Below are 288,358 nucleotides of genomic sequence, written 5' to 3'. Positions count from 1 at the left end.
CCTACAGGTCACTGAGTTAAGGGGGGCAGTTCAGCAACAGGGACTAGCAGTATCTAATGTGCAAGCTGGAGCGACAGGAAGAGTTGCTGAGCCTAAATTCCCTTTGCCTGAAAAATTTGCTGGGGAACGCAGTAAATTTGTTTCTTTTCGTGAAGCTTGCAAACTATAGTTCCGTATGTGCTCGATCTCCTCGGGTAATGAGGCTCAGCATGTGGGCTTGGTGTTGTCATTGTTAAGCGGGGATCCCCAAGCATGGGCGTTTTCTTTGCCATCTGATTCTGTTGCATTTGACTCTGTGGAGAGTTTTTTTTCTTCTCTTGGGAAAATCTACGATGAACATGACAGAATGGCTCTAGCAGAATCTAAGATACGCACTATTCGCCAGGGGGAGCGAGTTGCAGAGGATTACTGTTTTGAATTTCGTCACTGGGCGATCGATACACAACGGAATGATTCAGCATTGCAGACTCAGTTTATTCATGGGGTTTCTGGAAGGGTTAAAAAAGCCCTTCTGATGTACGAGACTCCTGTTTCTCTAGATTCCGCTATGAGTCTGGTTGTCCGCATTGATCACCGTTTGCGTCAGGGGGAACATGAGACACCGCCTATGGGAGAGGGTTTAGGTTCACGTGTGGTTGCTGCAGGTGAGTGCACGGAGCCTATGCAAATCGCAGGGGTGCCACATGTGAAGCTCAGGAAGCAGGGAGCCTGTTTTTACTGTGGTAAAACTGGTCATTTTATTAACATCTGTCCTCTGCTGTCTAAGAAAAACGCAACGGCGGAAAACTTCTAAGCTCAGAGGGTGTGGAGGAGAACAATCTGAGTTTATGTATATCCTCCATGGTGGTTTCTCAATGCATGCTCAATGCTAAGGTTATAATCGCTGGCAGTGAGCTGCCAATTACTGTTTTTGTGGATAGTGGTTCAGCCACAAATCTCATTGATGAGGAGTTTGCGCGCACAGCAGGTTTTAGGATTGAAAAACTGCCTCATCCTATCCGTGTGGTCACCATCAATGCTGCTCCTCTCTCTCAGGGGGAGATTACTGAATTTGTGGCTGAGGTGAAACTCCACATTGGGGTTCTACATTCCGAGCGGGTTACATGTAAGGTGCTCAGGAATCTTCCTGCTCAGGTGGTTTTGGGTTTTCCTTGGTTGTCCATGCACAACCCGGTAATTGACTGGAAAACTCAGGACATAATTCAGTGGAGCGATTTCTGCCTGGAGAATTGCCTGGCCACATGTGTGGCTGCGGTGACTTCAAGCGTTCCGGAGTCACTTCTGGATTTTGTGGATGTGTTCTCTGAAAAGGGTTGTTCAGAGTTGCCGCCACATCGTCCCTATGACTGTTCTATCAGGTTTAAACCAGGGGCCAAGTTTCCTAAAGCAAGGATGTTTAACATCTCCGGTCCGGAGAGACAAGCGTTAAAAGATTATATTGCTGAAAGCTTGAGCAAAGGGCACATCAGGCCGTCATCCTTGCCGGTGGCAGCAGGGTTCTTCTTCGTGAAGAAGAAAGATGGCGGATTACGCCCATGTTTGGATTTCAGGGAGTTGAACCAGATTACGGTTCGTGATCCATACCCGATGCCACGGATACCAGATTTGTTCAACCAGGTGGCGGATGCTAAGTGGTTTACCAAGCTTGACCTCAGGGGGGCGTACAACCTCATAAGAGTCCATCAAGGTGATGAGTGGAAGATGGGTTTTAATACCCCTGAGGGTCATTTTGAAAATTTGGTGATGCCTTTTGGGTTGACTAACGCACCAGCAGTGTTCCAACATTTCATCAATGATGTGTTCTCGCATGTTTTGGGGAAATTCGTTATTGTGTACCTAGATGACATCCTCATATATTCTTGCGACCGTGATGCTCATTTAAATCATGTCAGGCAGGTGTTACAGCTTCTCAGAGAGAATAAGCTGTATGCTAAACTTGAGAAATGTGTATTTTCTGTTCAAGAGTTGCCTTTCTTGGGTTATATTGTGTCTGCTTCTGGTTTTAAAATGGACACCACTAAGGTGCAAGCGGTGCTGCATTGGGAACGTCCTGATGACCTGAAAGCACTTCAGCGGTTCCTTGGGTTTTCTAACTACTATAGGAAATTTATCAAGGATTTTTCCATCATTGCTAAACCGCTTAACTGACATGACTAAAAAGGGTACCAATTTCTCTGTTTGGCCTGAGGCTGCTGTGCGCGCATTTGAATTTCTTAAGAACAGTTTTGTTTCAGCCCCCATTCTTGTGCAGCCAGACGTATCAAAACCCTTTGTTGTGGAAGTCGATGCGTCTGAGGTTGGTGTGGGGGCGGTACTATCTCAAGGCTCATCTTTGAGTGGTTTGCGTCCGTGCGCCTATTTCTCCAAGAAACTGTCGTCCGCCGAATGTAACTACAATATCGGCAACAGGGAGTTGTTGGCAATCAAGTTGGCCTTTGAGGAATGGCGACACTTCTTGGAGGGGTCGGTACATCAGGTTACTGTTATTACCGATCATAAGAATCTGCTGTATTTGGAGTCAGCCAAGCGTCTGTCTCCCAGTCAGGCTCGCTGGGCATTGTTTTTCACGCGGTTCAATTTTGTTGTCACCTACAGACCGGGGTCTAAAAACACTAAGGCAGATGCTCTGTCCAGGTGTTTTCTGGGGGGTGAACCTCAGGAAGATCCAGTACCCATCCTCCAAAAGGGTGTTGTGGTTTCGGCTCTCACTACCGAGGTTGAGGCTGAGATTGCCGAGGCTCAGGAGGAGGTACCATCTGAGCTTCCCATCAACAAATCTTTTGTACCGCTTCATCTCCACTTGAAGGTTTTGTCGGAGCATCATAATGCTGTCCTGGCTGGCCACCCAGGGGTTAGAGGTACCTTGGAGTTGGTGTCACGTCGGTTTTGGTGGCCCAAGATCCGACAGGACGTGGTCTCATACGTGTCAGCTTGTACCACGTGTGCTAGGGCTAAGACGCCCCGCTCCCGTCCTGTTGGCACACTACTTCCTCTTGAAGTACCTAGTAAGCCATGGACGGAAATCTGCATGGATTTCATCACTGATTTGCCCTCATCAGCTGGGAACACGGTCATCTTGGTGATTGTTGATCGGTTTTCTAAAATGTCACACTTTGTGTCTTTGCCTTCATTGCCTAACGCTAAGACTCTGTCTCAGGTATTTGTGCAGGAGGTGGTCAGACTTCATGGGGTTCCGTCTGACATCATGTCTGATAGGGGGTCTCAGTTTGTGGCAAAATTTTGGAAAGCATTTTGCTCACGGCTGGGGATCAAGTTGTCTCATTCTTCGGCGTTCCATCCTCAGTCAAATGGTCAGACTGAGCGTATGAACCAAAATTTGGAACAGTACTTACGCTGCTTTGTCTCTGATAACCAGGAGGAGTGGTCTACCTTTCCTCCATTGGCTGAGTTTGCCATCAATAATCACAGCCAGGAGTCATCTGGGGAGTCTCCGTTTTTTTGTGTTTACGGGCTACATCCTCAATTTTGTACCTTGAGTCAAAGGGGCTCTTCCGGCGTTCCGGAGGAGGATCAGTTAGGAGCACATTTGTCATCAGTCTGGAGGAGAGTTAAACAGCGCCTGTTGAGTGTGGGTGCTACGTACAAACGTGTGGCTGACAGTAGGCGTGTGCCAGGTCCAGACCTGAGTGTGGATGACTGGGTGTGGTTATCCACAAACAACATAAGACTCAAAATACCGTCCCTTAAATTGGGTCCACGGTTTATTGGTCCATTTAGGGTCAGCACCGTCATTAACCCAGTAGCGTACCGATTGGAGCTCCCTATGGTGTATTAGATACACGTGTTCCACAGGTCTCTTCTAAAGAAGGTGGTGGGTTCTGTGGAGGCGGCGCCTATACCACCTCCAGTCTTGGTGGATGGTAATTTGGAGTTTGAAGTCTCCAAGGTGGGTTGACTCTCGAGTAGTGCGTCACACTCTACAGTACTTGGTACACTGGCGTGGTTATGGGCCTGAGGAGAGGTCCTGGGTACCAGCCTCGGATATTCATGCGGATCGGCTGGTCAGGTTTTTTCATCGTCGCCATCCAGACAAGCCGGGTCCTATAAGCCGTAAGGGCCCTGGGGTCCCTCGTAGATGGCGGGGTACTGTCATGTCGGACGCTGTTCGGACCAGGTCGTTCGACAGACAGCGGTAATTCCGCTTTTGACCACTATTTGCTCATTGGCGTCGGCTGGATTTTGTCTAGCTTTTCCGGGGTTAATTTACCTGTTCCTCGGATTGGAAGCTGGGCCATGCCTATTGCCTTTAAATACTTCTCCTGATCATTGGGCGTCGCCGATTATAGCTTCTGTCTTGTGCATTGTTATCTCGGTCCGGAGTGGAGAGCTGGTTGTTGGAGATTCGTTGCTGGTGGTGTATTTTCCTTAGTCTTATTTACTCCTTCCTATATTTGTATTTATTTGTGCCCTGCACATTTATAGTGTATTCCTGTGTGACTGCGGCGTGGTGTATATTTTCCTTTATCCTTGTCTGTGCTAACTGTGGGTATTGGTGTATTACCTCTTCACAGGGTGGTGGGCGGTTGGTTTCAGCCTAGGGTTGAAACAGGAGACAGGGCGAGGGTCGAGGCCTGGACATGCACACCATCAGTGTAAACTCCAGGTAGAGGGTCAGTCAGGATTTCCCTAGTCTGAGGGAAATTGCAGGGGCCCGGGTTATTAGCTCTCGCTCACCTAGTCTCCCCGTGACAGGTGCTGTGCAAAGTGTCAGATCAGCGATCTGACACTACAGCATGATGTCCCACCCTGGGACAAAGTAAAAAAGTAAAAAAAAAAATATTTACATGTTTAAAAAAAAGAATACAAAAAATTCCTAAATAAAAACAATTAAAGTACACATATTTACTATAGCCGCATACGTACCGACCCGACCTATAAAACTGTTCCACTAGTTAACCTCTTCAGTGAACACCGTAAAAAAAGGCAAAAAACAATGCTTTATTATCATACCGTGAAAAAAGTGAAATAACACGAGATCAAAAAGACGGATATAAATAAACATGGTACCACTGAAAACATCATCTTGTCCGCAAAAAAAGAGCTGCCATACAGCATCATCAGTAGTGTTGAGCATTCCGATACCGCAAGTATCGGGTATCGGCCGATACTTGCGGGTATCGGAATTCCGATACCGAGATCCGATACTTTTGTGGTATCGGGTATCGGTATCGAAACAACATTAATGTGTAAAATAAAGAATTAAAATAAAAAATATTGCTATACTCACCTCTCCGACGCAGCCTGGACCTCACCGAGAGAACCGGCAGCGTTGTTTGCTTAAAATGCGCGCGTTTACTTCCTTCCGTGACGTCACGGCTTGTGATTGGTCGCGTGCCGCCCATGTGGCCGCGACGCGAGCAATCACAGCAAGCCGTGACGTAATTTTCAGGTCCTCAATGCCTAATTCTAGGCATTCATGATTTTAAAATTACGTTCCGGCTTGTGATTGGTCGCGTCGCGGTCACATGGGCGACGCGACCAATCACAAGCCGTGACGTCACGGAAGGAAGTAAAAGCGCGCAAGCAAACAACGCTGCCGGTTCCCTCGGTGAGGTCCAGGCTGCGTCGGAGAGGTGAGTATAGCAATATTTTTTATTTGAATTCTTTATTTTACACATTAATATGGATCCCAGGGCCTGAAGGAGAGTTTCCTCTTCGTCAGACCCTGGGAACCATCAGGGATACCGTCCGATACTTGAGTCCCATTGACTTGTATTGGTATCGGGTATCGGTATCGGATTAGATCCGATACTTTGCCAGTATCGGCCGATACTTTCCGATACCGATACTTTCAAGTATCGGACGGTATCGCTCAACACTAATCATCAGCGAAAAAAATAAAAAAGTTATAGTCCTCAGAATAAAGCGATGCAAAAATAATTATTTTTTATATAAAATAGTTTTTATCGTATAAAAGCGCCAAAACATAAAAATAGACATAAATAAGGTATCGCTGTATCGTACTAACCCGAAGAATAAATCTGCTTTATCAATTTTACCAAAAGTGGAACGGTATAAACAAAAATAAAAAAAGCGATAAAAAAGTCACATGCCCGAAAATGGTACCAATACAAACTTCAACTCGTCCCGCAAAAAACAAGTCCTCACATGACTCTGTGGACCAAAATATGGAAAAATTATAGCTCTCAAAATGTGGAGATGCAAAATAGTAAATCAAACCCCCTTCATCACCCCCTTAGTTAGGGAAAAATAATAAAATTTAAAAAATGTATTTATTTCCATTTTCCCATTAGGGTTAGGGTTCAGGTTGGGGCTAAAGTTAGGGATAGGGTTGGGGCTAAAGTTAGGGTTAGGGTTTGGGCTATAGTTAGGGTTAGGGCTAATGTTAGGGTTGGGGCTACAGTTAGGGTTGGGGCTAAAGTTTGGGTTAGGGTTGGGGCTAAAGTTAGGGTTAGGGTTGGGGCTAAAGTTAGGGTTAGGGTTGGGGCTAAAGTTAGGGTCAGGGCTACAGTTAGGGTTGGGTTAAAGTAAGGGTTAGGGTTGGGGTTAAAGTAAGGTTTAGGGTTGGGGCTAAATTTAGGTTAGGGTTGGGGCTAAAGTTAGGGATTGGATTACATTTACGGTTGGGATTAGGGTTGGGATTAGTGTTAGGGGTGTGTTAGGGTTAGGGGTGTGTTAGGGTTAGGGGTATGGTTATGGTAATGGTTGGGATTAGGGTTAGGGGTGTGTTGGAGTTAGGGGTTTGGTTAGGGTTGGGATTAGGGGTGTGTTATGGTTAGGGGTGTGGTTGGGATTAGAGTTATGGGTGTGTTGGAGTTAGGGGTGTGGTTAGGGTTGGGATTAGGGTTAGGGGTGTGTTCGGGTTAGGGTTGGAGTTAGAATTGGGGGTTTCCACTGTTTAGGCACATCAGGGGCTCTACAAAGGTGATATGGTTTCCGATCTCAATTCCAGCCAATTCTGCTTTGAAAAAGTAAAACAGTGCTCCTTCCCTTCCGAGCTCTTCGGTGAGCCCAAGCAGGGGTTTACCCCAATATATGGGGTATCAGCGTACTCATGACAAATTGGACAACTTTTCGGGTCCAATTTCTCTTAGTACACTTGGGAAAATATAAAATTGGGGGCTAAAAAATAATTTTTGAGGGAAAAAAAGATTTTTTATTTTCACGGCTCTAGGTTATAAACTGTAGTGAAACATTTGGGGGTTCAAAGTTCTCACAACACATCTAGAAAAGTTTTTAGGGGTCTAGTTTCCAATATGGGGTCACTTGTGGGGGGTTTCTACTATTTAGGTACATCAGGGGCTCTGCAAATGCATTGTGATGCCTGCAGACCAATCCATCAAAGTCTGCATTCCAAACGGCACTCCTTCCCTTCCGAACTCTACCATGCACCCAAACGATGCCCCCCCCACATATGGGGTATCAGCGTACTCAGGACTAAGGTCCAATTTCTCCTGTTACCCTTGGGAAAATACAAAACTGGGGACTAGAAAATAATTTTTGTGGAAAAAAAATGAATTTTTATTTTCACAGCTCTGCGTTATAAACTGTAGTGAAACATTTGGGAGTTCAAAGTTCTCACAACACATCTAGATAAGTTCCTTGGGGGGTCTAGTTTCCAGTATGGAGACACTTGTGGGGAGTTTCTACTGTTTAGGTACATCAGGGGCTCTGCAAATGCAACATGATGTCATGTCGGACGCTGTTCAGACCAGGTCATCCGACAGACAGCGGTAGTTCCGCTTTTGACCACTTTTTGCTCATTGGCGTCAGCTAGATTTTGTCTAGCTGTTCCGGGGTTAATTTACCTGATCCTCGGATTGGAGGCTGGGCTATGCCCATTGCCTTTTTATAGTTCGCCTGATCATTGGGTGTCGCCGATTATAGCTTCTGTCTTGCGCATTTGTTATCTCGGTCTGGAGTGGAGAGCTGGTCGTTGGAGTATCATTGCTGGTAGTGTATTTTCCCTTGTCTTATTTACTCCTTCCTATATTTGTGTTTATTTAGCCCTGCACATTTATCGTGTATTCCTGAGTGACTGCAGCGTGATGTATATTTTCCTTTATCCTTGTCTGTGCTAACTGTGGGTACTGGTGTATTGCATTCACTGGGTGGAGGGCGGAGGTTTCCAGCTCAGGGTTGTATCAGGAGGCAGGGTGAGGTTCGAGGCCTGAACATGCACACCATCAGTGTAAACTTCAGGTAGAGGGCCAGTCAGTATTTCCCTAGTCTTAGGGAAATTGCAGGGGCCCGGGTTATTAGCTCTCGCCCACCTAGTCTCTCCCTGACATTATAATCGGCCAACATTATTTCCATGGATCCCATGATTTCCATAAACTGCCAGTTGAGGGCGCTGTTCCTACAGGTCACTGATTTGAGGGGGGCAGTGCAGCAACAGGGAATAGCAGTATCTAATGTGCAAGCCGTTGTTACAGATAAAGTTGCTGAACCTAAGTATCCGTTGCCTGAAAAATTTGCTGGGGAACGCAGTAAATTTGTTACTTTTCGTGAGGCTTGCAAACTATATTTTCGGATGCGTCCGACTTCCTCCGGTAATGAGGCTCAGCGTGTGGGCCTGGTGTTGTCATTATTAAGCGGGGATCCCCAAGCATGGGCGTTTTCTTTGCCATCTGATTCTACTGCATTTGACTCTGTGGAGAGATTTTTTTTTTTGTCATTGGAAACATCTACGATGAGCCTGACAGAATGGCTCTAGCAGAATCTAAGATACGCACTATTTGCCAGGGGGAGCGAGTAGCAGAGGATTACTGTTCTGAATTCCGCCGCTGGGTAGTCGACACTCAGTGGAATGATTCCCCGCTGCGGAGTCATTTTATTCATGGAGTTTCTGACAGGGTTAAAAAAGCCCTCCTGATGTACGAGACTCCTACTTCACTAGATTCCGCTATGAGTCTTGTTATCCATATTGATCGCCGTTTGCGTCTGGGAGAGCATGTGACGTCATCTGTGGGAGGAGGTTTGGGTTTACGTGAGGTTGCTGCAGGTGAGCCCACGGAACCTATGCAAATCACAGGGGTATCACATGTTAAGCATCAGGCTTCTGTACATGGGAGGCAGGGAGCCTGCTTTTTCTGCGTTTAAACTGGTCATTTTATTAATATCTGTCCTCTGCTGTCAAAGAAAAATGCAACGGCGGAAAGACTTCTAAACTCAGAGGGTGTGGAGGAGTCCAATCTGAGCTTGTGTATGTCCTCCATGATGGTATCTCAGTGCATGCTCCCTGCCAAGGTTGTTGTTGCTGGCAGAGAGCTGCCTATCACTGTTTTTGTGGATAGTGGTTCTGACACAAATCTCATTGATGAGGAGTTTGCGCGCACTGCTGGTTTTAGGATCGAAAAACTGCCTCACCCTATCCGCATGGTTGCTATCAATTCTGCTCCTCTCCCACAGGGGGAGATTACTGAGTTTGTGTCTGAGATTAAACTCCACATTGGGGTTCTTCATTCTGAGCAGGTTACATGTAAGGTGCTCAAGAGTCTTCCGGCACCATTGGTTCTGGGTTTTCCATGGTTGTCTACACACAACCCAGTGATAGACTGGAAAACTCAGGACATAATTCAGTGGAGTGATTTCTGCCAGGAGAATGGCTTGGCCACATGTGTTGCTGCTGTGACTTCAATTGTCCCTGAGTCACTTCTGGATTTTGTGGATGTGTTCTCTGAGAAGGGTTGTTCAGAGTTGCCACCACATCGCTCCTATGACTCTACTATCAGGTTTAAACCAGGGGGCAAATTGCCCAAAGCAAGGATGTTTAACATCTCTGGTCCGGAGAGACAAGCGCTAAAGGATTACATTGCTGAAAGTTTGAGCAAAAGGCACATCAGGCCTTCATCCTCTCCGGTGGCAGCAGGGTTCTTCTTCGTTAAGAAGAAAGATGGTGGACTACGGCCGTGTCTGGATTTCCGGGAGTTAAACCAGATTACGGTTCATGATCCATACCCTATGCCATTGATACCGGATTTGTACAACCAGGTGGCAGGTGCTAAGTGGTTTACTAAGGGGGGCGTACAACCTCATAAGAGTCCGTCAAGATGATGAGTGGAAGACAGCTTTTAATACCCCTGAGGGTCATTTTGAAAATTTGGTGATGCCATTTGGGTTGACAAATGCACCTGAAGTGTTTCAGCATTTCATAAATGATGTGTTCTCGCATGTTTTGGGGAAATTCGTTATTGTGTACCTTGATGACATCCTCATATATTCTTGCGACCGTGACACTCATTTAGATCATGTCAGGCAGGTGTTACAGCTTCTCAGAGAGAATAAGCTGTATGCTAAACTGGAGAAATGTGTGCTTTCGGTACAGGAGTTGCCTTTCTTGGGCTATATCATGTCTGCCTCTGGTTTTAAAATGGACGCCGCTAAGGTGCAAGCTGTGTTGCATTGGGAACGGCCTGATAACCTGAAAGCACTTCAGCGGTTCCTTGGGTTTTCTAACTACTATAGGAAATTTATCAAGGATTTTTCCACCATTGCTAAACCGCTAACTGACATGACTAAAAAGGGTACCAATTTCTCCGTTTGGCCTGAGGCTGCTGTGTGCGCATTCGAATCTCTTAAAAACAGGTTTGTTTGGGCCCCCATTCTGGTGCAGCCAGATGTATCGAAACCTTTTGTGGTGGAATTCGATGCATCTGAGGTTGGTGTGGGGGCGGTGCTGTCACAAGGCTCATCCTTGAGCGGTTTGCGTCCGTGCTCCTATTTTTCCAAGAAATTGTCGCCCGCCGAACGTAACTACGATATCGGCAACAGAAAGTTGTTGGCAATCAAATTGGCCTTTGAGGAATGGTGACACTTCTTGGAGGGGTCGATTCATCAGGTCACTGTTGTTACCGACCATAAGAATTTTGCTTTATTTGGAGTCTGCCAAGCATCTGTCTCCCAGGCAGGCTCGCTGGGCATTGTTTTTCACGCGGTTCAATTTTGTTGTCACCTACAGACCGGGGTCTAAAAACACTAAGGCAGATGCTCTGTCCAGGTGTTTTCCAGGGGGAGAACCTCAGGAGGATCCAGTACCCATCCTCCAAAAGGGTGTTGTGAATTCGGCTCTCACTACCGAGGTGGAGGCTGAGATTGCCGAGGCTCAGGAGGAGGTACCATCTGAGCTACCTATCAACAAATCTTTTGTACCGCTTCATCTCCGCTTAAAGGTTTTGGCGGAGCATCATTATGCTGTCCTGGCTGGCCACCCAGGGGTTAGAGGTACCTTGGAGTTGGTGTCACGTCGGTTTTGGTGGCCCAAGATCCGACAGGACGTGGTCACATACGTGTCAGCTTGTACCACGTGCGCTAGGGATAAGACGCCTCGCTCCCGTCCTGTTGGCACACTACTTCCTCTTGAGGTACCTAGTAAGCCATGGACGGAAATCTCCATGGATTTCATCACTTATTTTCCCCTCATCAGCTGGGAACACGGTCATCTTGGTGATTGTTGATCGGTTCTCAAAAATGTTGCACTTTGTGTCTTTGCCTTCGTTGCCTAACGCTAAGACTCTGGCGCAGGTATTTGTGCAGGAGGTGGTCAGACTTCATGGGGTTCCGTCTGACATCATGTCTGATAGGGGGTCTCAGTTTGTGGCAAAATTTTGGAAAGCATTTTGCTCACGGCTGGGGATCAAGTTGTCTCATTCTTCGGCGTTTCATCCTCAGTCAAATGGTCAGACTGAGCGTATGAACCAAAATTTGGAACAGTACTTACGCTGCTTTGTCTCTGATAATCAGGAGGAGTGGTCTACCTTTCTTCCTTTGGCTGAGTTTGCCATCAATAATCATCGCCAGGAGTCATCTGGGGAGTCTCCGTTTTTTTGTGTTTACGGGCTACATCCTCAATTTTGTGCTTTGAGTCAAAGGGGTTCTTCTGGCGTTCCGGAGGAGGACTGCTTAGGAGCACAATTGTCGTCAGTCTGGAGGAGAGTTAAACAACGCCTGTTGAGTGTGGGTGCTAGGTACAAACATGTGGCTGACAGTAGGCGTGTGCCAGGTCCGGACCTGAGTGTGGATGACTGGGTGTGGTTATCCACAAAAAACATAAGACTCAAAATTCCGTCCCTTAAATTGGGTCCACGGTTTATTGGTCCATTTAGGGTCACCGCCGTCATTAACCCAGTAGCGTACCGACTGAAGCTCCCTACGGTGTATAAGATACACAACGTGTTCCACAGGTCTCTTCTGAAGAGGGTGGTGGGTTTTGTGGATGCGGCGCCTATGCCATCTCCAGTCTTGGTGGATGGTAACCTGGAATTTGAAGTCTCCAAGGTGGTTGACTCTCGTGTAGTGCGCCGCAATTTACAGTACTTGGTACACTGGCATGGTTATGGGCCTGAGGAGAGGTCCTGGGTACCAGCCTCAGACATTCATGTGGATCGGCTGATCAGGTTTTTTCATCGTCGTCATCCGGACAAGCCGGGTCCTATAAGCCGTGAGGGCCCTGGGGTCCCTCGTAGAAGGCGGGGTACTGTCATGTCGGACGCTGTTCAGACCAGGTCATCCGACAGACAGCGGTAGTTCCGCTTTTGACCACTTTTTGCTCATTGGCATCGGCTAGATTTTGTCTAGCTGTTCCGGGGTTAATTTACCTGATCCTCGGATTGGAGGCTGGGCTATGCCCATTGCCTTTTTATAGTTCTCCTGATCATTGGGTGTCGCCGATTATAGCTTCTGTCTTGCGCATTTGTTATCTCGGTCTGGAGTGGAGAGCTGGTCGTTGGAGTATCGTTGCTGGTGGTGTATTTTCCCTTGTCTTATTTACTCCTTCCTATATTTGTGTTTTTTTTGCCCTGCACATTTATAGTGTATTCCTGAGTGACTGCAGCTTGATGTATATTTTCCTTTATCCTTGTCTGTGCTAACTGTGGGTACACGTGTGTTGCATTCACTGGGTGGAGGGCGGAGGTTTCCAGCTCAGGGTTGTATCAGGAGGCAGGGTGAGGTTCGAGGCCTGAACATGCACACCATCAGTGTAAACTTCAGGTAGAAGGCCAGTCAGTATTTCCCTAGTCTTAGGGAAATTGCAGGAGCCCGGGTCATTAGCTCTTGCCCACCTAGTCTCTCCGTGCCACATGATGCCTGCAGACCAATCCATCTAAGTCTGCATTCCATACAGCGCTCCTTCCATTCCGAGCTCTGCCATGCACCCAAACGGTATTCCCCCCCCCCACATATGGGGTATCTGCGTACTCAGGACTAATTGGACAACAACTTTTGGGGTCGAATTTCTCCTTTTACCCTTGCAAAAATACAAAACTGGGGGCTAAAAAATAATTTTTGTGGAAAAAAAAGAATTTTTATTTTCACAGCTCTGCGTTATAAACAGTAGTGAAACATTTGGGGGTTCAAAGTCCTCACAGCACATCTTGATAAGTTCTATAGAGGGTCTACTTTCTGAAATGGTGTCATTTGTCGGTGGTTTCCACTGTTTAGGCACATCAGGGGCTCTCAAAACGCGACATGGTGTCCTATCTAAATTCCAGTCAATTTTGCGTTGAAAAGTCAAACAGATCTCTTTCCCTTCCGAAATCTGCCATGCGCCCAAACAGTGGTTTACCCCCACATGTGGGATATCAGCATACTCAGGGAAAATTGCACAACAAATTTTAGGGTCCAATTTCTTCTTTTATCCTTGGGAAAATAAAAAATTGGGGCAAAATATATTTTTTGCAAAAAAATGATTATTTATTTTTACAGCTCTACATTATAAACTTCTGTGAAGCAGTTGGTGGGTCAAAGTGCTCAACACACATCTAGATACGTTCCGGAGGGGGTTTACTTTCCAAAATGGAGTTATTTGTGGGGGATTTCAATGTTTAGGCACATCAGGGGCTCTCCGAACGCGACATGGTGTCCTATCTCAATTCCAGTTAATTCCAGTCAATTTTGCATTGAAAAGTCAACGGCGCTCCTTCCCTTCCGAGCTCTGCCATGCACCCAAACAGTGGTTTACAACCACATATGGGGTATCAGCGTACTCAGAACAAATTGCTCAACAACTTTTGGTGTCCAATTTCTCCTGCAACCCTGGCAAAGAAATCACTTTTGTGAAAAAATATGATTTTTTATAAATGTTCATTTTTTTAAACATTCCAAAAATTCCTGTGAAACACCTGAAGGCTTAATAAACTTCTTAAATGTGGTTTTGAGCACCTTGAGGGGTGCAGTTTTTAGAATGGTGTCACACTTGGGTATTTTCTATGATATAGACCCCTCAAAGTGACTTCAAATGTGATGCAGTCCTTAAAAAAAATGGTGTTGTAAAAATGAGAAATTGCTGGTCAACTTTTAACCCTTATAACTCCCTAACAAAAAAAATGTTATTTCCAAAATTGTGCTGATATAATGTAGACATGTGGGAAATGTTATTTTTTAAGTATTTTGTGTGACATTTCTCTGTGATTTAAGGGCATAAAAAAATTTAAAAAGTTGAAAAATTGCGAAATTTTTTAAATTTTCCCCAAATTTCCAATTTTTTCACAAAGAATTTTACCACTATCATGAAGTACAATATGTCACGAGAAAACAATGTCAGAATCATCAGGATCCATTGAAGCATTCCAGAGTTATAACCTCAAAAGGGACAGTGGTCAGAATTGTAAACTTGGCTCGGTCATTAACGTCCAAACCACTCTTGGTGGTTAAGGGGTTAATGTTGATGATTATGGCTTACAGCCAATAAAAACTCAAAAGTCATTGTCTTAGTTAATTAGAATATTTTATAATACCAGCTTGATAAAATGATTTTGAAATCCGAAATATTGGCCTCCTGATATGTACACTCACCGGCCACTTTATTAGGTACACCTGTCCAACTTCTTGTTAACACTTAATTTCTAATCAGCCAATCACATGGCGGCAACTCAGTGCATTTAGGCATGTAGACATGGTCAAGACAATCTCCTGCAGTTCAAACCGAGCATCAGTATGGGGAAGAAAGGTGATTTGAGTGCCTTTGAACGTGGCATGGTTGTTGGTGCCAGAAGGGCTGGTCTGAGTATTTCAGAAACTGCTGATCTACTGGGATTTTCACGCACAACCATCTCTAGGGTTTACAGAGAATGGTCCGAAAAAGAAAAAAAATCCAGTGAGCGGCAGTTCTGTGGGCGGAAATGCCTTGTTGATGCCAGAGGTCAGAGGAGAATGGGCAGACTGGTTCGAGCTGATAGAAAGGCAACAGTGACTCAAATCGCCACCCGTTACAACCAAGGTAGGCCTAAGAGCATCTCTGAACGCACAGTGCGTCGAACTTTGAGGCAGATGGGCTACAGCAGCAGAAGACCACACCGGGTACCACTCCTTTCAGCTAAGAACAGGAAACTGAGGCTACAATTTGTACAAGCTCATCGAAATTGGACAGTAGAAGATTGGAAAAACGTTGCTTGGTCTGATGAGTCTCGATTTCTGCTGCGACATTCGGATGGTAGGGTCAGAATTTGGCGTAAACAACATGAAAGCATGGATCCATCCTGCCTTGTATGGAGCATCTTTGGGATGTGCAGCCGACAAATCTGCGGCAACTGTGTGATGCCATCATGTCAATATGGACCAAAATCTCTGAGGAATGCTTCCAGCACCTTGTTGAATCTATGCCACGAAGAATTGAGGCAGTTCTGAAGGCAAAAGGGGGTCCAACCCGTTACTAGCATGGTGTACCTAATAAAGTGGCCGGTGAGTGTATATTTTAGAGCACTTCATGCTTTAGAGCTCACATTAAACTCGTAAGTGTGACCCCGGCCTAAGAAAAATAATCACCAATATGCAACCAAATGCATTTCTGTAAAAATGTATGTTTGCTACGATTTAGAAAGGTCTTTCTTTATAAGACATAACCTTCATACTGCTAGTTTTGCCTCTTAGGCAAGTTAAAGGATAATATCTGTAGAGTTTTATGAATTACAATTTTTAAAAGATTCTCACAAACAATGAGCCTCTTCATTTAGTTACTGGCTATGTACTATCATCTTTGTGTTTTGAACTTTTGATGGCATTATTTCTGTTAAAGCCAACTAGTGTTATGTGAGAGATCTGGAAGTGTCTAGCCATTTTAAGTGTGGCTGCAGTGCTTCCCTCTTATGTTATTGGGTTCTTGCTATGTAATCTGAGAGCAGCACAATGTCGGGACAGTGACTCTGATTCCAGTGATGTGTCACTTACTGGCTGCTTGGTGAAGTTTTGATAAAATCACTGTTTATCAGCAGGAGATTATCTTTAGAGAACTAGTAAATCTGCTGCCATGTAGTCCACCATATTCATGCGTATTTTATGACACCATAACCACCATTGACTGACAACTTTCTGCCTATATATAGTGTACACAAAAAGCTGTCAATCCGTGGTGTGGGCGGAGTTTTACACTACTCAGCATTCAGAAAAATGCGAGAGTTTCTGCTGATAAAACAGTGAAAGGATATCTTCATAATCAACAACAACAACAAACACACTATTCACCGAAATAACTAACCTCGAAACCCAACATAAGAAACAGACAGAACCACAAACATTATTTCAATTAACTCAGAAAAAACAACAACTAAAAGGCATTTTAAATTTAAAATCCGCAAAATGGTATTCCTCATGGCGGACTAGAATGTACATTCATGGAGATAAAGCTTCTAAACTCATGCTCACAAGAATACTGCAACGTCAAGCCCTCACATACATCCTCTCGATTAAAGACTCAAAAGGTCTCTGCACTTATAACTACGATCAGATAGTCAGAATTTATGAGCTATTATAAACAACTATATAATCTCCGCCTTCTTGAATCTATTCAAGAAAAATTAAAGAGGAATCAAGCCATTAAATACTTCCTGTCCCAACTAGGCTTACCAAAATTATCAGAATCACAACGGCAACAGCTAACCAAACCCTTCCGATTGGACAACCTCTGGTCTACCTTGTCAAGGTGCCCATCTGGCAAAGCCTCGCATCCATTTATTATAATTCCTTCGCCTTGATCCTCTTCCCTTGTCTGTTAAATGTGTGTAATACTGCGCTAGCAGACAACCATTCCCTGTCCAGGCTCTGGAAGCCAGAATATCACTAAATATATATATATTGAGGGCAAAGACCAAGAACTACTAAGCAGCTATAGACCGATCTCATTCTTAAATGTTGACAAAGCTATTTGCTAGCATGATGGCGCGAAGAGTTTCTGAGTTTTTACCGGATCTAATCTCTTTGAACCAGATGGGTTTGTGGGGGGGAGGGGAAGGATAACACACATAAAATACTACATCTCATACACTACGTGAAGCAGAAGAAATTGCCCCTAGTGCTTCTTGGAACTGATGCAGAGAAAGCCTTTGATAGGGTAAACTGGACTTATCTAGAGGAAGCATTACTTTGCTTTGGCTTCCCACAACAATTAGTCTTGGCCATAATGAAGATGTACAAAGATCCAACAGATCATATTAGAATCAATGGCTCTTTAACAAACACGTTCACCATCAAAAACGGTATGAGACAAGGCTTCCTGCTGTCTCCTAAGTGCAGTGCAGCAATGTCAGGAGATTGAGGGCATTCGAATTGTTAATACACATCATAAGACGGCAGCCTTTGCCGATGACTTACTTGCTTTATTGACCAATCCCCCTCAGAGGTCTCCCTGCCTTGATGAAGATTCTTGAGGAATATAGTAATCTTACAAATTTCAAGGTGAACACGTCCAAATCTTAGGCATTGGATCTAAACATTCCTCCCTATACCTTGTACAAGCAAAAGGAATTATACCCGTTTTCTTGGCCTAATTGCTATATCACCTATTTTGGAATCAAATTTGGCAGAACTGATAAGTAACTACTCCAGCTCAATTATTACCCCTTAATTGACAAAGTGGCAACTACCATTCGGTCTTAGGGTATGTGCACACGTTGCGGATTTCTTGCAGAAATTTCCTGAAGAAAACCGGAAATTTTCTGCAAGAAATCCGCATTTTTTTTTTTGCGGTTTTTTTCCGTTTTTTTCGCGTTTTTTTAGCATTCTGCAAGCGTAATTAGCTTGCAGAATGCTAAAGTTTTCCAAGCGATCTGTAGCATCGCTTGGAAAACTGACTGACAAGTTGGTCACACTTGTCAAACATACTGTTTGACAAGTGTGACCAACTTTTTACTATAGATGCAGCTTATGCAGCATCTATAGTAAAAGATAGAATGTTTAAAAATAATAAAAAAAATTTAAAAATGCTTATACTCACCCAGACATCTCATCAGCGGCGTCCGTTCGTCTTCCTATAGCTGGTCTGTGCGCACAGGACCTTCCGTGATGTCACGGTCACGTGAGCGGTCACATGACCGCTCACGACCAATCACAGGACAGTGACGTCATCGGCAAGGTCCTTCGCCGCACATCAGCTACAGGAACCGAAGCGGCAGCATGCAGTGGAGGCGGGAAGACATCGAGGGTGAGTATATCGCTATTTTTTATTTTAATTCTTATTTTTTGACCACTTATATGGTGCCCAGTGCGTGGAGGAGAGTCTCCTCTCCTCCACCCTGGGTACCAACCGCACATAATCTGCTTACTTCCCGCATGGTGTGCACAGCCCCGTGCGGGAAGTAAGCAGATCAATGGACCCCTAGGTGTGCGGAATCCCCTGCAATTCCGCATTTTAATGAACATGTTGCTTTTTTTTCCGCGATGCGATTTTTTCGCGGAAAAAAAGGCTACATTTGCACAAAAAATGCGGAATACACTTAAAATAATGGGAGGCATATGTAAGCGTTTTTTTCGCGTTTTTATCACGTTTTTATAGCGAAAAAACCCGAAAAAACCGCGAAAAATACTTAACGTGTGCACATGGCCTTAGAGAGACCATTTTTTATCATGTAGAGGATGGAAAAATTTACTGAAAAGCCTGATTCTGCCCAAATTCACATATATGTTCTCAATGCTTCCCATCCACGTCCCTGACACTTTCCTTACTAAAGTTAACTCTCAATTTTTTTATTATATATGGAGAAACGCCAAACCCCGTATAAACTCATGTACATTATCAATACCGAAAAGAAAAGGCGGAAAGGGAGCTCCTGATATCGGGAATTATTACTATGCAGCTGTACTGTCACAGACGGTGGACCTAATCAGAAGCTGGCAAGACAAACAATGGGCCAGGGTAGAAAACATAATCTAACCATTACCACTTAGACCACTTTTATTTACATACACTAAAGGGTGGAAATTCCCCCCTCAAATCAACCCACTAAGGCTACTTTCACACTAGCGTTAACTGCAATACGTCGCAAATGCGTCGTTTTGCCGAAAATACGCATCCAGCAAAAGTTCTTGCTGGATACGTTTTTTCGTCATAGACTAACATTAGCGACGCATTTGCGACGCATTGCCAAACGTCGCGTCCGTTTTGCGACGCTTGGGCGTGTGGTAGCGGACCGTCGGGAGAAAAAAACATTACATGTAACGTTTTTTGCTCCCGACGGTCCGCTTTTTCCGACCGCGCATGCGCGGCCGGAACTCCGCCCCCACCTCCCCGCACTTCCCCGCACCTCACAATGGGGCAGCGGATGCGTGGGAAAAATGCATCCGCTGCCCCCGTTGTGCGGCGGAGACCACGCTAGCGTCGGGAACGTCGGCCCGACGCACAGCGACGGGTTGTTCCCGACGCTAGTGTGAAAGTAGCCTTACTCGAGTGATGCTTAGGGTGTGGTCGAAAACTCATATCTTTTTGATTCCTCCCTCATCACCTTTACTGATGCTCCCAATATCTTGATCCTGCCCATAGACATGACAGGTGAAGAGAAGGATCATAGATGAAAATGGGGAAATGTATCTATAGAACAGGTAATGATAGATGGGGCGCTACTCTTGTTATCGGAACTAATAAAACTTCCGGGCCTCTCGAGTCTTAACTTCTTACAGTGTAATTCTCTAAAAAAATTGTTGAAACAAATCCACTATTGCCCTGACACAACTCGTAAACTCACACACCAGTTCTATGTACCAGATTATCCAAACCCTCCAAAGTGCTCTCTCTCCACAATTTACCAGATGTTACTGACAAAAGATCTCTGCCCGAGGAGAGCATGTATTGCCCACCGGGAAAAGGACCTAGGATATAAACTTACACAGTCGCTAATATCTCATGTCTCCGCACACTCACACGGTCCAACGAGCTGCTTGAAAACCCAAGAAAATTCTTTTAAAATAGTATCTTGGTGGTACACTTCGCCGACGCAGGCTCGGGCCTGGCGAGTAAGTGCCCAGACCAAATGCTGGAGATGCGAAATAGAAGAAGGGGATTATTTTCATATTCGGTGGACATGCCCGGTTCTCCGTGGTTTCTGGACAATGACAGGAAAACTTATTCGCGACTTTACTGGGAAAATAGTGAAATTAATGCCAGAAATAGCACTGTTAAATTTCCCCCTATGCCTTGAGAAAAAGAGTACCTCTATCCTTGCCCTCAATATAATTGCTGCGGCCAAATTTCTCATCCCTACTTACTGGAGCTCAACCCAAATCCCCGCGCTTCAGAAATTATTGACAAAAATAGACCAATTATACCATATGGCCGAAGTTGTAGCCTCAGTGAATCATACACGGGCATCCTTTGAAGAGATCTGGAACCCATGGAAACGTTTCAGATCTAGTTCTTGACTTCATCAAGCATACAACCATCGCCAAAAATAATTTAATTCTGAAATGATGTTGGGCTCCACCTTTCCTTTTTCTCTTTCTCCTTCCTCCTTCTTTCACCTCTCTTGTTTCTTCCCCTATCTCTAATGCGGTTACACTTACTTATTTGGTTTGCAAAGTAAAGAAAACAGTGAAAGGAAAGAAAGACGACTAGTAAGTCACACATTGCTGGAATTAAGAACTCTGCACTTGCAAAATGCTGTTCTCAGATAGGGTAGCAAAATCCTGGTAACAGATTGACTTTAAGTGGTTGTTCTAAACCACAGACCCCACCAAAGAACACAATAAAGAAGTGTTGTAAGTAGCTAAAACCAGTTGAGCTATTGTGTTACAAATTACTACTCCTTACAGAAATCCCAATTTTTCCACTGTAATTCAGTATAAAAAACTATTTTTGCTTTTAGGTGCAGCCTAATTTTTACTGAAGAGAATAAGGGCAACATTCTCATTTTTAAAATTTTCTGCATGATAATCGTGTGTATTCTACTGTTGAAGCTGAGAGATGTCCGTAGAGTTAAGTGAATCTTTCACACTATCTCCGTTCCCCAGGAGTCACTAGGTGTTCAAGATCCATAGCCTATTTCTAGCTTCATTTTGTAGGTCAAGGTCAGTAACAGTAGTCATGCACAGAAGACAATATGCAATGTGTGAGTGGAGCAGAAGTGTCAAGATGTAGCCTCATAGGAGAAAACAATCTGATAAAAGAAATTGTGTTTTGAAAAAGCTAAAAATATGACTCAAATCCTATGTGGACATATTTCTGACAGCAAAAAGAATGTCCGTCTGTCTTGGAAGTTATATAAAGATCTAAGATTGCAAATTTATGTTCGATCATTTATGAAGGCTGATGATTTAAATGATAGATGCAGTGGTAGGTTATGTACACTATGTTTTGTATATTGCTTATTATATGTGCGGACATTATGGGGTACAGATATGTTATTTTTTATATATTATTCATTATGTATTAATGTTATAAAGTATTATATATTATTGTTAAATGATGTTTAAATACAGTAGTTTCACCTAAAGCTAAATTGACCTTATTAAGCCAAGTGTGCATTTTGTATTTTGTTTTATTACTATTCATTATTTATTATTATTTTTATTAATATTATTTTTCACTGGCAGCCAGAGCGAACAAAGAAATAAATGCTACAGGCCTTTTCTGTGGTAAAATATGGATGTGAAATCTGGACTGTAAAGAAACAAGACAGAAGAAGAATCAAAGCCTTTGAAATGTGGTACTGGAGAAGGATGTTATCAATAACTTCGATGGCTAGAAGAACAAATAAATCAATTTTGGAACAAATCAAGCCCAGACACAGAGGTGTATCTGGGGGGGCAGCTGGGACATGTGTTTCTGGTGCAGCCAACAGGGGGCGCAGTCTGGCTACCTAATGCAGCGGTCCGAAGTGTCTTCCCTGGAGCCTGCATTATTCCACACCCTGGACTGGGAGCCAGCAGTTCTCTAAGATGGCTGCCAAGTTGACAGTCGGCAAAGAAAAACTGCAGCGTGCCGACTCCCAGTGTTTAATAGTACTTGCGTCTAACACACGCGCCCTTTAATAATAAAATGAAGCCCTGCACCCAATCCTAACTGTGTGTAATATCTTCACTGTCAGGATGTCAGGATTCAGCTCTGCTTGCTGGTTCCAGCAGTCATCATATGGCCGCTTCACTCATATATGATTTTCATACTTACGGTGTTACGTTACAAAGAGCTTTTTTCCTGCTTCTCTCTGAACATTTAATTAGGAAGAGCAGCTCGTCGGCACATTACTAAGCGTGCAAATTGCATATGTGTTGGGGGGCACCAAACTGAATTCTTGCCCTGGGTGCCAGAAAATCTAGATACACCTTTGCCCAGACATGACATTTGCCTACTTTGGACAAATCATATGAAGTAAACAATCACTGGAGAAGGACGTCTTAGTCTGAAGAATAGAAGGAACAAGGCACAGAGGAAGACCAGCAACTTGATGACCTGATACAATCAAAATAACAAAAGAGAAGACTCTGGTGAATCTACCTAGGATTGCACACATTTGATCTTCATACAGAGCATTCATCCATCAAGTCGCCATGGTTCGAGATTGGACCAAACACCATTAAATAAAAATAAATAAAATCCTTCAGCGTCAAAAGCATCTGAAAGTTTTCATAACTGCTAAACTCTTTCAGGGTCAATGGCATTTGAAAGTGTTGACAAGTAGAGATGAGTGAATATTTCAATGTTCAGTTCGGATTGCATGAACCAGTTCAACCTGCTTTGATGCTCAGCCACACTCAGGTGGCACAAATATCAGTTTCATAGACTACTATTGTCAGAAAAATGAAAGTATAGTAACACGGGTAGTTTACTCAAAGGTAGTGGAGGTCTGCCAGTCTCGGAGGCCTACTGCTACAGGCAACACACATGAAGGAGACCCAACCAGGAGTCTATACATGTTCAACAATTAATGGCAGACACCACCAAAGTGGCATCAATTGCAAGAGAAATAGAGGTAGAGCTTGTATAAGGTGGGGTAACCACTGTGCCATTTCCCTCTGAAAGCCTGGAGGGGCGTAACTAGGTGACCTACCAAATTTAACCTCAGATAAGCGGCAGTAGGCAACACTATGATCCAAAGAGGGACAAGGAGGTGGCACCAGGTGCTACTACAGGGCTAACCTACAGAGGTTGGCAGCTGACCCCCTAGAGTGGATAGTCTGGTACTTTCTGAATGAGGACTAAAGAATGCAGGCAGGCACTGTAGGGACACTGGAACCATGGGTGCAGATGGGACCATCTGAGGAACATAAAAGCACTAGCAGGTGCGGACTGGATCTGCTGTTACAGATGAGCACTGGCAGGTGTGGACTGGACCAACTGTTAGACTGATGGGCACTGGCAGGTGCAGGCTAGAATGGGTGTTAGACAGAGGAGTACTGGCAGGTGCAGGCTGAATCGGCTGTTAGAAAGAGGGGCACTGGCAGGTGTGAGCTGGACCACGGGTTAGACAGAGTAGCACTGGCAGGTGCAGAATCGACTGGGTGTTGAACAGCTGAGAGGAGAGGAGGGGGAGGGGGAGCTGATGGATGGAGGAGAGAGTTGAAAATATTGAATAGCTGTTTAGGGTTGTGAGACAGGTATGATATGAGGGATGAGAAGTAGGTTTGTTTTGCAGCAGTGAGGGCCAGAAAGAACAACTTCTCCAGTAGATGGCATAGGGGCAAATTCAGAGGTCTTCGCTCTAAATATCACAGTGGTGATTCTGCATGACACCTAGACTGTGATCTCTGTGATATTTGGATGTCCAATTCAATCTGTTGGACATGAAAATGCAGCCTTTCCGCCTTATGGATACAGACTGTTTTTGAAAGCTGATGGCTCAAACAGTATCAGTTGCCCAGTCGCCATTACTTCGCTATGAAAGATGTGCCTGCGCTACACTAGCATGTTCCAGACAACATCATCCATTCCTTGAAAAAATCTATGTATGACAGGGTGCATTTCAACACTGATACCTGGAGGAGCAAGCATTGACAGGGGCGTTACATCTCACTGACTGGGCACTGGGTGACTGTGGTGACTGTGGGGGAAGGCGGGGAAGGGGCTGCTCCCAAAGTCTTGAAATCACCAAAGCTTGCATGGAGCTTAGGGATGGAGAACTATACCACTACACACCATAAGAAGGAGAACTAAACAACTAGACAACAGGGCTTGGTGAAATAAACTAATAAATACTTAAAGTTGGCTAACTAAATCACTACACACCATAACATGGAGAACTGCACTATTAGTCAACAGAGGCTGGAGACCTAAATTACTAAACAGCTAGAGTTGGAGAATAAAACAATTACACACCAGAGCATGGAGAACTAAATTAATAGACAACAGGGTTGGAGAACTAAACTACTAAACAGCTTGGGTTGGAAAACTAAACTACTACACACCAGGGGATGGAGAACTAAAGCACTAGACACGAGGGTGTCACTGGACACCACATTTTGGAATCCCTCTATATCTAATAATAATAATAATCTCTATTTATATACCGACAACATTTTCTGCAGCACTTTACAATTCAGCAGTTCACATACAACAGTCATAGCAACATTAACAATAATATAAGTATTAAAGCAAAGCTAATGACAACCTTGCCCGTAAGAGCTTACAATCTGCGATGAGGTGGGAGTGACAAAGTAAAGGTGCTTATTTACAATGACGGTCCAGCCATCTTGAGGAAATGGGGGGTAGATAAAGGCTGCATGAGCTGCTCACCAGCCTTTATTTGTAGTGCTTTTTGGAGCAATGGAGTTTGATGGAGGGTTATGATCAGAGAAGTAGAAAATATAAAAGGACTTTGATTAGGGAATGTGATAGGTCACCCTAAACAGATGTGTTTTTAGGGAACATCTAAAACTGTGAAAGTTGTGGTTTGTCCTAAATCCATGGGGTAGAGCATTCCAGAGGATTGGTGCAACTCATGAGAAGTCTTGGAATCCAGAGCTGGGAGGGGGAAGAATGGATTAGTGTGGATGTTAGTTGAAATTTTCTTGTGAAGCGTAATGAACTGGTAGGCTGATGAACAGAAATGAGGGAGGAGTTGTAGAGGGGTGCCACACTGTGGAGAGCTTTATGGGTGAGAACAAAGCAGTTTCAATTGGATCCTATAATGAATTGGCAGCCAGTGCAATGACTGGCACGGAGCGGATGAGTTTGAGTACGATTAGCCAGATAGATGACCCTGGCTGCTGCATTAAGGATGGACTGTAGATGGGAAAGTCAAGTGAGGGGAAGGCCCTTTAACACTTCCTGAAGCCAGGGAAGCCTGTGTGCAATAATAGTGCAAACATGGTGGTGGCCCTACACCAGGGCAACTTCACACATGTGCCTTGCATGGCTCGCATCCTCAACCTGATGGTACAGCAATTTGTCCGCCACTGTCCCAGCCTGGATGTGCTGCTGCAGAAACAGTCACTCAAAATAACACATAATCAATAGTCATACATTACATAGGATGGTAGGAGTCAATCAGCCATCTCTCTCAGTGTCCTCTCTCTTCCATCTGTGTCTCTCTGTCCCCTGTCTCAGGCATACCTCCCATTTATATGCTAAACCAACTCCATTGCAACTTCTCTAAAGGTCTGATGCTTATCCTGGTATGTGTACTGAAGCCTTATGGCCAAATAGATAAGACTTCACCACTTGGCATCCCTGGGGGCTTTAAGACCTCCAATCAACATATGTAGGCCTAGGAAGATCTCTCATCTTTGAAGATAAGTGTAAAGTGTACACTAAATGTAAATTCCTTTGTTTAGACTGACCATCTGGAACAATTGACATGTGGCTGGACAAGTTTTCATTTAGCTTTCTGCCATACTCTTTGAAAGTACATATATATACTGTATATTATATAACAAAACCAATCAATATCTCTATCACTCGTATTAATTAATTGGAGTGTTGAAATCATATTAAAAATATATAACATACTGCACAATGAGTTTTGACATTTTGCATAGCCTGGCCCAAAGCAGTATGGGCATGGTGCAATTAACACTTGCGGAGTCGACATAGATGAAGGACCTCTGCACCCTTCTGCACGCTTTCAAAATTACTACTAAGATAGTTAGCACTGACGATGCCATCATCAGCATCACATGCTGGAGCCCACTTTGAATAGTCTTTGGAAGGAGGTGTTGGTCCCGGTTGAACAGGAGGAAGCAGAGGAGGATGCAGAAGGGTGAACAATATCTCTGTGCTCCAGTCTGTCATCTCACCAGCGGTTGCCATGGGAGGAAGAAACGGAGAAGGACGAGGAAAAGGACAAGGAGCAAGAGGTGACAAACGCGCAACAATTAGTAGATGAAGAGGATAATGATTTCATCTCTGTTGATTGTGGTTGCCAGGAGGGGATGGAAGAACCAAGCTTGAGTATTATCCCGCCACCAACATACTATGGGACTTGGACTTCATGAAAGAGACCGACCCATGAGCTTCTTCTTGCAGTGCTATCTGCAACATTATTGTTGCCCGTATTGTTAGGATTGAAAATAGTGCTAACTACTGGGTGCCAGTGTATTCTATCCATGATACAAAAGCACATTTTACCAGTTGCTTTTGTGGCACCCATAAGGGTCCAGTCGCCACAGAGGTACCGCACCTCAGCTAGAAGTGTGGTACTCCGTTCTCGGGTAAGGAGGGGACACTACCCAGTACCCACACACTAGCACTAGCACTAAGAATCAGCCCTTCCAGGACCTTCGGTGGCGTCACGGTGACGTCGCGGCTTGTGATTGGTCGCGCGAGCGGTCACATGGGCGGCCGCGCGACCAATCACAAGCTGCGACGTCACCGCGACGTCACCGCAAGGTCCTGGAAGGCTGATTCTAAGGAAGGAAGGTTCCCGGTTAGTACCAGGGCCCGTCAGAGGGTAAGTATAGCGATATTTTTTATTTTAATTCTTTATTTTACACTTAAATCTGAATTCCGATACCATTTCCCGATATCTTAAACATATCGGGAATCGGTATCGGAATTCCGATTCCAGATTCAGAAGATCGCCGACTTCATGGCCGACCCCACACAGGGGTCGGGTTTCATGAAACCCGACTTTGCCAAAAGTCGGCGACTTCTGAAAATTGCCGACCCGTTTCGCTCAACCCTAGCAGACACCACTAAACACCCAGACGTCGGTTAGGAAGCGCTCTACAGGCGCGTGGCGCCGCACTGGCGGTCACAGCAATGGACGCTGTTTCGTGTGTAACACATTGTGAGTCTAGTCAGGCGCTAGATAGCAGCCATACACCTTATGCGAGCAGTCATACAATAGGGATGGGATATTTAAAGGACGACTTGCACTCATCAACAAACACATGTATACAATTGTACACTAGCGCATGGCCGTGCGGTCATGCAAACCTTATATAGCTGCAGCATGTACAGGACCTTCTTAAAAGGACCAATAGGAAGCTGCCACAGAAGTTCAGCACCTTCAGGACCTTCCTGGAGGACCAATGGAATCCGCTGCAGTATCTGAGCATGTGACCCTCGATCTCCAATGGGAGATCTCACCCTGGGCATGCTCAGAAGGGTAAAAGCAGGACTTAGTCCCAAAAGCGTCAGCTCATCGCTGCCCAGCACTGGCTTTAATGGCAGAAGCTGGGAAAGCTGCAGCAACCCTCAGCACAGAGTGAGACCGAGCAAGATGCTGGGACCGACGTCTCCACTGAGCAGGCTCCACTGTGGCAGAAGAAGAATGGGAGACCGCAGCAGAAACAGCCCGAGATTCCCCCTGTGCAGAAGCGGGAACTCGACCCCTAACATTACCCCCCCTCCTAGGGCCCCCCCCTCCTTGGACCTCGCTACGCTCGAAGGCAGCAATGAGCTGCTTAGCCCGAATGTTCTCAGCAGGCTCCCAGGACCTGTCCTCAGGACCACAGCCCTTCCAATCCACCAGATAAAAATTTTTGCCACGTACCACCTTGCACCCCAGAATTGCGTTCACCTTGTAATCGTCCGTAGACTAACCCGATGTCCCAGCAGATGACTCGGAAAACTGGGACATGTATACAGGCTTCAAAAGGGACACATGAAAGTTGTCGGTGATACCTAGGCGAGGTGGAAGGGCTAACCGGTAGACAACAGGGTTAACCTGTTCGAGGACCTTGAAAGGGCCCAAGTAGCGAGGTGCAAACTTAGTGGACTCAACTCGCAGCCTGATGTTACGGGCGGAGAGCCACACTAAGTCGCCAGGAGCAAAGGTCAGAGCGGGGCGCCGATGTGCATCGGCGGAGGACCTCATCCTCTCCTTGGAAGCCCGAATGGCATCCTGAGTGTGGTCCCAAATGTCCCGTGCCTCCACAGCCCAGTCTGCCACCCTGGAATCGGTGGAAGACACGGGCATGGGCACAGGTACCCACGGATGCTGACCATAGTTAAGGACGAATGGTGTCTGTCCAGTGGAGTCGGCTACAGCGTTGTTCAGAGCAAACTCTGCCCATGATAGCAAAGATGCCCAGTCGTCCTGCCTGGCTGAGACAAAATGTCGCAGATATGTGACCAAGGTCTGGTTGGCTCTCTCTACCAATTCATTTGTCTTGGGATGATAGGCAGAAGAGAGATTTAACTCAATACTGAGAAGATGACAAAGCTCTCTCCAGAACCGAGACGCAAACTGGGGACCCCGGTCACTGACAATTTTGTCCAGCATACCGTGTAGGCGGAAGATATGTTTAATAAACAACGCTGCCAAGGCCCGTGCAGAAGGTAGCTGAGGAAGCGGCACCAAGTGCACATTTTAGAAAAATGATCGGTGATAACCCAAATGACGGTACAGCCACGAGACTTGGGCAAACCCACCACAAAGTCCATCCCGACCATCTCCCAGGGCCTGTCTGCCACCGGCAGGGGATATAATAATCCAGCTGGCCATTGTCATAGAGACTTATTTTTGGCGCAGGAGACACACGCCTGAACATAGTCTCTGACATCATGAGCCATATGTGGCCACCAGTACGTTCTCGCCAGCAACTCAGGTGTCCTTTTTGTCCCAAAGTGACCACCCACTCTGGGCGAATGAGCCCAAGAGAGAACCTCCGGTCGCAAATTAATGGGAACAAAGGTCTTGCTCGGAGGCACAGACTCTAGAGAGACCGGAGCTACGGTTCTCAGGCTCTCAGAAGGGACAATAAGCCGAGGCTCCCCTTCCTCCTCCTCGGATGACACAACGGAGCGAGAGAGGGCGTCAGCACGAATGTTCTTCTCCCCGGCGAGATAATGGAGAGTGAAGTGGAACCAGGAGAAGAACAAGGACCATCTGGCCTGACGAGAAATCAGCCGCTGAGCTGTACGTAAATAGACCAAATTTTTGTGGTCTGTGAAGACTTGGAAGGGGAACCGAGCTCCCTCCAATAGATGTCTCCACTCCGAAAAGGCCAACTTCATTGCTAGCAACTCCCTATCCCCGATGGAATAGTTCCTCTCCGCTGGTGTGAAGGTCTTAGAGAAGAAGAAGCAAGGATGCTTCCGACCTTGAGCATCCTTTTGAAAGAGGACTGCTCCAGCACCAACGGATGAGGCATCCACCTCCATAATTAATGGCTTATCCACATCGGGACGATGTAAGATGGGAGCGCTAGCAAAATGAGACTTTATTGAAGTGAAGGCCTTGGGGACCTCCTCTGACCACAATTTGGGATTCACTCCCTTCTTGGTGAGGGCTACCAAGAGAGCTACCAAAGTTGAGAAGTGGGGAATGAACTGGAGATAGTAACTTATGAACCCCATAAAGCGCTGCACCACTTTAAGAGAATGGGGTTCTTGCCAGTCCATCACAGCCTGTAGTTTGGCAGGATCCATAGCCAATCCCTGGGTGGAGCTGATATAGCCCAGGAAAGGTAAAGACTCCTGCTCAAACACACACTTCTCCAACTTTGCACAAAGGGAATTCGCCCATAAGAGATCGAAGACTCTGCCAACATCTCTCCGGTGGGAGTCAATATCTGGAGAGAAGATGAGTATATCATCCAGATAGACTACAACTGAGGTGGAAAGGATATCCCAGAAGATATCATTGACAAAGTCCTGGAAAATGGCTGGGGCATTACAGAGCCCGAAGGGCATCACCAGATACTCATAGTGCCCATCCCTGGTATTAAAAGCCATTTTCCATTCGTCTCCCCAAAAGGATGTGAATCAGGTTATACGCACCCCGCAGATCTAGTTTGGTGAATACCCTTGCTCCTCTTAGTCTGTCAAAGAGCTCAGATATCAGGGGCAATGGGTACTTATTTTTAATGGTGATGGCATTAAGACCCTTGTAATCGATGCAAGGACGTAATTCCCCATTCTTCTTCTGCACGAAGAAGAACCCCGCCCCTGCAGGTGACACTGACTTCCTAATGAACCCTCTTGCCAAATTCTTCTGGATGTATTGAGACATAGCCTCCATCTCAGGGAGAGAGAGGGGGTAGACCCTTCCCCGAGGAGGTTCAGCACCAGGCAAGAGATCAATAGGACAGTCATAGGGGCGATGAGGCGGAAGGGTCTCTGCAGCCTTTTTGGAGAAAACGTCTGCATAGCACCAATAGCACTTGGGAAGGGAAGAAAGATCTGCGGGTATCTCGGTAGTGGAAACCTGTACGCACTCTCTCACACATCTGCCCATACAAGACTTACTCCAACCCAAAATTCAACCTGAGAACCACTCAATATGTGGGGAGTGGAAACGGAGCCAGGGTATTCCCAGCAGAATCTCATCCATTCCCTCGGGAAGGACAAAAAGGGAAATAATCTCCTGGTGGGAAGGAGACATGGATAAGGTGAAAGGAACAGTCTGGTGTGTGATTTGCAGTGGTAGTGTCGACCCATTCACAACTCTAACAGTTACAGGTTTGGCGAGTAGGGTTGAGCGAAACGGGTTGGCCATTTTCAGAAGTCGCCGACTTTTGGCAAAGTCAGGTTTCATGAAACCCGACCCGACCCCTGTGTGGGGTCGGCCATGAGGTGTTGTGGATTCTGTTTGCGGGCTCCCTCTGGTGGTTACTGCTGGTACTGGGTGACTTTGGTGGGTTGCGGCCTTTGGTTTCCATCTGTCCATCAGAGGCTGGGTGTTTCCTATTTTACCTGGCCTCTCTGTCATTTCCCTTGCCGGCTATCAATGTGTTCAGATGTGCTCTGTTTGGTTCCTGCCTACCTGCTCCCAGATCTTTCAGTATAAGCTAAGTGCTGATTTTCAGTTGTTTGGTTTTTTGTCCAGCTTGCTTAGAATGTCTCTTTGTTAGCTGGTTGCTCTAGTGGACTGAGGTTCTCCCCATGTGCCATGAGTTGGCACATGGGTTCTTGTAATCTCAGGATGGTTTTTTTGATTAGGGTTTTTTGCTGACCGCTCAGTCCCCTTTTGTGTCATTCTGCTTTCTAGTTTTCAGCGGGCCTCTATTTGCTAAAGCTATATACATCATCTCTATGTGTGTGCCTTCCTCTCATTTCACCGTCAATACATGTGGGGGGCAACTATATCTTTGGGGTTAATTCCTCTGGAGGCAAGTGAGGTCTTTGTTTTCTCTGCAGTACTAGTTAGCTCTTAGGCTGGTGCGTGGCGTCTAGAACCAACGTAGGCACGCTCCCTGGCTATCTCTAGTTGCGTTTGTCAGGCGTAGGGCAGCGGTCAGCCCAGGTTCCATCACCCTAGAGCTCGTCCGATATTTATTATACTTTGCTCATCCTGTGCTATCCCTAGCCATTGGGGATTCATGACAGTATAGCCGGCCCGCAAAGTGTTAATTGTTTGGGCTGAAGCAGGAGAAAAAGAAGTGTTCAAGGAAAATTTTTTTTTTTTTTTCCTTCAGAGTTTTGCTGCCTAGCCCTTAATTGCTGTCTAGCTGCTTCTTACCTCCTCTTAACCCTTGAATGGCTCTGATCTTAGCTGTTTATCATGGATGTCCAGAGTTTGGCTTCCAGCCTGAGTAATCTCGCGGCAAAGGTTCAAAACATACAGGATTTCGTTGTTCACACTCTCATGTCTGAACCTAGAATTCCTATTCCAGAGTTTTTTTCTGGAGATAGATCTACGTTCCAGAATTTCAGGAACAATTGTAAATTGTTTCTCTCTTTGAAATCTCGCTACTCTGGAGACCCTGCTCAACAGGTCAAGATTGTTATATCGTTCCTACGGGGCGACCCTCAGAATTGGGCATTTGCATTGGCACCAGGGGATCCTGCATTGCTCAGTGTGGATGCGTTTTTTCTGGCATTGGGATTGCTCTATGAGGAACCTAACCTAGAGATTCAGGCTGAAAAGGCTTTATTAGCCCTCTCTCAGGGGCATGATGAAGCGGAAATATATTGTCAGAAATTTCGGAAATGGTCGGTGCTTACTCAGTGGAATGAGTGCGCCCTAGCTGCAAACTTCAGAAATGGTCTTTCTGAGGCCATTAAGGATATTATGGTGGGGTTCCCTGCGCCTACAGGTCTGAATGAGTCTATGGCTATGGCCATTCAGATTGATCGGCGTTTACGGGAGCGCAAACCCGTGCACCAGTTGGCGGTGTCTTCTGAACAGGCACCTGAGACTATGCAATGTGATAGAATTCAGTCCAGAAGTGAACGGCAAAATTATAGGCGGAAAAATGGTTTGTGTTTTTATTGTGGTGATTCAGCTCATGTTATATCAGCATGCTCTAAACGCACAAAAAGGGTTGATAAATCTTTTGCCATTGATACTCTGCAGTCTAAGTTCATTTTGTCTGTGACTCTGATTTTTTCACTGTCTTCCATTTCCGTCGATGCCTATGTGGATTCAGGCGCTGCCCTGAGTCTTATGGATTGGTCATTTGCTAAACGCTGCGGTTTTAGTCTAGAGCCTCTGGAAGTTCCTATTCCTCTGAAAGGAATTGATTCTACACCATTGGCTATGAATAAACCGCAGTATTGGACACAAGTGACCATGCGCATGACTCCCGTTCATCAGGAGGTGATTCGCTTCCTTGTACTGTATAATTTACATGATGTACTAGTGCTTGGTCTGCATGGTTACAAACTCATAATCCTGTCCTGGACTGGAAAACAATGTCTGTGCTAAGCTGGGGATGTCACGGGGTTCATGATGATGCACCTCCGATTTCTATAGCTTCATCTACTCCTTCGGAGATCCCTGCGTTTTTGTCAGATTATAGGGATGTTTTTGAGGAGCCTAAGCTCAATTCGCTCCCTCCCCATAGAGAGTGTGACTGTGCTATAGAATTGATTCCTGGCAGTAAGTTCCCTAAGGGTCGTTTATTTAATCTGTCACTGCCAGAGCATACTGCTATGCGGAATTATATTAAGGAGTCCTTGGAAAAGGGACATATTCGTCCATCTTCGTCCCCTCTGGGAGCAGGTTTTTTTTTCGTGGCAAAAAAAGATGGTTCCCTGAGGCCTTGTATAGATTATCGCCTTCTGAATAAGATTACAGTCAAATACCAGTATCCATTGCCATTATTTACTGATTTGTTTGCTCGCATTAAGGGGGCTAGGTGGTTCACTAAAATAGATCTTCGTGGTGCGTATAATCTGGTGCGGATAAAACAGGGTGATGAGTGGAAAACCGCATTTAATACGCCTGAGGGCCATTTTGAGTATTTGGTAATGCCTTTTGGACTCTCCAATGCTCCGTCAGTCTTTCAGTCCTTTATGCACAATATTTTCCGTGAATATCTGGATAAGTTTATGATTGTGTATTTGGATGATATTTTGGTGTTTTCTGATGACTGGGAGTCTCATGTTCTACAGGTCAGGAAGGTGTTTCAAGTTTTGCGGGCCAATTCTCTGTTTGTGAAGGGCTCAAAGTGTCTCTTCGGAGTCCAGAAGATTTCTTTTTTGGGGTACATTTTTTCTCCTTCTACTATTGAGATGGATCCCGTTAAGGTTCAGGCTATTTGTGACTGGACACAACCTACATCTGTTAAGAGCCTTCAGACGTTCTTGGGGTTTGCTAATTTTTATCGTCGGTTCATTGCTAATTTTTCCAGTATTGTTAAACCTTTGACTGATTTGACTAAAAAGGGTGCTGATGTTGCTGATTGGTCTCCTGCGGCTGTGGAGGCCTTTCGGGAACTTAAGCGCCGGTTTTCTTCTGCTCCTGTGTTGTGTCAACCAGATGTTTCACTTCCTTTCCAGGTGGAGGTTGATGCTTCCGAGATTGGAGCGGGGGCGGTTTTGTCACAGAGAAGTTCTAATGGCTCGGTGATGAAGCCATGTGCTTTCTTCTCTAGAAAATTCTCGCCCGCCGAGCGCAATTATGATGTTGGTAATCGGGAGCTTTTGGCCATGAAGTGGGCATTTGAGGAGTGGCGTCATTGGCTTGAGGGTGCTAAACATCGCGTTATGGTCTTGACTGATCACAAGAATCTCACTTACCTTGAGTCTGCCAGGCGTTTGAATCCTAGACAGGCTCGTTGGTCGTTATTTTTTTCTCGTTTCAATTTCGTGGTTTCATACCTGCCAGGTTCAAAGAATGTGAAGGCAGATGCTCTTTCCAGGAGTTTTGTGCCTGACTCCCCTGGAGACACTGGGCCTGCTGGTATCCTTAGGGATGGGGTAATATTGTCCGCCGTATCCCCAGACTTGCGACGCGCATTGCAGGAGTTTCAGGTGGATAAACCGGATCGATGTCCACCAGAAAGACTGTTTGTTCCGGATGATTGGACCAGTAGAGTCATCTCCGAGGTCCATTCTTCTGTGTTGGCTGGTCATCCTGGAATATTTGGTACAAGAGACTTGGTGGCCAGGTCTTTTTGGTGGCCTTCCTTGTCTAGGGATGTGCGTACCTTTGTGCAGTCTTGTGAAGTGTGTGCTCGAGCTAAGCCTTGCTGTTCACGGGCTAGTGGGTTGTTGTTATCCTTGCCCATCCCGAAGAGGCCTTGGACGCACATTTCCATGGATTTTATTTCTGATCTCCCGGTTTCACAGAAAATGTCCGTTATCTGGGTTGTGTGTGACCGCTTTTCTAAGATGGTTCATTTGGTGCCCTTGCCTAAGTTGCCCTCCTCCTCTGAGTTGGTTCCTTTGTTTTTTCAGAACGTGGTTCGTTTGCATGGGATTCCGGAGAATATCGTTTCTGACAGGGGATCCCAGTTTGTGTCTAGATTTTGGCGGACGTTTTGTGCCAAGATGGGCATTGATTTGTCTTTCTCGTCTGCATTCCATCCTCAGACGAATGGCCAGACGGAGCGAACTAATCAGACCTTGGAAACTTATTTGAGGTGTTTTGTTTCTGCTGATCAGGATGACTGGGTTGCTTTTTTGCCACTGGCCGAATTTGCTCTTAATAATCGGGCTAGTTCGGCCACGTTGGTCTCTCCTTTTTTTTGTAATTCGGGGTTTCATCCTCGTTTTTCCTCTGGTCAGGTGGAGTCTTCGGATTGTCCTGGAGTGGACGTGGTGGTGGACAGGCTACATCACATTTGGAATCAGGTGGTGGACAATTTGAAGTTATCTCAGGAGAAGACTCAGCAGTTTGCTAATCGCCGTCGCCGCGTGGGTCCCCGACTTCTTGTTGGGGACTTGGTGTGGTTGTCTTCTCGTTTTGTCCCTATGAAGGTCTCTTCTCCTAAGTTCAAGCCTCGGTTCATCGGTCCTTATAGGATCTCGGAGATTCTTAAACTTGTATCTTTCCGTTTGGATCTTCCAGCATCGTTCGCTATTCATAATGTGTTCCATCGGTCGTTGTTGCGGAGGTATGAGGTGCCTGTTGTTCCTTCGGTCGAGCCTCCTGCTCCGGTGCTGGTGGAGGGAGAATTGGAGTATGTTGTTGAAAAGATCTTGGATTCTCGTGTTTCCAGACGCAAACTCCAGTATTTGGTTAAGTGGAAGGGTTATGGTCAGGAGGACAATTCCTGGGTGGTCGCCTCCGATGTTCATGCGACTGATTTGGTCCGCGCCTTCCATAGAGCTCACCCTGATCGCCCTGGGGGTTCTCGTGAGGGTTCGGTGACCCCTCCTCAAGGGGGGGGTACTGTTGTGGATTCTGTTTGCGGGCTCCCTCTGGTGGTTACTGCTGGTACTGGGTGACTTTGGTGGGTTGCGGCCTTTGGTTTCCATCTGTCCATCAGAGGCTGGGTGTTTCCTATTTTACCTGGCCTCTCTGTCATTTCCCTTGCCGGCTATCAATGTGTTCAGATGTGCTCTGTTTGGTTCCTGCCTACCTGCTCCCAGATCTTTCAGGATAAGCTAAGTGCTGATTTTCAGTTGTTTGGTTTTTTGTCCAGCTTGCTTAGAATGTCTCTTTGTTAGCTGGTTGCTCTAGTGGACTGAGGTTCTCCCCATGTGCCATGAGTTGGCACATGGGTTCTTGTAATCTCAGGATGGTTTTTTTGATTAGGGTTTTTTGCTGACCGCTCAGTCCCCTTTTGTGTCATTCTGCTTTCTAGTTTTCAGCGGGCCTCTATTTGCTAAAGCTATATACATCATCTCTATGTGTGTGCCTTCCTCTCATTTCACCGTCAATACATGTGGGGGGCAACTATATCTTTGGGGTTAATTCCTCTGGAGGCAAGTGAGGTCTTTGTTTTCTCTGCAGTACTAGTTAGCTCTTAGGCTGGTGCGTGGCGTCTAGAACCAACGTAGGCACGCTCCCTGGCTATCTCTAGTTGCGTTTGTCAGGCGTAGGGCAGCGGTCAGCCCAGGTTCCATCACCCTAGAGCTCGTCCGATATTTATTATACTTTGCTCATCCTGTGCTATCCCTAGCCATTGGGGATTCATGACATGAGGTCAGCAATCTTCTGAATCTGGTATCGGAATTCCGATACCGAGTTCCGATATGTTTGCGATATCGGGAATCGGTATCGGAATCCATATTTAAGTGTAAAATAAAGAATCAAAATTAAAAATATTGATATACTCACCTTCGGACGCGCCCTGGTATTAATCGGCAGGCTTCCTTCCTAAGAATGAGCGCGTTATTGACCTGCGGTGACGTCGCGGCTTGTGATTGGTCGCGAGCGGTCACATGGATAAGCCGCGATGTCATCTAAGGTCCTTCACGCGCTCATTCTTAGGAAGGAAGGCTGCCGGAAAGAAGCAGGGCATGTCCGAGGGTGAGTATATTCCTATTAGGTATATACTCACCCTCGGACGCGCCCTGCTTCTTTCCGGCAGCCTTCCTTCCTAAGAATGAGCGCATGAAGGACCTTAGATGACGTCGCGGCTTGTCCATGTGACCGCTCGCGACCAATCACAAGCCGCGATGTCACCGCAGGTCATTCACGCGCTCATTCTTAGGAAGGAAGCCTGCCGATTAGTACCAGGGCGCGTCCGAGGGTGAGTATATCAATATTTTTTATTTTGATTCTTTATTTTACACATTAATATGGATCCCAGGGCCTGAAGGAGAGTTTCCTCTCCTTCAGACCCTGGGAACCATAGTATCCCATTGCACTGCATTGGGTTTCGTGTTTCGGCCGACCCCGACCCCGACTTTTTTATAGGATCGGCCGATTTCACTCGACCCGACTTTTGAGAAAGTCGGGTTTCGTGAAACCCGACCCGATCCTATAAAAATAAAAGTCGCTCAACCCTATTGGCGAGCATTACCAGTGGTATAGCGTGGCGCTGAGCAAAAGCAGAGGACATGAAATTTCCCTCTGCTCCTGAATCCACACAAAGCTCGACTGTAAGAGTGGATGAGCCTATCAGGATTGTCCCTTTAAAGGACAGTTTGGAGGAAAATGCCGCTGTGTCTAGTGAACCTCCCCCAATGGTTACTAGACGCGATCGTTTCCCGACTGCCGTGGACATTTATTAGCATAATGTCCTAGTTGGTGGCAATTTTTACAAACCACTGGTACTCGAGCGGTCTGAGACTTAGATCCCGCTCGAGAAACCTCCATGGCCTCATGGGAGTTGGACGCCAGAACAGGAGATTCTAGAGGTCTGGCGAAGGTGGGAGCCAGCCACAACTTCTGCCTACACTGGGTCCGCTCTAACCTCAACTCGTTAAAACGGAGGTCGATGCAGGTAGATATAGAAATGAGCTCCTCCAGTGTGACGGGAATCTCCCTGGTGGCCAAGGCATCCTTCACATGGTCTGCCAGTCCTTTCCAGAACACCAGAATAAGAACTTTATCCGGCCATTCTAACTCTGAGGCTAGAGTCCGGTATTGGACGGCAAACTGGCTGACCATGGACGAAACCTAAGTAATTGTCAACAACTGGAGCACGGTATCGTGGGTGACATGAGGTCCCAAAAAGACCTGCTTCAGTGCATCCAAAAAGAGAGGAGCACTCTGTACCACAAGATCATCACGCTCCCAAAGCGGCGTTGCCCACTCCCACGCCCTGCCCGACAAGAGAGATAGAATAAATCCCACTTTCGCCCGTTCCATAGGAAAACGTGCCGTCAGGAGCTCGAGGTGTATTGAGCACTGGCTCACGAATCCGTGACATTGCTCATTGTCACCAGCAAACTTGTCTGGAAGCAGGAGACGGGATATAGTCGGAGCAGGGGTGGCAGCGGACAAACTGGCTGCAGCTACACTTGCAGCCTGAACAGCGACAGCAGTGACATCCACAGCTGAGGTTGTACGCTCTAGAGCTGCCAACCTTCCCTCCAGCTGCTGGATGTACCGCTGTAGACGCTGATCGTCCGCCATTTACTAGCCAGACCCTGGCGCTAGTGTTCTGTTAGGACTGGCGGAACGCACCAAGTAAAAGGTGAGATAATATAGGTGCGTTCGCAGTCCGGGGTCCACCGTGCAGGTGAGAACCTGCTGCTAGTAAAAGGCAGCGCTATATGGCGGTGGACGCGAACCCTGTTACGTCACAGGGCCGCGGTACCGCACAAAAAGCGTAAGCAGGGAGTCACCGAACTCAGTCCCAAGACACGGGATTAGAGTCCATACAGACTACTTGCGCTTGACACCGCTACTGGGTGTAAGAGGTAACAAGCAATAATAGCTTGAAGCACAAGAGTGCGAGCTGTGCCGTATTGGCAGACACCACTAAACACCCAGACGTGGGTTAGGAAGCGCTCTACAGGCGCGTGGCGCCGCACTGGCGGTCACAGCAATGGATGCTGTTTCGTGTGTAACACGTTGTGAGTCTAGTCGGGCGCTAGATAGCAGCCATACACCTTATGCGAGCAGTCATACAATAGGGATGGGATATTTAAAGGACGACTTGCACTCATCAACAAACACATGTATACAATTGTACACTAGCGCATGGCTGTGCGGTCATGCGAACCTTATATAGCTGCAGCATGTACAGGACCTTCCTAAAAGGACCAATAGGAAGCTGCCACAGAAGTTCAGCACCTTCAGGACCTTCCTGGAGGACCAATGGAATCCGCTGCAGTATCTGAGCATGTGACCCTCGATCTCCAATGGGAGATCTCACCCTGGGCATGCTCAGAAGGGTAGTCCCAAAAGCGTCAGCTCATCGCTGCCCAGCACTGGCTTTAATGGCAGAAGCTGGGAAAGCTGCAGCAACCCTCAGCACAGAGTGAGACCGAGCAAGATGCTGGGACCGACGTCTCCACTGAGCAGGCTCCACTGTGGCAGAAGAAGAATGGGAGACCGTAGCAGAAACGGCCTGAGATTCCCCCTGTGCAGAAGCGGGAACTCGACCCCTAACACCACTGACCCGAAGGACACAGCACCCTGGCTGGGGATTGTACCTGAAACACCGTGAGTAAAAGGCTGGAGTCACACATGGCGTAAGACAATACGCCACGTATTATACGTCTGTACTACGGCCGTAATACGGAGAAATGTTCCCAAAATAGTGATCCGTAGGCAGGGTGTGTCAGCGTATTTTGCGCATGGCATCCTCCGTATGTAATCCGTATGGCATCCGTACTGCGAGATTTTCGCGCAGGCTTGCAAAACCGACATCTAATGGATTTATGTGCTCAAATGTTAGGGAAAACATATATACAGTATATATATATATATGTCATTGAGACACATATATATATATTCTGTATTTAGATTTCATTCAGCGCGATATCTGTGAACAGCCGGTAAATCAATTGCCGGCTTTTCATTTCTCCTGCACAAACCCGACAGGATATGAGACATGATTACATACAGTAAACCATCTCATATCCCCTTTTTTTTGCATATTCCACACTACTAATGTTAGTAGTGTGTATGTGCAAAATTTCAGCGCTGTAGCTGCTGAAATAAAGGGTTAAATGGCGGAAAAAATTGGCGTGGGCTCCCGCGCAATTTTCTCCGCCAGAGCGGTAAAGCCAGTGACTGAGGGCAGATATTAATAGCCAGGAGAGGGTCCATGGTTATTGGCCCCCCCGTGGCTAAAAACATCTGCCCCCAGCCACCCCAGAAAAGGCACATCTGGAAGATGCGCCTATTCTGGCACTTGGCCACTCTCTTCCCACTCCCGTGTAGCGGTGGGATATGGGGTAATGAAGGGTTAATGCCACCTTGCTATTGTAAGGTGACATTAAGCCAGATTAATAATGGAGAGGCGTCAATTATGACACCTATCCATTATTAATCCAATTGTTGGAAAGTGTTAAAAAACACACACACACATGATTAAAAAGGATTTTAATGAAATAAACACAGCGGTTGTTGTAATAATTTATTGTTCTCGCAATCCATTTCCAGGCCCTCGCTTGGCAAAATAATAAACGCACAAGATACATACCTTCTGATGTCAGATCACGTCCCACGAAGTAATCCATCTGAAGGGGTTAACTAATATTACAGGCAGAGCTGCGATAAACCACTCGCTCGTGCCTGTAATCCCCGGGTGCTGAAAGGAAAGCAGTGATCTGTACTTACATTGAGTCGCGGTGAGGCGCCCTCTGGTGGATGTTCTCATGAACTGCAGCCTGGGAACTTTTTCCCACGCTCCAGGTCATATGAGGACATCCACCAGGGGGCGCATCACCGCGACTGAAGGAAATGTAGGTCAATGACCTACATTTCATTCATTCGCCGGGGATTACAGGCACGGAGCACAGCTGCATTAGCAGGGCTCCTGCCTGTAATATTAGTTAACCCCTTCAGATGGATTACTTCGTGGGACGAGACGGTTCACCAGAAGGTATGTATCTTGTGCGTTTATTATTTTTCCAAGCGAGGGTGTTCCTGATGGATTGCGAGAACAATAAATTATTACAACAACCGCTGTGTTTATTTCATTAAACTACTTTTAAATCATGTGTGTGTGTGTTTTTTAACCCTTTCATACAATTGGATTAATAATGGATAGGTGTCATAATTGACGCCTCTCCATTATTAATCTGGCTTAATGTCACCTTCCAATAGCAAGGTGGCATTAACCCTTCATTACCCCATATCCCACCGCTACAGGGAGTGGGAAGAGAGTGGCCAAGTGCCAGAATAGGCGCATCTTCCAGATGTGCCTTTTCTGGGGTGGCTGGGGGCAGATGTTTTTAGCCACGGGGGGGCCAATAACCATGGACCCTCTCCTGGCTATTAATATCTGCCCTCAGTCACTGGCTTTACCATTCTGGCGGAGAAAATTGCGCGGGAGCCCACGCCAATTTTTTCCGCCATTTAACCCTTTATTTCAGCAGCTACAGCGCTGAAATTTTGCATATACACACTACTAACATTAGTAGTGTGGAATATGCAAAAAAAAAGGGGATATGAGATGGTTTACTGTATGTAAACCATGTCTCATATCCTGTCGGGTTTGTGAAGGAGAAATGAAAAGCCGGCAATTGAATTACCGACTTTTCACTAACAGCGCTGCGTATTTCTCGCAAGTCACACTGCTGGTCCGTGTGGAATCCGTATTTTTCTCGCCCCCATAGACTTTCATTGGCGTATTATTTGCGCAATACGCTGACAAACGCAGCATGCTGCGATTTTGTACGGCCGTAGAACGCCGTATAATACTGAACCGTAATATACGGCTAATAGGAGCAGCCCCATTGAGAATAATTGTGCCGTATGTAATGCGAGTTTTACGTACGTAGTTTTTGCGCTCTTACGTACGTAAAACACGCATGTGTGACCCCAGCCAAAGTGTGAAAACTGCACCCTGCTGTGTCCTCAGGATTATTTACTGTGTCATCTGCCCTGCACTACAACATTCACCATCATTGACTTTAATTCCTTAACTGCCCCGGGGCCTAGCTCTACCCGTGGAGAGCTGTAACATCTCCTTGGCGTCACCAACTGCGGCGGTGGACCTGAACCACAGTGTCGGCCCTCTCCTTATTGCCGAGCACCATGGGTGGTGTCACAAACTAATCCCCCTGTAAACTTTATTTCCCCTTTAATTCACTTTTATTGGACGCCGAGGGCCACGGACCGGGTCACTGCTGCCTTGACATCCCCGAAGTACCGTCAGACCGGCCCGAGTACCCCACGGTCATAGGGGACGCTCCACTTCCCCCCTGGAACGGGATGCACCCATGCTGCAGTATCAAAACATGCTTGAAGATAATCTTATAAAATAAGAGGGGATTATAGGGAGAGAAATGGGAAGCGCAGACTTCTGAGTGTAGTAATTAGTTTCCAAAGGTATAAGCTCAGTGTGAAAGCACTCACCTTTTTGGTGTCTTGAGATACTGCGTATAGATCCAATCCATGGACACGCCATTCCTCCTTCCATTAAGTTTGCTGCAGAGATCTGGGAACTGAAGAGTGCACTGAATGGTGCTTTCATAGGCGATAACACTTTGTAAATATTTTTCCAAACAATATGCGTTCCTGAATGATGATGATGGAACTCGATATTCTGATTCAAGGAGGATTTTTATTTCAAACAAGAACACAACTGGATTTGACTTCTTAGAGTCTTCCTCAGGTATAATGTCATGCAAGATAATCTTGACAGTGGTTTTCCCCAAGACAACAGTGAGGCACACAGTGTGCATCGCAGTGATAGGCTTCCACTCCCGGGAACGTTGAATCAACAACACAATAACATTAGCAGCCTTGCAGAGCTGGAGTACTGAGTTCCAACCCCACCAAAGACAGCATCTGCAAGGAGTTTGTATGTTCTCCCCGTGTTTACGAGGGTTTTCTCCGAGTAGTCAACTTTCTTCCCACGCTCCATAGAGTTACTGATAGGAAATTTAGATTGTGAGAACCAATGGGTACAGCGTAACTAATGTCTGTAAAGCGCTGTGGAATTATTGGCGCTACATAACTGAGTAAAAAAAATAAATAGAAATTGATACCACTTTTTAATGGAAATGTTTGGTATCCAAGTTGGGTTTCCTTCATTTTTTTGCCTGAATTTGGCAGAGCTCCCAGAGCACCAGGCCTACACCTGTCACTCATCCAGCAGTTACTGATCAAACTTTAAGCAAGAAATACTGCTCCAAGCCTTGTCCAATGCATAAATGTTGCATGGTTTTCAGGGCCACGCTATTAGCACAAAGATCTTATATTGTGAAATGTGGAGTCCTGGCTGGAGCACAATACCAGCCCCAAATATTTAAAAGATAAAATGTGGCCCGCTTTATGTAGCATGGTAGTAACAGAAAAAAATAGATTTTTTACTGTGGACGGGCCTTGGATACATCAGAATCTGAACACAAAAGAATTACAACCTCAGATGTGGCTAACATTTTGGAGCACAGTAGTAACAGAACAGTAACACATTAATATTTTATCATGTGTAACCCTGTATGGAGAACAATATCTACACCAAAGAATGAACAGATGAATTGTAGCCTGCTTTACGTAGCGTGAGAGTGAGAAAAACAAATTTGATTTTATTTGTGTACCCTTGTAGGGAGAACAATATCAGCACCCAAACATTTCAAACTGACATCTGGCCTTCTGTATGACATTACTAACAGAAGAAAGTATATTTTTACTGGCAGGTCTGTAACATTCTCTGTAAAGCATTTATATACTGAGAAATGCTTTTGTCTTCTTGCTGACACCTATTAAAGAAGCATATCCAGAAACTATTGTACGAGCCTCTCTCCCCATAAACCTCATCTAATATGACCACGATGTCTTCTGCAGTTTTTTGAGTTGATGCAGGATGCCGTGTCACTGATTCCCAGGCTTCTCCCTGTAATACATGCAGCGTAACATCAGAGTGCAGCTCCTCAGCTAGGTTGTACAGTTTGTAAGTACTTCTCAAATGATTGGCCCATTCTTCGATTGCCATATTAATACCGTCAAATGATGCAAGCTGTCTCAGTATGGAGCCTGCTGAGAAGCTCAGGCTCTGAGTGCTTAAAGTTGGCGGGAGAGTGACTGGGACAGGATCTCCTGTGGACCCTGCAGCCTGTACTGCACTACTTTCCTCAGTCACTGTGCACTGCTCGCAGCACCAAATGTAACATGGATGGGGGATGGTCACAGGACCAGAGGTACAGCAACAATCAGCAGACACACACAAAGATTGGATAATATAATTTAAATATTTACTAACAAGTTTAAAAAAAACAAGGGAAAGGATGGTAGGTAAACAGTGTATAAATAACAAATCTGATGACAGCAGTTCCTCTGAATAGCACCGACTAAGGGTACTGTCACACAATGGCACTTTGGTCGCTACAACGTCACGATCCGTGACGTTCCAGCGATATAGTTACGATATCGCTGTGTCTGACACGCTACTGCGATCAGGGACCCCGCTGAGAATCGTACGTCGTAGCAGATCGTTTGAAACTTTATTTCGTCGTCAAGTGTCCCACTGTGGCGGCATGATCGCAGCGTGTAACAAAGGTGTGCACGATTTCCCAATGTCCCGTATGACTTCTACATCGCAACTACGTCATGAAATTATCGCTCCAGCGCCGTGCATTGCAAAGTGTGACCGCAGTCTATGACGCTGGAGCGATAATCAAGCGACGCTGCAACGTCACGGATCGTGCCGTCGGAGCGATCAAAGTGCCACTGTGTGACAGTACCCTAAGAGTATGCAGAGGTACAGTTAACAGAATTAACAGCCATATGCAAGAAAAATACATGCGATTGACCCTTTCTATGCATAAATCCATAAAACAACATTGTTGTGCCAGGACTTTAATAATCCCTTACTTGGAGCAGTTTTTAAAGTGTCTCTTACAGAAGAGGCCTTTACTCCTAACTAACCAGACCTCTATAAAGTTATTTATATATGTTCATATATATTCAGATGAAAGATGGTACCGGTAACAGAAGTAGAAGGGTCCTTGCTGGGCTAAGTACCGAATAATCAGAAATGATAACTTGAAGCTTGTAGAGAATGCCGATCTCTCCAACGCAGGGTTTTTCTAAGTTCTTAGAAGTAAGGTCTCATATGGCCTGATGTGGCCTTGATTATCCTCACCGAGTTGGCTCATGTCAAGCCAAACAATGTATCTCAAAGTCACCAAAAACAGATCTAGAGTTGCACCATTCTATCTAGACCTTTTTCCAATGATGTGCAGTTTCCTCTTCCCTTGGACTCCCCTAGCAACTATTACCAACTGCCAAAGCCCCGAGCTGCAACTCGGGCCTTTCCGCTCGCCTCTACTGCCAAGATCATAAATTACATCACAAATCTCCAACAATATATTAAACTGTGATTAACCTTTACACTTTGACAATTGGAATTTGAAGTTGAGGTTGATGTCAGCTGTGAATTGTCTCAAAACTCAGCCAGGAAAAAGCACTTATGTTGGTAATGGAGAGGTGTCTATCGGACACCCCTTTTCTAATTCAGAAAGCAAAAAGAGATGAACAGACACAGAAAAAAAATATATATATTTTTTTTAAAAAGCCATGCAGGTCCAACATAGTCCAGGGAATCCAACGTCATCCACAAACAGAATCCTGAAATGCATAAAAAGAGAAAAAGCATAAACAAGAAACTGTCCCTCGTTCCCCAATTTATTAGAAACAAAGTTCCCATGAAGGTCCAATGTAGTCCAGCACTTCCCATAACATTCCTCAATTCTGTCGATCTAAGAAGCCTTGATTTGAGGCTCCATAGGCTTTGAGCAGCAGCCACTCCCAGCGTCTGCTAAGCTTCTCGTGACCCAGCAACTGTGATGAGCGATGGTGTCAGTAACGCCACTTTCATCACCGCTCATCACAGTCACCAGGTCATGCACAGCGCAGTGGAAGTCGGGAGTGGCTGCTGTTCAAAGCCTTTGGAGACTGGGAACGAGGCTTTATAGCCTTTGATCATCAGAATCAAGGAACATTGTGGGAAGTGCAGCGCCCCAGAGTCCTGGTCATTGCAGTACTGACGCTCCGCCACTAAGGGGAGTGATGGTACGTCTGATGGCACTAAAGGAGTTCACCTGACCAGGTATCACAGTCACACATTACACTTCACACTCTGGCCACCAGGGGGAGCAAAGGGTTCTATGTATTAGGCCACTCCTCACACTCTGGTAAAACTGGGGGTTGGATAGGAAGTTAGAGAGAAGCTGACTGGGTTTTGCCCAAGCAACATCCTGTGAGAGAGGGAGTTCCTGGGAAGATTCAGGGGGGCCTCTGTCAGGGGTGGGATCCTGACAGTGGCCTAGCGAAAAGGACAGATCGTTACGGAGCCGCGCCTGCACCCGTTGCGGTGGCATCCTAAAAAAGGACACGAAGCAAGGTTTATTGTGGAGAAGTGAGAAACGAGATCACAGCACAAAGGAGAATAGAACCAGTAGGAGTCGTGCCCTAAGATCGTGGCAACATCCTACTGAGGCGTGTAGCCGGTGGCCGGAACGCCGAGGAAGTATTGGGCTCCAAGCATTACTTCAAACAGCGGCAGGACAGTTAACTTTAGGTTGGCTGTCTCACCTAAATCACCTAAGCAGACAACGGAGGCAATTGTGGGAGAGGGGCATCTCTAGGGTCCCTATAAAATAACTCCAGGCCTACCCCATCATACGGGTGCGTCCTAGCCATATCATCTGGGGGACAGAGAGAGAAAGAACATCAGAAACAGACCCAACAGTTGTGAGGACTATCCCGTGGTGCTCAGCAGGGAGGTACTACAACACACAGGCGGTAGAAGGTAGGCCCTGATTTCCACCTGCAAAGGGAACTCTGGATGTGCCTTCGGACCGGCCGGTCTCAGCCAGCCCTGTTAGCAGTGCTCTGGATTGCGGATCCTGAAGCCTTCAGTAAAGAGGTAAAGAGACAACAACCCTGTGTCTTCGTTATTCATCGCACCTTGCACCACGCACCATCATCACACCTTTCATTGGACGCCCCTTAGCAGGGTCACGGACCGGGTCTAGCCACCGTGACAACCCTAGGACTGAGACAGAGAGGCCCGGTACCGAGTACCCCGTGGCCCTGCATCTGGGGGCGCTCCAGAAGCACTGAACTATGTTGAACCTGCTTGGGAACTTTGCTTTCTAGTTCACTGAAACCAGGAGAGGGTGAAAAATACAGAAGTGATGAAATTTTTCTATTATACTTTTTTGATGACTGTTCCACTCCCGATTTTGGCTTACAAATACTTAGGTAAAAAACTCAACTTGTGGCCTAAAGAGTAATCATTAAATAAGGATCAAAATTATAACGACATCACAAAAATCACCATGTGTTTTCCTTTTCGTAGCCACTTCTGACTTTGGATAAAAACACTGCAACAAAACTGCACCAAAAATTGCATGAAAGATTCACATGCAGCTTGATGTTTGAAAATGTCCTTGCCTTTTGTTGCTTTTTCCATGGCGTTATCAATGGCAATTTATTTGTTTTTGTGTGGCAACATGTTCCTTTTAAGTCAATAGTGCAGTATAAATAGAAATATTTATACATTTTGGAATCTTGATGGGTCGTTGGTGTTTTCTTTTTTTAAACCGGGTGGCGGAAATGTTTAAAACATCCTGCACTACAATTCTTGTGTAAAATTTCACAGTATATAAGCATATGTGTGTTTTGTGCATATATTTCAGGGGGGTTTTTATTGCAAAGAATTTCATTCTTTTAGTTCAGATTTTGTAGAACTCATTCTGGCTTAGGCATTTATTGCATTTACCTATATACGCCATAGGCCACATTCACACCCTCAGCATTTGGTCATTATTTTAAATCAGTATTTTCCATCAGTATTTATAAGTCAAACCAGGAATGGGTGATAAATGTAGATATGGTGCACGTGTTTCTATTAGGCCGGGCGCACACAAGCATATAACACGGATGAGTGTTATGTGATGAAATATTGCATAGCACTCAGACCAGTGTTATACCGGGGGATAGCTCACGTCTCCAATTATTCTCGCATGACAAATCGGTATGAGTGAACAATGGCAGCATGCTGCGATTGGCAGCGAGACTCGGCTCACACTCACCCATACAAGTCTATGGGTGAGTGTAAAACATTGGACTGCATTCAGATGTCATCCCAGTACAGTATGATATACACTGAGACAGACAATGGAGAAGATGGAGAATTTGATTTTTCCATCTATCATCATATATCAGGAAGAGAATTGTGGACTTGCACAAATCTGGCTCATTTTTGGGTACAATTTCAAAATACCTGAAACTGCCTCGTTCATTTATAGGAACAATTATAAGCAACTACAAGCAAGATGGGAATGTCCAGCAATCAATCTGCTCAGGCACGAAACGGGTTCTGTGTCCCAGAGATGATCGTGCTTTGGTACAACATGGGCATACCAGCCCAAGGACAAAAGCAAAAGAACTTGTGAACATGATGGCGGAAGCTGGTAATATTGTGTCAATATCCACAGTGAAACGAGTACTGTATCAACATAGGCTGAAAGGCCACTCTGCGGAAGAAGCCATTACTCCAAAAGAAACATACAAAGTCAGTGTAATGTTTGCAAATGCACACAGGAACAAAGACCTTAATTTTTGGAGACATGTCCTGTGATCTGACGAAACTAAAATTGAACTTTTTAGGTAATGACCATCGTTAAGTTTGGAGTAAAAAATGAGAAGCCTTGGAAGCCTAAGAACACCATCCCAACTGTGAAACAAGTGGTTTGCAGCATCATGTTGTGGGGTTGTTTTGCTGAAAGAGGGACTGGTGCACTTCACAAAATAGATGGCAGAAAAGAAGATTATGTGGCAATACTGAAGTAACCTCTCAAGACATCAGCCAGGAAGTTAAAGCTTGGGTGGAAATGGGTCTTCCAAATAGGCAATGACTTGAAGCACACAGCCAAAATGGTAACACAGTGGCTTAAGGATAACAAAGTCAATGTTTTGGAGTGGCCATCACAAAGCCCTGATCTCAATCCTATTAAAAATTTATGGGCAAAGCTGAAAAGGCAGGTGAGAGCAAGGCGACCTACAATCATGGGTCAGTTACACCAGTTTTGTCAGGAGGAATGGACCCAAATTCCGACCAACTATTGTGAGAAGCTTGTGAAAGGATATCCCAAACATTTGACCCAAGTCATTCAGTTTAAGGTCAATGGTACCAAATACTAATGAAATGTATGGAAACTTTTGATTTTGTAGTAAGTTATAAAAATACTTTAAAACATTCTCTCTCCCTTATATAATTCTGGCATTTGGCAAATATTAATAATTATGGTAATCCTAATTCACCTTAAATGGGAAAGGTTTGTTTTTATTTCATGTCAGATATTGAGGGAAACATGCATGTGTGTCTTTTTATATAGTGTATGTAAACTTCTGGTTTCAACTATATACAGGTCCTTCTCAAAAAATTAGCATATAGTGTTAAATTTCATTATTTACCATAATGTAATGATTACAATTAAACTTTCATATATTATAGATTCATTATCCACCAACTGAAATTTGTCAGGTCTTTTATTGTTTTAATACTGATGATTTTGGCATACAACTCCTGATAACCCAAAAAACCTGTCTCAATAAATTAGCATATCAAGAAAAGGTTCTCTAAACGACCTATTACCCTAATCTTCTGAATCAACTAATTAACTCTAAACACATGCAAAAGATACCTGAGGCTTTTAAAAACTCCCTGCCTGGTTCAATACTCAAAACCACCATCATGGGTAAGACTAGCGACCTGACAGATGTCAAGAAGGCCATCATTGACACCCTCAAGCAAGAGGGTAAGACCCAGAAAGAAATTTCTCAACAAATAGGCTGTTCCCAGATTGCTGTATCAAGGCACCTCAATGGTAAGTCTGTTGGAAGGAAACAATGTGGCAGAAAACGCTGTACAACGAGAAGAGGTGACCGGACCCTGAGGAAGATTGTGGAGAAGGACCGATTCCAGACCTTGGGGAACCTGAGGAAGCAGTGGACTGAGTCTGGTGTGCAGGAAATGGGCTACAGGTGCCGCATTCCCCAGGTAAAGCCACTTTTGAACCATAAACAGCGGCAGAAGCGCCTGACCTGGGCTACAGAGAAGCAGCACTGGACTGTTGCTAAGTGGTCCCAAGTACTTTTTTCTGATGAAAGCAAATTTTGCATGTCATTCGGAAATCAAGGTGCCAGAGTCTGGAGGAAGACTGGGGAGAAGGAAATGCCAAAAGGCCTGAAGTCCAGTGTCAAGTACCCACAGTCAGTGATGGTTTGGGGTGCCATGTCAGCTGCTGGTGTTGGTCCACTGCGTTTCATCAAGGGCAGGGTCAATGCAGCTAGCTATCAGGAGATTTTGGAGCACTTCATGCTTCCATCGGCTGAAATGCTTTATGGAGATGAAGATTTCATTTTTCAGCACGACCTGGCACCTGCTCACAGTGCCAAAACCACTGGTAAATGGTTTACTGACCAAGGTATTACTGTGCTCAATTGGCCTGCCAACTCTCCTGACCTGAACCCCATAGAGAATCTGTGGGATATTGTGAAGAGAAAGTTGAGAGACGCAAGACCCAACACTCTGGATGAGCTTAAGGCCACTATTGAAGCATCCTGGGCCTCCATAACATCTCAGCAGTGTCACAGGCTGATTGCCTCCATGCCACGCCGCATTGAAGCAGTCATTTCTGCCAAAGGATTCCCGACCAAGTATTGAGTGCATAACTGAACATTATTATTTGATGGTTTTTTGTTTGTTATTAAAAAACACTTTTATTTGATTGGACGGGTGAAATATGCTAATTTATTGAGACAGGTTTTTTGGGTTATCAGGAGTTGTATGCCAAAATCATCAGTATTAAAACAATAAAAGACCTGACAAATTTCAGTTGGTGGATAATGAATCTATAATATATGAAAGTTTAATTGTAATCATTACATTATGGTAAATAATGAAATTTAACACTATATGCTAATTTTTTTAGAAGGACCTGTATACTACTATATAATAAATAATACTTCTAAATGTAATACAATGCATATAACTATATTCAGCTTGTTTAGCATGTTGAAAATCTAGATTGCACTGCATTTATAGCTTGACAGGATCCCTTTAAAGAAAGCTTCACATGTTCTGTTGCTATAAAGTCTTTTACCTAGACATTGCATGATTGTTCTTTTATCAATCATCTCCCGCCAAGAGAGTCCATGCATCTTGAAAATGTTTTCCTGAACCTGTATAGTTGTCAAGTGCTCAATTTCTGAAGTAATTTATACCTTTGTGCAGTTATTGCTGCATTTACGTTCACCCCTACATCTTGTCATTTATCTAAATTGCTAAATAGAATGTTGAGCTGCAAGGAGTAATATCACTACAAACACTGGATGTTGAGCTGCACAGGAGATTACACATGGCAGATAAATGGAAGTGCAGGAGAAGCAAACAGAATGCTCAGAAATGTGTGAGTACTGGGATAAAATGTGATTTGTAAAGAAGGGTCGAAAATCTAATTTAAGGGTAAAATGGTATGGAAGATTAATCTGTGAACTTTGCTCTACGCTCTGGCTCTAGGCACATTTTAGTCACTGTGAGAATAAATAGGTGACCTGAAAAACCTTTATAGGCTCTGAGAGTAATATAATGTTTGATATAGGGAATACTGCTAACATTAAAGAAAAAAATAGGCTTAGCTTTTTCAAAAAATGGCGCATGTAAGATTATATGAACACAATTCCTTTCCCTTAGAAATTTATTTATTTTCCCAAGTATGATTGAAATAAAGCATTATATTTTATTGAATTATATGTTTGTTTGTTTTTTCGTAAAGTAAATAATGCTTAATCTCTATTCTCTATATTAAAATCCTTTGCGCTTCCAAGTTTTATAATTTTCAAGGTTAAAAGGAAATTATCACCTGATTCACACCGCCTAAACCCAGTCAATTTTTATGAAATTTGCAGTTACTGGAGAACTTGAATAATTTGAAATTTAGTTCTAGAATGAGCAAAAAAGTGTCTGCTGCTTTTTTACGCATTGCAGACGATTGCATGAGAGTCAGAAGGCTGACATGACCCTACGTGCAACCGCATGACGATATGATGGCTAGTGTTGCTCTTAAGAGCTTGCTACTTGAGATTGCATCAGATGCTCGGGTATACACCACATTTTTGGGGGGTGTTTAACAGCCACTAAACATGCAGGGCTGAGACTCGAGCATGTCACTCTAGCACCCCCGATATTCGGTGCATATCTCAGCACCTGATGCAAACTGGAGTAGTGAGCCCTTGCTCTGAACACTAATGACGACATATTCAATATGATGACTGTTGTGAATTAGACTTTTTGGCTCCCTCTTGTGGTCACTAGTGGTATGACTCTGGGATTGTCTTTTTTCTGTTTGGCACTCACCTGGGTCGTTAGTCCAGGGGTGTCACTATATTAACTTCCTGGATCCTTAGTCCAGTGCCTGGCATCGTTGTAATCAGATCCTTCTGTTGCTCCTGTCTGCTGGTCCTGGCTCTTGCAAAATTAAGCTAAGTCTTGCTTCTTTGTTTTTTGAGTTACTTGCTTTGCTACTATTTTTGTGCAGCTTGTACTAAATGTGATTTCTGACCTTGCTGGAAGCTCTAGGGGGCTGGTGTTCTCCCCCCGGCCGTTAGACGGTTCGGGGGTTCTTGAATATCCAGCGTGGATATTTTAATAGGGTTTTTGCTGACCATATAAGTCATCTTACTATATTCTGCTATTAGCTAGTGGGCCTCTCTTTGCTAAATACTTAGCTCATTCTTATGTTTGTCTTTTCCTCTTACCTCACCGTTTTTATTTGTTGGGGGCTTGTATCCAACTTTTGGGGTCTTTTCTCTGGAGGCAAGAAAGGTCTTTCTTTTCCCTTCTAGGGTTAGTTAGTTCTCCGGCTGGCGCGAGACGTCTAGAACCAACGTAGGCACGTTCCCCGGCTACTTCTATTTGTGGTGCTAGGATTAGATATATGGTCAGCCCAGTTACCACTGCCCTATGAGCTGGTTTTTTGTGTTTGCAGACTTGGTATTTATTCCTGAGACCCTCTGCCATTGGGATCATAACAGTATGCCAGGCCTACATTGAATATTTAATGCATTGCAGAAGTGGGATATAAGAAAGGAAATTCTGAATTTATTTTTTTTCCTCTCTTCCTCCCCTTTACCTCTGAGTGGCTTGAGCTTGCTGCAGACATGAATGTCCAGACCTTGATTACAAGTGTGGACCAGCTTGCTGCTCGTGTGCAAAGCATACAAGATTTTGTTACCAGTAGTCCTATGTCTGAACCTAAAATACCTATTCCTGAACTGTTTTCTGGAGACCGATTTAAGTTTAGGAATTTCAGGGATAATTGTAAATTGTTTCTATCTCTGAGACCCCGTTCATCTGGAGACTCAGTTAAGCAAGTTAAAATTGTTATCTCTTTTTTACGGGGCGACCCTCAGGATTGGGCTTTCTCGCTAGCGCCAGGAGATCCGGCATTGGCAAATATTGATGCGTTTTTTCTGGCGCTCGGATTGCTTTACGAGGAACCCAATCTTGAGGTTCAGGCAGAAAAAGCCTTGCTGGCTATTTCTCAGGGCCAGGATGAAGCTGAAGTGTATTGCCAAAAATTTCGGAAATGGTCCGTGCTTACTCAGTGGAATGAGTGTGCTCTGGCCGCAAACTTCAGAAATGGCCTTTCTGAAGCCATTAAGAATGTGATTGTGGGTTTCTCCATTCCTACAAGTCTGAATGATTCCATGGCGCTGGCTAATCAAATTGACCGGCGTTTGCGGGAGCGCAAAACCGCTAATCCTCTGGTGGTGTTGTCTAAACAAACACCTGATTTGATGCAATGTGATAGAATTCAGACCAGAAATGAGCGGAAAAATCATAGACGTCAGAATGGGTTGTGTTTTTACTGTGGTGATTCTACACATGTTATATCAGCATGCTCTAAACGCCTAACAAGGGTTGTTAGTCCTGTCGCCATTGGTAATTTGCAACCTAAATTTATTTTGTCTGTGACTTTAATTTGCTCATTGTCCTCTTACCCTGTTATGGCGTTTGTGGATTCAGGTGCTGCCCTGAGTCTTATGGATCTGTCATTTGCCAAGCGCTGTGGTTTTGTTCTTGAGCCGTTGGTTAATCCTATCCCTCTGAGGGGTATTGATGCTACGCCATTGGCGGAAAATAAACCGCAGTTTTGGACACAGGTAACCATGTGCATGACTCCTGAACATCGGGAGGTGATTCGTTTTCTTGTTCTGCATAAAATGCATGATTTGGTCATTTTGGGTTTGCCATGGTTACAGACTCATAATCCAGTCTTGGATTGGAAGGCAATGTCTGTGTCAAGTTGGGGCTGTCAGGGTATTCATGGTGATTCCCCGCCGGTGTCTATTGCTTCCTCTACTTCTTCGGAAGTTCCTGAGTATTTGTCTGATTTTCAGGATGTGTTCAGCGAGTCCAGGTCCAGTGTTCTGCCTCCTCATAGGGACTGTGACTATGCCATAGATTTGATTCCAGGTAGCAAATTTCCTAAGGGAAGACTATTTAATCTGTCTGTACCTGAGCATACCGCAATGCGTTCGTATATCAAGGAATCTCTGGAGAAGGGGCATATCCGTCCTTCCTCTTCCCCTCTTGGTGCGGAATTCTTTTTTGTGGCCAAGAAGGACGGATCTTTGAGACCTTGTATTGACTATCGGCTTTTGAATAAAATCACTGTTAAATTTCAGTATCCTTTGCCTCTGTTGTCAGAGTTGTTTGCCCGAATTAAAGGTGCCAAGTGGTTCACCAAGATAGATCTTCGTGGTGCGTACAACCTTGTGCGCATTAAGCGAGGAGATGAATGGAAAACCGCGTTTAATACGCCCGAGGGTCATTTTGAGTACTTGGTGATGCCTTTTGGGCTCTCTAATGCTCCTTCAGTGTTTCAGTCCTTTATGCATGATATTTTCCGGAAGTATCTGGATAAATTTATGATCGTTTATCTGGATGATATTCTGTTTTTTTCTGATGACTGGGACTCGCATGTAGAGCAGGTCAGGATGGTGTTTCAGGTTTTGCGTGAGAATGCTTTATTTGTTAAGGGCTCAAAGTGTCTCTTTGGAGTACAGAAGGTTCCCTTTTTGGGGTTTATTTTTTCCCCTTCTGTGGTGGAGATGGACCCAGTCAAGGTCCGTGCTATTCATGATTGGACTCAACCCACGTCAGTTAAGAGTCTTCAGAAGTTCTTGGGTTTTGCTAACTTCTACCGTTGTTTTATTGCTAATTTTTCTAGCATTGCTAAACCTTTGACGGATATGACCAAGAAAGGTTCTGATGTTGCTAACTGGGCTCCTGCAGCCGTGGAGGCTTTCAAGGAGTTGAAGCGCCGGTTTACTTCGGCGCCTGTTTTGTGCCAGCCTGATGTCTCACTTCCCTTTCAGGTTGAAGTGGATGCTTCTGAGATTGGGGCAGGGGCCGTTTTGTCGCAGAGAGGCCCTGGTTGCTCTGTGATGAGACCTTGTGCCTTTTTCTCGAGGAAGTTTTCGCCTGCTGAGCGGAATTATGATGTTGGCAATCGGGAGTTGTTGGCCATGAAGTGGGCATTTGAGGAGTGGCGTCATTGGCTCGAGGGTGCTAAGCATCGTGTGGTGGTCTTGACTGATCACAAAAATTTGATGTATGTCGAGTCTGCTAAACGCCTGAATCCTAGACAGGCCCGCTGGTCATTGTTTTTCTCCCGTTTTGACTTTGTGGTCTCGTATTTACCAGGTTCAAAGAATGTGAAGGCTGATGCTCTTTCAAGGAGCTTTGTGCCTGACTCTCCGGGAGTCGCAGAACCAGTTGGTATTCTTAAAGAGGGAGTTATCTTGTCAGCCATTTCTCCGGATTTGCGACGTGTGTTGCAGAGATTTCAGGCTGGTAGACCTGACTCTTGTCCACCTGACAGACTGTTTGTTCCTGATAAGTGGACCAGCAGAGTCATTTCCGAGGTTCATTCCTCGGTGTTGGCAGGGCATCCGGGAATTTTTGGCACCAGAGATCTGGTGGCTAGGTCCTTTTGGTGGCCTTCCTTGTCACGGGATGTGCGGTCATTTGTGCAGTCCTGTGGGACTTGTGCTCGAGCTAAGCCTTGCTGTTCGCGTGCCAGCGGGTTGCTCTTGCCCTTGCCTGTCCCGAAGAGGCCTTGGACACACATTTCCATGGATTTCATTTCAGATCTCCCGGTGTCTCAGGGCATGTCTGTCATCTGGGTGGTATGTGATCGCTTTTCTAAGATGGTCCATTTGGTACCTTTGCCTAAGCTGCCTTCCTCTTCCGATCTGGTTCCTGTGTTCTTTCAGAATGTGGTTCGTTTACACGGCATTCCTGAGAATATTGTGTCTGACAGAGGATCCCAGTTTGTTTCCAGGTTCTGGCGATCCTTTTGTGCTAGGATGGGCATTGAGTTGTCGTTTTCGTCTGCCTTTCATCCTCAGACTAATGGACAAACGGAGCGAACTAATCAGACTCTGGAGGCTTATTTGAGGTGTTTTGTTTCTGCGGATCAGGATGATTGGGTGACCTTCTTGCCGTTGGCTGAGTTTGCCCTTAATAATCGGGCTAGTTCCGCTACATTGGTTTCGCCATTTTTCTGCAACTCTGGTTTCCATCCTCGTTTTTCCTTGGGACATGTGGAGCCTTCTGACTGTCCTGGGGTAGATTCTGTGGTGGATAGGTTGCAGCAGATCTGGAATCATGTGGTGGACAACTTAAAGTTGTCACAAGAGAAGGCTCAGCGTTTTGCCAACCGCCGCCGCGGTGTGGGTCCCCGACTTCGTGTTGGGGATTTGGTATGGCTGTCTTCTCGATTTGTTCCTATGAAGGTCTCCTCTCCTAAATTTAAGCCTCGCTTCATTGGTCCTTACAAGATATTGGAAATCCTTAATCCTGTGTCCTTTCGCTTGGATCTTCCTGTGTCGTTTGCCATTCACAACGTGTTCCATAGGTCTTTGTTGCGGCGGTACGTTGTACCTGTGGTTCCTTCTGTTGAGCCTCCTGCTCCGGTGTTGGTTGAGGGCGAGTTGGAGTACGTGGTGGAGAAGATCTTGGATTCTTGTCTCTCCAGGCGGAGGCTTCAGTATCTGGTCAAGTGGAAGGGCTATGGTCAGGAGGATAATTCCTGGGTGGTTGCCTCTGATGTGCATGCGGCCGATTTAGTTCGTGCCTTTCACGCTGCTCATCCTGATCGCCCTGGTGGTCTTGGTGAGGGTTCGGTGACCCCTCCTTAAGGGGGGGGTACTGTTGTGAATTAGACTTTTTGGCTCCCTCTTGTGGTCACTAGTGGTATGACTCTGGGATTGTCTTTTTTCTGTTTGGCACTCACCTGGGTCGTTAGTCCAGGGGTGTCGCTATATTAACTTCCTGGATCCTTAGTCCAGTGCCTGGCATCGTTGTAATCAGATCCTTCTGTTGCTCCTGTCTGCTGGTCCTGGCTCTTGCAAAATTAAGCTAAGTCTTGCTTCTTTGTTTTTTGAGTTACTTGCTTTGCTACTATTTTTGTCCAGCTTGTACTAAATGTGATTTCTGACCTTGCTGGAAGCTCTAGGGGGCTGGTGTTCTCCCCCCGGCCGTTAGACGGTTCGGGGGTTCTTGAATATCCAGCGTGGATATTTTAATAGGGTTTTTGCTGACCATATAAGTCATCTTACTATATTCTGCTATTAGCTAGTGGGCCTCTCTTTGCTAAATACCTAGCTCATTCTTATGTTTGTCTTTTCCTCTTACCTCACCGTTATTATTTGTTGGGGGCTTGTATCCAACTTTTGGGGTCTTTTCTCTGGAGGCAAGAAAGGTCTTTCTTTTCCCTTCTAGGGTTAGTTAGTTCTCCGGCTGGCGCGAGACGTCTAGAACCAACGTAGGCACGTTCCCCGGCTACTTCTATTTGTGGTGCTAGGATTAGATATATGGTCAGCCCAGTTACCACTGCCCTATGAGCTGGTTTTTTGTGTTTGCAGACTTGGTATTTATTCCTGAGACCCTCTGCCATTGGGGTCATAACAGATGACCTAATGTTATCAAATTCTGTAACACACCTGTGGGTTCAAAATACTCACTATACCCCTGGATAAAATTATTGAGGGGTGTGGTTTCTAAAATGGGGTCACTTGTGGAAGGTTTCCACTGTTTAGGTACATCAGGGATTCTTCAAATGCGACATGCTGCCTGCCATCGATTCCAGCCAATTTTAAGATAGAAAGTCAAACGGAGCTCCCTGCCATATAGCCAAACAGTGGATTTACCCAACATATGGGGTATCAGTATACTCAGGAGAAATTGTACAATAAATGTCGGGGTCTATTTTTTCTGTTACCCTTGTTAAAATAAAAAAGTTTATGGCTAAATAAATATTTTTGTGAAAAACGTTAAATGTTATTTTTTTCCGTCCACATTACTTTAGTTCTCGTGAAGCACCTGAAAGGTGTTAGGGTTGGCGGAACGCACCGAATATATTTATTAATGAGATAGGTGCATTCGCAACCCGGGATCCACTGTGCAGGAAAGAACCTGCTGCTAAGCAAGGCGGTGAAGTAAATTAGAATAAACAAACTCTGTTACTTCACAGAGCCCGTAGTAAAGAGAACGCTGTGCCCTGTTTAGCTCACAGGGAACACAGCTACTGAGTAGAGCCGACAGTGGTCATGCAGTCCCAACCAAACATGCTGCTCCTCTCTGGTGGAGCCGGAATTCTAATGGCTATTAGCCAGCCCTGAATTCACTCATGAGAAACTCCTCGCCGGAGGTGCCAGCATTCTAGGGGCTTATTTCAGCCGGGTCCCTGACCACACACACGACCACACTGGCACTGAGTTCATACATATTTGATACTAGCGCATGACCGTGCGGTCATGAGAACCTTTTATAGTTGTAGCACCTACAGGACCTTCCAAGAAGGACCAATGGAAGTTGCTGCAGTACCTGAGCATGTGACCCTATATCTCCACTGAGAGATCTTGCCCTGGGCATGCTCAGTGTGTGCAAAGCAGGACTTAGTCCCAGAAAAGCCTGCTCGCCGCAGAACAGTGCAGGGTACAATAGTAAAGCCTGGAGAGGCAGCAGTAACCCTTTGCACAGTATCCGATTCAGTGAGACGCTGGAACTGACATCTCTGCTGAGCAGGCTCCACTGCGGTTGATGCAGAATGGGAGACCGCAGCAGACATGGTTCGAGATTCCCCCCGTGCAGCGGCGGGAACTCGACTCCTAACAAAAGGTTAATAAACTTCTAGAATGTGGTTTTGAGCACATTGAGCAGTGCTATTTTTAGAATGGTGTCATTTTTGGGTACTTTCTGTCATATTGACCCTTCAAAGTCACTTTAAATTTGATGTGGTTCATTAAAAAAAAATGGTTTTGTAAATTTTTTTGAAAAAATGAGAAATCGCTGGTTAGTTTTAACCCTTATAATGTCCTAAGTACAAAAACATTTTTTTTCCAAAATTGTGCAGATGTAAAATAGACATTATAGAAATGTTATTTATTAACTATTTTGTGTGACATAAATCTGATTTAAGGGCACAAAATTTTAAATTTGAAAATTGCCAAACTTCCATTTTTTTAATAATTACACGCAAGTCATATCAAAGAAATTTAACCACTAACAGGAAGTTAGTCACAAAAAACAGTCTCAGAATCAGTGGGATCCATGACACTGAAACTGGTCTGAATTTTAAAATTTGCTTGATCATTAAGGTCAAAAATTGGATCGGTCACTAAGGGGTTAAACACTGAAACTTATGGTCCTGGCCGGCCAATGCCATTGGCTACAGGCGGCCTGAATGCAGCAACAAGACCAACACCCAGCCAGGAACCACTCTTTCATGTAGCATGTCAGGGCAGTAGATACAGTGCTTATAATTGGTGATTTTCTAAGTAATAATTTTGCACTTTTTATTTGATATACCGTGAAAATTGTTTTCTATAATAAACTTTAGACAAATTTTTCAAAACTAATTATTCAAACTTTACCAAAAAGAACATAGGATCAACCCTCCTAACCAATCTATATGGGCAGGTAGGTTACAGACAGTTGACTAAATGATACCTTGATGATACAGGTGCTTCTCACAAATGTAGAATATCAAAATGTTAATTTATTTCATTTCATCAGTACAAAAAGTGAAACTCATATATTATATAGAGTCACTACGAATAGAGTGATCTATTTCAAGTGTTTATTTCTGTTAATGTTGATGATTATGGCTTACAGCCATTGAAAACCCAAATGTCATTATCTCAGTAAATTAGAATACTTTAAAACACCAGCTAGAAAAATTATTTTAAAATCTGAAATGTTGGCCTACTGAAATGTATGTTCAGTAAATGTGCACAATGCTTGGTCTGGACTCCTTTTGCATCAATTACTGAATCAATGCGGCATGGTGCCATGAATAGAGGTTGTTTGGTTGCCCCCCACTTTTCTGAAGGGGATTTATTTATATCCCACTTTCTAGTTCCAGGTTTGAACTTGCATCTCTCTGGCGCCCCCCCCCCCCTTACTCTCAAGTCAGTCAGGGAACTGCACCTAGGATAACTAGTCACCAGAAAGGCTGCCCTGCTATGTACTGGCTATTGGGCACACTGTGGCAAGGACGATATAACTACTCCCACTCAGGCGGGAACAATAATTATCAACGCTGTCGCTGCCAGTTTTTCCAAAGGCTCAGGATACTTCCGCTGCCACCAGCTCCTATCTCTTAACAAGGAATGGGTCAGGAGCCAACCCAATTAGTAGCATAATTTACTTCAGAGGACGTGCAAGTACACTATAGAGGAAGGAGAAACAAAGCTAGTAATTTTATATATTTAACTCAAAAAGGTAGGCAGTGTTTACAAAAGTATAAAAAGATATTATAAAATAAGACAATTAAGTATTTACAGACAATTACGAAATAAAAAGGTATTAAATGAAGAAAAACACTTACAGTTGCTTAAGTCATTTCATAGCAGACCATGCGGTGCGGGGGAGGGGCAATACATCAAAGTGCATTGCAGATTGTCTCTCAGCTAGTTCCCTGAACAAAGACTAGTAACAAAATGAGGTCTCACTATCTTATACTTGTGCCCAAAACCAAGGCACTCCCCCTGTAGTGACCTCTCTGGGTGGCTGAATACTCCCCTTTCTTGAAGATATGAAAAAACATCTCTAAAAAAATCTCGGCGTATGAACCTCATAGAAAAAAGACAAAATTATCATTATGCTCAGCATGACATGGGGGCTCATTTAAGTATAAACATGAAGTGGATACATGACCTGCTTACAGAGAAATCTGATCCTTGGATTTCATTGGGTTTGGATCTTAGAGACTTCAGCGGGTTATAGATCTCTCGGTGGACCTTCGGAATATGTAAGTTTTACATCTCTATCACTAATTGGGGTCAAGTTATGCCCTACTCTTAAGTTTTTACATGAACAAAAGATCACATGTTACGACAGCTGCCTTTAGCCATCTTAAGGCCATAAACTACTCAGTGAGGGGCTGCTGCACACTGGTGTCAAGTTACACAGAGTGTATAGTGAGAAGAAGAGTTTCCTTTTCAGTGTGAAGAGGGGGGGTCAGAAAGTCCACAGTGTGTGTCTGAGCTGCATGTCACTTACAAAGGCAGGAAGATGCAGCAGAGCTCAGTGTGCGCATATATTTATGACACCTCCCCTTTTGGATTGCGCTACGGAGGCAGGATCTCTCTGTACTCCTCCATGCACACCTCGGTAGGTTTGCCTCGGCGGGACAACCCATTTTCATTGCCATGGTCGCTGTCTGTTTTATGTTTGACTGTAAAGTCGTACTGCTGGATGGCAAGGCTCCAGCGCAGCAACCTTCTGTTGATACAAGACACAAACTGTAGCCAGCTCAGGGGGTTGTGATCGGTCACCACCGTGAAGGTGCAACTGTACAAGTAGGGCTGCAAATGTTGCAGGGCCCAGACATGACAAGGCACTCCTTCTCGATGGTGGAATAGGTCACTTCCCTCGGCAGAAGCTTCCAGCTCAAACACAACAGAGGGTGCTCTTGGTCCCCTGAGTCGGCGAGGCTGAGCACAGCACCGAGGCCAAACTCTCTGGTGTCAGTCTGTACCAGGAACAGCCGACTGATGTAAATGGCTTTTAGCACTGGAGAACTGCTCAGGGCTGTTTTCAAAGCTCGGAAAGCCACCTCACAGCCATCTTTCCAGTCGAATGTTTGGGGTAGCCTCTTCCTGGTAAGGTCCATAAAGGGTTTTGCCAGGCTACTAGAGTTCTGTACGAAGCGCCTATAGCATCCTGCCGTGTCCAAAAAGGACATCACCTGTTTCTTGGTCCTGGGTGTGGGCTAGAACGTGATCGTGTCCACTTTCCATGGCTCTAGCCTCTTGGTGCCCCAGGTAGTGGATTTCTCTCATGCCCATCTGGCACTTTCCCGGTTTGATGGTCAGGCCTGCTTGGTGCATTCGCTGCAGCACCTCCTTGAGATGCTGCAGGTGTTCCTCCCAGGAGAGACTAAAGATGGCAATGTCATCCAGGTACTCCACCATGTACTTCTCCAGTCCCTGCAGCAGGTGGTTGACCAACCGCTGAAAAGTGGCAGGGACATTCTTCATGCTGAATGGCATGACTGTGGACTCATACAGTCCGATGGGGTGTGATAAAGGTGGACTTCTCCTGCGCCTTGGGGCTCAGGTGAATCTGCCAGTATCCCTGACTCAGATCCCGTATGGACAAATATATTGCACCAGCTAACCGCTCAAGCAGCTCCTCGATGCACGGCATTGGGTGCGAGTCAGAGGTTGAGATGGCATTGAGCCCCCTATTGTCCACACAGAACCTGGTGGTCCAATCCTTCCTTGGCACGAGGACTACAGGTAAGCCCCAAGCATTTTTGGACCGTTGAATCACCCCAGCGTAACATCTCATCGATCGCCTGGGAGATAATCTGCTGCATCTCGTCGGAGATCCGATAGGGTGTTTGCCGTAGTGGGACTTGATTCCTGGGGTCCACCTCATGGACTGCTAACTCAGTCCTTCTAGGTCAGTTGGAGAAAACAGCCTGGAAGGGTTCCAGCCTGGCTCACAGCTGCGATCGCTGGGGTTCGGTTAGAAAGGCGCTTACCTCCACATCCTCGATGGACCCACTGGCCTTGGCTTGGGCCAGCATGTTCAGGAGGGTGTCTTCCACCCCGTCTTCGGCCAGGTTGCAGACAGGTAGGATGCAGGATTCAAATTCATGATGAGCTTTCATCATATTGACGTGAAAGGACTTTCGCCTACCCCGAGCGTGGTCAATCATGACCAAGCGTGACAATGTAGGTGACTGGGTTGAGCCTTGGATGATGTACGGGCCCTCCCAGGCTGCCTGAAGCTTATCCTTTGGTACGGAGACCAGCACCTACACTTTTTGACCCACTTGGTAGGCCCGCTCCTGGGCATTCTGGTCGTACTAGTGCTTCTGATCAGCCTGGGCCTGCGCCATGTTGTAATGCACTAACTGCTTCAAGGTCTGCATTTTCTCACAGAAGCACATGACATACTCCAAGATCGACACTTCAGAAGGGTTCGGCTCTTCTTTCCAGGATTCCCTCACCAACCCGGGGGAGGGGCAATACATCAAAGTACATCACAGAGTGTCTCCCAGCTAGTTCCCTGAACAAAAACTAGTGCAAAATAAGGTCTCACTATCTTATACCTGTACTCCAAAATGTAGGCAGTGTTTAAAAAAGTATAAAAAAGATAATATAAAATGAGACAATTATGCATATACAAACAATTACAAAATAAAAAGGGATTAAAGGAAGAAAAACACTTACAGTTGCTTAAGTAATTTCATAGCAGACCATGCAGTGTGAGGGAGGAGCGATACATCAAAGTGCAACGCAGAGTGTCTCTCAGCTAGTTCCCTGCACAAAGACTAGTGCAAAATGAGGTTTCACTGTCTTATACCTGTGCCCAAAACCAAAGCACTCCCCCTGCGGTGACCTCACTGGGTGGCTGAATAGTCCCCTTTCTTGAAGATATGAAAAACCATCTCTAAACATTTCTCAGGATATGAACCTCGTAGAAGGACAAAATTATCATTATCATTATGCTCAGCATGACATGGGGGTTCATTTAAGTATAAACACAAGAAGAAGAGTTTCCTATGCAGCGTGAAGAGGGGGGGCCAAAAAGCCCACAGCATGTGTCTGAGCTGCATGTCACTTACAAAGGCAGGAAGATGCAGCAGAGCTCAGTGTGCGCGTATATTCATGACACATGGCATGGAGGCGATCAGCCTGTGGCACTTCTGAGGTGTGATGGAAGTCCAGGTTGCTTTGATAATAGTCTTTGGCTCGTCTGCATTGTTGGGTCTGGTGTCTCTCATCTTTCTCTTGACAGTACCCCATAGATTGTCTATGGGGTTAAAGGGAACCTGTCACCCCCCTCAGGCGTTTGTAACTAAAAGAGCCACCTTGTGCAGCACAAATGCTGCATTCTGACAATGTGACTCTTTTAGTTATGATTCCTGCACACGCTGAAATAATCACTTATAAAATGGGCCCCCTCTTACCCTGAATCCGCCAGGAAGGCGGGTCTTGCCTTCCTAATCAGACGCAGCACAGCCGTCACTCCGGGCCTGTGCGCGCCGGGCGCCGCCTCCTCTTGCTTCATTATCGTCCCCGGTGACTGCGCTGTAAATACCAAGGGAAGCGCAACTGCGCACGCCCGAAAAAAAAACTTAATTCACTGGCGCCGGGGACGATAATGAAGCAAGAGGAGGCCGCGCCCGGCACGCACAGGCCCGGAGTACAAAAAAATTTTAAAAAAAATGCAAAAAAAATAAAAATATTGTTCCTATAAATACATTTCTGTATCTAAATAATAAAAAAAAAACAATAAAAGTACACATATTTAGTATCGCCGCTTCCGTAGCGACCCGACCTATAAAACTGTCCCACTAGTTAACCCCTTCAGTGAACACCGTAAAAAAAAAAAAAAAAAAGGCAAAAAACAACGCTTTATTATCATACCACCAAATAAAAAGTGGAATAACACGCGATCAAAAAGAAGGATATAAATAACCATGGTACCGCTGAAAACGTCATCTTGTCCCACAAAAAACAAGCCACCACACAGTGTCATCAAAGAAAAAATAAAAAAGTTATAGTCCTCAGAATAAAGCGATGCAAAAATAATTATTTTTTCCATAAAATAGTTTTTATCGTATAAAAGCACCAAAACATAAAAAAATGATATAAATGAGGTGTAATCGTACTGACCCGAAGAATAAAACTGCTTTATCCATTTTACCAAACGCGGAACGGTATAAACGCCTCCCCCAAAAGAAATTCATGAACAGCTGGTTTTTGGTCATTCTGCCTCACAAAAATCGGAATAAAAAGCAATCAAAAAATGTCACATGCCCGAAAATGTTACAAATAAAAACGTCAACTCGTCCTGCAAAAAACAAGACCTCACATGACTCTGTGGACCAAAATATGGAAAAATTATAGCTCTCAAAATGTGGCAATGCAAAAAATATTTTTTGCAATAAAAAGCGTCTTTCAGTGTGTGACGGTTGCCAATCATAATAATCCGCTAAAAACCCCGCTATAAAAGTAAATCAAACCCCCCTTCATCACCCCCTTAGTTAGCGAAAAATAATAAAAATAAAAAATGTATTTATTTCCATTTTCCCATTAGGGTTAGGGTTAGGGCTAGGGTTAGGGTTAGGGCTAGGGTTAGGTTTAGGGATAGGGCTAGAGTTAGGGCTAGGGTTTGGGCTAGGGTTAGGGCTAGGGTTAGGGTTAGGGCTAGGGTTTGGGCTAGGGTTAGGGCTAGGGTTAGGGTTAGGGCTAGGGTTGGGGTTAGGGCTAGGGTTAGGGCTAGGGTTAGGGTTGGGGCTAGGGTTGGAGCTAAAGTTAGGGTTAGGGTTGGGGCTAAAGTTAGGGTTAGGATTACATTTACGGTTGGGATTAGGGTTGGGATTAGAGTTAGGGGTGTGTCAGGGTTAGGGGTGTGGTTAGGGTTACCGTTGGGATTAGGGTTAGGAGTGTGTTTGGATTAGGGTTTCAGGTAGATTTGGGGAGTTCCCACTGTTCAGGCACATCAGGGGCTCTCCAAATGCGACATGGCATCCGATCTCAATTCCAGCCAATTCTGCGTTGAAAAAGTAAAACAGTGCTCTTTCCCTTCCAAGCTCTCCCGTGTGCCCAAACAGGGGTTTACCACAACATATGGGGTATCAGCGTACTCGGGACAAATTGGACAACAACTTTTGGGGTCCATGTTCTCTTGTTATCCTTGGGAAAATAAAAATTTGGGGGGCTAAAATTCATTTTTGTGGGAAAAAAAAGGATTTTTTATTTTCATGGCTCTGCGTTGTAAACTGTAGTGAAACACTTGGGAGTTCAAAGTTCTCACAACACATCTAGACAAGTTCCTTGGGAGGTCTAGTTTCCAATATGGGGTCACTTGTGGGGGGTTTGTACTGTTTGGGTACTTCAGGGGCTCTGCAAATGCAACGTGACGCCTGCAGACCAATCCATCTATGTCTGCATTCCAAATGGCTCTCCTTCCCTTCCGAGCTCTGCCATGCGCCCAAACAGTGGTTCACCCCACATATGGGGTATCAGCGTACTCAGGACAAATTGGACAACTTTTGGGTTCCAATTTATCCTGTTACCCTTGTGAAAATACAAAACTGGGGGCTAAAGAATCATTTTTGTGAAAAAAAAAAGAATTTTTATTTTCACGGCTCTGCGTTGTAAACTGTAGTGAAACACTTGGAGGTTCAAAGTTCTCACAACACATCTAGATAAGTTCCTTGGGAGGTCTAGTTTCCAATATGGGGTCACTTGTTGGGGGTTTCTACTGTTTGGGTACATCAGGGGCTCTGCAAATGCAACGTGACGCCTGCAGACCAATCCATCTAAGTCTGCATTCCAAATGCACTCCTTCCCTTCCGAGCTCTTCCATGTGCCCAAACAGTGGTTCCCCCCCACAAATCAGGTATCATCATACTCAAGACAAATTGGACAACAACCATTGGGGTTCAATTTATCCTGTTACCCTTGTGAAAATACAAAACTGGGGGCTAAAAAATCATTTTTGTGAAAAAAACAAAAACAAATTATTTTCACGGCTCTGCGTTATAAACTGTAGTGAAAGACTTGGGGGTTCAAAGCTCTCAAATCATATCTAGATAAGTTCCTTAGGGGGTCTACTTTCCAAAATGGTCTCACTTGTGGGGGGTTTTAATGTTTAAGTACATCAGGGGCTCTCCAAACGCGACATGGCGTACCTTCTCAATTCCAGTCAATTTTACTTTGAAAAGTCAATCGGCACTCCTTCCCTTCCAAGCTCTGCCATGCGCCCAAACAGTTGTTTACCCCCACATATGGGGTATCAGCGTACTCAGGACAAACTGCAAAACAACTTTTGTGGTCCAATTTCTTCTCTTACTCTTGGGAAAATATAAAATTGGGGGTGAAAATATCATTTTTGTGAAAAAATATGATTTTTTATTTTTACAGTTCTGCATTATAAACTTCTGTGAAGCACTTATTGGGTCAAAGTGCTCACCACACATCTATATAAGTTCCTTAAGGGGTCTACTTTCCAAAATGGTGCCACTTGTGGGGGGTTTCAATGTTTAGGCACATCAGGGGCTCTCCAAACGCAACATGGCGTCCCATCTTAATTCCAGTCAATTTTGCATTGAAAAGTAAAATGGCGCTCCTTCCCTTCTGAGCTCTGCTATGCGCCCAAACAGTAGTTTAACCCCACATATGGGTTATCGTCGTATTCAGGACAAATTGCACAACGACTTTTGTGGTCTAATTTCTTCTCTTACCCTTGGGAAAATAAAAATTGGGGGCGAAATGATTATTTTTGTGAAAAAATATGATTTTTTATTTTTACGGCTCTGCATTATAAACTTCTGTGAAGCACTTGTTGGGTCAAAGTGCTCACCACACATCTAGATAAGTTCCTTAAGGGGTCTACTTTCCAAAATGGTGACACTTGTGGGGGGTTTCAATGTTTACGCACATCAGGGGCTCTCCAAACGCAACATGGCATCCCATCTCAATTCCAGTCAATTTTGCATTGAAAAGTAAAATGGCGCTCCTTTCCTTCCGTGCTCTGGCATGTGCCCAAACAGTGGTTTACCCCCACATATGGGGTATCAGCATACTCAGGACAAATTGTACAACAACTTTTGGGGTCCATTTTCTCCTGTTACCCTTGGTAAAACAAAACAAATTGGAGCTGAAATAAATTTTGTGCGAAAAAAAGTTAAATGTTCATTTTTATTTAAACATTCCAAAAATTCATGTGAAACACCTGAAGGGTTAATAAACTTCTTGAATGTGGTTTTGAGCACCTTGAGGGGTGCAGCTTTTAGAATGGTGTCACACTTGGGTATTTTCTATCATATAGACCCCTCAAAATGACTTCAAATGAGATGTGGTCCCTAAAAAAAATGGTGTTGTAAAAATGAGACATTTCTGGTCAACTTTTAACCCTTATAACTCTCTAACCAAAAAAATTTTTGGTTCCAAAATTGTGCTGATGTAAAGTAGACATGTGGGAAATGTTACTTATTAAGTATTATGTGTGACATGTCTGTGATTTAAGGGCATAAAAATTCAAAGTTGGAAAATTGCAAAATTTTAAATTTTTTTGCCAAATTTCCATTTTTTTCACAAATAAACGCAAGTTATATTGAAGAAATTTTACCACTGTCATGAAGTACAATATGTCTCGAGAAAACAGTGTCAGAATCACCGGGATCCGTTGAAGCGTTCCAGAGTTATAACCTCATAAAGGGACAGTGGTCAGATTTGTAAAAATTGGCCCGGTCATTAACGTGCAAACCACCCTCGGGGCTTAAGGGGTTAACGGAAATATAGGGGGCTTCCATGTTACTGGTAGCACAAAGGCAACTTGTCCCCCAAAAGAAATACAGCAAGTTCTCTGCTCCCAAATCCAATTGTCCCCCTCCCTTCTGAGCTCCAGTGTGCCTAAACCATATTTAGTGCCCACCTGCTTGGCATTTATATAGTGACGAGAACCCACCTACTTTACGGGTGCATGTCTTCAGAAGCACAGGCTGGCCATAAAGTACTGGTCACTACAATGACAGTTTGCAATTTTCACTCAGGAACATCCAATGCTGCTGATGGTGATAAAAATGTAAATTATTTTATCTTCTCTGCCCAGTGGTATAAAAGCATGTGACACACCTGTGGTGTCAATATAATCACTGTACCACTAGATGAATTCATTGAGATGTTTAGTTTGTAAAATGGAGTCATATATGAAGGGTTTTGCTGTGTTGGCACCTCAGGGGCTCTGCCAATGTAACATGGCACCTTCAAACAAGCACAGCAAAATCTACACTGCAATATGGCGTTCCTTCCCTTCTGAGCTTTGCATTGTGCCTGAAAAGTAGTTTTCAATTACATATGGGGTATCATTGAACTCAGAAGAAATTGTACAACAAATTTTGGCATCCAATTTCTCCTACTTCCCTTGTGATAATACAAAATTTGGAGCTAAAAAAGATTTTTGCCGGAAAAATTAGATTTTTTTATTTTCACGGCTTAATTTTATAAACTTATGTCAACCACCTGGGGGTTCAAGGTGTTCAGTACACATCTAAATAAGTTCCTAAAGGAGTCTAGTTTAGAAAATGGTGTTGGGTCGCCCACCAGGGCAGCAGGGTACTCGGTACCGGGTCCGGTATTAAAGGGGAAGTCACTGTGGCTGCGACCCGGTTCGTGGCCCTGGGCGCCCAATTAAGGGAATGGTCTTTTAAGGGAAAAGTGTATATAAGTCTGTCGTGAAGCAACCTGTGGTGTTCGGTCAATAGTGGGACCGATGCTGAGTTAAAGGGGTCTTCTGGGGGATGTTATTGCAGCACTGATGGTATACTTCCCACAGGTGAAGCGGGGTCCCCAGGGGTCCTAAGGTGTATGGTGGTGATAACGATTGCCGGTAAATGAGTAAACGATACAAGTTGTATGTCTTTACCTGGTTTACTGTAGTTGGCAGGCCACAGTCCAGGGCACCGGCAACAGGTACATAGGAGTCCAGGCAGCCTGGAAACAATCCCCTTGGCAAGTCATGTTAGGAGCCTATAACTTTGCGCTTGCTAAAGTCCCTTGCTGCCTGCAGTGTTCGAAACAAGGTCCTAATTCCTTCAGTTCTTTCTCCTGTCGTGGGACAGGTACCTGTATGGCAGTCAGTTTGAGTCGTACTTTCTAGGGTATTTACATGGTGACTCCAGGCTCCAGTATGCTGCTGTGCCACAGGCGTAATCTGGGCATTATCTGTGTAATCCTATGCCTTCTGGTTCTGCTGAGTGTCCTACAGTTTCACTCTAGCCTCGGGCTCCCGGTACCCGGTTTCTGCGCTTCGGCTCTGAGGGGGCCCAGTCACAGTTCCCCTCTGAGCCCTGTTCCTTTCCTCTGCTCCTTTCCTGTCTGTCCTCGCTCACTGACTGCCTGTACAAACTGAACTAGCTCCTCCTCCAAACCAGGACCTTTATCCAAGGAAGCTGCCCTAAAACATGGTTTTGAGCTCCCCCTCCTGGCCTGGATTTTGAAGGTGTTGTGAGTGTGATAACCTGCCAAATGGAATCTTACTTGTCTCCAGGCATAGCTCTACCCTCCCCGAGAGGAAGGCAGCACTACTGTGGTACCCAAACTCCTGGGGTGCCACAGTGTCACTTGTGGAGGGTTTCCATTGTTTAGGTACACCGGGGGCTCTTTAAATGCGACATGACGTTTGCTAATTATGGAGATGTGGAGACCCCTAGGCCGATCTAACATCGCTCTGTCTGCCCTACACGTCCCTATATAGGTTCTGCACCTATCGACAAGCAGGAACCTACTGTAATTCCTGCCTGACTCTGCCAATAAGCTCTGCTTAGTGAAGGACGGAGTAGGCACTAGTCAATCACCATTACAACTAAAGACAGATGGGATAGACAAACGAGGGGAACTCTTAGAATCTTGAGTAGACAGGTATAAACATAGACATCCTCCAAACACCAAACAGGAGGATAGCTGAGTGCTATAGCTCCAAGCCTCAACAGGGGGAAATATGAATATCACCAGCAATTCCCAGAAGCAACCAGGAAGTCTATAAACACCCAGGTCCAGGTGTGTCAATTAGAGTCGGGGGAAGTTGCCACTGGGTCCAAGAGTCAGAAGAACTAGGAATGCATCTGCAAAGCCAACTGCAGAAACTTTCTGCAACCAGATGCTGTGTGACTGTCTGCAGCCTCTGACACACACCTGACATTACCGTTATGAAAATGCAAAATTTGGAGCTAAAAATGATTTATCTGTGAAAAATGTGATTTTTTTTAATTTTCACGTCTAAAGGAAAATTTTTGTGAAAGAAAAGCAAATGTTTATTATTTCCTTCCACATTCCAAAAATTTCTGTGAAACACCTGAAGGGTAAACTTCTTGAATGTGGTTTTGAGTACCTTGAGGATGTAGGTTTTAGAATGGTGTTACTTTTGGATATTTTCTGTCATATATCCCCAGCAAAGTCACGTCAAATCTGAGGTGGTCCTTAACCCCTTAAGCCCCGAGGGTGGTTTGCACGTTAATGACCGGGCCAATTTTTACAATTCTGATCACTGTCCCTTTATGAGGTTATAACTCTGGAACGCTTCAACGGATCTTGGCAATTCTGACATTGTTTTCTCGTGACATATTGTACTTCATGGTAGTGGTAAAATTTATTTGATAAAACATGCGTTTATTTGTGAAAAAAATGGAAATTTGGCGAAAATTTTGAAAATTTTGCAATTTTCCAAATTTGAATTTTTATGCCCTTAAATCACAGAGATATGTCACTCAAAATACTTAATAAGTAACATTTCCCACCTGTCTACTTTACATCAGCACAATTTTGGAACCAAATTTTTTTTTCTTTAGGGAGTTATAAGGGTTAAAATTTGACCAGAAATTTCTCATTTTTACAACACCATTTTTTTTAGGGACCACATCTCATTTGAAGTCATTTTGAGGGGTCTATATGATGGAAAATACCAAAGTGTGACACCATTCTAAAAACTGCACCCCTCAAGGTGCTCAAAACCACATTCAAGAAGTATATTAACCCTTCAGGTGTTTCACAGGAATTTTTGGAATGTTTAAATAAAAATGAACATTTAACTTTTTTTCACACAAAATTTATTTCAGCTCCAATTTGTCTTATTTTACCAAGGGTAATGGAGCGGCCCCCAAACGCAGGGCAGCAGGGTAATCGGTACCGGGTCTCTCTCGGTTCTGGGGATGTCATGGTGGCCTGACCCAGTCCGTGGCCCTGCTAAGGGGCGTCCAATTAAAGATGTAGATGACGGTGTAGGTCGCAGTAAATAACGAGGACACAGGGTTGCAGTCTCTTTACCTCTTTACTGAAGGCTTCGGCATCCACAATCCAGAGCACTGCTAACAGGGCTGGCTGAGACCGGCCGGTCCGAAGGCACATCCAGAGTTCCCTTTGCAGGTGGAAATCAGTAGCCTACCTACTAGCGCCTGGGTGTTGTAGTACTTCCCTACTGAGCACCACGGGATAGTCCTCACAACTGTCGTGTATGTTTCTGTTCTTTCTCTCTCCGTCCCCCAGATGATATGGATAGGACGCACCCGTATGACGGGGTGGGCCTGGAGTTATTTTATAGGGACCCTAGAGACGCCCCTCTCCCACAATTGCCTCCGTTGTCTTCATTAGGTGAAAAAGGTGAGACAGCCAACCTAAAGTTAACTGCCCTGCTGTTGGTTCGAAGTAATGCGTAGAGTCTATTACTTCCTCGGAGCTCCGGCCACCGGCTACGCGCCTCAGAAGGATGTTGCCGATCTCGGGGCACGACTCTTTCTGGTTCTATCTCCTTTGTGCTGTGATCCCGTTTCTCACTTCTCCACAATATACTTAGCTTTGTGTCCTTTCTTAGGAGTCTGCCGCTATACGGTACAGGCACGGCTCCGTAATGATCTGTCTGTCCTAGGCCGCTGTCAGGATTCCACCCCTGACAGGTCCTCTCTCGAACTCTCCCCAGCTACTTTCTTCCTTACTTCTTATCCAACCCCCAGTTTTACCCATGTGTGAGGAGTTGCCTAGTAGATAGGACCTTTTGCTCCCCCTGGTGGCCGGAGTGTGAAGTGTAATGTGTGACTGTGATACCTGGTCAGGTGAACTCTTTTAGTGCCATCAGACGTACCATCACTCCCCTTAGCGGCAGAGCGACAATACTGCAACGACCAGGACTCTGGGGCTCTGCACTAACAGGAGAAAATTGACCCCAAAAGTTGTTGTACAATTTGTCCTGAGTAGGGTTGAGCGAAACGGGTCGGCCATTTTCAGAAGTCGCCGACTTTTGGCAAAGTCGGGTTTCATGAAACCCGACCCGACCCCTGTGTGGGGTCGGCCATGAGGTCGGCGATCTTCTGAATCTGGTATCGGAATTCCGATACCGAGTTCCAATATGTTTGCGATATCGGAAATCGGTATCGGAATCCATATTTAAGTGTAAAATATAGAATCAAAATAAAAAATATTGATATACTCACCCTCGGACGCGCCCTGGTACTAACTGGCAGCCTTCTTTCCTAAGAATGAGCGTGTGAATGACCTGTGGTGACGTCACGCTTGTGATTGGTCGCGGCCGCCCATGTGACCACTCACGCGACCAATCACAAGCCGTGACGTCACCGCAGGTCATTCACGCGCTCATTCTTAGGAACCATAGTATCCCATTGCACTGCATTGGGTTTCGTGTTTCGGCCGACCCCGAACCCGGCTTTTTTATAGGATCATTTCGTGAAACCCGACCCTGTTGTGAATTTGGTTTCTGGGCTCCCCCGGTGGTTTCTGGTGGTACTGCACTTGCGTGCTTCATCTCCTCTGTTCACCTGTTTCCATCAGGATGTGGGAGTTTTCTATTTAACCTTGCTCCTCAGTCACTTCTATGCCAGCCAACAATGTTACCAGAAGCCTTTCTGTTGCATGTTCCTGCTCCTAGACTACTATCAGCTAAGTTGGACTTGTAGTCCTAAGTTTGTTTTGCATTTTTGTTCCAGTTCTCTGCGATTGATTATTTCTGAGGCTGGAAGCTCTTGTGAGCTGAAATTGCCACTCTGGTGTCATGAGTTGATATTAGAGTCTTAAAGTAATTTCAGGATGGTGTTTTGAAAGGGTTTTCAGCTGACTGTGAAGTTCCCTTTTCTGTCTTCCTACTATCTAGTAAGCGGACCTCAATTTGCTAAACCTATCTTCATACTTCGTATGTCAATTTCCTCTGAAATCACCGACAATATATGTGGGGGCTACTGTCTGCCTTTTGGGGAAAATTTCTCTAGAGGTAAGCCAGGTCTGTATTTTCCTCTGCTAGGGTCAGTCAGTTCTCCGGCTGGCGCTGGGCGTCTAGGGATAAAACGTAGGCACGCTACCCGGCCACTGTTAGTTGTGCGGTAGGTTTAGCTCACGGTCAGCTCGAGTTCCCATCTTCCAAGAGCTAGTCCTTTTTGTATGCTTTACTATGTTCTCTTGCCATTGAGAACCATGACAGTTTGGCCGGCCAAGGGTTAAAATAATTGGCAGAAGAAAGGAGAGAAAAGAACTCTGCAGAGAATTATTATTATTTTTTTTCCTGAGTTTGCTCATTTGTTGATTCACTTGCATCTCTGCTTACTGCAGCCTTCGTCTCTCTCTCCTTCTAATCCTTGAATGGTTCTGATTTCACCTGATTAATATGGATCCTCAGAGTTTAGCTACAGGTCTGGATAATCTCGCTGTGAAGGTTCAAAGTTTACAGGATTTTGTTATTCATGCTCCTATATCTGAACCTAGAATTCCTTTACCTGAATTTTTCTCCGGGGATAGATCTCGCTTCCAGAATTTCAAACATAATTGTAAATTATTTTTGTCTCTGAGATCTCGCTCCGCTGGAGATCCTGCACAGCAGGTCAGGATTGTAATTTCCTTGCTCCGGGGCGACCCTCAGGACTGGGCATTTGCTTTGGCACCAGGGGATCCTGCGTTGCTCAATGTGGATGCGTTTTTCCTGGCTTTGGGGTTGCTTTATGAGGAACCTCATTTAGAGATTCAGGCTGAAAAAGCCTTAATGGCCCTGTCTCAAGGGCAAGATGAGGCTGAAATATACTGCCAAAAATTTCGTAAGTGGTCTGTGCTTACTCAGTGGAATGAGTGCGCCCTGGCGGCGAATTTCAGAGAGGGTCTCTCTGATGCCATTAAGGATGTTATGGTGGGGTTCCCTGTGCCTACAGGTCTGAATGAGTCCATGACAATGGCTATTCAGATTGATCGGCGTTTGCGGGAGCGCAAACCTGTGCACCATTTGGCGGTGTCTACTGAGAAGGCGCCAGAGATTATGCAATGTGATAGAATTCTGTCCAGAAGCGAACGACAGAATTTTAGGCGAAAAAATGGGTTATGCTTCTATTGTGGTGATTCAACTCATGTTATATCAGCATGCTCTAAACGTACTAAGAAGGTTGATAAGTCTGTTTCAATTGGCACTTTACAGTCTAAGTTTATTCTATCTGTGACCCTGATTTACTCTTTATCGTCTATTACCGCGGACGCCTATGTCGACTCTGGCGCCGCTTTGAGTCTTATGGATTGGTCCTTTGCCAAACGCTGTGGGTTTGATTTAGAGCCTCTGGAAGTTCCTATACCTCTGAAGGGTATTGACTCCACGCCATTGGCTAGTAATAAACCACAATACCGGACACAAGTAAATATGCGTATTAATCCGGATCACCAGGAGATTATTCGCTTCCTTGTGTTGTATAATCTACATGATGTGTTGGTGCTTGGATTGCCATGGCTGCAATCTCATAACCCAGTCCTCGACTGGAAAGCAATGTCTGTGTTAAGCTGGGGATGTCAGGGGACTCATGGGGACGTACCTTTGGTTTCCATTTCGTCATCTATTCCCTCTGAGATTCCGGAATTTTTATCTGATTATCGTGACGTTTTTGAGGAGCCTAAAATTGGTTCACTACCTCCGCACAGAGAGTGCGATTGTACTATAGATCTGATTCCGGGCAGTAAGTTTCCAAAGGGTCGTTTATTTAATCTATCTGTGCCTGAACATGCTGCTATGCGGGAATATATTAAGGAGTCCTTGGAAAAGGGACATATTCGTCCTTCGTCATCTCCCTTAGGAGCCGGTTTTTTCTTTGTATCTAAAAAAGATGGCTCTTTGAGGCCGTGTATTGATTATCGGCTTTTGAATAAAATCACGGTTAAATATCAGTATCCTTTGCCACTGCTTACTGATTTGTTTGCTCGAATAAAGGGGGCCAAGTGGTTCTCTAAGATTGATCTTCGTGGGGCGTATAATTTAGTGCGAATTAAGCAGGGGGATGAGTGGAAAACCGCATTTAATACGCCTGAGGGCCATTTTGAGTATTTAGTAATGCCTTTTGGTCTTTCAAATGCCCCTTCAGTCTTTCAGTCCTTTATGCATGACATTTTCCGTGAATATTTGGATAAATTTTTGATTGTGTATCTGGATGATATTTTGATTTTTTCGGAGGACTGGGACTCTCATGTCCAACAGGTCAGGAGGGTTTTTCAGGTTTTGCGCTCTAATTCCTTGTGTGTAAAGGGTTCTAAGTGCGTTTTTGGGGTTCAAAAGATTTCGTTTTTGGGGTACATTTTTTCCCCCTCTTCCATTGAGATGGACCCTGTCAAGGTTCAGGCTATTTGTGATTGGACGCAACCCTCTTCTCGTAAGAGCCTTCAGAAGTTTTTGGGCTTTGCTAATTTTTATCGTCGATTTATAACTGTTTTTTCTGATGTCGCTAAACCGTTGACTGATTTGACTAAGAAGGGTGCTGATGTTGCTGAGTGGTCCCCTGCTGCTGTGGAGGCCTTTCGGGAGCTTAAGCGCCGCTTTTCTTCCGCCCCTGTATTGCGTCAGCCTGATGTTACTCTTCCTTTTCAGGTTGAGGTCGACGCTTCAGAAATCGGAGCTGGGGCGGTTTTTGTCGCAGAAAAGTTCCGACTGCTCCGTGATGAGACCTTGTGCGTTCTTTTCTCGTAAGTTTTCGCCCGCTGAGCAAAATTATGATATTGGTAATCGGGAGCTCTTGGCTATGAAGTGGGCTTTTGAGGAGTGGCGTCATTGGCTTGAGGGGGCTAGACATCAGGTGGTGGTATTGACCGACCACAAGAATTTGATTTATCTTGAGTCCGCCAGGCGCCTGAATCCTAGGCAGGCGCGCTGGTCGTTATTTTTCTCTCGGTTTAATTTTGTGGTTTCTTATCTACCGGGTTCTAAAAATGTGAGGGCGGATGCCCTTTCTAGGAGTTTTGAGCCTGATTCCCCTGGTAATTCTGAGCCTACAGGTATCCTTAAGGATGGAGTGATATTATCTGCTGTTTCCCCAGATTTGCGACGGGTCTTGCAGGAGTTTCAGGCGGATAGACCTGATCGTTGCCCGCCTGGTAGATTGTTTGTTCCTGATGATTGGACCAGTAGAGTCATCTCGGAGGTCCATTCTTCTGCGTTGGCAGGTCATCCTGGAATCTTTGGTACCAGGGATTTGGTGGCTAGGTCCTTCTGGTGGCCTTCCCTGTCGCGAGATGTGCGAGGTTTTGTGCAGTCTTGTGATGTTTGTGCTCGGGCCAAGCCTTGTTGTTCTCGGGCTAGTGGATTGTTGTTATCCTTGCCTATTCCGAAGAGGCCTTGGACTCACATCTCCATGGATTTTATTTCTGATCTCCCTGTTTCTCAGAAGATGTCTGTCATCTGGGTGGTGTGTGACCGTTTCTCTAAGATGGTCCATTTGGTTCCCTTGCCTAAATTGCCTTCTTCATCCGAGCTGGTTCCTCTGTTTTTTCAAAATGTGGTGCGCTTGCATGGTATTCCGGAGAATATCGTTTCTGACAGGGGAACCCAATTTGTGTCTAGATTTTGGCGAGCGTTCTGTGCTAGGATGGGCATTGATTTGTCTTTTTCGTCTGCTTTCCACCCTCAGACTAATGGCCAGACCGAGAGAACTAATCAGACCTTGGAGACTTATTTGAGGTGTTTTGTGTCTGCGGATCAGGATGATTGGGTTGCCTTTTTGCCCTTGGCGGAGTTTGCCCTCAATAATCGGGCTAGTTCTGCCACCTTGGTTTCTCCTTTCTTCTGTAATTCGGGGTTTCATCCTCGTTTCTCTTCCGGTCAGGTGGAGTCTTCGGATTGTCCTGGAGTGGATGCTGTGGTGGAGAGGTTGCATCAGATTTGGGGGCATGTGGTGGACAATTTGATGTTGTCCCAGGAGAAGACTCAGCATTTTGCCAACCGCCGTCGTCGTGTTGGTCCTCGTCTTTGTGTTGGGGACTTGGTGTGGTTATCTTCTCGTTTTGTCCCTATGAAGGTTTCTTCTCCTAAGTTTAAGCCTCGGTTCATCGGCCCGTACAAGATATTGGAGATTCTTAACCCTGTGTCCTTTCGTTTGGACCTCCCTGCATCTTTTTCTATTCATAATGTCTTCCATCGGTCATTGTTGCGCAGGTATGAGGTACCGGTTGTGCCTTCCGTTGAGCCTCCTGCTCCGGTGTTGGTTGAGGGTGAGTTGGAGTACGTTGTCGAGAAGATCTTGGACTCCCGTGTTTCCAGACGGAGACTTCAGTATCTGGTCAAGTGGAAGGGCTACGGTCAGGAGGATAACTCTTGGGTGACAGCCTCTGATGTTCATGCCTCCGATTTGGTCCGTGCCTTTCATAGGGCTCATCCTGATCGCCCTGGTGGTTCTGGTGAGGGTTCGGTGCCCCCTCCTCGAGGGGGGGGTACTGTTGTGAATTTGGTTTCTGGGCTCCCCCGGTGGTTTCTGGTGGTACTGCACTTGCGTGCTTCGTCTCCTCTGTTCACCTGTTTCCATCAGGATGTGGGAGTTTTCTATTTAACCTTGCTCCTCAGTCATTTCTATGCCGGCCAACAATGTTACCAGAAGCCTTTCTGTTGCATGTTCCTGCTCCTAGACTACTATCAGCTAAGTTGGACTTGTAGTCCTAAGTTTGTTTTGCATTGTTGTTCCAGTTCTCTGCGATTGATTATTTCTGACGCTGGAAGCTCTTGTGAGCTGAAATTGCCACTCTGGTGTCATGAGTTGATATTAGAGTCTTAAAGTAATTTCAGGATGGTGTTTTGAAAGGGTTTTCAGCTGACTGTGAAGTTCCCTTTTCTGTCTTCCTACTATCTAGTAAGCGGACCTCAATTTGCTAAACCTATCTTCATACTTCGTATGTCAATTTCCTCTGAAATCACCGACAATATATGTGGGGGCTACTGTCTGCCTTTTGGGGAAAATTTCTCTAGAGGTAAGCCAGGTCTGTATTTTCCTCTGCTAGGGTCAGTCAGTTCTCCGGCTGGCGCTGGGCGTCTAGGGATAAAACGTAGGCACGCTACCCGGCCACTGTTAGTTGTGCAGTAGGTTTAGCTCACGGTCAGCTCGAGTTCCCATCTTCCAAGAGCTAGTCCTTTTTGTATGCTTTACTATGTTCTCTTGCCATTGAGAACCATGACATGACCCGATCCTATAAAAATAAAAGTCGCTCAACCCCAGTCCTGAGTATGCTGATACCCAATATGTGGGGGTAAACCACTGTTTGGGCGCATGGCAGAGCTCGGAAGGGAAGGAGCGCCATTTTACTTTTCAATGCAAAATTGACTGGAATTAAGATGGGATGTGTTATGACCCCAATGGCGAGGGTCTCAGAGGAACGTGGAAGTCTGCAGAATACAAAAATCCAGCTCATAGGGCAGTGGTAACTGGGTTGACCATATATCTACTCCTAACGCCAACACTAGAAGTAGCCGGGGATCATTCCTACGTTGATTCTAGATGACACGCGCCAGCCGGAGAATCTAGCTACCCCTAGTAGAGGAAAACAAAGACCTTTCTTGCCTCCAGAGAAGGGGACCCCAAAGCTGGATAGAAGCCCCCCACAAATAATGACGGTGAGGTAAGAAGAAATGACAAACACAGAAATGAACCAGGTTTAGCACAGAGAGGCCCGCTTACTGATAGCAGAATAAAGAAAGGTAACTTATATGGTCAACAAAAACCCTATCAAAATCCACACTGGAAATTCAAGAACCCCCGAACCGTCTAACGGTCCGGGGGGAGAACACCAGCCCCTAGAGCTTCCAGCAAAGGTCAGGATATAGATTTGGAACAAGCTGGACAAAAATACAAAACCAAAACAAATAGCAAAAAGCAAAAGGCAGACTTAGCTGATATAACTGGAACCAGGATCAGTAGACAAGAGCACAGCAGACTAGCTCTGATAACTACGTTGCCAGGCATTGAACTGAAGGTCCAGGGAGCTTATATAGCAACACCCCTAACTAACGACCCAGGTGCAGATAAAAGGAATGACAGAAAAACCAGAGTCAAAAAACTAGTAACCACTAGAGGGAGCAAAAAGCAAATTCACAACAGTACCCCCCCCTTAGTGAGGGGTCACCGAACCCTCACCACGACCACCAGGGCGATCAGGATGAGCGGCATGAAAGGCACGAACTAAATCGGCCGCATGAACATCAGAGGCGACCACCCAGGAATTATCCTCCTGACCATAGCCCTTCCACTTAACCAGGTACTGAAGCCTCCGCCTGGAGAGGCGAGAATCCAAGATCTTCTCCACCACGTACTCCAACTCGCCCTCAACCAACACCGGAGCAGGAGGCTCAGCAGAAGGAACTACAGGCACAATGTACCGCCGCAACAAGGACCTATGAAATACATTGTGAATAGCAAACGACACAGGAAGATCCAGACGAAAAGATACAGGATTAAGGATTTCCAATATCTTGTAAGGCCCAATAAAACGAGGTTTAAATTTGGGAGAGGAGACCTTCATAGGAACAAAGCGGGAAGAAAGCCACACCAAATCCCCAACGCGTAGTCGGGGACCCACACCGCGGCGGCGGTTGGCAAAGCGCTGAGCCTTCTCCTGTGACAACTTCAAGTTGTCCACCACATGATTCCAGATCCGCTGCAACCTATCCACCACAGAATCCACCCCAGGACAGTCAGAAGGCTCCACATGACCCGAAGAAAAGCGAGGATGGAAACCAGAGTTGCAGAAAAAAGGCGAAACCAAGGTGGCGGAACTAGCCCGATTATTAAGGGCAAACTCAGCCAACGGCAAGAATGTCACCCAATCGTCCTGATCAGCAGAGATAAAACACCTCAAATAAGCCTCCAAAGTCTGATTGGTTCGCTCCGTCTGTCCATTAGTCTGAGGATGGAAAGCAGACGAAAACGACAAATCAATGCCCATCCTACTACAAAAGGATCGCCAGAACCTGGAAACGAACTGGGATCCTCTGTCTGACACAATATTCTCAGGGATGCCGTGCAAACGAACCACGTTCTGGAAAAACACAGGAACCAGATCGGAAGAGGAAGGCAGCTTAGGCAAAGGAACCAAATGGACCATCTTGGAGAAGCGATCACATATCACCCAGATAACGGACATGCCCTGAGATAGCGGAAGATCAGAAATGAAATCCATGGAGATATGTGTCCAAGGTCTCTTCGGGACAGGCAAGGGCAAGAGCAAACCGCTGGCACGAGAACAGCAAGGCTTAGCTCGAGCACAAGTCCCACAGGACTGCACAAATGACCGCACATCCCTTGACAAGGAAGGCCACCAAAAGGACCTGGCCACCAGATCTCTGGTGCCAAAAATTCCCGGGTGACCTGCCAACACCGAGGAATGCACCTCGGAAATGACTCTGCTGGTCCACTTATCCGGGACAAACAGTCTGTCAGGTGGACAAGACTCAGGCCTATCAGCCTGAAATCTCTGCAACACACGTCGCAGATCCGGAGAAATAGCTGACAAGATAACTCCATCTTTAAGAATACCAACAGGATCAGCGACTCCAGGAGCATCAGGCACAAAGCTCCTAGAAAGAGCATCGGCCTTCACATTCTTTGAACCTGGTAAATACGAGACAACAAAATCAAAGCGGGAGAAAAACAATGACCAGCGGGCCTGTCTCGGATTAAGGCGTTTAGCAGACTCGAGATACATCAGATTTTTGTGATCAGTCAAGACCACCACACGATGCTTAGCACCCTCGAGCCAATGACGCCACTCCTCAAATGCCCATTTCATGGCCAACAACTCCCGATTGCCCACATCATAATTTCGCTCGGCAGGCGAAAACTTCCTAGAGAAAAAGGCACAAGGTTTCATAACAGAGCAACCAGGGCCTCTCTGCGACAAAACGGCCCCTGCCCCAATCTCCGAAGCATCCACCTCAACCTGAAAGGGAAGTGAGACGTCAGGCTGGCACAAAACAGGCGCCGAAGTAAACCGGCGTTTCAACTCCTGGAAAGCCTCCACGGCAGCAGGAGCCCAGTTAGCTACATCGGAGCCCTTCTTGGTCATATCCGTCAAAGGTTTCACAATGCTAGAAAAATTAGCGATAAAACGACGGTAGAAGTTAGCGAAGCCCAAGAACTTCTGAAGACTCTTAACTGACGAGGGCTGAGTCCAATCAAGAATAGCTCGGACCTTGACTGGGTCCATCTCCACAGCAGAAGGGGAAAAAATGAACCCCAAAAAGGGAACCTTCTGTACACCAAAGAGACACTTTGAGCCCTTGACAAACAAAGAATTTTCACGCAAAATTTCAAAGACCAACCTGACCTGCTCCACATGCGAATCCCAATCATCAGAAAAAACCAAAATATCATCCAGATAAACAATCAAAAATTTATCCAGATACTTCCGGAAAATGTCATGCATAAAGGACTGAAAAACTGAAGGCGCATTGGAGAGCCCAAAAGGCATCACCAAGTACTCAAAATGACCTTCGGGCGTATTGAATGCGGTTTTCCATTCATCACCTTGCTTAATGCGCACAAGGTTGTACGCACCACGAAGGTCTATCTTGGTGAACCACTTGGCACCCTTAATCCGGGCAAACAAGTCAGACAACAGCGGTAAAGGATACTGAAATTTGACAGTGATCTTATTTAAAAGCCGATAATCAATACAAGGTCTCAAAGATCCGTCCTTTTTTGCCACAAAAAAGAATCCCGCACCAAGAGGGGAAGAAGACGGACGAATATGTCCTTTTTCCAGAGACTCCTTGATATATGAACGCATAGCGGTATGTTCAGGTACCGACAGATTAAACAGTCTTCCCTTAGGAAATTTACTGCCTGGGATCAAATCTATAGCACAGTCACAGTCCCTATGAGGAGGCAGTGCACTGGACTCAGACTCACTGAAGACATCCTGATAATCAGACAAATACTCCGGAACTTCCGAAGGCGTAGAAGAAGCAATAGACACAGGCAGGGAATCCTCATGAATACCACGACAGCCCCAACTTGAGACTGACATAGCCTTCCAGTCCAGGACTGGATTATGGGTCTGTAACCATGGCAGCCCTAAAACGACCAAATCATGCATTTTATGTAAAACCAGGAAACGTATCACCTCGCGGTGTTCAGGAGTCATGCACATGGTAACCTGAGTCCAATACTGCGGTTTATTTGCTGCCAATGGTGTAGCATCAATACCCCTAAGAGGAATAGGATTTTCTAATGGTTCAAGAGTAAAACCACAGCGCTTAGCAAATGAGAGATCCGTGAGACTCAGGGCAGCACCTGAATCTACAAACGCCATGACAGGATAAGATGACAGTGAGCAAATCAAAGTTACAGACAGAATAAATTTAGGCTGCAAATTACCAACGGTGACAGGACTAACAACCTTAGCTATACGTTTAGAGCATGCTGAGATAACATGTGTAGAATCACCACAGTAGTAGCACAAGCCATTCCGGCGTCTATGAATTTTCCGCTCATTTCTAGTCAGGATTCTATCACATTGCATTAAATCAGGTGTCTGTTCAGACAACACCATGAGGGAATTTGCGGTTTTTCTATCACATTGCACCGAATTAGGTGTCTGTTCAGACAACACCATGAGGGAATTTGCGGTTTTGCGCTCCCGCAACCGCCGGTCAATTTGAATAGCCAGTGCCATAGTATCATTCAGACCTGTGGGAATGGGAAAACCCACCATAACATTCTTAATGGCTTCAGAAAGGCCATTTCTAAAATTAGCGGCCAGTGCACACTCGTTCCAATGTGTCAGCACGGACCATTTCCGAAATTTTTGGCAATACACTTCAGCCTCGTCCTGCCCCTGAGACATAGACAGCAAGGCCTTTTCTGCCTGAATCTCAAGATTGGGTTCCTCATAAAGTAAACCGAGCGCCAGAAAAAACGCATCAAGATCAGCCAATGCCGGATCTCCTGGCGCCAGCGAAAAAGCCCAATCCTGAGGGTCGCCCCGTAAGAACGAAATAACAATTTTTACTTGCTGAGCAGAATCTCCTGATGAACAGGGTCTCAGGGACAAAAACAATTTACAATTATTCACGAAATTCCTAAACTTAAACCTGTCTCCGGAAAACAGTTCAGGAATCGGTATTTTAGGTTCTGACCTAGGATTTCTGATAACATAGTCTTGTATGCCCTGCACACGAGTAGCCAGCTGGTCCACACTTGTAATCAAGGTCTGGACATTCATGTCTGCAGCAAGCATAGCCACTCTGAGGTAAAGGGGAAGGAGAAAAAAAAAAACTCAGAATCTTCTTTCTTATAATCCCTCTTCTGCAATGCATTAAACATTTAATACTGGCCTGGCAAACTGTTATGACCCCAATGGCGAGGGTCTCAGAGGAACGTGGAAGTCTGCAGAATACAAAAATCCAGCTCATAGGGCAGTGGTAACTGGGTTGACCATATATCTACTCCTAACGCCAACACTAGAAGTAGCCGGGGATCATTCCTACGTTGATTCTAGATGACACGCGCCAGCCGGAGAATCTAGCTACCCCTAGTAGAGGAAAACAAAGACCTTTCTTGCCTCCAGAGAAGGGGACCCCAAAGCTGGATAGAAGCCCCCCACAAATAATGACGGTGAGGTAAGAAGAAATGACAAACACAGAAATGAACCAGGTTTAGCACAGAGAGGCCCGCTTACTGATAGCAGAATAAAGAAAGGTAACTTATATGGTCAACAAAAACCCTATCAAAATCCACACTGGAAATTCAAGAACCCCCGAACCGTCTAACGGTCCGGGGGGAGAACACCAGCCCCTAGAGCTTCCAGCAAAGGTCAGGATATAGATTTGGAACAAGCTGGACAAAAATACAAAACCAAAACAAATAGCAAAAAGCAAAAGGCAGACTTAGCTGATATAACTGGAACCAGGATCAGTAGACAAGAGCACAGCAGACTAGCTCTGATAACTACGTTGCCAGGCATTGAACTGAAGGTCCATGGAGCTTATATAGCAACACCCCTAACTAACGACCCAGGTGCGGATAAAAGGAATGACAGAAAAACCAGAGTCAAAAAACTAGTAACCACTAGAGGGAGCAAAAAGCAAATTCACAACAGGGATGCCATGTTGCGTTTGGAGAGCCCCTGATGTGCCTAAACATTGAAACCCCCCACAAGTGACACCATTTTGGAAAGTAGACCCCTTAAGGAACTTATCTAAATGTGTGGTGAGCACTGTGACCTAACAGGTGCTTCACAGAAGTTTATAATGCAGAGCCGTAAAAATAAAAAATCATATTTTTTCACAAAAATTATATTTTTGCCCCCAATTTTTTATTTTCCCAAGGGTAAGAGAAGAAATTGGACCCCAAAATTTGTTGTGCAATTTGTCCTGAGTACGCTGATACCCTATATGTGGGGGTAAATGACTGTTTGGGCGCATGGCAGAGCTCGGAAGGGAAGGAGCGCCGTTTGACTTTTCAATGCAAAATTGACAGGAATTGAGATGGGACACCATGTCGCGTTTGGAGAGCCCCTGATGTGCCTAAACATTAAAACCCCCAACAAGTGACACCATTTTGGAAAGTAGACCCCCTAAGGAACTTATCTAGATGTGTTTTGAGAGCTTTCAACCCCCAAATGTTTCAATACAGTTTATAACGCAGAGCCGTGAAAATAAAAATTCTTTTTATTTCACAAAAATGATTTATTAGCCCCCAGTTTTGTATTTTCACAAGGGTAACAGGAGAACTTGGAACCAAAAGTTGTTGTCCAATTTGTCCTGAGTACGCTATTACCCCGTATGTTGGGGGAACCACTGTTTGGGCGCATGGCAGAGCTCGGAAGGGAAGGAGCGCCATTTGGAATGCAGACTTAGATGGATTGGTCTGCAGGCGTCACGTTGCATTTGTAGAGCCCCTGATGTACCCAAACAGTAGAAACCCCCAACAAGTGACCCCATATTGGATACTAGACATCCCAAGTAACTTATCTAGATGTGTTGTGAGTAGTGTTGAGCGATACCTTCCGATACTTGAAAGTATCGGTATCGGATAGTATCGGCCGCTACCAGAAAAATATCGGATATCGCCGATACCGATACCCGATACCAATACAAGTCAATGGGACTCAAGTATCGGAAGGTATCCTGGATGGTTCCCAGGGTCTGAAGGAGAGAAAACTCTCCTTCAGGCCCTGGGATCCATATTCATGTAAAAAATACAGAATTAAAATAAAAATATGGATATACTCACCCGTCCGGGGGCCCCTGGACCTTACCGATTGTAACCGGCAGCCTCCGTTCCTAAGAAGTTGTCCAGTGGCCGCCGGAGGGGTGAGTATATCCATATATTTTATTTTTATTCTTTATTTTTTACATGAATATGGATCCCAGGGCCTGAAGGAGAGTCTCCTCTCCTCCAGACCCTGGGAACCATACACTGGGAACTTCCGATTCCGATTTCCGATACCACAAAAGTATCGGAACTCGGTATCGGAATTCCGATACCGCAAGTATCGTCCGATACCCGATACTTGCGGTATCGGAATGCTCAACACTAGTTGTGAGAACTTTGAACCCCCAAGTGTTTCACTATAGTTTACAACGCAGAGCCGTAAAAATAAAAAATCCTTTTTTTTCCCACAAAAATGATTTTTAGCCCCCCAAATTTTTATTTTCCCAAGGATAACAAGAGAAATTGGACCCCAAAAGTTGTTGTCCAATTTGTCCCGAGTACGCTGATACCCCATATGTTGGGGTAAACCCCTGTTTGGGCGCACGGGAGAGCTCAGAAAGGAAGGAGCACTGTTTTACTTTTTCAACGCAGAACTGGCTGGAATTGAGATCGGACGCCATGTCGCGTTTGGAGAGCCCCTGATGTGCCTGAACAGTGGAAACTCCCTAATTCTACCTGAAACCCTAGTCCAAACACACCCCTAACCCTAATCCCAACTGTAACCGTAACCACACCCCTAACCCTGACACACCCCTAACCCTAATCCCAACCGTAAATGTAATCCAAACCCTAACCATAACTTTAGCCCCAACCTTAACCATAACTTTAGCCCCAACCCTAACCCTAACTTTAGCCCCAACACTAACCCTAACTTTAGCTCCAACCCTAGCACTAACCCTAGCCCTAACCCTAGCCCTAACCCTAACCCTAGCCCTAACCCTAACCCTAGCCCTAACCCTAACCCTAGCCCTAATCCTAATGGGAAAATGGAAATAAATACATTTTTGTAATTTTATTATTTTTCCATAACTAAGGGGGTGATGAAGGGGGGTTTGATTTACTTTTATAGCGTTTTTTATATCGGATTTAATTGATTGGCAGCTGTCACTCACTAAAAGACGCTTTTTATAGCAAAAAAAGTTTTTGCGTCTCCACATTTTGAGACCCATAATTTTTCCATATTTTGGTCCACAGAGTCATGTGAGGTCTTGTTTTTTTGCAGGACGAGTTGATGTTTTTATTGGTATCATTTGCGGGCACATGACATTTTTGATCGCTTTTTATTCCGATTTTAGTGAGGCAGAATGACCAAAAACCAGCTATTCATGAATTTCTTTTGGGGAGGCGTTTATACCGTTCCACGTTTGGTAAAATTGATAAAGCAGTTTTATTCGTCGGGTCAGTACGATTACAGCAATATCTCATTTCTATCATTTTTTAATGTTTTGGCGCTTTTATACGATAAAAGCTATTTTATAGAAAAAATAATTATTTTGGTATCGCTTTATTCTGAGGACTATAACTTTTTTATTTTTTTGCTTATGATGCTGTATTGCTGCTTATTTTTTGCGGGACAGGATGACGTTTTCAGCGGTACCATGTTTATTTATATCCATCTTTTTGATCGCGTGTTATTCCACTTTTTGTTCAGCAGTATGATAATAAAGTGGTTTTTTTTGGCTCGTTTTTTTTTTTTTTTCTTACGGTGTTCATTGAAGGGGTTAACTAGTGGGACAGTTTTATAGGTTGGGTTGTTACGGACGCGGCGATTCTAAATGTGTGTACTTTTATTGGTTTTTTTATTATCTAGATAAAGAAATGTATTTATGGGAATAATATTTTAATTTTTTTTTCTTTATTTAGGAATTTTTTTATTTTTTTTTATACACATGTGGAATTTTTTTTTTTTTAACTTTTTTACTTTGTCCCAGGGGGGGACATCACAGATCGCTGATCTGACAGTTTGCACAGCACTCTGTCAGATCAGCGATCTGACTGACAGCGCTGCAGGCTTACCAGCGCCTGCTGTGGACCTGGAAGTACACCCTGCAGTACCCGGATGCAGCCCCGTGGCCATTTTGGATCTGGGGACTGCAGGGAGGAGACGCTCGGTACAAGTTGAGTACATCGCCTTGTACCGATCGTCTCAGGGAAGCACGCAGGGAGCCCCCTCCCTGCGCGATGCTTCCCTGTACCGCCGGTACACCGCGATCATGTTTGATCGCAGTGTGCCGGGGGTTAATGTGCTGGGAGCAGTCCATGAGTGCTCCTGGCACATAATGCCGGATGTCAGCTGCGATAGTCAGCTGACACCCGGCCGCGATCGGCCGCGCTCCCCCCGTGAGCGCGGCCGATTGCATATGACGTACTATCCCGTCACTGGGAATTAAGTCCCAGGTCACCTTGACGGGATAGTACGTCATATGGGATTAAGGGGTTAAAAAAATGGTTTTGCAAATTTTGTTGTAAAAATGAGAAATCACTGGTCAACTTTTAACCCTTATGACAAAAAACTATGTTTCAAAAATTGTGCTAATGTAAAGTAGACATGTGGGAAATGTTATTTACTAACTATTTTGTGCAATATGACTCTCTGATTTAAGGGCATAAAAATTAAAATTAGAAAATTGCAACATTTTAAACATTTTCACCAAATTTCCATTTTTTTCACAAATAACCACGTCATATCAAAGACATTTTACCACTATCATGAAGCACAATATTTCTCAAGAAAACATTCTCAGAATCAGTGGGATCCATTGAAGCATTCCAGAGTTATGACCTCAAAGAGTGACAGTGGTCAGAATTTAAAAAATTGGCCTGGATAGGAATGTGAAAACTGGCTTTGGGGTGAAGGGGTTAAAAATAGGGGGGCAATGTCATTTTTTATCCCTCCTTTTTAATAACCAGTATAAGCTAAGCAGACAGCTGTGAACTGTTATTAAAAGGTTTGGGACCTCCATGCTTACTGGCCCATTCCCAGAATAATAAGACCAGATCACAGCTGTCTGCTTTCCATTAGCTGGTAATTTTTTTTAAAAAAAGGGGATTCCACCACATTTTTTTAAATTATTTATTTAATATGTGAAATAAAGCTAAACTCCCTTTAGTGCCACAAGAAAGGGAGCTTGTATCATTAAATATATACTATATATATATATATATATATATATATATATATATATATATATATATATATATATATATATATATATATATATATATACATATATTAGATCTATACTATTTATTCTATCTGTTCATTCGATTTATTCATCTACAGTTAGGTCCATATATATTTGGACAGAGACAACATTTTTCTAATTTTAGATATAGACATTACTACAATGAATTTTAAACAAAACAATTCAGATGCAGTTGAAGTTCAGACTTTCAGCTTTCATTTGAGGGTATCCACATTAAAATTGGATTAATGCTTTAGGAGTTTCAGCTCCTTAAAGGCAACCTGTCACCACGTTTTTGGAAGATGGGATAAAAATAGCGTTAAATAGGGGCAGAGGTGGGCGTTACATTAGTGTGTGTGTTATGCGTTTATTACCCACCTAAGTTGCCGAAATAACTTTGCAAAGTCTCCGTTTTCGCCTGTCAATCAGGCTGGCCAGGTCACATGGGCGTGGTGTCTTCACCCAGATTTGGCGTAGTTTTCCGTTGGTGGCGTAGTGGTGTGCGCATGCCCAAAGTCCGGAATCCTCTTCCAGGGGATTTAAAATAGCGCGGTGTTCGTTATTGCATTGGTGATCGGTGGGCGCGGCCATCTTCCTTTGGCCGCGCGTGCGCAGAAGCGGCGCTCTGCTGGCCGCGGCTTCAGGAAAATGGCCGCGGGATGCCGCGCGTGCGCAGATGGATATCGCGGCGGCCATTTTCCTGAAGCCGCGGCCAGCAGAGCGCCGCTTCTGCGCACGCGCGGCCAAAGGAAGATGGCCGCGCCCACCGATCACCAATGCAATAACGAACACCGCGCTATTTTAAATCCCCTGGAAGAGGATTCCGGACTTTGGGCATGCGCACACCACTACGCCACCAACGGAAAACTACGCCAAATCTGGGGGAAGACAACGCCCATGCGACCTGACCAGCCTGATTGACAGGCGAAAACGGAGACTTTGCAAAGTTATTTCGGCAACTTAGGTGGGTAATAAACGCATAACACACACACTAATGTAACGCCCACCTCTGCCACTATTTAACGCTATTTTTATCCCATCTTCCAAAAACGTGGTGACAGGTTCCCTTTAACATGTGCCACCCTGTTTTTAAAGGGACCAAAAGTAATTGGACAATTGACTCCAAGGCTATTTCATGGACAGGTGTGGACCGATCCCTTCGTTATGTCATTCTCAATTAAGCAGATAAAAGGCCTGGAGTTGATTTGAGGTGTGGTGCTTGCAGTTGGAAGGTTTTGATGTGAAGTAAACATGCGGTCAAAGGAGCTCTCCATGCAGGTGAAACAAGCCATCCTTAAGCTGCGAAAACAGAAAAAACCCATCCGAGAAATTGCTACAATATTAGGAGTGGCAAAATCTAAAGTTTGGTACATCCTGAGAAAGAAAGAAAGCACTGGTGAACTCATCAATGCAAAAAGACCTGGGCGCCCATGGAAGACAACAGTGGTGGATGATCGCAGAATAATCTCCATGGTGAAGAGAAACCCCTTCACAACAGCCAACCAAGTGAACAACACTCTCCAGGAGGTCGGCGTATCAATATCCAAATCTACCTTAAAGAGAAGACTGCATGAAAGTAAATACAGAGGGTTCACTGCATGGTGCAAGCCACTCATAAGCATCAAGAATAAAAAGGCTAGACTGGACTTTGCTAAAAACATCTAAAAAAGCCAGCACAGTTCTGGAGGAACATTCTTTGGACAGATAAAACCAAGATCAACCTCTACCAGAATGATGGAAAGAGAAAATATGGCAAAGGCGTGGTAAAGCTCATAATCCAAACCATACCACATCATCTGTAAAACACGGCGGAGGCAGTGTGATGGCTTGGGCATGCATGGCTGCCAGTGGCACTGGGTCACTAGAGTTTATTGATGATGTGACACAGGACAGAAGCAGCCGAATGAATTCTGAGGTATTCAGAGCCATACTGTGTGCTCAGACCCAGGCAAATGCAGCCAAACTGGTTGGTTGTCGTTTCATACTACAGATGGACAATGACCCAAAACATAAAGCCAAAGAAACCCAGGAGTTTATTAAAGCAAAGAAGTGGAATATTCCTGAATGGCCAAGTCAGTCACCTGATCTCAACCCAATTGAGCATGCATTTCACTTGTTAAAGACTAAACTTCAGACAGAAAGGCCCACAAACAAACAGCAACTGAAAACCACCGCAGTGAAGGCCTGGCAGAGCATCAAAAAGGAGGAAACACAGCGTCTGGTGATGTCCATGAGTTCAAGACTTCAGGCAGTCATTGCCAACAAAGGGTTTTCAACAAAGTACTAGAAATGAACATTTTATTTAAAATTATTTAATCTGTCCAATTACTTTTGGTCCCTTTAAAAACAGGGTGGAACATGTTAAGGAGCTGAAACTCCTAAATCCTTCATCCAACTTTAATGTGGATACCCTCAAATGAAATCTGAAAATCTGAACTTCAACTGCATCTGAATTGTTTTATTTAAAATTCATTGTGGTAATGTCTATAACCAAAATTAAAAAACTGTTGTCTCTGTCCAAATATATATGGACCTAACTGTATCTATATAACTAGATGGTGGCCCAATTCTAACGCAGCGGGTATTCTAGAATATGCATGTCCACGTAGTATATTGCACAGCCCACGTAGTATATTGCCCAGCCACGTAGTATATTGCCCAGCCACGTAGTATATTGCCCAGCCATGTAGTATATTGTCCAGCCACGTAGTATATTGCGCAGCCCATGTAGTATATTGCCCAGCCACGTAGTATATTGCCCAGACATGTAGTATATTGCCCAGTGACGTAGTATATTGCCCAGCGACGTAGTATATTGCCCAGACATGTAGTATATTGCCCAGTGACGTAGTATATTGCACAGCGACGTAGTATATTGCCCAGCCACGTAGTATATTGCCCAGTGATGTAGTATATTGCACAGCAACGTAGTATACAGCACAGAGCCACATAGTATATAGCACAGGGCCACGTAGTATATTGCACAGCTACGTAGTATATTGCCCAGCCACGTATGTCACAGGTTAAAAAATAAAAAATAAACATACTCACCTTCCGATCCGAGGGCTCCTTGCAGTTCTGTCGCCTGCTTCCGGTCCCAGAGTGTGATGACGTCTCGGTCACATGACCGTGACGTCATGGCAGGTCCTTCTCGTGCAGGCGCGCAGGGCCTGTGATGACGTCGGGGTCACATGACCGTGACGTCATGGCAGGTCCTTCTCCCGTACCATCATTAGCACCGGAAGCTGCCGCTTGCATGGAGTGGTCACCGGAGCGTCACGAGGAGTGTGAAAGGTGAGTATATAATAATTTTTTTTTATTATTATTTTTAACATTAGATCCTTTTACTATTGATGCTGCATAGGCAGTGTCAATAGTAAAAACTTGGTCACACAGGGTTAATAGCGGCGGTAATGGAGTGAGTTATCCGCGGCATAACGCGGTCCGTTACCGCTGGCATTAACCCTGTGTGAGTGGTGACTGCGGGGAGTATGGAGCAGGCACTGACTGCAGGGGAGTAGGGAGGGACTAATCGGACTGTGGCCATCGCTGATTGGTCACGGCAGCCATGACAGGCAGCTGCCGAGACCAATCAGCGAATGAATATCCGTGACAGAAAGAAGGACAGACAGAAGGACAGACAGAAAGACGGAAGTGACCCTTAGACAATTATATAGTAGATTGTCTAAGGGGTACTTCCGTCTTTCTGTCCGCAACTTCCGTAACGGAAATCCCGCGTCGCTGATTGGTCTCGCCAGCTGCCTGTCATGGCTGCCGCGCCCAATCAGCAATGGGCACAGTCCGATTAGTCCCCCCCTACTCCCCCGCAGTCAGTGCCTGGCGCCCACTCCATACTCCCCTCCGGTCACCGCTCACACAGGGTTAATGCCAGAGGTAACAGACCGCGTTATGCCGTGGGTAACGCACTCCGTTACCGCTGCTATTAACCCTGTGTGTCCCCAACTTTTTACTATTGATGCTGCCTATGCAGCATCAATAGTAAAAAGATCTAATGTTAAAAATAATAATAATAAAAAAAAACCTGCTATTCTCACCCTCCGTAGTCCGACGATGCGCTCGTGCCTGCCGCCATCTTCCGTTCCCAGAGATGCATTGTGAAATTACCCAGAAGACTTAGCGGTCTCGCGAGGCTGCTATATACTACATGGCTGCTATATGCTACGTGGGCAGTGCTATATACTACATGGCTGCTATATACTGCGTGGGCTGTGTTAGATACTGCGTGGGCTGCATTATATACAACATGGCTGCTATATACTACGTGGGCAGTGCTATATACTACATGGCTGCTATATACTACGTGGGCAGTGTTATATACTACATGGCTGCTGTATGCTACGTGGCCTGTGTTAGATACTGCGTGGGCTGCGTTATATACTACATGGCTGCTATATACTACGTGGGCAGTGCTATATACTACATGGCTGCTATATACTACGTGGGCAGTGTTATATACTACATGGCTGCTGTATACTACGTGGCCTGTATTAGATACTGTGTGGGCTGCATTATATACTACATGGCTGCTATATACTATGTGGCCAGTGTTACATACTATGTGGGCTGTGTTTTGTACTATGTGGGTTGTGCTATATATTATGTGGCCAGTGTTATATACTGCGTGGCCTTTGTTATAAACTACGTCGCCTATGTTATATACTGCGTGGCTGCTATATACTGCGTGGGCTGTGTTATATAGTACGTGGGCTGTGTTATATACTGTTTGGGCTGTGTTATATATTGCGTGGCCTGTATTAATGCATCGGGTATTCTAGAATATGTATGTATGTATGTATGTATATAGCAGCCACATACTATATAGCACAGGCCACGTACTATTTGTCTTCTATATACTACATGGCTCCTATATACTACTTGGCCTGTGCTATATACTATGTGGCTGCTATATACATACATATTCAAGAATACCTGATGCGTTAGAATTGGGCCACCATCTAGTCTATCTATATCTGTATAAAATATTGCTTTATTAGTTTGTAAACAAGTTTTAAATTACATAGAGAATTACAGTATGTAAAAGATTATGTTAAAGCGCATTGCATAAGAATTGCATACGCATGTCATATGGATGCCAGTTGAGAAAAATCACATTGTACTCATATGACACTCATCCTACTTTTCTGAACCAACATTGGAACAATTTTTTTATAATCTAGTGTGAATCCAGCCATGCAGGAAAAGCATAAGGCCATGTTCACACATTCGGTATTTGGTCAGCATTTTTTTTGAAAAGTATAATAGAAACACGTGCACCACTTCTGTATTTTTCACCAATTCCTGGTTTTGGCTTACAAATACTAACCACATGCTGAACATGCTATTCCCCCTATATCAATTCTCCCCTATGCCTCAAAACTACTGGAACAACACGTCCATCTTGAACTGTCCTCCCATCTATCTTCCTGCTCCCTCTTCGACCGCTTACAATCAGGCTTCCGGTCACACCACTCCACTGAAACTGCCCTAACTAAGGTCACCAAAGACCTATTAACCGCCAAGAGCAAGCGACACTACTCTATCCTCCTCCTCCTGGACCTGTCCTCTGCCTTTGACACAGTGGACCATTCCCTGTTCCTGCAGACCCTCTCATCCCTTGGCATCACAGACTTGGCCCTATCCTGGATCTCGTCATACCTAACTGACCGGACATTCAGTGTCTCTCACTCACACACCACCTCCTCACCTCGCCACTTATCTGTCGGAGTCCTGCAAGGTTCAGTTCTAGGGCCCCTGCTCTTCTCTATTTACACTTTTGGCCTGGGTCAGCTCATAGAATCTCACAGTTTTCAGTATCATCTCTATGCTGATGACACACAAATCTACATCTCTGGACCAGATCTCACCACCTTACTAACCGGAATCCCTCAATGTCTATCCGCTATTTCATCCTTCTTCTCTGCTAGATTTCTAAAACTTAACATGGACAAAACAGAATTCATCATCCTTCCCCCATCTCTCGCAACACCCCCAACGAACCTATCCATTACAGTAAATGGCTGCCCACTCTCCCCAGTCCCACAAGCTCGCTGTCTCGGGGTAATCCTTGACACTGATCTCTCCTTCAAACCCCATATCCAAGCCCTTTCCACTTCCTGCCGCCTTCAGCTCAAAAATATTTCACGGTTCCGTACATTCCTAAACCAAGAATCTGCAAAAACCCTAGTCCATGCCCTCATCATCTCCCGCCTCGACTATTGTAACTTCCTGCTCTGTGGCCTCCCCTCTAATACTCTCGCACCCCTTTAATCTATTCTAAACTCGGCTGCCCGACTAATCCACCTGTCCCCCCCGCTATTCCCCGGCCTCTCCCCTCTGTCAATCCCTTCACTGGCTCCCCATTACCCAGAGACTCCAGTACAAAAGCCTAACCATGACATACAAAACCATCCACAACCTGTCTCCTCCATACATCTGTGACCTCATCTCCCGGTACTTTCCTGGATGCAACCGCCGATCCTCACAAGATCTCCTTCTCTACTCCCCTCTTATCTCCTCTTCCCACAATCGCATACAAGTTTTCTCTCGCGCATCACCCCTACTCTGGAGCTCTCTACCATAACATATCAGACTTTTGCCTACCATTGAAACCTTCAAAAAGAACCTGAAGACCTACCTCTTCCGACAAGCCTACAACCTGCAGTAACCACCGATCGACCAAACCACTGCATGACCAGCTCTATCCTCACCTACTGTATCCTCACCCATCCCTTGTAGATTGTGAGCCCTTGCGGGCAGGGTCCTCTCTCCTCCTGTACCTGTTGTGACTTGTACTGTTCAAGATTATTGTACTTGTTTTTATTATGCATACCCCTCCTCACTTGTAAAGTGCCATGGAATAAATGGTGCTATAATAATAAATAATAATAATAACATGTGAGTGCAGCCTTAGAGTGATCCTGCAAAAAATAAGTCCTCACATGGCCAAATTGACCAAAAAATAAAAATGTTATGGCTCTGGGAAGGAGAGCAAAAAGCAGAAATTCAAAAACTGAAATACCCCTGGTCATTAAGAGGTAAATATCAGCCCGCAACTGTCTGCCTAGCCTTTGCTGGTTATGAATTATAGGGGACCATCTGTCCCCATCTGTCCACTTTCCAACTTTTGGTTAATAAAATTTCAGGGGAACCCACGCCATTTTTTCATAAAATAATTTATTCAGTAATAAAATGCATGTACAGTTAGTTCACAAGCAGTGTACTAATTATATATCTCACTGACATCTTTATATCTATCTATTCTATGTGTACCATATATACCCGAGTATAAGCCGAGGCACCTACTTTTGCCACAGAAAACAGAGTAAGCTTATGGAAAAGGTGAATCAAACACCCGAAAACCCCGCCCCTATGGCTGAAAATTGTTCCCTCCAAATTCAGGTGACAGAGTCCCTTTAACATTTGTCAGAGTGCAGTCCAATTTTTTATTGGATTGCACTTGTTTGTTTCCTCGCAGATGAGTTTAAGCCCTTAGACTAAAGATGGCTGAACCAACCAATATTGTAAGGATCATCCTACAGACTAAAGTGTATGTCAGCCTCCTGCATGTACCCTAGTAGATGATGTTGGTGAAAAAATGAATGAATGAATGAATGGTGAATGAATTTCCCACAGCAGATCCTTTTGTTCTCTGGGACTTAAGCCGCTACAAGAAAAGTCTGGAATAGGCTTTCTGAAAGTGAACACGAGCACTTGGCCGAGCCACTTTTTCCTAAAAATGGAGGAGTCAAGAGAGATGACTGTTGGCTAAGTATTTGTTCAATATGTTTGGGGGGCTTAAATCTCATATGTGGTGGATAAACCTATAGTTATCGTTATATTGTTCTATCAATAAAAGATATAATTGAGAAGACAGTACAGTAGCCTCAGTAATGCAAGGTGGCAGCTGAAATCATCTCCACCATTTTCACTTTTCCAGCCTTAAATACCAGAAATGGGAAGAAACTTTTACAGTGCATTTTTTCATAGTAATATATTTACTGACACCTATGGTTGTACATTTACTATTTTTAGAAGATTGTTGGTGCTATCAAAACAAAGGTTAATGATATGTTAACTAAATCAACCTTTATCTTAAAGGATTACGATGTTTACTTCTACAGAAAAAGCCATACTTCTCCATGTCTGCAGACAACAGTAACCTTGACAACCTCATATTTTGTTTTCTCCATCCCTCCCTACATACTTCTACGTGCCGGCAATGTGCATGACATGGCTCGGGATTATAGCTGTGGCTAAGAAATAAAGCTGCAAATGCTGAACTCTACTTAATGTACCATCATTTTCGTCCTCTTTGAAGGTCATTTCTACTGCTCAGCTGTCCATCTCCGCCTCTGTACCTGCGTACCAGCCATCTTTTATAGCATTTCTTCTTATCTAAATATCATATTAGCACTTCTCATGCTGAAACAAACTAGCTGAAGATGAAGACATCAACCCAGGTGTTTCGTTTGTAGCTTGGTGTTTTTTTTAGTAAATAAAATACCATCTATACGCACAAGGATTAGGCATTTTGGGGAAAACGGTAGTACTTCATCAAACCAGTACAAATGCAATTAGTTAAAAAGAAAAGAGCATAGTATGTAAGAAATAGGAAACAAGAATTAATTCTTATCCGCAATATTTGGAAAGTCTTCAAATAATTTTGTTATCCAATTTTATGTTGTCAGCAAAGAGTTAGAGTGACAAACTATGAGCTTGTTTCGGGTTGTCCCACAATGTCCATTTTAATCAATAAATCTTGGACTAAAAATGAGTTCAGCAATTTGATCTAATATATAATTGCCTAGAATACTACTTCCTGCAATTTGTGCCAACTTCCGTGGCTTTGTCCGGAGCTAATGTCCGGAGATAATGTCCGGAGCTAATGTCCGGAGCTAATGTCCGGAGCTAATGTCCGGAGATAAGTGACGTCACCAGTGTCCTACACCCAGGCAGAGCACAGTGGCCCCAGGCAGAGCACAGGGGCACCAGGCAGAACATGGGGCCCCAGGCAGAGCACAGGGGCCCCAGGCAGAGCACAGGGGCCCCAGGCAGCATATGGGGCCCCAGGCAGAGCACAGGGGCCCCAGGCAGCATATGGGGCCCCAGGCAGAGCACAGCGGCCCCAGGCAGAGCACACACCAAATCAGAGGCCGAGGGGCCCCGCCAACCAAATCGGAGGCCGAGGGGCCCCGCCCACCAAAGCGGAGGCCGAGGGTCCCCGACCACCAAATCGGAGGCCGAGGGTCCCTGCCCACCAAATCGGAGGCCGAGGGTCCCCGCCCACCAAATCGGAGGCCGAGGGTCCCCGCCCACCAAATCGGAGGCCGAGAGTCCCCGCCCACCAAATTGGAGGCCGAGGGGCCCCGCCAACCAAATCAGAGGCCGAGGGGCTTCGCCAACCAAATCGGAGGCCGAGGAGCCCCGCCCACCAAATCGAAGGCCGAGCGGCCCCGCCCACCAAAGCGGAGGCCGAGGGGCCTGGCCCCACCCACCAAAGCGGAGGCCGAGGGGCCCCGCCCACCAAATCGGAGGCCGAGGGTCCCCACCCACCAAATTGGAGGCCGAGGGTCCCCGCCCACCAAATCGGAGGCCGAGGGGTCCCCGCCCACCAAATCGGAGGCCGAGGAGCCCCGCCCACCACATCGGAGGCCGATGGGCCTCGCCCACCAAATCGGAGGCCGAGGGTCCCCGCCCACCAAATCGGAGGCCGAGGGTCCCCGCCCACCAAATCGGAGGCCGAGGGTCCACACCAACCAAATCGGAGGCCGAGGGGCCCCGCCCACCAAATCGAAGGCCTAGGGGCCCCGCCCACCAAAGCGGAGGCCGAGGGTCCCCGCACACCAAATCGGAGGCAGAGGGACCCCGCCCACAAAATCGGAGGCCGAGGGGCCCCGCCCACCAAAGCGGAGGCCGAGGGTCCCCGACCACCAAATCGGAGGCCGAGGGTCCCTGCCCACCAAATCGGAGGCCGAGGGTCCCCGCCCACCAAATCGGAGGCCGAGGGTCCCCACCCACCAAATCGGAGGCCGAGAGTCCCCGCCCACCAAATCGGAGGCCGAGGGGCCCCGCCAACCAAATCGGAGGCCGAGGGGCCCCGCCAACCAAATCGGAGGCCGAGGGGCCCCGCCCACCAAATCGGAGGCCGAGGGCCCCCGCCCACCAAATCGGAGGCCGAGGGTCCCCGCCCACCAAATCGGAGGATAAGGGGCCCCGCCCACCAAATCGGAGGCCGAGGGGCCCCACCAACCAAATCGGAGGCCGAGGAGCCCCGCCCACCAAATCGAAGGCCGAGCGGCCCCGCCCAGGCAGAACATGGGGCCCCAGGCAGAGCACAGGGGCCCCAGGCAGAACATGGGGCCCCAGGCAGAGCACAGGGGCCCCAGGCAGCATATGGAGCCCCAGGCAGAGCACAGTGGCCCCAGGCAGAGCACAGGGGCCCCAGGCAGAACATGGGGCCCCAGGCAGAGCACAGGGGCCCCAGGCAGAGCACAGGGGCCCCAGGCAGCATATGGGGCCCCAGGCAGAGCACAGGGGCCCCAGGCAGAGCACAGGGGCCCCAGGCAGCATATGGGGCCCCAGGCAGAGCACAGGGGCCCCAGGCAGCATATGGGGCCCCAGGCAGAGCACAGTGGCCCCAGGCAGAGCACAGGGGCCCCAGGCAGAACATGGGGCCCCAGGCAGAGCACAGGGGCCCCAGGCAGAGCACAGGGGCCCCAGGCAGCATATGGGGCCCCAGGCAGAGCACAGGGGCCCCAGGCAGAACATGGGGCCCCAGGCAGAGCACAGTGGCCCCAGGCAGCATATGGGGCCCCAGGCAGAGCACAGTGGCCCCAGGCAGAGCACAGGGGCCTCAGGCAGCATATGGGGCCCCAGGCAGAGCACAGTGGTCCCAGGCAGAGCACAGGGGCCCCAGGCAGCATATGGGGCCCCAGGCAGAGCACAGGGGCCCCAGGCAGCATATGGGGCCCCAGGCAGAGCACAGTGGCCCCAGGCAGAGCACAGGGACCCCAGGCAGCATATGGGGCCCCAGGCAGAGCACAGTGGTCCCAGGCAGAGCACAGGGGCCCCAGGCAGCCTATGGGGCCCCAGGCAGAGCACAGTGGCCCCAGGCAGAACATGGGGCCCCAGGCAGAGCACAGGGGCCCCAGGCAGAGCACAGTGGTCCCAGGTAGAGCACAGGGGCCCCAGGCAGCCTATGGGGCCCCAGGCAGAGCACAGGGGCCCCAGGCAGCATATGGGGCCCCAGGCAGAGTACAGTGGCCCCAGGCAGAGCACAGGGGCCCCAGGCAGAACATGGGACCCCAGGCAGAGCAGAGGGGCCCCAGGCAGAGCACAGGGGCCCCAGGCAGCATATGGGGCCCCAGGCAGAGCACAGGGGCCCCAGGCAGCATATGGGGCCCCAGGCAGAGCACAGCGATATTTTGGACCACTGTGCGGTGTTTCAGACCCCCTGTGTGATGTCTGGGGCCCTGTTCTTAAGTATATTAAAGATTAAAGTAACGTATATTAAAGTATATTATAGATAAAATTTGACACGTTTATGAGCACCATTGAGTGATATACTCAAGAATGACATAATTTTTCAACATTTTATGGTTTCAAACTGTAAACACTCAGAGTTTTTTTTACTTCAACCAGAAAACCTTAACGGTTCATAAAAAACTTGACTGTTCAGGATATGATAAAAGTCATAGTATTCTGAATCTTTAACTTATAAAGATACCTTTACATGGGGTGATTATTGGTTCCAGAGAGGCTTTCGGCCGATAATCGTACACATGGCTGGTGACAGGACAATACAATATAAACGTTCAAAGGTAAACACTGATAACATTAAAATCTAATATATAATTGCCTAGAATACTACTTCCGGCAATTTGTGCCAACTTCTGTGGCTTTGTCCGGAGATAATGTCCGGAGATAAGTGACGTCACCAGCGTCCTACACCCGCTCAGGGTGGACAAAGATATATGCCTTCGTGGTGCGCGGCACTTTTCTGATTGGTTGCCGCCTGCCGCGAGCGACCAATCAGAAATGTGCCGTACTGTCAAGAATTGTCAAGAGCTGGTGAGTGCAGCCATTTTTTGTTCTTTCTTACTATTATTTATTAATTGTATTATTCTTACATTTGAATAAATAAAGTATATATGGATTCTAGACTCCCGATTCTTTAGAATCGGGCTGCCATTTAGTGTTTTAATAATCTTATAAGATTATCTCAGCACATGAACATTTTATTTAAGCACATCTAATTGTAGAACTTATTATTATTCAAATATCTTTTGATTAAAGTGGACTTTGCTGTGGTAAAAACTGTGTAGTGTCTAGCTAATTTATCTTTTCTGTACTGCTCTTTTTTTTGCAGACCTTCCGGCCTGATAAAGGGGTATTGTTGTCCCAATCCCTTTTATAGATTATAATTTTATTTAATAAAATATCCACAAACCAATCTTCCAGCTTGATATTTTCCTTAGGTCTCACTGAGATGTCCATGTTTCACATATGTGCTAAATTAATCTTTTTCGCAGATACAACACATAACTAGGGTTGAGTGAAACAGGTCGGCCATTTTCAGAAGTCACCGACTTTTGGCAAAGTCGGATTTCATGAAACCCGACCCGACTCCTGTGTGGGGTCGGCCATGAGGTCGGCGATCTTCTGAATCTGGTATCGGAATTCCGATACCGAGTTCCGATATGTTTGCGATATCGGGAATCGGTATCGGAGTCCATATTTAAGTGTTAAATAAAGAATCAAAATAAAAAATATTGATATACTCACCCTTGGACGCGCCCTGGTACTAACCGGCAGGCTTCCTTCCTAAGAATGAGCGCGTGAATGACCTGCGGTGACGTCGCGGCTTGTGATTGGTCGCGAGCGGTCACATGGACAAGCCGCGACGTCATCTAAAGTCCTTCACGCGCTCATTCTTAGGAAGGAAGGCTGCTGGAAAGAAGCAGGGCGCGTCCGAGGACACCTGGTTTTTATGCAAGTGACAGATCAAAATAACCCATACAATTCTGGTTTATTTTTTAGCATACACGAAAATTACTGATGATAAAAGCGTATATAGTGACTAAACACCAATGAAAAGCTCATCCAAAATGATGAAAATAGGTCAGATTTTTTGTTCATGAATGAGAAATGAAAACATTTCTGAATGAAGCCTTTTAAATAGGTGAAATCATCATCTTGGAGTTTTTTTTAGTACATACTGACCTAGTTTAATTGGTGTCCAATTAAAGGAATAGAAACACCAGAACACTTAGATCAGTAGGATACTTTAAATTCCAACCCTTGGTGGGTTGCATGCACATATATCTAAGGGTATGTGCACACGTTCAGGTTTTTTCGCATTTTTTTCGCTATAAAAACGCTATAAAAACTCATTAAAAACGCATACATTATGCATCCTATCATTTAGAATGCATTCCGCATGTCTTGTGCACATGGTGCGTTTTTTTCCGCGAAAAAAACGCATCGCGGTAAAAAAAGCAGCATGTTCATTAATTTTGTGGATTTTCCAAGTTTTTCCCGCAATTCTATGCATTTGGAAAAAAACGCACAAAAAACACACAAAAAACGCATCAAAAACGCATCAAAAACGCAGGCGGATATCTAGCAGAAATTTCTGGTTTTTGTCAGGAAAATTTCTGCTAGAAATCCTGACGTGTGCACATAGCCTAAATAAGAAGGTGAACCTCTACCCTATCTTATCTCTACCACCAGATCTGTAAACATAGCCCATGAAGTATGATCCCCATGCTCTTTTTTCCTACTTCTCTTCATCATAGGCCAACAGAACATTCTATACTTGAGCCTTCCGCATGTCTTTTCAGAAACTTTAATTCAAATATCTCCCATTCTTTTAGTAACTGTTTTTGTTATATGTTTTTTTTTATCAGCTTCCTCACTAGTGTCCTCCTTGCACAGCCATTTTAGAGACAACGTAATATCACATGTCATGTGTTCAAATAAATGCTCAACCATGTATTATCTGAACGGCCAAGTCAGCCAGAAAAAGAGCTACATTTTTCTTTGATTATCATTTCTTACTTGTTTAAAGCTCACTTACTAATATTTTATAATTGAAATTTAGTCAAAGTATCTCCAAATGTGAATGTACAGTGGATAGAAACAGTGCACACACTCCTAATGCCAGATTTTAGTCATGTAAAAAAACACATCAAGAAAAATGATTTCAAAACTTTTTTCGCTTTTAACCCCTTCACCCTTCAGCCAATTTCCATTCTTGCGTTTCTGTTTTTTCTCCCCTTCTTCCCAGAGCAATAACTCTTTTATTTTTCTTCCACGTAGACATATGAGAGTTTATTTTTTTCAGGAAAAGTTGTAACTTTGAATGACATAATTCATTTTACAACATAGTGTACTTGAAAACATGAAAAAAATTTCAAGTACAGTGAAATTGTGACAAAGACACAATTCTGACATTGTTGTTTGGGAATTATTTTTACGTTGTACATTTTGTGGTAAAAATGATAATGCAATATGATTCTCCTCATCAATACAATTACAGAAATAAAATGAAAAAATAAAAATCAGAAGTATGGAAAAAAAAAATTGGGGACCACCAGGGGGTGCAGCTTTATTGACGGCACCGCAAGTCCCCGAAGCTACTTTACCTTCATTTCATTCATTCCCCTTCTACATCTGGGAGTGGCTGCATTAGCAGGCTCCTGGTAGTAACTGTATTTAACCCCTTCAGAAGGATTTACAACATGGGGCATGACTGTACGGCGGACAGGTATGGGATATTGTTGCTTTTTTATTTTCCCTTTTTTTCAGGAGTACGAAGGTCTTCAGTTGGATTGAGCGTACAACAAAGATAATAAAACCCAATGTGTTTCTTTATTTCATTAAAATACTTTATTCTTAATATGTGTTTGTATTTTTAACCCTTTACTAATATTGGATTAATAATGGATAGGTGTCTTATAGACATCTCTCCATTATTAACCAGGCTTAATGTCACCTTACAATAGCAAGGTGACATTAACCCCTTATTACCCCATATCCCACCACAACAGGGGAGTGGGAAGAGAGTGGCTAATAGAGATGAGTGGTGTTTGAGTCGAACTGTTCCCCAATTTCAAATTCGAGCTGTTTCGGGCGGTGTTCGAGTCGTTCGTTGAACTCGAACAATTTGCTTAAAATTCGGCTGTTCGAGTTTCTGTTCGATAACTGTTTGTTCACCAAAAGCCTAACTTGATTTGCATATTAAAACTGTTTATCATTGTTAATAGACTGTTTCAGTGTATAGTGGGCAGGGGGTGGTGGGGGATAGATCTGTGCTGAAATAATGCCGATCTCCATTTTGTTTTCTTTCCTGCATTTACAGTGGGGCGGTGCAGTCTCTCAGTCTATCAGCAGTGCACACACACAGCAATGTGCATGTGATGCACACAAGCAAGGGCATGTGTCATCGGCTGCCCCATTGTGAGGTGCGGGGAGGAGGGGCGGAGTTCCGGCTGCCTATGCGCGGTCGGAAATGCTGGACACGATGCACCAAAAAACGTTACATGCAACGTTTTTTGGTGGCGACGGTCCGACGCAACACAACGCAACCGTCGCACGATGGTTGCGACATGCGGCAATGTGTCGCACTGCGTCGCTAATGCAAGTCAATAGAGAAAAAACGCATCCTGCAAGCACTTTTGCAGGATGCGTTTTTTCAACAAAACGATGCATAGCGACGTGCAGTGCACGACACTAGTGTGAAAGTAGCCTTAGTGTTAGACGGCACCACTGCTGCTGTGGGCGCTATAAAGACTAAGAGTCTTTTTTGGGAGCGAATTGACAGAGAGATAGGTTTAGGGAGTCGGGAGTCGGGACTATATCAGCCTTTTTCAGGGTAGGTTACAGTAGTTCCTAGCACTTTTTGCCAGGCAGGTCTGTGCCAGTGCTGTGCAAGTGTTAGTCACAGCATTTGGTGTAGTCTAGCTCAGCCAATCCTTTAGGGCTAGTAGCATTGTCTGGTAGTCATTTGAGTAGCCCACCTGTGAAGCTAGCTACACCACCTGTGTATCTCAATTTTTACTGCATCTAACCCAGGAAATCATTTTGGGCTTAGTAGCAGTGTCTGCACGTCAACAGAGTAGCCCACCTGTGAAGCTTGCTACACCACCTGTGTATCTAAATTTTTACTGCATCTAACCCAGTAAATCTTTTTGGGCTTAGTAGCAGTGTCTGCACGTCAGCGGAGTAGCCCGCCTTTGAAGCTATCTACACCGCCTGTGTATCTACATTTTTACTGCATCTAACCCAGTAAATTGTTTTGGGATAGGGAGCAGTGTCTGCACGTCAGCGGAGTAGCCCACCTGTGAAGCTAGCTACACTGCCTGTGTATCTAAATTTTTTCTGCATCTAACACACTAATTAGTTTTTGGCCTAGGAGCAGTGTCTGCACGCCTGTGTATCTAAATTTTTACTGCATCTAACCCAGTAAAATGTTTTGGGCCTAGGAGCAGTGTCAGAGCAGGGGCCCTAGGACTGAACCTTGTGGGACTCCGACAGATAGGGGGCGAGGTGAGGAGATGGTGTGTGAGTGGGAGACGCTGAATGTCTAGTCTGCTAGGTATGATGAGATCCAGGATAGGGCCAAGTCTGTGATGCCAAGGGATGAGAGGGTCCGTAATAATAGGGAATGGTCCACTGTGTCAAAGGCAGCCGACAGGTCGAGGAGGAGGAGGACAGAGTAGTGTTGCTTGCTCTTGGCGGTTAAGAGGTCATTGGTGACCTTAGTTAGGGCAGTTTCAGTGGAATGGTGTGACCGGAAGCCAGATTGTAAGCAGTCAAAGAGGGAGCAAGAAGAGAGATGGGAGGACAGTTCAAAGTAGATGTGTTTTTCCAGTAGTTTGGAGGCATAGGGGAGAAGTGATATACTGTAAGGCGATAGCTAGATACAGAGGATGGGTCAAGAGAAGCTTTTTGAGGATAGGTGTGATGGAGGCATGTTTAAAGCTTGAGGGGAAAACACCAGTTGTTAGTGATAGGTTGAAGAGATGGGTTAGGGTTGGTATGAAGACTGTGGTGAGGTTTGGGATGAAGTGGGATGGGAGCGGGTCAAGTGCACAGGTGGTGAGATGCGATCTTGAGAGTAGAGTGGAGAATTGATCTTCTGTAATGGCGGATAAGTTGATTTTGGAGGTGGAGGGCTGAGAAGTCAGGAGGAAGGGCTCTGGGGGTTGTTGATCAAAACTGTCTCTGATGTTATCAATATTCTGCTTGAAAAATGAGGCAAAGTCTTCAGCTGAGATGAGTGGGGAGGGAGGAGGTGCTGGGGGATGGAGGAGAGAATTGAAGGTGTTGAATAACTGTTTAGGGTTGTGAGACAGGGAGGATAGGCTTGTTTAGCTGTGGCGAGTGTGGTCTTGAAAGTAGTGAGGGACTGTTTGAATGCGATGAAGTGCTCATTGGAGTGGGATCTTTTCCATCTGCGCTCAGCAGCCCTGGAAGCTCGCCTCAGTTCTTTGGTCAGGTTGGTGTGCCAGGGCTGTCTGTTGATTTTGCAAGCTTTGGTATGTGTAAGTGGGGCAGCAGATTCCAAAGCTTCAGCTATTGTGGTGTTATATAGAGCGGCAGCATCATCCGCATTGTGTAAGGAACTTATATCTGTGAGAGGGAGGAGGGATTCAGAGAATGAATGTAGGTCAAGATGTTTAAGATTTCTGCGAGGGTGTGAAAGTTTGTGGGGTGGGGATTGCAGACATGGAGTGGAGAGGGAAGAGAATGTGAGAAGGTTGTGGTCAGAGAGAGGAAGAGGTGAGTTAGAGAGGTTAGATAGGGAGCAGAGGCGGGTGAAGATGAGGTCCAGTGTGTGACCATCTTTGTGGGTGGCTGTAGAAGACCATTGAGTGAGGCTGAAGGAGGAAGTGAGAGATAGGAGTTTAGTGGCAGCTGAGAGGGAAGTGTCAAAGGGGATGTTGAGGTCACCCATGATCATAGTGGGGATGTCCGCGGAGAGGAAATGAAGTAGCCAGGTGGTGAAGTGGTCAAAGAAGGTGGTGGCTGGCCCTGGGGGGTGGTAAATGACAGCCAGTTTGAGGTTGGAGGGGGAGTAGATGTGCACAGAGTGCACCTCAAAGGAAGGGAGGGTAACAGAGGATGGCAGTGGGTGAAGGAGCAGTTATCTGACAGGAGAAAACCAACTCCTTCGCCATGTTTGCTGCTGGGGCGGGGTGTGTGAGAAAGGTTCAAACCACCATAAGAGAGTTCAGCAGGGGGAGCTGTGTCAGAAGTAAATGGCTGCCCACTCTCCCCAGTCCCACAAGCTCACTAACTCGGGGTAATCCTTGACACTGATCTCCCCTTCAAACCACATATCCAAGCCCTTTCCACTTCCTGCCACCTTCAACTCAAAAATATTTCACAGATCCACGGCGAATAAGCCTCCTTACCTTGACAAGCCAGCTGGTATGTCACTCTCCATAAGGAGAAACGTTACCCCTTAGACCCCAGTCCAGAGCCTCTCACCTAGCCAAATCAGTTCTCATGCTTCGCACTGATGAGGGCCAACAGCCCGAAACACCGTGTCTGCGAATTGAGATACTGATTTGGCTTTTATCCTAAGTCATATTGCACGACTCATTAAAGGGTTGATTGTGACTTGTAGGATCGCTACTTCAACAGGTGGCGCTATAGAGTTAAGTACTCTTTTTCTCAGAAGAGGCAATTTGCATATTCACAGATCCGTACATTCCTAAACCAAGAATCTGCAAAAACCCTAGTCCATGCCCTCATCATCTCTCGCCTTGACTACTGCAACCTCCTGCTCTGTGGCCTCCCCTCTGTTATGATCTGGTGACCTTGGAGCCGCATGAAACTTTCTCTGGAGTCGGTGGAACCTGTACTGACCTCAAATCCTGAACTAACACCGCAACTAGAAGTAGCCGTGGGGTGTGCCTAACATACCCTAGACACCTCGACACAGCCGGAGGACTAAATACCCCTATAGATGGAAATAGGAATGCTACCTTGCCTCAGAGCAGACCCCCAAAGGATAGGCAGCCCCCCACGAATGACTGTGAGTAGGAGAAGAATAGACACACGCAGGTAGAAAACAGGATTTAGCAAAAGAGGCCACTCTAGCTAAATAGGAAAGGATAGGACAGATTACTAGGCGGTCAGTATTAAAGCCCTTCCAAAAATATCCACAGCAGATAATACAAAAAGTTCCACAATCTAACTAAAGACATGGAATGTATGTCTGCCACTCCAGAGAATCCAACAAGACTGAAAAATACTGACACAATCTAAGCTGGACAAGAAAACACAAAGAATAGCACTGAATTGTGAAGCACACAACATGTGTGCCACAGGAAAAAAAAAACAGACACTTATCTTTGCAGATTTGGCAGAAAGGCAGGAGGAACCAGGCAGAGGTCCTACACCTCCCAACAACAATTGACAACTGGCAAGGACTAATGAATCCTGCACGCCTAAATACCCCAGTCAGAACTGCAATCAGCAGATACACCTGACCAGGACTGCAACTCAGGGGCAACTGCATTACCACCTACAACCACCGGAGGGAGCCCAAAAGCAGAATTCACAACAGTACCCCCCCTTGAGGAGGGGTCACTGAACCCTCACCAGAGCCCCCAGGCCGATCAGGACGAGCCAGATGAAAAGCATGAACCAAATCAGCAGCATGGACATCAGAAGCAAAAACCCAAGAATTATCCTCCTGGCCATAACCCTTCCATTTGACAAGGTACTGAAGCCTCCGCCTCGAAAAACGAGAATCCAAAATTTCTCAACCACATACTCCAACTCCCCATCAACCAAAACAGGGGCCGGAGGATCAACAGAGGGAACAACGGGCACCACATATTTCCGCAATAAAGATCTATGGAAGACATTATGGATAGCAAAAGAGGCTGGAAGCGCCAATCGAAAAGACACCGGATTAATAATCTCAGAAATCCTATAAGGACCAATAAACCGAGGCTTAAACTTAGGGGAAGAGACCTTCATAGGAACATGACGGGGAGACAACCAAACCAAATCCCCAACCCGAAGCCGGGAACCAACACACCGACGACGGTTAGCAAAACATTGAGCCTCCTCCTGACACAACACCAAATTGTCCACCACATGAGCCCAAATCTGCTGCAACCTGTCAACCACAGAATCCACACCAGGACAGTCAGAAGGCTCAAGCTGCCCAGAAGAAAAACGAGGATGAAAACCAAAATTACAAAAAAAAGGTGAAACCAAAGTACCCGAACTAGCCCGATTATTAAGGGCAAACTCGGCCAATGGCAAAAAGGCCACCCAATCATCCTGATCAGCAGACACAAAGCATCTCAAATAAGTCTCCAAAGTCTGATTAGTTCGCTCGGTCTGGCCATTTGTCTGAGGATGAAATGCAGAAGAAAAAGACAAATCAATGCCCAGCCTAGCACAAAAGGACCGCCAAAACCTAGAAACAAACTGGGAACCTCTGTCGGACACAATATTCTCCGGAATACCATGCAAACGAACCACATGCTGAAAAAACAATGGAACCAACTCTGAAGAGGAAGGCAATTTAGGCAAAGGCACCAAATGAACCATCTTAGAAAAACGGTCACAAACAACCCAGATAACCGACATCCTCTGGGAAACCGTAAGATCAGAAATAAAATCCATAGAAATATGCGTCCAGGGCCTCTTAGGGACCGGCAATGGCAAAAGTAACCCACTAGCACGGGAACAACAAGGCTTGGCCCGCGCACAAGTCCCACAGGACTGCACAAAAGAACGCACATCACGTGACAACGAAGGCCACCAAAAGGACCTACCAACCAAATCTCTGGTACCAAAAATACCAGGATGACCAGCCAACACAGAACAGTGAACCTCAGAAATCACTCTACTAGTCCATCTGTCAGGAACAAACATTTTCCCCACAGGACAGCGGTCAGGTCTATCAGCCTGAAATTCCTGAAGAACCCGCCGTAAATCAGGGGAAATAGCAGAAAGGACCACCCCTTCTTTCAGAATGCCGACCGGTTCAAGGACCTCAGGAGAATCAGGCAAAAAACTCCTAGAAAGAGCATCAGCCTTAATATTCTTAGAACCCGTAAGATACGAAACCACGAAATCAAAACGGGAAAAAAACAAGGACCATCGAGCCTGTCTAGGACTCAGCCATTTGGCAGACTCGAGGTAAATCAAATTCTTGTGATCGGTCAGGACCACAATACGGTGCTTAGCTCCCTCAAGCCAATGTCGCCACTCCTCAAACGCCCACTTCATAGCCAACAACTCCCGATTGCCGACATCATAATTGCGTTCAGCAGGCGAAAACTTGCGGGAGAAGAAGGCACAAGGTTTCATCAAAGAACCAACAGAATCCCTCTGAGACAAAACGGCCCTTGCTCCAATCTCAGAAGCATCAATCTCAACCTGAAACGGAAGAGAAACATCTGGTTGGCGCAACACCGGAGCAGAAGTAAATCGGCGTTTAAGCTCCTGAAAGGCAGAGACAGCCGCAGAGGACCAATTCGCCACATCAGCGCCTTTTTTCGTCAAATCAGTCAAGGGCTTAACCACGCTGGAGAAGTTAGCAATGAAACGGCGATAAAAATTTGCAAAACCCAAAAATTTCTGAAGGCTCTTCACGGATGTGGGTTGAATCCAATCATGAATGGCCTGAACCTTAACCGGATCCATCTCCATAGATGAGGGAGAAAAAATAAAGCCCAAAAAAGAAACCTTCTGCACCCCAAAGAGACACTTAGACCCCTTCACAAACAAAGCATTGTCATGAAGGATCTGAAATACCATCCTGACCTGTTCCACATGAGACTTCCAATCATCGGAAAAAATCTAAATATCGTCCAAATATACAATCAAGAATTTATCAATATAAGTCCGGAAGATATCATGCATGAAGGACTGAAACACAGATGGAGCATTAGAGAGCCCAAATGGCATCACAAGGTATTCAAAATGGCCTTCGGGCGTATTAAACGCAGTTTTCCATTCATCACCCTGTTTAATACGAACAAGATTATATGCCCCCCGAAGGTCAATCTTCGTAAACCAACTAGCCCCCTTAATCCTAGCAAACAAATCGGAAAGCAAAGGTAAAGGGTATTGAAACTTGACCGTGATCTTATTCAAGAGGCGATAATCAATACAAGGTCTCAAGTAGCCATCCTTCTTAGCAACAAAAAAAAACCTGCTCCCAACGGTGAAGAAGATGGCCGAATATGCCCTTTCTCCAAAGACTCCTTAACATAACTCCGCATGGCGGTATGTTCAGGCACAGACAGGTTGAAAAGTTGGCCCTTAGGAAACTTACTGCCTGGAATCAAGTCAATCGCACAATCACAGTCCCTATGCGGTGGAAGGGAACTGGACTTGGGCTCATCGAATACATCCTGAAAATCAGACAAAAACTCTGGAATTTCAGAAGAGGAAGAAGAGGAGATTGACATCAAAGGAACATCATTATGAACCACCTGACAACCCCAACTAGTCACAGACATAGATTTCCAATCCAACACAGGATTATGTACCTGCAACCACGGGAAACCCAGCACGATAACATCATGCAAATTATGCAACACCAGAAATCGACAATCTTCCTGATGGGCTGGCGCCATGTGCATGGTCACCTGTGTCCAAAACTGGGGCTTATTTTTAGCCAAAGGTGTAGCATCAATCCCCCTTAAAGGAATAGGGTTCTGCAAAGGCTGCAAGGGAAAACCACAATGCCTGGCAAACTCAAAATCCATTAAGTTCAAGGCGGCGCCTGAATCCACAAACGCCATGACAGAAAATGATGACAATGAGCAGATCAAGGACACCGATAACAAAAATTTAAGTTGTACAGTACTGATAGTAAATGAACTAGCAGTTCTTTTTGTCCGCTTAGGGCAGTCTGAAATGACATGAGAAGCGTTGCCACAATGACTTTGCTCTAAGGACGACGCCACAGCGCGCACAGTTTGACGCTCCCGCAAGCGCCGATCAATCTGAATGGCCAGAGACATAGAATCACTCAGACCGGAAGGCATGGGAAACCCCACCATAACATCTTTAACGGATTTAGAAAGACCCTTTCTGAAAATTGCCGCCAAAGCATCATCATTCCATTGAGTCAACACAGACCATTTTCTACATTTCTGACAACACAATTCTGCCGCCTCTTGACCCTGAGACAGGGCCAACAAGGTTTTCTCCGCTTGATCCACAGAATTCGGTTCATCATATAATAATCCTAAAGCCTGAAAAAAGGAATCTACATTAAGCAAGGCCGGATTCCCAGATTCCAGGGAAAATGCCCAATCCTGTGGATCGCCCAGCAGCAGGGAGATGACAATTTTAACCTGCTGAATGGAATCACCGGAGGATCGCGGTCTCAGAGCAAAAAACAGTTTACAACTGTTTTTAAAACCCCAAAATTTGGACCTATCACCAAAAAAAAAATCAGGAGTAGGAATCTTCGGCTCTAAAGCACGAGTCTGAACAATATAATCAGAAATACCCTGTACCCTAGCAGCAAGCTGGTCTACACGAGAAGCTAATTCCTGAACATCCATGCTGGCACAAGACTCCTCAGCCACCCATAAATAAAGAGGGAAAAAAAGACAAAACAGACTGCAGAAAAAAAATGGCTCAACACCTTTCTTCCCTTCTTCTGAGATGCATTTAACTCATTATGGGCCAGTTGTACTGTTATGAACTGGTGACCTTGGAGCCGCATGAAACTTTCTCTGGAGTCGGTGGAAACTGTACTGACCGCAAATCCTGAACTAACACCGTAACTAGAAGTAGCCGTGGGGTGTGCCTAACATACCCTAGACACCTCGACAAAGCCGGAGGACTAAATACCCCTATAGATGGAAATAGGAATGCTACCTTGCCTCAGAGCAGACCCCCAAAGGATAGGCAGCCCCCCACGAATAATGACTGTGAGTAGGAGAAGAATAGACACATGCAGGTAGAAAACAGGATTTAGCAAAAGAGGCCACTCTAGCTAAATAGGATAGGATAGGACAGATTACTAGGCGGTCAGTATTAAAACCCTTCCAAAAATATCCACAGCAGATAATACAAAAATTTCCACAATCTAACTAAAGACATGGAATGTATATCTGCCACTCCAGAGAATCCAACAAGACTGAGAAAATACTGACACAATCTAAGCTGGACAAGAAAACACAAAGAATAGCACTGAATTGTGAAGCACACAACATGTGTGCCACAGGAAAAAAAAACCAGACACTTATCTTTGCAGATTTGGCAGAAAGGCAGGAGGAACCAGGTAGAGGTCCTACACCTCCCAACAACAATTGACAACTGGCAAGGACTAATGAATCCTGCACGCCTAAATACCCCAGTCAGAACTGCAATCAGCAGATACACCTGACCAGGACTGCAACTTAGGGGCAACTGCATTACCACCTACAACCACCGGAGGGAGCCCAAAAACAGAATTCACAACACCCCTCTAACACTCTCGCACACCTCTAATCTATTCTAAACTCTGCTGCCTGACTAATACACCTGTTCCCCCGCTATTCCCCGGCCTCTCCCCTCTGTGAATCCCTTCACTGGCTCACCATTGGCCAGAGACTCCAGTACAAAACCCTAATGACATAAAAAGCCATCCACAACCTGTCTCCTCCATACATCTGTGACCTTGTCTCCCGGTACTTACCTGCACGCAATCTCCGATCCTCACAAAATCTCCTTCTCTACTCCCCTCTTATATCCTCTTCCCACAATCGCATACAGGATTTCTCTCGTGCATCACCCCTACTCTGGAACTCTCTACCACAACATAACAGACTTTCGCCTACCACGCTTCAAAAAGAACCTGAAGACCTACCTCTTTCGACAAGCCTACAATTTGCAGTAACCACCGATCGACCAAACTGGTGCATGGCCAGCTCTACCCTCACCTTTTGTATCCTCACCCATCCCTTGTAGATTGTGAGCCCTCGCGGGCAGGGTGCTCTCTGCTACTGTACCAGTCGTGACTTGTATTGTTTAAGATTATTGTACTTGTTTTTATTATGTATACCCCTCCTCACATGTAAAACGCCATGGAATAAATGGTGCTATAATAATAAATAATAATAAATTATTATAGTGTATAGATTCCTTTAAGTCTGTGATAGAGATGTGTAAAAACATTCCTTATGATAGTTTTTTTACCAATTCGTAATTAAAAAGAAGACTGTCTTTATCAGCTCATTGTCTATTTCTGCAATAATTATGATTCAGTTTTACATTTTATTTTGTGAATATTTTCATTTTATTCTTGTGAAGTTCCCCTCAACAGCTATTGAAAGAGAACATGAAAGAAAGAGAAGTGAAATACATCTCTTCTAATGAAAACCCATTGCTATGGTGACTGGCATCCACTCTCGCCATCAACTCAAGTGGAGATTGCATTATATGCCAGATGATTAGCAGGGGCTGTGCAGGATGATTTAGCTTCGGGATTATTATATCAGTATTCTTTTCCAGTACGTGCCTAAGATTCATTCAATGTTCATCCCTTGGATTAAATGAAAATGATAGCAATTAGTTAAAATCACAAAAGTGCAATGTGTTAGAAAGAGGAAATCAGCATTAATTCCTTCCTGCAATATTAGGAAACTTTTAAAATAATTTTGTAAGCTGATTTTATCTTTATTGGTAAATTAGAGGGGTGGGGGAATGACAATTAGGAATGAGTGGAGCCATGGATGTTCGGGTTTGTCAGGCTCAACCAAACTTTAGTCAAAAGTTTGTATAGAGTACCAGAACAATACCAGAACTATAACATGAACCCCATAGAAGTCAATATAGACCCAAACTTTGGTGCTGTAAAATGTTTGTAACAAGGGCTAGGGAGCTGCCAAAGGAAGCAGAATACCCCCACATATATCTCTATCTCCATCCGAACTCCGAACACTAAAACAGACTTCCAGGAGAATCCATGTTCGGAATTCAGTACAGGACACTAGGTGTCCGGTACGAACCCCAAACTTTACAGTTCGGGGTCGCTGATCTCTAGTGACAAGCTATTCACAAAATTAGCATGTTGTCTACATACTTAAGGAGTTATCTAGGATTTTATTTATTTTTGTGTATGGATCTAGGAACTAAAAGACAAGTAGTTGCTAACTACCTGAAATGCCCACCAGGGCCGTGGGGTACTCGGAACCGGGTTTGGTACTTAAAGGGATGTGTCACAGCAGCGGCGGTGACCCGGTCCATGGCCCTGGGCGCCCTTGTTAAAAGGACGGTCTTTAAAGGGGTTAGTTGAATAATAAAAGTTTGTGACGCCACCTGTGATATTCGGTCAGGGGTGACCGAAGCTGCTTAAAGGGGTCCACTGGGGTCATGTTATGGCAGCAAGGATGGTATGGCTTCCCACAGGTGAAGCTGGGTCCCCAGGGCTCCCGGTGTAATAGATGAAGATGGTGATAGGTGGTGTAGTAAGAAACGGAGGACAGAGGGTTGCAGTCTCTTTACCTCTTTGCTTGGTTCAAGGCAGCCACAGTCCAGGGTACCGGATCGCTATGGTGTAGTCCCTTGCTGCCTTAGGCCTCATGCAAGGTCCTCACATTTTCTCTCTGTCCCCCAGATTGGTAGGACACTAACCCTTACGACAGGTAGCTCGAGCCTTTTTACAGGATCTTTATCACGACCCAGGTTCTATCTGTTACTGTGTCCTCGGTTGCTAATGGTGGACAGGTAACTTGAAATCTAGCTGTCCGCTGGTTTCTGTCATGGGGCATAGAGTTATTCCCACAACCTCAGTCTTCCGGCTACCAATATATGCGCTCAGCGTGGAGGAAGTTCTGTCGCATCTTCTCTCTCCAGCTCTTCACTTTGCCTTTGCTCCTTCCTCCTTTCAGTCTCTTTACAAGTTACTCTGTTTTCTTTTTCCTTCCCAGGAGCTGCAGAATCACTCATCTGCATGGCCCCAGCTTTCATTCCTCTCTCCTTGCTCTCCTCTCACCAACTGACTAACTCTCCCAAACTGCCTAGCACCGCCTAGCAACTGACTCCTCCTCCCGACCAGAGAGAGCAGCTCCCCCAAAGTTGGGTGTAGAGCTTCCCCTTCTGGCCTGGATTCAGAACTGTGTTGTATGTGCTGAATACCTGTTAAAGGGATCCTTACTTGCTTCCAAGTATGACATCACTCTCCCCGTGAGGAAAGCAATGCTACTGTAAAAACCAGTTACCTGGGGTGTTACATACCTACTTGTTCTGCCCAGCAATGGTCTTTGTCAGCACAGACAGCCATTGTCTTGTTTCATTCAACCTCTCGTCAACATAGCAGTTCTGTCAATGAGGTGTCACTGCTGAGGTCCTGCTGATTGACAGCTGGATCCATAATAATTGTAACTCTAACACCCCTTATTATTTACAACATGTGTCAACAATTAATTTAGCAGTGTCCATGTGCAATGGAATCATATATTCTTTGGATGCAAGACTGAGGTTGCATTTACATTATGCGATTTGCAACATGAAATGACCATGAATTATATGTACGATATGTTCAATATGATCTCTATGTGCCATTGCTCTCGGCAGCACAAGTCTTGTTTCCACAGGTCAACGTGCTACCAAGAACTATGATCTTTTAACCCTGCTAAAAGAACATTACACATGACAAACAAGGTTTTTCCTTGATGGTCAAGTGAATGGCAACATGTTTACATAATATAATTCTTGAGAAAAGTGTGTTCCTATGAGTTCTCACTCTCAATAGTCATTCATTGCAAACTTACCTTAAAGCCCAGTACTGACCTTGAAAACAATCAACAAGGCTATACCAAAAAGGATCTCAGAATCCTTATAAAATCAATGAATATTTGCATTCACTGATTAAAAGTATTTATTAAACACACAACAGCCCCAGAATCAGAAGAGTCAGATTGGTTATACTTACAATTGTGCTAGGTTCTGTTAGACCCATCTGCTAACTCCTACCATAAGCAGCCCAGTGACTATGTGATCAATCACATGAAACTGAAGAAGCAAAAGCAGTCAAATTGCTTCTATCTTTTCTCCTTGATCATAAATAGTTTTTGATGGCATATACATGCAACATGAATATGCCTTAGGGTATGTTTCCACGGTCAGGAAACGCTGCTTTTTTGACGCTGCGCGAGCTGCAGCGTCAAAAAAGCAGCGTCCAGATGTTCCTGCATAGTGGAGGGGATTTTATGAAATCCCGTCTCCACTATGCGTGGAAACCCGCACGCGGCGGCCCTGCGACTCCGGACATGCTGCGCGTCTTTTCAGATCGCAGCATGTCCGTACACCTTGCGGGGACGCAGCGTCCCCGCAAGGCATATCACAGGGCCCTATGGGACAGAGCGATCATCCCGGATGTGAAGAGTTAACACATCCGGCATGATTGCGTCCCAGAAAGGGGGCGGGGCTTAGCGCCGAGCGGCTTAGCCGCTGCGGCGATACCGCCGCCCCTCCGGACCGTGGAGCCATACCCTTAGTGGGGCATACTCATGGAGACCCATGTAGACTCACTGTGAGACTTGTATTTTGTGGGCTGGGCAATTTGTGCGCTTCTTAGTTAAAGTTATGAGTTTCCTTATGCTGGACATCTTAATAAAGTTACTTTGCTGATCCACCACACACCCTACAAACGCTATAACAACTGCTTCAATGAAGAACCTAGACAAAAAGGGGTTATTCTTTGTGGTTACAACCTGGAGTCAACAGAAGAAAGCAGGTTTTTTTCTATTGTGCAGAGTCAGGACACCTGATAAATGCCTGGCCAAAACAGCATCCTCTTGAAAAATATAGGAGCAAATTTAGTTTGGAAATGCCTACCTAGGCACACAGTTACCACCATTAAATTCTGGAAATACTGTAGTACAGGTTTAGGCCGGGGTCACACTTGCGAGATCAATGCAAGTAACTCGCGCGAGTCTCTCGAATCAAGTCCCGGCACTGCCGCTGGCACATGCAGCCATACACCATGGTCTCGAATAATCCCAATATGGATTGGCATAAAGGAGGTTAATACCTTATCTATTTCTTCAATTTCACTGCTTGAAAGTTTTTGTGTTTTTGAAGATATATGTTCTAAAATTGAATCTGAAAAACTCCATCCACATAGGGTTTATGATCTTTCCACATCTTAGTCTACATGCTTACTTTCCACAATTCCTTTCTCCTACACAAAAAGGATTATGGCAGGAGAAATCAGGAATTTTGGGCTAAAAGATGGCATAATTTCTTGAAGAATAATAATCACTGATCACAAATCTCATTTATTTATAATCTGCATAGCAACTCAATCCTAGCCAGCCAGATGGGCCTTATTTTTCTCCAGATTTGATTTTGTGGTTTAATGCAATCCGGATACCAAGAATGAAAGAGCTGATGCTCTTTTTTACAGCTTTTGTGGCTCTCAGATAACTCAGAATTTTTAACCCCTTTGCTCCTAAGCCTGTTTTCACCTTCTTGACCAGGCCAAATTTTACATTTGTGACCTATGTCACTTTAGGAGGTAATAACTATGGAAAGATTCAACGGATCCCACTGATTCTGAGTTTATTTTTTGTCACACATTTTATGCTAGTAGCAAATTTAGGTTGATATTTTTTGTGTTTATTTGTGAAAGTATTTAAACTTCAGTGAAAATTTTACAGTTTTCAAACTTTTAATTTTTATTCCCTTAAACAAGATAGTTATATCACACAAAATAGTTAACAAATATCATTTTAAGGAAAAAATCCAGATTCATAAAAATTGGAAACTTTTATTAAAGGGACTCTGTCACCTCAAATTGGCGGGATATTTAAATTACTTTTTACCTGTCCGATGGGCAGCGTTTCATCTTCATTTCTCCAACCCGTCCGTCCCTGTTGTCTGCAATATGTTAGTGAATTAGAGTACTTGTGCTCCATAGTTGGCACGTGCGCAATGCAATCTTCGGTCACGCATGCGCAGTGTGCTTTGCCCAACTGTGGGCAAAGCCGAAAAGCATTACTGCGCATGCGCCCGCGCACTATGTCCCGCAACACAGCAAAATACTTCTGGGACATAGTGTGCGGACGCATGCGCAGTGATGCTTTCCGGCTTTGCCCGCAGTTGGACAAGGCATTCAGCGCGTGCGTGACCGAAGATTGCATTGCGCACGCGCCAACTATGGAGCACAAGTACTCTAATTCACTAACATATTGCGGACAACAGGGGTGGAGAAATGAAGATGAAACCCCACCCATCGGACAGGTAAAAAGCACCAATGAACATGAGAGATGAAATCACATGGCAAGCTGCTGTAAAAACTGAAATACAAAATGAAAAATATTAAAAACAAATACAAGAGAACACAGAGAACAAAAATATAAAGAGGCACTTAATAGTAGAACATTATTTCTTTATGTGCATTTAAGCCATCAGTACTGCAGGTACCCAGGTTATATATCCAGAACGAGTATCTAGGCATCTCCTAGTATCACCACCTCTGCTATGTTGATCCTTTCTATTCCAAATACCTGAAAGGTTGAGATTTGCTATTGGTGCTGCAGAAAAAAGTCTTACCTCTTCTGTGGTAAAGCCTTGCACCATGTTCTTGTTGTGGTCTCCTGTAGCCTGCCAGGGTTGTGATTAGGCCTCTCTCCTCCTGTGTGACAGCAAGCAGGAATGGGAGGAGAGTGACGTGGGAAACAGAAGTTATCTACTGAAAGAAGCTATGTGCCAATCAAGAAGAGTTTTTATTTTTTTCCAATATCTCTATATGGCCAGTGTATGTGTAATTGTGTGTGTATATACATGTCAAATGTTGTCATATACAGGTGCATCTCACAAAATTACAATATCATCAAAAAGTTAATTTATAGCAGTTCTTTAATACAAAAAGTGAAACTCTTATTATATACACTGTGTTCCAAATTATTATGCAAATTGGATTTAAGTGTCATAAAATTTAATTGTAGTTTTTCAAATAAACTCATGGATGGTATTGTGTCTCAGGGCTCAATGGATCACTGAACTCAATCTTAAACACATGTGATAATTAGTTTTCCAGGTGATTCTAATTAAAGAAAAACAACTTAAAAATGATGTTCCACATTATTAAGCAGGCCACAGGTTTCAAGCAATATGAGAAATAAAATGGATGTCTCTCTTTTGAAAAGCGTTAAATAGTGCAATGCCTTGGACAAGGTATGAAAACATTAGATATTTCATGAAAACTTAAGAGTGATCACCATACTGTGAAGAGATTTGTGACTGAAACAGAGCACAGACAGGGTTCATGCAGATAAAGGCATAATGAGGAAGGTTTCTTCCAGACAAATTCATTGGATTAAGAGAGGAGCTGCCAAAATAGCATTACAAACCAGCAAACAGATATTTGAAGCTGCTGGTGCCTCTGGAGTCCCTCTAATCTCAAGGTGTAGGATCCTTCAAAGGCTTGCTGTGGTGCATAAACCTACTATTCAGCCACCCCTAAACAGTGTTCACAAGCAGAAATGGTTGCAGTGGGCCCACACATAAATGAAGACTAGTGTTGAGCGATACCTTCCGATATTTGAAAGTATCGGTATCGGATTGTATCGGCCGATATCCAAAAAATATCGGATATCGCCGATACCGATACCCGATACCTATACAAGTCAATGGGACACAAATATCGGAAGTGATCCTGGATGGTTCCCAGGGTCTGAAGGAGAGGAAACTCTCCTTCAGGCCCTGGGATCCATACTCATGTGTAAAATAAAGAATAAAAATAATAAATAGGGATATGCTCACCCTCGGACGCGCCCTTGTTGTAACCGCTGCAACCGGCAGCTGCAACCGGCAGCCTCCGTTCCTAAGAATAAGCGAGTGAAGGACCTTCGATGACGTCGCGGTCACGTGAGCGCCCTTGTTGTAACCGCTGCAACCGGCAGCTGCAACCGGCAGCCTCCGTTCCTAAGAATAAGCGAGTGAAGGACCTTCGATGACGTCGCGGTCACGTGAGCGGTCACGTGAGCGGTCACGTGAGCGGTTACGCGACCAATCACAAGACCGCGACGTCATCGCAGGTCCTTCACTCGCTCATTCTTAGGAATGGAGGCTGCCGGTTGCAGCGGTTACAACCAGGGCGCGTCCGAGGGTAAATATATCCCTATTTTTATTTTTATTCTTTATTTTACACATGAATATGCATCCCGATCACGATTCTCGATATCACAAAAATATCGGAACTCGGTATCGGAATTCCGATACCGCAAATATCGGCCGATACCCGATACTTACGGTATCGGAATGCTCAACACTAATGAAGACTAATTTTCAAACAGTCTTGTTTACTGATGAGTGTCGAGCAACCCTGGATGGTCCAGATGGATGGAGTAGTGGATGGTTGGTGGATGGCCACCATGTCCCAACAAGGCTGCTACGTCAACAAGGAGGTGGAGGAGTCATGTTTTTGGCCGGAATCATGGGGAAACAGCTGGTATGGCCCTTTAAGGTTCCTGAAGGTGTGAAAATGACCTCTGCAAAGTAAATAGAGTTTCTGACTGACAACTTTCTTCCATGGTCTAAAAAGCAGAAACGTGCCTTCAGGAGCAAAATCATCTTCATGCATGACAATGCACCATCTCATACTGCAAGGACTACCTCTGAGTCATTGGCTGCTATAGGCATAAAAGGAGATAAACTCATGGTGTGGCCACCATCTTCCCCTGACCTCAACCCTATAGAAAACCTTTGGAGTATCATCAAGCAAAAGATCTATGAGGGTGGGAGGCAGTTCACATCAAAACAGCAGCTCTGGGAGGCTATTCTGACTTCATGCAAACAAATACAAGCAGAAACTCTCCAAAAGTTCACAAGTTCAATGGATGCAAAAAATTGTGAAGGTGTTATCAAAGAAGGGTTCCTATGTTAACATGTAACTTGGCCTGTTAGGATGTTTTGGAGTTAAATAGTTTTTTTGTTTAGTGAATGTTACCTCCTAATGCTGTAAATTCCACAAATGAGAATTTTCAGTTCTTCAAAACATATCAAATGTTTAGAAATTCTACTGTGCCTTATAATTTGGAACAGTGCATTTTGAGGTTTAATTCATTTTGGAGATTATACTGTTATCATTGGGAGGTTTCTTCAATAAAATTTGATGTATACTCTAACGGGTGATGACTTTTATTAGACTGACTGTCACTTGCACCGACCATTTAGGAAAATCTGAGAAAAATGTAATTTGCATAATAATTTGGAACATAGTGTACAATCATTACAAACAGTGTGATCTTTTTCAAGTATGTATTTCTGTTAATGTTGACGATTATGGCTTACAGCCAATGAAATCTCAGAAGTCATTATCTCAATAAATCAGAATACTTTATAACACCAGCTTGAAAAAATTATTTTAAAATCTGAAATGTCTGAAATGTTGGCCCACTGAAATGTATGTTCAGTAAATGCACTCAGTGCAGTGGTCGGGGTTCCTTTTTACATCAATTACTGCATTAATGAGGCATGGCATGGAGTCGATCAACCTGTGGCACTGCTGAGATGTTATGGAAGCCCAGGTTGCTTTGATAGCAGCCTTAAGCTCATCTGAATTGTTGAGTCTGGTGTCTCTCATCTTCCTCTTGACAATACCCCATAAATTCTCTGTGGGGTTAAGGTCAAGCGAGTTTGCTGGCCAATCAAGCACAGTGATACTGTTGTTTGTTACCAGGTATTGGTAATTTTGGCAGTGTGGACAGGTGCAAAGTCCTGCTGGAAAGTTAAATTTCCATCTCCAAAAAGCGTGTTGGCAGAGGGAAGCATGAAGTGCTCTAAAATTTCCTGGTAGACAGCTGCGTTGACTTTGGTCTTGATAAATCACAATGGACCTACACCAGCAGATGACATGACTTCCGAAACTATCATTGATTGTATGTACTTTACACTAGACCTTGGAAATCATAGTCCGAGAGTCAGGAGGAAGAGTGGAGAGACAGACAATCCAAGCTGCCGGAGGTCCACAATCAGTGATGGTTTGAGGAGTCATGTCATCTGCTGGTATAGGTACAATTTGTTTTATCAAGACCAAAGTCAGCGCAGCTCTCCACTGGGAAATTTTAGAGCACTTCATTCTTCCCTCTGCCAACAAGCTTTTAGGAGATGGAAATTTCATTCTCCAGCAGGACTTGGCACCTATCCACACTGCCAAAAATGCCAGTACCTGGCTTAAAAATAACAGTATCACTGTGCTTGATTGGCCAGCAAACTCGTCTGACCTTAACCCCATAGAGAATCTATGGGGTATTTTCAAGAGGATGATGAGAGACACCGGACTCAACCATGCAGATGAGCTGAATGCTGCTGTCATAGCAACTTGGGCTTCCATAACATCTCAGCAGTGCCACAGACTGATTGGCTCCATGCCATGCCGCATTGATGCAGTAATTGATGCCAAAGGAGCCCCAACCAAGTATTGAATGCATTTACTGAATAAACATTTCAGTAGACCAACATTTCAGATTTTAAAATCATTTTTTCAAGCTGGTGTTATAAAGTATTCTAATTTATTGAGATAATGACTTTTGGGTTTTCATTGGCTGTAAGCTATAATTGTCAACATTAAACACTTGAAATAGATCACTCTGTTTGTAATGACCCCATACAATATATGAGTTTCACTTTTTGTATTGAAGAACTGAAATAAATTAATTATTTAAATCATTTGTGATGATATTCTAATTTTGTGAGATGCACCTGTATGTGGAGAGTACATGCCTGAGGGTATAGTTCCCTTTATGAACTGTATGTAAACTATTGCTATTAGGGAATATGAGAACAGGTTGTATTTTGTTGTGACTGTTATGTTTGAAACTGTTAAACTGTAAAGCGCTGCGGAATATGTTGGCGCTATATAAATAAAGATTATTATTATTATTATTTTGTAGTATACAGGAATAAAAGACTTTTCCACCACCAGGAGCAAGACAGTAACAATGTAGTGACGTGACAAGAATCTGCATAACTAATCATATGCTAAATATGCTAAATATCACAAAACTAGGTATAAGAGGGTAAATCAATATAGGCTAACATGAAAAATCCCAAATATTGAGAAGATATAAAATATAAATTTTAATATAAATTTTTGAAAAAGGGACAAACACAAATGCAAACACTGTTAGGTGTCGAGTTCCTGCCGCTGCACAGGGGGAATCTCAAACCATATCTGCTGCGGTCTCCCATTCTTCTCCAGCCACAGAGGAGCCTGCTCAGTGGAGACGTCAGTCCCAGCATCTGGCTCAGGCAGATACTGGACGACTGGTTACTACTGCCCTTCCAGGCTCTGTCATTTTAGTCAGTAATGTTCAGCAGCGAGCAGGTCTTTCTGGGACTAAGTCCCGCTTTTCCCATACTGAGCATGCCCTAGAGACAACCTCCCATTGGAGGTCGGGGGTCACATGCGCAGGTCCTGAAGCGGTTCCTGTTGGACCACTAGGAAGGTCCTTGAGTGCTAAGATTATGAAAGGTTCGCATGGATGCACTGCCATGCGCTATTATCAAACCAATGTTAAAGAGCTCAGCGCCAGTGTAGTCATGCTTGTATGTGGTCAGTGTTTGGCTGAAATAAGCCCCTAGAATACTGGCACCTCCGGTGAGGAGATTGTATGTTTGGATTCAGGGCCTTGGCTGAAATAAGCCCCTAGAATACTGGCACCTCCGGTGAGGAGATTGTATGTTTGGATTCAGGGCCTTGGCTGAAATAAGCCCCTAGAATACCAGCACCTCCGGTGAGGAGTTGTTTGTCTCCTATTCTAACTGCATGGCCACAGTTTTGTTCAGTTTGGTAGCAGTGTTCCTCTGTGAGGTTAACAGGGCACAGCATCTTGTTATTCTAGCGAATATGTGAAGTAACAGAGTTCGCTAAAATCGCCATATAGTACCGCCTATTACTAGCAGCAGGTTTCTCTCCTGCACGGTGGACCCCGGGTTGCGAACGCACAAACTGTCTCATATATATATATATATATATATATATATATATATATATATATATATTCGGTGTGTTTCGCCAACCTTAACAAACACCACACTAGAAAGGTGCACACTATGTTCACCCTAGAGATGAACCCTGACCTGTATGCCTTCCTAACTGCAGAGGTTGGCACCCTATAACAATCCACACGAGAAAGGCTCGCTCAATGATGGCTTACCCTACTGTCCTATTATGCCCCATAGGTAAGTGCCAGCTGATACACGTTCATAACATGTGAGGACAGTACCCAATAGTACATGTCAGAAAGAAAAGCAGTGCATGTATAAATCAGGTCAGGGAAAGGTTGAATCACCATGCCTAATAAAAAATGATTCATAGAAAAATGAGATAAGTATACCCCTCTAGTCTGTAAGGGATGTGTTGGTAATAGAAAATCATACTCATTTTTGTACAGTATATCAATACATTATCTCTTGCCTTATCTAGTGTGACCTTAAGCATATCCTTAAGCCCATCATAGGATCAGATTTCAAAATCTCGTACATGTTTTCATCACGCAATATGGCTTGACACATATTCAAATAATTTGTTTCCTCCATAATGCCAAGGTTCCGCCCTTGTCGGACGATTTAATGATGAGCTTATATTTTTTTGACAACTCATGCAATACCTGTTCTTCACTCAGAGATAAATTGTTTTTATGGGTTTGCTTTTTGGCCTGTGACGTCACACGCCACTTGTCAGCGGTGGCCATCTTTTTCCAGTGTAACCAGGGACGCCTCCGGCCGGGACGTTCCCTGGCTCTACACTGAGTAGCGACATCCCACACTGGTTGCGGTTGCACCAGCACACGTGTGCCTACCTGATCGCTACCATTTGCAGGTAAACCTTGCCCCAAATCTGGTACCGGCGAGACGCTGTACGCCACCCCCGGGATCCACCACGAGCAGCCTTGCGGGAGTTCATTGTAGCACACATCATTCTGCCGACCACACTCCAACACGGTAAGAGTTCAACACATCCATTGTTATACATCCATTAATTGCGGGCAGCATATGTTGGCGCTATGTAAATAAAAAAATTATTATTATTATATGTGTTAACCTTTATACTAGCCGGGAAATATACTTGCAAGTTCAGTGAACACCGCAAGGAGTAAGTAGGCGGATAGCCTGCCTAGCAGTCAGTAATTGGTTATATCATTACTCGTAGCGTGGCAGTTTCATATTCAACTATTGCACATATTCAAGTTTAGTGGTCGCACCTCTGTGGCCAGGGGTACTGTATGTTATTCTAATCACCTATGCGCGGTATCAGTTATTAGTACACCCTCTATATTTGTTCATCTAATATTGGGGTTTCATGGATTATAGGGTCTCCCAGGGCCAGCCGCCGTTGAGCGGGGGCACCTTATCCGCTGACAATTAGGGTGCCAACCTCCACTGGATAGGCAGGGTACAGCATAGGTACAGACTAAAGGGGTATACTTATCTCGTTTTTCTATGCATCATTTTCTGTCAGGCATGGCGATCCACGCTTTTCCCTGACCTGATTTATACATGCACTGCTTTTCTTTCTGACCTGTACTATTGGGTACTGTCCTCATATGTTATGAAAGTGTATCAGCTGGTACTTATCTATAGGCATAATAGGACAGTAGGGTCAGCCATTGTCGAGCGGGGTGCCATTATGCAAAACCAAAAATACTTCTGGTCGTTAAAGGGTTAAATACTTCTAACTAGGGTTGAGCGACTTTTATTTTTATAGGATCAGGTCGGGTTTCACGAAACCCGACTTTCTCAAAAGTCGGGTCGAGTGAAATCGGCCGATCCTATAAAAAAGTTGGGGTCGGGGTCGGCCGAAACACGAAACCCAATGCAGTGCAATGGGATACTATGGTTCCCAGGGTCTGAAGGAGAGGAAACTCTCCTTCAGGCCCTGGGATCCATATTAATGTGTAAAATAAAGAATTAAAATAAAAAATATTGATATACTCACCCTCGGACGCGCCCTGGTTGTAACCGCCAGCTTCCGTTCATAAGAATGAGCGCTTGAAAGTCCTTAGATGACGTCGCGGCCTGTGATTGGTCGCAGAGCGGTCACGTGACCGCAACGCGACCAATCACAAGCCGTGACGTTATCTAAGGTCTTTCAAGCGCTTGAAAGCCCTTAGATGATGTCGCGGCTTGTGATTGGTCGCGTTGCGGTCCCGTGACCGCTCCGCGACCAATCACTGGCCGCGACGTCATCTAAGGACTTTCAAGCGCTCATTCTTATGAACGGAAGCTGGCGGTTACAACCAGGGTGCGTCAGAGGGTGAGTATATCAATATTTTTTATTTTGATTCTTTATTTTACACTTAAATATGGATTCCGATACCGATTCCCGATATCGCAAACATATCGGAACTCGGTATCGGAATTCCGATACCAGATTCAGAAGATCGCCGACCTCATGGCCGACCCCACACAGGGGTCGGGTCGGGTTTCATGAAACCCGACTTTGCCAAAAGTCGGCGACTTCTGAAAATGACCGACCCGTTTCGCTCAACCCTACTTCTAACAATAGTAACATAGTTATTAAGGTTGAAGGAAGACTTTAAGTCCATCTAGTTCAACCCATAGCCTAACCTAACATGCCCTAACATGTTGATCCAGAGGAAGGCAAAAAAACCCATGTGGCAAATAGTAAGCTCCACATTGGGGAAAAAAATTCCTTCCCGACTCCACATACGGCAATCAGACTAGTTCCCTGGATCAACGCCCTATCAAGGAATCTAGTATACATAACCTGTAACATTATACTTGTCAAGAAAGGCATCCAGTCCCCTCTTAACCCTGCTGTTGTCTTCGGTCAAAAACGACCGATTTTGAACTTTAATATTTTTTAAAAAATTCAAGATGCGGTTCTGAAACTTGTGGTTGATTGACTTTTCCGCATTTGAGGGGTTATTACTATGCGTATTTTTATATATATATTTTTTATGTTTACTTTTTGCTCCACAATTTTTTATACACTTGTACTCTTCGGTCAAAAATGACCGATAGCGTTTTATAGTGATCTCCAGCCATTTTATGAGTAAAATAAAGGAGCTATAATCTCATTTTGGACTATATATTACATCTACTACTATTTATCAATTTATTTAAGTCCTTTTCGTCCATGCAGATTTACACATACATTTATTGTTATTAGTTATAGTTTACAGTTGGATGAATCATTATTTTTGTATGTGCAAATATGCAATATGCATAAATATTCCAATAAAGCCATGTTAAATGTTTTGACAAAAAAAAAAATAAAACGTAAGTTTTTCTTTCCATTTTTCATTTGTTTATAAACAATCAGGTTCACATACAATATAATACTGCAAAAATTATTCAATTAAAACACTTACAATTAGCTAAAAATCAAGACTTTATTAGGTCCGGTCAAAAATGACCGGAAGATAACAAGTGTATAGTTAGTGGTAACCAGGAGAATAGCAGGGTTAAATTGTAGTAATGAATCACTCATTACAACATCATACAGCAGAGAGTTCCATAGTCACTGCTCTTACAGTAAAGAATCCGCGTCTGTTATTATGCTTAAACCTTCTTCCCTCCAGACGTAGAGGATGCCCCCTTGTCCCTGTCACCGGCCTATGATTAAAAAGATCAGCAGAAAGGTCTTTGTACTGTCCCCTCATATATTTATACATTAACATAAGATCACCCCTTAGCCTTCGTTTTTCCAAACTAAATAGCCCCAAGTGTAATAACCTATCTTGGTATTGCAGACCCCCAGTCCTCTAATAACTTTGGTCGCTCTTCTCTGCACCCGCTCTAGTTCAGCTATGTCTTTCTTATACACCGGAGACCAGAACTGTACACAGTATTCTAAGTGTGGTCGCACTAGTGACTTGTATAGAGGTAAAACTATGTTCTCCTCATGAGCATCTATGCCTCTTTTAATACATCCCATTATTTTATTTGCCTTTGTAGCAGCTGCCTGACACTGGCCACTAAATGTGAGTTTGTCATCCACCCATACACCCAGGTCTTTTTCATTGACGGTTTTGCCCAGAGTTTTAGAATTAAGCACATAGTTATACATCTTATTACTTCTACCCAAGTGCATGACCTTACATTTATCCCCATTAAAGCTCATTTTGCCATTTACTTAATTCCTGCAGTACTCGGGGGTGTATCCCATCCGGGCCCGGAGATTTGTCAATTTTAGTGATTTTTAGATACCGCCGTACTTCCTGCTGGGTTAAGCAGGTGACATTTCATGGGGAATTTTTGTTATCACTGATCATATTGTCTGCCATGGAGTTTTTGTTGTGTAAATACTGATGAAAAAAAGTCATTTAGCATATTGGCTTTTTCCTCATCCTCATCCACCATTTCACCCAGACTATTTTTAAGGGGGCCAACACTATCATTTTTTACTTGCTTACTATTTACGTAGTTAAAGAATATTTTGGGATTATTTTTACTCTCTCTGGCAATGAGGCTCTCTGACTCAATCTTCGCTGCCTTGATTTGCTTTTTACAGAATGTATTTAATTTTCTGTATTTATTTAATAATAAAGGAGAAACAAAGGAGTTTTGTGGTAGAAAAAGCTTATAACAAATCTTTATTAACAAAATCACACATATATTGACAAACAATTGTTAAAAAATGTGATGGTAAAGGACACCAATGAGCAACATACAGCACAATATAAATATAACGTCCAACAAACGGGACAAAAAGTGTATGGTAAAAAACCCTATCCAATGGGGTGTCCAAAAATATTCCTTCAAGGCCTCTAGAGGGAGCACAACACAAATTCTGTCCCAATGGTTAATGCATGATAATGTTCACAGTTCACAATAGCTCCGTCTCACATGCTACCATCTAGATACAAAATTCTAACATGAGTGTTAGCCAGAAGGAATAAGGGTTAACCTTACCAGTGCTGAAGTGCACAACTGGGCGCACCCTGAAGTATGTTTCGCCACTTTACAGCATGGCTTTCTCAAGGGGAGGTGTCTCGTTCACACTCGCTAAGCTGAAGATTTAAAGAGTTTTTTTTCTTCTTGTTCCCCTCAGCAGCAATCCACCTTGCTGTTCAATGCACTTCCAAAAAGGACTTGAGCCCCAAACAGCTGCCCCTTATAAACCCTTGATTTTGAGCCCCCACCCTAAATTAACCCTTTGTGAATATAGCTATTCCCAATTCAGCAACTCACACCAATTCACACAGGTATTTGTTAAAGGCTTTCCAAATACCTCCTCACTGAATCACAAGTCACACTTACCGCCATTCGCACTTACGCTCAGGTCACATTCAGCTCGTTCACACTCGCTAAGCTGAAGATTTAAAGAGATTTTTTTCTCTTTCCCCTCAGCAGCAATCCACCTTGCTGTTCAATGCACTTCCAAAAAGGTACTCTGCAATCTGATATTTGTGACACCTGAGTGCAGCTGAGCAGAAAAGCAGTTTGAGCTGTTACACAAGATATCAGGGCTCCCAGCACAGCAGGCCTACATGGGTCCCTCACCCACCTCCTAATTTGAACTTAAATTCAAAGCTGGAATTGCTGCAATTCTATGCAGGAGATAAACAATTTAGTATAAGTTCTACAAGAATTTTCCACTAAAATTCTGAAAGTTCAATTACTAAAAATAATTACTGAGCATTCATACACTTGTGCTCAAACGTTTACATACCCCGGCAGATTTTTTGCGTTCTTGGCCTTTTTTCAGAGAATGTGAATGATAACACCAAACCTTTTTCTCCACTCATGGTTAGTGTTTGGGTGAAGCCATTTATTGTCAAACTACTATGTTTTCTCTTTTTCAATCATAATGACAACCCAAAACATCCAAATGACCCTGATCAAAAGTTTACATACCTAATTTCTTAATACCGTGTATTGCCCCTTCTAACATCAATGACAGCCTGAAGTCTTCAGTCCCTGATGGTAAAGCTGCCCACACTTCTTATAAAAAAGCCTCCAGTTCCTGTAAATTCCTGGGCTGTCTAGCATGAACTGCGTGCTTGAGATCTCCACAGAGTGGGTCAACGATATTGAGGTCAGGAGACTGAGATGGCCACTCCAGAACCTTCACTTTGTTCTGATGTAGCCAATGAAAGGTCAACTTGACCTTGTGTTTTGGATCATTGTCATGTTGGAACGTCCAAGTATGACCCATGCGCAGCTTTCGAGCTGATTATTGCAAATTTGCCTCCAGTATTTGCTGATAACGTGCTGCATTCATCTTTCCTTCAACTTTGACCAAGTTTCCTGTGCCTTTGTAGCTCACATGTCCCCAAAACATCAGTGATCCACCTCCAAGATTTACAGTAGGAATGATGTTGACCTTGTTGACCTGTCTCCAAATGTAAAGTTTATTGTTGTGGCCAAATTAAATTTTGGTCTCATCACCCCAAATTACGTACCTTGTTCCAGAAGTTTTGAGGCTTGTCTCTGTGCTGTTTTGCATATTATAGGTAAGATAATTTGTGGCATTTGCGCAGTAATGGCTTTGTTCTGGTGACTCGACCATGCAGCCCATTTTTCTTCAAGTGCCTTCTTATTGTGCATCTTGAAACAGCCACACCCCTAATTTTAGAGAGTCCAGTATTTCAGCTGATGTTATTTGTGGGTTTTTCTTTGCATCCCGAACAATTTTCCTGGCAGTTGCGAACAAAATTTTTGTTTGTCAACCTAACCGCAGTTTTGTTTTTACAGAGCCCCTGATTTTCCATTTGTTAATCACAGTTTGAACGCAGTTGACTGGCATTATCAATTCATTGGATATCTTTTTGTATTCCTTTCCTGTGTTATGCAGTTCAACTACCTTTTCCCCTAGATCCATTGACAATTATTTTGCTTTCCCCATGACTCACAATCCAGAAACATCAGTGGCTGGATGAAGATGCAAGAGTTTATCTGGAGCCCAGAAACAAACTCAGCTTTTATACACTCACACTGATTACAAGCAAACAGGTCACAGGCAAGGATGTTGTCATGCTGCTGAAATGCAGGTAGGTGCAGGCTTCAGTAGATGGCAATAGAGAGGAAGAAAGCTTGCACCTAAACAGAGCTATCCTGCAGGGCAATATTGAGGCTACCACAGATGGCAGCAGAATAGTCAAAACAAGCAGGGTCAAATCCTAAACTGTAACGCGGTACAAAAGGAATAAGCAAACTCGCGGTCAGAGACAAGCCAGGGGGTCAGTAACAGTCAGGAGCGGATAAGCAAAAAGACAAATGACAAAAACAGGTCAGAATACTCACAAAGTCAAAACCAGGGAGTCTGCACACTGAAGGGAAACAAGACAGGAACAGGGAAAAACAGAGACACAGGTTCAGACAGCAAACGCAGCAGGACAAATCGGAGGAATCAGAGGATTTCGGAGGAATCATTATGATTTCAAAAGAGAAAACACATTGGTTTGACAATAAATGGCTTCACCCAACCACTAACCATGAGTGGAGACAAAGTTTTTGTGTTATCATTCATATTCTCTGAAAAATTCTGCTGGGGTATGTAAACTTTTGAGCACAACTGTAGCTATCTGACACTAATTTTTATTCTATAAATTAGTAGAAAAAAACTGTAATATGCGTACTACAAGAATTTTCCACTACAATTCTAAAACTATGATTACTTAACGTATATCAGTAAATAAAATTACTGAGTATCAGCTACTATCTGACTCTAATTGTGATTATACTTTAGTAAAAAATACTGTAGTATAAGCTGATTACTACAGTAGGGTAGCACTGTCCCTAATCTAGGGGTATCAACTAATCTAAAAAAAAATTATTTAATTCTACTTTTTTTTACACTTTGCTAGCTGACACTAATTCTGATAATATTTTAGTAAGCAAATTGTCTCTTCAAAGTGGAAGAGGACTAGAACCCTAGTGCCACCTATTGGAAGTAGCAATCCTAAAAGTCAATGTAGACTCTTTTACGAGCCTTGTCACCTGACTTAGGATAAAAGCCAAACCAGAATTTCAATTTGTAGACACTGTGTTTCGGGGTACTGCCCCTCATCAGTGCAAAGTGTGAGATCTAGTTTGGCTGTGTTAGAGGCATCTGACTGGAATCCAAGAAATATTGGTTCTCCTTGCAGAGAGTGACATGTTAAGCATGCCAAAATGAGTAGATTTAATGTCGCAATGCTCCTTTGGGAAATATGCAAATATCCTAAGTCATGTGACAAGGCTTGTTAAAGGGTCGACATTGACTTTTAGGATTGCTACTTTCAATAGTTGGCACTAGAGTTCTAGTCCTCTTCCTCTCTGAAGAGACAATTTGCATATTCCCCAGAGGAGCATTGTGGCTTTAAGGCCATGTTCACACTTTGCGGGTTTTACCGCGGATCCGCGGCGATTTTGATGCTGCGGGTCCGCAGCAGTTTCCATAGCGTTTACATTTACATGTAAACCCTATGGAAACCGCAATCCGCTGTGCACATGCTGTGGGAAAAACCACGCAGAAACACAGCGGTTTACATTCCGCAGCATGTCACTTCTTTGTGCAGAATCGCTGCGATTCTGCACACATAGGAAAGCATTGATCCGCTAACTTCCCGTATGGGGCTTTGCCCACGATGCGGGAAGTAAGCAGATAATGTGCAGATGTTACCCGGGGTGGAGGAGAGGAGACTCTCCTCCAGGCCCTGGGAACCATATTTGTGTAAAAAAAAAAGAATTAAAATAAAAAATAATGATATACTCACCTCTCAGCGCTGCACGCGGCCGTCCGGTCGCAGGGTTGCTGTGCGAGCAGGACCTGCGGTGACGTCGCGGTCACATGACCGTGACGTCACGAAGGTCCTTCTCGCACAGCTTCTTTGGAACCGGACCGGCGCGTGCAGCGCCGAGGAGATCGGGACGTCAGAGGGTGAGTATAAACCATTTTTTATTATTTTTAACATTACTATTGATGCTGCATATTGCTGCATATGCAGCATCAATAGTATAGGAGTAAACACGCAGCAGAAACCGCAGAATAAACCGCGATAAATCTGCACGGATAACCGCAGCGGTTTTGCCCTGCAGATTTATCAAATCTGCTGTGGGAGAACCCGCATAGGAAGCCGCAAAGTGTGCACATAGCCTTAGTCTTCTCATCTCGGCATGCTTTTACCCCTTAGTGACAGAGCCAATTTGGCACTTAATGACCGAGCCAATTTTTACAATTCTGACCACTGTCACTTTATGAGGTTATAACTCTGGAACGCTTTAACGGATCCTGCTGATTCTGAGATTGTTTTTTCGTGACATGTTGTACTTCATGCTAGTGGTAACATTTCTTCGATATTACTTGCGATTATTTATGAAAAAAATGGAAATATGGTGAAAATTTTTTAAATTTTGCAATTTTCAAATTTTGTATTTTTATGCCCTTAAATCAGAGAGATATGGCACACAAAATAGTTAATAAATAACATTTCCCACATGTCTACTTTACATCAGCACAATTTTGGAAACAAAATTTTTTTTGTTAGGGAGTTATAAGGGTTAAAATTTGACCAGCAATTTCTCATTTTTACAACACCATTTTTTTTTAGGGACCACATCACATTTGAAGTCATTTTGAGGGGTCTATATGATAGAAAATAACCAAGTGTGACACCATTCTAAAAACTGCACCCCTCAAGGTACTTAAAACCACATTCAAGAAGTTTATTAACCCTTTATGTGCTTCACAGGAACTCAAACAATGTGGAAGGAAAAAATGAACATTTAACTTTTTTTGCAAACACTTTAATTCAGAACCATATTTTTTTATTTTCACAAGTGTAAAAACAGAAATTTAACCATACATTTTGTTATGCAATTTCTCCTGAATACGCAGATACCCCATTTGTGGGGGTAAACCACTGTTTGGGCACACCGCAGAGCTTGGAAGAGAAGGAGCGCCGTTTGACTTTTTCAATGCAGAATTGGCTGGAATTGAGATCGGATGCCATGTCACGTTTGGAGAGCCCCTGATGTGCCTAAACAGTGGAAACGCTCCACAAGTGATACCATTTTGGAAACTAGACCCCTTAAGGAACCTAACTAGATGTGTGGTGAGCACTTTGAGCCCCCAAGTGCTTCACAGAAGTTTATAACGTAGAGCCATGAAAATAAAAAATCGCATTTGTTTACACAAAAATGATATTTTCGCCCACAAATTCTTATTTTCACAAGGGTAACAGGAGAAATTAGACCACAAAAGTTGTTGTGCAATTTCTCCTGAGTACGTCGATACCCCTTATGTGGGGGTAAACCACTGTTTGGGCGCACCGCAGAGCTTGGAAGAGAAGGAGTGCCGTTTTACTTTTTCAATGTAGAATTGGCTGGAATTGAGATCGGACGCCATGTCGCGTTTGGAGAGCCCCTGATGTGCCTAAACAGTGGAAACCCCCCACAAGTGACACCATTTTGGAAACTAGACCCCATAAGGAACTTTAACTAGATGTGTGGTGAGCACTTTGATCCCCCAGGTGCTTCACGGAAGTTTATAACGTAGAGCCGTGAAAATAAAAATCACATTTTTTCTACAAAAATGATCTTTTTGCCCCAAAATTTTTATTTTCCCAAGGGTAACAGGAGAAATTAGACCACAAATGTTGTTGTGCAACCTCTCCTGAGTACGTCGATACCACATATGTGGGGGTAAACCACTGTTTGGGCTCACTGCAGAGCTTGGAAGAGAAGGAGCGCCGTTTTACTTTTTCAATGTAGATTTAGCTGGAATTGAGATCGGATGCCATGTCGCGTTTGGAGAGCCCCTGATGTGCCTAAACAGTTTAAACCCCCCACAAATGTCACCATTTTGGAAACTAGACCCCTTAAGGAACTTATCTAGATGTGTGGTGAGCACTTTAAACCCCCAGGTGCTTCCCAGAAGTTTATAACGTAGAGCCGTGAAAATAAAAAAGTCGCATTTTTTCTACAAAAATGATTTTTTGCCCCCAAATTTTTATTTTCACAAGGGTAACAGGAGAAATTAGACAACAAATGTTGTTGTGCAACCTCTCCTGAGCATGTCGATACCCCATATGTGGGGATAAACCACTGTTTGGGAGCACTGCAGAGCTTGGAAGAGAAGGAGTGCCGTTTTACTTTTTCAATGTAGAATTGGCTGGAATTGAGATCGGATGCCATGTCGCGTTTGGAGAGCCCCGGATGTGCCTAAACAGTGGAAACCCCCCACAAATGACAGCATTTTGGAAACTAGACCCCTTAAGGAACTTATCTAGATGTGTGGTGAGCACTTTAAACCCCCAGGTGCTTCACGGAAGTTTATAACGTAGAGCCGTGAAAATAAAAAATCCTTTTTTTTCACTCAAAAATGATTTTTTAGCCTGCAATTTTTTATTTTATTAAGGGTAACAGGAGACATTGGACCACAAAATCTGTTGACCAGTTTGTCCTGAGTACGCTGATATCCCATATGTGGGGGGAGGGCACTGTTTGGGCACCAATCAGGGCTTGGAAGGGAAGGAGCGCCGCTTGGAATGCAGACTTTGATGGGATGGTCTGCAGGTGTCATGTTGCATTTGCAGAGATCCTGATGTACCTAAACAGTAGAAACCCCCCACAAGTGACTCCATTTTGGAAACTAGACCCCCCAAAGAGCTTATCTAGATGTGTGGTGAGCACTAGGAACCCCCAACTGCTTCACAGAAGTTTATAATGTAGAGCCATGAAAATAAAAAAAATCATATTTTTTCCACAAAAATGATCTTTTCACCCCCAAATTTATACTTTCACAAGGGTAACAGGAGAAATTTGACCCCAAAATTTATTGTGCAATTTATGCTGAGTAGGCTGATACCCCATATGTGGGGGATAAACCACTGTTTGGGCGCATGGCAGAGCTTGGAAGGGAAGGAGCGCCGTTTTGGAATGCAGACTTTGATAGAATGGTCTGCAGGCATTATGTTGCGTTTGCAGAGCCCCCGATGTACCTAAACAGTAGAAACCCCCCACAAGTGACCTCATTTTGGAAACTAGACCCCCAAAGGAACTAATCTAGATGTGTTGTGAGAACTTTGAATGCCCAAGTGCTTCACAGAAGTTTATAATGCAGAGTCGTGAAAACAAAAAAAAATATTTTTTTCACAAAAAAGATTTTTTTAGCCCCCCAATTTTTATTTTCACAAAGGTAACAAGAGAAATTGGACCCCAAAAGTTATTGTCCAATTTGTCCTGAGTACACTGATATCCCATGTGTGGGGGGACCACTGTTTAGGTGCATGGCTGAGCTCGGAAGGGAAGGAGTGCCGTTTTGGAATGCAGACTTTGATAGAATGGTCTGCGGGCGTTATGTTGCATTTGCAGAGCCCCAGATATACCTAAACAGTAGAGACCCCCCAGAAGTGACCCCATTTTGGAAACTAGGCCCCCCAAGGAACTTATCTAGATGTGTGGTGAGAACTTTGAATGCCCAAGTGCTTCACAGAAGTTTATAATGCAGAGTCGTGAAAATAAAAAATATTTTTTTTTCCACAAAAAAAGATTTTTTAGCCCCCAAGTTTTTATTTTCACAAGGGTATCAGGAGAAATTAGACCGCCAAAGTTGTTGTCCAATTTATCCTGAGTACGCTGATGCCCCATATGTGGGGGTAAACCACTGTATGGGCGCACGGCAGAGCTCAGAAGGTAGGGAGCACCATTTTACTTTTTGAGCACAAAATTGGCTGTGGCGTTTAGAGACCCCCTGATGTACCTAAACAGTGGAAACCCCCCAATTCTAACTCCAACCCTAACCCCAACACACCCCTAACCCTAATCCCAACCCGATCCATAATCCTAATCACAACCCTAACCCCCAAAGCACCCCTAACCCTAATCCCAAAGCTAACCATAACCCTAATCAAAACCCTAAACTGTTGTGAACTCTATTTTTGGGCTCCCTCTAGTGGTCACAAGCGGTACTGTGTAGTGTTGTCTTTCTGCAGGTTGGCTGCATCAGCTGGTTCGTTATCCTTGGCTGGTTTCCTATTTAGCTCACCTGGATACTCAGTTCCTTGCCTGCTATCAATGTATTCAGTGCTCTTCAGATTCCTTGTGACTACCTTGCTCCCAGTCTCTCCAAGACAAGCTAAGTTTTTGTTTGTTCATTTTTTGATTATCAGTAGGGTTGAGCGAAACGGGTCGTTCATTTTCATAAGTCGCCGACTTTTGGCAAAGTCGGCGTCTCATGAAACCCGACCCGATCCCTGTGCGGGGTCGGCCATGCGGTGCGCGATCTTGGCGCCAAAGTTGCGTTTCGTATGACACGTTTAGCGCCATTTTTTCAGCCAATGAATGAGTGTGGGCAGAGTGATGACATAGGTCTTAGGGGAGTGAACGCCTATCGTCATGTTATCGCTTGTGCGCAGTAGGGATTTGGAATGTGCAATACAACATTTTCTGTGCTGGGAGAGAGGAGGAGGAGGAGGAGGAGGAGGAGGAGGAGGAGGATTTCCTTCATTGGCTTTCGTGTTTCGGCTGAAACCCGACTTTTCACGGTGGTCGGCCGATTTCACTCGACTCGACTTTTAAGACAGTCGGGTTTCACAAAACCCGACTCGACCCTAAAAAACTAAAGGTCGCTCAACCCTAATTATCAGCATTCATCATGTTTCTTGTCTAGCTTGCTAAAATGTGATTTCCTCGCTTGCTGGTTGCTCTAGGGGACTGAGTTTCTCCCCCCACACCGTTAGTTGGTGCGGGGGTTCTGGAAATCTCAGTGTGGATATTTTGTAAGGGTTTTTTACTGACCGCACAGACCCCTTTTCTATTTTCTGCTATCTAGTATTAGTGGGCCTCATTTGCTGAATCTGCTTTCACCCCTGTGTATGTGCCTTCCTCTTACCTCACCGTTATTATTTGTTGGGGGCTTCTATATCTTTGGGGATTATTTCTCTGGAGGCAAGTGAGGTCTTTCTCTCTCTCTAGCGGTAGTTAGTTCCTCAGGCTGGCTCGAGACATCTAGGATTTTAGGCAGGTTCACCGGCTACTTCTAGTGTGTTTGGATAGGTTCAGATTTGCGGTCAGTCCAGTTTGCCACCTCCCTAGAGCTTGTCCTATGTTTGTTACTTAGCTGGAGTAATTTGTGATCCTCAACCACTAAGGATCATAATAGTATAGCAGGCCAAAAAGTGTTTAATGCATCGCAGAAGTGGGATAAAAAGAAGACCTGAGTACATTTTTTTTTTCTCCTGCCGCTTTTCCTTTGCTGCAGTCTGTTTAGCTTCTTTCAACCCCTTGAACTCTGGGTGGTTTTGAGCTCAGCTGCAGACATGAATGTTCAGACTCTGACTTCTAGTGTGGATCATCTTACTGCACGGGTGCAAAGTATTCAGGATTTTGTTATTCATAGCCCTATGTCAGAACCTAAGATACCCATTCCTGAGTTGTTTTCTGGAGATAGATCTAGGTTTCTAAATTTTAAGAATAATTGTAAGTTATTTCTATCTCTGAGACCTCGTTCCTCTGGTGATTCCGCTCAGCAAGTTAAAATTGTTATCTCCTTGTTGCGTGGCGACCCTCAAGATTGGGCTTTCTCTCTGGCGCCAGGAGATCCTGCATTGCTTAATGCGTTGCTGGCTATCTCTCAAGGTCAGGATGAAGTAGAGGTGTATTGTCAAAAATTTCGGAAATGGTCGGTGCTTACTCAATGGAATGAGTGTGCCCTGGCTGCAAATTTCAGAGAAGGTCTTTCTGAGGCCGTTAAGTATGTTATGGTGGGGTTTCCCACCCCTACAAGTCTGAGTGATTCTATGGCTTTAGCCATTCAGGTTGATCGGCGTTTGCGGGAGTGCAAATCTGCTCATCCTTTGGCGGTATTTTCTGAACAGAGACCTGAGTCTATGCAATGTGACCGAACTCTGACCAGAATTGAGCGACAAAGTCATAGACGTCAAAATGGGTTGTGCTTTTACTGTGGTGATTCTACTCATGTTATCTCAGCATGCTCTAAACGCTTAAAAAAATTCGCTAAACCTGTCACCATTGGTACTATACAGCCTAAATTTATTTTGTCTGTTACTTTGATTTGTTCTTTGTCGTCCTACTCGGTTATGGCTTTTGTGGATTCGGGTGCTGCCCTGAATCTGATGGATTTGTCGTTTGCCAGGCGCTGTGGTTTTGTCCTGGAGCCTTTGGAATTTCCTATTCCTCTGAGGGGAATTGATGCTACGCCATTGGCTGAGAATAAGCCTCAGTATTGGACGCAAATGACCATGTGCATGACTCCCGTACATCAGGAGGTGATTCGCTTTCTTGTTTTGTATAATTTGCATGATGTTGTCGTTTTGGGTCTGCCATGGCTGCAGGCTCATATCCAGTTTTAGATTGGAAAGCTATGTCTGTGTCAAGTTGGGGTTGTCAGGGAATTCATGGCGATACTCCGTTGGTGTCTATTGCTTCTTCCACTCCTTCTGAGGTCCCTGAGTTTTTGTCTGACTACCAGCATGTATTTGATGAGCCCAGGTCCAGTGCCCTGCCCCCTCATAGGGATTGTGACTGTGCTATAAATTTAATTCCTGGTAGTAAATTTCCTAAGGGACGACTTTTTAATTTGTCTATACCAGAGCATGCCGCGATGCGGAGTTATATAAAGGAGTCTTTGGAGAAGGGACATATTCGCCCATCCTCTTCCCCTCTTGGTGCAGGATTTTTTTTTTGTGGCCAAGAAGGACGGTTCTTTGAGACCTTGTATAGATTATCGTCTTCTGAATAAAATCACAGTCAAATTTCAGTATCCTTTGCCACTATTGTCTGATTTGTTTGCTCGGATTAAGGGTGCCAGTTGGTTCACCAAGATAGATCTCCGTGGTGCGTATAACCTTGTGCGCATTAAGCAGGGAGATGAATGGAAAACAGCATTTAATACGCCCGAAGGCCATTTTGAGTACTTGGTGATGCCTTTTGGACTTTCTAATGCTCCTTCTGTGTTTCAGTCCTTCATGCATGACATCTTCCGAGAATATCTGGATAAATTTATGATTGTTTATCTGGATGACATTTTGGTCTTTTCTGATGATTGGGAGTCCCATGTGAAGCAGGTCAGGATGGTGTTTCAGGTCTTGCGTGCTAATGCTTTATTTGTGAAGGGCTCAAAATGTCTCTTCGGAGTACAGAAGGTCTCCTTTTTCGGTTTTATTTTTTCTCCTTCTACTGTGGAGATGGACCCAGTCAAGGTCCAGGCTATTCATGACTGGACTCAGCCCATGTCTGTTAAGAGTCTTCAGAAGTTTTTGGGTTTTGCTAATTTTTACCGTCATTTCATCGCTAATTTTTCTAGCGTGGTTAAACCTTTGACGGATTTGACCAGGAAGGGTTCTGATGTGACTAATTGGTCTCCTGCGGCCGTGGAGGCCTTTTGGGAGCTGAAGCACCGGTTTTCTTCAGCTCCAGTCTTATGTCAGCCAGATGTCTCTCTCCCCTTCCAGGTCGAGGTTGATGCTTCTGAGATTGGAGCAGGGGCTGTTTTGTCGCAGAGAAGCTCTGATGGCTCTGTGATGAAGCCATGTGCTTTCTTTTCAAGAAAGTTTTCGCCTGCCGAGCGGAATTATGATGTTGGTAATCGGGAGTTGTTGGCTATGAAGTGGGCATTTGAGGAGTGGTGACATTGGCTCGAAGGAGCTAAACATCGTGTGGTGGTCTTGACTGATCACAAAAATCTGATTTATCTTGAATCTGCCAAGCGCCTGAATCCTAGACAGGCTCGTTGGTCGTTGTTTTTCTACCGTTTCAACTTCGTGGTCTCATACCTGCCTGGTTCGAAGAACGTGAAAGCTGATGCACTTTCTAGGAGTTTTGTGCCTGACTCTCCGGGAGTTTCTGAGCCGGCTGGTATTCTCAGAGAGGGAGTGATTTTGTCTGCCATTTCCCCAGATTTGCGACGAGTGCTGCAGAAATTTCAGGCAGATAGACCTGACCGTTGTCCACCAGAGAGACTGTTTGTCCCAGATAGATGGACCAGCAGAGTTATTTCCGAGGTCCATTCTTCGGTGTTGGCGGGTCATCCTGGGATTTTTGGTACCAGAGATTTGGTGGCTAGGTCGTTCTGGTGGCCTTCCTTGTCGCGGGATGTGCGTTCCTTTGTGCAGTCTTGTGGGATTTGTGCTCGGGCTAAGCCTTGCTGTTCTCGTGCCAGCGGTTTGCTTTTGCCTCTGCCTGTTCCGAAGAGGCCTTGGACGCACATTTCCATGGATTTTATTTCGGATCTTCCAGTATCTCAGAAAATGTCTGTCATCTGGGTGGTGTGTGATCGTTTTTCCAAGATGGTCCATTTGGTGCCCTTGCCTAAGTTGCCTTCTTCCTCCGATTTGGTTCCTCTATTTTTTCAGAATGTGGTTCGCTTGCACGGTATTCCTGAAAATATTGTGTCTGATAGAGGATCCCAGTTTGTGTCCAGGTTTTGGCAGACTTTTTGTGCTAAGATGGGCATTGATTTGTCTTTTTCGTCGGCCTTCCATCCTCAGACTAATGGCCAAACCGAGCGAACTAATCAGACGTTGGAAACTTATTTGAGATGTTTTGTTTCTGTTGATCAGGATGATTGGGTGACTTTTTTGCCATTGGCCGAGTTTGCCCTTAATAATCGGGCTAGTTCTGCTACTTTGGTTTCGCCTTTTTTCTGCAATTCTGGTTTCCATCCTCGTTTTTCCTTGGGTCAGGTTGAGCCTTCTGACTGTCCTGGGGTGGATTCTGTGGTGGATAGGTTGCAGCAGATTTGGAACCATGTGGTGGACAATTTGAGGTTGTCACAGGAGAAGGCTCAGCGCTTTGCCAACCGCCGCCGCGGTGTGGGTCCCCGACTTCGTGTTGGGGATTTGGTGTGGCTGTCTTCTCGGTATGTTCCTATGAAGGTCTCCTCTCCTAAATTCAAGTCTCGCTTCGTCGGTCCTTATAAGATCTTGGAAATCCTTAACCCGGTGTCTTTTCGTTTGGATCTCCCAGCATCGTTTGCCATTCATAATGTGTTCCATAGGTCTTTGTTGCGGAGGTATGTGGTACCTGTGGTTCCTTCTGTTGAGCCTCCTGCTCCGGTGCTGGTTGAGGGAGAATTGGAGTACGTGGTGGAGAAGATTTTGGATTCTCGTATCTCTAGATGGAGGCTTCAGTATTTGGTTAAGTGGAAGGGCTATGGTCAGGAGGATAATTCCTGGGTTGTCGCCTCTGATGTTCATGCGGCCGATTTGGTTCGTGCCTTCCACGCGGCTCATCCTGATCACCCTGGGGGTCTTGATGAGGGTTCGGTGACCCCTCCTCAAGGGGGGGGTACTGTTGTGAACTCTATTTTTGGGCTCCCTCTAGTGGTCACAAGCGGTACTGTGTAGTGTTGTCTTTCTGCAGGTTGGCTGCATCAGCTGGTTCGTTATCCTTGGCTGGTTTTCTATTTAGCTCACCTGGATACTCAGTTCCTTGCCTGCTATCAATGTATTCAGTGCTCTTCAGATTCCTTGCGACTACCTTGCTCCCAGTCTCTCCAAGACAAGCTAAGTTTTTGTTTGTTCATTTTTTGATTATCAGCATTCATCATGTTTCTTGTCCAGCTTGCTAAAATGTGATTTCCTCGCTTGCTGGTTGCTCTAGGGGACTGAGTTTCTCCCCCCACACCGTTAGTTGGTGCGGGGGTTCTGGAAATCTCAGTGTGGATATTTTGTAAGGGTTTTTTACTGACCGCACAGACCCCTTTTCTATTTTCTGCTATCTAGTATTAGTGGGCCTCATTTGCTGAATCTGCTTTCACCCCTGTGTATGTGCCTTCCTCTTACCTCACCGTTATTATTTGTTGGGGGCTTCTATATCTTTGGGGATTATTTCTCTGGAGGCAAGTGAGGTCTTTCTCTCTCTCTAGGGGTAGTTAGTTCCTCAGGCTGGCTCGAGATGTCTAGGATTTTAGGCACGTTCACTGGCTACTTCTAGTGTGTTTGGATTTGTTCAGATTTGCGGTCAGTCCAGTTTGCCACCTCCCTAGAGCTTGTCCTATGTTTGTTACTTAGCTGGAGTAATTTGTGATCCTCAACCACTAAGGATCATAACACTAAACCCAACACCCCCCTAATCCTAATCTCAACCCTAACCTCAAAACCTAACCCTAATCCCAATACACCCCTATCCTTAATCCCAACCCTAGCCTTAACCCTAATCCCAAACCTAACCCTAATCCCAAATGTAACCCTAATGCCAACCCTAATCCAAATCCTAATCCCAACTCTAACCCTAACTTTAGCCCCAACCCTAGCCCTAACCCTAACTTTAGCCCAACCCTAACTTTAGCCGTTAACCTAGCCCCAACCCTAACCCTAACTTTAGCTCCAACCCTAGCCCTAACCCTAGCTCTAACCCTAATCCTAGCTCTAACCCTAACCCAAGCCCTAACCCTAACCCTAAGGCTATGTGCACATGTTGCGGATTTTGCTGCGGATCCGCAGCGTTTCCGCAGCTGTGGGTCCGCAGCAGTTTCCCATGAGTTTACAATACAATGTAAGCCTATGGGAAACATAAAACGCTGTGCCCATGCTGTGGAAAAAACCACACGGAAACGCAGCGGTTTACATTCCGCAGCATGTCAATTCTTTCTGCTGATTCCGCAGCGGTTTTACACCTGCTCCATAATAGAAAACAGCAGGTGTAAAACCGCAGTGGAATCCGCACAAAAACCGCGGTACATCCGCGATAAATCCGCAGGAAATACACAGCGTTTTGGTCCTGCGGATTAATCCGCAGAGAACCATTCTGTGTGTGCACATATCCTAACCCTACCCCTAATCCTAACCCTACCCCTAACCCTAGCCCTAACCCTAACCCTAACCCTACCCCTAACCCTACCCCTAACCCTACCCCTAACCGTAACCCTATTTGGAAAATAGAAATTCATAATTTTTTTTTATTTTATTATTTTTTTCTTACTAAGGGGGTGATAAAGGGGGGGGTTATTTACTATTTTTACTATGCGCCCGCCATTTTCTTACCGGAGCAAGAAGCCGGCGGCCAGCAGAAGAAGCAGGATGACCCAGGGACACCGGTAAGTATAACAGGGTCCCCGAATCCCCCTATTTCTCTGTCCTCTGATGTGCGATCACATCAGAGGACAGAGAATGACATCGCTTTTTTTTTTTTTTTTGCGGTCGCCGGTAAACAGTTAATTACCGGCGATCGCAAAACAGGGGTCGGTAAAAACCGACCCCGATCATGTTCTTTGGGGTCTCGGCTACCCCCGGCAGCCGAGACCCCAAAGAACATCCGGGTGCCGGGCGGCGGGCGCACTGCGCATGCGCCCGCCATTATTTCCCCGGAAAAAGATGGCGGCACCCATCGGGAGCCATGAGGAGCACCCGGGGAGGTAGGTGAGTATTGGGGGGCTATCGGGGGCTATCGGGGACCACATTTCTCTGTCCTCCGATGTGCGATCACATCGGAGGACAGAGAAATTAAATGGCAAATCGCGTATTTTTTTTTTGTTGCGACCGCCGGTAAACGGTTAATTACCGGCGATCGCAACTCGGGGGTCGGTAAAAAACCCCCGAATCATGTTCTCTGGGGTCTCGGCTACCCTCGGCAACCGAGACCCCAGAGAAAATCCAACTCTGGGGGGCGCTATTCACTTTTTCCACAGCACCGTTAATTAACGGCGCTGTGGTTTAAGTACCCTTAGCGGCCGCCGTTAAAAGGCGTATCGGCGGTCGTTAAGGGGTTAAATGTCACCGCCAGGAGAAACAATATTTTAGTAAAAAATACTGTAGTATAAACTGATTACTACAGAATATTTGTACTGTCCTTAAAGTGAACCTGTCAGCAGGATTGTGCTCAGAAAACTACGGACAATGTCAGCTATTATGCTGATTAAAATAATACCTGGATTGATGACATTGGTCTTGTGGTTGTCGTTTAATCTTTATTTGCAATTTTCAGATAATGAGATGCTCATACTTTGGGCAGGGCCTGTGAGCGGGGTTTTATGTTGTGTTCTATTTACATATGCATCAGTATGGGCTTATGACAGGTCAATGATCCTTCAGTGACCTGTCCTCTATTTTACATACTGAATATACCATTGTTTGAAAAAAAATAACATTCATCATGCAGGTGCGGCACCTGTGCTGCAACATGGTACGATATATGACATGCATATATTTATTTTACTTAGGCATTTTGCTTTGTTGTGAAAAAAATTATTTTAATATAAAATGGTACAGATGGTGCCTACACAGTAGCATCTATCGAACTGCACCATTTTGCTAGAGAAAAAGTGATTGCCCTCTCCCTTAAAACATAAATTAACTGTGGTTTATCACATCTTTGGGAAACTGAGTTCAAATTCCTTGGCCTCACCTGTTCTCAATTAAGAAATAACTTAAATAGGACCTTCCTGACAAAGTGAAGTTGACCAAAAGATCCTCAAAAGCTAGACATCATGTCGTGGTCCAAAGACATTCTGTAACAAATAGGAAACAAAGTAATTCAGCTCTATCAGTCTAGAAATGGTTATCAAGCCATTTCTAAAGCTTTGGGACAACAGCAAACCACATTGAGAGCCATTATATACAAATGGCAAAAGCATGGAACAGTGGTGAACCTTCCCAGGTGTGGCCAGCCTACCAAAATTACCCCAAGAGTGCAATGATGACTCATTCAAGAGGTCACAAAAGAACCCACCACAACATCCAAAGAACTGTACACATCCATTGTCTCAGTCAAGGTCAGTGTTCATGACTTCACCATAAGAAAGAGACTGGGCACAAATGGAAAACCACTGCTTAGCAATAAGAACATAAAGGCTCATCTCAGTTTTGCCAGAAAACATCTTGATGATCCCCGAGACTTTGGGGCGAATACGCTGTGGACTGATGAGACAAAAGTTGAACTTTTTGTAAGGTGTATGTCCCATTACATCTGGTGCAGAAGTAACACAACATTTCAGAAATGGAATATCATACCAATAGTAAAATAAGGTGGTAGTAGTGTGACAGTCTGGGGCTGTTTTGTTGCTTAAGGACCTGTAAGACTTGCTGTGGTAAATGGAAACATGAATTCTTCTGTCTACCAAAAAATCCTGAAGGAGCATGTCCAGCCATCTGTTCGTGATCTCAAGCTGAAGCACATTTAGTTTATGCAGCAGGACACTAATCCAAAACACACTGGCAAGTCCACTTCTCAATGGCGTAAGAAACACAAAATTAAGACTTGGAGTGGCCTTGTCAAAGTCCTAACCTTAGTCCAATTGAGATGCTGTAGCATGACCTTAAAAAGGCGGTTCATGCTCAGAAATCCTCCAATGTGGCTTAATTACAACAATTTTGTAAAGATCAGTGGGCCAGAATTCCTCAAGAGCGTTGTAAAAGACTCGTTGCCAATTATGACAAATGTTTGATTGCAGTTTTTGCTGCTAAGAGTGGCCCAACCATTTAATAGGTTTAGTGGACTATCACTTTTCCACACAGGACCTGTAGGTTTGAATTTTATTTCCTTAATAATCAAGACCTTCATTTAAAAACTGCATTTTGTGTTTACGTGTGTATCTTTGTTTAATATTTATATTTGGTGATCTGAAACATTTAAGTGTCAAAAACATGCAAAAGAATAGGAAATCAATAAGGGGGCAAATATTTTTTCACACAATTTAATTTATATATACAGTATTTATATATTTATACATATATATATTTAGGGTCCATCTTGTAGCTGCAGTATGTCTTTTATGCTCTTTTAATCAAAATAGTGTCAACTAAGTACCTTATGTTATCCTCTCTGCGACATGCACCATACTAGTACTGCGCATATCGCTTCTCTTCCTTTGATATGGGCTTTGGCGGTGAGTCCACATCTTTCCCGGCACATGTCAGCTGTTTTGAACACCTGTGGCTATTAACCTGTTAAATGGCTCTGTCAACTCTTTTTAACGTGTGCTTCCAGCCATCGGGCCAGAAATCTGCCCATTGGTGACCCCCGTCAAGTGATCGCGGGTCACAGATAGGTTGGCATGACAACCAGAGGTCTCCTGGAGACCTCTATGGTTGTCACTGCCGGCTTGCTGTGAATGTCGCCCATTGGTTGGCGCTCATAGCAAGTGAGGTATTCTGATACACACAGGTGATCTGATCACCGCCTGTATGCAGTAGAGACAATCGGGATATGGCAGCTTCTAGTCTCCCATGGAGACTACGAAGCATGCCAAAAGTAGAAACAAATGATTTTAATAATATTAAAAAAACAAAAAAATAAAAATTTAAATCACTCCCCTTTCGCCCCATTCAAAATAAAACAATAAAAAAGACAAAGCTGCACATATTTGTTATCGCAACATTCAGAATCGCCTGATCTATCAATAAAGGACTAACTTGATTGCTAAAAGGCGTAGCAAGAAAAAAGTAAAAACTCCAGAATTACATTTTTTTGTTCACCATGACATTGCAATAAAATTCAATAATGGGCTATCAAAAGATCATACAGTATCTGCACCAAAATGGTATCAATAAAAATGGCTAATTAAAAAAAAATAAACTTTGGATTTTTCTCACCACTTATATAAAAAAAAACCTAGACATGTTTGGTGTCTATGAGCTTGTAATGACTTGGAGAATGATAACGGCCGGTCAGTTTTAACATTTGGTGAGCTTGGTAAGAAAAATTTAAAAAAGTTGTGGAATTGACCGTTTTTTGCAATTTCGCTGCACTTGGAATTTTTTCCCATTTTTGAGTACACGATATGGTAAAACCAATGGTATCCTTCAAAAATACAACTTGTCCTTCAAAAGGCAAGCCCTCACATGGCCATATTGATGGGAAAAATAAAAAAGTTATAACTCTGAAAAGAAGGGGAGCAAAAAACAGAAACACAAAAACGAAAAAGGTCTTCGTCTCAAAGGGGTTATTTACATGTAATATTTCTATTTATTTATTTATTTACTGCAGAGAACGTGCTCATTTTGCTTTTATCCTAGGTTTTATCTCAGAAAATATATTTTTTTACAGGCTTTTTGACAACAAACCACTACTTCTTCACTAAACAACTAGCTTTTTTCTGCTCTCTTACTAAAGGTACTATATTTGGAAGACTTGATAAAAATCCTTTCTAATTGTTTACTCATTTTGAGAATAGCAAACCTGTTGTGGATCAAAAAAAATAGGAATGCTTTTCACTTGTAGTTGACATGAAATTACTTTTTGACTTTCAAAATAGTTGAGCTTACCTGTTACCTATTTTTGCTCCCTAAATAAGGGGGTAATTTTGGAACGCATTGTGAAAATGCTTTGATTTCTTCAGTTAGCAAAAAAAAAATCTCCCCATACAAGAATGATTTTACCACCACCCTACATGAAAGGCTTTTTCCGTTTGCACCTCCTGTGTATAAACACCAGCAAGGCAGGCATTTGTCCACCAAAATGGAATAATTTTTGGACCATGTGTAAAATTTCAATAGCCTAACAAGTCTGGTACTGCAGTGTGTTTTTAAATAGCCTTTTTTTAACACGAGTTACCATCCGTTTTTACCTACAAAATAGGTTTAATTCACTTGGATAATAATAAAACTGTGCTTGCATTTGAGAGCATAATGAGAGAAATGTTACTTCAACTCTAATGGAATTATTATGGTTACAGCTGATTAGTGGCCACTTATTGCAGATGTAACATAATATTGTTCATGCCATTGCTTTTGTTCCTCAGGTTTTCACATGTGTATGTGACTGTTTTACTACTTAGTAGTGTTGAGCATTCCAATACCGCAAGTATCGGGTATAGGTCGATATTTGCGGTATCGGAATTCCGATACCGAGTTCCGATATTTACCGCATATCGGATACCGGAATCGGAAGTTCCCAGAATTCAAACTGCACGAATTCAGCCAATGAGGAATTATTACAAGTGTGGGCACATCCTGTTCAGCATGGTGGGCATGTAACTACTAGCAAGGCTGTGATTGGCTGCTGGAATGATGTCATGATGCACTATAAAAATCGCTGCCGCCATTTCGGGCTCACTCTGCTGTGAATTCAGTTAGTGACAGGATGCTGTGTTCTGACTGAGGGCCAGTTGAGATAGCAATTTGCTTCATTGTGCTTTACCCAGGCTAATTTAGCAACCGCTGTGTGAGAACCTTGCTTTTGCCTTGCAGTGCTGTTTTCACAGCTGTCTGCAAGGTCTCTGTGTGTGTGTGTGAGTGCAGCTCACTCTGTAGTCTGTGTGCAGCCACAGCCGGTTGTACTCAGCTCAGGGTGCTTCACTGCCTCATACTGTTCTACTGTTCTATCCATTGTCCTTTTTTGCTATTAGTGCAGCCTGCTGCACTGTTTTTTCAAATATTTCCTATTAGTGGCTTTCCACCCGTATCCATCTAAATTGTGGAAAAACACTACATAGGATAACATAGGTTTTTTGGGCCTTGCAGCGCCGTTTACGTCTGTCTGCACGGTCTCCGTGTGAGTGCAGCTCGCCCTGTAGTCTGTGTGCAGCCACAGCCGGTTGTATTCAGCTCAGGGTGCATCACTGCCTCATACCCTAAAATACATTGTCCTTTTTTGCAAATAGTGCAGCCTGCTGCACATTTTTTCAAATATTTCCTATTAGTGGCTTTCCACCCGTATCCAGCTAAATTGTGGAAAAACACTACATAGGATAACATAGAAAACACAAAAAAGCACAGTAAAACCAAAAACACTCTGCTGCAAAAAAATCACAGTGGACAGCAAGTGCTAGTAAAAAGATGGAAAAAACAGGGTATTTGGTTGATACGTTTTTTGCAAAAAATGTATATTAGGCCGCTCTACCAATCACCAAGGTATACCCATATCAGAGCAGTCCTAACTAATGTATGTAATCCCTATCTGATGTATTTAAAACCTGGTCATATGTACAATACCTGTATGAGCAGGATTAAGAAAAGGAATGTCCATGTGGACACGCTGGACAGAATGGCTCCTGTGCGCACAGCTCAAAAAAAGAGGGGTGGAGGCCTCCCCAATCTTGTGGAAACAAGAAAACAATTATGTAAAACCAGAACACATGAGCTGCGCACACAGTGAACAAGCCAGTAGAGACATGTTCACACCACCAAGAGACTTGAAAACACAAAAAAGCACAGTAAAACCAAAAACACTCTGCTGCAAAAAAATCACAGTGGACAGCAAGTGCTAGTAAAAAGATGGAAAAAACAGGGTATTTGGTTGATACGTTTTTTGCAAAAAATGTATATTAAGCCGCTCTACCAATCGCCAAGGTATACCCATATCAGAGCAGTCCTAACTAATGTATGTAATCCCTATCTGATGTATTCAAAACCTGGTCATATGTACAATACCTGTATGAGCAGGTTTCAGAAAAGGAATACATTTTATACGTGTTTCATTCAGCGTGTGCAAGGAACAAAATTAAAAGTGCAAACTTTTACTTGTGCAGCATTACTGCTGCACAAGGTGGCTCTTCTAGTTTGTAACACCTGAGGGGGGATTAAAGGTTATCTTTAAAATTGGTTCAATTAGGCTTCGGCCTACACTAGGCTCCTCCTGCTGTCCCTGGGCTCTAACACCGCCAGTTGGTGCTCAGAAGTGCTGGCTGCACAGAGAAAAACACCAGCCAATGTGTCAGTGGGGTTCAGCAACGCCAGCTGTTCCCCTGCTGTGTAGCCGGCATCGTGTCCTGCAAACGCCACGCAGACACAACAGACCTCCAAATGCCTCCAGTGCAGGCTTCGGCCTACACTCTGCTCCACCTGCTGACCCTTTGCTCCAACACCGCTAGTTGGGGCTCTAGGAAGACAAGCTTGAATAGGTCCCCATCCTGGTTCCAGTACCGTCAGCTGGTTCCGGGTAGAGCCTTTGGTTTAGGTGCCTCCTTCTGGGTATCCGAGTTCCACCAACGTCAGGTGGTCCTTGGTAGTGCTTTCAGGCACGGGTACCTCCTGCTTAGTAACCGGGTTCCAGTAATGTCAGCTGGTCCTCGGTAGTTCCATTGGCTCTTGGACCTTCAGCTACCCATCCGGGTTCCAGTACCGTCAGCTGGTTCCGGGCAGAGCTTTTGGCTTAGGTGCCTCCTTCTGGGTATCCGAGTTCCACCAACGTCAGGTAGTCCATGGTAGTGCTTTCTGGCACGGGTACCTCCTGCTTAGTAACCGGGTTCCAGTAACGTCAGCTGGTCCTCGGTAGTTCCATTGGCTCTTGGACCTTCGGGTAGCCATCCGAGTTCCAGTTCCATCAGCTGGTTCTCGGCATTTTCTCAGCCTCCTTGTACCTTCTGCTACATTTCCAAGTTCAAGACCCTAAAGACGACGACCCGGAAGACCACCCCTAAGATGACGACGACACCAGAGATGACAACCAATGAGATGACGACGTCCCTGGAGACGATGACCCTGAAGACCACCCCGATGATGACGACGACGACGACCCTGGAGACGACGACATGGAAGACCGAGAAGCAGAAGAACAAGCGGCTGCAGAACAAAGTGCAGAAGAACATTAAGCATAACACTAAACATCAGAGCAAAAGATATTATCTAAATTATAAGCAGAAGAAGACTAAGCAGTGTATGGGGGAGAGTCCGTTCCTCCTCGTGGTGCCCCTGGATAAAGCCTGCTGCTGCAGGCCAAACTGAACGCGGACAAATCCTGTTGCAACTCTTTTGTGACAGGCAGAATGGAAGGTGTAATCTTCAAACTTTCATAGATACCAACTACAGGAATGCCTGTCACAAATAAAAATATGATGAAGAAGTAGAATATGAAGAAGAATAATAGTTGAAAAAAAGAATATGAAGAATGTAACAAAAAAAAAAAAAGATAATGAAGAAGGTGAATAAGATGAAGAAGAAGTCAATGTCAAAGATGCTGCTGCTGAGGATGATGAAGAAGAAAGTGTGGGAGAAGTAAAAAAAAAGGAGAAGGGCGTGGAAGTAGTGAAACATCAATATCTGACAAAATAAAAAAAATCTTAACATTGTCAATATCTTGGTAAATCCGAACGTCTTAAAAAAATTAAATAAAATTCCTGCTATTCTATTTGATTGGGCTAAACCTCTATGCCTTTAATGTCTCCGCCACCTCCCCCAATACATCCTACATTATTCTTAGTTGTTTTCCTTCATGTAGAATGAACCTACTAGGAAAGAAAGGGTTTATTTTAATTCCGATATTTTCGTCCCATTGACTTGCATTGGTATCGGTATCGGCGAGATCCGATATTTTGCCGATATCGGCCGATCCAATCCGATACCAATACTTTCCGATATCGGAAGGTATCGCTCAACACTACTACTTAGTCATTACACCAGCCTTCAGATACTCCTGTAGGCAACCCAGGGGCTTTTGGATCGAAAGCCATATCACTGTACAGGGTTGTAAAGGTGGAAAATGAAGCGACCTGTAAAGCTATGTTTTTAATGCAAAAAAAGGAGACCATAAAAAAGATGTGAAAAGAGTTAACAGACCTCCTTAAAGAATCACCCACAGCAAGAAAACTTTTAGGACTGGGTCTTACCGATTTACAGTGGTCTGTTCTTAAAAGGTGAAGGATCTAAAAATGATAGGTTTAAAATTATAATACCACTGATGAGTAGTGTTGAGCATTCCGATACCGCAAGTATCAGGTATCGGCCGATACTTGCGGTATCGGAATTCCGATACCGAGATCCGATACTTTTGTGGTATCGGGAATCGGAATCGGAAGTTCCCAGTGTATGGTTCCCAGGGTCTGAAGGAGAGGAAACTCTCCTTCAGGCCCTGGGATCCATATCCATGTAAAAAATAAAGAATTAAAACAAAAAATAGGGATATACTCACCCTCTGACGCGCCCTGCTAGTAACCGGCAGCCTGCTTTGCTTAAAATGAGCGCGTTCAGCACCTTCCATGACGTCACGGCTTCTGATTGGTCGCGTGCCGCTGATGTGACCGCCACGCGACCAATCACAAGCCGTGACGTCATTCTCAGGCCCTAAACTCCTCATTCTAGGAATTTAGGACCTGAGAATGACGTCGCGGCTTGTGATTGGTCGCGTGGCGGTCACATGAGCGGCACGCGACCAATCAGAAGCCGTGACATCATGGAAGGTGCTGAACGCGCTCATTTTAAGCAAAGCAGGCTGCTGGTTAACAGCGGTAAGGTGCAGGGGCCTCCGGACGGGTGAGTATATCAATATTTTTTATTTTAATTCTTTATTTTACACATTAATATGGATCCCAGGGCCTGAAGGAGAGTTTCCTCTCCTTCAGACCCTGGGAACCATCAGGATACCTTCCGATACTTGGTGTCCCATTGACTTATATTGGTATCGGGTATCGGTATCAGCGATATCCGATACTTTTTGGGTATCGGCCGATACTATCCGATACCGATACTTTCAAGTATCGGACGGTATCGCTCAACACTACTGATGAGTGTTCACAAAAATTGCAATTAAAACTCCTTGCATCTTTAACAACTTTGAATTGTAGCTTTTACATCAGTCAAATTATTTTTTATATACCAAGATAACATCAACACAACAACAGATGTTTATTAGGTGTTTTACTTTGTGGAAAACCCAACAGAGAAATTTGTATTTTGAAAATCTGCATCAAATTTATATTTAACTTGTCTCTTAAGTTTCAAGTAGAAAGATCAAAAGAAACGTTGCTGCAAGGATAAAATGATGAATCATTAAAAAATGCATTAGCATCAACAATGGGATTAGTTAAGCTGAAGTTTTACATGGCAAAATACTACAGCAGCTAAATTGGTAAATACTGTACGTTCCTTATTTGCTGCCCTTTTGAGACAATAGGTGATTAGTCTTCAAGAGTTTAAATAATATGTTCATATATGAAGTCTAACCTGTACATTTATACAGCAAGCTCCATTAATGTTTGGATATGAAGAAACTTAGTTTTATTTAAGGTAGCTACTAGTGTTGAGCGATACCGTCCGATACTTGAAAGTATCGGTATCGGAAAGTATCGGCCGATACCGGCAAAGTATCGGATCCAATCCGATACCGATACCCGATACCAATACAAGTCAATGGGACTCAAGTATCGGACGGTATTCCTGATGGTTCTCAGGGTCTGAAGGAGAGGAAACTCTCCTTCAGGCCCTGGGATCCACATTAATGTGTAAAAGAAAGAATTAAAATAAAAAATATTGCTATACTCACCTCTCCGACGCAGCCTGCACCTTATCGAGGGAAGCGGCAGCGTTCTTTGTTTAAAATTCGCGCTTTTCTTTCCTTACGTGAAGTCCCGGCTTGTGATTGGTCGCATGCCGCCCATGTGGCGGCGACGCAACCAATCACAGCAAGCCGTGACGTAATTTCAGGTCCTTAAGGATTTTAAACTTACGTCCCGGCTTTGTGATTGGTTGCGTCGCAGTCACATGGGCGCCGCAACCAATCACAAGCCGTGACGTCACGGGAGGCTGGACACGCGCGCATTTTAAAATGGGCGCGTGTCCAGCCTCCCGTGACGTCCCGGCTTGTGATTGGTTGCGGCGCGGTCAACCAATCACAAGCCGGGAGGCTGGACACGCGCGCATTTTAAAATGGGCGCGTGTCCAGCCTCCCTGTTGTGAATTTGCTTTTTGCTCCCTCTAGTGGTTACTAGTTTTTTGACTCTGGTTTTTCTGTCATTCCTTTTATCCGCACCTGGGTCGTTAGTTAGGGGTGTTGCTATATAAGCTCCCTGGACCTTCAGTTCAATGCCTGGCAACGTAGTTATCAGAGCTAGTCTGCTGTGCTCTTGTCTACTGATCCTGGTTCCAGTTATATCAGCTAAGTCTGCCTTTTGCTTTTTGCTATTTGTTTTGGTTTTGTATTTTTGTCCAGCTTGTTCCAAATCTATATCCTGACCTTTGCTGGAAGCTCTAGGGGGCTGGTGTTCTCCCCCCGGACCGTTAGACGGTTCGGGGGTTCTTGAATTTCCAGTGTGGATTTTGATAGGGTTTTTGTTGACCATATAAGTTACCTTTCTTTATTCTGCTATCAGTAAGCGGGCCTCTCTGTGCTAAACCTGGTTCATTTCTGTGTTTGTCATTTCCTCTTACCTCACCGTCATTATTTGTGGGGGGCTTCTATCCAGCTTTGGGGTCCCCTTCTCTGGAGGCAAGAAAGGTCTTTGTTTTCCTCTACTAGGGGTAGCTAGATTCTCCGGCTGGCGCGTGTCATCTAGAATCAACGTAGGAATGATCCCCGGCTACTTCTAGTGTTGGCGTTAGGAGTAGATATATGGTCAACCCAGTTACCACTGCCCTATGAGCTGGATTTTTGTATTCTGCAGACTTCCACGTTCCTCTGAGACCCTCGCCATTGGGGTCATAACAGTTTGCCAGGCCAGTATTAAATGTTTAATGCATTGCAGAAGAGGGATTATAAGAAAGAAGATTCTGAGTTTTTTTTTTCTCCTTCCCCTTTACCTCAGAGTGGCTATGCTTGCTGCAGACATGAATGTCCAGACCTTGATTACAAGTGTGGACCAGCTGGCTACTCGTGTGCAGGGCATACAAGACTATGTTATCAGAAATCCTAGGTCAGAACCTAAAATACCGATTCCTGAACTGTTTTCCGAAGACAGGTTTAAGTTTAGGAATTTCGTGAATAATTGTAAATTGTTTTTGTCCCTGAGACCCTGTTCATCAGGAGATTCTGCTCAGCAAGTTAAAATTGTTATTTCGTTCTTACGGGGCGACCCTCAGGATTGGGCTTTTTCGCTGGCGCCAGGAGATCCGGCATTGGCTGATCTTGATGCGTTTTTTCTGGCGCTCGGTTTACTTTATGAGGAACCCAATCTTGAGATTCAGGCAGAAAAGGCCTTGCTGTCTATGTCTCAGGGGCAGGACGAGGCTGAAGTGTATTGCCAAAAATTTCGGAAATGGTCCGTGCTGACACATTGGAACGAGTGTGCACTGGCCGCTAATTTTAGAAATGGCCTTTCTGAAGCCATTAAGAATGTTATGGTGGGTTTTCCCATTCCCACAGGTCTGAATGATACTATGGCACTGGCTATTCAAATTGACCGGCGGTTGCGGGAGCGCAAAACCGCAAATTCCCTCATGGTGTTGTCTGAACAGACACCTAATTCGGTGCAATGTGATAGAAAAACCGCAAATTCCCTCATGGTGTTGTCTGAACAGACACCTGATTTAATGCAATATGATAGAATCCTGACTAGAAATGAGCGGAAAATTCATAGACGCCGGAATGGCTTGTGCTACTACTGTGGTGATTCTACACATGTTATCTCAGCATGCTCTAAACGTATAGCTAAGGTTGTTAGTCCTGTCACCGTTGGTAATTTGCAACCTAAATTTATTCTGTCTGTAACTTTGATTTGCTCACTGTCATCTTATCCTGTCATGGCGTTTGTAGATTCAGGTGCTGCCCTGAGTCTCATGGATCTCTCATTTGCTAAGCGCTGTGGATTTACTCTTGAACCATTAGAAAATCCTATTCCTCTTAGGGGTATTGATGCTACACCATTGGCAGCAAATAAACCGCAGTATTGGACTCAGGTTACCATGTGCATGACTCCTGAACACCGCGAGGTGATACGTTTCCTGGTTTTACATAAAATGCATGATTTGATCGTTTTAGGGCTGCCATGGTTACAGACCCATAATCCAGTCCTGGACTGGAAGGCTATGTCAGTCTCAAGTTGGGGCTGTCGTGGTATTCATGAGGATTCCCTGCCTGTGTCTATTGCTTCTTCTACGCCTTCGGAAGTTCCGGAGTATTTGTCTGATTATCAGGATGTCTTCAGTGAGTCTGAGTCCAGTGCACTGCCTCCTCATAGGGACTGTGACTGTGCTATAGATTTGATCCCAGGCAGTAAATTTCCTAAGGGAAGACTGTTTAATCTGTCGGTACCTGAACATACCGCTATGCGTTCATATATCAAGGAGTCTCTGGAAAAAGGACATATTCGTCCGTCTTCTTCCCCTCTTGGTGCGGGATTCTTTTTTGTGGCAAAAAAGGACGGATCTTTGAGACCTTGTATTGATTATCGGCTTTTAAATAAGATCACTGTCAAATTTCAGTATCCTTTACCGCTGTTGTCTGACTTGTTTGCCCGGATTAAGGGTGCCAAGTGGTTCACCAAGATAGACCTTCGTGGTGCGTACAACCTTGTGCGCATTAAGCAAGGTGATGAATGGAAAACCGCATTCAATACGCCCGAAGGTCATTTTGAGTACTTGGTGATGCCTTTTGGGCTCTCCAATGCGCCTTCAGTTTTTCAGTCCTTTATGCATGACATTTTCCGGAAGTATCTGGATAAATTTTTGATTGTTTATCTGGATGATATTTTGGTTTTTTCTGATAATTGGGATTCGCATGTGGAGCAGGTCAGGTTGGTCTTTAAAATTTTGCGTGAAAATTCTTTGTTTGTCAAGGGCTCAAAGTGTCTCTTTGGTGTACAGAAGGTTCCCTTTTTGGGGTTCATTTTTTCCCCTTCTGCTGTGGAGATGGACCCAGTCAAGGTCCGAGCTATTCTTGATTGGACTCAGCCCTCGTCAGTTAAGAGTCTTCAGAAGTTCTTGGGCTTCGCTAACTTCTACCGTCGTTTTATCGCTAATTTTTCTAGCATTGTGAAACCTTTGACGGATATGACCAAGAAGGGCTCCGATGTAGCTAACTGGGCTCCTGCTGCCGTGGAGGCTTTCCAGGAGTTGAAACGCCGGTTTACTTCGGCGCCTGTTTTGTGCCAGCCTGACGTCTCACTTCCCTTTCAGGTTGAGGTGGATGCTTCGGAGATTGGGGCAGGGGCCGTTTTGTCGCAGAGAGGCCCTGGTTGCTCTGTTATGAAGCCTTGTGCCTTTTTCTCTAGGAAATTTTCGCCTGCCGAGCGAAATTATGATGTGGGCAATCGGGAGTTGTTGGCCATGAAATGGGCATTTGAGGAGTGGCGTCATTGGCTCGAGGGTGCTAAGCATCGTGTGGTGGTCTTGACTGATCACAAGAATCTGATGTATCTCGAGTCTGCTAAACGCCTTAATCCGAGACAGGCCCGCTGGTCATTGTTTTTCTCCCGCTTTGATTTTGTTGTCTCGTATTTACCAGGTTCAAAGAATGTGAAGGCCGATGCTCTTTCTAGGAGCTTTGTGCCTGATGCTCCTGGAGTCGCTGATCCTGTTGGTATTCTTAAAGATGGAGTTATCTTGTCAGCTATTTCTCCGGATCTGCGACGTGTGTTGCAGAGATTTCAGGCTGATAGGCCTGAGTCTTGTCCACCTGACAGACTGTTTGTCCCGGATAAGTGGACCAGCAGAGTCATTTCCGAGGTTCATTCCTCGGTGTTGGCAGGTCACCCGGGAATTTTTGGCACCAGAGATCTGGTGGCCAGGTCCTTTTGGTGGCCTTCCTTGTCAAGGGATGTGCGGTCATTTGTGCAGTCCTGTGGGACTTGTGCTCGAGCTAAGCCTTGCTGTTCTCGTGCCAGCGGTTTGCTCTTGCCCTTGCCTGTCCCGAAGAGACCTTGGACACATATCTCCATGGATTTCATTTCTGATCTTCCGCTATCTCAGGGCATGTCCGTTATCTGGGTGATATGTGATCGCTTCTCCAAGATGGTCCATTTGGTTCCTTTGCCTAAGCTGCCTTCCTCTTCCGATCTGGTTCCTGTGTTTTTCCAGAACGTGGTTCGTTTGCACGGCATCCCTGAGAATATTGTGTCAGACAGAGGATCCCAGTTCATTTCCAGGTTCTGGCGATCCTTTTGTAGTAGGATGGGCATTGATTTGTCGTTTTCGTCTGCTTTCCATCCTCAGACTAATGGACAGACGGAGCGAACCAATCAGACTTTGGAGGCTTATTTGAGGTGTTTTGTCTCTGCTGATCAGGACGATTGGGTGACATTCTTGCCGTTGGCTGAGTTTGCCCTTAATAATCGGGCTAGTTCCGCCACCTTGGTTTCGCCTTTTTTCTGCAACTCTGGTTTCCATCCTCGCTTTTCTTCGGGTCATGTGGAGCCTTCTGACTGTCCTGGGGTGGATTCTGTGGTGGATAGGTTGCAGCAGATCTGGAATCATGTGGTGGACAACTTGAAGTTGTCACAGGAGAAGGCTCAGCGCTTTGCCAACCGCCGCCGCGGTGTGGGTCCCCGACTACGCGTTGGGGATTTGGTGTGGCTTTCTTCCCGCTTTGTTCCTATGAAGGTCTCCTCTCCCAAATTTAAACCTCGTTTTATTGGGCCTTACAAGATATTGGAAATCCTTAATCCTGTATCTTTTCGTCTGGATCTTCCTGTGTCGTTTGCTATTCACAATGTATTTCATAGGTCCTTGTTGCGGCGGTACATTGTGCCTGTAGTTCCTTCTGCTGAGCCTCCTGCTCCGGTGTTGGTTGAGGGCGAGTTGGAGTACGTGGTGGAGAAGATCTTGGATTCTCGCCTCTCCAGGCGGAGGCTTCAGTACCTGGTCAAGTGGAAGGGCTATGGTCAGGAGGATAATTCCTGGGTGGTCGCCTCTGATGTTCATGCGGCCGATTTAGTTCGTGCCTTTCATGCCGCTCATCCTGATCGCCCTGGTGGTCGTGGTGAGGGTTCGGTGACCCCTCACTAAGGGGGGGGTACTGTTGTGAATTTGCTTTTTGCTCCCTCTAGTGGTTACTAGTTTTTTGACTCTGGTTTTTCTGTCATTCCTTTTATCCGCACCTGGGTCGTTAGTTAGGGGTGTTGCTATATAAGCTCCCTGGACCTTCAGTTCAATGCCTGGCAACGTAGTTATCAGAGCTAGTCTGCTGTGCTCTTGTCTACTGATCCTGGTTCCAGTTATATCAGCTAAGTCTGCCTTTTGCTTTTTGCTATTTGTTTTGGTTTTGTATTTTTGTCCAGCTTGTTCCAAATCTATATCCTGACCTTTGCTGGAAGCTCTAGGGGGCTGGTGTTCTCCCCCCGGACCGTTAGACGGTTCGGGGGTTCTTGAATTTCCAGTGTGGATTTTGATAGGGTTTTTGTTGACCATATAAGTTACCTTTCTTTATTCTGCTATCAGTAAGCGGGCCTCTCTGTGCTAAACCTGGTTCATTTCTGTGTTTGTCATTTCCTCTTACCTCACCGTCATTATTTGTGGGGGGCTTCTATCCAGCTTTGGGGTCCCCTTCTCTGGAGGCAAGAAAGGTCTTTGTTTTCCTCTACTAGGGGTAGCTAGATTCTCCGGCTGGCGCGTGTCATCTAGAATCAACGTAGGAATGATCCCCGGCTACTTCTAGTGTTGGCGTTAGGAGTAGATATATGGTCAACCCAGTTACCACTGCCCTATGAGCTGGATTTTTGTATTCTGCAGACTTCCACGTTCCTCTGAGACCCTCGCCATTGGGGTCATAACACCTCCCGTGACGTCCCAGCTTGTGATTGGTTGCGGCGCGGTCAACCAATCACAAGCCGGGAGGCTGGACACGCGCGCATTTAAAATGCACGCGTGTCCAGCCTCCCGGCTTGTGATTGGTTGACCGCGCCGCAACCAATCACAAGCCGGGACGTCACGGGAGGCTGGACACGCGCCCATTTTAAAATGCGCGCGTGTCCAGCCTCCCGTGACGTCACGGCTTGTGATTGGTTGCGGCGCCCATGTGACTGCGACGCAACCAATCACAAAGCCGGGACGTAATTTTAAAATACTGAATGACCTGAAATTACGTCACGGCTTGCTGTGATTGGTTGCGTCGCCGCCACATGGGCGGCATGCGACCAATCACAAGCCGGGACTTCATGTAAGGAAAGAAAAGCGCGAATTTTAAACAAAGAACGCTGCCGCTTCCCTCGGTAAGGTGCAGGCTGCGTCGGAGAGGTGAGTATAGCAATATTTTTTATTTTAATTCTCTCTTTTACACATTTTTACATTAATGTTGTTTCGATGCCGATACCCGATACCACAAAAGTATCGGATCTCGGTATCGGAATTCCGATACCCGCAAGTATCGGCCGATACCCGATACTTGCAGTATCGGAATGCTCAACACTAGTAGCTACTACAGAATATCCAAGACAAAATTATATAAATAAAATGTTCTAAAAGGGAAGACCGCCAGATAAATATAAAAAAATTTAGATTCCAAGGCAATAACAACACCTTCACAAGATGAGCTGGAATGCGGGCATCCAGGGTCGGACTGGGGTGCCTAGGGCCCACCAGGGGAATTAACTCTAGGGGCCCACTCTACAGCTTCCATAAATATTTTTTATATAATATATACGGACAGAGATGTTAATCATATTTGCAATATACCTCATTAGGAAAATAAGTTTCTGTCAGCAGTGAATGACGAGTCCGGATGTTCCTGAGCTCCCGACTTTCTCTATCCCTCATTTACAGGTTTGTTTGTTTTGTTTTTTTTAAAACTGAATTAGCAATGGAGGGCAGAGAAAGTCATGAACTCATGAATATTCAGGTCCCATCATTATATGCTGGAGCTCTCAATACAAGATTGTGGTACAACTGAGTGACCCGGCATTCTGCTATGGGGATCTGTCACTAGTATGTTTCCCTTAGTTAGGACATCATGAAATCAGTGACAGATTCCCTGTAACAGAATCCCTGAATTACACCTTTATGGTAATTCACACTAGCGAGTCCACTGCCGAATGCCCGCTGCTTGTATCCCACAGTGGACCCGCTCTGGAGGAGGATCGTGCCGACACTATACTGATATAATATACTCATGTATAATGCTGGGTGCATTATATACAATGTTTTGAGTCAGAGTGAAATCCTTCAGGTGTATTGGACCCCTCTTTAAAGGCTCTCTGTCAGCACAGAATGATTATTGAAACCAAGCAGAGGCGCTCAGATTATCATGGCAGCCAATCATTTATATACACCTTCCCACCTGCTTGTTTTCCATCCATCTCCATCCTTCTCTGGCTCTATAATGTCAGAGCTGTCAATCACATTGGAGGGGGGTGGAGAATGATAGAATACAAACAGGTGAGAAGGTGAATTTTCATGATTGGCCCCACCGTGAAGCACCGAGTGGCAGGACTTAGTCTGAACAGCCATTCTGTAGTGACAGATTCCCTTTAAGGGTAACTTGTCACCTTGAGAGACATTATTTATCTGCAGATATAGGTTAATCTGCAGGTAAATGGGGTTTAAAGCCTGGTTAGCCAGCTTAAATTTTAATGCGTTGGCTGCAGGGAGAAATTTAAGCTTTATTCTCCCTTCCGCCAGTCACTTCCTGTGATAGGGTCGGTGCAAGGAGGAAGACATTACAGTCACCCCTAACTACAAAGTGAGCATGCTGTAATAACGTCCCGCCACTGTGATTATGACATCGTCCATGGAGCCAAACCTCAGGTCGGGCACGTGACACCCATCAGCAATCTTCAACTGCGTCACAGGAGGCTGATGGGTGCAGGTGAGTGCAGGCACCGGCCATCGTGCCATCTAAATGCCGCTGTCAGTGATTGACAAGGGCATTTAAATACCTAAAACAGCAGCAATCAAGGTGAGCTCTGATCACTGTTGTTACAGGCAGATGCCGGCTGTGTATCACATCTGACATCTGCCTGGTATGGAGCAATCGCAGCTCCTGAACCCGCTCCATACAAGCACATCTCTAAGGTGACAGCTGTGACAAGGTTAGAAAATTTCACTTGTCTGTTCCTAAACATGGAAAGACAAATGGAATTCCCTAACACGTGAAAGAGCCCTTATAGATTTGGTAAATGTGCCCAAACATACAAATGTTTTTACACTCCAGAATACACACCTTACAACGATACAAAGATAATTCCAAACAGCAGACAGGCACAAACACGCAGACAGGCACAAACACGCCAGTACATGAATACATCACCTGAACCACCATCAGTACATTGTACACAAATTTTAGTGTTAACTCAACCCCATATACCTTTGTATCACATGATCCTACAACTCCCAGTATGTCCTTAACAATTTAGATACTGGGAGTTGCTGTTATCAGTCATCATCAGACTGCAGACCATACAGGAACCACAGCACTGATGAGACGCAGGCTGTATCACAAATAAACATTTACATCCAGGTATCTTACCTGTGACCTCTTCTCTGCTTAGAGTTTTTCTTTTTCTTTTCATCTCCATCTTGTCCAGACTCCATGATGACTCTTCTCATCCACAGCTGTTCTCCGCCGACTTAGTAACATAGTAACATAGTAACATAGTAACATAGTTAGTAAGGCCGAAAAAAGACATTTGTCCATCCAGTTCAGCCTATATTCCTATATTCCATCATAATAAATCCCCAGATCTACATCCTTCTACAGAACCTAATAATTGTATGATACAATATTGTTCTGCTCCAGGAAGCAGAACAATATTCTCCATCTTCTCCAGTCTTCTGCAGCAAATCTCCACACGATGCCCCTAAAAATAGCAGTCATTACAATGCTCCTGAATAAAAATATCTGCCCTACGCGGAGACTACTAACTCTCACAATGCTCCCTGCCCTAAATATGACCTACACACTCTATAATTCTTATGGTACATGCCCTCTTCACTTAGCTCTCTTTTCTATACTGGGCCTCCTCTTCACACTGTCCTCTCACATGGTGTCCCCCCTATACTGCCCATCTGTATAAGGTGCCCCCTCATCATACTACCGCTCTACAGCATACTATTCCCTCCTTTCTGTGCCCTCACACTGTCCCCCCACACTGCCCAATCTATATACCTCTCCCCACACTACCTAGTCTCTGTTCTGTGTCCCCTCTCTCTTTTCTCCCCATGCTGTCTCCTCTCACTCTCCATGTTGTCTCCTCATACATCCCCCTTCTGTTCCAGCACCCATTCTCCCCTCATTCACCACACTGTTTCTTCCCACATTCTCCACATACTGTATCCTAAAAATTCACCCCTCTATCTCTCCCCAATTAAAATATTTGGAAGAGCACAAAGACACACAAAGAAATACATAAGCACATATACACACACACACGAAGACATGCATTAGTAGACACACGCACGCACACACACACATGCAGATTGCACACACACAGAAATGGGGGCACACACATATACACACAGGCAAGTGCACTTATGCACGCAAAAGTGCATACGCAAACTCGCAGACAGTCATGCTCATACACCAGATAAGCACACAGAAATTCATACTCAAACAAACACACACAGGGAAGCATGCACACACACACCCATGTGTAGACACAAATACACAGAAATGCACACATATACTAGACACATACAAGCACACCCAGGAAGACACACACACATGCAGACACTCAATGGCATACATACCAACACAGGCATACACATACAAGCATATATACACACATATGCCATGCATACATACACATGCAGGCATACACATACAAGCATATATACACATACAAGCATAAATACACTTACAGGCATACACATACAAGCATATATACACACACAAATATACCATGCACACATACAAACATGTATACACACATATACCATGCAAACATACACTGTGTATGTATGCATGGTATATGTTTATATATGCTTGTATGTGTATGTATGCATGGTATGTGTATGTATATGCCTGTAGGTGTATGATACACATACACATACAGGCATACACATACAAGCATATATACACACACATATACCATGCATACATACACATACAGGCATATACATACACATATACCATGCATGCATACATACACATACAGGCATACACATACAAGCATATATACACACTAGATGTTTCCAGCCAGCTAACGCTCGGCACGCTCATTGCTATCTAATTAATGCTGCTGGTGATTAAACTAAAGTAAATAATGACAGCATTCAATAGTGATTACGCAGGTGGTAAATTAACTTAAAATGAAGTTAATAACAATAGTGTGGTGATGTGTTGGGGGCGGGATTATGTGTGGTGATGTGGTGGGGGGCGGGATTATGTGTGGTAATGTGGTGGGGGGCGGGATTATGTGTGGTAATGTGTTGGGGGCGGGATTATGTGTGGTAATGGGGTGGGGGCGGGATTACGTGTGGTGATGTGGTGGGGTGGCGGGATTATGAGTGGTAAAGGGGTGGGGGGCTGGATTATGTGGGGTAATGGGGTGGGGGGCGGTATTATGTGAGGTGATGTGTTGGGGGCGGGATTATGTGTGGTGATGTGGTGGGAGGGCGGGATTATGCGTGATGATGTGGTGGGGGGGCGAGATTATGTGTGGTAATGTGGTGGGGAGGGATTATGTGTGGTAATGTGGTGGGGGACGGGATTATGCGTGGTAATGGGGTGGGGGCGGGATTATGTGTGGTAATGGGGTGTGGGGGCTGGATTATGTGTGGTGGTGTGTTGGGGGGCAGGATTATGTGTGGTGATGTGGTGGGAGGGCGGGATTATGCGTGATGATGTGGTGGGGGGGCGAGATTATGTGTGGTAATGTGGTGGGGCAGGATTATGTGTGGTAATGTGGGGGGGGCGGGATTATGTGTGGTAATGGGGTGTGGGGGCTTGATTATGTGTAGTAATGGGGTGTGGGGGCTGGATTATGTGTGGTGATGTGTTGGAGGGCAGAATTATGTGTGGTGATGTGGTGGGGGTGGGATTATGTGTGGTGATGTGGTGGGGGGGCGGGATTATGAGTGGTGATGTGGTGGGGGCAGGATTATGTGTGGTAATGTGGTGGGGGCGGGATTATGTGTGGTAATGTGGTGGGAGGCGGGATTATGTGTGGTAATGTGGTGGGGGGCGGGATTATGTGTGGTAATGTGATGGGGGTGGGTTTATGCGTGGTAATGTGGTGGGGGCGGAATTATCTGTGGTAATGTGGTGGGTGGGCGGTATTATGTGTGGGAATGGGGTGTGTGGGCGGGATTATGTGTGGTGATGTGGTGGGGGCGGGATTATGTATAGCAATATGGTGGGGGGGCGGTATTATGTGTGGTAATGGGGTGTGTGGGCGGGATTATGTGTGGTGATGTGGTGGGAGGCGGGATTATGTGTGGTGATGTGATGGGGGCGGGTTTATGTGTGGTAATGTAGTGAAGGGCTGGATTATGTGTGGTAATGTGGTGAGGGGCAGGATTATCTGTAGTTATGTGGTGGGGGGCGGCATTATGTGTGGTAATGTGGTGGGAGCAGGATAACCTGTGGTAATGTGGTGGGGGGGCGGGATTATGTGTGGTAATGTGGGGGGGCAGGATTATGTGTGGTAATGTGGTAGGGGCAGGATAATCTGTGGTAATGTGGTGGGGGGCGGGATTATGTGTGGTAATGTGGGGGGTGGGATTTTGTGTGGTAATGGGGTGGGTGGGCGGGATTATGCATAGTAATGTGGTGGGGGGCCAGGATTATGTGTGGTGATGTGGTGGGGGCGGGATTATGTGTGGTGATGTGGTGGGGGCGGGATTATGTGTGTTGATGGGTTGGGGGGGCGGTATTATGTGTGGTAATGTGGTGGGGGGCGGGATTATGTGTGGTAATGTGGTGGGGGGCGGGATTATGTGTGGTGATGTGGGGGGCGGGATTATTTAAGGTGTTGTAATGGGGGGCGGGATTATGTGTGTCACGGGAAGACTAGGTAAGCTAAGGCTCATTACCCGGGCCCCTGCAATATCCCTCAGACTAGGGAAAACCCTGTCTGTCCCTCTCCCAGAATTTACACTAATGGTGTGCTTGTCTGGGCCACCAGGCCTGGCCCTGACTCCTGTTTCACCCTATGCTGAAACCACCACCCGCCACCCAGTGAATAGACCACACACCAACCCCCACAGAAAGCACAGACAGGGAAAACTAAAAAACGCACCACGCCGCAGACACACAGGAGAACACAATAATGTGCCCAGGGCAAAACAAATACAAATATAGGAAGGAGAAATATAACAAAGGATAATACACCACCAGATATGATATTTCTACTCCGACCACCACTCCAGACCGGAATCACTAGGCATGAGGCACAAGCTATAATCGGAGACGCCCAAAGTCCAGCAATACTATTTAAAGGCCGTGGGCGTGACCCAGCCTCCAACCCGGGTACCAGCTAGATTAACCCTGGGCAACCTGGATAAAAATCTAGCGGTGCCACTGAGCGTATAGTGGACGAATGTGGAATTACCGCTGTCTGTCGGACGCAAAAGTGTGAATAGCGTCCGACATGACAGTACCCCGCCTTCTACGAGGGACCCCAGGGCCCTCACGACTTTTAGGACCTGGCTTGTCCGGATGGTGGCGGTGAAACATACTGACCAGCCGGTCCACATGTATGTCCGAGGCTGGTACCCAAGACCTCTCCTCCTGCCCATAGCCCCACCAGTGTACCAGGTACTGTAAAGTGCGGCGCACTACTCGAGAGTCAACCACCTTGGAGACTTCAAATTCCAAATTGCCATCCACCAAGACCGGAGGTGGCATCGGCGCTGCGTCCACGGAACCCACCACCTTTTTCAATAAAGATCTGTGGAACACGTTGTGTATCTTATATACCGTAGGGAGCTCCAATCGGTAGGCTACCGGGTTAATGATGGCGGCGACCCTAAATGGACCAATAAACCTTGGACCTAATTCTTATGGTACATGCCCTCTTCACTTAGCTCTCTTTTCTATACTGGGCCTCCTCTTCACACTGTCCTCTCACATGGTGTCCCCCCTATACTGCCCATCTGTATAAGGTGCCCCCTCATCATACTACCGCTCTACAGCATACTATTCCCTCCTTTCTGTGCCCTCACACTGTCCCCCCACACTGCCCAATCTATATACCTCTCCCCACACTACCTAGTCTCTGTTCTGTGTCCCCTCTCTCTTTTCTCCCCATGCTGTCTCCTCTCACTCTCCATGTTGTCTCCTCATACATCCCCCTTCTGTTCCAGCACCCATTCTCCCCTCATTCACCACACTGTTTCTTCCCACATTCTCCACATACTGTATCCTAAAAATTCACCCCTCTATCTCTCCCCAATTAAAATATTTGGAAGAGCACAAAGACACACAAAGAAATACATAAGCACATATACACACACACACGAAGACATGCATTAGTAGACACACGCACGCACACACACACATGCAGATTGCACACACACAGAAATGGGGGCACACACATATACACACAGGCAAGTGCACTTATGCACGCAAAAGTGCATACGCAAACTCGCAGACAGTCATGCTCATACACCAGATAAGCACACAGAAATTCATACTCAAACAAACACACACAGGGAAGCATGCACACACACACCCATGTGTAGACACAAATACACAGAAATGCACACATATACTAGACACATACAAGCACACCCAGGAAGACACACACACATGCAGACACTCAATGGCATACATACCAACACAGGCATACACATACAAGCATATATACACACATATGCCATGCATACATACACATGCAGGCATACACATACAAGCATATATACACATACAAGCATAAATACACTTACAGGCATACACATACAAGCATATATACACACACAAATATACCATGCACACATACAAACATGTATACACACATATACCATGCAAACATACACTGTGTATGTATGCATGGTATATGTTTATATATGCTTGTATGTGTATGTATGCATGGTATGTGTATGTATATGCCTGTAGGTGTATGATACACATACATATACAGGCATATACATACACACATATACCATGCATACATACACATACAGGCATACACATACAAGCATATATACACACACATATACCATGCATACATACACATACAGGCATATACATACACATATACCATGCATGCATACATACACATACAGGCATACACATACTAGCATATATACACACTAGATGTTTCCAGCCAGCTAACGCTCGGCACGCTCATTGCTATCTAATTAATGCTGCTGGTGATTAAACTAAAGTAAATAATGACAGCATTCAATAGTGATTACGCAGGTGGTAAATTAACTTAAAATGAAGTTAATAACAATAGTGTGGTGATGTGTTGGGGGCGGGATTATGTGTGGTGATGTGGTGGGGGGCGGGATTATGTGTGGTAATGTGGTGGGGGGCGGGATTATGTGTGGTAATGTGGTGGGGGGCGGGATTATGTGTGGTAATGGGGTGGGGGCGGGATTACGTGTGGTGATGTGGTGGGGTGGCGGGATTATGAGTGGTAAAGGGGTGGGGGGCTGGATTATGTGGGGTAATGGGGTGGGGGGCGGTATTATGTGAGGTGATGTGTTGGGGGCGGGATTATGTGTGGTGATGTGGTGGGAGGGCGGGATTATGCGTGATGATGTGGTGGGGGGGCGAGATTATGTGTGGTAATGTGGTGGGGAGGGATTATGTGTGGTAATGTGGTGGGGGACGGGATTATGCGTGGTAATGGGGTGGGGGCGGGATTATGTGTGGTAATGGGGTGTGGGGGCTGGATTATGTGTGGTGGTGTGTTGGGGGGCAGGATTATGTGTGGTGATGTGGTGGGAGGGCGGGATTATGCGTGATGATGTGGTGGGGGGGCGAGATTATGTGTGGTAATGTGGTGGGGCAGGATTATGTGTGGTAATGTGGTGGGGGCGGGATTATGTGTGGTAATGGGGTGTGGGGGCTTGATTATGTGTAGTAATGGGGTGTGGGGGCTGGATTATGTGTGGTGATGTGTTGGAGGGCAGGATTATGTGTGGTGATGTGGTGGGGGTGGGATTATGTGTGGTGATGTGGTGGGGGGGCGGGATTATGAGTGGTGATGTGGTGGGGGCAGGATTATGTGTGGTAATGTGGTGGGGGCGGGATTATGTGTGGTAATGTGGTGGGAGGCGGGATTATGTGTGGTAATGTGGTGGGGGGCGGGATTATGTGTGGTAATGTGATGGGGGTGGGTTTATGCATGGTAATGTGGTGGGGGCGGAATTATCTGTGGTAATGTGGTGGGTGGGCGGTATTATGTGTGGGAATGGGGTGTGTGGGCGGGATTATGTGTGGTGATGTGGTGGGGGCGGGATTATGTATAGCAATATGGTGGGGGGGCGGTATTATGTGTGGTAATGGGGTGTGTGGGCGGGATTATGTGTGGTGATGTGGTGGGAGGCGGGATTATGTGTGGTGATGTGATGGGGGCGGGTTTATGTGTGGTAATGTAGTGAAGGGCTGGATTATGTGTGGTAATGTGGTGAGGGGCAGGATTATCTGTAGTTATGTGGTGGGGGGCGGCATTATGTGTGGTAATGTGGTGGGAGCAGGATAACCTGTGGTAATGTGGTGGGGGGGCGGGATTATGTGTGGTAATGTGGGGGGGCAGGATTATGTGTGGTAATGTGGTAGGGGCAGGATAATCTGTGGTAATGTGGTGGGGGGCGGGATTATGTGTGGTAATGTGGGGGGTGGGATTTTGTGTGGTAATGGGGTGGGTGGGTGGGATTATGCATAGTAATGTGGTGGGGGGCCAGGATTATGTGTGGTGATGTGGTGGGGGCGGGATTATGTGTGGTGATGTGGTGGGGGCGGGATTATGTGTGTTGATGGGTTGGGGGGGCGGTATTATGTGTGGTAATGTGGTGGGGGGCGGGATTATGTGTGGTAATGTGGTGGGGGGCGGGATTATGTGTGGTGATGTGGGGGGCGGGATTATTTAAGGTGTTGTAATGGGGGGCGGGATTATGTGTGTCACGGGAAGACTAGGTAAGCTAAGGCTCATTACCCGGGCCCCTGCAATATCCCTCAGACTAGGGAAAACCCTGTCTGTCCCTCTCCCAGAATTTACACTAATGGTGTGCTTGTCTGGGCCACCAGGCCTGGCCCTGACTCCTGTTTCACCCTATGCTGAAACCACCACCCACCACCCAGTGAATAGACCACACACCAACCCCCACAGAAAGCACAGACAGGGAAAACTAAAAAACGCACCACGCCGCAGACACACAGGAGAACACAATAATGTGCCCAGGGCAAAACAAATACAAATATAGGAAGGAGAAATATAACAAAGGATAATACACCACCAGATATGATATTTCTACTCCGACCACCACTCCAGACCGGAATCACTAGGCATGAGGCACAAGCTATAATCGGAGACGCCCAAAGTCCAGCAATACTATTTAAAGGCCGTGGGCGTGACCCAGCCTCCAACCCAGGTACCAGCTAGATTAACCCTGGGCAACCTGGATAAAAATCTAGCGGTGCCACTGAGCGTATAGTGGACGAATGTGGAATTACCGCTGTCTGTCGGACGCAAAAGTGTGAATAGCGTCCGACATGACAGTACCCCGCCTTCTACGAGGGACCCCAGGGCCCTCACGACTTTTAGGACCTGGCTTGTCCGGATGGTGGCGGTGAAACATACTGACCAGCCGGTCCACATGTATGTCCGAGGCTGGTACCCAAGACCTCTCCTCCTGCCCATAGCCCCACCAGTGTACCAGGTACTGTAAAGTGCGGCGCACTACTCGAGAGTCAACCACCTTGGAGACTTCAAATTCCAAATTGCCATCCACCAAGACCGGAGGTGGCATCGGCGCTGCGTCCACGGAACCCACCACCTTTTTTAATAAAGATCTGTGGAACACGTTGTGTATCTTATATACCGTAGGGAGCTCCAATCGGTAGGCTACCGGGTTAATGATGGCGGCGACCCTAAATGGACCAATAAACCTTGGACCTAATTTCAGGGATGGTATTTTGAGTCTTATGTTTTTTGTGGACAACTACACCCAGTCACCCACACTCAGGTCCGGACCTGGCACACGTCTACTGTCAGCCACACGTTTGTACCTAGCACCCACGCTCAGCAAGCGCTGTTTCACTCTCCTCCAGACAGATGACAGTTGTGCTCCTGGCTGGTCCTCCTCAGGGACGCCAGCAGAGCCCCCCTGACGCAGAGTACAAAATTGAGGATGGTGCCCGTAAACACAAAAGAACGGGGACTCCCCAGACGATTCCTAACGGTGATTATTTATGGCAAACTCCGCCAATGGAAGGAACGTCGACCACTCCTCCTGATTGTCAGAAACAAAGCAGCGTAAATACTGCTCCAAATTCTGGTTCATACGCTCGGTCTGACCATTTGACTGAGGATGAAACGCCGAAGAATGCGACAACTTGATCCCCAGCCATGAGCAAAATGCTTTCCAAAATGTTGCCACAAACTGAGTACCCCTATTAGACACGATGTCAGATGGGACCCCGTGAAGTCTGACCACCTCCTGAACAAATACCTGAGCCAGAGTCTTCACGTTAGGCAACGAAGGCAAGGACACAAAGTGCGACATCTTTGAGAACCGATCAACAAACACCAGGATGACCGTGTTCCCAGCTGAGGAGGGCAAGTCTGTAATAAAATCCAAGGAGACCTCCGTCCATGGCCTATTGGGTACCCCGAGAGGATGTAGTGTGCCAGCAGGACGGGAGCGGGGCGTCTTAGCCCTAGCGCACGTGGTGCATGCTGACACGTACAAGACCACGTCTTGTCAGATTTTGGGCCACCAAAACCGACGCAACACCAACTCCAAGGTACCCCTAACTCCTGGGTGGCCAGCCAGGACAGCATCATGATGCTCACCCAACACCTTTAGGTGAAGATGGAGCGGTACAAATGATTTGTTAATGGGAAGCTCTGGTGGTACCTCCTCCTGAGCCTCGGCAATCTCAGCCTCAACCTCGGTCGTGAGAGCCGAGACCACTACACCCTTTTGGAGGATGGGTACCGGATCTTCCCGAGGTTCTCCGCCCGGAAAACACCTGGACAAAGCATCTGCCTTAGTGTTCTTAGACCCCGGTCGGTAAGTAAAAAAAAGTTGAATTGCGTGAAAAACAATGCCCAGCGAGCCTGCCTGGGGGACAGACGCTTGGCTGACTCTAAATAAAACAGATTTTTATGATCGGTTATAACTGTAACCTGGTGGACCGACCCCTCCAAGAAGTGTCGCCATTCCTCAAAAGCCAACTTGATAGCCAACAACTCCCTGTTGCCGATATCGTAGTTACGTTCGGCGGGCGACAGCTTCTTGGAAAAGAAGGCGCATGGACGCAACTCGCCCAAGGATGAGCCTTGTGACAGCACCGCCCCCACTCCAACCTCAGACGCATCGACTTCCACGGTAAATGGTTTCAATACGTCCGGTTGCACCAGAATGGGGGCCGAAGCAAAACTGTTCTTCAGGAATTCGAATGCACGCACAGCAGCATCAGACCAGGCAGAGAAATTGGTACCATTTTTCGTCATGTCAGTGAGCAGTTTAGCAATGATAGAAACATTTTTCAAAAACTTTCTATAATAGCTAGAAAACCCAAAGAACCGCTGGAGTGCTTTTAGGTTATCAGGCCGTTCCCAACACAGCACTGCTTGCACCTTAGCGGCGTCCATTTTAAACCCTGAAGCAGACACAATATAACCCAAGAAAGGCAACTCCTGAACCGAAAATACACATTTCTCAAGTTTTGCATAGAGCTTATTCTCTTTGAGTAGCTGTAACACCTGCCTAACATGCTCTAAATGAGTATCACGGTTGCATGAATAAATGAGAATGTCATCTAGGTACACAATAACGAATTTCCCCAGGACATGCGAGAACACATCATTTATGAAATGTTGAAATACAGCAGGCGCATTTGTCAACCAAAATGGCATCACCAAATTTTCAAAATGACCCTCAGGAGTATTAAAAGCCGTCTTCCACTCATCCCCTTGATGGACTCTTATGAGGTTGTATGCCCCCTGAGATCAAGCTTGGAGAACCACTTAACACCAGCCACCTGGTTGAACAAATCAGGTATCAGCGGCACAGGGTATGGATCACAAATAGTGTTGAGCGATACTTTCCGATATCGGAAAGTATCGGTATCGGAAAGTATCGGCCGATACCGTCACAGTATCGGAATCCAATCCGATACCGATACCCGATCCCAATGCAAGTCAATGGGACGAAAATATCGGAATTAAAATAAACCCTTTCTTTCCTTGTAGGTTAATTCTACATGAAGGAAAACAACTAAGAATAATGTAGGATGTATTGGGGGAGGTGGCGGAGACATTAAAGGCACAGGGGTTTATCCCAATCAAATAGAATAGCAGTATTTTTAATTTTTTTATGACGTTCGGCGTTAGAAAGAATTTGACTATGTTAATTTTTTATTTATTTTGTCAGATATTGATGTTTCACTACTTCCACGCCCTTCACCCTATTTTTTACTTCTCCCACACTTTCTTCTTCATTATCCTCATCATCAGCTTCTGTGACATCAACTTCTTCACCTTATTCATCTTCTTCTTTTCTACGTATATATATATTTTTTTTTTTACATTGTTCATATTCTTTTTATTTAACTATTATCTTTTTTATATTCAACTTCTTCATCATATTCTTATTTGTGACAGGCATTCCCGTAGTTGTTATCTATAAAAGTTTGAAGATTACACCTTCCGTTCTGCCTGTCACAAAACAGTTACATTTGTCCGCGTTCAGTTTGGCCTGCAGCATCAGGCTTTATCCAGGGGCACCACGAGGAGGAACGGACTCACCCCCATACACTGCTTAGTCTTCTTCTGCTTATAATTTAGATAATATCTTTTGCTCTGATATTTAGTCTTATGCTTAATGTTCTTCTGCTCTTTGTTCTGCAGCCTCTTGTTCTTCTGCTTCTCGGTCTTCCAGGTTGTCGTCGTCATCTCCAGGGTCGTCATCTCCAGGGTCGTCGTCATCGGGGTCGTCGTCATCGGGGTCGTCGTCATCGGGGTCGTCTTCAGGGTCATCGTCTCCAGGGTCGTCGTCATCTCGGTGGTTGTCGTCTCTGGTGTCGTCATCATCTTAGGGGTGGTCTTCCGGGTCATCGTCTTTCGGGTCTTGAACTTGGAAATGTAGCAGAAGGTACAAGAAGGCTGAGAAAATGCCGAGAAACAGCTGATGGAACTGGAACTCGGATGGCTACCCGAAGGTCCAAGAGCCAATGGAACTACCGAGGACCAGCTGACGTTACTGGAACCCGGTTACTAAGCAGGAGGTACCCGTGCCTGAAAGCACTACCAAGGACCACCTGACGTTGGTGGAACTCGGATACCCAGAGGGAGGCACCTAAGCCAAAGGCTCTGCCCGGAACCAGCTGACGGTACTGGAACCAGGATGGGGAGCAGAAGGTACAAGAGCAAAAGACACTGCCGAGAACCAGCTGACGGTACTGGAACCCGGATGGGTAGCCGAAGGTCCAAGAGCCAATGGAACTACCGAGGACCAGCTGACGTTACTGGAACCCGGTTACTAAGCAGGAGGTACCCGTGCCTGAAAGCACTACCAAGGACCACCTGACGTTGGTGGAACTCGGATACCCAGAGGGAGGCACCTAAGCCAAAGGCTCTGCCCGGAACCAGCTGACGGTACTGGAACCAGGATGGGGAGCAGAAGGTACAAGAGCAAAAGACACTGCCGAGAACCAGCTGACGGTACTGGAACCCGGATGGGGACCTATTCAAGCTTGTCTTCCTAGGGCCCCAACTGGCGGTGTGTTAGAGCCCAGGGACAGCAGGAGGAGGAGCAGGGGGAGGGGAGTGTAGGCCGAAGCCTGCACAGGCGGCAGCTTTGGGTGTGTTGTGTCTGCGTGGCTTTTGCAGGACACGTTGCCGGCTACACAGCAGGGGAACAGCTGGCGGTGCTGGACCCCACTGACACATTGGCGAGGTGTTTGGCTCTGTGCAGCCAGCACTTCCGGACAGCAACTAGCGTTGTTGGAGCCCGGGCTCTGCAGGTGGAGCAGAGTGTAGGCCGAAGCCTAATTGAACCGATTTCAAAAGTCACCTTTAACCCCCCCTCAGGGGTTACAAAGTAGAAGAGCCACAGCTTATGCAGCAGCAGTGCTGCGCAAGTCAAAGGTTGCTCTTGTAATTTTTCTCCTTGCACACGCTGAATGGAACACGTATAACATTTAGCCCTTTATACAGTCAAACTGTGTAATGGAGGCGAGAGTTCCCTTTGTAATGAGACGCAGCACAGGTGTCAAGAATCCCACCTTGGTGCTGGGTGCAGCCTCCCGAGCGTTGTTATTTGCTGTACAGGAGTCTGCGCTGTCGTGTTATCCCCTGGCCTAGCGCCGTTAGCGCTGCCCATCTTCTGGCATCATGTAATGTCGGCCGGTGCGGTTCGCGATGCCCCTGAATCCCAGCCCCGCAGTGTCTTAACATTGTTAAAACACTGCGGGGCTGGGATTCAGGGCCTGGCGCAGCAGATATGTTCGCCTCTCACACTCGGGTCCTTACACCCGCTTCAGACTGTGCGGCGTCATCTGATCCCTTATCGCATGCCACGGCCATGAAGCCGCACAGTCCGAAGAAGGCGGAAGGAGAGGAGGGACAGGCGAACTGATGCACTGATCCTGCCCATCAATCACACCCTCGCAGTCCCAATAAATAAGACACCGAGGGGCGTTGTGTGGGTCAGGGCGGCCGCAGAGGCGCAGCCAGCCAAACAATGATGCCAGAAGACGGGCAGTGCTACCAAGGGGGTTGCAGCGTGTCATTACAAAGGAAAGTCACACCACCGGGACGGTTAAATGGTCACACAGAGGACACATTTCAGACGTGTTTTCAGTTCCACATGTGCGAGGAGAATACGTTTATGAGCCACCTTGCACACATGCAGCATTACCGCTGTACAAGGTGGCTGGATAACGTAAAAACGCCTGGGGGAGGGGGGACAGGTTCCCTTCAATTTCAGTTCTTGTGTCTGCGTGGCTTTTGCAGGACACGTTGCCGGCTGCACAGCAGGGGAACAGCTGGCGGTGCTGGACCCCACTGACACATTGGCTGGTGTTTTTCTCTGTGCAGCTAGCACATCTGGGCCCCAACTGGCGGTGTGTTAGAGCCCAGGGACAGCAGGAGGAGTTGCAGGAGGAGGAGGAGCAGGGGGAGGGGAGTGTAGGCCGAAGCCTGCACAGGCGGCAGCTTTGGGTGTGTTGTGTCTGCGTGGCTTTTGCAGGACACGTTGCCGGCTACACAGCAGGGGAACAGCTGGCGGTGCTGGACCCCACTGACACATTGGCGAGGTGTTTGGCTCTGTGCAGCCAGCACTTCCGGACAGCAACTAGCGTTGTTGGAGCCCGGGCTCTGCAGGTGGAGCAGAGTGTAGGCCGAAGCCTAATTGAACCGATTTCAAAAGTCACCTTTAACCCCCCCTCAGGGGTTACAAAGTAGAAGAGCCACAGCTTATGCAGCAGCAGTGCTGCGCAAGTCAAAGGTTGCTCTTGTAATTTTTCTCCTTGCACACGCTGAATGGAACACGTATAACATTTAGCCCTTTATACAGTCAAACTGTGTAATGGAGGCGAGAGTTCCCTTTGTAATGAGACGCAGCACAGGTGTCAAGAATCCCACCTTGGTGCTGGGTGCAGCCTCCCGAGCGTTGTTATTTGCTGTACAGGAGTCTGCGCTGTCGTGTTATCCCCTGGCCTAGCGCCGTTAGCGCTGCCCATCTTCTGGCATCATGTAATGTCGGCCGGTGCGGTTCGCGATGCCCCTGAATCCCAGCCCCGCAGTGTCTTAACATTGTTAAAACACTGCGGGGCTGGGATTCAGGGCCTGGCGCAGCACATATGTTCGCCTCTCACACTCGGGTCCTTACACCCGCTTCAGACTGTGCGGCGTCATCTGATCCCTTATCGCATGCCACGGCCATGAAGCCGCACAGTCCGAAGAAGGCGGAAGGAGAGGAGGGACAGGCGAACTGATGCACTGATCCTGCCCATCAATCACACCCTCGCAGTCCCAATAAATAAGACACCGAGGGGCGTTGTGTGGGTCAGGGCGGCCGCAGAGGCGCAGCCAGCCAAACAATGATGCCAGAAGACGGGCAGCGCTACCAAGGGGGTTGCAGCGTGTCATTACAAAGGAAAGTCACACCACCGGGACGGTTAAATGGTCACACAGAGGACACATTTCAGACGTGTTTTCAGTTCCACATGTGCGAGGAGAATACGTTTCTGAGCCACCTTGCACACATGCAGCATTACCGCTGTACAAGGTGGCTGGATAACGTAAAAACGCCTGGGGGAGGGGGGACAGGTTCCCTTCAATTTCAGTTCTTGTGTCTGCGTGGCTTTTGCAGGACACGTTGCCCGCTGCACAGCAGGGGAACAGCTGGCGGTGCTGGACCCCACTGACACATTGGCTGGTGTTTTTCTCTGTGCAGCTAGCACATCTGGGCAAAAACTGGCGGTGTTAGAGCCCAGGGTCAGCAGGAGGAGCAGGGGGAGCGGAGTGTAGGCCGAAGCCTGCACTCGAGCAAGTTGAAAGGAAACCTTTAACCCCCCCCCCCCCCCAGGCGTTTGTAGCTGAAAGAGCCATTGTGTACAGCACTAATGCTGGAAAAGGTAAACTTAGCTCTTTTAATTATGGTCCTTGTACATGCGGAACCTAACATTTATGAAATGTGTCTCCTCACAGCGTTAAACCGTCCGGTAGGTGGAACTTTCCTTTGTCGTGTGACGCAGCACAGCCATCATTTTTACCCCCTTGGCGCCGTGCGCCGCCTCCTCAGCGTTGTTTAAATCTGTCCCGGAGCCTGCGCTGTTAGGTTAGCCCTTGGCCATGCACACATGTTGCGCTGCCCGTCTTCTGACCTCATTTGGTGTCAGGCTGGCTGCGCCTGTGCGGGTGCGCTGGCCGAGATCCCGCCTCGCAGTGTCGTCTAATGTAATCCCACCGCGGGCCTGTGATCCGTGCCCGTGTGCAGTGCATATCCTCTCCTCTCACTCCCCTCCCTACGGCTTTTTCAGACTGTGCGGTGTCACGGCCGTGGCATGCTATTAGGGACCAGCTGACATCGCACAGTCTGAAGAAGCCGTAGGGAGGGGAGTGAGAGGAGAGGATATGCACTGCGCACGGGCACGGATCACAGGCCCGCGGTGGGATTACATTAGACGACACTGCGAGGCGGGATCTCGGCCAGCGCACCCGCACAGGCGCAGCCAGCCTGACACCAAATGAGGTCAGAAGACGGGCAGCGCAACATGTGTGCATGGCCAAGGGCTAACCTAACAGCGCAGGCTCCGGGACAGATTCAAACAACGCTGAGGAGGGGGCGCACGGCGCCAAGGGGGAAAAAATGATGGCTGTGCTGCGTCACACGACAAAGGAAAGTTCCACCTACCAGACGGTTTAACGGTTTAAGTGTTTGGTTCAGCATGTGCAAGGAGCATCACGAAAAGAGGCACTTTTTCCCTTTGCATCATTACTGCTGCACAAGGTGGCTCCTTCAGTAACAAACGCCTGGGGGGGGGGGGGGGTCAGGTTCCCTTACATTTAACTTGTTGTGTCTGCATGGCACTGCGCATGTCCATAGATCCCAGGCCCCCAGTGGGATTAAATCAGAAGACACTGCGAGGCGGGCTCTCGGCCAGCGTGGCCGCACAGGCGCAGCCAGCCTGACACCAAATGATGCCAGAAGACGGGCAGCGCTAAGTGTGCCTGGCCACGGGATAACATAACAGCGCAGGCTCCGGGACGGAATCAAACAACGCTGAGGAGCCGGGGCGCGGCGCCGGGGGGGTAGGAATGACGGCTGTGCTGCGTCATATTACGAAGGAAAGTCCCACCTCCGGGACGGTTTTACGGTATCAGTGGACACATTTTATAAGTGTTAAGTTTTGCGTGTGCAAGGAGCAAAACCAAAATAGCTACCTTTTTCCTTGTGCAGCATTACTGCTGCACAAGGTGGCTCTTTCAGTAACAAACGCCTTGGGGGGGGGGGGACAGATTCCCTTACATTTCAGTTGTTGTGTCAGCGTGGCGGTCGCATGACACATTGCCGGCTACACAGCTGGGGATCAGCTGACGTTACTGAAACCCAATAACACTGGGTCGTATGTTTTGACTGTGCAGACGGCACATCTGAGCCTCAACTGGCGGTGTTGGAGCCCAGGAATTTAAGTTCAGGTGGTAGAAAGATGAACACAACAGGAGACCTGGATAACGTATACAGTGACCTAATTATTTAATCAGGAGGAGGAGTGGCAAATTCCTGCGAGATCCAGGCCTTGTTCATTTTCAGGAAAGTAAGCCGGTCAACGTTATCGGAGGATAGTCGCATGCGACGGTCAGTTAGTACACCACCTGCAGCACTAAAGACACGTTCCGATAATACACTGGCCGCAGGGCAAGACAGCACCTCCAATGCATACTGGCTTAGCTCTGGCCATGTATCCAGCTTTGAGACCCAAAACTTGAAAGGGGAAGAGCCGTCTGGGAGTACAGCAAGAGGGCAAGACATGTAGTCTGTCACCATCTGACGGAACCGTTGCCTCCTGCTGACTGGAGCCGTCTGTGATGGTGTAGACTTTTGTGGCGGGCACAGAAAACTGTGCCACAGTTCGGCCATACTGGTCTTGCCTTGGGCAGAGGCACTGCTTCTGCTCCCTCTTTGTGCAGAGCCTCCACCACTGCCTGGACGCACTGAGCTGCTTTGGAATGCACTAGCAGCACTTCTCTCAGTTGGAATGGAGAAGATGATGGAACTGACCAGTGTGTCTTGGTACTCCCGCATTTTTCGCTCCCGGTTCAACGGTGTGATGAGGCTTTCTACGTTGTCCCGGTAGCGAGGATCGAGGAGGGTGAACACCCAATAATCAGACATGTTGAGAATGTGGTCGATGCGGCGGTCGTTTCTCAGGCACTGCAGCATGTAATCCACCATGTGCTGCAGACTGCCAACTGCCCAAGAAACGCTGTCCCCAGCTGGAGGCGTGATCTCTGCCCGCTCGTCATCACCCCACCCTCGCTGTACACACTGAGTACTGGACAATTCGGGAACTCCCTCCTCTGGACGGATGTCTTCCTCCTCCATTGACTCCTCCTCATCCTCCTCACAAACTGTCCCCTGCCTACGCGTTTGTGAGGAACCACGTGGCGCTGACTGTCCAGAAGATGATGGAAGTGGTGAATCCTCATCCTCCACCTCTTCCACAACATCATCCCTTAGCGCTTGCAGTGATTTTTCAAGCAGGCAGATAAGGGGGACAGTCATGCTGACTAGTGCATCATCTGCACTCGCCATCCGCGTGGAATAATCAAAGGGACGCAAAACCTGGCAGACATCCTTCATAGTGGCCCACTCTGTGGTTGTGAAGTCTGTACGGCGCTGACTGCGACTTTTTTGCGCCTGATACAGCTGGTACTCCATTACAGCTTGCTGCTGCTCACACAACCGCTCCAACATATGTAACGTGGAATTCCACCTGGTAGGTAGGTCACATATGATGCGATGTTCCGGCAGGCGGTGTCGGCGCTGCAGAGCCGCAATGCGCGCTTTTGCCGTGCTGGAACGCCGCAAGTGAGCACACTCTAGGCGGACCTTGTGCAGCAGTGCATCAAGATCCGGATAGTCCCTCAAAAAACTCTGCACGACCAAATTGAGCACATGTGCCAGACATGGGATGTGAGTGAGGTTGCCGAGGCCCAGGGCTGCCACCAGATTTCGGCCATTATCACACACTACCATGCCTGGCTGGAGATTCGCTGGCTCAAACCACACATCGCTCTCCTGCTTGATGGCATTCCAGAGCTCCTGCGCTGTGTGGCTACGATTCCCCCAAAAAATTAATTTCAAGACGGCCTGTTGACGTTTGGCCACGGCTGTGCTCATGTCAGTCGTAACAGGTACACGTTCATCACGGGTCCATGTGGAGGTGGACTGTGACGGCTCCTGCAGCGATGATTCTGAGGAACTGGTGTAAGAGGAGGAGTCAATGCGTACAGAATGGATTCCTGCAATCCTTGGAGTGGGCAGGACACGTCCTGCGCCACTCGCACGGTCTGTACCCGGCTCAACGACATTAACCCAATGGGCAGTGAGGGAAAGGTATCGCCCCTGTCCATGTTGACTGGTCCACGCATCGGTGGTGAGGTGGACCTTGCTACTGACGGCGTTCAGTAGCGCGTGTTTTATGTGTCCCTCCACATGCTTGTGCAGGGCAGGGACGGCTTGCCTGCTGAAGTAAAAGCGGCTGGGCACACTGTACTGTGGGACTGCCAATGACATCAAGTCACGGAAGCTGTCAGTCTCCACCAGCCTGAATGACAGCATTTCCAGTGACAGAAGTTTGGCAATGCCTGCAGTCAGAGCCTGTGCTCGTGGGTGGTTTGACGAGAAAGGCCGCCTTTTCTCCCATGCCTGTACTACCGATGGCTGTAGACTGGGCTGGGAGTGTGTGGTTGACTGGGAAAGTGGTGCTGCGGGTGGAATGACAGCGGGTCTCTGGACAACAGGGCCAGAGGTTCTTCCACGGCGATCCTGGGAGGAAGCCGAACCAGCTGCGTGTGAGCTAGAGGAAGAGGCAACACGAGCTGAAGAGGTGGTAGCTGCCGCTGTTGGTTGGCCTACCTCTTCAGTGTGTTTGTCTAACTCCGCCGGGTGCCTGTTGCGCACATGTTTCCACATGTTGGAGGTATTGAGGTTGGCGACTTTTTGACCTCTTTTGATTTTTTGATGACACACCTTGCATCTGACATAGCAAATGTCATCTGCAACTGTGTCAAAAAAGGACCAGGCACTGCAAGTCTTGGGAGCCCCCCTTTTGACTTTTGGAAGAGACATGCTCCTTACGGGTGCCAAAGCGGAGGCTGCAGGATCCGCAGTCTTCCCCCTCCCTCTTTGGGCCGTACGGGGAATCTCTTCCTCAGAGCTGCTCCCACCACCTTCCTGTCCCTGACGCCAAGATGGGTCAAGGACCTCATCATCTACACTACCCTCTGCCCCCAACTGCTCCTCCTGGGTAGTCTCAGCAGCAGAGCACGCACCAGTAAGTGGCACCTGAGTGTCATCATCAGCTGATGCGGCCTGCGAGGTGGTGACCGGAGCCACTGGCCCACCCGCCTCTTCAGAGGAAGACAGAAAAAGCTGTTGGGCATCACTGCACCCTGCCTCTTCTTCCATTTCTCCAATGCTGCTTGGCTGGCCCCCTGTTTCCAAGCCAAGAGATGATTCAGAGAACAGAAGTAGAGACTGCTCCTGTCCTGGGATCTCTGTCTGCCTGGGCAATTTTGCAGGTGGTGAAGAGACAGATGGCTGCTCTCCAGTGCTCTGTGTCTGAGAGGATGTGGCACTAATGGAAGTTGATGCATTAGCTGCCATCCATCCCACAACGGCTTCAATTTGGTCTTCACGCAGCAGCGGTGTACGGCGCTCGGCGACAAAGCTGCGCATGAACGACTGTTCCCTTGTGAAAGTGGGTGCTGATGACTCACCGGTGCCCGCAGCAGGCACAGAATCCCCACGTCCCCTCCCTGCTCCGCGCCCACGCCCACGCCCACGTGCCTTACTCACTGCCTTCTTCATCTTGGTTGACTGATAAAGATAAGCAGAAAAGTACTAACGGCTTTGTGTGCTTATTCCTGAGCAACTCCTCCTAACAGGTATAAGACACACTAATTTTCTAAAGTGTGGACTAGACTTGAATATGAGCTAATGTGGCCTACACAAATGTAAAGTGGTGTGTAACTGGTGTGTTTGGTGAACTTTATTATTTATTTATTTTTTGGGGGCTGAACTGACAACGGATAGAGCTGCAATCACACGGAGACCGTGCAGACAGCCGTAAACGGCGCTGCAAGGCCCAAAAACCCTCCTCTACTTTATCCTATGTAGTGTTTTTCCACAAATTAGCTGGAGACGGGTGGAAAGACACTAATAGGATTTTTTAAAATAAATTAGCAGCAGACTACACTACTTTGAAAAAAAAGAAAATTGATTTGGCGGTATGACGCAGTGAAAAACCCTGAGCTGCAGACAACCAGGCTACGGCTGCTCACAGACTACAGGGCGAGCTGCAGTCACACGGAGACCGTGCAGACAGCCGTAAACGGCGCTGCAAGGCCCAAAAACCCTCCTCTACTTTATCCTATGTAGTGTTTTTCCACAAATTAGCTGGAGACGGGTGGAAAGACACTAATAGGATTTTTTAAAATAAATTAGCAGCAGACTACACTACTTTGAAAAAAAAGAAAATTGATTTGGCGGTATGACGCAGTGAAAAACCCTGAGCTGGAGACAACCAGGCTATAGCTGCTCACAGATTACAGGGCGAGCTGCAGTCACACGGAGACCGTGCAGACAGCCGTAAACGGCGCTGCAAGGCCCAAAAACCCTCCTCTACTTTATCCTATGTAGTGTTTTTCCACAAATTAGCTGGAGACGGGTGGAAAGACACTAATAGGAATTTTTGGAAAAAATGTGCAGCAGCCTGCACTACTTCAAAAAAAAAAAAAAAAAGGACAGTATGAGGCAATGAACCACCCTCCCTGAACTGAATACAACCAGCTATGGATGGCCTATGTGGCTGCACTCAGACTAGAGAGTGGGCTGCACTCACACACACACACACACACAGACCTTGCAGATCGCTGTGAAAACAGCGCTACAAGGCAAAAGCAAGGTGAATAGTAGGTGAACACAGCGGTTGCTAAATTAGCCTTTGGAAAGCACAAAGAAGCAAATCGCTATCTCTAAACTGTCCCTCAGTCAGCAAACAGCGTCCTGTCACTAACTGAATTCACAGCAGAGTGATCGGAAAATGGCGCCAGCGACTTTTAAACTGCATCATGACATCATTTCAGCAGCCAATCACAGCCTTGCCAGTAGTTTCATGCCCTCCATGCTAAACAGGATGTGCCCACACTTGGAATCTTTCTCATTGGCTGAATTTCTGAATTTTGAATCATTGAACTTCCGATTCCGGTATCCGATACGCGCCAAGTATCGGAATCCCGGTATCGGAATTCCGATACCGCTAGTATCGGCCGATACCCGATACTTGCGGTATCGGAATGCTCAACACTAATCACAAACCGTAATCTGGTTTAACTCCCTGAAATCCAGACACGGGCGTAACCCGCTATCTTTCTTCTTAATGAAGAAGAACCCCAGTGCCACAGGCGAGGACGAAGGCCTGATGTGCCCTTTGCTCAGACTCTCAGCAATGTAGTCTTTTAAAGCTTGCCTCTCAGGACCAGAAATGTTAAACATCCTTGCTTTTGGCAATTTGGCCCCTGGTTTTAACCTAATAGTACAGTCACAGGGTCGATGTGGTGGCAATTCTGAGCAACCCTTCTCAGAGAACACATCCGTGAAATCCAGCAGTGACTCAGGAATGCTAGGAGTCACAGCGGACACACATGTGGCCAGGCAATTCTCCTGGCAGAATCCGCTCCACTGGATTATGTCCTGGGTTTTCCAGTCAATCACCGGGTTGTGCATAGATAACCATGGAAAACCCAGAACCATTTGTGCAGGAAGATTACTGAGCACCCTACATGTAACCTGCTCAAAATGTAGGACACCAATGTGGAGTTTCACCTCAGCCACAAACTCAGTAATCTCCCCCTGTGGGAGAGGAGCGGCATTGATGGTGACCACCCGGATAGGATGAGGCAGTTTTTCGATCCTGAACCCGGCTGTGCGCTCAAGCTCCTCATCAATGAGATTAGCAGAACCACTATCCACAAAAACTGTGATTGGCAGCTCTCTGCCAGCGACCATAACTCTTTAAGGGAGCATACATTGAGAGACCACCATGGAAGATATGCATAAGCTCAGATTGGCCTCTTTACACCCTCTGAGCTTTGTAGCTTTCCGCCGTTGCACTTTTCTTAGATAACAGAGGACAAGCATTTACATAATGCCCATTTTTACCACAGCAAAAACAGACTCCCTGCTTCCTGAGCGAGGGGGCTTGATAATGTGACACCTCTGCGATTTGCATAGGCTCCGTGGGCTCACCTGCAGCAACCTCACGTGCACCTACGCCCTCCCCCATAGGTGGCGTCTCTTGTTCCCCCTGACGCAAACGGCGATCAATGCGGATAACAAGACACATTGCAGACTCTAGAGAAGCAGGAGTCTCATACATCAGGAGGGCTTGTTTAACCCTTCTTGAAACCCCATGAATAAACTGACTCCGCAGCGCGGGGTCACTCCATTGTGTGTCTACCGCTCAGCGGTGAAATTCAGAACAGTAATCCTCCGCCATACGCTCCCCCTGGCGGAGAGAGCATATTTTAGATTCTGCTAGAGCCATTCTGTCAGGATCATCATAAATGAGCCCAAGAGCAGAAAAGAAACTCTCCACTGAGTTAAATGCAGCTGAATCAGATGGTAAAGAAAATGCCCATGCTTGGGGGTCCCCGTTCAGTAATGACATCACCAGGCCCACACGCTGAGCCTCATTACCTGAGGAGATCGGGCGCATACGAAAATATAATTTGCAAGCTTCACGAAAAATAACAAATTTACTGCATTCCCCAGCAAACCTCTCAGGTAAAGAGATCTTTGGCTTTGTAACTCTACCTGCAGTTTCAGCTTGCACATTAGATACTACTAGACCCTGTTGCTGAACCACCCCCTTCAACTCAGTGACCTGTAAGGACAGCGCCTCCAACTGGCGGGTTATGGAAGTCATGGGATCCATGGAATACAAAATTTTGGGGCAGATTAAAATGTCACTGGAGACTAGGTAAGCTAAGGCTGGTTACCCAGGCCCCTGTGATATCCCTCAGACTAGGGAAAACCCTGTCTGTCCCTCTCCCAGAATTTACACTAATGGTGTGCTTGTTTGGGCCACCAGGCCTGTCCCTGACTCCTGTTTCAGCCCTATGCTGAAACGACCACCCGCCACCCAGTGAATAGACCACACACCAACCCCCACAGAAAGCACAGACAAGGAAAACTAAAAAACGCACCATGCCGCAGACACACAGGAAAACACAATAATGTGCCCAGGGCAAAACAAATACAAATATAGGAAGGAGAAATATAACAAAGGATAATACACCACCAGATACGATATTTCTACTCTATGACCACCACTCCAGACCGGAATCACTAGGCACGAGGCACAAGCTATAATCGGTGACGCCCAAAGTCCAGCAATACTATTTAAAGGCCGTGGGCATGACCCAGCCTCCAACCTGAGTACCAGCTAGATTAACCCTGGATAAAAATCTAGCTGGCGCCACTGAGCGTATAGTGGACGAATGTGGAATTAACGCTGTCTGTCGGACGCCCTAGTGTGAATAGCATCCGACATGACAATGTGTGGTGATGGGGTGGGGGGGCGGGATTATGTGTGGTGATGGGGTGGGGGGTGGGATTATGTGTGGTGATGGGGTGGGGGGGCGGGATTATGTGTAGTGATGGGGTGGGGGGGCGGGATTATGTGTGGTGATGGGGTGGGGGGGTGGGATTATGTGTGGTGATGGGGTGGTGGGCAGGATTATGTGTGGTGATGGGGTGGGGGGCAGGATTATGTGTGGTGATGGGGTGGGGGGTGGGATTATGTGTGGTAATGTGGTGGGGGCGGGATTATGTGTGGTAATGTGGTAAGGGGGTGGGATTAACTGTGGTAATGTTATGGGGGTGGGTGTTAAGTGTGCTAATGTGGTGGGGGGCGGGATTATGTGTTGTAATGTGGTGGGGGGAGGGATTATGTGTGGTGATGGGGAGGGGGGGAGGTATTATGTGTGGTGATGTGGTGGGTGGTATTATGTGTGGTAATGTGGTGGGGGGTGATTATCGGTAGTAATGTGGTGGGGGGCGGGATTATGTGTGGTGATGTGGGGGGCGGGATTATTTGTGGTGATGTAATGGGGGGCGGGATCATGTGTGGTGTTGGGTGGGGGGCGAGATTATGTTTAGGAATGTGGTGGGAGGGCGGGATTATGTGTGGTGATGTGGTGGGGGGCGTGATTATGTGTGGTGATGTGGTGGGGGGCGGGATTATGTGTGGTGATGGGGTGGGGGGGCAGGATTATGTGGTAATGTTATGGGGGGTGGGTGTTAAGTGTGGTAATGTGGTGGGGGGCGGGATTATGTGTTGTAATGTGGTGGGGGAGGGATTATGTGTGGTGATGTGGTGGGGGGGCGGGATTATCTGTGGTAGTGTGGTGGGGGGAGGGATTATGTGTGGTGATGTGGTGGGGGGGCGGGATTATCTGTGGTAATGTGGTGGGGGGCGGGATTATGTGTGGTGATGTGGTGGGGGGTGGGATTATTTGTGGTAATGTGGTGAGAGGGTGGGATTATCTGTGGAAATGTTATGGGGGGCGGGTGTTAAGTGTGGTAATATGGTGGGGGGTGGGATTATGTGTTGTAATGTGGTGGGGGGCGGGATTATGTGTGGTGATGGGGTGGGGGGGCGGTATTATGTGTGGTAATGTGGTGGGGGGGTGATTATCAGTAGTAATGTGGTGGGAGGTGGGATTATGTGTGGTGATGTGGGGGGCGGGATTATTTGTGGTGATGTAATGGGGGGCGGGATCATGTGTGGTGATGGGTGGGGGGCGAGATTATGTTTACGAATGTGGTGGGAGGGCGGCATTATGTGTGGTGATGTGGTAGGAGGGCGTGATTATGTGTGGTGATGTGGTGGGGGAGCGGGATTATGTGTGGTGATGGGGTGGGGGGCAGGATTATGTAGTAATGTGGGGGGTGGGATTATGGGTAGTGATGTGGTGGGGGTGGGATTTTGTGTGGTGATGGGGTGGGGAGGCGGGATTATGTGTGGTGATAGGGTGGGGGAGCAGGATTATGTGTGATGATGGGGTGGGGGGCAGGATTATGTGTGGTGATTGGGTGGGGGGGCAGGATTATGTGTGGTGATGGGGTGGGGCGCGGGATTATGTGTGGTGATGGGGTTGGGGGCGGGATTATGTGTGGTAGTGTGGTGGGAACAGGATTATGTGTGGTAATGTGGTGAGGGGGCAGCATTATCTGTGGTAATGTTATGGGGGGTGGGTGTTAAGTATGGTGATGTGGGGGGCGGGATTATGTGTTGTAATGTGGTGGGGGGAGGGATTATGTGTGGTGATGTGGTGGGGGGGCAGGATTATCTGTGGTAATGTGGTGGGGGAGGGATTATGTGTGGTGATGTGGTGGGGGCGGGATTATCTGTGGTAATGTGGTGGGGGGCGGGATTATGTGTGGTGATGTGGTGGGGGGCAGGACTATGTGTGGTAATGTGGTGGGGGGGCGGGATTATCTGTGGTAATGTGGTGGGGGGCGGGATTATGTGTGGTGACGTGGTGGGGGCGGGATTATCTGTAGTAATGTGGTGGGGGGGCGAGATTATCTGTGGTAATGTGGTGGGGGGCGGGATTATGTGTGGTAATGTGGTGGGGGCGGGATTATGTGTGGTAATGGGGTGGGGGGTGGGATTATGTGTGGTAATGTGGTCGGGGGGCGAGATTATGTGTGGTGATGTGGTGGGGGCGGGATTATCTGTGGTAATGTGGTGGGGGGACGGTATTATCTGTGGTAATGTGGTGGGGGGGCGGGATTATCTGTGGTAATGTGGTGGGGGGCGGGATTATGTGTGGTAATGTGGTGGGGGCAGGATTTTGTGTGGTAATGTGGTGGGGGCGGGATTATGTGTGGTAATGGGGTTGGGGTGGGATTATGTGTGGTAATGTGGTCGGGGGTCGGCGGGATTATGTGTGGTAATGTGGTGGGGGGTGGGATTATGTGTGGTAATGTGGTGGGGGCGGGATTATGTGTGGTAATGTGATGGGGGGTGGGATTATGTGTGCTAAAGGGGTGGGTGGGCGGGATTATGTGTGGTGATGTGGTGGGGGGTGGGATTATGTGTGGCAATGTGTTAAGGGGGCGGGATTATGTGTGGTGATGTGGTGGGGGGGCGGGATTGTGTGGTGATGTTTTCGGGGCGAGATTATGTGTGGTGAAGTGTTGAAGGGGCGGGAATATGTGTGGTGATGTGGTGGGGGGCGGGATTATGTGTGGTAATGGGGTGGAGGGCGGGATTATGTGTGGTGATGTGTTGGGGGGGCGGAATTGTGTGTGGTGATGTGGGGGGGTGGGATTGTGTGATGTGTTGGGGGGCGAGATTATGTGTGGTGAAGTGTTGAAGGGGCGAGATTATGTGTGGTGATGTGGTGGGGGGTGGGATTATGTGTGGTAATGGGGTTTGGGCGGGATTATGTGTGGTGATGTGTTGGGGGACAGGATTGTTTGGTGATGTGTTGGGGGGCCAGATTATGTGTGGTGAAGTGTTAAAGGGGCGGAATTATGTGTGGTGATGTGGTGGGGGGCGGGATTATGTGTGGTGATGTGGTGGGGGGTGGGATTATGTGTGGTGATGTGGTGGGGGGCGGGATTTGTGGGGGTCAGGATTGTGTGTGGTGATGTGGTACAGATTGTGTGTGGTAATGTGGTGGGGCGGGATTGTGTGTGGTGATGTGGTGGGGGGCGGTGCTACTGTGCAGGGGGCGGGATTAGCGAGTAATCACGATGCCTCATATATATAGATACAGGCATACATATACAAGCATATATACACGCATATACCATGCATACTGTATATAGACATACATATACATACACACATACACCATGTACACATACAGGCATATACATACAATCCATATATAACCATACACACACATTCGGGGTAGGGTTGAGCGACTTTTATTTTTATAGGATCGGGTCAGGTTTCACGAAACCCGACTTTCTCAAAAGTCGGGTCGAGTGAAATCGGCCTATCCTATAAAAAAGTCGGGGTCGGCCGAAACACGAAACCCAATGCAGTGCAATGGGATACTATGGTTCCCAGGGTCTGAAGGAGAGGAAACTCTCCTTCAGGCCCTGGGATCCATATTAATGTGTAAAATAAAGAATTAAAATAAAAAATATTGATATACTCACCTCTCCGACGCAGCCTGGACCTTACCGCTGGTAACCGGCAGCCTTCTTTGCTTAAAATGAGCGCGTTCAGGGCCTTCCATGATGTCACGGCTTCTGATTGGTCGCGGCTGCCCATGTGACCGCCACGCGACCAATCACAAGCCGTGACGTAATTCTCAGGTCCTAAATTCCTAATTCTAGGAATTTAGGACCTGAGAATTACGTCACGGCTTGTGATTGGTCGCGTGGCGGTCACTTGGGCGGACGCGACCAATCACAAGCCGTGACATCAACAAAAGGTCCTGAATGCGCTCATTCTTAGGAAGGAAGGCTGCCGGAAAGAAGCCGAGGGTGAGTATATTCCTATTAGGTATATACTCACCCTCGGACGCGCCCTGCTTCTTTCCGGCAGCCTTCCTTCTTAAGAATGAGTGCGTTCAGGGCCTTAGATGACGTCACGGCTTGTGATTGGTCGTGGCCGCCCATGTGACCGCCACGCGACCAATCACAAGCCGTGACTTAATTCTCAGGTCCTAAATTCCTAGAATTAGGAATTTAGGACCTGAGAATTACGTCACGGCTTGTGATTGGTCGCGTGGCGGTCACATGGGCGGCCGCGACCAATCAGAAGCCGTGACGTCATGGAAGGCCCTGAACGCGCTCATTTTAAGCAAAGAAGGCTGCCGGTTACCAGCGGCGATGTCCAGGGGCCTCCGGAGATGTGAGTATATCAATATTTTTTATTTTAATTCTTTATTTTACACTTAAATGTGGATTCCGATACCGATTTCCGATATCGCAAACATATCGGAACTCGGTATCGGAATTCCGATACCAGATTCAGAAGATCGCCGACCTCATGGCCGACCCCACACAGGGGTCGGGTCGGGTTTCATGAAACCCGACTTTGCCAAAAGTCGGCGACTTCTGAAAATGGCCGACCCGTTTCGCTCAACCCTAATTCGGGGTGTTAGTACCCTACCTTGCCTTGTCTTTAGTCTAGCACAGGCTTTATTGAAGCACTGCACTTCTATACCCGGAAGCAGCAGTGCAGGGTGCGTGGAATGATGTCACTTTTAGCAGACGTGGCTGTGGCCGTGTCTGATTAGCTGTGATGCTGCTGGGCGTGCGACCCCTGCTGCTCTCCTGCTCCCTATCCTAGCTCTCCACTGTCCTGTGCATCGCGGCCGTTTCAACATTTAAAGGGCCCGCAACCTCTTTTTTTTCCCTTCCTCCCCTCTCCTGCTCTTCTCCAGGGGCCCACGGGGGAATTCCCCGCCACCCCGCCAGGCCAGTCCGACCCTGCTTGCATCATAAGCAAGTCCTTCCAGTCTCTATTCCCTTTCCATTTCTTCAGCTCTGTATTTAATCTGGTGAAGTCTTCTTTTTGTTGACTTTGGCTATTGTGAGTGTTCTAGATGCAGCAACTGTTGGGAAAACTTTTAATTCAACTGGAAAAGAGTTGTTTTGTTATCCACCACATTTGTTTTCTGTGCACTTCTGGGCCTTTATACATTATGAAGCTATTTAATTGTCTTTCATTTTCCACAAAGCTATACTGAGCCTGTTAATATTCACATTACTACTAGTGTTGAGCATTCCGATACCGCAAGTATCGGGTATCGGCCGATATTTGCGGTATCGGAATTCCGATACCGAGTTCCGATATTTACCGCGTATCGGATACCGGAATCGGAAGTTCCCAGAAATCAAACTGCACGAATTCAGCCAATAAGGAATGATTACAAGTGTGGGCACATCCTGTTCAGCATGGTGGGCATGTAACTACTGGCAAGGCTGTGATTGGCTGCTGATATGATGTCATGATGCACTATAAAAAACGCTGCCGCCATTTCTGGCTCACTCTGCTGTGAATTCAGTTAGGCATAGGACGCTGTGTTCTGACTGAGGGCCAGTTGAGATAGCGATTTGCTTCATTGTGCTTTTCCCAGGCTAATTTAGCAACCGCTGTGTGTTCACCTTGCTTTTGCCTTGCAGCGCTGTTTTCACAGCGATCTGCAAGGTTTCTGTGTGTGTGTGTGTGTGTGTGTGTGAATGCAGCCCACTCTGTAGTCTGTGTGCAGCCACAGCCGGTTGTATTCAGCTCAGGGTGGTTCACTGCCTCATACTGTTCTATCCATTGTCCTTTTTTGCAAATAGTGCAGGCTGCTGCACATTTTTTCAATTAATTCATATTAGTGGCTTTCCACCCGTATCCAGCTAAATTGTGGAAAAACACTACATAGGATAATGTAGAGGAGGTTTTTTGGGCCTTGCAGCGCCGTTTACGGCTGTCTGCACGGTCTCCTTGTGAGTGCAGCTCGCCCTGTAGTCTGTGTGCAGCCACAGCCGGTTGTATCCAGCTCAGGGTGTGTCACTGTCTCATACTGTAAAATACATTGTCCTTTTTCGCAAGTAGTGCAGGCTGCTGCACATTTTTTCAAAGAATTCCTATTAGTGGCTTTCCACCCGTGTCCAGCTAAATTGTGGAAAAACACTACATAGGATAACCCAGAGGAGTTTTTTTGGGCCTTGCAGGGCCGTTTACGGCTGTCTGCACTGTCTCCGTGTGAGTGCAGCTCGCCCTGTAGTCTGTGTGCAGCCACAGCCGGTTGTATCCAGCTCAGGGTGCGTCACTGCCTCATACCGTATAATACATTGTCCTTTTTTGCAAGTAGTGCAGGCTGCTGCACATTTTTTCAAATAATTCCTATTAGTGGCTTTCCACCCATATCTGTTGTGAAATTGGATTCTGGGCTCCCCCGGTGGCCACTTGTGGAATTGAACTTGTGTGCATCATCCCCTCTGTTCACCTGCTCCTATCAGGATGTGGGAGTCGCTATATTACCTTGCTCCTCTGTCAGTTTCTTGCCGGTCAACAATGTAATCAGCTAAGTTGGACTTTTGTCCTTGTGTGTTTTTGCATTTTGTTCCTGTTCACAGCTGCTGTTTCGTTACTGTGTCTGGAAAGCTCTTGTGATCGGAAATTGCCACTCTGGTGTTATGAGTTAATGCTAGAGTCTTAAAGGAATTTCTGGATGGTGTTTTTGATAGGGTTTTCTGCTGACCATGAAAGTGTCCTTTCTGTCTTCCTGCTATCTAGAAAGCGGACCTCGATTTTGCTAAACCTATTTTCATACTACGTTTGTCATTTCATCTAAAATCACCGCCAATATATGTGGGGGCCTCTGTCTGCCTTTTGGGAAAATTTCTCTAGAGGTGAGCCAGGACTGTCTTTTCCTCTGCTAGGATTAGGTAGTTCTCCGGCTGGCGCTGGGCATCTAGGGTTAAAAAACGTAGGCATGCTACCCGGCCACTTCTAGTTGTGCGGCAGGTTTAGTTCATGGTCAGTATAGTTTCCATCTTCCAAGAGCTAGTTCTCATATATGCTGGGCTATGTTCTCTCGCCATTGAGAATCGTGACAGTTTGACCGGCCCAAAAAAGGGTTAAATTACTGGCTGAGAAAGGAGAGAAAAAAGAAGTCTGCTACAATTTTTTTTTTTTTTCCTCTAGTTCTGAGTGTGCTCTTAATTGAATCACTTGCTAGTCTGCCTATACTGCAGCCTTCCTCTCTTTCTCTCCTTCTAATCCTTGAATGGCTCTGTGTTCACCTGTTTCAAATGGATCTTCAGAGTGTAGCTACAGGTTTGAATAATCTCGCCACAAAGGTACAAAATTTGCAAGATTTTGTTGTTCATGCACCTATGTCTGAGCCTAGAATTCCTTTGCCTGAATTCTTCTCGGGGAATAGATCTCACTTTCAAAATTTTAAAAATAATTGCAAATTGTTTTTGTCCCTGAAGTCTCGCTCTGCCGGAGACCCTGCACAGCAGGTCAGGATTGTAATTTCCTTGCTCCGGGGCGACCCTCAAGACTGGGCTTTTGCATTGGCACCAGGGGATCCTGCGTTGCTCAATGTGGATGCGTTTTTTCTGGCCTTGGGGTTGCTTTATGAGGAACCTCATTTAGAGCTTCAGGCGGAAAAGGCCTTGATGTCCTTGTCTCAGGGGCAAGATGAAGCTGAAATATACTGCCAAAAATTCCGCAAATGGTCTGTGCTTACTCAGTGGAATGAGTGCGCCCTGGCGGCGATTTTCAGAGAAGGTCTCTCTGATGCCATTAAGGATGTTATGGTGGGGTTCCCTGTGCCTGCGAGTCTGAATGAGTCCATGACGATGGCTATTCAGATCGATAGGCGTCTGCGGGAGCGCAAACCTGTGCACCATTTGGCGGTGTCTACTGAGAAAACGCCAGAAAATATGCAATGTGATAGAATTCTGTCCAGAAGCGAGCGGCAGAATTTTAGACGAAAAAATGGGTTGTGCTTCTATTGTGGTGATTCAACTCATGTTATATCAGCATGCTTTAAGCGTACTAAGAAGCCTGACAAGTCTGTTTCAATTAGCACTTTACAGTCTAAGTTTATTCTATCTGTGACCCTGATTTGTTCTTTGTCATCTATTACCGCGGACGCCTATGTCGACTCTGGCGCTGCTTTGAGTCTTATGGATTGGTCCTTTGCCAAACGCTGTGGGTATGATTTGGAGCCACTGGAGGCTCCAATACCTCTGAAAGGGATTGACTCCACCCCATTGGCTAGTAATAAACCACAATACTGGACACAAGTGACTATGCGTGTTAATCCGGATCACCAGGAGGTTATTCGCTTTCTGGTGCTGTATAATCTACATGATGTTTTGGTGCTGGGATTGCCATGGCTGCAATCTCATAACCCAGTCCTCGACTGGAGAGCTATGTCTGTGTTAAGCTGGGGATGTAAAGGAACTCATGGGGACGTACCTTTGGTTTCCATTTCATCATCTATTCCCTCTGAGATTCCTGAATTCTTGTCTGACTTTCGTGACGTTTTTGAAGAACCCAAGGTTGGTTCACTACCTCCGCACCGGGAGTGCGATTGTGCCATAGACTTGATTCCGGGTAGTAAATACCCTAAGGGTCGTTTATTTAATCTGTCTGTGCCTGAACACGCTGCTATGCGAGAATATATAAAGGAGTCCTTGGAAAAGGGACATATTCGTCCTTCGTCATCTCCCTTAGGAGCCGGTTTTTTCTTTGTGTCTAAGAAAGACGGCTCTTTGAGGCCGTGTATTGATTATCGACTTTTGAATAAAATCACGGTTAAATATCAATATCCGTTACCACTGCTTACTGATTTGTTTGCTCGTATAAAGGGGGCCAAGTGGTTCTCTAAGATTGATCTCCGTGGGGCGTATAATTTGGTGCGAATCAAGCAGGGGGATGAGTGGAAAACCGCATTTAATACGCCCGAGGGCCATTTTGAGTATTTGGTGATGCCTTTTGGTCTTTCAAATGCCCCTTCAGTCTTCCAGTCCTTTATGCATGACATTTTCCGCGATTATTTGGATAAATTTATGATTGTTTATCTGGATGATATTCTGATTTTTTCGGATGACTGGGACTCTCATGTCCAGCAGGTCAGGAGGGTTTTTCAGGTTTTGCGGTCTAATTCCTTGTGTGTGAAGGGTTCTAAGTGTGTTTTTGGGGTTCAAAAGATTTCTTTCTTGGGATACATTTTTTCCCCCTCTTCCATCGAGATGGATCCTGTCAAGGTTCAGGCTATTGGTGATTGGACGCAACCCTCTTCTCTTAAGAGTCTTCAGAAATTTTTGGGCTTTGCTAACTTTTATCGTCGATTTATTGCTGGTTTTTCTGATGTTGTAAAACCATTGACTGATTTGACTAAGAAGGGTGCTGATGTTGCTGATTGGTCCCCTGATGCTGTGGAGGCCTTTCGGGAGCTCAAGCGCCGCTTTTCTTCCGCCCCAGTGTTGCGTCAGCCTGATGTTGCTCTTCCTTTTCAGGTTGAGGTCGACGCTTCTGAAATCGGAGCTGGGGCGGTGTTGTCGCAGAGAAGTTCCGACTGCTCCGTGATGAGACCTTGTGCTTTTTTTTCCCGTAAATTTTCGCCCGCCGAGCGGAATTATGATATTGGGAATCGGGAGCTTTTGGCCATGAAGTGGGCTTTTGAGGAGTGGCGTCACTGGCTTGAGGGGGCCAGACATCAGGTGGTGGTATTGACTGACCACAAAAATTTAATTTACCTTGAGTCTGCCAGGCGCCTGAATCCTAGACAGGCGCGCTGGTCGTTGTTTTTCTCTCGGTTTAATTTTGTGGTGTCGTACCTACCGGGTTCTAAGAATGTTAAGGCGGATGCCCTTTCTAGGAGTTTTGAGCCTGACTCCCCTGGTAATTCTGAGCCCACAGGTATCCTTAAAGATGGAGTGATATTGTCTGCCGTTTCTCCAGACCTGCGGCGGGCCTTGCAGGAGTTTCAGGCGGATAGACCTGATCGTTGCCCACCTGGTAGACTGTTTGTTCCTGATGATTGGACCAGTAGAGTCATCTCTGAGGTTCATTCTTCTGCGTTGGCAGGTCATCCTGGAATCTTTGGTACCAGGGATTTGGTGGCAAGGTCCTTCTGGTGGCCTTCCCTGTCACGAGATGTGCGAGGCTTTGTGCAGTCTTGTGACGTTTGTGCTCGGGCCAAGCCTTGTTGTTCTCGGGCTAGTGGATTGTTGTTGCCCTTGCCTATCCCGAAGAGGCCTTGGACGCACATCTCGATGGATTTTATTTCGGATCTGCCTGTTTCTCGGAAGATGTCTGTCATCTGGGTGGTGTGTGACCGTTTCTCTAAGATGGTCCATCTGGTTCCCTTGCCTAAGTTGCCTTCTTCTTCCGAGTTGGTTCCTCTGTTTTTTCAAAATGTTGTTCGTTTGCATGGTATTCCTGAGAATATCGTTTCTGACAGAGGGACCCAATTCGTGTCTAGATTTTGGTGGGCATTCTGTGCTAGGATGGGCATAGATTTGTCTTTTTCGTCTGCTTTCCATCCTCAGACTAATGGCCAGACCGAGCGGACTAATCAGACCTTGGAGACATATTTGAGGTGTTTTGTGTCTGCGGATCAAGATGATTGGGTTGCTTTTTTGCCTTTGGCGGAGTTCGCCCTCAATAATCGGGCCAGCTCTGCCACCTTGGTGTCCCCGTTTTTCTGTAATTTGGGGTTTCATCCTCGATTTTTCTCCGGTCAAGTGGAATCTTCGGATTGTCCTGGAGTGGATGCTGTGGTGGAGAGGTTGCATCAGATTTGGGGGCAGGTGGTGGACAATTTGAAGTTGTCCCAGGAGAAGACTCAGCTTTTTGCCAACCGCCGTCGTCGTGTTGGTCCTCGGCTTTGTGTTGGGGACTTGGTGTGGTTGTCTTCTCGTTTTGTCCCTATGAGGGTTTCTTCTCCTAAGTTTAAGCCTCGGTTCATCGGCCCGTACAAGATATTGGAGATTCTTAACCCTGTGTCCTTCCGTTTGGACCTCCCTGCATCCTTTTCGATTCATAATGTTTTTCATCGGTCATTGTTGCGCAGGTATGAGGTACCGGTTGTGCCTTCCGTTGAGCCTCCTGCTCCGGTGTTGGTTGAGGGTGAGTTGGAGTACGTTGTGGAAAAGATCTTAGACTCTCGTGTTTCCAGACGGAGACTCCAGTATCTGGTCAAATGGAAGGGATACAGTCAGGAGGATAATTCTTGGGTCACTGCCTCTGATGTTCATGCCTCCGATCTTGTCCGTGCCTTTCATAGGGCTCATCCTGATCGCCCTGGTGGTTCTGGTGAGGGTTCGGTGCCCCCTCCTTGAGGGGGGGGTACTGTTGTGAAATTGGATTCTGGGCTCCCCCGGTGGCCACTTGTGGAATTGAACTTGTGTGCATCATCCCCTCTGTTCACCTGCTCCTATCAGGATGTGGGAGTCGCTATATTACCTTGCTCCTCTGTCAGTTTCTTGCCGGTCAACAATGTAATCAGAAGCCTTCTGTGCTTGTTCCTGCTACTAGACAACTCCCAGCTAAGTTGGACTTTTGTCCTTGTGTGTTTTTGCATTTTGTTCCTGTTCACAGCTGCTGTTTCGTTACTGTGTCTGGAAAGCTCTTGTGATCGGAAATTGCCACTCTGGTGTTATGAGTTAATGCTAGAGTCTTAAAGGAATTTCTGGATGGTGTTTTTGATAGGGTTTTCTGCTGACCATGAAAGTGTCCTTTCTGTCTTCCTGCTATCTAGAAAGCGGACCTCGATTTTGCTAAACCTATTTTCATACTACGTTTGTCATTTCATCTAAAATCACCGCCAATATATGTGGGGGCCTCTGTCTGCCTTTTGGGAAAATTTCTCTAGAGGTGAGCCAGGACTGTCTTTTCCTCTGCTAGGATTAGGTAGTTCTCCGGCTGGCGCTGGGCATCTAGGGTTAAAAAACGTAGGCATGCTACCCGGCCACTTCTAGTTGTGCGGCAGGTTTAGTTCATGGTCAGTATAGTTTCCATCTTCCAAGAGCTAGTTCTCATATATGCTGGGCTATGTTCTCTCGCCATTGAAAATCATGACACATATCCAGCTAAATTGTGGAAAAACACTACATAGGATAACCTAGAGGAGTTTTTTTGGGCCTTGCAGCGCTGTTTACGGCTGTCTGCATGGTCTCCGTGTGAGTGCAGCTCGCCCTGTAGTCTGTGTGCAGCCACAGCCGGTTGTATCCAGCTCAGGGTGCGTCACTGCCTCATACCGTAAAATACATTGTCCTTTTTTGCAAGTAGTGCAGGCTGCTGCACATTTTTTCAAAGAATTCCTATTAGTGGTTTTCTACCCGTATCCAGCTAAATTGTGGAAAAACACTACATAGGATAACCTAGAGGAGGTTTTTTGGGCCTTGCAGCGCCATTTACGGCTGTTTGCACGGTCTCCGTGTGAGTGCAGCTCTCCCTGTTGTCAGTTCTGCCAAAAAAATAAAATAAATAATAATAAAGTTTACCAAACACACCACTTTACAGTTGTGTAGGCCACATTAGCTCATATTAAAGTCTAGTCCACACTTTAGAAAATTAGTGTTTCTTATACCTGTTAGGAGCTGTTCAGGAATAAGCACACTAAGCCATTAGTACTTTTCTGCTTATCTTTATCAGTCAACCAAGATGAAGAAGGCAGGGAGTAATGCACGTGGGCATGGGCGCGGAGCAGGGAGAGGACGTGGGGATTCTGTGCCTGCTGCGGGCACCGGTGACTCATCATCACCCAGTTTAAGGAGGGAACAGTCCTTCATGCGCAGATTTGTCGGAGAGCGCCGTACACCGCTGCTGCGTGAAGACCAAATTGAAGCCGTTGTCGGATGGATGGCAGCTAACGCATCAACTTCAATTAGTGCCACATCCTCTCAGGCACAGAGCACTGGAGAGCATCCATCTGTCTCTTCACCACCTGCCAAATTGCCCAGGCAGTCAGAGAGCTCAGGACAGGAGCCGTCTCTACTTCTGTTCTCTGAATCTCTTGGCTTGGAAATAGGGGGCCAGCCAAGCAGCATTGGAGAAATGGAAGAAGAGGCAGTGTGCAGTGATGCGCAACAGGTTTTTCTCTCGGACTCTGAAGAGGCGGGTGGGCCAGTGCCTCCGGTCACCACACCGCAGCACGCATCTGATGATGACACTCAGGTGCCACTTTCTGGTGCTTGCTGTGCTGCCGAGACTACCCAGGAGGAGCAGTTGGTGGCAGAGGGTCGTGTAGATGATGAGGTCCTTGACCCATCATGGTGTGAGAAACAGGAAGGTAGTGGGAGCAGCTCTGAGCAAGAGATTCCCCGAACGGGCCAAAGAGGGAGAGGGAGGGGGAAGACTGCGGAGCCTGTAGCCTCCACTTCGGCACCCGTTAGGAGCATGTCTCTTCCAAAAGCCAAAAAGGGCGCTCCCAAGACTTGCAGTGCCTGGTCATTTTTTGACACAGTTGCAGATGACATTTGCTTTGTCAAATGCAAGGTGTGTCATCATAAAATCAAAAGAGGGAGAAATGTCGGCAACCTCAATACCTCAAATATGTGGAAACATGTGCGGACCAGGCACGCGGTGGAGTTACAAAAACACACTGAAGACCTAGGCCAACCAACAGCGGCAGCTACCACCTCTTCAGCTCATGTTGCCTCTTCCTCCAGCTCACACACAGCTGGTTCGGCTTCCTCCCAGGATCGCCATGGAAGAACCTCTGGCACTGTTGTCCAGAGACCCACTGTAATTCCACCCGCAGCACCACGTTCCCAGTCATCCTCACACTCCCAGCCCAGTCTACAGCCATCGGTAGTACAGGCATGGGAGAAAAGGCGGCCTTTCTCGGCAAACCACCCACGAGCACAGGCTCTGAATGCAGGCATTGCCAAACTTCTGTCACTGGAAATGCTGTCATTCAGGCTGGTGGAGACTGACAGCTTCCATGACTTGATGGCATTGGCAGTCCCACAGTACAATGTGCCCAGCCGCTTTTATTTCAGCAGGCAAGCCGTCCCTGCCCTGCACAAGCATGTGGAGGGACACATAAAACACGCACTACTGAACGCCGTCTGTAGCAAGGTCCACCTCACCACCGATGCATGGACCAGTCTGTTGTGAATTCTGTTTGTGGGCTCCCTCTGGTGGCTACTGGTGGTACTGGTTGACTTCTGTCTTCTATCTCCAGTGCACCTGTTCCCATCAGGAAATGGGAGTTTCCTATATAGTCTGGCTTCTCACTCATTTACTTGCCGGCGATCAATGTTACCAGAGCTCCTCTGTTACTTGCTACCTGCTCCAAGTCTGCTGAGTCAGATAAGTTTGATCATTTGTACCTTTTGTTCAGCGTGCATTTATATGAATCTTGCTGCTGGAAGCTCTAGTGAACTGAAATGACCACTCCGGTGTCATGAGTTGATACCGGAGTTTAAAGTCATTTCAGGATGGTATTTTGTAGGGTTTTTAGTTGACCGCGAAGTCCACTTTTGTATTTTCTGCTATCTAGTTAGTGGGCCTCTCTTTGCTGAACCTGTATTCATACTGCGTATGTGTTTTCTTCTTAACTAACCGTCATTATATGTTGGGGGCTACTATTACTTTGGGGTTTTCTCTGGAGGCAAGCCAGGTCTGTGTTTCCTCTATTAGGGGTAGCTAGATCTCCGGCTGGTGCGAGACGTCTAGGGATAAAACGCAGGTACGTTCCCCGGCCACTGGTAGTTGTGCGTTAGGTTCAGCATCGCGGTCAGCTTAGATTCCATCTTCCTAGAGCTAGTCCTGTTTTTGCCCATGTCCCTGCCATTGGGAATCATGACAGTATAGCCGGCCCGATGTGTTAAGTATTGGCTGAAGAAGGAGAGAAAAGAAGTCTCTGGCATTTTTTTTTTTTTTTTTCTCTGAAGTCTGTTTAGCCATAATTGCAGTCTGCTTCTTTCCCCTCCTCTTAATACCTGAATGGCTCAGATCTCAGCTGCTGAGAAATGGATATCCAGAGTTTAGCTTCAAATCTGAATAATCTTGCTTCTAAGGTTCAAAATATACAAGATTTCGTCATACATGCTCCTATGTCTGAACCTAAAATTCCTATACCAGAGTTTTTTTCTGGAGATAGATCTCGTTTTTTGAATTTTAAGCACAATTGTAAATTGTATCTTTCTCTGAGACCTCACTCCACTGGAAACCCTGCTCAGTAGGTTAAGATTGTTATTTCCTTGCTGCGGGGTGACCCCCAGAATTGGGCATTTGCATTGGCACCAGGGGATCCTGCGCTGCTCAATGTGGATGCGCTTTTTCTGGCGCTGGGGTTGCTCTATGAGGAACCGAATTTGGAGATTCAAGCTGAAAAGGCCTTGATAGCCCTCTCTCAAGGGCATGATGAAGCTGAAATATATTGTCAAAAGTTTTGTAAATGGTCTGTGCTTACTCAGTGGAATGAGTGCGCCCTGGCGGCGAATTTCAGAGAGGGTCTCTCTGACGCCGTTAAAGATGTCATGGTGGGGTTTCCTACGCCCACAGGTCTGAATGAGTCCATGACAATGGCTATTCAGATTGACCGGCGTTTGCGGGAGCGCAAACCTGTGCACCATTTGGCGTTGTCTTCTGAGCAGGCACCGGAGAATATGCAATGTGATAGAATTCTGTCCAGAAGTGAACGGCAGAATTATAGGCGTAAAAATGGGTTGTGTTTCTATTGTGGCGATTCTGCTCATGTTATATCAGCATGCTCTAAACGCACTAAAAGGGTTGATAAGTCTTTTGCAGTTAGCAACTTGCAGTCTAAGTTTCTTTTGTCTGTAACTTTGATTTGTTCGTTATCATCTATTAATGTGAATGCCTATGTGGACTCTGGGGCCGCCCTGAGTCTTATGGATTTGTCCTTTGCCAGGCGCTGGGGGTTTAGTCTAGAGTCTCTGGAAGTCCCTATTCCTTTGAAGGGTATTGACTCCACACCATTGGCTAGGAATAAACCTCAATACTGGACACAAGTGACTATGTGTATGACTCCAGACCATGAGGTGATTCGATTCCTTGTGTTGCATAATTTGCATGATGTCTTAGTGCTTGGATTGCCATGGTTACAAACTCACAACCCAGTTCTTGACTGGAAAACAATGTCCGTATTAAAGGGAACCTGTCACCACGTTTTTGGAAGATGGGATAAAAATAGCGTTAAATAGGGGCAGAGGTGGGCGTTACATTAGTGTGTGTGTTATGCGTTTATTACCCACCTAAGTTGCCGAAATAACTTTGCAAAGTCTCCGTTTTCGCCTGTCAATCAGGCTGGTCAGGTCACATGGGCGTGGTGTCTTCACCCAGATTTGGCGTAGTTTTCCGTTGGTGGCGTAGTGGTGTGCGCATGCCCAAAGTCCGGAATCCTCTTCCAGGGGATTTAAAATAGCGCGGTGTTCGTTATTGCATTGGTGATCGGTGGGCGCGGCCATCTTCCTTTGGCCGCGCGTGCGCAGAAGCGGCGCTCTGCTGGCCGCGGCTTCAGGAAAATGGCCGCGGGATGCCGCGCGTGCGCAGATGGATATCGCGGCGGCCATTTTCCTGAAGCCGCGGCCAGCAGAGCGCCGCTTCTGCGCACGCGCGGCCAAAGGAAGATGGCCGCGCCCACCGATCACCAATGCAATAACGAACACCGCGCTATTTTAAATCCCCTGGAAGAGGATTCCGGACTTTGGGCATGCGCACACCACTACGCCACCAACGGAAAACTACGCCAAATCTGGGGGAAGACAACGCCCATGCGACCTGACCAGCCTGATTGACAGGCGAAAACGGAGACTTTGCAAAGTTATTTCGGCAACTTAGGTGGGTAATAAACGCATAACACACACACTAATGTAACGCCCACCTCTGCCACTATTTAACGCTATTTTTATCCCATCTTCCAAAAACGTGGTGACAGGTTCCCTTTAAGCTGGGGATGTCAGGGGGTTCATGGGGGAGTACCTTTGGTTTCCATTGCTTCATCTACTCCCTCTGAGGTTCCGGCATTTTTGTCTGACTATTGTGATGTTTTTGAGAAGCCTAAACTTAGTTCGCTCCCTCCTCACAGGGATTGCGATTGTGCTATAGATTTGATTCCTGGCAGCAAATTTCCTAAAGGTCGTTTGTTCAATCTGTCTGTGCCAGAGCATGCTGCTATGCGAGAGTATGTTAAGGAGTCCTTGGAAAAGGGACATATTCGTCCATCCTCATCCCCTTTAGGAGCAGGTTTTTTTTTCGTGGGTAAAAAAGATGGTTCCCTGAGGCCTTGTATTGATTATCGGCTGTTGAATAAGATTACAGTCAAATATCAGTATCCTTTGCCACTTTTGACTGATTTGTTTGCTCGTATTAAGGGGGCAAGGTGGTTCTCTAAGATTGACCTTCGGGGTGCGTATAATTTGGTGCGGATTAAGCAGGGAGATGAGTGGAAAACTGCATTTAATATGCCCGAGGGCCATTTTGAGTATCTGGTAATGCCTTTTGGTCTTTCTAATGCCCCTTCAGTCTTTCAGTCCTTTATGCACAATATTTTCCGTGAATATCTGGATAAATTTATGATTGTGTATCTGGATGATATTTTGATTTTTTCTGATGACTGGGAGTCGCATGTTCAACAGGTCAGGAAGGTTTTTCAGGTCTTGCGGGCCAATTCTTCGTTTGTAAAGGGTTCAAAGTGTATTTTTGGGGTTCAGAAGATCTCTTTTTTGGGGTATATTATTTCCCCTTCTTCTATTGAGATGGATCCTGTCAAGGTTCGGGCTATTTGTGATTGGACGCAACCGACTTCCCTTAAGAGCCTTCAGAAATTCTTGGGCTTTGCTAATTTCTATCGTCGATTTATAACTGGTTTTTCAAGTGTCGTTAAGCCTCTAACGGATTTGACTAAGAAGGGTGCTCATGTTTCCAATTGGTCCTCGGCGGCTGTGGAGGCCTTTCGGGAGCTTAAGCACCGCTTTTCTTCTGCTCCTGTGTTGCGCCAACCTGATGTTTCACTTCCTTTTCAGGTCGAAGTTGATGCTTCAGAGATCGGAGCGGGGGCGGTTTTGTCACAGAGAAGTTCCGATTGCTCGGTGATGAGACCATGTGCGTTCTTTTCTCGAAAATTTTCGCCCGCCGAGCGAAATTATGATGTTGGTAATCGGGAACTCTTGGCTATGAAGTGGGCCTTTGAGGAGTGGCGTCATTGGCTTGAGGGTGCTAGGCATCAGGTGGTGGTCTTGACTGATCACAAGAATCTGATTTACCTTGAGTCAGCCAGGCGTCTGAATCCTAGACAGGCGCGCTGGTCGTTGTTTTTCTCCCGGTTTAATTTTGTGGTCTCATATCTACCAGGTTCAAAAAATGTGAAGGCAGATGCCCTTTCTAGGAGTTTTGAGCCTGACTCCCCTGGTGATTCTGAGCCTATGGGTATCCTTAAGGATGGGGTGATATTGTCTGCTGTCTCTCCAGACTTGCGACGTGCTTTGCAGGAGTTTCAAGTGGATAGGCCTGATCGTTGTCCGCCTGGGAGACTGTTTGTTCCAGATGAGTGGACCAGTAGAGTCATCTTGGAAGTTCATTCTTCTGTGTTGGCCGGCCACCCTGGAATCTTTGGTACCAGAGATTTGGTGGCCAGGTCCTTCTGGTGGCCTTCCTTGTCTCGGGATGTGCGTACTTTTGTACAGTCTTGTGATGTTTGTGCTCGGGCCAAGCCTTGTTGTTCTCGGGCTAGTGGATTGTTGTTTCTCTTGCCTATTCCGAAGAGGCCTTGGACGCACATCTCTATGGATTTTATTTCGGATCTCCCGGTTTCTCAGAAAATGACCGTCATCTGGGTGGTGTGTGACCGTTTTTCTAAAATGGTTCATTTGGTACCCTTGCCCAAGTTGCCTTCTTCATCGGAGTTGGTTCCTCTATTTTTTCAGAATGTGGTTCGTCTACATGGTATCCCGGATAACATCGTTTCTGACAGGGGATCCCAATTTGTGTCTAGATTTTGGCGGGCGTTCTGTGCCAGGATGGGCATTGATTTGTCTTTTTCGTCTGCTTTCCATCCTCAGACGAATGGCCAGACAGAGCGAACTAATCAGACCTTGGAGACTTATTTGAGGTGTTTTGTGTCTGCTGATCAGGATGACTGGGTCGCCTTTTTGCCGTTGGCGGAGTTTGCCCTTAATAATCGGGCTAGTTCTGCCACTCTGGTTTCTCCTTTCTTCTGCAATTTGGGGTTTCACCCTCGTTTTTCATCTGGTCAGGTGGAATCTTCGGATTGTCCTGGAGTGGACACTATGGTGGATAGATTGCACCAGATTTGGAGTCATGTGGTGGACAACTTGAAGTTGTCCCAGGAGAAGACTCAGCAGTTTGCTAATCGTCATCGTCGTGCTGGTAATCGTCTTCGCGTTGGGGACTTGGTGTGGTTATCTTCTCGTTTTGTCCCTATGAAGGTCTCTTCTCCTAAGTTTAAACCTCGGTTCATAGGTCCTTTTAAGATTTTGGAGATTCTTAATCCTGTATCATTTCGTTTGGACCTACCAGCATCTTTCACTATTCATAATGTCTTCCATCGGTCTTTGTTGCGGAGGTACGAGATACCGGTTGTTCCTTCTGTTGAGCCTCCTGCTCCTGTGCTGGTGCAGGGTGAATTGGAGTATGTTGTGGAGAAGATTTTGGACTCTCGCATTTCCAGACGGAGACTTCAATATTTGGTCAAATGGAAGGGATACGGTCAGGAGGATAATTCTTGGGTGACTGCCTCTGATGTTCATGCCTCTGATTTGGTTCGCGCCTTTCATAGGGCTCGTCCAGATCGCCCTGGTGGTTCTCATGAGGGTTCGGTGCCCCCTCCTCAAGGGGGGGGTACTGTTGTGAATTCTGTTTGTGGGCTCCCTCTGGTGGCTACTGGTGGTACTGGTTGACTTCTGTCTTCTATCTCCAGTGCACCTGTTCCCATCAGGAAATGGGAGTTTCCTATATAGTCTGGCTTCTCACTCATTTACTTGCCGGCGATCAATGTTACCAGAGCTCCTCTGTTACTTGCTACCTGCTCCAAGTCTGCTGAGTCAGATAAGTTTGATCATTTGTACCTTTTGTCCAGCGTGCATTTATATGAATCTTGCTGCTGGAAGCTCTAGTGAACTGAAATGACCACTCCGGTGTCATGAGTTGATACCGGAGTTTAAAGTCATTTCAGGATGGTATTTTGTAGGGTTTTTAGTTGACCGCGAAGTCCACTTTTGTATTTTCTGCTATCTAGTTAGTGGGCCTCTCTTTGCTGAACCTGTATTCATACTGCGTATGTGTTTTCTTCTTAACTAACCGTCATTATATGTTGGGGGCTACTATTACTTTGGGGTTTTCTCTGGAGGCAAGCCAGGTCTGTGTTTCCTCTATTAGGGGTAGCTATATCTCCGGCTGGTGCGAGACGTCTAGGGATAAAACGCAGGTACGTTCCCCGGCCACTGGTAGTTGTGCGTTAGGTTCAGCATCGTGGTCAGCTTAGATTCCATCTTCCTAGAGCTAGTCCTGTTTTTGCCCATGTCCCTGCCATTGGGAATCATGACACCAGTCACCATGGACAGGGGCGATACCTGTCCCTCACTGCCCATTGGGTTAATGTTGTTGAGCCAGGTACAGATCGTGCCAGTGGCGCAGGACGTGTCCTGCCCACTCCAAGGATTGCAAGAATCCAGTCTGTATGCATTGACTCCTCCTCATACACAAGTTCCTCAGAATCATTGCTGCAGGAGCCGTCACAGTCCACCTCCACATGGACCCGTGAACGTTTACCTGTTACAACCGACATGAGCACAGCCTTGGCCAAACGTCAACAGGCCATCTGGAAATTAATTTCTTTGGGGAATCGAAGCCACACAGCGCAGGAGCTCTGGAATGCCATCAAGCAGGAGAGCAAAATGTGGTTTGTGGCAGCGAATCTCCAGCCAGGCATGGTAGTGTGTGACAATGGCCGAAATCTGGTGGCAGCTCTGGGCCTCGGCAACCTCACTCACATCCCATGTCAGGCACATGTGCTCAACTTGGTCGTTCAGAATTTTTTGAGGGACTATCCGGATCTTGATGCACTGCTGCACAAGGTCCACCTAGAGTGTGCTCACTTGCGGCGTTCCAGCACGGCAAGATCGCGCATTGCAGCTCTGCAGCGCCGATTCCGCCTTCCGGAACATCGCATCATATGTGACCTACCTACCAGGTGGAATTCCACGTTACATATGTTGGAGCAGTTGTGTGAGCAGCAGCAAGCAGTAATGGAGTACCAGCTGCATCAGGCGCAAAGAAGTCGCACTCCGCGCCGTTCAGACTTCACAACCACAGAGTGGGCCACTATGAAGGACATCTGCCAGGTTTTGCATCCCTTCGATTATTCCACGCGGATGGCGAGTGCAGATGATGCACTAGTCAGCATGACTGTCCCCCTTATCTGCCTGCTTCAACAAACACTGCAAGCGCTAAGGGATGATGTTGTGGAAGAGGTGGAGGATGAGGAGTCACCATTTTCATCAGCTTCTGGACAGTCAGCGCCACGTGGTTCCTCAAAAAGGCGTAGGCAGGGGACACTTTGTGAAGAGGATGAGGAGGAGTCAATGGAGGAGGAAGACATCCGTCCAGAAGAGGGAGTTACACAATTGTCCAGTAGTCAGTGTGTACAGCGAGGGTGGGGTGATGACGATCGGGCAGAGATCATGCCTCAAGCAGGGGACAGCGTTTCTTGGCCATTTGGCAGTCTGCAGCACATGGTTGATTACATGCTGCAGTGCCTGAGAAACGACTGCTGCATCTCCCACATTCTCAACATGGCTGATTATTGGGTGTACACCCTCCTCGATCCTCGCTACCGGGACAATGTACAAAGCCTCATCACACCGTTGAACCGAGAGCGTAAAATGCGGGAGTACCAAGACACACTGGTGAATTCCATCATCTTCTCCAGTCCAACTGAGAGCAGTGCTGCTAGTGCTTTACAAAGCAGCTCAGTGCGTCAAGGCAGTGGAGGAGGCTCTGCACAAAGAGGGAGCAGAAGCAGTGCCTCTGCCCAAGGCAAGACCAGTATGGCCCAACTGTGGCACAGTTTTGTGTGCCAACCACAAATGTCTACACCATCACAGGCGGCTCCAGTCAGCAGGAGGCAACGGTTCCGTCAAATGGTGACAGACTACATGTCTTGCCCTCTTACTGTACTCCCAGGCAGCTCTTCCCCTTTCAAGTTTTGGGTCTCTAAGCTGGATACATGGCCAGAACTAAGCCAGTATGCATTGGAGGTGCTGGCTTGCCCTGCGGCTAGTGTATTATCGGAACGCGTCTTTAGTGCTGCAGGTGGTGTACTAACAGACCGTCGCATGTGACTATCCTCCGATAACGTTGACCGGCTTACTTTTCTGAAAATGAACCAGGCCTGGATCTCGCAGGAATTTGCCAATCCTCTTCCTGATTAAATAATTAGGTGACTATCTACAGTATCCAGGTCCCCTGTTGTGTTCATCTTTCTACCACCTGAACTTAAATTCCTGGGCTCCAACACCGCCAGTTGAGGCTCAGAAGTGCCGTCTGCACAGTCAAAACATACGACCCAGTGTTATTGGGTTTCAGTAATGTCAGCTGATCCCCAGCTGTGTAGCCGGCAATGTGTCCTGCGACCGCCACGCTGACACAACAACTGAAATTGAAGGGAACCTGTCCCCCCCCAGGCGTTTGTTACTGAAAGAGCCACCTTGTGCAGCAGTAATGCTGCACAAGGAAAAGGTAGCTATTTTAGTTTGGCTCCTTGCACACGCAGAACTTAACACTTATAAAATGTGTCCACTGATACCGTGAGACCGTCCTGGAGGTGGGACTTTCCTTCGTAATGAGACGCAGCACAGTTGTCATTCCTACCCCCTTGGTGCCGTGCGCCACCTCCTCAGCGTTGTTTGATTCTGTCCCGGAGCCTGCACTGTTATGTTATCCCTTTGTCAGGCACACTTAGCGCTGCCCGTCTTCTGACATAATTTGGTGTCAGGCTGGCCAATGGATAAGATAACAGCGCAGACTCCAGGACAGAATCAAACAACGCTGAGGAGGCGGCGCACGGCACAAAGGGGCTAGGAATGACGGCTGTGCTGCGTCCCATTACAAAGGAAAGTCCCACCTCCGGGACGGTCTCAGGGGACACATTTTATAAGTGTTTAGTTCTGTGTTTGCAAGGAGCATAATTAAAAGAGCCACCTTTTCCTTTTGCATCCTTAGTGCTGTACAAGATGGCTCTTTCAGCTACAAACGCCTTGGGGGGGGGTTAAAGGTTCCCTTTCGACTTGCTCCAATCAGGCTTCGGCCTACACTGTGTTCCTCTGCTCCTCCTGCTGTCCATGGGCTCCAACACCGCCAGTTGGTGCCTGGAAGTGCTGTCCGCACAGTCAACAGTCGCTCCTCTGTTATTGGGGTTCAGTAACGTCAGCTGCTCCCCTGCTGTGTGTGCGGCAATACCTCCAATCTGCTCCTCCTGCTGTCCCTGGGCTCTAACACAGCCAGTTGGTGCCTGGAAGTGCTGTCCGCACAGTTAACACTTGCTGCCATGTTATTGGGGTTCAGTAATGTCAGCTGCTCCCCTGCTGTGTTTCCGGCAACGTGTCATGCGACCGCCACGCTGGCACACTAACAGACATTTGCATGCCTCCAGTGCAGGCTTCGGCCTACACTCTGCTCCTCCTGCTGTCCCTGGGCTCCAACACTGCTGGTTGCTGCCCGGAAGTGCTGTTTGCACAGAGCCAAACACCTCGCCAATGTGTTAGTGGGGTTCAGTACCGCCTGCTGCTCCCCTGCTGTGTAGCCGGCAATGTGTCCTGCAACCGTCACGCTGACACAACAACTGAAATTGAAGCAAACCTGTCCCCCCCACAGGCGTTTGTTACTGAAAGAGCCACCTTGTGCAGCAGTAATGCTGCACAAGGAAAAGGTAGCTATTTTAGTTTAGCTCCTTGCACACGCAGAACTTAACACTTATAAAATGTGTCCACTGATACCGTAAAACCGTCCCGGAGGTGGGACTTTCCTTCGTAATGTGACACAGCACAGCCATCATTCCTACCCCCTTGGTGCTGTGCGCCGCCTCCTCAGCGTTGTTTGATTCTGTCCCGGAGCCTGCGCTGTTATGTTATCCCTTGGCCAGGGACACTTAGCGCTGCCCGTCTTCTGACAGCATTTGGTGTCAGGCTGGCTGCGCCTGTGTGGCCGCGCTGGCCAACATCCCGCCTCGCAGTGTCTTCTAATTTAATCACACTGCGGGCCTGGGATCCATGGGCATGCGCAGTGCATATCTTCACCTCAGGCTCTCACTCATCTCCCTCCACCTTCTTCAGACTGTGCGCCGTCAGCTGATCCCTAATAGCATGCCACGGCCGGGACGCCACACAGTCTGAAGAAGCCAGAGGGAGGGGAGTGAGAGGCGAGGATATGCAATGCGCATGCCCATGGATCCCAGGCCCGCAGTGGGATTACATTAGACGACACTGCGAGGCGGTATGTCGGCCAGCGCGGCCGCACAGGAGCAGTCAGCCTGAAAACAAATGATGTCAGAAGACGGGCAGCGCTAAGTGTGCCTGGCCAAGGGATAACATAACAGCGCAGGCTCCGGGACAGAATCAAACAACGCTGAGGAGGCGGCACACGGCACCAAGGGGGTAGGAATGACGGCTGTGCTGCGTCCCATTACAAAGGAAAGTCCCACCTCCGGGACAGTTTTACGGTGTGAGGGGACACATTTCATAAGTGTCTAGTTCAGCGTTAGCAAGGAGCATAATTAAAAGAGCCACCTTTTCCTTTTGCAGCATTAGTGCTGTGCAAGATGGCTCTTTCAGCAACAAACGCCTGGGGGGGTTAAAGGTTCCCTTTCAACTTGCTCCAGTGCAGGCTTCGGCCTACACTCTGCTCCTCCTGCTGTCCCTGGGCTCTAACACCGCCAGTTGGTGCCCGGAAGTGCTGGCTGCACAGAGAAAACACTCGCCACTGTGTCAGTGGTGTTAAGCAATGCCAGCTGTTCCCCCGCTGTGTAGCCGGCAACGTGTCCTGCAAATGCCACGCAGACACAACAGACTGAAAACTGCCTCCAGTGCAGGCTTCGGCCTACACTCTGCTCCCTCTCCTCCTGCTGTCCCTGGGCTCTAACACTGCCAGTTGGTGCCCGGAACTGCTGGCTGCACAAAGAAGAACACCAGCCAATGTGTCAGTGGGGTTCAGCAACGCCAGCTGTTCCACTGCTGTGTAGCCGGCAACGTGTCCTGCAAACTCCACGCAGACACAACAACTGAAATTGGAGGGAACCTGCCCCCCCCAGGCGTTTGTATGTTAAACAGCCACCTTGTACAGCAGTAATGCTGCATTTGTACAAGGTGGCTCATTCAGTTATTGTCCTTGCACACGTCGAACTCAACACGTATAAAATGTGTCCCCTGAGACCATTAAACCATCCCTGAGGTGTGACTTTCCTTTGTAATGACACGCAGCAACCCCCTTGGTATCGCTGCCCGTCTTCTGACATCATTGGTTGGCAGGCTGCGCCTCTGCGGCCGCCCTGCCCGACACAACGCCCCTCAGTGTCTTATTTATTTTGACTGCGAGGGTGTGATTGATGGGCATGAGCAGTGCATATCTTCGCCTGTCACTCATCTCCTTCAGCCTTCTTCAGACTGTGTGGCTTCATGGCCGTGGCATGCGATAAGGGATCAGCTGACGCCGCACAGTCTGAAGCAGGTGTAAGGACACGAGTGAGAGGCGACCATATTTACTGCGCAAGGCCATGAATCCCAGCCCCGCAGTGTGAATTAATGAAAAGACACTGCGGGGCTGGGATTCATGGGCATCGCGAACAACACCAGCCAACATGAAATGATGTCAGAAGACGGGCAGCACTAACAGCGCAGGGCCAAGGGATAACACAACAGCGCAGACTCCTGTGCAGCAAAATGCGATGCTCAGGAGGCCGCGCCAAGCACCAAGGTGGTTTTTTTGACAGCTGTGCTGCGTCTCATTAAGAAGGAAACTCACGCCTCCAAGACAGTTTTGACTGTATAAGGGGCTAAATTTTATACGTGTTTCATTCAGCGTGTGCAAGGAACAAAATTAAAAGAGCAACCTTTGACTTGTGCAGCATTACTGCTGCACAAGGTGGCTCTTCTAGTTTTTAACACCTGAGGAGGGTTAAAGGTTACCTTTAAAATTGGTTCAATTAGGCTTCAGCCTACACTCTGCTCCTCCTGCAGACCCTGGGCTCTAACACCGCCAGTTGGTGCCCGGAAGTGCTGGCTGCACACAGAAAAACACCCGCCAAATGTGTCAGTGGGGTTCAGCAATGCCAGCTGTTCCCCCACTGTGTAGCTGGCAACGTGTCCTACAAACGCCACGGAGACACAAAGCTGCCGCCAGTGCAGGCTTCGGCCTACACTCTGCTCCTCTGCTCCTCCTGGTGACCCTGGGCTCTAACACCGCCAGTTGCTGCCCGGAAGTGCTAGCTGCACAGAGAAAAACACCCGCCACTGTGTCAGTGGGGTTCAGCAACGACAGTTGTTCCCCTGCTGTGTAGCCGGCATCGTGTCCTGCAAACGCCACGCAGACACAACAGACTGAAAACTGCCTCCAGTGCAGGCTTCGGCCTACACTCTACTCCCACTCCTCCTGCTGTCCCTGGGCTCTAACACTGCCAGTTGGTGCTCGGAACTGCTGGTTGCACAGAGAAAAACACCAGCCAATGTGTCAGTGGGGTTCAGCAACGCCAGCTGTTCCCCTGCTGTGTAGCCGGCAATGTGTCCTGCAAACGCCACGCAGACACAACAAATGAAATTGAAGGGAACCTGCCCCCCCCCAGGCGTTTGTATGTTAAACAGCCACCTTGTACATCAGTAATGCTGCATTTGTACAAGGTGGCTCATTCAGTTATTGTCCTTGCACACGTCGAACTCAACACGTATAAAATGTGTCCCCTGAGACCATTAAACCGTCCCTGAGGTGTGACTTTCCTTTGTAATGAAACGCAGCAACCCCCTTGGTAGCGCTGCCCATCTTCTGAAATCATTGGTTGGCTGGCTGCGCCTCTGCGGCCGCCCTGCCCGACACAACGCCCCTCGGTGTCTTATTTATTTTGACTGCGAGGGTGTGATTGATGGGCATGAGCAGTGCATATGTTCGCCTGTCACTCATCTCCTTCCGCCTTCTTCAGACTGTGCGGCTTCATGGCCGTGGCATGCGATAAGGGATCAGTTGACGCCGCACAGTCTGAAGCAGATGTAAGGACACGAGTGAGAGGTGACCATATTTACTGTGCAAGGCCATGAATCCCAGGCCCGCAGTGTGAATTAATGAAAAAACACTGCGGAGCTGGGATTCATGGGCATCGCGAACCGCACCGGCCGACATGAAATGATGTCAGAAGACGGGCAGCTCTAACAGCGCAGGGCCAAGGGATAACACAACAGCGCACACTCCTGTGCAGCATAATGCGATGCTCAGGAGTCCGCGCCAAGCACCAAGGTGGTTTTTTTGACAGCTGTGCTGCGTCTCATTAAGAAGGCAACTCACGCCTCCAAGACAGTTTTGACTGTATAAGGGGCTAAATTTTATATGTGTTTCATTCAGCGTGTGCAAGGAACAAAATTAAAAGAGCAACCTTTGACTTGTGCAGCATTACTGCTGCACAAGGTGGCTCTTCTAGTTTTTAACACCTGAGGGGGGTTTAAAGGTTACCATTAAAATTGGTTTAATTAGGCTTCGGCCTACACTCTGCTCCTCCTGCAGACCCTGGGCTCTAACACCGCCAGTTGGTGCCCAGAAGTGCTGGCTGCACACAGAAAAACACCCGCCAAATGTGTCAGTGGGGTTCAGCAACGCCAGCTGTTCCCCTGCTGTGTAGCCGGCAATGTGTCCTGCAAACGCCACGCAGACACAACAAATGAAATTGAAGGGAACCTGCCCCCCCCCAGGCGTTTGTATGTTAAACAGCCACCTTGTACATCAGTAATGCTGCATTTGTACAAGGTGGCTCATTCAGTTATTGTCCTTGCACACGTCGAACTCAACACGTATAAAATGTGTCCCCTGAGACCATTAAACCGTCCCTGAGGTGTGACTTTCCTTTGTAATGAAACGCAGCAACCCCCTTGGTAGCGCTGCCCATCTTCTGAAATCATTGGTTGGCTGGCTGCGCCTCTGCGGCCGCCCTGCCCGACACAACGCCCCTCGGTGTCTTATTTATTTTGACTGCGAGGGTGTGATTGATGGGCATGAGCAGTGCATATGTTCGCCTGTCACTCATCTCCTTCCGCCTTCTTCAGACTGTGCGGCTTCATGGCCGTGGCATGCGATAAGGGATCAGTTGACGCCGCACAGTCTGAAGCAGATGTAAGGACACGAGTGAGAGGTGACCATATTTACTGTGCAAGGCCATGAATCCCAGGCCCGCAGTGTGAATTAATGAAAAAACACTGCGGAGCTGGGATTCATGGGCATCGCGAACCGCACCGGCCGACATGAAATGATGTCAGAAGACGGGCAGCTCTAACAGCGCAGGGCCAAGGGATAACACAACAGCGCACACTCCTGTGCAGCATAATGCGATGCTCAGGAGTCCGCGCCAAGCACCAAGGTGGTTTTTTTGACAGCTGTGCTGCGTCTCATTAAGAAGGCAACTCACGCCTCCAAGACAGTTTTGACTGTATAAGGGGCTAAATTTTATATGTGTTTCATTCAGCGTGTGCAAGGAACAAAATTAAAAGAGCAACCTTTGACTTGTGCAGCATTACTGCTGCACAAGGTGGCTCTTCTAGTTTTTAACACCTGAGGGGGGTTTAAAGGTTACCATTAAAATTGGTTTAATTAGGCTTCGGCCTACACTCTGCTCCTCCTGCAGACCCTGGGCTCTAACACCGCCAGTTGGTGCCCAGAAGTGCTGGCTGCACACAGAAAAACACCCGCCAAATGTGTCAGTGGGGTTCAGCAACGCCAGCTGTTCCCCTGCTGTGTAGCCGGCAATGTGTCCTGCAAACGCCACGCAGACACAACAAATGAAATTGAAGGGAACCTGCCCCCCCCCAGGCGTTTGTATGTTAAACAGCCACCTTGTACATCAGTAATGCTGCATTTGTACAAGGTGGCTCATTCAGTTATTGTCCTTGCACACGTCGAACTCAACACGTATAAAATGTGTCCCCTGAGACCATTAAACCGTCCCTGAGGTGTGACTTTCCTTTGTAATGAAACGCAGCAACCCCCTTGGTAGCGCTGCCCATCTTCTGAAATCATTGGTTGGCTGGCTGCGCCTCTGCGGCCGCCCTGCCCGACACAACGCCCCTCGGTGTCTTATTTATTTTGACTGCGAGGGTGTGATTGATGGGCATGAGCAGTGCATATGTTCGCCTGTCACTCATCTCCTTCCGCCTTCTTCAGACTGTGCGGCTTCATGGCCGTGGCATGCGATAAGGGATCAGTTGACGCCGCACAGTCTGAAGCAGATGTAAGGACACGAGTGAGAGGTGACCATATTTACTGTGCAAGGCCATGAATCCCAGGCCCGCAGTGTGAATTAATGAAAAAACACTGCGGAGCTGGGATTCATGGGCATCGCGAACCGCACCGGCCGACATGAAATGATGTCAGAAGACGGGCAGCTCTAACAGCGCAGGGCCAAGGGATAACACAACAGCGCACACTCCTGTGCAGCATAATGCGATGCTCAGGAGTCCGCGCCAAGCACCAAGGTGGTTTTTTTGACAGCTGTGCTGCGTCTCATTAAGAAGGCAACTCACGCCTCCAAGACAGTTTTGACTGTATAAGGGGCTAAATTTTATATGTGTTTCATTCAGCGTGTGCAAGGAACAAAATTAAAAGAGCAACCTTTGACTTGTGCAGCATTACTGCTGCACAAGGTGGCTCTTCTAGTTTTTAACACCTGAGGGGGGTTTAAAGGTTACCATTAAAATTGGTTTAATTAGGCTTCGGCCTACACTCTGCTCCTCCTGCAGACCCTGGGCTCTAACACCGCCAGTTGGTGCCCAGAAGTGCTGGCTGCACACAGAAAAACACCCGCCAAATGTGTCAGTGGGGTTCAGCAACGCCAGCTGTTCCCCCGCTGTGTAGCTGGCAACGTGTTTCTTGCAAACGCCACGCAGACACAAAGCTACCGCCAGTGCAGGCTTCGGCCTACACTCTGCTCCTCTGCTTCTCCTGGTGACCCTGGGCTCTAACACCGCCAGTTGCTGCCTGGAAGTGCTAGCTGCACAGAGAAAAACACCCGCCACTGTGTCAGTGGGATTCAGCAACGCCAGCTGTTCCCCTGCTGTGTAGCCGGCATCGTGTCCTGCAAACGCCACGCAGACACAACAGACTGAAAACTGCCTCCAGTGCAGGCTTCGGCCTACACTCTACTCCCTCTCCTCCTGCTGTCCCTGTGCTCTAACACTGCCAGTTGGTGCCCGGAACTGCTGGCTGCACAGAGAAAAACCCCAGCCAATGTGTCAGTGGGGTTCAGCAACACCAGCTGTTCCCCTGCTGTGTAGCCGGCTGTTATGGTCCCAATGGCAGGGGACCTCAGAGATTACCGCAAAGTCTGCAAAACATAAATACCAGCTCATAGGGAAGTGGTAACTAGGCTGACCATATACCTGATCCTAGCGCAAACACTAACAGCAGCCGGGGAACGTGCCTACGTTGATCCTAGACGTCTCGCGCCAGCCGGAGAACTAACTAACCCTATCAGGGAAAATAAGACCTCTCTTGCCTCCAGAGAAAAGACCCCAAAGTAATACAAGCCCCCAACAAATAATAACGGTGAGGTAAGAAGAAAAGACAAACGTAAGAATGAACTAGATTTAGCAAAGAGAGGCCCACTGACTAATAGCAGAATATAGTAAGAAGACTTATATGGTCAGCAAAAAACCCTGCAAAATATCCACGCTGAATATCCAAGAACCCCCAAACCGACTGACGGTGTGGGGGGAGAATATCAGCCCCCCTAGAGCTTCCAGCAATAACAGGAATCACATATTGTACAAGCTGGACAAAAAATATGAACAATGCAAAAGATCAAGAGTACGAAAGCAGGACTTAGCTTATCTTGCAAAGAACCAGGACCTGAAGACAGGAGCAAACAGAAGTGAACTGATTACAATGATGCCAGGCACTGGACTGAGAATCCAGGAAGTTTAAATAGCAACACCCCAGGCCTAACGAAGCAGGTGAGCACCAACCTGGTAAAAGACAATCCAAGTGCCAAATCACTAGTGACCACAAGAGGGAGCCAAAAAGTATAGTTCACAACAGTACCCCCCTTTAAGGAGGGGTCACCGAACCCTCACCAAGACCACCAGGGCGACCAGGATGAGCAGCGTGGAAGGCACGAACCAAATCCGCCGCATGAACATCAGAGGCGGCCACCCAGGAATTATCCTCCTGACCATAGCCCTTCCATTTGACCAAATACTGGAGCCTCCATCTAGAGAGATGAGAATCCAAGATTTTCTCCACCACGTACTCCAACTCGCCCTCAACCAACACCGGAGCAGGAGGCTCAACAGCAGGAACCACAGGCACAACGTACCGCCGTAACAAAGACCTATGGAACACGTTGTGAATGGCAAACGACACCGGAAGATCCAAACGAAAAGAAACCGGGTTAAGAACTTCCAAAATTTTATAAGGACCAATAAAGCGAGGCTTAAACTTAGGAGAGGAAACCTTCAGAGGGACATACCGAGAAGACAACCAAACCAAATCCCCAACACGAAGTCGGGGGCCCACACCGCGGCGGCGGTTGGCAAAACGCTGAGCCTTCTCCTGTGACAACTTCAAGTTGTCCACCACATGATTCCAAATCCGCTGCAACCTATCCACCACGGAATCCACCCCAGGACAGTCAGAAGACTCAACATGACCCGAGGAGAAACGAGGATGAAAACCAGAGTTGCAGAAGAATGGCGAAACCAAAGTAGCGGAACTAGCCCGATTATTAAGGGCAAACTCCGCCAATGGCAAGAAGGTCACCCAATCATCCTGGTCCGCAGAAACAAAACATCTCAAATAAGCCTCCAGTGTCTGATTAGTTCGCTCCATTTGACCATTAGTCTGAGGATGGAAGGCAGATGAAAACGACAAATCAATGCCCATCTTAGCACAAAAAGATCGCCAGAATCTGGACACAAACTGGGATCCTCTGTCGGACTTGATTTTCTCCGGAATGCCATGTAAACGAACCACATTCTGAAAAAACAAAGGAACCAGATCAGAAGAGGAAGGCAACTTAGGCAAGGGTACCAAATGGACCATCTTGGAAAAACAATCACACACCACCCAGATGACAGACATTCCCCGAGACACCGGAAGATCAGAAATGAAATCCATGGAAATGTGCGTCCAAGGCCTCTTCGGGACGGGCAAGGGCAAAAGCAACCCGCTAGCACGAGAACAACAAGGCTTAGCCCGAGCACAAGTCCCACAGGACTGCACAAATGACCGCACATCCCGTGACAAGGAAGGCCACCAAAAGGACCAAGCCACCAAATCTCGGGTACCAAAAATTCCCGGATGCCCTGCCAACACCGAGGAATGAACCTCGGAAATGACTCTGCTGGTCCATTTATCAGGAACAAACAGTCTGTCGGGTGGACACGAGTCAGGTCTACCAGCCTGAAATCTCTGCAACACACGTCGCAAATCCGGAGATATGGCCGACACGATCACTCCCTCTTTAAGAATACCAGCTGGCTCCGAGACTCCAGGAGAGTCAGGCACAAAGCTCCTAGAGAGAGCATCAGCCTTAACATTCTTCGAACCAGGTAGGTATGAGACCACAAAGTCAAAACGAGAGAAAAACAATGACCAACGAGCCTGTCTAGGATTCAGGTGCTTAGCAGACTTGAGATACATCAGATTTTTGTGATCAGTCAAGACCACCACACGATGCTTAGCACCCTCGAGCCAATGACGCCACTCCTCAAATGCCCACTTCATGGCCAACAACTCCCGATTACCAACATCATAGTTCCGCTCAGCAGGCGAAAACTTCCTAGAGAAAAAGGCACATGGTCTCATCACAGAACAACCAGAGCCTCTCTGCGACAAAACAGCCCCAGCACCGATCTCAGAAGCATCCACTTCAACCTGAAAGGGAAGTGAGACATCAGGCTGGCACAAAACAGGCGCCGAAGTAAACCGGCGCTTCAGCTCCTGGAAGGCCTCCACGGCTGCAGGAGCCCAATTAGCCACATCAGAACCTTTCTTGGTCATATCCGTCAAAGGTTTAACAACGCTAGAAAAATTAGCGATAAAGCGACGGTAGAAATTAGCGAACCCCAAGAACTTCTGAAGACTCTTAACAGACGTGGGCTGAGTCCAATCATGAATAGCTCGGACCTTGACTGGGTCCATCTCCACGGCAGAAGGGGAGAAAATAAAACCCAAAAAGGAAACCTTCTGCACTCCAAAGAGACACTTTGAGCCCTTCACAAACAAAGCGTTATCACGCAAAACCTGAAACACCATCCTGACCTGCTTTACATGAGAATCCCAATCATCCGAGAAAACTAGAATATCATCAAGATACACAATCAAAAATTTATCCAGATACTTCCGGAAGATATCATGCATAAAGGACTGAAACACTGAAGGGGCATTAGAGAGCCCAAAGGGCATCACCAAGTATTCAAAATGACCTTCGGGCGTATTGAATGCAGTTTTCCATTCATCTCCCTGCCTAATGCGCCCAAGGTTGTACGCACCACGAAGATCTATCTTGGTGAACCACTTGGCGCCCTTAATCCGAGCAAACAAGTCTGACAATAGCGGCAACGGATACTGAAACTTAACAGTGATTTTATTCAGAAGCCGATAGTCTATGCAAGGTCTCAAAGACCCGTCTTTCTTGGCCACAAAAAAGAATCCCGCACCGAGAGGGGAAGAGGATGGACGAATATGCCCCTTCTCCAAAGACTCCTTGACATAAGAACGCATCGCGGCATGCTCAGGTACAGACAAATTAAATAATCGTCCCTTAGGAAATTTACTGCCAGGAATCAAATCTATAGCGCAGTCACAGTCCCTATGAGGAGGAAGAGCACTGGACCTGGACTCACTGAATACATCCTGATAATCACACAAATACTCAGGAACTTCTGAAGGAGTAGAAGTAGCAATAGACACCGGCGGAGAATCGCAATGAATTCCCTGACAACCCCAACTTGAGACAGACATAGCCTTCCAATCCAAAACAGGATTATGGGTCTGTAACCATGGCAGACCTAAAACGACCAAATCATTCATTTTATGCAGAACAAGAAAACGAATCACCTCCCGATGTTCAGGAGTCATGCACATGGTCACTTGTGTCCAATACTGCAGTTTATTTTCCGCCAGTGGCGTAGCATCAATTCCTCTGAGAGGAATCGGAACCTTTAAAGGCTCCAGGACAAAACCGCAGCGCGTGGCAAACGACAAGTCCATAAGACTCAGGGCAGCACCTGAATCCACAAATGCCATAACAGGGTAGGAAGACAATGAACAAATTAAAGTCACAGACAAAATAAATTTAGGCTGCAAATTACCAATGGTGACAGGACTGACAACCTTGGTTAGGCGTTTAGAGCATGCTGATATAACATGTGTAGAATCACCACAGTAAAAACACAGCCCATTCTGACGTCTATGATTTTGTCGTTCGGTTCTAGTCAGGATTCTATCGCATTGCATTGAGACAGGTGTCTGTTCAGACAACACCGCCAGAGGTTTAGCGGATTTGCACTCCCGCAAATGCTGATCAATCTGAATAGCCAGTGCCATAGAATCATTCAGACTTGTAGGAATTGTAAAACCCACCATCACATTCTTAATGGCTTCAGAAAGGCCATTTCTGAAATTTGCGGCCAGAGCACATTCATTCTATCGAGTAAGCACGGACCATTTCCGAAATTTTTGGCAGTACACCTCAGCTTCATCCTGGCCCTGAGAGATGGCCAGTAGAGCTTTTTCTGCCTAAATTTCAAGATTAGGCTCCTCATAAAGCAATCCGAGCGCCAGAAAAAACACATCAACATCCGCCAATGCAGGATCTCCTGGCGCTAACGAGAAAGCCCAATCCTGAGGGTCGCCACGCAAGAAGGCGATAATAATTTTGACTTGCTGAGCTGAATCTCCAGACGAACGAGGTTTCAAAGATAGAAACAATGTACAATTATTCCTAAAATTCCTAAATTTAAATTGATCTCCAGAGAACAGCTCAGGAATAGGTATCTTAGGCTCTGACATAGGACTGCTAACAACAAAATCCTGAATGCCCTGCACACGTGCAGCAAGCTGATCCACACTAGTAATCAAGGTCTGAACATTCATGTCTGCAGCAAAGCTTCAAGCCACTCAGAGATAAAGGGGAGGAAGAAAGAAAAAAAAAAAAAAACTCAGAACTTCTTTTCTTTTAATCCCACTTCAGCAATGCATTAACTATTTATAGGCCTAGCATGCTGTTATGGTCCCAATGGCAGGGGACCTCAGAGATTACCGCAAAGTCTGCAAAACATAAAAACCAGCTCATAGGGAAGTGGTAACTAGGCTGACCATATACCTGATCCTAGCGCAAACACTAACAGCAGCCGGGGAACGTGCCTACGTTGATCCTAGACGTCTCGCGCCAGCCGGAGAACTAACTAACCCAATCAGGGAAAATAAGACCTCTCTTGCCTCCAGAGAAAAGACCCCAAAGTAATACAAGCCCCCAACAAATAATAACGGGGAGGTAAGAAGAAAAGACAAACGTAAGAATGAACTAGATTTAGCAAAGAGAGGCCCACTGACTAATAGCAGAATATAGTAAGAATACTTATATGGTCAGCAAAAAACCCTGCAAAATATCCACGCTGAATATCCAAGAACCCCCAAACCGACTGACGGTGTGGGGGGAGAATATCAGCCCCCCTAGAGCTTCCAGCAATAACAGGAATCACATATTGTACAAGCTGGACAAAAAATATGAACAATGCAAAAGATCAAGAGTACGAAAGCAGGACTTAGCTTATCTTGCAAAGAACCAGGACCTGAAGACAGGAGCAAACAGAAGTGAACTGATTACAACGATGCCAGGCACTGGACTGAGAATCCAGGAAGTTTAAATAGCAACACCCCAGGCCTAACGAAGCAGGTGAGCACCAACCTGGTAAAAGACAATCCAAGTGCCAAATCACTAGTGACCACAAGAGGGAGCCAAAAAGTATAGTTCACAACAGCCGGCAATGTGTCCTGCAAACGCCACGCAGACACAAAGCTGCCTCCAGTGCAGGCTTCGGCCCACACTCTGCTCCCCCTGCTGACCCTTTGCTCCAACACCGCTAGTTGGGGCTCTAGGAAGACAATCTTGAATAGGTCCCCATCCTGGTTCCAGTACTGTCAGCTGGTTCCGGGTAGAGCCTTTGGCTTAGGTGCCTGTTATGAACTGGTGGCCTAGGAGCAGCATGAGATGTACTCTGGAGAAGGTGGTACCTGTACTGACCGCAGACCCTGAACTTAACACCGCAACTAGAAGTAGCCGTGGAATGTACCTATCACTCCCTAGACATCTCGACACAGCCAGAGGACTAATTACCCCTAGAGATAGAAAAGGGAAAACTATCTTGCCTCAGAGAAAATCCCCAAAGGATAGACAGCCCCCCACAAATATTGACTGTGAGAAGAGAGGGAAATAACATACGCAGACTGAAATCAGAATTTAGCAAAGGAGGCCACTTCCAGCTAAATAGAAAGGATAGGACAGAGTACTATGCGGTCAGTATTAAAACACTAGAAAATATCCACCACAGAAAATACAAAAATCTCCACATCCAACTAAAGGCATGGATAGTATATCTGCATCTCCAGAGATACCAGCTTGGCTGAACAAATCCTTATACAGACCAAGCTGGACAAGACAAAACATGGAAAATAACTAGAACGATAAGGCCCACAGCATGTGGACTGCAGAAAAACAAAGCTAGCACTTATCTTTGTTGAAATGAACAGCAAGCAAGAGAGACCAGGCAGGGAAGTGAATCCTCCAGGAAACAATGGACAACTGGCACTAACTAAAGGGTCAAGCAAGACTAAATAGCCCAGTCAGAATTGCAATAAGTGGACACACCTGATGAATGTTGCGATCCAAAGACAGCAGCACTACCACTTATAACCACCGGAGGGAGCCCAAGAGCAGAGTTCACAACAGGTGCCTCCTTCTGGGTATCCGAGTTCCACCAACATCAGGTGGTACTTGGTAGTGCTTTCAGGCACGGGTACCTCCTGCTTAGTAACTGGGTTCCAGTAACGTCAGCTGGTCCTCGGTAGTTCCATTGGCTCTGGGACCTTCGGCTACCCATCCGGGTTCCAGTACCGTCAGCTGGTTCTCGGCAGTGTCTTTTGCTCTTGTACCTTCTGCTCCCCATCCTGGTTCCAGTACTGTCAGCTGGTTCCGGGCAGAGCCTTTGGCTTAGGTGCCTCCTTCTGGGTATCCGAGTTCCACCAACGTCAGGTGGTCCTTGGTAGTGCTTTCTGGCACGGGTACCTCCTGCTTAGTAACCGGGTTCCAGTAATGTCAGCTGGTCCTCGGTAGTTCCATTGGCTCTTAGACCTTCGGGTAGCCATCCGAGTTCGAGTTCCATCAGCTGGTTCTAGGCATTTTCTCAGCCTTCTTGTACCTTCTGCTACATTTCCAAGTTCAAGACCCTAAAGACGACGGCCCGGAACACCACCCCTAAGATGACGACGACACCAGAGACGACAACCACTGAGATGACGACGACCCTGGAGATGATGACCCTGAAGACCACCCCGATGACGACGACGACGACCCCGGAGACGACGACCCCGGAGATGACGACCCTGGAGATGACGACATGGAAGACCGAGAAGCAGAAGAACAAGAGGCTGCAGAACAAAGAGCAGAAGAACATTAAGCATAACACTAAATATCAGAGCAAAAGATATTGTCTAAATTATAAGCAGAAGAAGACTAAGCAGTGTATGGGGGTGAGTCCGTTCCTCCTCGTGGTGCCCCTGGATAAAGTTTGATGCTGCAGGCCAAACTGAACGTGGACAAATGTAACTCTTTTGTGACAGGCAGAACGGAAGGTGTAATCTTCAAACTTTTATAGATAACAACTACAGGAATGTCTGTCACAAATAAGAATATGATGAAGAAGTAGAATATGAAGAAGAATAATAGTTGAATAAAAAGAATATGAAGAATGTAACAAAAAAAATAATAGGTAGAAGATGAAGAAGAAGTTGATGTCAAAGATGCTGATGATGATGAAGAAGAAAGTGTGGGAGAAGTAAAAAAAAAGGTGAAGGCCGTGGAAGTTGTGAAACATCAATTTCTGAAAAAAATAAAAAAATTCTTAACATAGTCAATATCTTTGTAACTCCGAACATCTTAAAAAAAAAATAAAATTCCTGCTATTCTATTTGATTGGGCTAAACCTCTATGCCTTTAATGTCTCCGCCACCTCCCCCAATACATCCTACATTATTCTTAGTTGTTTTCCTTCATGTAGAATGAACCTACAAGAAAAGAAAGGGTTTATTTTAATTCCGATATTTTCATCCCATTGACTTGCATTGGTATCGGGTATCGGTATCGGCGAGATCCAATATTTTGCCGGTATCGGCCGATCCAATCCGATACCGATACTTTCCGATATCGGAAGGTATCGCTCAACACTAATTACTACCTATATATTGTAACCCCATCAGTTGGTTCTTTCCTTTTAAGAATTTAAGCATAGTTGATTTGGTTAAACATTTTTATGTGTCTCTCAACTCTTTGGACTTCACATTGAAAGTTAACAGCATCATATTTCAAATGTAAAATCTACTTTGAGATACACTCCAGAAATTTCAACGTTATACGTTATACGTTATATTGCTTTATCTAAAATAATGTTGGAGGAATCAGTAATGCATTGTGGAGGTTCTGTGTAAGCTGAGGCTGTATCACAACATCTAAAATTAATTTGTCTTTGCTATTCTCTGGAAAAAAAAGTATAATTGGCAGAAAAATACATTAGAAGCACACTACAATGTAGATTAAAGTGGACTTAAAATTAAGCAACACAGAACAATGTACTGGCTACACAAACACCCACAGCTCCAGTGCGGTCTTTCCATCATATGAACTGATGGCATGATCAGTGGACTTCTGAGCATTTTCACAATTTGTGTTAGTCAAACTTCTGGCGTTCATAATCATTTTTATATGGCAAGGTGACCAAGAGCACAACTGTGGGTTGCAAATTTATAAGGGGAACCATTAAAGGTAGAAATTAGTGGATCTTTTTAAATTTAATTTTGCTGACTTTGACGAATTTTCCACAAAAACTTGATACACGGCCAATAAATTCATGTGATCTCAACACTGAGAAGCGCAAAATTGATCATAAAATACAACTAGAGGAGAGGAAAAAGAGAGCGAGCCATAAGACCTTACACTTTACAAGAAAGGATTCCGCTAACCTTAAGAGCTTGCACTCTACAGGAGAGCGAGAAAACACCACACTAATATTAAGAGCTTACACTCTATAGGAGAGAGGACCACACTGACCATAAAACTTTACACTCTACAGGAGAAAAAGAGGACATCACTGACATAAGAGCTTAAACGCTACAGAATAGAGAGAGGACCACGCTGACCATAAGAGCTTAAATTCCATAAGAGAGAGAGAGGACACCGCTGAGCATAAGTCCTTACACACAACAGGAGAAAGAATTCTGCTCACCCTGCACACGTTGCTGATTTTCCTGTTTTTTTTTGTGTTTTTTTGCTATAAAAACACTATAAAACCGCAAAATAAAAGCATACAATATGCATCCCATCATTTAGAATGAATTCCACAATTTTTGTGCACATGATGCGTTTTTTTCCACAAAAAAAACGCATCGCGGTAAAAAAAGCAGCATGTTCATTAATTTTGCGGGGCTTTTTTTGGATTTCCCACTATAAAATGCATTGGGAAATGTCCGGAAAAAAAAGGCACCAAAAACGAGGCAAAAACGCATGCAGATTTCTTGCAGAAAATTTCAGTTTTTTCTCAGGAATTTTCTGCAAGAAATCCTGAACGTGTGCACATAGCCTTAAGCTTAACTTGATTTGGCCTTCACTGACATTTCCTGCATGATAAATAGCAAGGGTTTAATTCATTTTCACAAGAGTCAAACCAACGCTAATCATAAAATGATAGCATATTCTATTGAAACAACCTCATACAGATTCATGGAACTAATGGAATTGATTTTCAGTTTCAAAAGTTTCCACAATATATTTGCCACATATAAACATATACTGTAAAGCTTGCCTCTCTTAAAGCATGAGATTTATAAGATGTGGTTAGTTCTCTTAGTTGTTTGGAATAAACCTCCCTACCGAAGACCTTCAAACATTTTAGGCTAGTTTCACATTTGCGTTAGAATCCGCAGCGTTTAATCTGCATCTGCAAGTGCTGGAAAAGCGCATATAAACGCGTACAAACGCGGCGTTTTTTAGACGCATGCGGGAACACATGCGGTTTAAAAAACACCGTGTTTGCATGCTTTTAGATGCGTTTTTTTCTGCGCTTGCGTTTTTGGTGCGCATGATGACAAATTTTACAGGAGAAAAATCTAGATAACCAGACACCGCCAAAGGGACTACAGAGGGCGTGTATTATGGGATATCTTTATATAGACACTTGAACAGCTGAAATCTTCCGATTTTGCTCCTGTATCCTGTGTCATGATGGATCTTTGCATGGAGAGCTTTTATTTCAACCTGGATTTAAGCATCAAGCTGTTTCTTGCCTGTGCATTTGCTTGAGAGCAAGACAGAAATCGCGAAAGATGGAGAAGGAGACGGCGTAGGCTTTTTTGGAGACACCCCATTATTGAACTACGTGAGAGCCGTGGAGCCTACCACATGCTATATGGCGAGCTTAAGGCCAACCCGGACAAATTCCCGGAATATACAAGGATGTCGCAAGACTCGTTCCAGGATTTGCTTGCTCGTGTCCAAGGAGCCATACGGAGACAGGACACCCAGCTCCGTAGAGCGATTCCACCAGAGGAACGTCTGCTGGTTACATTAAGGTAGGTAACAAATCTAAACCAATGGCAGTGCTAATTTTGGATGTTCTGACATGTTTTTTTTTTTGTATTTTCCTTTATGTCTTTAGCATAACAACACCATAAATAGAATTGATTGTAATTTTTTTTTTTCTTCCAGATTTCTGGCAACCAGAGAGAGTTTATCCTCCCCCCAGTTCCAATACCGGCTTGGAATATCCACCCTGTTGGGAATAGTTGTGGACACCTGCCGGGCTTTGTGGAATGTACTCCGGGGTGAGTTTATACCCCTACCCACCTTGGACATGTGGATTGGAATTGCGGAAAAATTCTGGAGTGTGTGTGATTTCCCCAACTGTTTAGGAGCGGAGGATGGAAAGCACATCTGCATTATCAAACCAGCCAATAGAGGATCGGAGTACTTCAACTATAAAAAATATTTTTCTGTTGTGCTCATGGAAATAGACGATGCGGACTGTTGCTTCATCGTCGTGGACATTGAAGCTTTTGGCCGTGACTTTCAAGAACTCGGATATGGGCCTCTGTGTGTATGGCAAAAATGTTAATTTTCCACGGCCACAACCTCTCCCCAACACTCAAGGTCCACCGATGCCATTTGTTATGGTTGGGGATGAGGCCTTTCAGATGTGCCAAAACCTACTGAAGCCATATTCCAGTCGTGACTTGAACCATACTAAAAGGATCTTTAACTACAGACTGACCAGGGCATGAAGAACTGTAGAGTGTACCTTTGGAATTCTAGTCTCAAAATGGCGCATTCTTGCATCAGCCATTAATCTAAAAATGGAGACAGTCGACGAGGTGGTCAAAGCCTGTGTGGTTCTGCATAATTACATAATGGCTAAGGAGCGTCCCAACATTGAACTGGATGAACCAGTTGCACTCCCACTGCCCGATTACCAGCATCACCCGCTGCGGTCAACAGCTGAAGTTGGCCACATGCGGAACCAATTTGCTGCCTTTTTTGATTCTGATATTGGGCGTGTGTCATGGCAGGACAATGTTGTGTAAATGTCCTGTTGGGATTTTATCTGTACCAGTTATTTTCTTACATGTTGCTAATGTTTCTCGTTAATAAACTTTATTTTTTGGTGTCTTGACCGTGTCTCCTATGTCTTCTTCAAACCAAGGCTGTCCTCACACTGACTGTATTTGGTCTGTATTTCATATCAGTATTTTTAATCTAAAACCAGGAGTGGGTGATAAAAGCTGAGGTGCTAGATATGTTATTATTATAATTTTCCTCTTAACATTTTCCTCTAATTCTTGCAATCATTGATTTGACTTACTGATATAAAATACTGACCATATACTGTTAATGTGACAACAGCCATGTTGTTTTAAAGGTTGTTGATGTCATTGCTTCCTGATTCTGTTCTGCAGTATCCATTGGACACAGACTGAAGAGACAATGACTGTCATACAAAACAGATCTATACTCATCAAGTCAGGTGTCATAAATAATGAATTCATGATGCACATAGCCTCATGAATTCACTATTTCTGACACATGTACAGGTGAGCATAGATATGCCGTGTATGACTGCCATCGTCCCTTCACTTTGTGTGAAATAGATTACGTACACAGAAGAGAAAATGGAGGTTATACAAGGCAGTTCATTACTCACCAGGTCAGGTGTCCTAAAACTAATGAGTTTGTGGACACCTGACCTGTTGAGTATAGTTCTGCATTTTATTTCCGCCATTTTCTCTTCACTCTGCAACACTAGTCACAGTCTAAGCAGAATGAGGAGATTAAGGAGAAAATACAAGTATAAATATTTTGGCCCACCTCATATCTCTATACTAAAGACACACAAAGCTGCAGTCTTTTATTTGCTAACTACTGGAGCTATGATATGGCCAAAAAATTAAGTGTTCAGCGCACGGTGTGTGTTGATGGTGGCGAAATACACAAGTAAACCACACATAATTGGGGGCAAAAAACAATATTATTTATTTTGTTACAGACAAAATTTTTATTTACTGCGCCTGCTTGGGGTAGAGTGATGTAAACGGGGGGTGTGAAGCAGTGAGGCCTGGCTAACCATGGACGACGCAGAGGTGGCAGGAGAAGGGGCAATGAAACTAGTGGGGTCTGGTAGTTTGGGGATAGGGCTTGACACATGAGAGGCTTGAGACGCACTGGAAGGGTGAGACAAACCTGACATTACAGACACACTGGGAGGTGAAGAGGAATATTAAGAGTCCGCTGTTTTTTTTTTCCTTTCTGGCATTGCCAGGTTTTGTAAGGCTTGGTGGGCTCATATGTCGTGGCATGGTCATGGTGGGTAACCTGTCAGGGTCCGGCTGCACTGTGTCAGAGTCCATAGTGCTTGGAGAGCATGCAGCCATGCCAGAGTCCATAGTGCTCAAAGAGCGTGCAGCCATGCCAGAGTCCATAGTGCTCGTAGAGTGTGCAGCCATGCCAGAGTCCATAGTGCTCATAGAGCGTGCAGCCATGCCAGAGTCCATAGTGCTCAAAGAGCGTGCAGCCATGCCAGAGTCCATAGTGCTCGTAGAGTGTGCAGCCATGCCAGAGTCCATAGTGCTCATAGAGCATGCAGCCATGCCAGAGTCCATAGTGCTCTTAGAGCATGCAGCCATGCCAGAGTCCATAGTACTCGTAGAGCATGCAGCCATGCCAGAGTCCATAGTGCTCATAGAGAATGCAGCCATGCCAGAGTCCATAGTGCTCATAGAGCGTGCAGCCATGCCAGAGTCCATAGCGCTTGTAGAGTGGAAGCCCATGCCTGGGTCCTGCTGCATCGTGGTGGTGGCGGTACGGAAGGCCATGCCTGGGTCCTGCTGCATCGTGGTGGTGGCGGTATGGAAGGCCATGCCTGGGTCCTGCTGCATCGTGGTGGTGGCGGTACTGAAGGCCATGCCTGGGTCCTGCTGCATCGTGGTGGTGGTGGTACGGAAGGCCATGCCTGGGTCCTGCTGCATCGTGGTGGTGGCGGTACTGAAGGCCATGCCTGAGTCCTGCTGCATCGTGGTGGTGGCGGTACGTAAGGCCATGCCTGGGTCCTGCTGCATCATGGTGGAGGCGGTACGGAAGGCCATGCTTGGGTCCTGCTGCATCGTGGTGGTGGTGGTATGGAAGGCCATGCCTGGGTCCTGCTGCATCATGGTGTCAGTGGAGGAGGCCCAAGCAGGAGCAGCGGTTTTCATGGTGGTGGCGGTGGGCTGTCCAACAGCACTCAGCATGGTGGTGGTGCTGTACTGGTGTCCAGCAGTGCTAGGAATAGAGGTGGCTCTGCAGTGGTATGCAGCCGAGGTCGACATTGAGGTTAATCGTGATAGTGAAGGCACAGGTGCATATGCCACCACTGTCTGCTGAAAATACCGACTCTGCTGCATAGCCTGCACGTAAGCTGCATTGCAGGCCTGCATGACACTAAGCTGGAGATCAGGTGTAAGGTGTTCCGGCATGCCCTGCTCAATTTGGTTAAAAAAAGATGTGCTGGCCTCTGGAGGTCGGCTTTTAGTTGGTCAAGGCTTTTGGTGACCTCCTGGATACGTGTATTCATGTGGCTAAGGGAAATATCCATTCGGTCACCCAAAGCCTTGAGTCCTTCGTGAAAAACCGAGCTCAAGTGCAAAAATTCAGGCATGAGGGACCTGTCCGATGCCCTCTGCCGCTGCCATGAGGAGCCCCCAAAAAAAGGTGCAGTGGCAGAGGACTGGGAAAGGGGAAGACCTGATGGACCAGCTTCCTGGTCTCCAGTTTGTGTGGCAGGCCCACTTGCTGCAGCGCTGCTGGATGGCTGGGATGGGTCTGTGGCTGTCTGATGAAGGACCGAGAAATGGCTGAGAAATGGCATGAATAAGGAAAGTCAAGATACAAAAGGATTGCAGAAGAAAAATGTAAAGAAATAGGAATGTAAAGAAAGGAAGATTCAAGAATACTAAAGTAAGGATACAGTAAACAGTCAGTCTTGTATAAGTACACGCTGCCGCCTTGCCACCCGACCGTGACTCTGCTGCTCCTGCCCAGTCTCTGCTGCAGTAGAAGTGCTCTAAAAAAATGAAAAACAAAAATTGTCATATGTGTAGATGTGACAGTGAATACTTACCAATCTGAGGAGGTGAGTACTCACTTCACTGACATGTTCTACTTCAGAAGGTCCAGGACGTTGCTCCTCATCAGAAGAAGAAGACATTCTGATGCATGCAGAAATAAAGAAATGGCAGAAATTAGGACATGTAGAGACATAAAATAGAAAATAAAGGCATTGGCTAGGATATACTCACATTGTTCAGAGGCTTGTTGCTCCAAGGTGCTGTGGTCTGTCTGCTCTGCTTGGCTGTCTGCTGAGTAGTGACCTGCAAATGTCCACTACCTCCCTTTATCACCTTGTATGTGGGGGGTGGCTTATCAGTATCTAGACATATTTTTCTCTGGTGCAACGCATGCATTCACGAACGCAAGCAAACGCATGTGCTGGTAAACGCATGCGTTCACATAGACAGCAATGCGTTTTTCTGGTGCATTCCTTACGCAATCGACCGCATACGTTTACTACTACAATTACTACATGTAGCATTTCCGCGACAAACCGCAGACAACGAAACGACGCATGCGTCGTCAAACGTGGCAAAAAGCAACCGATCGCAGATGCATGCATCCCTAATTTTAAAGATAGGAATACACAACGCATGCGGATATTTGCGGAAGAAACGCTGCGGACACAACCGCAAATGTGATACTGGCCTAAGAGAATTGATGCTGTTTTGAGGACAAAGGGTGATCACACCAAACTTTAATTTAATTTGTCTTTTAGTTTATTTGCTTTTGATTTTTCTTCATTGACAAAAATAAACTGACACTTCTCTTTTTGAAAGCATTCAGACTTTCCAGACTTTTTTCTACACCTGTCTAAAATTTGACACATTACTGCTAAAAATCTGTTTGATTTTTTTTGTTTTTTTGTTTTTTTTTGCAATCATGACACAACGCTAACATAACAAAATGGTGCTTTGCATATTATTAAAACAGTATAACACTAAGATATTTGATGTGAATATTTTAAAATCTGTATTTTTGCGTATAAAATGCAAGCTTTAGATAATTAACAACTAATTAATATTTTTTGTCAAACACTAATCATATTACCCACTCATGCTGTAAATGTTACTCTGCATTTACAGGTGCTTAGGACACATTAATAGCAAGGCTGTGTTTAGATATAACAGATTTCAAGATTTACGATGCTTATGGATTACAATAACATTTATCACATGTCTAAAAAAAATCTGAGCAAAATTCAAGTTATTTATATTTTCAAGTGCTTATCATATGTCATTATTAAATGTTTCCCGCAAAAAAATCTGAGACTAATCTGTTGTCATATCTAATGCAAAATCTGCACTGGTAAGACTATTCCACATTTTAGCTCATTCCAGTTTTTTAAGTACTAATTTAAAGAAATTATAATGTGTTGAGTTTTATTACTTTAGTCTGCTATATTTTTTAAGTATTTGAATTTAAATACCAGTAATATGACTTCGAACATACTGTATGCAAGCTTGTTACATAAGGTGGGCTTTTGAATATGTTTTTCATGCTCTCTGTGACCTCATTCTACATATCCTTACACTCCTTTGAAATATGGTGATGAGGTGAAAAAGAAAATATCAAGCAGCTAGGTATTTGAATAGCAAGCTGCTGTTGTGTGAAAACTTTCCTTGACTGCAGGTCACAAAGGAATTATTAGCTGGATGCAGTCCACCTCTCAGCACCCAAATTCAGTCTGTTCTGCTTCATCTAATGTCTAACGCCAAGCTATTGAAATCAATTGTGGAGTTTTAATCTTAAAATTGGCAGCAACTTTTGGAAAGATTACCTCTGACTGTGTCATGCAAGGAGAATGAAAAGCCATTTCGGCTAATGCAAAATTCTTCCTGAAAAGTATTAAGCTTTGGAAATATGTGTTCTAAACATGTTTACTGGTCCAGGCAATTTTGTTTGCATGGTTACAAAAAAAAAAAAAAATAATAATTGTCTCCCTAATTTTGATCTATTGATTATGCAACATTGATATCTTTATAATCTTCATATTTCTAAGTGTTTTCTGAAGCACAAGGAATGTAGCCATTGTATTGCAGAAATCAACATATTTCCAATCTATTTCTTTATCAGTGATTATGCGAATTACGGTCAACTCAGTGAGATCACCGCTAGCACCGTGAGAAAAAGTATCACAGTGAAGTATTGTGCTCAGTGAGTTCACCGCAGTTTACCATAACAAATTTCTCACTTTGCTAGTGGTGATCTCACTGAGGTCAATGCCGTTCAAGTCCCCTCTCACTGCAGCTTATTCTCCTTGCTTCTCAGCATGAATGGTCTCATGATGCCATCTGCATGATACTGAAGAGCACATGTTGCACAGATGATTGCGGCGTGGGACAGTATGGATTCTTTCCATTTCAGACTAGTGAGGGATGTGTTTTTTTTCTATTTTTTATGTTTTTACAGAGGGCAAGGGCGTAAGGGATTAGGCATTAAGGTGAGTATAAGTATGCTTTTTCTAAATAAATGTGTAAAACGGTGTGGACTTTTATTTGAAATAAAGAGTTTTTTTCAGGCTGTGTGTTTGTTTCCAAACTTTTACTATGGGGTTAGCAATGGGGGCGCCTTATAGATTGATGCCTATGTCCTTTGTATAAAAAAGAAAAAAAATAAACAACTATATCCCTCATCTGTCCGAAGTGCAGCTAATCCATAATGTCCCATGACGATCTCCCTGTCATCCAGCTTACACTGACAGGAGCAATTACACTGAGCTGCTGTAAGAAAGTCCACAGGAGTTCAAAGCTGAATCCCGGAAAATTTACTTAAGGCACTGCTCGCTGTGTGAATAAGTTCTCACACAGCAGTGCTGTAAGTGAGGTTACTGGGGTTCAGGTTTGAAGTCTGGTGAACTTTCTTACAGGAGCTCAGTGCTTGACACTGACAGGAATTTCTTCCTTCTGTCAGTGTAAGCCGAACCCCGGTAACCTCACTTATGGCATCGTTGTGTGAGAACATATTCAGGCAGCAAATGGTGCAGTAAGTAAGTTCTCCGCGGTTCAGCTCTGAACACCGGTGAACTTTCTCACAGGAGCTCATCGCTAGTCTAAGCCGGATGATGGGGAGAACGGTCACTAATGTGACTGCTCTCCAAATAATCCAAATCATCCGCACATTATGGATTAGCTGCACTTCAGATAGGTGAGTGATATGGTTGCTTATTTATTTATTTTTTTTACAGGAGACATGGGCATTGGTGGATTAAGCGTAAGGTGAATAAGTATATGGCTGTTTATTATTTTCTGATTTTTTTTTACAGACAATGGCTTCAATGGAATTGGCATAATGTGAGAATGAATTTGTTTTTTATTTTCATTTCAACTATAAGGAGTCTGTCATTTATTTCAATTAAAGAATTTTATTTTGGCCGTGTGTTTATTTCAAAACTTACTATGAGGTTACTAATGGATGCCTCTCCAATACTATCTTGTGGGCTTGATGTCATTAGCCAAAAAATAGATGACATCAACCTCAAAACTATTACCCCACTTGTTACTACCACAGGGCAAGTGGGAGACTTTGGGCAAAGCACGAGAATTGGCGCATTTCATATATGCACATTTTCTGTGGAATCTATGGGCTGTTATTTTTAGGCTGGGAGTTTCAAAATCCATGGCCCCATACCAGCTTGAGAACACCAGCCCCACCTGTCTGCTTTGGCTTGACAGTCATTTGCTGGAAAAATTAGCAGATGCCATGTAGAATTTGGAGAGCAGTGGGAAACACCTACAAGTGACACCATTTTGGAACCTAGAACCCTCAGGGAACTAATCTAGAAGTGTGGTGAGCACCTTGAACCCTCAGGTGCTTCATAGAAGTTTGCTTGGAGATTTAGTTTTCATTGCCGCAGCTGAATGATTTACATATGTTAGCCAGCATAAGTACATGTGGGGGTTGCCTGGTTGCTAGGGAATCCCCACATGTAATCAAGCTGGCTAAGAGATGTAAATCATTCAGCTGAGGTGAGGAAAACTAAATCTCCGAGCACTAAAAAATACTCGGAGGTCACCCGAGCGTGCTTGGGAAATCTCGAGTAACGAGTATATTCGCTCATCACTATTTATAACGTTAAGCTGTGAAAACAAAGAAATCACATTTTCCAACAAAAATGTTTTTTTGCCCCAAATTTTGCATTTTCACAAGAGTAATGGGAGAAATTGCACCATACAATTTGTTGTGCAATTTCTTTTTAGTTCCCCAATACACTATATGTGGACAAAAACTACTATTTTTGTGCATGGCACGGCTTGGAAAGGAAAGAGCACCATTTGACTTTTTGAATTCTTAATTTTCTGGAATAATTAGCGGACACCATGTCATGTTTGGAGAGTCCTTGATGTGCCTAAGCAGTGGAAACCTCCCACAAGTGACCCGATTTTCAAAACCAGACCCCTCAGGGAAATTATCTAGATGTCAGGTGAGCGCCTTGAACAGAAGTTCAAGGTGTATCTTCACAAAAGTTTATAACATTGAGCCAAGAATATATAAAAATCACATTTTTCCCACAAAACTGTATTTTATCCCCAAATGTTGCATTTTTATAATGGTAACTGGAAGAACTGCACAACACAATTTGCTGTGCAATTTGTCCTGAGAACGCAGATACCCAATATACATTTAAGTTTTTGAATAAAAAATTTGCTGGAATAATTAGCTGACACCATGTTATGTTTGCAGTGCCCTTAATGTGTTTAAACAGTGGAAAGCCCCCACAAGTGATTCCATTTTGGAAACTAGACCCCTCAGGAAATTTATGTATCTAGATGTGTAGTGAGTACCTTGATCCCACAGGCGCTTCACAGAATTTTACAACATTGATCTGTGACAATGAAAAAAATATGTTTTCCCCACAAAAAAAATGTTGTTATAGCCCAAATTTTTTTCATTTTTGCAATTATAGAAGAAAATGAACCCCCAAATTTGTTGTGTAATTTCTCCTGAGTACGCCAATACCCCATAAAGCCATATTGACCATATTGGAGTTCAGATTTTGCTGGACTAGTTTGAGGGTGCCATGTTACATTGGCAGAGCCCCTGAGGTCCCAGAACAGCAGAACCCCATAAAAGACCCAATTTTACAAACTAAACCTCTCAATGAATTCATCTAGGGGTACAGTGATCATATTGAGACCACAGGTGGGTCACAGAATTGTATACCATTCAGCAGTAAAGAAAAAAAATTACATTTTTACCACCAAAATTTTGTTGTAACCCAAAATTTTACATTTTCATACTGGGAAATGGGTAAAAATTGCAGTAACATTTGACCCACAATTTCTGCTGAATGTAGACATAGCCCATATGTGTCTGTACTAGTGATGAGCAAATAGTGAAATATTCGTATACAGTAAAATGACAGCAGGAGCCGACAGGATAGAATAGACAGATTACATACAGTATAATGTGTACACATAGAATAGATAAATACATGTCAGTGGCACACACATACATAGATAGAAGAAAAATCAGCAATTCAGCAGCCACATACTGTAAAATCACAGAGTGACAAGCTAGAATAGATTGGATAGAATAGATATATACACATAGAATAGATAGATATATAGATGTCAGTGACACACACACATACATATATATGTATATATATTACATAGATACATCGATAGAAGAAAAATTCAGCAGCCACGTACTGTAAAATCACAGCAGGAACTGACAGCACAAATTAGATGTATATGTATTTAATTATTAAAAGATTATTTTTCAGAAAAAAAATTGTGTCGGCTCCAGCATAATTTTCTTAACCAGCAGAGGGAAAGCTGATGGCTGGGGACAGATGTTTATAGCCTAGGAATGGGGTAATACCCATGGAGCTTCCCAGGCTAATATCAGTTCACAGCTGTATATTTAGCCTTTACTGGCTATTAAAATGTGAGACCCCTCAAAAAATGACTTAGGGTCCACCTATAAAGGCTAGGTAGACAGCTCCAGGCTGATATTAATAGTCTCAGAAGGGGCTATGGAAACTGTAATCCGGCTAAAAAACATCAGCTGTCAGCCGCCCCAGAAAAGACTCATCTTAAAGTGGGGTGACAGTCGAGGGGTTGATGTCATCTTTGTATTTTCAGGTGACATCAAGTCCAGAGGTTAGTAATGAAAAGGTGTCAATAAGCCACCCCCTTTGCTAACTCCAAAGTCATATTGTATACACACCCATAAAATAGTCCTTAAATTGAAAGAATGACAGACTTCTTTAACAAATCTTAATTAAACCAAACTTACAACATCGCTCATTCTACCGAAGCCATTGTTTTCTGCAAAAGAGTTAAAATAAAAACATTGTCTCATGGTGAACTCGTAGTACCTGTCTGATGTCATCACGAGCGTGAGAAAGTTGTTCCCAGTGCCGTCAGAAAGGTCCTGGGAGTTCACAGCTAATTAACTCACTTCACCTATCTGAAGTCAGCGTGAACACTAATAGAAATTTCCCCACGGCACTCGCGCTAATATCAAAATGGTACAGAAGATGTCAGTGTCCCTGTGTGCATTACTTACGTCACAAGTGTGGAAACTGTTTGCCGCCCATATGCCGCATCAGTACCACACGGCGGGTGCCAGAAAAGCAGCGGTACAGCGCTGTTCCCTGTTGCCAGGTACTGAAGATGACTCTCATCATCCTACCCTGCTAAGCACCTTGGGAAAAAATTAGTGAATTCGCTGTTCAAGCTCAGTGACTTCACCACAGATCACAGTGATGTCAATGACCTTGAACTGAGGTGACCCCATCATTGACTTTTTCCCACAGTGTTGAGGTCACAGCACTTTAACCTGGCTGGAAACACAGCCTCAGTTACCGGATGTAACATTGATGATGTCATTGCTAGTCACTGACACTGCGCTCGCAGCAGTTCAGTCACCAGTGGTCTCAGTCCGGACGGTCGCATCATGGCACCATTCAGGTTGACAACTATTTCCAAGACATGAATTACGGCGTGGGACAGAATGACGGAGAGGTTAGGGATTTTGTTATTTTTTCTTTTTGTTTTATTGCAGAAGACGAGGGATTCAGTGGAACTTTGCATTAGATGAGTATAACTGTGTTTGTTATTTTTAAATAAAAATTTAAATCTGTGTTTTGTTTTATTTCTAACAAAAAACTTTATTCTGGCTGTGTGTTTATTTACAATACAACTATAGGATTAGTAATGTATAGGTGTCTTATAGATGCCTATCCACTAGTTATCCATGAGCTTGATGTCACTTAACAGTACAAAGATGACATCAACCCCACAAATATGAACCCCACTTGCCACCGCTACAGGGCAAGTGGGAAGAGCCAGGCAAATCACCAGAATTGGTGCATCTAATAGATGCACCTTTTCTGGGCAGCTGCAGGCTGCTTTTTTTAGGCTGGGGGTCAATATCCATGGCCCCTTACCATCCTGAGAATACCAGCCCCCTGCTGTCTGCTTTAGAAAAGCTGGCTTTCAGAAATGGGGGGAACCCCACACCATTTTGTAATTATTTATTTAAATAATTAAAAAATAGGTGTGGGGACCCCTTTATTCTTGATATCCAGACTTGCTAAAGCTGACAGCTGAGGGTTGCAGCCCTCAACTGTGAGTTTTGCCTGGCTGGTTATCAAAAATACAGGGGAACCGATGCTGTTTTTTTATTATTTATTTATAGCACAAGAGCCAGCTGATGAATACTCCCATCAGCCACTCTTGCTCCCTCTGTTATTAGCAGCAGTATGCACAGGATGATGGGAGCTATAGTCCCATCAGCTAACACCAGTAACCAGAAGTGAATTTTATACCTCTGACCACAGCTTCAGACTCACGCTATCTTTTGACAGAGTGGAAACCGCTGCTCTATCATCGGCGGGGATGGATTCACTGCCAATCATGGACATGACAGCGGAACAAACACCCGGTGTTCGGGGCAGCCAATCACAGTAATGCCACATCAGAAATGGTTCTGGCATTACTGTCATTGGCAAGCAAGCCCAGCATGTTCATTGACTGCAAATAAAGTGGCAAACATGCTGAGCAGGTCACTTGAATATATCTATAAGCGAATAGCAAATTACACGCAGAGTAACGTATAACTTGAATAGTGTACTATTCGTGCATCTAACGAATAGTGCCAAATATATTTGCTCATCACCAGTCTGTACAGTACTGCTTGGCCACACGGCGAAGTTCGGGAGGGACTGAGCTCTATTTGCCTCCTGGAGCTCAGATTTTCCTAGAACAGTTTGCCAACTCCATAAAGAGAGCCCGTAAGTGCTAGAAAAGCAGAATCCCCCTCAAGTGACCTCAATTTGGAAATTATACCCCACTGGTAATTTGTTGACAGGTGTAGTAACCATTTTGACTTCTTGTTTTCCGGAAACAAGAAGCAGAGGATGTTGCTGAGTGAAAATTACAATTTGTCATTGTAGTAAGGCTACGTTCACACTAGCGTTGTGCGCCGCTGCGTTGGCGACGCAACGCACAACGCACGCAAAAACGCGTCAAAACGCACGCAAAAACGCTGCGTTTTGCGACGCATGCGTCGTTTTTTGCCGAAAATCGGACGCAAGAAAAATGCAACTTGTTGCGTTTTCTTGGTCCGACGCTTGCGGCAAAAAAGACGCATGTGTCGCACAACGCAACAAAAAAAACGCATGCGTCCCCCATGTTAAGTATAGGGGCGCATGACGCATGCGTCGCCGCTGCGTCGCCGACGCAAACCCGACGCACATTAGCTTAACGCTAATGTGAACGTAGCCTAACCAGTGCATTTTAGTGACCAGTACGTTGCAGTGGCCAGTATATTGTGGCCAGTTCATGCACCTATAAATTAGTTGAGCTTTCTTTGCTTCAGAAATGCCAAACAAGTGGATGCTAAATGTGGTTTAGGCACACTGGAGCCCATAAGGGAGGGGACATTTGGATATGGGAGCACATAATTCGCTGGATTTATTTGGGGGGACGAGGAGCCTTTTTGCTTTTCTAGAGCCTTTGTACTACCAATGGAAGCCTCTATACTTCCATTTACAGATGACGACCTGAATGGGGACTTGCTTTTTTGTGGATTGAGTTGAAGCTTTTATAAGGATCATTTTACATAACATTTTGGATGACATTTATCCTGCATTCTACGCTGACGACTTACATCAGGGTTTCCATCTAAATCTCCAGCTGATGTGATTCAGATGAAACTTTTGATGGATCCATTCATTGAGGCAGCAGATTTACCTCTCTTCAGTGATGTCCTTTTTTTCAGAGGTGCACAAAACTGTGACCAACGGCACTTTAATGCACGCCTAAAAAGATGGACACCTCCGGATCAGAAGCCAGATGATGTCCACAATTCCTACATCTGCCTCATTATTGTGAATCTTCCACTGGGGGTTACGTCTGAATCATGTATTTCAGAGATTTACATTGAAATCCGATGTAAGCGCTCAGAATAGAATGTAGGATAGATATGCACCGAGGTGCCTTACTGCGATCTTTGGGATGCAGAGTGAACAAATGAAAAGCAGGTGAAGAAGTGGTTATAATTATTTTCTACACCATTCCTCGTGCAGTATACGTGATTAGATTATTTTATTCTTCAGGTTGATGCGATTACAGCAATACCAGATTCATACAGTATCTATTTTTATGTGTGGCTGCTCTCACACACTGAAAGATTTTTTCATCGCCAAATTTTGAGAGCTCTAATTTTTCCATATTTTCGCCAGCAGAGTCAAGTATGGGTAGGTTTTTTGGGGACAGGTTGGCATTTTTATTGGTACCATTTTTGGCCACATTACATTTTTTGAACGCTTTCTATTCTGATTTTTGGGATGCAGAATGAACAAAAACCAGCAATTCAGGAGTTTTTCTTTTGTCATTCCACATGTGGTAAAATTGATAAGGCAGCTTTATTTCTTGGGTCAGTATGATTACAGTGATACCACACTGCTTTATTCAAAGTGATGTAGCTTATTTATTTTTCCACTGATGGAGCGGTATTTTGGCTTGTTTTATTGTGGGGCAAGATGACATTTCCAGAGATACCATATTTATTTACATTCGTCTTTTTCGTCTCATTTTATTCCAATTTTTGTTCCACAGTGTGATGATAAAGCATCATTTTTTGCCTAGTTTTTTTTTATGGTGTTCACTAATGGGCTGAGTGGGAGAGTTTTATAGGTTGGGTCCTTCTGGACGGGGCAATTTGTTTCTTTGTTTTTTTCATACAAATTTTTTTATGTGTACAATATATTTTTTTATTATTATTTTGTGATTTAAAAAAAATATTTGTACTATTTTTTTTTCACTTTTTTAACTTTATTTAACTTTTTTACCTTTTTACACTATGGGACTTTCACTTTTTACCGTCTGATTGCTTATAATGCATAGTAATGCAGGAGCTTTGCTATGATTCATAAACTGTCAGTACTGCACTGACAGACAAGCTGGCCGCACCATAATCTGAGCATTATTGAAAAAAAAATCATTGGATTGCCATACCCCCAGATGATAAGGGGGAAGTATTGTTGTATTAGACAGTTTGGCCTACCATGCCAAATGTGTGCATATTTTGAGTGATGGTCAAACATATGAGAAATTAAAAAAGGACCCAACTAATTTATATATTTTGGAATTGGGAAATTAACCTTCATGGGTCATCGGGAACGTATTCTTAATAAAAGGAAATTTGAATATATCTACACCGGGACATCACGGATGGCTGCGTTCTATTGTTTTCCAATTTATTCAGCTATGTGGACTATCATAGTCCTGCTAAAAGATAGAAAACCTACCATCCAGATTTTACAGGCTGTAGAATGGACAGAAGGCTATATTTTGGGCACCCTTGATGTCTCTTCAATCTACACAGTTATTGCAAACAATAAAGGATGAGAAATGGCACAATTAGTGTTGAGCGATACCTTCCGATATTTGAAAGTATCGATATTGGATTGTATCGGCCGATATCCGAAAAATATCGGATATCGCTGATACCGATACACGATACCAATACAAGTCAATGGGACACAAATATCGGAAGTGATCCTGGATGGTTCCCAGGGTCTGAAGGAGAGGAAACTCTCCTTCAGGCCCTGGGATCCATATTCATGTGTAAAATAAAGAATAAAAATAAAAAATAGGGATATACTCACCCTCTGACGCGTCCTGGTTGTAACCGCTGCAACCGGCAGCCTCCGTTCCTAAGAATGAGCGAGTAAAGGACCTTCAATGACGTCGCGGCTTGTGATTGGTCACATGAGCGGTCACGTGAGCGGTTACGCGACCAATCACAAGACCGCGACGTCATCGCAGGTCCTTCACTCGCTCATTCTTAGGAACGGAGGCTGCCGGTTGCAGCGGTTACAACCAGGGCGTGTCAGAGGGTGAGTATATCCCTATTTTTAATTTTTATTCTTTATTTTACACATGAATATGCATCCCGATCCCGATTCCCGATATCGCAAAAATATCGGAACTCGGTTTCGGAATTCCAATACCGCAAATATCGGCCGATACCCGATACTTGCGGTATCAGAATGCTCAACACTAGGCACAATACATCCTCTCAATGTGTGGCAAATATCAGCTCAAGCAAATTGAGTTCATTACAGAGAACATATGATTCATATTGTCACATAACCACTTTGTATACAACAATGATGTGTATCGTCAATTGTGTGGGGACCACTATGAGGACCATGTTGGCCCCAAATTATGCCAACCTCTACAGGTCCTTCTCAAAAAATTAGCATATAGTGTTAAATTTCATTATTTACCATAATGTAATGATTACAATTAAACTTTCATATATTATAGATTCATTATCCACCAACTGAAATTTGTCAGGTCTTTTATTGTTTTAATAATGATGATTTTGGCATACAACTCCTGATAACCCAAAAAACCTGTCTCAATAAATTAGCATATTTCACCCGTCCAATCAAATAAAAGTGTTTTTTAATAACAAACAAAAAAAACATCAAATAATAATGTTCAGTTATGCACTCAATACTTGGTCGGGAATCCTTTGGCAGAAATGACTGCTTCAATGCGGCGTGGCATGGAGGCAATCAGCCTGTGACACTGCTGAGATGTTATGGAGGCCCAGGATGCTTCAATAGCGGCCTTAAGCTCATCCAGAGTGTTGGGTCTTGCGTCTCTCAACTTTCTCTTCACAATATCCCACAGATTCTCTATGGGGTTCAGGTCAGGAGAGTTGGCAGGCCAATTGAGCACAGTAATACCATGGTCAGTAAACCATTTACCAGTGGTTTTGGCACTGTGAGCAGGTGCCAGGAAGCATGAAGTGCTCCAAAATCTCCTGATAGCTAGCTGCATTGACCCTGCCCTTGATGAAACACAGTGGACCAACACCAGCAGCTGACATGGCACCCCACACCATCACTGACTGGGTACTTGACACTGGACTTCAGGCATTTTGGCATTTCCTTCTCCCCAGTCTTCCTCCAGACTCTGGCACCTTGATTTCCGAATGACATGCAAAATTTGCTTATATCAGAAAAAAGTACTTGGGACCACTTAGCAACAGTCCAGTGCTGCTTCTCTGTAGCCCAGGTCAGGTGCTTCTGCCGCTGTTTATGGTTCAAAAGTGGCTTTACCTGGGGAATGCGGCACCTGTAGCCCATTTCCTGCACACGCCTGTGCACGGTGGCTCTGGATGTTTCCACACCAGACTCAGTCCACTGCTTCCTCAGGTTCCCCAAGGTCTGGAATCGGTCCTTCTCCACAATCTTCCTCAGGGTCCGGTCACCTCTTCTCGTTGTACAGCGTTTTCTGCCACATTGTTTCCTTCCAACAGACTTACCATTGAGGTGCCTTGATACAGCACTCTGGGAACAGCCTATTTGTTGAGAAAGTTCTTTCTGGGTCTTACCCTCTTGCTTGAGGGTGTCAATGATGGCCTTCTTGACATCTGTCAGGTCGCTAGTCTTACCCATGATGGGGGTTTTGAGTAATGAACCAGGCAGGGAGTTTTTAAAAGCCTCAGGTATCTTTTGCATGTGTTTAGAGTTAATTAGTTGATTCAGAAGATTAGGGTAATAGGTCGTTTAGAGAACCTTTTCTTGATATGCTAATTTATTGAGACAGGTTTTTTGGGTTATCAGGAGTTGTAGGCCAAAATCATCAGTATTAAAACAATAAAAGACCTGACAAATTTCAGTTGGTGGATAATGAATCTATAATATATGAAAGTTTAATTGTAATCATTACATTATGGTAAATAATGAAATTTAACACTATATGCTAATTTTTTGAGAAGGACCTGTATATGGGTGGGAATCACACACCATCTACTCTGGAGGAGTACTGCGGGGTGACCTGGCCCTTTGGCGGTGCTTTATTGATGACATCATTTTTATTTGGAAGTACACAGAGGAATTCCTTAATCAATTCTTTAATAATATTAATACTAATGAAATTTACTTGAAATTTACACCTACATATAGTATATCAAATGTGAATTTATTTGGACTAAAGATTTTTATTGAAAATAATACTCTTTGCACAAAATTCTATGGCAAACAAGTGGATTCAAATAGTTACTTTAATATTAAAGGCTGTCATCTTCTGTTGTGGCTGGTGAATATACCTAAAAGCCAGTTCACAAGAGTGCCACGTAACTGTACATATGAAAAATACTTTTTTGAAGAGGCCGATTTCCTAAAGCAAAAATTTTATAATAGAGGATACAAAAAGAAAATTTGTGGCAAATAATCGGCTATAACCCAAAACTATAACAAGCCACAACTCATGGCTGGTCCATATAGACGAACTAATCATGAGTGCACAACTAAAGAAAAAAAAAAATATTCTCATTTTTATACAATATAACACACATATTCTTTAAAAAACAAACAAACATTTTAAACCATTTTTGGCCTGTACTAAAGTAAGATCCCACCAAATGGGAATTCATCCCAAACAAACCCAAATTTGTTTTCTGTAAAGCTCAAAACTTGGGTAACCTGATAGTCCCAACTGTGCAAAATAACAAAGAAAATAAAAATAACAACATATACAGTATAAAAATATAAGAATGACCAGTGTTATAGAAGACAAACTTTTTTTGTACATATCTAGGGGGTTTTCAGATGCGGCTATTGTTATGGCTGCAAAAACACCCTAAGAAGTCCAAAATTTTTCAAAGAAATTGTGAACCCAGGCAATACCAAAACTTTTCCAATTAATGCTTTTATAGCACGTCAAGTGAGGGGAGTAATTTACACTATTATCTGCCCCTTTGGGAAGATATCATCATCATCATCATTACTATCATCATTACTAAATGTGCCCTTTCAACATGCATGAGGGAGCATTTTTATAACATTAAAGGAGGCTTTAAAGGATACCCTCTATCCTGCCATGTTTTTGATCAAACACAACCAATCCACTACAAATCTTTTTGAGGTTGGAATATGTTCCTAGAAATTGGAGGGGAGGGATCATCTAATGTTAATGTCTCGTATGGAATCCAAGTGTACAGGTCCTTCTCAAAAAATTAGCATATAGTGTTAAATTTCATTATTTACCATAATGTAATGATTACAATTAAACTTTCATATATTATAGATTCATTATCCACCAACTGAAATTTGTCATGTCTTTTATTGTTTTAATACTGATGATTTTGGCATACAACTCCTGATAACCCAAAAAAACCTGTCTCAATAAATTAGCATATCAAGAAAAGATTCTCTAAATGACCTATTACCCTAATCTTCTGAATCAACTAATTAACTCTAAACACATGCAAAAGATACCTGAGGCTTTTAAAAACTCCCTGCCTGGTTCATTACTCAAAACCCCCATCATGGGTAAGACTAGCGAATTGACAGATGTCAAGAAGGCCATCATTGACACCCTCAAGCAAGAGGGTAAGACCCAGAAAGAAATTTCTCAACAAATAGGCTGTTCCCAGAGTGCTGTATCAAGGCACCTCAATGGTAAGTCTGTTGGAAGGAAACAATGTGGCAGAAAACGCTGTACAACGAGAAGAGGTGACCGGAACCTGAGGAAGCAGTGGACTGAGTCTGGTGTGGAAACATCCAGAGCCACCTTGCGCAGGCGTGTGCAGGAAATGGGCTACAGGTGCCGCATTCCCCAGGTAAAGCCACTTTTGAACCATAAACAGCGGCAGAAGCGCCTGACCTGGGCTACAGAGAAGCAGCACTGGACTGTTGCTAAGTGGTCCCAAGTACTTTTTTCTGATGAAAGCAAATTTTGCATGTCATTCGGAAATCAAGGTGCCAGAGTCTGGAGGAAGACTGGGGAGAAGGAAATGCCAAAATGCCTGAAGTCCAGTGTCAAGTACCCACAGTCAGTGATGGTGTGGGGTGCCATGTCAGCTGCTGGTGTTGGTCCACTGTGTTTCATCAAGGGCAGGGTCAATGCAGCTAGCTATCAGGAGATTTTGGAGCACTTCATGCTTCCATCGGCTGAAATGCTTTATGGAGATGAAGATTTCATTTTTCAGCACGACCTGGCACCTGCTCACAGTGCCACCAAAACCACTGGTAAATGGTTTACTGACCATGGTATTACTGTGCTCAATTGGCCTGCCAACTCTCCTGACCTGAACCCCATAGAGAATCTGTGGGATATTGTGAAGAGAAAGTTGAGAGACGCAAGACCCAACACTCTGGATGAGCTTAAGGCCGCTATTGAAGCATCCTGGGCCTCCATAACATCTCAGCAGTGTCACAGGCTGATTGCCTCCATGCCACGCCGCATTGAAGCAGTCATTTCTGCCAAAGGATTCCCGACCAAGTATTGAGTGCATAACTGAACATTATTATTTGATGGTTTTTTTGTTTGGTATTAAAAAACACTTTTATTTGATTGGTCGGGTCAAATATGCTAATTTATTGAGACAGGTTTTTTGGGTTATCAGGAGTTGTATGCCAAAATCATCAGTATTAAAACAATAAAAGACCTGACAAATTTCAGTTGGTGGATAATGAATCTATAGTATATGAAAGTTTAATTGTAATCATTACATTATGGTAAATAATGAAATTTAACACTATATGCTAATTTTTTGAGAAGGACCTGTATTTTTAATTTAAACAATCTGGTCCCCAATGGATTAAATTATGATATTGAATTATTTGCTTTTCATTAAGCATGCAAAAATTGAGGGTCACCGTGCTCTGTTATTTATTTATTTCATTTTTTCTGCACGTTAACTTTATTTTAATTCAATTATTTTTATTGATATTTTCATTGATTTTTTTTAACAATAAATATTGTCTTATATAATATATGTAATATTTGTATTATTTTGTATGTTACTGCATTCATTTTTTATACATTAATGGGGGCACTGATATTGACCAATAGAAGGCTTTTGGAACTACAGGCTGTAATCTGTATGGGAGTAAAATCTTCTCAACACCCTCTGATGAAAGAGACACCTCTATTTCTAAAAAGCATAAGGGAAGTGCTGCACTTGAGGTTACGTACACAAAGTTGTATGATGTCACACGTCGTCTGCTCCCACATGCGGTCCAGCAGGAGCTTCAGGTGAGCCACCAGCCGGGACTCCCTGAATGCTTCTTCCGCATCCTATGCCCATTGTCAGAACTCGAATCCAGCAACTCTTGTGCCCAGACGGCAGCTTTCTCTCTGAGCTATTCAGCTCACTGGACAGTTCCTTGCTAACCCAGATAATAGTACCTGTGTTGTTTCTGATTGGCTCCACCCTGAGTTCCTGATTGACTCCACCCTGAGTTCCTGATTGGCTCCACCCTGATTGAATATACTATTTAAACCTGGCATTGAACTTACTTCCTTGCAAGATTATTGTGCTTCCAGCCCTTTAATTAAGCTTTCCTTTCACCTGCTGCTACTGTGTACCAATCTTTGGCTATTCCTGACAATGCAACCTGCTGATCCTCTAACTATACTGCTGTTACCAACCATGTACCGAATCCTGGCTATTGCTGACTATGCAACCTGCTGATCCTTTAACTATATTGCTGCTTCCGTGTACTGACGCCAGGCTATTCTTGACTACGCAAACTTGCTGATCCTTTAACTATACTGATACTCCTGTGTACCGGCCCTTTGCTATTCCTGTCTACACTACCTGCCAGTTCTTCCCCTAGTGGTTGAAATACCACTAATCCAACCCAGGTACCTGTAGTGTTCAGCCTGTGCATCACACCTTACATCGGAATTAACATTGGACTATTGCACTCACAGTGAATTACCATGTATATGTAATTCAAGCATGTGTAACCTATGTGAGGTCTTTATTATGGACTATTTTGTCTCTTTCCGGTGGATTTTAATATTATTGCATCAATATTACCTACATGCTATTTATCTGTATAGTACCCTCTGTGCAATAACATTTATACTCTAAAAAGCTGTTATACATCAGGCACGTTGTGTATGGTTTTATACACTAGTATGTTTCTTTTGCTTTTTTACTTTTTACCCCCACTACAGTAATTCATCTATACAACCTGGTTGGTTTTATTGCAATTTCCATTTCATTTTTGTAACCTTTTTGGGCTCCTTTTATTTGACTGTAATCGTGCAGTATATCAACTGAAGGAGGTACACTGGAAATATGGTTACAATTGTTTAGTTATCCATCACTTTTCTACAGCATTTTTCCCCGTCAATTGTTTGTTTTTTAAATGTCCTTCTCTTATCATGGTACTATCATCCGCATATATACATCTAGTGCAGTGACACTTTTGTGTCTACTTTTGGGATTGTTATTTCTCTCCTTCAAGGAGATCCTCAATCCTTGGCCTTTTCACTTCCATCACAGTCACTTTCTCTCCAGTCAGTTGATGGGTTTTTTGAGGCTGTAGGCCTCGTGTATGAGGATTTGAACTGTGTCTGAACTGTGCAGAAATTCTGCTCATAGTTCCTTAGATGAGCCACTGACACCCGGTGGAATGATACTGCTCTTAGGAGTCAGTTTTGTCAGGGCCTGTCTAAAAGACTAAAAGACCCACTAGCACCTTAGGAGACTCTTGAGTCATTGGAGGTCACCATGGCTCAGGCCATACAAATTGATAGATGCCTCAGTGGTAGACCTCCTGTGACTCCACTCCCCATGGTACTCCCTAAAACAGAGGATCTCCCTGTGTGCTTTGAAGAACAGTTAGGAGAGGCCTCTCCTCAGTCTGTTATGGTTCACCACAAAACAGAATTGTGTTATTTACGTAGTCAAAAGGGTCTTTTTTTGGAGTCTTTCCTTCTTTACCTAAAGCACAAACAGTCTTTGGAAAAACTTCTAACCCCAGGTTGTGTGGAGGATAACAACCTGGGTGTATGTATCTCCTCCACATCTGTATCTCAGTTTTTCTTACCCATAGAAGTGGTTATTGGTATGAAAACTCAGAAAACATTCGTGCTCTTGGATATCAGGAGCTAATCTGGTTTATCCTCGGTTCGCATGGGACCTTGGTCTTTCCAGTAGTACTCTGGTGAATACTTTCAATTGATTCTGCATCTTTCGATCAGGGAAATTGGTGCATGGTGTGAACGTACGCATAGGGGTTCTTCACGGGAGTTCTTTACAAGGATCTCATTTCTTGTTATATCTAGGAAAGACTCACAACTCCTATTGTGTTGGGTCTTCCCTGGTTGACTAAGCATAATCCGGTCATATTCTGGCAGGCCAGAGCAATTATTAAGTCGAAATATTTTTTTTCAAAATAATTACCTAGGTGCTAATGTCACACACAGTGTGGGAAAGATTAAGTGCAACATGAAAGGATGAGGGGAAAGAAGCCCAAACACTAGTAAATGCGGGAGTGGAGACCCCTAGGCAGATCTTATAACACCCTGCCTACCCTGCCATCCCTATATTGGTTCCTCACCAATTGCTGAGCAGGAAACCTAAGCCCTGTATATCCCTAGAGATAGGCCCTGCATAGGGAGGGGTAATGTGCACTCTTCAGTCCCCACTGATAACTAAAGACAACAAGGTAGGCAAACAAGGAGAGAGTAACTTAGCTTGAGCAGATTCCAGAAACATCACACCAAACGTCCTCCAAGAGCAACAGAAGAAGTTAGCCGACAGCTACAGCTCCAAGCCTTCACAAGGGAAAACGTGAAAGACACCGGCAACTTCCTGAAGCAGTCTGGGAATTTATAAATACCAAGATCCGTGTGTGTAAATTAGAGCAGGAGGGAGGTTGCCACTGGGTTCAACAGTCAGAAGAATTAAGAAGGTGTCTGCAATGCCAAACACAGAGACCTTCTGCAGTCAGATGTAGAGCAACTGTCTGTTGCATCTGACACGCCCGTAACAGCTACTATCTCTTAGCGTCTCCATTAAATTCACTACATCTTTCCTGTCTGATTTTGAGGAAGTGTTCTCGAAAAGGGGTGTCAAGAACTGCCTCCTGATTGTGTGTATGTCTGCCCTGGGATTAAGAATGTCAAAGCAGATGCTTTGTCTTGGAGTTTCCCTGGGTGTGGCAGTGCTGATAATGCTTTCTCTATTTTGCAAAAAGGAGTGATCATCTACACAGTGAGTTCTGAACTTGAGGGTGAGGTATTGAGGGTTCAGGAGGAAGCCCCTGCTGGTCCTTCAGGGAAATTGTTTGTACTTGTTCATCTGCGTATGAAATTTTGAAGGCACATTATGACTTGGCTCTGGCTGGTCACCCAGATAGTAAGGCAACCTTGGACCTCCTTTCTCACCGATTTTGGTGGCCAAGATTGCGTAGGCATGTAGCTGGCTTTGTGTCTTCATGTTGTGTGCGTGTCCAAGACCCCGCATACTTGTCCATCTGGAGCTCTTTTGCCATTGACCATTCCTGACCGACCATGGACTCATTTATCCATGAATTTCAATACAAATCTTTCTTCGTCCTCTGGTAAAACTGTTATCTTAGTTATGGTAGCTAGGTTTAGTAAAATTGTGCATTTTATTGCTTTACCTGTGCCCCCTAACACCAGAACACTGGCTCAGGTGTTTTTCACTGAGATCCTGAAGCTTCACTGGTTTCCTTCCAATTTTATTGTCAGATTGGTACACCCAATTTGTTTCTAAATTTTGGAGGGTGTTTTGTTTATGGATGTATCTATCTTTTTCTTTGGCATTCCATCCTCAAACTAACAGTTAGACTGAATGCCTAAACCAAAGTTTGGAGACTTACTTCAGATGTTTTGCGTCAGATAACCAGGAGGATTGGTCTTCTTTTCTACTACTAGCTAAGTTTGCGTTAATCAATCCTTGTAGTGGTAAGTAGCCATTTTTTGGTGCATATCTTTACCATCCACAGTTTTGTACCTTCAGTAAAGATGAGTCTTTGAAGGTTCCTGGGGAGGAACAATTCTACGCTTCTCATCTATGTGGGAAGGGTTTCAGAATAATTTAAAGATCATGGGGGGAAAATACAAATGTATGGCTAATAGGAAACATCTGTCAGGTCTTGACCTAGAAATGAATGATTTAGTATGGCTATCCACCAAAAATATTAAACTGAAAGTTCCTTCTTTGAAATTAGGTCCTAGGTTTTTTGGTCCTTAAAAGGTGGTTGCCGTAATCAACTCTGTAGCTTTTGGTTTCAACCTTCCGCCGATTCTTAAGGTCCATAATATTTTTCTCAGGTCTTTGCTCAAAAAATTGGTTGAGCCTGTGGAACCGTCACCTTTACTGCTGCAACCGGTTATTGTTGATGGCAATTTACAATTTCAGGTACTGAAAACTATTGATTCCCTTATGGTTCACCATTCTGTACAGTACCTGGTACATTGGAAGGATATGTTCAAGAGGAGAAGATGTGGGTGCTGATATCTGAAGTTAATGCCTGTAGGTTGATGCAATCCTTTTATTTGGCCCATCTGGGTAAACCTTGTCCCGAAGGTCCTGGGGACCAGGTTGATACTGTCATGAGTGTGTCATACCAACCTGAGAGATCTGGAAATAGAAGACCACTGCATATTGTGAATCGTAGATCTTCCATTTAGCCTGTGTGTTTGAATCTCATATTAAAATAATTTGGTATCTTTTGGCGCTGAAGAGGCTAATGACCCTTTCTATGCTGGTCAGAAACATGCAGCTCCATTCCAGCTGCATCTGATCTGGTTGTAAACACTTCCTATAAAACCTGGCTAGACACTCACTATTTTGCCAGTGAAAGCTCTGATCCTTGCTCTTAGGAGACACTGTGCTGAATAAGAGTTTGTTGTTGCTATAGGAGATTTGTCTTCCTGTGCAGTGTGATGAAGCTAAGTGTTTTGTAGAGAAGTTGTTGTAGAAGTGTTCTGTTGTACATTTAGTTTATTCCTCCATTTTCCTATCCTCCTTTCTCCTTACTATTGATGGCTTGTGATTTTGTATGTTAGAGTGTTTCTGCTATCCCTGTTTTGTCTTGTATGTCTTGTTCACGTTACATTTCTGACCCAGGCTCCATTGCATGGTGGAGGGGACACATAAGGGATTAGCAGGAGCATAATGATCTCAGAGACTCGGGCCTTTCTACCATCAAGAGTACCCCCGGGACAGGTATAGTTAGGGCCCCAGTTCCATGGACAGTTTGAGGCCCTCCTACCTTACCTAAGACCATCACAGCGTGACAAGTTTATAACATTGAGCCATGAAAATGAAAAAATATATTTTTTTTTCAAAAAAATGTTCTTTTAACACAGTTTTTTAAATAAGGGTAACAGGAGAAAATGGATCCAAAAAATTGTTGTACAATTTCTTCTGAGTACGCCGATACCCCATTTGTGGGGGAAAACCACTTTTTGGGCTTATGGTAGGGAAGGAATGACGGTTTGGTTTGGAGCGCAGACTTTAATGAATGATCTGTGCACCATCTCATGTTTGGAAAGCCCTTGATGTGCCTACTCAGTATAAACTCCCCCATGTGATACCAATTTTTTGAAACCACTCCCCTCAAGGAATTTAGATGTGTGGTCAGCACTTTCAACCTCCAGGTGTTTCACAGAAATCTATAACTGGGGAACTGGATCAGGGATTGAGAAACTGCTGCTGCTGTGATCACAAATCAGTCACACAGCCAACACACAGCCCAGATTGCAGGAGACACAGCACTGAATCACGGGAGACAGATGGCAGGAGGATCACACTAGCCATCAATTAATTTTTTCCCTCTCTTAGGTAACACAGAGGAGGTAAACAACCACTCTGCACGCCAACTCTGAGGTATAGATGACATGCACAGTGGTGATTGCTGTTTCAGATTAACCTGTTTAGTGCTGATTGGTCAGTAACTATTCTTTAGTTAATCATCGTCAAAGGGGTTAATCAGGTAAGGTGACGCTGTAATCTCCCCATCCATTGTGACTGCTGTGATTGGACTGTCTCAGACAACACCAATCACAGCATGTCACGTGTTTCTTTTTTTTTAACAACTTTATCGTCACGTCGCTGTGATTGGCTGGTCAGAATTGATCAGTCAATCGCAGACAGCAATCGTCGATCGGGGTGTGGCAGGGCGATGTGCAGGGATGGCCTGCCGTCAGAGACAGCAGCCATGTTAGCTCGAACACTGCGCGATACAGCCCGCTGACTGGAAATAGCATCACTGTATGTATACCGTGCATGTTATGAAGGAGTTAATAAACCAAGGCTAGATTACATAGATCAGACTTTACTAAACCTATGGATTAAGCGACAATATATCAGGTTTTCTACATATGTTTACTTCCAATGGCGACCAGCTACTTCAATAATCTGTAATATAATTTCAGATAAAATTAAGTATAAAGGAAAATACCTATAAATATGCCCTAGTTATTGGAATCCAACCTCTTAAAAAATAGCTTGAAGACAGAAATGAAATGAATGGTTTGGCTTAAAGGGACACTGTCACCCCCTCCAACCATTATAAACTAAAAGAGCCACCTTGTGCAGCAGTAATGCTGCATTCTAACAAGGTGGCTCTTTTAGTTTGTTGTGCAGTTATAGCCAAAATAAAGCATTTTATAATTTCACCAAAATACCTCTCTTTAGCCCTGAATGCAGGTCTTAACCCCCCTGCTGCACACGCCACACTGCCGTCACTCAAGGCTTCTTCGGCGCCGGGTGCCGCCCCCTCCGCGCTGTTTTCAAATCAAATCTGGCGCCTGCGCTGTTTTGTTCTGCCTGGGGCAGGCGCAGTGAATGCTGCCCGTCTGACCTCAGATGCAGTCTCGCAGACTGCGCCTGTGCGGCCACCCAGCTTGTGAATCCTAGCCCCACACTGTGCATAATGCATAACACACTGCGGCAGAAGCCGCACGTTAAAAAAATAAGACAGGTAAGGCAAGGAGATGACTGGCAGTGTAGGGCCAGCAACAACAGCAACACTACAGTACATTACATTACATGATAGACTGGGAGTAGATGTTCAGCTGAATATGCTTCAGCAATTACCCTTTGATTCCATGTCATCTACTTATGGAGATACGTAGTTCTTAGTCAATGTGTGCCAGGAAGCCCATGGCTGATTTTCCAGTTAGGAGCCACTAAATATCCGATAGTTACCTTCACATATAATGTATACACTAGATCAATTTGTATATGTTGAAATAGGAGGAACATCGGAAGGCAGAGTTAGCTAGAAAAAGATAAAGGCTTGAGAAAGTTCTGCATCCAGGACCGAAATGTCGCCACATGGGCCAATAAAGAGCACCTTACAATTGCTATATGGAGTGCTGCTTCAACTTTTTTTGACTCTAGAAAAAGATAAAGGATATGAATGCTCAAATAAAATCTAACTGATATTTCTATTTAATAATAAACACAATTATCAAATTATTATTTAAAACTGTCTATTTTCCTGACTAATAATATTCCATTATTAATATATTTTGGGGAAAAAAGAAGAGAAGACATCTAATTGTGACCTAGACTGGAGTCTACAATATATTGCTAATACCTTGTCAGAATAAAGGAGACAATACATTTTGTAAGATTTTTCCTATTATTCTCAAGAAGAACAGAAATTAGTCCTACGGTAATTAAAAAATGAGCTATATCATTTTATAAAAATGGTGACATCAAACTGACAACCAAATCAATGTTTGATTAATACTGCCACCACATTGGCTGCATAAAAGTTGGTGATTGTATAGCCACAGTATGGTATTATTTCTATAGTATTATTAATATTGATATCATTAAACATCATGAAACAGTGACCCACGGGCCACACCATGCCCTTACCTACTGTCCATCCCTCACTGGCACTCGCTGTCACCTCTATCCACATCCTTGGGATGGAGACAACAGTGAATACATTGGTGGAGGAGGGGGATATAGGCTCCATTTTCCACCAATCAGTGTGTAAGACAGCAGGTGTGTCAGCTATGCACTGAGGAGAGTCATTGCATCGGAGAGAGCAGAGTGCCAGGTGAATGGGAGCGAATTGAGTATGTGTTGTTTGCTTATTTTCATGTGTTTGGGATGTTTGAATGTGTATAGGAGGCTATGTGGGGCTCATGCTGTATTTGTGAGGCAATATGAGGCTCACATTGTACATAGGAGGCTTTGTGGGACTTACACTGTATACGCAAGGCTAGGTGGGGCTCATGCTGTATATTTTGGGCTAATTGAGGGCTCCTGCTCTATATGGGAGACAAAATTGGGCTCACACAGTGCATAGTAATCTATGTGGAGCCTCATACTGTATATTGGAGGAAATGGGGGTTCATATTGTACATAGGAGACTATGTCGGGGCTCATGCAACATATCAGAAGCTATCTAGGGTTCCTGCTGTATATGAGGCTATATGGGGGCTCATGCTTTATATAGGAGACTATGTGAGGGATTACATTGTTTATAAGAGTCTTTGTGTGGGGCTCATACTGTATATAGGAGGCTATGTGGAGGGTCACATTGTATATTGGATGACATATGGGTGTCTCATACTGTATATAGGAGGCTACATGGGGTTTGTAGGTGAGTCACAGAGACTGCCCAGTACTAGGGTTGAGCGACTTTCATTTTTTTAAGATCGAGTAGGGTTTTGGGAAACCCGATTTTGTCCAGAGTCGAGTCGAGTGCAGTCGGCCGATTATCGCTAAAAGTCGGGGATCGACCGAAACACGAAACCCAATGCAAGTCAATGGGGAAGCATAGTCGGCAGTGAGTGGAGGCCAGGAAAACACCTACAGTGCCCATTTTAATGCCAAAAACATCCATTCTTGTTTCTGAAGCTTGCCAATCTTAATTAACTGTATAATAATAGTTGGGCATAGGGAATTGGGGGAAAGTTGTGGGGGGAGTAGGGCTGGCTCAAGTTTTTCGTGGGCCCAGGAAATGCGGACTACGTCACGGCGGTGTTGCAGGGAAAGGTAAGTATTTAAACGTTGCAAGTGCTGTGATCCTGAGCAAGCAGGGGGGGGCCCACTCGTTCGCATTGGCACTGGCACAGGGCCCCTCAAAGTACGGCGGTGTGTTTGCATGGCGGGGGCGCCTCCCACCAGCAGCGACACTTTTGCGTACTCTGAGGGGCCCTGTGCCAGTGACGTCGCCAACGAGTATGCCCCCCCACCTGATGAAGGAACCTGCACTTTCATCTGCACCTTCCTCTTTGTCCCTGTGTAAGGTGGTATAACATGCGGGAAGGGGAACCTTACTTTCAGCAGGGTCAGATTCTGGCTGTGTAGAGTACAAGGGGAATGTAGTGGTCTAGGTCAATGTACCAGCAGACTCATTTAGCAGTGGCTGGGCAATGGGCAGGATGAGGAGGAAACAGATATAGGGCCAAAGAATAAAGTAGGCTAAATGCAGTTCAAAATTGGTAACAGGACTAAACAGGCGGCATTGCTTTGTTCAGTGGAGTAGCAAACCCAAGAGCAGCAGACACTGTTTCAAGGGCCTAACCACACTAGTAGGCCAAATGCAGTTTAATATCTGATAGTATAGGGCGAAAGCCAGAATGTGGAAGCTCAGCTTTGTTCAGTTGAGGACAACACCAGGGAGGGGCAGACACCTTTAGTAGGCCGGAAAAGCCTATTGCTTTTTTTAAAATGGTAATTTGGAGCAGAAGGTTGAAGCTCAGCTTTATTTAGTTGAGGACAACACCAGGCAGGGGCACACAGACAGACACCTTTAGTAGGCCGGAAAAGCCTATTGCATTTTTTAAAATGGTAATTTGGAGCAGAAGGTTGAAGCTCAGCTTTATTTAGTTGAGGGCAACACCAGGCAGGGGCACACAGACAGACACCTTTAGTAGGCCGGAAAAGCCTATTGCATTTTTTAAAATGGTAATTTGGAGCAGAAGGTTGAAGCTCAGCTTTATTTAGTTGAGGACAACACCAGGCAGGGGAACACAGACAGACACCTTTAGTAGGCCGGAAAAGCCTATTGCATTTTTTAAAATGGTAATTTGGAGCAGAAGGTTGAAGCTCAGCTTTATTTAGTTGAGGACAACACCAGGCAGGGGAACACAGACAGACACCTTTAGTAGGCCGGAAAAGCCTATTGCATTTTTTAAAATGGTAATTTGGAGCAGAAGGTTGAAGCTCAGCTTTATTTAGTTGAGGACAACACCAGGCAGGGGAACACAGACAGACACCTTTAGTAGGCCGGAAAAGCCTATTGCATTTTTTAAAATGGTAATTTGGAGCAGAAGGTTGAAGCTCAGCTTTATTTAGTTGAGGACAACACCAGGCAGGGGCACACAGACAGACACCGTTAGTAGGCCGGAAAAGCCTATTGCATTTTTTAAAATGGTAATTTGGAGCAGAAGGTTGAAGCTCAGCTTTATTTAGTTGAGGGCAACACCAGGGAGGGGCAGAAGCCGTTAGTAGGCCCTAACCACCATTTTTTTTTTTAAAAACCACTTAATGAGAGCCGGAAGGTTGAAGCTCAGCTTTATTTAGTTGAGGACAACACCAGGCAGGGGCACACAGACAGACACCTTTAGTAGGCCGGAAAAGCCTATTGCATTTTTTAAAATGGTAATTTGGAGCAGAAGGTTGAAGCTCAGCTTTATTTAGTTGAGGACAACACCAGGCAGGGGAACACAGACAGACACCTTTAGTAGGCCGGAAAAGCCTATTGCATTTTTTAAAATGGTAATTTGGAGCAGAAGGTTGAAGCTCAGCTTTATTTAGTTGAGGGCAACACCAGGGAGGGGCAGAAGCCGTTAGTAGGCCCTAACCACCATTTTTTTTTTTAAAAACCACTTAATGAGAGCCGGAAGGTTGAAGCTCAGCTTTATTTAGTTGAGGACAACACCAGGCAGGGGCACACAGACAGACACCTTTAGTAGGCCGGAAAAGCCTATTGCATTTTTTAAAATGGTAATTTGGAGCAGAAGGTTGAAGCTCAGCTTTATTTAGTTGAGGACAACACCAGGCAGGGGCACACAGACAGACACCTTTAGTAGGCCGGAAAAGCCTATTGCATTTTTTAAAATGGTAATTTGGAGCAGAAGGTTGAAGCTCAGCTTTATTTAGTTGAGGACAACACCAGGCAGGGGAACACAGACAGACACCTTTAGTAGGCCGGAAAAGCCTATTGCATTTTTTAAAATGGTAATTTGGAGCAGAAGGTTGAAGCTCAGCTTTATTTAGTTGAGGACAACACCAGGCAGGGGCACACAGACAGACACCTTTAGTAGGCCGGAAAAGCCTATTGCATTTTTTAAAATGGTAATTTGGAGCAGAAGGTTGAAGCTCAGCTTTATTTAGTTGAGGACAACACCAGGCAGGGGAACACAGACAGACACCTTTAGTAGGCCGGAAAAGCCTATTGCATTTTTTAAAATGGTAATTTGGAGCAGAAGGTTGAAGCTCAGCTTTATTTAGTTGAGGACAACACCAGGCAGGGGCACACAGACAGACACCTTTAGTAGGCCGGAAAAGCCTATTGCATTTTTTAAAATGGTAATTTGGAGCAGAAGGTTGAAGCTCAGCTTTATTTAGTTGAGGACAACACCAGGCAGGGGAACACAGACAGACACCTTTAGTAGGCCGGAAAAGCCTATTGCATTTTTTAAAATGGTAATTTGGAGCAGAAGGTTGAAGCTCAGCTTTATTTAGTTGAGGACAACACCAGGCAGGGGCACACAGACAGACACCTTTAGTAGGCCGGAAAAGCCTATTGCATTTTTTAAAATGGTAATTTGGAGCAGAAGGTTGAAGCTCAGCTTTATTTAGTTGAGGACAACACCAGGCAGGGGAACACAGACAGACACCTTTAGTAGGCCGGAAAAGCCTATTGCATTTTTTAAAATGGTAATTTGGAGCAGAAGGTTGAAGCTCAGCTTTATTTAGTTGAGGGCAACACCAGGGAGGGGCAGAAGCCGTTAGTAGGCCCTAACCAAAGTTGAAGGCCAAATGCAGTTTAATTTCTGATACTATAGGCCGAAAGCCAGAAGGGGGAAGCTCCGATTTAGACAGTGGAGGACAATTTGAATTAGGGACTGCAGACAGACTTAGTAGGCTGTCCCCTGTGGACCATGCATCCACCACATTAACCCATTGCGCCGTAATGGACACGTAATCTTCCGTGGCCATGCCTACAGGTCCATGCGTCTGTTGTCAGGTGCACCTTTGTACTCACAGATTGCCAGAGTGCATGGACAATGCGGTCTTCTACATGCTGGTGGAGGGTTGGGATGGCTTTTCTCGCAAAAGAAGTGTCGACTGGTTAGCTTGTAGCGTGGTACAGCGTAGTCCATCATGGCCTTATTAATAGTAAATAAAATATATAACTAGGCTCTATGAACTTTTAAATAGGTTCCAGGGGTACACGGGCAGCATTGGTGTGGTCAGTGGAGGAGTATTGCAAGTAGGGGCTGCAGACAGGCTATCAAAGGCCTAAAATACCAAACAGTAGGCACTCATGGCAGTTTTACATCGGTTACATGGATACACAGGCAGGCACTCCAGGCAGCATTGTGGTCAGTGGAGGAGTATTGCAAGTAGGGGCCGCAGACAGGCTATCAAAGGCCTAAAATAACAAACAGTAGGCAGTCATGGCAGTTTTACATCGGTTACATGGATACACAGGCAGGCACTCCAGGCAGCATTGTGGTCAGTGGAGGAGTATTGCAAGTAGGGGCCGCAGACAGGCTATCAAAGGCCTAAAATAACAAACAGTAGGCAGTCATGGCAGTTTTACATCGGTTACATGGATACACAGGCAGGCACTCCAGGCAGCATTGTGGTCAGTGGAGGAGTATTGCAAGTAGGGGCCGCAGACAGGCTATCAAAGGCCTAAAATAACAAACAGTAGGCACTCATGGCAGTTTTACATCGGTTACATGGATACACAGGCAGGCACTCCAGGCAGCATTGTGGTCAGTGGAGGAGTATTGCAAGTAGGGGCTGCAGACAGGCTATCAAAGGCCTAAAATACCAAACAGTAGGCACTCATGGCAGTTTTACATCGGTTACATGGATACACAGGCAGGCACTCCAGGCAGCATTGTGGTCAGTGGAGGAGTATTGCAAGTAGGGGCCGCAGACAGGCTATCAAAGGCCTAAAATAACAAACAGTAGGCAGTCATGGCAGTTTTACATCGGTTACATGGATACACAGGCAGGCACTCCAGGCAGCATTGTGGTCAGTGGAGGAGTATTGCAAGTAGGGGCCGCAGACAGGCTATCAAAGGCCTAAAATAACAAACAGTAGGCAGTCATGGCAGTTTTACATCGGTTACATGGATACACAGGCAGGCACTCCAGGCAGCATTGTGGTCAGTGGAGGAGTATTGCAAGTAGGGGCCGCAGACAGGCTATCAAAGGCCTAAAATAACAAACAGTAGGCACTCATGGCAGTTTTACATCGGTTACATGGATACACAGGCAGGCACTCCAGGCAGCATTGTGGTCAGTGGAGGAGTATTGCAAGTAGGGGCTGCAGACAGGCTATCAAAGGCCTAAAATACCAAACAGTAGGCACTCATGGCAGTTTTACATCGGTTACATGGATACACAGGCAGGCACTCCAGGCAGCATTGTGGTCAGTGGAGGAGTATTGCAAGTAGGGGCCGCAGACAGGCTATCAAAGGCCTAAAATAACAAACAGTAGGCAGTCATGGCAGTTTTACATCGGTTACATGGATACACAGGCAGGCACTCCAGGCAGCATTGTGGTCAGTGGAGGAGTATTGCAAGTAGGGGCCGCAGACAGGCTATCAAAGGCCTAAAATAACAAACAGTAGGCACTCATGGCAGTTTTACATCGGTTACATGGATACACAGGCAGGCACTCCAGGCAGCATTGTGGTCAGTGGAGGAGTATTGCAAGTAGGGGCCGCAGACAGGCTATCAAAGGCCTAAAATAACAAACAGTAGGCACTCATGGCAGTTTTACATCGGTTACATGGATACACAGGCAGGCACTCCAGGCAGCATTGTGGTCAGTGGAGGAGTATTGCAAGTAGGGGCCGCAGACAGGCTATCAAAGGCCTAAAATAACAAACAGTAGGCAGTCATGGCAGTTTTACATCGGTTACATGGATACACAGGCAGGCACTCCAGGCAGCATTGTGGTCAGTGGAGGAGTATTGCAAGTAGGGGCCGCAGACAGGCTATCAAAGGCCTAAAATAACAAACAGTAGGCACTCATGGCAGTTTTACATCGGTTACATGGATACACAGGCAGGCACTCCAGGCAGCATTGTGGTCAGTGGAGGAGTATTGCAAGTAGGGGCCGCAGACAGGCTATCAAAGGCCTAAAATAACAAACAGTAGGCACTCATGGCAGTTTTACATCGGTTACATGGATACACAGGCAGGCACTCCAGGCAGCATTGTGGTCAGTGGAGGAGTATTGCAAGTAGGGGCTGCAGACAGGCTATCAAAGGCCTAAAATACCAAACAGTAGGCACTCATGGCAGTTTTACATCGGTTACATGGATACACAGGCAGGCACTCCAGGCAGCATTGTGGTCAGTGGAGGAGTATTGCAAGTAGGGGCCGCAGACAGGCTATCAAAGGCCTAAAATAACAAACAGTAGGCAGTCATGGCAGTTTTACATCGGTTACATGGATACACAGGCAGGCACTCCAGGCAGCATTGTGGTCAGTGGAGGAGTATTGCAAGTAGGGGCCGCAGACAGGCTATCAAAGGCCTAAAATAACAAACAGTAGGCAGTCATGGCAGTTTTACATCGGTTACATGGATACACAGGCAGCTAGGTGGTGAGTGGAGGAGTATTTAAAGTAAGGACCGCAGACAGGCTATCAAAGGCCTAACATAACAAACAATAGGCTCATGGCAGTTTTACAGCGGTTACATGGATAGACGGGCAGGCAGCTTGGTGGTGAGTGGAGGAGTATTTAAAGTAGGGACCGCAGACAGGCTATCAAAGGCCTAACATAACAAACAATAGGCTCATGGCAGTTTTACAGCGGTTACATGGATACACGGGCAGGCAGCTTGGTGGTGAGTGGAGGAGTATTTAAAGTAGGGACCGCAGACAGGCTTCAAAGGCCTAACATAAGAAAATGGGCTGGCTGTAGGCACTTTATAATTGGTTCCAGGGGTACACGGGCAGCAGTGGTCTGGCCAGTGGAGGACTAGTGGAAGGAGGGACCGCAGACAGGCTTCAAAGGCCTAAAATAAAAAAATGGGCTGGCTGTAGGCACTTTATAATTGGTTCCAGGGGTACACGGGCAGCAGTGGTCTGGCCAGTGGAGGACTAGTGGAAGGAGGGACCGCAGACAGGCTTCAAAGGCCTAACATAAAAAAATGGGCTGGCTGTAGGCACTTTATAATTGGTTCCAGGGGTACACGGGCAGCAGTAGTCTGGCCAGTGGAGGACTAGTGGAAGGAGGGACCGCAGACAGGCTTCAAAGGCCTAACATAAAAAAATGGGCTGGCTGTAGGCATTTTATAATTGGTTCCAGGGGTACACGGGCAGCAGTGGTCTGGTCAGTGGAGGACTAGTGGAAGGAGGGACCGCAGACAGGCTTCAAAGGCCTAACATAAAAAAATGGGCTGGCTGTAGGCACTTTATAATTGGTTCCAGGGGTACACGGGCAGCAGTGGTCTGGCCAGTGGAGGACTAGTGGAAGGAGGGACCGCAGACAGGCTTCAAAGGCCTAACATAAAAAAATGGGCTGGCTGTAGGCACTTTATAATTGGTTCCAGGGGTACACGGGCAGCAGTGGTCTGGTCAGTGGAGGACTAGTGGAAGGAGGGACCGCAGACAGGCTTCAAAGGCCTAACATAAAAAAATGGGCTGGCTGTAGGCACTTTATAATTGGTTCCAGGGGTACACGGGCAGCAGTGGTCTGGCCAGTGGAGGACTAGTGGAAGGAGGGACCGCAGACAGGCTTCAAAGGCCTAAAATAAAAAAATGGGCTGGCTGTAGGCACTTTATAATTGGTTCCAGGGGTACACGGGCAGCAGTGGTCTGGCCAGTGGAGGACTAGTGGAAGGAGGGACCGCAGACAGGCTTCAAAGGCCTAACATAAAAAAATGGGCTGGCTGTAGGCACTTTATAATTGGTTCCAGGGGTACACGGGCAGCAGTGGTCTGGCCAGTGGAGGACTAGTGGAAGGAGGGACCGCAGACAGGCTTCAAAGGCCTAACATAAAAAAATGGGCTGGCTGTAGGCACTTTATAATTGGTTCCAGGGGTACACGGGCAGCAGTGGTCTGGCCAGTGGAGGACTAGTGGAAGGAGGGACCGCAGACAGGCTTCAAAGGCCTAACATAAAAAAATGGGCTGGCTGTAGGCACTTTATAATTGGTTCCAGGGGTACACGGGCAGCAGTGGTCTGGCCAGTGGAGGACTAGTGGAAGGAGGGACCGCAGACAGGCTTCAAAGGCCTAACATAAAAAAATGGGCTGGCTGTAGGCACTTTATAATTGGTTCCAGGGGTACACGGGCAGCAGTGGTCTGGCCAGTGGAGGACTAGTGGAAGGAGGGACCGCAGACAGGCTTCAAAGGCCTAACATAAAAAAATGGGCTGGCTGTAGGCACTTTATAATTGGTTCCAGGGGTACACGGGCAGCAGTGGTCTGGCCAGTGGAGGACTAGTGGAAGGAGGGACCGCAGACAGGCTTCAAAGGCCTAACATAAAAAAATGGGCTGGCTGTAGGCACTTTATAATTGGTTCCAGGGGTACACGGGCAGCAGTGGTCTGGTCAGTGGAGGACTAGTGGAAGGAGGGACCGCAGACAGGCTTCAAAGGCCTAACATAAAAAAATGGGCTGGCTGTAGGCACTTTATAATTGGTTCCAGGGGTACACGGGCAGCAGTGGTCTGGCCAGTGGAGGACTAGTGGAAGGAGGGACCGCAGACAGGCTTCAAAGGCCTAAAATAAAAAAATGGGCTGGCTGTAGGCACTTTATAATTGGTTCCAGGGGTACACGGGCAGCAGTGGTCTGGCCAGTGGAGGACTAGTGGAAGGAGGGACCGCAGACAGGCTTCAAAGGCCTAACATAAAAAAATGGGCTGGCTGTAGGCACTTTATAATTGGTTCCAGGGGTACACGGGCAGCAGTGGTCTGGCCAGTGGAGGACTAGTGGAAGGAGGGACCGCAGACAGGCTTCAAAGGCCTAACATAAAAAAATGGGCTGGCTGTAGGCACTTTATAATTGGTTCCAGGGGTACACGGGCAGCAGTGGTCTGGCCAGTGGAGGACTAGTGGAAGGAGGGACCGCAGACAGGCTTCAAAGGCCTAACATAAAAAAATGGGCTGGCTGTAGGCACTTTATAATTGGTTCCAGGGGTACACGGGCAGCAGTGGTCTGGCCAGTGGAGGACTAGTGGAAGGAGGGACCGCAGACAGGCTTCAAAGGCCTAACATAAAAAAATGGGCTGGCTGTAGGCACTTTATAATTGGTTCCAGGGGTACACGGGCAGCAGTGGTCTGGCCAGTGGAGGACTAGTGGAAGGAGGGACCGCAGACAGGCTTCAAAGGCCTAACATAAAAAAATGGGCTGGCTGTAGGCACTTTATAATTGGTTCCAGGGGTACACGGGCAGCAGTGGTCTGGCCAGTGGAGGACTAGTGGAAGGAGGGACCGCAGACAGGCTTCAAAGGCCTAAAATAACAAACAATAGGCTCATGGCAGTTTTACAGCGGTTACATGGATACACGGGCAGCTTGGTGGTGAGTGGAGGAGTAGTGCAAGGAGTGTCTGTCCCAGTACTCCCAAAATATAAATAGATGTTAATGTCTCGCAAAACAACCAAAACAAAAAAAAAGGTGGCATACTTAGGTACAGGGGTGGGCTCATCTGCTGAGTTTCTGACATAGTAATTTGGCAGTAACTATTTAATGGTGCCAATATAGGACACAGACACAGACTACTTTAAGTTGCATCATAGATGTCTACAAATTTGTATTGTCAGTGCCAGACATTGAATGATGTCAGCGAATAGACTAAAGATTGGTGGAGCTGTGCGACATAATTTTGCACGTGGTAGAGCACATTTTGAGCTGGGGTAGGGGGGAACTCTCTTGAGGCCGGCGGGACCGCCCCAGGGCCCCTCATGTTACAACGGTGTGTCTGACGTTGGGTGCGCACCACCACCGCCAGAGACACTACATTGTACTATGAGGGACCCAGTAGCAATGCCGTCAACCAAAAGCGAGCACACCCACCTCTTCAGACAAACAGCAGTCTCACGGGTGCTTGCGCCAAGTCGCGATACCACGGCCCCGTGTGGGGAGTTTTGCCATTTAGGGAGGTGTAAACATGTCGTATGCTGTACAATCAGCTGCAGCAAATTAGACATTAGAAAAGTAATTCACAGGCAAGAGCTTTTCATAGGAAAGCTAGGTGTCGGCCGGGCAAGGTGGGGCAAAAGATTTCGAAATCCAGTTGTGGTTCATTTTAATGAATGTTAGATCGTCAACATTTTGGGTAGCCAGACGAGTCCTTTTTTCGGTTAATATTGAACCTGCAGCACTGAATACTCTTTCTGATAGGACACTTGCTGCCGGGCAAGCAAGCTCCTGCAATGCATATTCTGCCAATTCTGGCCAGGTGTCTAATTTGGAGGCCCAGTAATCAAATGGGAATGACGGTTGAGGGAGAACATCGATAAGGGATGAAAAATAGTTAGTAACCATACTGGACAAATGTTGTCTCCTGTCACTTTCAATTGATGCAGCAGTACCTGTCCTGTCTGCGGTCATAGCAAAATCACTCCACAACCTGGTCAGAAAACCCCTCTGTCCAACGCCACTTCTGATGTGTGCACCCCTAACACTCCTAGTCTGCTGCCCCCTGGAGCTCGTGTGAGAACGATCACGTGCGCTGTGTGCTGGGAATGCCTGAAGCAAACGGTCAACAAGAGTTGATTGTTTGGTTGCTAATATTAGTTCCAAGTTCTCATGTGGCATAATATTTTGCAATTTGCCTTTATAGCGTGGATCAAGGAGGCAGGCCAACCAGTAATCGTCATCGTTCATCATTTTCGTAATGCGTGTGTCCCTTTTTAGGATACGTAAGGCATAATCCGCCATGTGGGCCAAAGTTCCAGTTGTCAAATCTCCGGTTGTGATTGGTTGAGGGGCAGTTGCAGGCAAATCTACGTCACTTGTGTCCCTCAAAAAACCAGAACCCGGCCGTGACACGCAACCAATTTCCTGTGCCCCCGGGAAAGGTTCGGCATTAAAAATATACTCATCCCCATCATCCTCCTCGTCCTCCACCTCCTCTTCGCCCGCTACCTCGTCCTGTACACTGCCCTGACCAGACAATGGCTGACTGTCATCAAGGCTTTCCTCTTCCTCTGGTGCAGACGCCTGCTCCTTTATGTGCGTCAAACTTTGCATCAGCAGACGCATTAGGGGGATGCTCATGCTTATTACGGCGTTGTCTGCACTAACCAGCCGTGTGCATTCCTCAAAACACTGAAGGACTTGACACATGTCTTGTATCTTAGACCACTGCACACCTGACAACTCCATGTCTGCCATCCTACTGCCTGCCCGTGTATCCTCCCACAAATAAATAACAGCACGCCTCTGTTCGCACAGTCTCTGAAGCATGTGCAGTGTTGAGTTCCACCTTGTTGCAACGTCTATGATTAGGCGATGCTGGGGAAGGTTCAAAGACCGCTGATAGGTCTGCATACGGCTGGCGTGTACAGGCGAACGTCGGATATGTGAGCAAAGTGCACGCACTTTGAGGAGCAGGTCGGAGAACCCAGGATAAGTTTTCAATAAGCACTGCACCACCAGGTTTAAGGTGTGAGCCAGGCAAGGAATGTGTTTCAGTTGGGAAAGGGAGATGGCAGCCATGAAATTCCTTCCGTTATCACTCACTACCTTGCCTGCCTCAAGATCTACTGTGCCCAGCCACGACTGCGTTTCTTGTTGCAAGAACTCGGACAGAACTTCCGCGGTGTGTCTGTTGTCGCCCAAGCACTTCATAGCCAATACAGCCTGCTGATGCTTGGCAGTAGCTGGCCCATAATGGGACAACTGGTGTGCAACAGTGTCATCTGCCGATGGAGTGGTTGGCAGACTGCGTTCTGTGGAAGAGCTGTAGCTTCTGCAGGAGGACGAGGAGGAGGAGGAGGAGGGGGTGCGAACACCTACAGCCAACTGTTTCCTAGACCGTGGGCTAGGCACAACTGTCCCTAAATTGATGTCGCCTGTGGACCCTGCATCCACCACATTCACCCAGTGTGCCGTGATGGACACATAACGTCCCTGGCCATGCCTACTGGTCCATGCATCTGTAGTCAGGTGCACCTTTGTACTCACAGATTGCCTGAGTGCATGGACGATGCGCTGTTTAACATGCTGGTGCAGGGCTGGGATGGCTTTTCTGGAAAAAAAGTGTCGACTGGGTAGCTCGTATCGTGGTTCAGCGTACTCCATCAGGGCTTTGAAAGCTTCGCTTTCAACTAACCGGTAGGGCATCATCTCTAACGAGATTAGTCTAGCTATGTGGGCGTTAAAACACTGTGTACGCGGATGCGAGGATAAGTACTTCCTTTTTCTAACCAGAGTCTCATGTAGGGTGAGCTGGACTGGAGAGCTGGAGATCGTGGAACTTTCGGGTGTGCCGGTGTACATGGCAGACTGAGAGACGGTTGGAGACGGTATTGTTTCCGCCGGTGCCCTAGATGCAATATTTCCTCCTACAAAACTGGTGATTCCCTGACCCTGACTGCTTTTGGCTGGCAAAGAAACCTGCACAGATACTGCCGGTGGTGCGGAAAATGGTGTCCTTACAGTGACGGAAGGGATGTTGCGTTGCTGACTAGCTTCATTGGCCGAGGGTGCTACAACCTTGAGGGACGTTTGGTAGTTAGTCCAGGCTTGAAAATGCATGGTGGTTAAGTGTCTATGCATGCAACTAGTATTTAGACTTTTCAGATTCTGACCTCTGCTTAAGCTAGTTGAACATTTTTGACAGATGACTTTGCGCTGATCAGTTGGATGTTGTTTAAAAAAATGCCAGACTGCACTCTTCCTAGACTCGGATCCCTTTTCAGGGATTGCAGACTGAGCTTTAACCGGATGGCAACGCTGTGCTCCAACAGGTTTTGGCTTTGACACGCGTTTTGGGCCAGATACGGGCCCGGCAGATGGAACCTGTTGCGATGTTGATGCCTGCTGCGGACCCTCCTCCACCTCCGCTTCTGAACTACTGCCGCCTGCACCCTGTTCCCCCAATGGCTGCCAATCGGGGTCAATAACTGGGTCATCTATTACCTCCTCTTCGAGCTCGTGTGCAACTTCGTCTGTGTCACTGTGTCGGTCGGTGGTATAGCGTTCGTGGCGGGGCAACATAGTCTCATCAGGGTCTGATTGTGGATCTGTACCCTGAGAGGGCAATGTGGTGGTCTGAGTCAAAGGAGCAGCATAGTACTCTGGCTGTGGCTGTGCATCAGTGCACTCCATGTCAGAATATACTTGTAATGGGCATGGCCTGTTAAATGTTTCACTTTCTAAGCCAGGGACGGTATGTGTAAAGAGCTCCATGGAGTGACCCGTTGTGTCGCCTGCTGCATCCTTCTCTCTTGTTGTAGTTTTTGCTGAGGAGGACAAGGAAGCGACTTGTCCCTGACCGTGAACATCCACAAGCGACGCGCTGCTTTTACATTTACCAGTTTCGGAAGAGGAGGCAAAAGAGCTAGAGGCTGAGTCTGCAATGTAAGCCAAAACTTGCTGTTGCTGCTCCGCCTTTAAAAGCGGTTTTCCTACTCCCAGAAAAGAGAGCGTTCGAGGCCTTGTGTAGCCTGACGACGAAACTGGCTCCACAGCTCCAGACTTAGGTGGAATATTTTTATCCCCACGACCACCTGATGCTCCACTACCACTACCATCATTACCAGCTGACAATGAACGCCCACGACGACCTCTTGCACCAGACTTCCTCATTGTTTTAAAATCTTAACCAAAGTAACTTTATTTGTTGCTGTCAAACAACTTACACGGTGAGCTATAACTTCAGTATGATTTCAATATCCCTTAACAGGTTGGTGAGACCACAAGGAAAATCAGGCACAATGTTACACACTCTGTTTTCTGTGGCACAAAATCACAGAGATGACACACACGCAGGACTGTCACTCAAGCACTAATGTCAATATTAATCTCCCACCTAATTTATTTATTTTTTTTTCTCAGGGAGACTTTAGAAACCAAATAATATTAAAAAAAAAAAAAAAAAAAAAGGCTTTCTATGGCCCACAATTAGAGAGAGAGAGGTGGCACACCCAGGAGTCAAGACTGGCGCACAAGCTGAAAGGGCAATATTACTCTCCCACTGTTTTTTTAATTTTTTTTTTTATTTCAGGGAGACTTTAGAAACCAAATAATATTAAAAAAACAAAAAAAAAAATAGCCTTTCTATGGCCCACTGAATGAGAGAGAGAGGTGGCACACCCAGGAGTCAAGACTGGCACACAAGCTGAAAGGGCAATATTACTCTCCCACTGTTTTTTTATGTTTTTTTTTTTTTTAAGGGAGACTTTAGAAACCAAATAATAAGAAAAAAAATAAATAAATAAATAGGCTTTCTATAGCCCACTGAATGAGAGATAGCACACACAGCAGTGGCACACAAGCCCTGACTGAGGCCAATATTTTTCTCCCACTGATTGATGTAGTGTTTTTGTGTTGAGGTAGATTTTAGAACACAAATCAAGGAAAAAAAAAAAATGCTTTCTATGGCCCACTGAATGAGAGAGAGGTGGCACACCCAGGAGTCAAGACTGGCACACAAGCTGAAAGGGCAATATTACTCTCCCACTGTTTTTTTATGTATTTTTTGTTTTTTAAGGGAGACTTTAGAAACCCAATAATATTTAAAAAAAAAAATAAATAGGCTTTCTATGGCCCACTGAATGAGAGGGAGAGAGGTGGCACACCCAGGAGTCAAGACTGGCACACAAGCTGAAAGGGCAATATTACTCTCCCACTGTTTTTTTATGTTTTTTTTTTTTTTTTCAGGGAGACTTTAGAAACCAAATAATATTAAAAAAACCAAAAAAAAAATAGCCTTTCTATGGCCCACTGAATGAGAGAGAGAGGTGGCACACCCAGGAGTCAAGACTGGCACACAAGCTGAAAGGGCAATATTACTCTCCCACTGTTTTTTTATGTTTTTTTTTTTTTTAAGGGAGACTTTAGAAACCCAATAATATTTAAAAAAATAAATAAATAGGCTTTCTATGGCCCACTGAATGAGAGGGAGAGAGGTGGCACACCCAGGAGTCAAGACTGGCACACAAGCTGAAAGGGCAATATTACTCTCCCACTGTTTTTTTATGTTTTTTTTTTTTTTTTCAGGGAGACTTTAGAAACCAAATAATAAGAAAAAAAATAAATAAATAAATAGGCTTTCTATAGCCCACTGAATGAGAGATAGCACACACAGCAGTGGCACACAAGCCCTGACTGAGGCCAATATTTTTCTCCCACTGATTGATGTAGTGTTTTTGTGTTGAGGTAGATTTTAGAACACAAATCAAGGAAAAAAAAAAAAAATGCTTTCTATGGCCCGCTGAATGAGAGAGAGGTGGCACACCCAGGAGTCAAGACTGGCACACAAGCTGAAAGGGCAATATTACTCTCCCACTGTTTTTTTATGTATTTTTTGTTTTTTAAGGGAGACTTTAGAAACCCAATAATATTTAAAAAAAAAAATAAATAGGCTTTCTATGGCCCACTGAATGAGAGGGAGAGAGGTGGCACACCCAGGAGTCAAGACTGGCACACAAGCTGAAAGGGCAATATTACTCTCCCACTGTTTTTTTAGGTATTTTTTTTTTTTCAGGGAGACTTTAGAAACCAAATAATATAAAAAAAAAATAAATAATAAATAGGCTTTCTATAGCCCACTGAATGAGAGATAGCACACACAGCAGTGGCACACAAGCCCTGACTGAGGCCAATATTTTTCTCCCACTGATTGATGTAGTGTTTTTGTGTTGAGGTAGAATTTAGAACACAAATCACGGAAAAAATAAATAGGCTTTCTATGGCCCACTCAGTGAGAGATGGCACACACAGGGATGGCACTGTAGCAGAAATGCCAATCTTAATCTCCCACAAAAAAAACAAAAAAAAAACAGGGACTGTCCTACAATTACTATCTCCCTGCAGTAATCTAAGCCAGGTATGGCAGGCAGCAATAGGAGTGGACTGATGCACAAATTAAATAAAAAGTGTGGACAAACAAAAAAGATAGCTGTGCAGAAAGGAAGGAACAAGAGGATATGTGCTTTGAAAAAAGCAGTTGGTTTCCACAGTGGCGTACACACAGCAATACAGCTATCACGGAGCCTTCTAGGGCAGCCCAATGAGCTACAGCGCTGAGGGGAAAAAAAAAAAAAAATAGCTTCCACAGTCCCTGCACACCGAAGGTGGTGTTGGACAGTGGAAATCGCTGCAGCACAAGCGGTTTGGTGGTTAGTGGACCCTGCCTAACGCTCTCCCTGCTTCTGACGAAGCGGCAGCAACCTGTCCCTAAGCTCAGATCAGCAGCAGTAAGATGGCGGTCGGCGGGAACGCCCCTTTATAGCCCCTGTGACGCCGCAGACAGCAAGCCAATCACTGCAATGCCCTTCTCTAAGATGGTGGGGACCAGGATCTATGTCATCACGCTGCCCACACTCTGCGTTCACCTTCATTGGCTGAGAAATGGCGCTTTTCGCGTCATTGAAACGCGACTTTGGCGCGAAAGTCGCGTACCGCATGGCCGACAAGCACAGGGGTCGGATCGGGTTTCATGAGACGCCGACTTAGCCAAAAGTCGGCGACTTTTGAAAATGATCGACCCGTTTCGCTCAACCCTACCCAGTACCCCAAACACGTCCCAGTTAAGTGATTACTTTATTGATCTGTAAATATTGTCATGTATACCTTATTTGTCTGGATATGTTCATGTTGTCCTGTATGCTACTATTTGTAAATAGAATGTCAGGGAAAGCATAGTACCTAACTTGGTCCACTAGAGAGAGAACATTAGGATTAGCTAGTTTAACCCTGTTAATAGTTAACATAGGAGGAGCTAACTGTGGGTAAGTCAGAGAGCATCCGGCATTTTAGAGAGTAGTGCCTTAGAGCCCAGACAGGGCGGGCAGCTCTGCAATGTTTGTCAGCTAGAAGCCAGCCATCCAAGGCCAGCAGGCCAGAAAGTGCAGCAGCTCAGCAACGCAGGTGGCTCTATCATGTGGCCGCTTACTAGGTGGGCAGATGCCCTTATGTCTGCGATGAAACGGACAAGGGAACCCCTAAAAGTAGTGAAGCTGGACAGTGAGGACGCTGTGGTCCCAGACAAGACGACACGACCCAGGAACATGCTGAAGGACATGAGAGAGAGCACAGGGAAAGTGAAGGATATAAGCTGTGTAAAACCCTATGTCGATGCTGTAATTGATTTGGACATGCTGAGGAAGGAAACTAGTAAAGTTAATCATTTAAAGTTGGAACTTCAATCTGTCTCTATTTGTGTGCAATCATCGGGATTGACCCTACAACAGACCAGAGGCGGCCCTGATGGCTTGGAGAATAGAGAGACAGGAATGCTGACAAAGGGACATTGTATTCATGTGGCGGGAGACCAGGGCGCATTTAAACAAGTACTCTCAGCAACAACTATGGCCCTGGCTCCCCTTACAGGGCTCATATTGTATATAGGAGGTGATGTGGGGGCTTATACTGTATATAGGAGGCTATGAGGTGGTTAGGATTAAGTTGTATATGGGTGGCAATGTGGGGCTCATGCTGTATATGGAAGGTAATGTGGGGCTCATGATGTATATGGGAGGCAATGTGGGGGCTTATGCTGCATTGGAGGCTATATGGAGCTCATGCTGTAAATAGGAGGCTATATGTGTTAGGGGTCAAGTTCCCATTTCTGCCCAGGGGGAATCTCGAACCATCTCCGCTGCAGTCTCCCATTCTTCTCCAGCCGCAGTGGAGCCTGCTCAGCGGAGACGTCGGTCCCAGTGTCTGGCTCAGCCTGATATGGTGCGGATGGTTACTGCTTCCTCTCCAGGCTCAGCCATTGTAGCCAGTACTGGTCAGCGGTGAGCAGACGTCTCTGGGACTAAGTCCTCTCATTGGAGGTCGGGGGGTCACATGCTCAGGTACTACAGTAGCTCCCATTGGTCCTCTAGGAAGGTCCTGAAATGGCTCAGGTACTGTAGCAGCTCCCGTTGGTCCTCTAGGAAGGTCCTGTAGTTGCTGCAGCTATAAAAGGTTTGCATGGCCGCACGATCATGCGCTAGTATCAACTATGTTAAGTGTTCTGTCCCAGTGTGGTCATGTGTATTTGGTTTCAGGGTTCGGCTGAAATAAGCCCCTAGAATTCCGGCACCTCCAGTGAGGAGTTTTGTGTGAGTGGATTCAGGGCCCGGCTGAAATATGCCCCTAGAATACCGGCACCTCCGGTGAGGAGTTTTGCGTGTGCTATTCTGACTCCATGACCACTGTTCACTCTATTTGGTAGCTGTGCTCCTCTGTGAGGTTAACAGGGCACAGCGTTCTCTTGTCTCAGGTGACTCTGTGAAGTAACAGAGTTCACTTATACCGCCATATAGTAGCATCAGTTACTAGCAGCGGGTTTTATTCCTGCACAGTGGACCCTGGGTTGCGAACGCACCTATTACTCTATAAATATATATTTGGTGCGTTCTGCCAAATCCTAACAATATGTTGGTTCATTCTGCATATGGGAGACTATGTGTTGGCTCATACTGTATACTGGGGGCTATGTGAGTCTCATTATATTTAGAGAGGCTATATGGGAGTTCATACTGTATATAGGGGCAGTGTAGGGGATCATGCTGTATATAGGGGCTATGAAGTGGCTCATACTGTTTATAAGGGGCTATGTAGGGGTTCATACTATTTATATGTGGGCTATGATGGAGTTTGCGCTGTTTATAGGGAGATATGTGGGGCCCATACTGTATATACGAGGCTATGTGGGAACTAAAATTATATATAGAGGGCTATATGGGGTCCATGCTGTACAAATGAGCCTATGTGGGGGGTCAAACTGTATATAGGGGCTAAGTGAATACTCATCCTATATAGAGAGGATATTTGAGGGCCCATACTGTATATAGATGGCTATGTGAGGGCTCATACTGTATATAGAGAGGTTTTGTCAGGCTCCTACTGTATATAGGAGACTATGTGAGGGCTCACACTGTATATAGAGAGGTTATGTGAGGGCTCATACTGTGCATAGGAGGCTATGCAAGGGCACATACTGTATACAGAGGGGCTATGTTGGGCTAACACTGTGTATAGGGTCTGTGTGTAGGTTCATATAATATATATGGTGATGCTAGCATACTTTATTCTGCTCAATAATAAGTGATACAATTAATATTCATATAATATAAAATAATTATAATTAATATGTTATACTTATTATTAAAATTGAGCAGAATTATTTTCAGCCTATTGGCTCAGCCCCTCACAGCAGTCATGGTCTTTCATGTGACCCCTCATGAGAATTAATTGCCGCACCCCGCTCTATAATATCTGCTGATATGACGGTAATGGCTCATACTCACTTGCGAGAAACTTGGATGAGTCTCTAACGGCAATACCCGGCACGGCACCTGGCACAGAGGAGCGGAGCGTGCGGCTGCATGTATTCCTATGCGGCTGCACACTCCAATCTGCATCGCCGGGTATTAACATGCGAGACTCATCCGAGTTTCGTGCAAGTGAGTATGAGCCCTTACTCTGTTTCAATACGCATGGTATAAGCATAATGTATCTGTCCATTGTTATAGTACCATATCTCTATGTAATATAATTGTTCATCTCTATTGGAGCCGTTATGGATGCAGATAGGTGCATAGTATATTACATTCGACATTGACATTTTATAAGCATGATGCATTGAGCTGTTCTCTAATATTATGCATTAAAATGGCCACATAGGTTAGAGTACACCTATTAACTAATTTGCTATTGGCAAACCTGTGTGCTCAACCATATGCCAGCGTTGTCAGCGTGTCACCAGTATTGTGTATCGTTGCTAGCTGTCCCTCACTCGGTGACTTGCTGACTACAGTGAGCAGGATAATTGTGTTGGTCTATATCTATAGTCAGGATAGATAGATGTCCCAATGCAGGTTTGACAGATAACCCATCTTCATCCGGAAGCAGAGCCCACCGGATAAGTAGCTTCTTTATAGATTAGGTTTTGATTGACATCATGAGCAATCAATCAATTTTGTCCCCACTGAGGCATGTATATTTGACAAAGTAAAAGAGTCATTACATTCACAAGGATTCTCAATTGAGTTAGTTACAGGCTATAATGTATTTCATTAAATCTAGGTATATAAAAGTAATTCTACTAGATATATTGTTGAATATTGTACCCTATTATATTTTATCTCAGTTTAGATGATTATTTTATGACTGGAATGTTATTAATAAAGACTTTACATGTATATGTATGTACTGTATATTGTTAGTATTAGATATATTGTTAGCTCTAAATGCCTATAACCTTTGTAATGGAGATTCTTCTCCCCTTATTTGTTATACAGAACACTAATTATCATTACTAAGGATAAATTAAAAGCAAATTTAATAAGTTCATTAAGTGGGAAACTCTGGCGGACTTTTAATAATAGCAGTTGTTAAAGAATTGCCGTTTCACTGAATATCAAAACAAGATGATTTCATAATTGGCCGTTAATATAAAAAAAGCTGCCAAAATTAAAATTCACATTCAATACTTGTGGGTTTACTGAATTCCTCTTAAAAATTCACGCATTCACATTTCAATAAAATTAAGTCATAATCTCCACCGTTCAAACTATTCTCAACTTTGCATATTGCCCAACTACCCAGCTGAGTCCAAGCATGACTGTGTAGTAGTTTAAAGTATTATACACAATATTGCCCACAGATGCTTCAGAGCTATTGTTTGGACCGAGAATTCAGCAACAACTCATATTTGAACCAAAAACAGTCTAGAGTATAATCCAAAATATTCAATTTTATTAGGAACAATCACATAAAAATATAAATATAAATAATGCAATCCAGAGGCTGGTTGGCTACACTCTAAGGAACATACTGGCTAGGTAATTGAAATATATGTAAAGTACATAGTGCAAATACATGTAAACATTTCATGTGCAAAAACAGCAAATTGCTTTAGAATCCTTCAAAAATCACCAAGAAAGTAAATAAAAAAAAATAATTTTTAAATTCCCAAGGGGGGGGGGGGGGTCATATATTAAGTGTTGCATGCCTTGAAATTATGAGGTCAGAAAACAATTGCTGATGCTACCCCTTATTCATGGCTTTATCACTAACACTTTCTGTGTAAATACCAAGTGAATTAAGTGTGGCAGTAAATATTGGATGAATAGATAAAGAGTGTGAACATTTTTAGTGTCCTCTGATTAATGTCTGGTCCATTGTTGTGATGCCCCCACCAGAAGGTCTGAGGAGCACATTTCTTAATTGATGTATAAAGACATAAATCCATGAGACACATTCATTCCTGCTCTGAATGTTTCTAAGGTCATCATAAGTATTGTTTTCTATTTTGAATACAAACTTATGAGGACCTTTGACAATCCCAAGAAAGACCAGACTTCAAGAAAAGAGTACAAGTTAATTAAATGAATGTAAGAAGGTATAGAGAACAGAGATGCCTGCTCCTCCTAGTGAAAGTTGAGACTGTCATGGATTCAGTATAGTTGGAAGCCATGGATTAGCTTGAAGATAACTCAGAGAGATGGGATTAGTTAGGAGAATAGGAGAATTGTAAGGAGTCTGAAGATGAGGAGAAGCAGATGCTGCTAGGAACTGTCATATTAGCAGATTAGAATATGACTGGTTTGAAAGTAGGAAATATATATATCTTGGTACCGTGTTAGCCAGTAGATAGAAAATTTTTTAGAATTGAGAGTCCTCAGTGGTTGATACCTTTTAATGGCTAACTGAAAAGATGGTAACAAATTGCAAGCTTTCGAGACTACACAGGTCTCTTCATCAGGCATATGTTGTGGATAAACTTGGCACACACGTGGTCAAATGAAAGTGAGATTTAATTGAAAGAGAGTACATACAATATTGATGTTTCGGTCTCAGATTAGACCTTCATCAATGTACCTCTCAGAGTATTTCACAGATTGACGTACTAATGGGAGATTAATCCCTCTGCTTGTGGCTGGTACAGCTATAAATAGCAGGCTACACTTGGTGCCGGTGCTGTGCTATGCGGACGCGGCATCCACCGCTCGTCCTGAGTGTCACAACATAAGTACGGTTTGGGCACCTACTTGTGCACCACAATTTATAGTAGTGCCTACGGCTATCTTCCACACTCTTCATCAGGCATAGACCTGTGTCTATGCCTGATGAAGAGACCTGTGTAGTCTCGAAAGCTTGCAATTTGTTACCATCTTTTCAGTTAGCCATTAAAAGGTATCAACCACTGAGGACTCTCAATTCTAAACATTTTTCTGGTTTGAAAGTAGAAATTTGGCACATCCAAACTGGGATAGCCCATGACTGCCCCTTCAGATACAAAGTTATAGGAAAGAAGATTTATCTGTATGTTAACACTAAGTATGCATTTTTCTCTGCTTTGTTAAAACTAATTGTACTCTGGGAATAACCCTTTAAGGGGTTTATTGCCAAAAGTCGACTTAGGAGTTTGGCTGTGAAATAAATTAGCTTTTTTTTTTATAGAAAAAAAGTTTTTTTTTTACCTTGTATTCTTAAATCTGATTTGCATAACAACATAAAATATGCCTGTAAATGTAAAGAGGGTAGATAAATTCAATGATGGTTTACTCCAGGGAAATAACACACCTCTAATGGTCATTCAACACTGTAATATAGACATTCACATTCCTCTCAACAGAACCAACTACACGCTAGATTAATATGGCTATAGCCTTTAATCCATCGTCAATTATTTTAATTTTGCTTAGTGTTGTGAAGCCAAACACTGCAATATGCTTGAAGCATCATGAAACATGGTTAAATACATGACCTTTTTAAAATGTCAAGAATCATTTCAGCCCTCTGGCAGAATACATGAAGGTGTGAGTCACAGCATTTGGCTGCTAAATTAGTTATTTTGCACGGAAGTAGATGCAGTGGATTGAAAAGTATTACAATTGATTAAAGTTTAAAAGTACAATGTACTGCATATCCCGCTTTTATGGTTAAAATTCTATTAGTAGACACTGAAGAACTAAACACATGGGATAATTTATTAGTTATTTTATTTTATAAGGAGTAGTGGATGTTTATATAGTACAAGGAGTGTCACGTCATAAGGGCAGGACAGGTGGAAATGATGTGGAAGTGCTGGCTAGGGTTTTGGCACATGCGCCAAAATAACAGTCTATGCCTATGGTCAAAATGGCCGTCAACAACATTGCATGGGCATGATAATTGACATTCACTCAGTGAGGGAATATAAATGTGGCAGGTATTTGTAATATTGACCTGGGGTTAAACAAAAATATTGACAACTAGCCAAAAAGAACTGCTGTAGAGTGTTGCTTAATAAAGGTGCATTGATTAGTAGTGAATTTGTGTAAAAATAAAAACAATCATGCAAACATATGTCAAGCAGATATTTAATGCAAATATATAAATATAAATGTAAATAGAAATATAATAATGTTGGTTATGATGAACAATAAATACTTTTAAATATTAATAATAATTTGGGGATATATTTACTGAGTTGACTAGAGAATGTCATTTTGCATTGATGTGGGCTTCCCTTTAATGCTCTGGAGCTATAATATCCTATGGACAATTATACCTTGTACAGTGGGGGTCAGTACCTGGGTCTTCAGAAATCAGCAGTTCCCAGTGAACCATAGTAGAGTTATTTTCCAATTGTAGAGTCACTGGTTAAATCTCTGTCTTATATAGAGTTTATTTTCCTATGATCAGCGGAGACCTATCTCTATCTCCTATAGAGTGAAAGCTCTTATGGTCAGTAGGGTCATCTCTCTATCTCCTATAGAGTGAAAGCTCTTATGGTCAGTAGGGTCCTCTGTCTCCTGTAGAGTGTAAGCTCTTATGGTCAGTAGGGTCCTCCCTCTATCTCCTGTAGTGTGTAAGCTCTTATGGTCAGCAGGGTCCTCTCTCTATATCTTATAGAGTGTAAGCTCTTATGATCAGCAGGGTCCTCTCTCTATCTCCTGTAGAGTGTAAGCTCTTATGGTCAGTAGGGTCCTCTCTCTATCTCCTGTAGTGTGTAAGCTCTTATGGTCAGCAGGGTCCTCTCTCTATATCTTATAGAGTGTAAGCTCTTATTCTCAGCAGGGTCTTCTCTCTCTTTCCTGTAGGGTGTAAGCTCTTATGGTCAGCAGGGTCCTCTCTCTATATCTTATAGAGTGTAAGCTCTTATGATCAGCAGGGTCCACTCTCTCTTCTGTAGAGTATAAGCTCTTATTCTCAGCAGGGTCCTCTCTCTATCTCCTATAGAGTGTAAGCTCTTATGATCAGCAGGGTCCTCTCTCTATCTCCTATAGAGTGTAAGCTCTTATGATCAGCAGGGTTCTCTCTCTCTTCTGTAGAGTGTAAGCGCTTATGGTCAGCAGGGTTCTCTCTCTCTCTTCTGTAAAGTATAAGCTCTTATGGTCAGCAGGGTCCTCTCTCTATCTTCTATACAGTGTAAGCTCTTATGATCAGCAGGGTTCTCTCTCTTCTGTAGAGTGTAAGCGCTTATGGTCAGCAGGGTTCTCTCTCTCTTCTGTAAAGTATAAGCTCTTATGGTCAGCAGGGTCCTCTCTCTCTTTCCTGTAGGGTGTAAACTCTTATGGTCAGCAGGGTCCTCTCTCTCTTCTGTAGAGTGTAAGCTCTTATGTTCAGTAGTGTCCTCTCTTTATCTCGCCTGTAAATTGTAAGCTCTTATGGTCAGCGGGGTTCTTTCTCTTTTACTTTATTATCTCCCCATGTATATTTTATGTACAATTACAAGCCTTCCAGTAGTTTACTTACTTATACATCGCCATTAACTCCACAGCACTTTACAGTATGGAAATTCATGCAAATTTTTTTACCAAGAATCAAATTGTGTGAGAAAAGTCGTTGAATTTTGAATTTCACTAAATTCCTCATCTCTACAGTTGACCCAAAATGTAAGTGCAGGTAGTGCTAAGGTGGTAAATGTGTATATAAATCAAGAGCTACCATATATACTCGAGTATAAGCCGAGATTTTCAGCCCAAATTTTTGGGCTGAAAGTGCCCCTCTCGGCTTATACTCGAGTCATGATCGGTGGTGGGGTCGGCGGGTGAGGACTGTCATATACTCACCTAGTTCCGGCGTTCCTGGCGCTCCCCCTGCCCGTCCCACGGTCTCCGGGTGCCGCAGCCTCTTCCCCTGAGCGGTCACGTGGGACCGCTCATTAGAGAAATGAATAGGCTGCTCCACCTCCCATAGGGGCGGAGCCGCCTATTCATTTCTCTAATGAAGCGGTGCCGGTGACCGCTGATAGAGGAAGAGGCTGCAGCACCCGGAGACCAGCTGTCCGGGGGAAGGAGTGGGACGCCGGGAGCAGGTAAGTATCGCATATTCACCTGTCCACGATCCACCCGCCGGGCGTCGCGCCATCTTCCCGGCGTCTCTCCGCACTGACTGTGCAGGTCAGAGGGCGCGATGACGCATATAGTGTGCGCGCCGCCCTCTGCCTGATCAGTCAGTGCAGAGAGACGCCGGGACTGGACGCCGAGGAGCTGCAAGCAAGACAGGTGAGTATGTCGTTTTTTGTTTTTTTTATTGCAGCAGCAGCAATGGCACAGATTTATGTGGAGTATCTATGGGGCAACGGTGCAGAGCACTATATGGCACAGCTATGGGGCAACGGTGCAGAGCACTATATGGCACGGCTATCTATGGGGCAACGGTGCGGAACACTATATGGCACAGCTATGGGGCAACGGTGCAGAGCACTATATGGCACAGCTATGGGGCAACGGTGCAGAGCACTATATGGCACAGCTATCTATGGGGCAACGGTGCAGAGCACTATATGGCACAGCTATCTTTGGGGCAACGGTGCGGAACACTATATGGCACAGCTATGGGGCAACGGTGCAGAGCACTATATGGCACAGCTATGGGGCAACGGTGCAGAGCATTATATATATGGCACAGCTATGGGGCAACGGTGCAGAGCATTATATATATGGCACAGCTATCTATGGGGCAACGGTGCAGAGCATTATATATGGCACAGCTTTATGTGGAGCATCTATGGGGCCATAATGAACGGTATGGAGCATCTATTTTTAATTTTGAAATTCACCGGTACCTGCTGCATTTTCCACCCTAGGCTTATACTCGAGTCAATACGTTTTCCCAGTTTTTTGTGGCAAAATTAGGGGGGTCGGCTTATACTCGGGTCGGCTTATACTCGAGTATATACGGTATATATTGATACGATTGACTAATCACAATATGAAAAAAAATGATACAACTGAAAGAAATAATAGGAAAGGGATGACAATCAAAATGACAATAGTGAAAAATAAATGTACATAATAATAGTAATAGTAATTAAAACATTATTGGATTATGAACAAAATTTGCCCAAAATGTAATATGCATGTATACTAAAGTGCTAGTTGATTTTGCGACTTGAAAAATGTGTTCAATTAATGTATACACATGACTGACCTATGGAAATATAACATGCAGGTTACACTATTGAAATGCTACACATAAAAATAAATAAATGTATATATACAGTATGTAAAATTGACACATTAGAAGTAGTGCATATTGCGGAATAGAAAATACACTGTACAATACAAAAGAGCAATAAATATATGTGCATGAGTCCATGCACAAAATATTCAGATATTTATAATGCATGCTAAAAAAAATATTGTATTGAATTGCTGTATGCTTAATTAAAAAACAATAATAACTAGAAGGAAATAAATTAATACCTGAATGTGAAGGATTTAATAGCTGTAGGTATCATATAACTGCAAAAGATATAATGAATGGGAGTTAAAGTCCATAATAATGTTATTACTGAAAGGAAATGTCCACTCCCAATTTTGAAAAAAACGTCATGTTATGTCTTGACAGATGGATGCTGACCTAGAACTCCATAGTAACAATTATTATTTATTATTATTTACAATAAAAATGTAGAAGAATCAAAGAAATAAAAAATGAAAAAACAGCTATGAAGAACAATTACCAACACTTTCATAAATAAACTCCTAACCTCCTATTGCCAAAATTATGGCAGAAAAGCATGAAAACCCAAATTTTCATTAAGTCCACAATGGGCCAGCACACCCAATCTATATATCCATGTGCATTCGAGCTAAACCTCCCTTTTTTCCTACATCTCCACATCTAATCACTAGTATTTTCTTTCAAATTCTTTAAGACATAGTAATCTTGAATCATAATTGATGAAATTATTTAAAATGTTTAGGAACTATTTTCAAGTATGTCAGATCATTTGTTAATGCGGCTTTTTCTATATCTCTCACATGCTCTCTAACTCTCAAGCAGAGTTCCCCTGTAGTATGGCCAATGTAGATTTTCCTGCAAAAATGAACAGCATAATACACTACTGCCATTGAGGTACATGAAAGGTGATGTTTGATTTTGTATTATGTCTGTCAGAGGCCATAGGCTTAAAAATGCTACCTAGAACAGATTTACTTGCAGATTTGGGGCAGATTTAAACCCTTTCCTTACCGTAGACGTACCCAGTACGTCTTTGTCGGTAAGTACCTAGGACGTACTGGATAGGTCGAGCCTGAAACACTGATATCCAGCCTATGATTGGTGCTGTAAGAGCACTGATCATAGGCTGGAACCTAGCAACCATGACGTCACCAGGATCAGCTCTGATTCGTGTTATTGGACAATAAAATTGATCACATCAATCAGAGTGCACAAGCGTGATCTAACCTCACATTGACCACCCGGTACTTCCTCATTCTAGCTTCAGATGTGTACAGGGCAGTCATATGTCACGCTGGGCTGGGCTTTATTGTGCCACAGACTTTTTAAAGCCTGTGCCATCACAGCTGGTGTTCCTACTGCAGCTGAAGAAGAAAGAAGAAAGTGGACATTCCTGATCCATTTCTGATCTTTCCTAATCCACCCCAATCTCCCTCTCCCCACTTTCCTACCCCTTCCCCCCTTTTTCCTCTGTAACCAACTCCCAACTGCACCATTCTTCCACTGAGCACTAATCAGTACTTGATCGTTTTTTGCCAGGTTTTTTCTTTTTCCTTCATCCTGCAGCCGCTGAGTGCTGATCAGTGAATCAAATCAATGATCTGCACTTGTGCTCACTGTTTTCCAGGACTTTATTTGCACTGTCTCTTTTTTCTCCCCCCGCCTTTGCACCACCTCTGTCCGTGCATTCTGCAGCTGCCGAGCGCTAATCAGCAACACAAGTAACTGATCCGCACTTGTGCTCGCTATTTTCCACAACTTTTTTTCCCTATTTTTTCTCTCCCTGTCTTGCTACCACAGCCGAGCCACTGACCAGACTCACACTACTAATTAGCATCCATGCACGCTTTTGGCAAGAACTATTATTTTAGCTTTTTTGCACCATATGCGCGCGTGCGTCCTACAGCCGTCGAGCGCTGGTTGATGGCTAACATCACTGACTGGCCTCCAGTTGTTTTTTTTTTCATGTGTGAAAAAAGAATGGAATAATAAATACTTTAGAATAGTTGATAGGACTAGGTTATGGACAGTAAAAATAAACTGTAGTAATCGGCATCTACTGCAGTGATTTTTAGTTTAGTGTCAGACTGTAAGGCGGAAAAAAGCACAAAAAAATTAGATTAGTTGAGAAGATTAGATTAGGGACAGTAAAAATATACTGTAGTAATCTGTGTCTACTACAGTATTTTTTACTGAATTGAGTCAGGGTTAGTGTCAGATTGTAAAGCAGAAAAAAGAAGCAAAAAAATAGTTTGAATTAGTCAAAAGGATTAAACCGGGGACAGTAAAAATATACCATAGTATCCATCACCTACTACAGTATTTTTTAATGAATTTAGTTAGGTTTAGTCAGATAGTGAGGAAAAAAAGGATCACATCTGTACGTGTGTCCTACAGTCGTCGACAGCTGATCAGCAACACATCACTGATCGACCTCCAGTTGTTGGGACTTTTTCTTGTGCGAAAAAGACTAAAAAAAATTATTTAGATTAGGGACAGTAAAAATATACTGTATTAATCAGCATCTACTCTACAACAGTGTTTTTTTACTAAATTTAGTCATAGTTAGTGTTAGATAGCAAAGCGGAAAAAAAGAATCACATCCGTGCATGCATCCTACGGCCGTCAAGCTTTGATCAGCGACACATCACTGATAGACCTCCGGTTGGAATCTTTTTTCATTTTTTTTTGTGGAAAAAGAACTAAAAAAATTATTTGGATTAGTTGGTAGGATTAGATTAGATTAGATTTTTTTCTCTTCTAAATACAAAAGTTTACACCAAGTACTCACGAACACACACCTGCATAAAGTTTGGTATACAGAAAAATACCTGATACGTGAAAAAATATCTTCCCACTTATCTCAAACACAGTATTCAGTGGAGGAGACATATGCCTTCCTTGCTTTCAACAATTATGGTAAGGCAGAGGATCTGACCTTCCTTTATTTTTCCTCCTCCTCTTCTCCAGTTGATACCAAACCACCAGGAAGATGCCCAAGGACAGACTGGTGTTAAGGCCCCGTCTCACATAGCGAGATCGCTAGCGAGATCGCTGCTGAGTCACAAGTTTTGTGACGCAACAGCGACCTCCATAGCGATCTCGCTATGTGTGACACGTACCAGCGATCAGGCCCCTGCTGTGAGATCGCTGGTCGTGTCGGAATGGCCTGGACCTTTTTTCGGTCGTTGAGGCCCCGCTGACATCGTTGAATCGGTGTGTGTGACACCGATCCAGCGATGTCTTCACTGGTAACCAGGGTAAACATCGGGTTACTAAGCGCAGGGCCGCGCTTAGTAACCCGATGTTTACCCTGGTTACCAGCGTAAATGTAATAAAAAAAAACA

This window comes from Ranitomeya variabilis, chromosome 5 (genome assembly GCF_051348905.1).
Source record: "Ranitomeya variabilis isolate aRanVar5 chromosome 5, aRanVar5.hap1, whole genome shotgun sequence".
NCBI lineage: Eukaryota > Metazoa > Chordata > Amphibia > Anura > Dendrobatidae > Ranitomeya > Ranitomeya variabilis.
The sequence above is the reverse complement of the archived record's forward strand: the minus strand, read 5'-3'. Positions refer to the sequence as shown.